The 257,850-nt window shown below is 38.2% G+C and overlaps 1 protein-coding gene across 1 annotated transcript; it reads left to right on the top strand.

Moving 5' to 3' along the window:
- Positions 1–17,991: 17,991 nt before the first annotated feature.
- On the top strand, positions 17,992–190,057 carry SRBD1 (S1 RNA binding domain 1; the record flags this gene model as incomplete). The annotated part of the gene is made up of 21 exons (XM_084235269.1): positions 17,992–18,024; positions 25,571–25,650; positions 31,201–31,381; positions 35,806–36,192; positions 43,385–43,551; positions 47,300–47,417; positions 48,728–48,866; positions 52,064–52,160; positions 53,450–53,585; positions 55,204–55,307; positions 56,690–56,797; positions 60,586–60,743; positions 68,646–68,736; positions 69,443–69,550; positions 110,090–110,181; positions 123,039–123,121; positions 163,959–164,065; positions 165,353–165,529; positions 167,295–167,477; positions 186,287–186,471; positions 189,768–190,057. The coding sequence occupies exons 2-21, from the start codon at positions 25,571–25,573 to the stop codon at positions 190,055–190,057; spliced, it is 2,991 nt and encodes a 996-aa protein (XP_084091395.1). The 5' UTR covers positions 17,992–18,024.
- Positions 190,058–257,850: the final 67,793 nt, after the last annotated feature.

The raw sequence follows: 257,850 nt of genomic DNA, 5'->3' as shown, positions 1-257,850 counted from the left end.
CACCCTTTGCCTCTCATATTTCAGAGGAATGAGCAGATCCTGTGCAGAAGTGCCAGATGCTTTTCCACATCCTCCAGCCAGGTACCCAAGACGAGGTGTGTCCCATGTGGTAGAGCTGTGTTTGTATGTGTGTGTGTGTGTGTGTGGTGGGTGTTTGCCCTGCAGCTCATGGAATTGGGGCTCCCTTGGAACAAAAAAAAACCTCGTGTTTCCTTCCAACAACAGTCTATGAACCCATCGTTTCTTGTTGGAATGATATTTTTCTGCTGTTGATGAGAGATAATGTGTTTCTCAGAGGCTGGGTCTTCCCAACTTCCCCACCCCCAACAGTGATTTCCTGACCAGTCTAAGGCTCTAAGCCAATCATAGGAAGTACAAAGTCTCCAGCTTGCCTGTAATTAGGTGAGCTTTTATGATGCAAAACAATACACTGAGATGTGGGAGCTGGGGAATCTTCTGGGGAGCATTCCAGGAAGAAAATGATGAAAAGAAACAGTTTCTTGGTAGTGCCCAAATGCCACTTTCAGTGGCAACCTTTCCTTTTGAATTAATTGTTGCCCTTTTCATTTAGGTTAATATTTTAATTTCAATGCAAATACCTATACTAGGAATAATACCCGAGCCCCCACATTGTTATAAATGAATTGCTCAATGCTATAGGAGGTGGGGTAATTTGTTGCATAGTGGCCCCCCAAAAGGTAGGTGTGCATCCTAATCTCTGGAGCCTACTACTTAGAACTGTGACTGTTGCTTTATTTGGGAAAATGGTCTTTGCAGATGGAATCTTAAAGATCTAGAAAGGAGGAGATCATCCTGGATTCTCTAGGTGGGTCTAAATCCTATGACAAGCATCCTTATGAGAGTAATGCAGAAGGGCCAGCACAGAAGGTGCTGTAAAGACATAGGTAGTGATTAGAGTGATGAGGCCAGGCATCAAGAAGTCAAAGAATGTGTGAGCCCCCAGAAAGTGGAACAGAATGTACAGCGTGTTGTATCTATAGATAGATAGATAGATAGATAGATAGATAGATAGATAGATAGATAGATACTTCACATGGAAGAGGCAAGGAAGGATTCTCCCTTAGAATTTCTAGAGGGAGTAAGGCCCTGTTGACACTTGATTTCAAACTTCTGGCCTCTAGAACTAAGAGACAATACATTCTAGTGCTTTAAAACTCCTGGTTTATGGCAGTTTGTAGCAGCAGCCACAGGAAACTTAAGTTAACAGGTAGGATGAACTTTCTGGGTGTTGGAACAAGATAAAGACACAGAAGGGGAAGTCTGAGGGTCATGTAGAGTTCATTGGCTCTGCTGGGGTCAGCCTGTCTTTAGAGTCTCAGCTTTGAGCCTGAGCTCCATCTCAGATACAAACCCCCAACTCTGTCTAGTCACACATTTCATCCTGTCCATGGCTCTACATGTGGCACCTCTTCTGGGCCATTTGTCTTTCAGGCCTGCTCTTGACACAGGAAGTCAGATAAAATAACTTTGCAGATTGCTCGGCACAAAGTATTCTCATTGCTGGGGTACAACTCAAAAAGCCCTGTCTAAGATCTTTCAAGTTCCCATTAGAAGAAGGACACATTTGATAGAGACACTCACCAGCTGAATCTGTACAAGTAACTAACGTAGTCCCCTGGCAGAGAGTGGGTAAAAGAACTAATGTTTGTCGTGCAAGTCCTGTGAGTCTCGCCCTGTATGAGGCATTCTACACACCCAATCTCGTTCTCACATGAATCTCATGAGGTAAGTAGTAGTAGTATTCCCATTTTATATGTCAAGAACGTGAGGCTCACAGGGATCATAGTGCACAGAGATGATTAAAACAGGATTCCAGAAAACTGGGCTCCCAAGCCCATGTTTTCTATAAGAAATTGTTGCCTCCCTATGGACATTAGAAACGGTTCAAGATTGAGAGCAAAGGATGAATGAGGGAAGAGTTGGATTTAGGCTTCTCTCTCCTCTTTCCTCATCATCAGCAGGAAAATGACCTCAGGGTCCCAGGAGAGGAGCAATCAACCCTCTGATGAAATGGGTCTGGCCACTTGTTTAAGGAAGCAATGCCACTCTGCAGCTGAGATGACACAGAGCTTTTGTGTGGCTCACTGGAGACCTTGAGCTGCTCTGTTATCCTGGGACCACCGATCTTCTGGAAATAGAAAGATAGTAAGAGTATTTGCCTGCCTCTGGCTGTGGGTATTTTTGTTTTTTCATCCCAGGTCTAGTGACCAGACCAAGTGTGACTTAAAGTCTATTTATTTTTTATTTTATTTTATTTTTTTAAAGATTTATTTATTTATTTATACATACAAGCACTAGGTACAGTCAGAAGCACGGGAGGGTGAGAGAATTCACCAGAGCCAGAGTGGGGAGCAGAGCAGGAAGAAGGACCGAAGTACACTGCTGAGGGGAGCAGCGGGCGGCAGGAGAGGTCTGCGCGCCATGTGGGACCCTCCTCCGGTGGCCGGGGAGCAGCCGGGGATCGAACCGGCACTGCAGAGGCCGCGGGCAGCTTCGCAACCCAGGGCTCAACCGCTGCGCCACCGGGGAGGCCCTTAAAGTCTATTTAAAATAGACTTGGTGGGAGTGCAAACTGGTCCAATCATTATGGAGAGCTGTATGGAGATTCCTCAACCTACTAAAGATAGAGCTTCCATATGATCCAGCAATTCCACTCCTAGGTATTTACCCAAATGACACAGAAACATTAATTCCAAAGGGCACCTGCACGCCTATGTTTATAGCAGCACTGTTTACAATAGCTAAGCTATGGAAGCAACACAAATGCCCAAAAATAGATGACTGGATCAAGAAGCTGTGGTACATATACACCATGGAATATTACTCAGCATTCAAAAGATAAAACATGCAGTTTGCAGCAACATGGATGGAGCTAGAAGGGATCATGCTCAGCGAAATAAGTCAGAAAGAAAAAGAAAAATACCAGATGGTCTCACTCATAGCAGGAATTTAGAAAACCTAAATAAAGGGCCAGGAAAAAGACTAATTAATACAAAGTAAAAATCAAAATCAACAAGCAACTATAAACCAGAGAAACACTACAGAGGGGTAGGGGTGGGGAGAGGAAGGATGAGTGTCAAAATAAGGGGGGGGTGCAATTGTATGGGGAATATAACCAAAATGAAAATGCTTTTACATTGTGCAAAAATGAAAAATGATGTAAGAATTATATAAAATAAAATATTAAAACAATAAAATAAAATAGTGCTGGGACCTCCCCTGGAGGCGCAGCGGGTTGAGCGCAGCGCTGTGAAGCTTTCTGCTCCCCTCAGCAGTATATTTCAGTCAGTCTGCCTGTTCTATTCCCTGCTCTGTCTCTGGTGAATCCGCTCACCCCTGCACCTCTGGCCTATTTCCCAGTTCTTTTACACACACACACACACACACACACACACACACACACACACACACGCCTATACCCCAGTTCTTATATGCATGAATAAATAAATCTTTAAAAAATAAAATAAAATAAAATACACAGTGCTGTTGATTTTTCCCCCTATTCCACTTCCTTCAAACTTACGACCCCCTGCTCCTCAACCTGCAGAATGCACTGCTCTGGAAGAGCTCTGCTCACCTTGCTTGAAATGGGTCATTAGTTTTCAAGATGATGTAACTAGGAGTAGGAATTTTTTAAACTACAATGTGACCTACTTATAACTGAGAACAAATTAACAATAAACAGTATTTTAGAAGTTGAAAAAGGTGATGTTATGGTACTGAATACACAGTCTTTTATTTTTCTTCCATTAAGTGATTTGGGTTTTAATTATATAAATACAAGAAGTCAGTTTTATAACTTGGAAGTATTTTACTTGTTAAAACTGTATCAATACTTTCATAAACTATGCCAGAAAGATGAGCCAAGCCAGAGTTTCTCTTACCCTCCAGTCCTAATAAGAATTTCCCCATTAAGCACCAGCTAAGCTTTAAAGTGGAAAAGGCTAAGCTTTTTATAGGAATACAACTTTTTAAATCCCCAGTTTCCTGTTTTTTATCACCAATTTCATTCTTGCACCCTCACAGTTTGGGCAAATCGTGCTTCCTTCTCAATGCCTCCTGCATCCCTTAGGAGATCATTGTTCTTTTTCAGGAAAGGAAACTGTTCAACTGTCCGAATTTCAAATGAAGCAACTACACACTCCTTCAGCTAATGAGGTTGGTTCAGAAGAGGCAGGTGGAAGTCTATCTGGAAATCTGTTCTGAGAATACACATTAAGACTGGTTTCTCCTTCACTAACTTGTTGGCTCCATTTAGCTTTGACATTTACCAAAAACAACTCAGACCACAGTCTTATCAGCATCTGTTTACCTGCAGTTTAGCTTTTCTTGTGACATTACTTTCTGAACATGGACTGGATCCAGGTTCTAAGTCCCTGCCCAACCAGTAACCAGCTATATGATTCAAGCAAATCACTTAATGGAGTTGAACCTCGTTGTCCTCATTTGGGCAAAAGAAGTGAGTCATTGTGCCACCTACACACAGTGTTGATCTCAATCCAGGAAAGGTATGGCGAAACCACACTGGAAACTTTAGATGCCTGTACAGATGTAAATAGCATCATTGTTAAAATTTGTGCCCCTGGGCCTCCCTGGTGGTGGAAGGAGTTAAGCACAGCACTATGAAGCTATTTGCAGCCTCTGCAGAACGAGTTTGATCCCCGGCCAGGGAGGTGACCCACATGGCGCAGCAGACCTCTTCTGTCTCTCCTGCTGCTCCCCTCAGCAGTGTATTTCAGTCAGTCTGCCTGTTCTGCTACCTACTCTGTCTCTGGTGATGCCTCTCACCCCCCCACACCTCTGGCCTGTACCCCAGTTCTTCTATGCATAAGTAAATAAATCTTAAAAAAAATTTGTGCCCCTGACCCGCACCCCAGGATGTTAGTTGTCACCTCATTGCTCAACATTCTGATACTGATCAGAGATCCTGAACTGCAATAACTTATAGTTTGATGCAGAGAAAACACCTCTTTATATGTACTCAAGCTAAGAGCTCCTGTGGTCTACTTTCAGTTGCAATCAAGTATCCCAATACAGAAACCAATACCATGGGGAGAAGAGGTTGCATTTTGATACATTTACCAAAAACAACTCAGACCACTGTCTTACCAGCATCTGTTTGAGACATCCTTGTTCCCATGTAGGAACCTTCACAGAAACACTTCTGACGGTGCCAATCAAGCCTTAGGTTGGACCCTTTTGTTAACTGTCTTTAAGGGTCCCCTTCTCATGGGGTCTGGCTCAGAGTGTTAGAAAATGCTTCAGAAATAAGAATTTATACTTACCTCTACCGTTACTTTTGCCTGCTATGGTCACATTGAGATAGTCTGTCCACACCTTGATAGGCCGGAAGAGACTTGCTTTAATTTTTTCCAGATATTTCATTGTTAATAATAGTGCAACTGATTTCTGTATGTTGGTTTTGTATCCTGACGCTTAACTGAATTTGTTGATTAGTTCTAACAGTTTTTGGTGGAGTCATTATGACTTTTGTACATATTTATAAACAGAGACAACTTTCCTTTTTCCTTTCTTACTCAATACCTTTTATTTCTTTTTCTGACTTAATTGTTCTAGATAGGACTTCCAGTGTTACACTGAATAGGAATGGTGGGAGTGGCCACTTTTCTCTTATTCCTGATCTTAAAGGAAAAGCTTTCAATATTTCACCACCAAGTATGATGTTAGCTGTGAGCCTTTAGCACATTACAAGTATATGGATAGGGCCTCCCCGGTGGCACAGCGGTTGAACGCTGGGTTGCAAAGCTGCCCGCGGCCTCTGCGGCGCCGGTTCGATCCCCGGCCACCAGAGGAGGGTCCCACATGGCGCGCAGACCTCTCCTGCTGCCCGCTGCTCCCCTCAGCAGTGTACTTCGGTCCTTCTGCCTGTTCTGCTCGCCGCTCTGGCTCTGGTGAATTCTCTCACTCTCCTGCACTTCTGACTGTACCCAGTGCATGTATAAACAAAACAAACAAATAAATAAAACATGCCTCTATAAAAAAAAAAACAAAACAAGTATATGGATAATTTTTATCGTGAAAGGAGGTTGCATATTTTCAAATGCTTTTTTTGCATCCATTGAGATGATGATATGATTTCTATCTTTCACACTACTTATTGATTTGCATATGTTGAATCTTCAATACCAGGGATTGTAAGTGTTTTATTTTAATAGTTGAGTGTGTGTGTGTCTATATTACTGTACATTTTATTTCTCCATTTATCCATTGGTGGGTAGTTGGGTTGTTTCCCACTGTTAATTATAACAAATAACTTTGAGTATAAATGAATATTTAAAGTTTTGTATATTTTCATTGCTCATAGGTATATACCTAAGGGTGAAAGTGTTGGGTCACACGGCAATTTTATGTTTAACATTTTGAGAACCACCAAACTTTTTTCCAAGGTGACTGTCCCACTTTACATTCCTACCAGCATTATTTAAGAATTCTAATTTCTTTCATCATAAGTAATATTTTTTTACAATTAAAGTAGAGAAGCTCAAGGCCAATGTTATTCAAATTTCCTTTTATTGATTATAGTCAATTTTTCAGTAGTTTGAGATGATTTTGATTCCTGGTTCTCCCAATATTGTTTTTATTTGGTTTACTTCTGTGGAAATGTCAGCCTGATTGGAGCTAGGTGGGAATCTAACCCCTATTTGTTCATCACAACGACATCATGAACAATATCAGACACTGTTTACTCCAACAAACTTTAGGTCTCCCACTTTCTGTAGACTCTAGTTATAATATATAATTATATTTAATTTATATAATATAGTAATGATCAGATTATAGGTAAAATGTAATTCACTTAGGAAGTTAGGAGTCACTAAATGCAATCTCCTTAATTTTAGAGAAGGAATAACAAAACGAAACGTCTTGCCCAAGGTCACTGGGTAGAGTCAGGGACAGGACTTGAATCCAATTCCATTTTTCACCTTGTTATTTTTGTTATACTCCACAGCATGTCATTCAGAGCTCGGGTAGAGGGAACAGATACTTGGCTGTGGACAGGGTCATTTCATGCAAGGCAAACATCTCCAGTGCTTTCCCTACACCGTAACCACAACCTTTCTGTGACATACCCTTTCTAGCTAGCCTACCATGGTTCCTTTGAATCAGTTCTTTTTTTCTTAAATTAAAAAAGTATAACATTTTTACTTTTAAAATACCAATAAACCATCTTTTTGTCTTTTTTTTTTTTTTTTTTGTGGGACCCTTGCCGGCAGCCGGGGAACGAACCGGCGATACAAAGGCTGCGGCCAGCCTCACAGCCCAGCACTCAACCGCTGCATCACCAGGGGAGGCCCTAAACCATCTTTTTAATAATATGTTTTAAACCTTTTGCTGTGGATGGAAAACTTTACTAGTCTATATGTACTATAATCTTTGTAAAAACTTTTTATATATTCAGTCACTTCTTGTTTTCTTCATTATTTCACAAACATTATCAAGAATGATTTTATCATATCTGTGTGTTTGTTTCAGTGTTGTGGTTTATAATTGTTCAGAATCAGAAACTTTAACTCCTGTCAATTGTCTGGATATCATCTTACTATTCTAAAGGTAATCTTGAGTCCTTCTATATAACTATCCTATACTTTTCCATTATGAAAATTTTTATTTTGGGGGAAGAAAGAAGCAAGTAGTGGCTACTGTGCAGTTTATTCATTATCTTTTCCAAAGAATGTATCCTAGTCATTCCTTTTTCACTTTCCGATTTAGAGCATCATCATTAAAATCCTCTTTTTATGGTTCTCTTACGTTAAAAAGGAGGAGGAAATGCCTTAGGTACTGAATGAAATAAGCAGCTCCAAGATGCATTGTTGAGTGAAGCAAGCATAGTACACAATCATAAACATTGGTGCTATCTTTTGAGTAACATTTGAAATAAAGAAAGTAGGCCATAGTTCATTGATTCTAAAATGCATATATTTTTTATGTTTCTGAAGTCAGAGTTCGGTGAGAATTTGACAATAAGGGCTTTAAAAAACATTTGTGTGTGTGTGTGGTAGTAAACATAATAACTGTGCATCCCTGCAGTCAATGGCATCTTAGATTTTATGAAATATATTACTTCATTTGACTCCATATACAAAGGTTTTTCTCTGGAAGGACTTGCAAGAAACTGGTAAAACAGATTGCTCATAGGGAGGGAAACTAAGTGGCTGGGGAACAAAGGTAACAAAATTTCTGTCACCTTCCTTTTTGTGTCTTTCACACTTTGAATTACATAATGATGTTAACAAATAAAACAAATTTTCATGATAAATTCAAATTTAAAAAGTGCAAAGATGTTGGCAGTTACATGTGCCACAAAAACAGCATTCTGATTCATTCCTGTTGATGATAGAATTTAGAAATAATATTGAGATATTTGGAAATAGTCATAGTCCAGACCATACTGAGCGTTTTATAAACACAAAGCATAATAATAAATCTCAAATCAGTAAATCAATTCTAGCAATCATAGGTGCCAAAGAGTAGCTGATAACTAGTATAGCGCTAAAACAGTGGGCTTAATTAAAAAAAAAATTCTCAAAAGTTTAATGCAGAACAAAGGCAGAATTTTTGGGGTTAGAGCTTTCAAGCTTGACAGAGATGGGATCCAAGCCAGTGCTGGTTGTATATAGAAAAGAGCAGGTTCCAGGGTGATTAACATCAATTCCTATTGGCATTTGTGGTTCCCTCTTCTCAGGAGGCCAGCAGAGGGTGACACAAGCTTAATGACCCAGCAGTAAAATGAATAATTTCTGTTCTGTGTATTGGGTTACAGATACAGTATTTCTTCAAATTAGCACAGACCTAATTTTCTACATACTTTCAAATAAGATTATTTAATGTGCAAGTAACATAAAATGTTTTCTTATGATGTGCATTTTAAGGATCTATTCTCTTACCAACTTTCAAATGTACTATACAATATCATTAACTATAGTCATTGTTTTGTCTCCAGATCACATTTCTCTTACGGATTTTTTTCTGTTCTTGCATCTGCGTTCAGACTCAACCAACTGCAGGTGTTGGCTGGTTAAATCCACTGCTGCAGAACTCTTAGATATTAAGGGCCCATTATAAATTACACTCAGTTTTTGACTGTGTGGGGGTCAGTGCCACTAACCCCTGTGTTGTTCAAAGGTCAATTAAATTATATAACTGGGGATATATCTTTGAATATGCATTCTTTTCTAAATTCTGTCTCCCTGTACTCCATTTCATGTAGTTTATTCACCTGGGAATTATTTAAAATATTCACAACATTAAAAATATATTTGGGACATGGGGAAGCAGACCTCTCCGGTCTCACCACTGCTCCCCTCAGCAGTGTATTTCAGTCAATCCGCCTGTTCTTCTCCCCACTCTGTCTCTGGTGAATCCTCTCACCGCACCCCACCCCCACACCACACACACACCTCTGGCCTGTACTCCAGTTCTTGTATGTATAAATATGATTTGTGTATATACATATATATATATATATTTTGGAGCAATTTGTTATGCACAATTAGATAACTAATACAAAGGATTTAGTTGAAGCAATATCACTATAATTGTTTTATTTAATTCTTGAGATTTGTGATTTATTTACTTATGCTTTGCAATTTTGGGTGAGTTACTTAACCCCTCTAAGCTTCAATTTCATCATCTTAAAATGAGGATGAGAATATCCACCTGTTTACTTCACATAGTTAAACAAAGTGCTTATTACAGTATCTCACAAAAATTGATAATTCTGTGCTAGCTATTTTCATTTCATAAAGTAGTCCATATTAGTTGGTGCAGGAAATATGACTATCTAGCCTGCTTTTAGAAGGGCATATATAAGGTGAAACTTTAAAACACTGTATCTAGAAAGCAGACTGCTATATCTCTGAAATCTAAGTTTTCTATTTTTTTTTAAGATTTATTTATTTATTTATACAAGAACTGGGGTACAGTCCAGAGATGCGGGAGGGTGAGAGGATTCACCAGAGGCAGAGTGGGGAACAGAACAGAGCGACTGAAATACACTGCTGAGGGGAGCAGCGGGCGAGAGAGGAGAGGTCTGCCGCGCCATGTGGGACCCTCGCAGGCGGGCTGGGATGGAACCGGTGCTGCAGAGGCTGCACACAGCTTCATAGCGCTGCGCTCAACTGCCTGCGCCACACGGGGAGGCCCTGAAATCTAAGTTTTCTAAATCAAGTGCTCAGTAAAAATTAGGTCAACATTTCTGCAATGCACAGAACACCCCATCAGAATAACCTGGTGTCTTCACACACGTAGATGCCTTCTTAAACTCGTTAAATTAGTATCTTGGAGTCCAGGGACTAGAAATCAACATTAGAAAGAAGCTCTAGTGGTGATTCTTAGATTCACTAAAATTTGAGAAGTACTACCTAGTGACTTCTAGAAACAGGCCTGAAAGTCATAGAAATTATAGACCTGGGACTCCTAACAAAAAACTAATGGCATGCCCCTGAATATGCAATACCTGCTTCTGCTAAACTCTCTAATGTACAAGAGCCAAAAGGAGTTTCTTGGAATTTCATGGATGTTCTTATATTTAGATCATGGTGCAGCCTAAACAAAATGCCCAGTTATGCCATAAGAACATTAGGGCTTAGCTAATTTCCCATTACTTGCTAAAATTTGTGGATACCACTTTCTCCTTTTTAAAGCATTCTCTTAGGATGATACATTTGTAATTTTAAAGCTCCTACTTTAATTATCTTTCAATGTGAAATTAGGCAATTTTTCTATAAAGAATGCTTTCTGTTTGTGGTGAGGCTGCTTTCAGAAAAATTCATGTTTGTACAAATGTTGGTGGTTTTGATACCATCTCTTAGCTAGTCTCTTAAGGGACATTTGTCCATAGTAGAGTTTTCTTTGTGGTCAGTATGAAGGAATCATTTTCTTATGTGTTAAGCTGCTGGCAGCTGCCTGTGATGACTCAGTGCTCTTAAGCAAAGTGTAATCTTTGATAGAGGACTAGTAGTCAAAATATACCTTTAAAACTCATAATTTGGTAATCAAAACTCCAATTAAAGTTTATCAAAATATTTAAGACACTTCACCAAAGGAGGTATATGGATGGCAAATAATCACATTGCTAATAAACGTCATTATTAAGGAAATGCAAATTAAATTCTAATGAGATACTCCTTCCTATACACCTAAATGGCAAAAAGAAAAAAGCAACCTGACAATATCGAGTCCAGACAAGGATGTGGAGTAATTAGAATATTCATACATTGCTGTAAGAATGCAAAATGGTACAGTCACTTTGTAAAAATGGTTTAGTGGTTCTTATGAAACCAAATACTCATATGACTCAGTAATCCTGTTTCTAGGCATTTATTCCCCAGAGAAATGATAACACATGTTCACAAAAATATTGTGCATGGATGTTCATAACAGTATTATTAATAATAGGTAAAGAGCAGAGAAAACCTAAATAACTACCAACTACTGAATGATAGCCACACTGTGGTCCAACCACAGAATGGAACAGTAACTGACATGATAAACAAATACTGATACAGGCAATGTCATGGGTTAATCTCAAATGCATATGCTAGGTGAAAGGAACTGGATTCAAATGGCTACATACCATGTAATTTCATTGCTATGACAATCTGGCTGAAGGTAAAATTACTGGAGCAGTGAGGGGTTGCTGGTAGTTGGGTACCATGGGGGAGAAGGCTGAATACAAAATGGCACTTATTTGGGTGATAAAATTTTCTCTCTCTTAATTGTGATGGTGTTTATACAACTGAAAGTATTTGTCAGAATTAAAAAAAAATTGAGTTTGTAAATTATACTCAAAACACCTGACTTAAAAAAAAAAGCACATGCAAACTTGGACACACACTGATCTCACGCACAAAGCTTTTCTGAATTTCAATTAGTGTGTTTAGCTTCTAGTATTCCAGCTCTGACTCTAGAGTTCTGGATGAGTGTTTCAAGTAAGCACTTTGCAGGATAGTTCCAGCTTATTAGGCTGCAAGATGGCCCAAAAGTACTAGAAACAAGATCTAGTTCTGATGAATAGAGTCTCCAGACATAGCTCCCTGTGGTGAGGAGCAGAATAAATCTGGATCCACTCTGCTCCCTTTCATCCATTTCCGGCAACTCAACCAGCCATGCCCTCGTTAGGATCCTAGGAATACCTCTGGGGTTTCTATGCTTGGATTTCTAGCTACTTAATGGACATTTTAGGCCTTTGAGGTGGTCCCTGGACACTACTCTAGGATGAGAATTTAACAGTGTGAAATTTTGCAATATGTCTGCTCATGAATACAATGGCTCAAGTTCCTTTCAGTCAGTGAATTTGCCAGACAGGTGGTGAGTGGAATACTGAAACATGCAGTGAATACAATATTTTGTTTTGTTTTAAGCTAGCTTTTATTTGCATTCATTACAAAATATTTTGAAACTATTTGAAAAAAAGTGCAATAAAATACAGCAAATTTCAGTTTTCAGCCATTATTTTTTATTGAGATAATGTTGTTTTACTACACTCTATGTGATTTTGGGTGAGTTATTTCACTTCTCTATACTTTGGTCATCTCATTTGTTACTAAAAGGACATTGGCAACATCTCATTGAGCTGATATAAGTGTGAGTTATATATGCAATTACAAGTAAAAGCATTAATTTAGTGCCTGGCACATGGTATGTGATCACTGGCTATAAGTTATGACTACTATTATTTTAGCCTCCCTGGGGGAGATGGAAAACACAGGGAGAGGACTTGGAAACTTAGACAATATTGGATGATTACAAATGAATGATTACAGTATCAACAAAAATATGAAGAACTGTATGCTCTGGAACAATAAAACAAATAACTTTCAAGTAACCCCAAATCATGTTTTCCCAAACCTTACTGCATAGTCTCAGGTGAGTCTACATGCTATTCCTGACTGAGAGTTTGAATCCATGAATTTCTGGAATTTTAGAATTTAATTTCCAAAAGTAAATAATAGATTGGGTAAGGTCCTAGAAAGAAAAGGTAGCGTTGTGGTGGGTTCTCATTTATATTTCATGATTACAAATTTCCCTTGACAGCGTAGAGTGTCTTGCTTATTAAATTTCAAGGGAAGTGTTTTCTGGAAAGTCATATTTGCCTTTGGAGTAGGCCACATTAATTTTAGAGGATCCTGATCCAGTTTTTATTTTTCCCAGATGGTTAATGTTTAAAACCTTATTTTAGTTTAATAACCTTTTTTCTTTCTCAGGTGAAAGGCAAATATCCCTGGTAGTGGGGGAGGAGAGTCAAGATCAAACCATGGTGGCCAATCCTTATTCTTGTCCTCATTGTATGGTGTGGCTCCTACCATGCACAGCCTTGAATCTAGACCGTTTTGTATGGGGCTCTGTCTCTTTTGGATACATCTATTTCTCAGTCTTGTTTGTGAATTTATCCAGGGCAGGACTTATGTCAGGAGATTTTGTAGAGTATTGATTTACCTTAACCCTTATTACCCTGTACTTTACCTGTGTGATATAATTTGACATCAAAAGTAGGTGAATAGTGAATTAGTGTTGTTGACTTTTGTGGCCCTTTTTTCCTCCCTGTAATCTTGGGCTCAAGCATTCTTTAAGAACTAGAAATTGTGGAGCAGACTGTGATTGTGGTAGATAGTTCCAGGCCTTCTGGATCTACTGCAAAAGGCAAGATAAGACTGAATATTAAGAAGGAAAAAGAAAACAAACCTTAAATAATTTCAGAAATTGATTCTTATAGGCTAAGGATCTTAGATATAGAACACTTAAAAAATTAAAAAAAGAGTCCTAGTTCCTCCTCATTAAAAAAAAGTCCAGTAAAATTTATGTCCACTTTAGGTGACCCAAATGATTCATGGGTCATTTGTTAGCATATGACTGAGGAGTATCCAGGGACCCCAAACTATTAAGGGGTGCAGGCTCTAAAAGGGATTCTGCCAACTGCAGCATAAAAGGCAAAGGATACATCATCTTAGTATGTTGAACCTTTAATAGAAGTGTGAATAGAGAGAGGAGGGGAAAAAAGGATATTCTTAATAAAAGTTTTCCAAAAAAACACCCCAAATTACCCATCTTCTCATGGGCAAATACTCACTCAAACAGTGTTGGCCTGAAGTGGGTCTGCTGAGGCCCAAAAGCTTGCCATAAGTCTGAGGCACCTTCTTGGGGGGGGGGTGAAGGAGATAGCAAGAAAAGGCTAAGGTAGGCCCCAGAAATCTAGGACAAAAGGAAAAACCAAACTCAAAGTGCAAATTAAGAACAACAGCTGCCATAGTCCCTGCAAAAGATTAGGAGCAGTGTCTCTGACTCTTTTACCTACCTTCTTTCTGAAATGTCTCTACATATCTTCCCTCCATGTAGCTCCTTCTATGTCTCTTCTCCAAGTTCCTGGGTGCAAGTTAAAGATATAAAAGTAAGAGTTCCTAGAGTGAGTGCATCTGCCTTTCATGTTATAAAGCTTCACCTGGTGACTTAGCTCTGCCCCTATATCCCAGGAGCTACCTACATACATACTACTCAGGAAGTCCAATTCATGGCACAGTGGGACCTGTGATCCAAAATGGCTACATGTAAGTGGGGTTGGAGGAAAATGGCACCATCCTTTCACAGAGGTGTATCTGTAACAGTTTTAATAGTTGTTAGGCTTGTCAGCACTCAGATTCCCTGGAAATGAGTCATTTGCATGGAAAGTTATTCTTTAGAATCTTCTAAATAAACCTTTGAGGTTTATATCTGCTAATTTTGAATCCAGACTAAACAGCCTTGTTTCTCTAATTTTACAATCTAATTATTTTGGTGTTTCAGTGAGTGTAGAATTTAGTGTGCTTGATAAAAAACATAATGAAAACCAAATCATTTTTTCATTTCTGAGAACTGATTTTGAGAAAATGTATTTAGGATTAACAGGAAAGAAGAATTGCTGGGGAGGCCTTTGTAGCTTTTAAATTGGGTTAGTGAAAAAAAAAATAAGGCTACAGGGATATTAGTGTGTTTAAGGCACCCTGGCCACGTCAAACTAAAAAGTAGAAGCTACTTCTGTGTTTCATGAGGAAAATGGAAATGTTGGATTTAGAGAAGGGTTTGTTACAGGGCAGGGAGATGGGCACTCCCAGAGCCCCCAAACCTGTCTGCTCTGAATAGGTTCTGCCATCCACTGCATCAAGACAAAACATAAAAGACTTTTAACACAATTAGTGAACAATACTGAAAAGACAAAGAAAATAGCTTTTAAATCAAATGCTCACAGTTAACCATCCCCTCTGGGTAAAAGTCCACCCAAACAGGATTGGCCCAGAGCAAGGCCCTAAAGCCTGCCCCAAGTCCAAAGCACCTTCTGGCAGGGACCCATGGAAAAGTGTCAGAAACAGCCAGACAAGTCTGTGAGGAAAAGAGCAAAATAAAAATCAAGATAAAAGCTGCCACAGTTAACCTCACCACGGATCTCTCATCCACATCTGTTTCAAACAGTCCAGGACCAAGAAGCAAGCACAGGTTCTTCACACAGCTTTCTGCTCCATGAGCCTCCTTCAGGTCTCCTTCCTGCTCTCCAGCTTTTCTTCCCCAGTCTCCTTTACAGATTCTTCTCCTCCCTGCTCAGCTCCACCCTCCTTTGGGTGGGGCAAAGAACCTGGACTGGAACCTTCCTGGACTGGCACCACCCTGTTGTTGTGGGTTCTCCTAGAATACTAGCTTTTCAGGATTTAATTGACAGCACTTTCCAAGAATCTGAAATGAAACAGGGCAGGACTTTCTCATTCTTGCTCAGAAAGGACAGGTAACTGGGATCTATGGTTGCCTCAAATATATTTATTTAGTATCTACTTCTATCAGGTACAGGTAACTTACCAGGTAAGGGGTAAGATGGAGGAGAGACAGTAAAGACTCAGACAAAGTTAATCTGCCCAAGCCTATTAGGAAGTTCTGAGAGAACTAGGTTTCCAACTTGATGTATGTACTTGGCAGTGTACCAAGCTGCCTGAAACATCAGACAGCTTATCTTATCAAGTAAGACAGTGATGACTCTAGGGCCAAACTTTCCCATTAAGATAGAATGCACCTTACAGACTTGTGGGAGGGCTTACAAAAGGCAACATTTGCATTTTCTTTTTTTTTTAAATATATTTTTTACATCATTTTTCAATTTTGCACAATGCATGCATTTTCATCTTGGTTATAGTCCCCATATAATTCCACCCCCCTTATTTTGATCCTAATCCCCCCTCTGGTGTATAGTTGCTTTTTGATTTTGTTTTTGATTTTCACTTTATTTATAATTAGTCTTTTTCCTGGTCCCTTATTTAGGTTTTCTAAATTCCTGCTATGAGTGAGACTGATGCCGGCGTGTGAAACAACTGCTGCCGCTTTACCACGAGTTCTTGTCTCGCGAAACCGTAGAAAGGAATTCACAGACTTTTGGAGTAAGTAAGCAGAGAGAGACAAATCTTGTCTTTGAAAGAAAAGTTTATTTAGGAAGAAAAGAGACAAAGAAGAAAGACTCCCAGGTATAAAGTACCTGGGAGGGGCCAAGATGAGCCGGTATGGGATATTATGTTGGCAATATATACTTTCTCTTCCTCATTATGTTTAAATTTTACTCTTTCTCTCCCTGATTGGTTAACTCCCAGAGGGTACTAAGCAAGGAATTTCACATTCCTTAACAGTATTTTCTTTCCCCATCTGTTATGCTTATCGCTTTACCTTTATGGTCTAGCCCTCCCGGTGAGCATCTTTACACTTCATCTTATCATCTGAAGAAAACCAGGACCATCCTTAACAAGATTACCTGTGGTGCTAGGATGTTTGTTTTCCCCTAGTGTTTAACAATGGTGTTTGTTTTTCCCAGTGGAATTGGTTGCATTTCCTTGGTTATGCTTATCTCTGAAGCCTTCCTGATTTCTTCAGAGGTCCCCCTTCCTGCACTATCCCTAAAACTTCCTAATAACCCTAGCTTGCCCTGTCTCAAGACCATTCGGTATTTTTTTTTTTTCCTTTCTGGCTTATTTCGCTGAGCATGATCCCTTCCAGCTCCATCCATGTTGCTGTAAATTGAGTGAGTTTATCTTTTTTGATTCCTGAGTAATAATCCATTGTGTATATGTAGGGTACCACATCTTGATTCAATCATCTATTTTTTGGCATTTGGGCTGTTTCCATAGCTTAGCTATTGCCAATAGTGCTGCTATAACATTTGCATTTTCTTAAGACTGGGGCAAAAGTGCTTACAGTAGGACTTAGGAAATCACAAAATACACCAAAAAATCTTACAGAACTTAACATTTAAAATTGCCCTTAGAACAGTCTTTTTTTTTTCCAACTGCAAATCACTAAAAACGCATTAAAAAGGTAACATTCTTGATTGAAATTAAGAGGATAAGTGAAAGAGCAAAAAGAAGTTAAAGAAGGGCCTCCCCTGATGGCGCAGCGGTTGAGCGCTGGGTTGTGAAGCCGCCCGCAGCCTCTGCTGTGCCGGTTTGATCCCCGCCTGCCAGCGAGGGTCCCACATGGCGCGCAGACCTCTCCTGCCTCACCCGCTGCTCCCCTCAGCAGTGTACTTCGGTCCTTCTGCCTGCTCTGCTCCCCGCTCTGGCTCTGGTGAATTCTCTCACCCTCCCGCGCTTCTGACTGTACCCAGTGCTTGTATAAATAAATAAGTAAATCTTAAATTTAAAAAAAAAAAACACGAAAAAAAAAAGTTAAAGAAAGAAGGAAGTTAAGAGAGAAAGAAAAACAGACGGCAGCATTCGAGGCACCTCTCAGCCCCACCTCTACCCAGATCCGGGGAAAAGCAGCTGCACGCCCAGCCCTGGGGCAGGACCGCACCCCAGCGCGCCCAAGGGACCCTCGCTCTAGCCCCACCTCCGTCCAGCTGGACTCCACCCCACCTCCGTAGCTCAGCGCCACAATCACTGCGGATCGAGGCGGGACTTCCGGCATTTGAAAAACTTCCGGCGGGAACCGGAAGCCGCGGCCACACAGCATCCTGAGCCTTCTGACACGCCTGGTGGGAAGGTGAGCTGAGGTCCGCCTTGGCGGGCGTCCTGCGGGCTCGCGCTAGCCCTGTGCCCGGGCTCCGGTATTTTTGGGGCCTCTTAAAAAGTTCCGAGCGCTCATTTAGGAGATAATCCCTTTTAAAGAGAGAAGTCTTGTTACATTCACTCTCAGCGGTCTGTAGCTCACAACCTGCACCGGGAAAATCCCTCCTGGCTGCCGCGTGTCACCTGGCGCGTCTGAGTCAATTGCAGCAGCTCCTAGTGTAGAGGGGCTCACATGGGAAAACCCGGGGAAGCCCACGTTGTTTTCCTATTTCAGATTACGGAGAAGGGGGAAGGAAGCACCCTGTTAGATCACAGTCCTGTTCGAACCAACAGCATCCTCAGCAGTGTGCGTGGCATATAGGAGGCGCTGAATAATTGAAAGTGTTATAGAGCAGCCCCGATATTGAACGGGTTCCTGGCTGTGGGTCCTCACCCGCGCGCTTTAAAGGGACTTATGAATACTCTACTACAGACACACACAAAAGGTTAATAAAAGGTTTATTTACAAGGAAAAGGGAAATGAGGAAATGTACAACTCAGGGAGAAAATAGGGAAATAAAGTCTGTAATGCGTCCTACCCGATCCGCCAACCCGGAAACCCAAAGGCACTCTCAGAGCTGGCCACGGCTGCGAGCTGGCAGGGAACCAAACTGGGGGATCCCCCAAAGCCCAGATGTCTGGCTTTATACCAAACCTGGCTGCTTAACCCCACCCTCAGGTCCCAGCCACCTTCCCTTTGGTGGTGATGGGATTTGGAGTTCCCAGTGTCTTTGGCTTTGACCTAGGGTGGGGGTGGAGTCCACAAAGCCTGTATGGAATTAGCTTTGGGACATCCTTTTCCCCCTAACAAAAGGAATGAATGGGAAGCTCTAAGGCTTCCCTCCAACCTCCCACGCCACAGCCTGTCTCCACAGTAATGTATGTGGAATAGGAAACGACCCTACAATTGGTGTTTGGAGTTCTGAGTTCTGAGTTCTAGTTCTTCCCTCTTCTCTTTGAGTAAACCTTTTCACCTCTCTGGATCTCACGCTTCTTATAAAAAAAGGGCTATGATTTCTGATACTTTCCAGCACTAGTATTTAATTTTTATTATTAGTTAGCAATCTGTACTGACATTCCAAACACTTCTTTTGATACCCTCAGGGAAACTTATTTAAGTGCTTCCTTAAAAGTTGTTCCCCTCCTAAAAATTTCTAATTGTAGTTTGTCCAATTTAATGTAATATTTATGTGTGTGCAGTTCTCTACTCTTTTCCCCTGATTTGCACTTGTCCTGGTTTAGTGCCTCTTAGTAACATCACAGCAACCTTCAAATTACTGATTTTGAATGTGCTTATGTGCCCACAGTGACATGACAGCTTGGAATGAAGGGAAATTTCAACCTACCAGGGATAGGAATGCTCTTGTGTAAAAGTAAATAGGGTCGTGTATTTATATCTGAAAATCCCATTTTACACCTAAAACATTGAGATCTAAAAGATGAGAAGGCTCCAACCTATTGATTAGCAGGGGAAATAGTGCTCCAGTTTGAGTCAACAGACTGTAATAAAAATATCATGCTTGTTACAGGGACTGAAAGAACATTGTGACTATCACTAGGAGCGTCATCCAGTGGTATATGTAGTTAGCAAGGTAGGTAGAGTCAGCCCTCCAGTGTATTTTAGAAGGTGTATTTTTTTACCAGGTTTAAAAAAAAAATGTTTTCATTCTATGTGGAAGATGGAGTGCCCTGCAAGTCTTTGAATAGTTTTTAAACCTTTTCAAAATGATCTTTTGGACTGATATAGGGGAGAATGGATTGTCAGGGCAAGAGTCTTTTTAGCTCTTTTGCCTATTTTTTGACTGGGTTGTTTACTTTGTTATTGTTGAGTCATGTGAGTTCTTTGTAGATCTTTGTGTTCAGTCCCTTATCAGTTGTATGGAGTGCAAAAATTTTCTCCCAATCAGTAGGGCATCTCTTTGTTTTGACTAATGTTTCTTTTGCTGTACAGAAGCTTTTTTTTTTTTTTAAAGATTTATTTTTATTTATTTATTTATACAAGTACTAGGTACAGTCAGAAGCGCGGGAGGGTGAGAGGAGATTTCACCAGAGTCAGAGCGGAGAGCAGAGCAGGCAGAATGACGAAGTACACTGCTGAAGGGAGCAGCGGGCGTGGTAGAAGAGGTCTGCGCGCCATGTGGGACCCTCTCCCGGCTTCCAGGGATTGAACCGGTGCTGCAGAGGCTGCGGGCAGCTTCGCAACGCAGCACTCAACTGCTGCGCCACCAGGGAGGCCCTACAGAAGCTTTTTAGTTTGATATAATCCCAGCTGTTTATCTTTTCCTTCACTTTCTTTGCTTTGTGGGATGAGTCTTTAAAGATGTTACTGAGATGTATGTCATGTAGTGTTTTACCTGTATTTTCTTCTACATATTTTATGGTTTCAGGTCTTATGTTCAATTCTTTTATCCATTTTGAGTTTTTTTTTAAAGATTTATTTATTTATTTATATAAGAACCGGGGTACAGGCTAGATGCACAGGAGGGTGAGAGGATTTACCAGAGACAGAGTGGGGAACAGAACAGGCAGAGTGACAAAATACATTGCTGAGGGGAGCAGCGGGCGAGACAGGAGAGGTCTGCTGCGCCATGTGGGACCCTCGCCCACCGACCGGGATTGAACCCGCGCTGCAGAGGCTGCAGACAGCTTCACAGCACTGCACTCTACTGCCTGAGTTGATTTTTGTGTACGGTGTGAGATAGTGGTCTAGTTTCATTCTTTTGCATGTGGTGGTCCAGTTTTCCCAGCACCATTTATTGAACAAACTGTCCTTATTCCATTGCATATGCTTTGCTCCTTTGTTAAGGATTAGTTGTCCATATATGTGTGGTTTTATTTCTGGGCTTTCTATTCTATTCCATTGGTCTGTGAGTCTGGTTTGTTCCAGTACTATGCTGTTTTAATTATTATGGATTTTTTAATATAGTTTAAAGTCTGGGAGTGTGATAGCTCCACCTTTTTTGTCAGGAGAGCTTTGGCTATTTGAATTTTTTTTTTTGTGCCTCCATATGAATTTCATCAATATTTGTTCTATTTCTTTGAAGAATATCATTGAGATTTTTATTTGATTGCGATGGATCTGTAAATTGCTTTTGGTAGGATGGCCATTTTAATAATGTTAATTCTTCCAATCTGTGAGCAGAGAATGTGTTTCCATTTCTTTGTGTCTTCTATTTCTTTTAACACTGCTTAATAATTTTCTTTGTATAGGTCACTCACTTCCTTGATTAAGTTTATTCCTAGGTATTTGATTTTTTTTTTTGTTTCAATTGTAAATGGGATGGTTTTCTTAATTTCTTCTTCATATTGATTGTTTGCATATAGGAAGGCTACTGATTTTTGTGTGTTGATTATTTATCCTGCTCCTTTACTAAAATTGTTTATTAGTTTAATTAGTTTCTCGAGTTGTCTATGTATATTATCATATTGTCAGCAAATAATGATAGTTTACTATCATTTCTTCTTTCCCTGTTTGAATTCCTTGTATGTCTTTCTCTTGTCTTATTGCCCTGGCTAGGACCTCCCGTATTATATTGAAAAGCAGTGATGAGAGTGGACATCCTTGTCTTGTTCCTGATCTTAAAGGAAAGACTTTCAGCTTTTCATCTTTGAGAGTAATATTGGCTGTGGGTTTGTCATATATGGCTTTTATCATGTTAAGGTATGTTCCTCTATCCCGAGAATTTCTAGGGAGGGCCTTCATTTAAATGGATGTTGAACTTTGTCAAATGCCTTCTCCACATCTATTGATATGATCATATGGCTTTTCTTTTTCTTTTTTTTTTTGATGTGTTGGATTGATTTTCAGATGTTGAACCATCCTTGTACCCCTGGAGTACCTCCCACTTGGTTGTGGCATATTATCCTTTTGATGCATTGTTGTATTCTTTTGGCAAGGACTTTATTGAGGATTTTTGCATCTGTGTTCATTAGGGAGATTGGCCTATAGTTTTCTTTTTTTTTTTCTTCCAAAGATTTATTTATGCATACAAGAGCTGAGGTACAGGCCAGAGATGCAGGGGATGAGAGGACTCACCAGAGACAGATGGGGAATAGAACAGGCAGACTGACTGAAATACACTGCTGAGGGGAGCAGCGGGCAAGACAGGAGAGGTCTGCTGAACCATATGGGTTGCTCCCTGGCCAGCCAGGGATCAAATTTGTGCTGCAGAGGCTACGGATTGCTTCATAGTGCGGTGCTTAACCCCTTGTGCCACCTGTGAGGCCCTATAGTTTTCTTTTTTGTATGTTTTTGTTTGGTTTTGGTATTAGTGTAATGTTGGCTTCATAAAACATATTTGGTAGCATTCCTTTCAATTTTTTGAAAGAGTGTAGGATAGGTACTAACTCATCTCTGAATGTTTGGTAGAGTTCATTTGTGAAGCCGTCTGGTCCTGGACTTTTGTTTTTGGGGAGGCTTTGATTACTATTTCAATTTCACTGCTTATAATTGGTCTGTTTACATGTTCTATTTCTTCTTTATCTAGTTTTGGATGATTATATTGTTCTAGGACTTTGTCCATCTCTTCTAGATTGGTGAACTTGTTTCCATATAAATATAGTAATCTCTGATTATTCTTTTGATTTCTTCTGACTTTTGTATTTTCTCCTTTTTCATTTATGATTCTATTTATTTGTATTTTCTCCCATTTTTTCTTTGTGAGCCTGGCTAGAGGTTTGTCTGTTTTGTTTATTTTTTCAAAGAACCGACTTTTGGTTTTGTTGATCTTTTGGATTGTGTTTTTAAAATTTCTGTTTCTTTCTTTTTTTTTTTTTTTTTTGGCTTTCTCATGCTTTTATTGAGCTTTACATGCATTGCAGCAATGAGCTACACAGCAGGCAGGGATGTTAGGGGGGTAGGAGGCCTACAAGCCCGTCTCCCCCCCCCCCCCCAGCAAGTCTTCACACTGGACTTCTCTGGCCTTCTTTCTCTCCTCTCTCCAGCCTCTCTCTTGCTTCTGCTTCTCTCAGGTGACTGCCTCAATATTCCTCCCATGGCCCTCAGAAGTAAACAAGTCAGTTAGCAACAATGTAACAACTGCAAGTGCCCCATCAGGCAGGACAAACCTAATGGTGGGAGGGCAGAAAAGCCTGAAAAATCATTTACCGCACAATCCACCCCATCAGGGTTTTCTGCCATACTATGTATATATACACATACACACAATTTTCCCTTAACAAACATAAACAATGCAGCCATGGCCCATACAAGAAAATGCAACTGAATAATGAAACAACGCAACATAGCAATTAATTCCAGTCAGGGCACCAACCTAGTAGCAAAAGATAATTATTGGCACTAGCAGATGATCCACCACTTCTGCTGCTGAAGGCACTGCTCATATGAGGAAGGGGTTTTTTGCTTTTGATTTTAATTTTTTCCTTTCTTCTACTTTTTTTTTGTTGTTGTTCTTTTTCTAGTTCTTTGAGATGGGAGATTAGGTTGTTTCTTTGAGTTCTTATTTCTTGATGTGAGCCTGTATTGCTGTATACTTTTATTACTGCTTTTGCTGTGTCCCATACATTCTGGAAAGTTGGTGTCCTCATTGTCATAGGGTGGTCAGATTCTCCAGAGAAGAGCCTTTTTATTGTTCTTGGAGGGTAAGGACCTGACTAGCAGCTTTTTGAGGCTGAACGAGAGAAGAGGACTGGGGTCTCTGCATTTATTATTCAATCTGTACGGTCCCTATGACCACAGCTGTATTTGGTATTCTCTAGGCTACAGACTCTGTTTTACCTTTTCCTTAGAATAATGCCCCAGCTTTTTCTGGGGGCAGTTGTGTACTAGCATGAAGTGTAGTAGGGTACCTAGTACTCTATCTCAGATAGCTTACACTCAGCCTTTATTCCCTTTACCCTTAATTTCAAGATATCAGGCACTTATTTTTTTGAGGAAATTGGAGACTAAATTGATTTGATTCACAAATGTTCCTACTGCTGGCTTGGGATTTTAATGTTTAGGTAGTAAAATCTTAATCATTTTGGGTCATGCCTAGAAAATCTCTGCTCTCCCACCTCCAATCAAATTATGAAGGTAATCATCTTTAATTTTAGTGTACTTTTGTAGTGTTTTTTTTTTTTGGTACATTTTAAATGATTAGTCAATGTGGAATTTATTTATGTTGTGGAGGTAGAAATTAAACACTTTTTTTTTTTCATCCAGTGGGCTAGCTGGTTGTCTTAATGCCATTTATTGAATAATCCATTTTTACCCTGTGTTGAAATGCCATCCCATCATATACTAACTTTCTCTGCTTTATTGTGGTAAATATATAACATCAATCACAAGTTACTTGTTCTTTATGGTCAGTGCCTAGCAGCACTTATGTGATCTATATAACATAAAATCCCAAAAAGGGGTGAAGGAAAGGTGGAAGATTATTTTATCTACTTCCTAGGGATTGTTTTCCTATTCCCTCTGGGTTCTCCTGCTCTGCACTGATTGGATTGAGTTGAGCTATAGCAACTTGGAGCACACGTTCCATTTTGTGACAATGTCTGTGGAATTTCAATGAGGCACTGCTTTCTCTTCCAAGTAGAGGTTAGAACCAGAGGCATTGTAACACCTCACTGGTTTAGAAACTTGTTTAAGAGTTCCCAGCTTGTCAGAGTATTGTGTAGTTTTTATGGTTTCACATTCATTCTTTAGGTAATAAAACATCAGCTAAGTAAATTTGTTTACTTTCTGTACAATATAATGCCTCTTTTGTCTTTTTTTTTTTTAAAGATTTATTTATTATTTATACAAGCACTGGGTACAGTCAGAAGTGCAGGAGGGTGAGGGAATTCACCAGAGCCAGAGCAGGGAGCAGAGCAGGCAGAAGGACCAAAGTACCAAACGGCGCTGCGGAGGCTGTGGGCAGCTTCGCAGCCCAGTGCTCAACTGCTGCGCCACTGGGGAGGCCCTGCCTCTTTTGTCTTAATTATTTTTTACAGCTGGGCTTTTTAATAAATATTTTCTAATGGCATCAATGATTGTTTTATTTATTATAAATGTTTATTATAAGGAAGTCTTGTTTTAAGAATAACCTGGCTGCTTATCAATCAGCATCATTTGTCAGCTCTGTAGTAGACCTCTATACTGCAAGAGCATATAGAAAAGGAAAAAATATTTCCTGTTTTTAATATACAGCTTATTAAAAGACTTTATAATTTGCTCTTTGATAAACCATCAAATACACTTGCTAAAACCCCCCGAGAATTGTCACCCTATGGGAGCTTATATTTTTTAAAGGATGGCCCACACTTAACCAGGATTTTGAAACCATTGGAAAGCTATTAACTGCTCACGTAATTGGGAAATCGAGGAAACCACTGTTTGGACTTGTGAATGATCCACATTTCTTTTCTTATGATATTTTCTAGCATCAAGACTATTGGAGTGTTAATTTTGAAAATAGTACGTCATTTTATAAACAAAACAAGAGATCAGTCATTCAGGTAATTCAGATTGTGCTGATTTCATGTTCTGTTTCTTCTAGATGTCAACATTGCCAAGAAGAGCCAAAGTAAAGGTTCAGACTGTGGAATCCAAAGATGAATTTTCTTCCTTCTCTGAGTTGTAAGCATATTACTTTAATATGGGGGTGCAGAATGATGTATACTTTAAGAAGTAATACATTCTATCACTCATATTTGGGACTCAAAGTTTAGTGTGTGATTAAGGAGCTACCATGGACCTCAAACTTAAGGGGGTGCATGTTCTAAAGGGAATCTGGCCATCCATGTGCACATAGGCAAAGGAAGCAGAATTTTAATGTGAAAAATCTTTGATAGAATTAGTGTGCATAGAGAGAGAAGAGACAAAAAGATCTTCCTAATAATACTTTCCCAGTAAAACTTCCCAAATTACACAGCCCTTCATGGGCAAATGACTAGCCAAATAGGGTTGACCTGAAGCAGGGCTGCTGAGATCCAAAAACTTGGCACAAGTCTCAGGTTTCTTCTGGTGAGGAGCAGCCAGGCAGGGGTAAGGCAGTTCTGGGACAAAAGGAGCCAAATCAAGATTATGACTGCCATTGTCTCTGCCAAGGACAGCCACCTCATGTGTCTCTCACCCTCATGTCTCTTTCATGTGTCTCTACATGTCTCTATGCATCTCCTTCCAAGTTCCTCAAGTCCCAGGGTGCAAGTCAAAGCTGGAAAGGCAAGAGCCTCAGAATTCACTTGCCTTCCAAGTTATATAGCTTAATTTGGCCACTCAGCTTCACCTGTTCCCAGTAGCTACTCTTGTGCTCAGGAAGTCTGGTTCATGGCACACTGGAACCTGTAGTCCAAGATGGCTGCATTAAGTGGTGGCTGGGAAAATGGCCCGTCCCCATCACAGAGGTGTATCTGTAACAAAAAGAAATCATCCTGTACCCCTCTGGGGTATTCTAGGCTGGTAAATCATTGAACAAGCATCAGGCAGATTGATGACAGAAAAAGCAAAAAGAAGTTTAAAATAACATGTATACCTCTATTATATGTGGGAAAGACCCATCATGACTGAGTAACTCATCCTCATGTGTTTAGATACCATTTTAAATAGCATAGCTAGGACAAAGAAGGTTGTGGGAAGAAAGTAGAAGGCAGAAGGCATGCTTATAGAGTGAAATTTAGAAGTAAACATCAAAAGCAACTTCCACCCAGTCTTCACGGTCCCTCCCAGAAATTAACCTTTTGCCAAAAAGATGTGGCTAGGGGTGGCAGATTTTTGCTCCCCTACACTTTTTTTTTTTTTAAAGACTTACTTATTTACTCATGCAAGAGCTGGGCTATAAGCCCAAGGTGTGGGGTGGTGAGAGAATTCACCAGAGTGGGGAACAGAACAGGCATATTAACTGAAATACACTGCTGAGGGGAGCAGAAGGTGAGACAGGAGAGGTCTGCTGCGCCATGTGGGTTGCTCCCTGGCTGGGGATTGAACTCATGCTACAGTGGCTGCGGCTAGCTTCATAAGTTGCATCTTAACCCCTTGCACCACCAGGGAGGCACTCCCCTATACTTTTTTTTTTAAATTTTTTTTTTTTATAGAGGCATGTTTATTTATTTCTTTATTTGTTTGTTTGTTTTGTTTATACATGCACTGGGTACAGTCAAAAGCGCGGGAGGGTGAGAGAATTCACCAGAGCCAGAGCGGGGAGCAGAGCAGGCAGAAGGACCGAAGTACACTGCTGAGGGGAGCAGCGGGCGGCAGGAGAGGTCTGCGCGCCATGTGGGACCCTCCTCTGGTGGCCGGGGAGCAGCTGGGAATCGAACCGTCACCGCAGAGGCCGCGGGCAGCTTCGCAACCCAGCGCTCAACTGCTGTGCCACCGGGGAGGCCCTCCCATATACTTTTTGACTTATTAAATTTTTTGGGTTGAATATGGTGAGCCTTATTCATTCATTTATTCAACAAATATTTCTCGAGTGCTGTGTCCCAGACTGGTGATAAATTGTTGAACAAAGAGAGAGAAAGTAACCAATTAAATACATACAATAATGCTTGCGCTAGAACTTAAGCTCTACAGGAGCAGGAAGTTTTTTTAATTTATTTTTATTTTTTATTGCTTTAGATTAGAGTTTCTCAACTTCAGCACTGTTGACATTGTGGGCTGGATGATTCCTTCCCTTGCATTGTAGGATGTTTTATAGAACCTCGGTCTCTACTCACTAGATGCCAGTATCTCTCTCCTCCCACTCCCCAGTAGTAACAATCAGAACTATCTCATACTTTTCCATCACCAGTTATCCTGGGAGTAGACAGGGTTGTTCCCAATTGGGAACCTCTGTTTTTGAGCACAGTAGGTGCCCTGGAGATAATTATTATATAAGTGACTAATTAATGCTAGGCAATAATAAGTAATGTAAAGAAGAATAAAGTAGGGCAAGGGGTTGTGGGACATTTTAGATACATGGTTAGAAAGGTTCTTTTGGAGAATGTGACAAGAAATCTAAATGAGATTTGCAGGTGTAACTTGCAAAGAACTAGGGGATGGGTGTTGAGGGAGCAGCAAATGCAAGGACCGACCCTATGGTAACAATGAGTTTGGTGTCTTCAGTGACTAGCAAGACTAATGTGCCAGACCAGAGACCAGGTAGAGAGTAATTGGAAGTGAGCAGGGGGGATGGATAGACTCTAATAGTCTATGGCAGGGTGTTAGGATTTTATTCAAAGTGGGTTGGGAAGCCACTGGACAGATTTTGGGCAGGTATATGACATGATATGGTTTATAGTTAGAAAAGATCATTCTGGCTTCTTGGTGGAGAATAGACTGTAGGGAAGCAAGAGTGGAAGCAGGAGGATCAGTTAAGGAGATTCTGGTAGAACCTAGGATCCTAAAAATGAGAGTGGTGAGAAGTGGTCTAATTCGGGATACATTCTGAAGATAGAGAGGATGTGCTGGTGAATTAGATTTGGGGTATCATGGAAAGACAGGAATTTTGGGAAGACTCAAGTGGAATGGGTGAAATAGCCTAGTTAAAAGAAATTGCCAGCCAGGGGCCTCCCCGGTGGCGCAGCGGTTGAGTGCTGGGTTGCGAAGCTGCCCGCGGCCTCCGTGGCGCCGGTTCGATCCCTGGCTGCTCCCCGGCCACCAGAGGAGGGTCCTGCATGGCGCGCAGACCTCTCCTGCCGCCCGTTGCTCCCCTCAGCAGTGTACTTCGGTCCTTCTGCCTGCTCTGCTCCCCGCTCTGGCTCTGGTGAATTCTCTCACCCTCCCGCGCTTCTGACTGTACCCAGTGCATGTATAAACAAAACAAACAAACAAACAAATAAATAAATAAATAAAACATGCCTCTATTAAAAAAAAAAAAGAAAGAAATTGCCAGCCAGTGGGATGATTTGTCCCAACTCCTGTTTAAATAGGTGGACTAAATCATGGATTGGCAAGCCCTTCCAAACAGTTTTGCCCACCACACTGACCATGAGGTGCCATGCTAGACAAAAAGCGTAAAATTTTGACTAACGGTTATCTCACACTTTTCTGGAAGGAGAAGGCCAAGAGCCCTCATGTGCAGTTAGTGTAACCTGTGTGCTCATGCCTGGGGGTAGCCCAACCTATAATAAGCTATGATGCTGCTCTCCTCCCTACCTTCTGAACTTCCCCTTGTAAATGTCTTCCTAACTGCCTTTGAGGAACCAGACTAAAATTCTTATTCCCTGCACTAGCTGCCTCAGGCCTGAGTATCTAATAAAGCCTGCTTGGTTCAACTATACCCAGTGTTCTCTGGTGAATTCTTTCCCTGGAGGGCAAAAGACTCACTCTTTTCTGTCAGGGCCTGTAACACATGTCTGAGGTGGGGGTGAAATCAAGACTTCTATTTTGGACACGGAAGTTTGAAATGATTACTAGACAAGTGGATATATAAGTCTTGAGCTCAGGTCAAGTTGGGGTTATAAAATTGAGATTACTCTGCAGTCAGCTATAGCATGAGATAAGGGCATCTAGTAAGAGTGCAGAGAGAAGAGAAGAGTGCTGAGAACTAAGCCTTGAAGGGTCACGACAATGAAATGGTGGGGAGAGGAGATGTCTGTGAAGAGACTAAAGAGAAGCTGACAGGGAAACAGGAAGAAAACCAGGGGAGTGATGTGCTGTGAGGCGTAAGTACCAAATGCTGCTGCCAGGTCAAGTATGATTAGAAAGCGGAGTTCACTATCTGCCTCAGGACTGCCTCATATGTGATAATATAATACCTGCACTTACGTGATAACTGAAAGTAGTTGTGTTTGTCATGTAATCTTGGCAATATTCCTGTATAAATAAGGTTAGTAGTCCTGCTTGACAGATGATGAGACTAAGGTAGAAAGAAGTCATTCTGCTCATTTTGGTGAGAGTATGAGCTGTGGAATGATTTCCTCATTCCTTGATTTTTTAAATTCTAGGTTCTTTTACTTACACTGTTATTGTATTATGTTAGTTTAATGATTTTCCCTGTGGTTTTTGCCTATTCTTAGGCTTTGGTTAGCATCCACCTTTGAAGAGAGCTCACTTACAAACTTATCAGTTGCTTGACCTATCATAATTATAATTATGTTTTTTAGGGCATAACTTAGCTAAGAGGTCATGCAATCAGGTTTTTGCTTCCAAAAAAGACCATTCAGAAACCCAGATATTCCTGTTCTCTAGTTTCTGTGCAGGAAGTGGTTGTCCATTCCAGCTAGCATTAACCTTTAACTTTAGGGGAAGAGATGGAATTAGGTGGGTTGGCAGGAGTATGATGTCCTTTTACCAGAATTCATATAACAGCTTTTTCTCTGCTCTTGCTGTGAGTTTGATTCTTGGGTTGTTAAAAAAAGTATTGTAGTTGTAGCTGATGCAGTTTAGTCAGGAAACAAATCTAATCTGTGAAAGGAAAAAAAAAAGGATTTATTAAAGCAGTTGGAAGGATCTTGGTGGTGGCTTTTTAAGTAATTTAGGGTGTTTCCTAGAGCCATTTCCTACTCCTTACATTGGTAATACGATTTAAATGAATTTGATTAGCACTTAGGAAATGATTTAAGTGCTTTTCACTGTTAAAATGGAAAACTTCACAATGACTGTGGTGTGACATGACCCAGTATATTACTTAAGGTAATAATGATTTCCTATGTCTTGAGTGTATATGTCTATATTTGCTGTCTAGGTGAGAGGAGAATAGAGAGACCTGTAATTTTACAGTGTGTCAGAGGGTATTTTTACATTGGTTCCCAATCAACTCTGTCATGTCATTCTTAGCATTATCTCTTCATCACTGTGATCATCACTCTGTTTTATATTAAATTCTTCTATCCTCTCTCTTTTTTTTTTAGAGATTTATTTATGCATACAAGAGCTATGGTGCAGGCCAGAGAGGCGGGGGGTGAGAGGATTCATCAGAGACAGAGTGGGAAGAGAACAGGCAGACTGACTGAAATACACTGCTAAGGGGAGCAACGGACAAGACGGGAGAGGTCTGCCACGCCATGTGGGTTGCTCCCTGACTGGCTGGGGATCGAGCTCATGCTGCCGAGGCTGCAGATTGCTTCATAGTGTGGTGCTTAACTCCTTGCGCCACCAGGGAGGCACCCCCCTTCTATCTTCTCTTTTTCAAGAAGCTTGTGTATCTTTTTTACCTTTAACAAAGGATTCATTTTTTTCCTGGATATTTTTCTGTCAATTTACTCCTAGATCATCTGCTTCTGAAGAAGATGATAAGGAAGATAGAGCCTGGGAGCCACAAAAGAAGGTTCCCAGAAGCCGTAAGCAGCCTGTTCCCAAGGAATCCAAACCAAAGAAGGTGCCAAGGGTGAAAAAGAAGACCCTGCGGATTGGTGATGACTCAGAAGGCGTGAGCGTTAAGGAGGAACTAGTAGGTGCTTTAGCTGGATAGAGGGAACACTGTAGTGCTTTCCTATTGATGATGTTATGTTCTACTTAAATAGACTGGACAGAGCATGGAAATGACAAAAATTGCAGGACAGTGGGTCTTAGTATTTACCATCAGATCCATTGTTTTGGAGTTAAAGAAATCTTTATTAATGGGCATATATTTAGTTCTTGCTATAAGCAAACACTATGTATTCCAATATAGATTAAAACTACAGCAATAGGGCCTCCCCGGTGGCGCAGCGGTTGAGCGCTGGGTTGCGAAGCTGCCCGCGGCCTCTGCGGTGACGGTTCGATCCCCAGCTGGATCCCCGGCTGCTCCCCGGCCACCGGAGGAGGGTCCCACATGGCGCGCAGACCTCTCCTGCCGCCCGCTGCTCCCCTCAGCAGTGTACTTCGGTCCTTCTGCCTGCTCTGCTCCCCGCTCTGGCTCTGGTGAATTCTCTCACCCTCCCGCGCTTCTGACTGTACCCAGTGCATGTGTAAACAAAACAAACAAATAAACAAATAAATAAATAAAACATGCCTCTATTTAAAAAAAAAAAAAAAGAAAAAAAAAAAAGAAATAAAACTACAGCAATAAATGATATGGTATTTTGCATTACAAAAAGAATTATGCATTTCCAAAATCGTTCATTATGTTATTCCTTTAAGTAAGAGCTCCCATATCCTTTTAATATGGAGTGGATGCCTGACTTCCCATGGACACATTTATTGCATATAGTAGGGGATGGTAGTTGTACCTTTCTGTGCCCTGATAGGACTCTTGAATCAAACATTTGTCTTATTTTCTAGTACCTCTCTTTCTTCATTTTTATATTTGAGCTTTTCAGTGAACATACTTTGAATGAATTAGTGGGCTTTACCTACAGCTGAAAAAGTGTAGACTTCTCTCATGTTGTTGGCAGAATTTGGAGGTTTTTCATTAATCTTGGCTTTACACGTAAATTGTCTAACCTCGGAAAATACCGTGGTTCAGTGATTGTTTATATTGGAGTCACAGACCCTTTGAAAATCTGATAAAAGTTACACCCCTCTCTTGAATAAACTGCACGGATCCCATTTTCTAAGTTTTAAAGAATAATTCAAGACATTACAGCTAAAAACCCTAACAACCAATGTGAATTCTTGATCTTTTCAGTGGTATTTGGTATATATATATATATATTTTTAGTATTTATTTATGCATATAAGAACTGGGGTACAGGCCAGACATGCAGGGTGTGAGAAGATCCACCAGAGACAGAATGGGGAACAGAACAGGCAGATAGACTGAAATACACTGCTGAGGGGAGCAGTGGGCGAGACATGAGAGGTCTGCCTCTCCATCTGGGTTTCTCCCTGCTCTGCTGGGGATCGAACTTGTGCTGCAGAGGCTGCAGATTGCCTCACAGTGTGGTGCTTAATCCCTTGCACCACCAGGGAGGCCCTGTATTTATATTTTTTAAAGGGAAAAAGAGAACTCAAATAGAAAGTCTCTCACTTAAAAGGCAGTGTGGGTTTTTCCAAATTTTGCCCAAATTTGCTTGTTTCATAGCTCATGAAAGCCAGAAGTTTTCATGTCACTAGGTATGGTATTTTCCTGTGCTGAAACCACAGCCAAATTAAATAACTGAAAACCCTATTTTTGTTACAGTTAGAAAGGCTGGCCTTCTAATAATTTAAAAATCTATTTTGAGTAAAATCACAAGCAAAATTCATCATTTAGTTTCTTCTTCATGTTGTTGGCATTTACCAACCCATTGACCATGCTCAAGTCATTGAAGACTTTAGCTGCTGCTTTGTATCTTTTGCTCTGCCATCTTCTGTCATTATTCTTAGTGGTTTTCTCCCTTATTTGGATGAGCCAAGTTATATACTCTGTGTTCTTGGTTCTTTGACCTCCTCTTCTCCAATAACCTTTTCTTCTTCTCTGCCCTTACCACCCATTTCATAATCTTAACTTAAATCTTGTCATCACCAGAAACTATGCTATTGTTGACTTTTTTTTCAACCGCCCAACTTGTGTACCCTCATCTACTTTCCTTCTAGCTCACTTGTTCAAGTGCCCTCACTGTCAATAACTTTGCAGCCTTGACATAACCTCTTGTCTGTGGTTCTCAATCTTAGCTGCAAAATAGAATCACCTTGAGAACTTGAAAAATGTCAGCATGTAGGCCTGATTTCCAGACCATTTAAATCTGTAAAAAATTTACAGATTTGGGTGGGGCGGGGGGGCTATGCCTCCGTGTTGCTTTTAAAACTCCTCAGGAAAAACCAAGTTTGAGAACCACTACTTAATTCCTTCTTTTCCCCATCAGGTCTGATCAAGGTATTGACCTGGACCATGTCAGTGTCATAAAGCTCTGCAGCCTGGTAATTGTTGGCCTTGACTCCCACAGTGAGCACAAATGGTGTTGTCTTGTCTCTTCTTCATGACTGACTCACTGGTTAGGGAACTTGATGAAGGTGTAATAGTCTGGGATGTTTCTCGTAGGGGCATACTTCTGAGGATATTTGGGTTGCCCTCAGAACCAGTGTCTTGAGCTGTTGGAAGATGGGTGACATGTAGATCCTTCTTTTGTGACTGTGGCTCCTGCTTTCTTTGCCTTCAGAGCGTTTGCTTTGACTTTGGCTTTGGAAGGAGCAGGGACTTCTTTACTTTCTGTGCACATTTTCACAAAGATGGCTACCTTTTTCTCTTGTCAGATTTTCTTCTGCTGGCTCAATCACTAGAGTATAAAAATTTGATCATTTGGAAAATATTGGTTCACTGATTTATGCAAATCTTCCAAATGTTAGCACTTTTTTTCACACAGTGTCAAAAAATCACATTTGTTACTATAACCACTCGTCTCATCACAGTGTTGGGAAGCTGTCAAGCTCACAGGCAGATAGAGATTTTCCAATATTCAAATTTTCACTTTAAAAGGTGAATTTTATTATTGGTCCCAAATGTCAGGTGCTTCCTTGAAGTAGTGACAGTCTCACTTAGTTCATTTATGATAAAATGTCTGTCAGAAACCCAAGTTTGAAAAACCATAGTTTTTAAGTCACTCTTTCAAGTAAGAGAGGTCTTTTATGGAAAAAAGAAGCTACTTCAACTCACAACTCAAAAGGTTGCATGAGTGCTTTTCCTCGACAGCGACTGCTACCATTTCTCCTGTATCTTTAGTGAAATGACAAATAATGAAAAAAGCAAATAATGTCTTAGTATTATCATGACACATCTACAAGACTCTCATGGTCCTTACAGGTCTGTGGACCACACTCAGAGTCACAGTAGATAAATAGTGCCCAAAGACTCCAGAGAAATCTGATTGTTGGTTATCTTTTTTCCCCCCATACTTTAAACTTCCCACCTTTAGTCATTTTAGTTTTTCTTCATCAATTTTCTATTCCCTCTCCTTGGAGGTGGTGTAGGTATGGTAGCAGTGGTAATGATGGTGGTAATGATGGTGGTATTAGTATGGTAGCATTAGCAATGATGGTGGTAAGCATTTGGGTGCTTACCATTAGCCAGGCAACATGCTCAACATCTTACTTAATCCTCACAACAACCCCCGGAATTGGTGCTATTATTTATCCTGATAGATGAGAAAGCAAGAGAAAGGCAAGAGACTTTGACTTACGCATAGATTACTGACAGTAAGTGATTTCTAAGTCAGGTGGCCAAGGGAACAGCTGTTGTTGCTTTGCAAAGGAAGGAAGTTAGCAAAGAGACACACCTGCATAGGCACAGGCGGGCAGAAGGGCTGCTGCCTAAAGGGTTGACTTTTGATTGCACATTTTAAATCTTGGCTTTTCTGGCACGTGTACATCTATTCTTTACTCATTTTTAAAAATTAAACTTTTTTTTCTAGTTATAGATTCACATGCAGTTATAAAAAGTAAAACAGAGGGACATCACTGTATCCTTTAGCCATTTTCCCCTAATGGTAACATCTTGCTTAACTAGAGTGAGATATTGGTATAGATAAAAATCCACTGATACTGTTTAGACTTCTCCAGTTTTATTTGAATTCATTTACATGTGCTACTGGGTGCTGGGCCTATGGATATATTTAGCTCTCTGCATTTTTTTTTTTTACATGGTGTAGGTTTGTGTATCCACCACAGAATAGTTCCGTCCCCACAAAAGAATCTTAGTGTTTTCCTTTTATAGCCACATCCACTTCCTTCCCATTCCCCCACTCCTACTCGTGTCCCTGACCCTTGACAACCACTCATATATTCAGGAATGCTATATAGTCATATAGTAAGTAACATTTTGAAATTGGCATCTTTTCCCTTATTCAACATAATTTTCTTGAGATTCTTCCAAGTTTTTGAGTGTATCAAGTTTGGTCCTTTTTATCACTGAGTAATATTCCAGAGCAGTTGGTTTTTATCATCTAATTCTCTTTTGTTCTCTTTGTGATTTGATAGAATAACTCAGTGGCTATTGCTGATGTTGATTTGGAAGACAGAAAAGACAAGTTGGGTACTGTGCAGACTCAGAAAACAGCAAAGACAAAACGGAAAAATTCAGCTCAGACAGCCTCAGCTCAGAGGACCAAGAAGCTAAAAGTTAATGAAGAAACCAACAAAGCCAGCAACTTAGAAAGCGGGGATTACAGTACAGAGACACCGTCCACTAGCACCATGTGGGAAGGTGCATGCAAGAAGGAAGAGAATGAAGATGACTTTAGATTTGGTCAGCCCCCTCTAAAGAAAATGAAGACTGAAACAAGTCCTCAGGGGCAGCCTGTCAGGTTTCCGGCAAATGCCAGCGATATCAAAGAGGAGGTAGAAATGAACTGGGACATAGTACAGGTATGTGCAGCCTTCTGTCACTTTAGTTGGCTTGATTCTTTTCTTTTTCACGAGGGGGTACACTGACTAGGGAAGAGTTGGGGGTTTGTAATTCTCTTTTCAGTTTTGTCCATGATTTCTTGGAGCTTTGGACTTTGTTTTGTTTCCTGGGTGTACTGTTTTATACTATAACTGGTCACCATCAGTTTTTTAGCTAAGAGCAATGACCTCATGCAAGGTAAGTCTCGCTGTGGTGTTTTAATGAAAATACACTGTAGTGACAGCTTATAAGGACAAATTGTTCCCTTTTAGATTCTTTGTTAAGTTTTTGCTTTGAAGTTGGACTGTATTTCCCATGAAAGCAGTGCAAGTGACTGGGTCATTGGCTACTAGAATGTCTATTTAATGCATAGTGTAAACAAGGCCTACCAATTTTTTAAAGGAAAATTCTATCTGAATTTCAACTCTAGATACCATAATGATATTTCTTGCTACAGGGGAAATCAAATTGCTCCCAGTTTATTTGGCTAGCTTTTAGGATGGTAGAGAGGACCTGAAGAAGAGTGACTTTTTTTTTAAATCTTGAAACTTTTTTTATTTTTTTATATAGGTCACATTGGTTTACAACACTGTGTATCACTAGGAAGATTATGTAATCTTCTACCATGGAGTGGCTCTTAAACAGTAATTCTCAACTTTTTGTCTGTTCCAGCACTCTCTGGGAACATTTCAAACTTAATTATATTGTACCCCTCCCGATAGAGCAGAGGTAACCTCCATCCCAGTTGTTTGTCTCCTCATGATTCTGATGTGTCCTTCTCCTGCTATAAATTGCTGCTAATACTACATATTCTGGGACTGTCTGTGTCCCTTTTAAAAGAAAATCCTTTTATTATTATTATTCATTTTAATTATATATTATTCATTTATAATATCTTTTTTTAGTTTTTTTTTTTTTTTTAATTGAGGTAACATTGGTTTACAACACTGTATAGGATTTTGGGGAGTAGGTTCCCACCTCCTCAGGTGTATGTTTCCACACCACACCTACCATCAGGCACCCATAGTCCTTTACCATAGGCCATTGAGCACCTTCCCCCTTTTTTCCCACCCCCACCTTCCTTCCTTAAGAGTAACTTCTTTGTACCAATGATCTCTTTCAATTATCTGTTAGCAGAACATCACTAGTACTTTTTCATTATGACTTTTTTAATCTCTCTCCCACTAAATAATATAATGTTGTTTTATAGCTTTCTTCTCATTTTTGTTCCTGAATTAAACAGTCCACAATTTCTTGGAGAAACAGTATACTTCAACTCCTTTCCACACCTTCTTTTTCTTTATTCATGTAGGCCTATAAGGAAGTATTTCAAAAAGGTTGTTCATGGACCATCTGCATCTGATTCACTCTGGTGGCTTTCTTAAACTGCAGAATCTTGTCTTCAGATTTAAGGAGTGAGGTGAACTTTCCCCCTTTCCTTTCCCTCCTCCTTTGTGAACACTTTTAAACTTATTTCTGTTATAGACATAGGTGAACCTCTAGTCAATAGTAGGAGTGAATGGAAGGAAGGAGGAAGTGTAATGGCTACTACATTTGAATTTAGTAATAAGTTATTCAAAATTAAGTCAAGGCCCATTCATTCTATGAAATTTAGTTTCACACCCCCGCCTCCTAATCTGTGTAACAGAGAGAGATGATAATGAGATTTTTCTTTCTCAAAAAACATTAGCCAACTGTTTCTTGGTTGCAAGTAGAAACCTACTTCTAATGAGCTTAAGCAGACAAGAGTTTATTAAGGATACAGAGGCCTTCCAAAGCATGCAAGGAACAAAGTAATCTTCCTAACAGCCTTGAACCAGAAATTAGAAAACTTAAGGACTTGATGAAAACATTCTCTTGGTTTTTTTCTTTCAGGGGTCTCGTAGTAGCCAATTTTTGCTGCTTCTCTGTTTGTCTTAGTTGTTATTTTCTCTTGGAAGATCAGATCTCTCTGCTTCTGCACAGAGAGTAGAAGAGGACACTTTTAGATTTTAGCTGTGAGGAAGAAAAGTATAGTGAGAGATAAGTGCCTGACTGCCAAGTGGTGAGTGGCAGAAGAGCTGCGAGGAGTAAAAGAGTCCATGATAAGTTGGTTGCAGCAGTGTCCATTGTTGGGGTGGAGTATCACATGGAAGCAGAGGCCTCATTTTAAGGCCTTTGGTAATATTACTAGGGTAACATGGGTCTTTCCTTTGAATTCTAAGCAGTTTTTCACTCCTTCTCCTCCTTACTAGAAGTGAGTTTTGATAGCTGAAATAAACCTATTTTCAGAATCTGGTACTCCTTGCCTGTGAGTTGAAGAAGTGGTTGCTATAGATCTGCCCAATCAGAAACTCTGGGGTGAGGCTCAAGAATTTGCATTTCTTTTTTTTTTTTTTTCTAAAGATTTATTTATTTATGCATATAAGAGCTAGAGTACAGGCCAGAGATGCAGGGGGTGAGAGGACTCACCAGAGACAGAGTGGGGAACAGAACAGGCAGACTGACCAAAGTACACTGCTGAGGGGAGCAGCGGGCGAGACAGGAGAGGTCTGCCATGGCATGTAGGTTTCACCCTGGTTGGTTGGGGATGGAACTCTTGCTGCAGGGGCTGCATATTGCATCATAGTGTAGTCCTTAACCCCTTGCGCCACCAGGGAGGTCCTCAAGAATTTGCATTTCTAATAAGTCCTCATTACCCCTTGGTTCTGGGCATACAAATTATGAACCTCTGCTCTAGTCCAGGAGTGCACTGATTTGCAAAAGAAGGTTTAAGGGGTATTGTCTCAACAAGTGAAATTAAGTAAGGAGCAGATCGATTATTAAGTGACTCAGTATTATTCAGTACAAAGTTCAAACTATAGAATTCAATATCTAGTTCTATGTATCTTTCCATTTCTCACCTCATCTCAACAGCCCTTGTTTATTTTAGCATTACTGAACTTAAAGCAATTAAAAAACATGCTCATCAGTGACTTTTGATAATGCTCTTCTCTCTTTCTGGAATTTCTGCCCTCTTTTGCCTTCCTGGAGATACCTTCTTTCTCGTCTTTCCATTGCTGCAGAGTTAAATGTTTCTGTCTCCCCCGTGCTCTTAAAACAATCTATATATGCATCTATAAGAGAACAAATCACACTGCATTTTAACTGTCTACTTGTCTATCTCCTCTTTTAGTTTGTAAAGTCCTTGAGAAGAGGGACTTAATATTTTTACACTTTTTGATTATTTTAGCCCCTATGAGGTTATTGGTATATAATTTGAGCTAAAATGATGTTTGATTGAATTAAGATAGAAGTTGGATGATATGGAGGCCCCAAAGTTATCACTTCTTATATGTAGTTTTATTATCCTTAATTTTAAGGATCAAATTTATGTAAGCTGCAACATATCCTCCCTTGACACATAGAATGATTCTGGATTTGTTAGAGCCTTGTGCTATCCAGATGTGGCTCTGGGCCTTAGCTGTCTTGAGCCCCTTTCGGTTAAAAACGACTGAGTAGAGCAACCCTACTATGGATTGCTCTCACAGTTGTCTCTTCCAAAATCATGTAAAATTTGTCTTTCAGAAACAGGCCTATTTTTCAAAGCCCTGCTGAAGTGCTACCTCTGCAGTAAGCCTTCCTTGATTACCCCAGGAAGATCTTCCACTTCTCTGAAAACATTACACCTCCTATTGTCTTGCACATACTTTTTTTTTTTTTTTGCAGTAATGGTTTTATTGTCCCTTTTTTTTTTTTTTTAAGATTTATTTATTTGTACAAGAACCCGGGTACAGACCAGATGCACAGGAGGGTGAGAGGATTCACCAGAGACAGAGTGGGGAACAGAACAGGCAGACTGACGAAATACACTGCTGAGGGGAGCAGCGGGCGAGACTGGAGAGGTCTGCTCGCCATGTGGGTTGCTCCCAGGGTGGCGGGCATTGAACCGGCACTGCAGAGGCTGTAGACAGCTTCATAGTGCTGCGCTCAACCGCCTGAGCCACCAGGAAGGCCCTATTGTCACTTCTTAATTACTAACCCCTTGAGGACAGGAAGTTTGTGACCAAGCTTGGTAAGGGATTCTGAAACTATGTGACAGTGGTTGGACTTTTACCAGTATCTATAAGAGTCATTGGAGTTTTTGTTCAAAAGTACAAGAGAAAAAATAAGGGATTTATTTTATCTGTATTTTAAAATTATAATCAGTAGTGATGAAGAGAGATTGGGTGGAACTCATAAAGAACAAAAGAACTGCTCTGTGGTTCAGATAAAAGATGATAATAGCAGAAAGGGAAGGGAGGATCAGATGTTTTAAAAGTTCAGTTTGCTGCCATGGTGACAGATTAGATGGGTATGATAGAGAACACAGTGATACCCAGGACATTAATTAGAATGTATTTGGTTCATGAAGAGAAAACCTATCTTGAATGGTCTTGAACAATGAAGGAGATTCATTGATGTACATAATAGGAAAGTTTAGTCAGGGCACTGAAATGATTTATGATTCTCTTAGCACTGTCATTCTAACTTAGCTTTAAAATTCTACAAGTGCAAACCTTATTTCTCTAGAGGATGAAATTATGCCTGTATCCTGTATCCAGAGATCCAGCCCAAATCTTGAGCTTCATGTTAACTAGACTAATCTCTCTGGTTGTTGTAAAACAGCTGGATACTTGAACAAAATGTGGAGCTGAAATTGAAATAAAGTTCCTTTTTTTTTTTTTTTAAAGATTTATTTATTTATTTATATAAGCACTGGGTACAGTCAGAAGCGTGGGAGGGTGAGAGAATTCACCAGAGCCAGAGCTGGGAACAGAACAGGCAGACTGATGATACACTACTGAGGGGAGCAGCGGGTGGCAGGAGAGGTCTGTGCGCCATGTGGGACCCTCGCCCAGTGGCCGGGGATCGGACCGGCACTGCAGAGACTGCTGGCAGCTTCGCAACCCAGCGCTCAACTGCTGCGCCACCGGGGAGGCCCTGAGATAAAGTTCTTTTGATCCGTATAGCTGCTACAGAATGGGGAGGTATCATTGGGGAATTGAGTATAATATCCCTAAAGGTTTTTGTGGTAGAAGATGATCTTGACTGAAATAGGAAGTAGGAATAGTTTTGAAGGAGAAAAGGCTAATGAATTTGACTTTGTAGGGGTCAGGTAGGATACCAAGCTGCAGGAGCATTTCTGAATGAGGGAGCAGCCTCAGGAAAGCCTCTGAAGAGGGAAGCAACTGAACTTATTCTAGGAATTGAAATAAGACCCAGGAAAAAGAATAACTGTAAGAAAGAAAATATCAAAATAACAAACAATTATGAACCAGAGACACTCTATGGGGGGTGGGGGGTAGGGAAAGGAGGGATTTGGGTCAAAATAAGGGGGTTGTAATTGTATGGGGAATATAAAAATCAAATTTAAATTAAAAAAAAAACTCTTAGAGATAAAAAAAAAAAGACCATTGAGGGTGACTTCTAACAATGGGAAGACTAGATAAAAGATGAGGTTGGAAAGGGAGGATTATGTCTTTAGAGACATGCTCAAGAGTTTAAATTCTAGATGCAATGGGAGTCATTGAAAGGTTTTGACCAGTTAAGAGACATGATTTAGTATGTGTTTTGAGCAGATCTTGTTGCTTTATGGAGATTAAAATACGTGGGATTGGAGTGAATACAAGAATGGTTAAAGGCTATGCAAGTGACCCAGACTTGAGGTAGACTGGGGTTTGGGGAAGAAAAAACAGGCAAGAAATATTTTGCTACTAGAGTTTATTCTTAATAATAAAGTAGACATAAGAATTGAAAGAGATGAAAGAGTTAAAAAGACTTTGAGTTATCTGTCTTGAATTGCTGACTGAATGCACATAATAAAGGGAAAATTGGAGGAGGAATAAGTTTGAGAGGTGGTCACTCTGCAAATGCAAGGTTTGAGGTGTCCATTATCTTCCCAGATAGCTGGCTAAATGATTCAGAGCTCACCCTGAGGATGTGAAGTTGATATCCTTACCAGTAAATTGATATTAATCCCTCAGGAGGGTGATAAGACTCAAGTCTCAGGATTTAAGACGCCCAGAGAAAAGAGAGTGTTTTCCATAGTCTCTGAAGTTCAGTCATTTTTTTCATCTGTAGTTTTGAAATTCAATCTATTATATGTGTTCACATGATTTTGATAGTTGAGTATCATAATTCCTTAATATATCTGTGTTTTTCCTTCTCTTTTTGACAGATCTTGGGCATGTAGACTGAAATAATAATGAAACATGCCTTTCATGTTTTACTTTGAAAAATCTGCTTAAGCAGTTGAAAACAGTTACTGAAACTACATTTCATTCTTTTTCTTTCCAGGCTGACTTCTCTAAACTTTTCTACTTACATGTACATTTTGCAGAAACCTATAGACTTGTGCTTTTTAAAATTAATTGTTTTTAATATGTCCTAAATGTGCATGATACAAAATTCAAAAGATACAGAAGGTTCTTCCTACCTTAACTCTGAGCCAACCAATTACCTTTCCTGGAAGTAAGTCATGTTTCCAATTCTAGTGAATCATTCCATATCAGTTTATATTAGTAGTTGCATGGTACCCTTTTCTGTGGGCATGTCATAAGTTATTTACCAGTTTCCCATTGTAAACTTAGGTTTTTGCTGACTGTTACTATGCTGGAAGCATAGAAAAAAAATTCACTATAAGTAATATCATTTCCCAGAGGTATGAATATATCAGGATAGATACCTAGGAGTGGAATTGCTGGATCAAAGATTTTATACACTGTAAATTTTGATGGATGTTGCCAAACTGTTCTTCCTCTAGAAGTTATATGATTGCACTTTCTTCTAACAATGATTGAAAGTCCCTTTTCCTGTCATTTATGCCAACATAGTGAGTTGCCAACTCCTTGATCATTGCTGCCAATCTGAGAGAGTTAAAAAGTGCCTATCTCATGGAACCCTGTGGAATTTGAATGACATATAGTGGCTTCAATTAGATTTTATTGAATTAGTAAAATAACTCTTTTATGATTATCAATACATATATGTATTTTATATAGTTTTCTTTTTAAAAAAGCTACAAGCCATTTTCAAGTGACTGGAGAACATTATTTTATACTATATTTTATATATAATTTTATGATATATTTTTAACATATTTTCCATATTTTTTCTATAATACAGATGCTTAATTTTCAGAATTTTAAATTACTCTGTATCCTTAATTTGCAGGTTTTATCTGAGAGAACTAATATTGAATTTTGGGTTTGTGCCAACATCATTCGACTCTTTAATGATGATAACACAATCCCCTTCATTATACGTTATCGAAAAGAACTCATTAATAACCTTGATGCTGATGCCTTGAGAGAAGTTCGGCAAACCCTAGAGGAACTACGGTAAGAAATCTGGAAAGGGAGGATCCTAAGTGTAGGTGGAAAGAGGGTATGTGAGACAGTGAGGTAAGATAGTGAGGAAGTGAATGACCATGTATATTGATAGTTTCAATATTTGGTTTTCTTAAATTATTGTAACCTGGATCTAGACCTCTTCTGACAGAGGATGTCAACTCTCCTTTAATTTAGCAGTGTACAGGGTCCCTCTGCTGGTGTGTTTATGAATGGCGTGTGTATCAGCAAAAAGATGGTTTGTAGTCAACACATGTGCTTCAGAGTTTGACTCATCTTCTAGAAATGATTGTGCTGATGATGGCAGAATTAGGAATGCTGGTAGGAAACTCAAAACAAAACATTTTATTCTAAAGCTTCAACAGCTTGCATATAACTGTCCTTTTAATATTATAAAGTCTCTAAGTGGAAAGTTCTCTAGAACTATAGAATTTGGTAGGGAATATATATATATTTACTTTGTAATCTTTTAAAGAACATGGGGATTTATTATTAGTGGATTAAGTATTGTATGGTTATATCTTATTAAATAGGAAATGCCCTATTTAAAAAAAAGTATGCTGCTGGACTTACCATAATAACTCAGAAATACATACATTAAATCTATAAGCATCTATGTTATTCAGTAAAGTTTATGGAAACCTCACTCTTCACTATTCATGCATTTATTGCATGTCTTCTACATGCCAGCTGTCTTGCTATTAATATGTGTGCTCCAGATCTATAAAAAGGAGAATTAAAATTGGATATAATCCTATTATCAGGCCATTCTAAATAAAAAAAAAAAAATCTGAGGATTATATTTACAAGCCTAATAAGCTTCCTTTGATTTTGTGGGAACTTGTAACTTACTAATTTTTCTCCCCTTTTGTTGAAGTTCCTTTAGTGCTAGGAGGAGTAAAATGCTAATATATGGAGAATTATATTTTATTGAGGGGCAAAATCGGTTAACCAACAGAGAAGTATAAATGACCAGCTAATCAAGTAGTCTCAGGAACAAATCTGCCAGGTCTAGGCTAGAGCAGTCAAGTAGCAGGGGAATGTAAACTAGAGATCTCAAGTCCTGTCTAAGAGCAACAGCCTCTGCGCCTCTCCAGCAGGTTACTGACACGCAGGGTGGTTTGCTCACTGGCTGTATCTTCCTATTCCTGAAAAGAAGCTGTTAATCTGGATTTTTTGTGAAAAATTTCTGGGCCAAACAAACCATCTACAGACCACATTTGGAAAGCCAGCAGTTTACAAATTTTGAAGTGAACTTTCTGGTTGAAGGTAGTAAAGAAAATCTGAGAGATTTGGGATCTGAAATTGGGGAAAGTGTCACAAAGGAGAGTAATTTTTTTTTTCAAGTATTAAAGATTCTAACTGTGTTTGGTTTTATAGGGTATAAGTAGGGTCCTTATTTCATCATTATTAATTTTTCTAATAAAAAAATTTGTGTGCAAGAGTTCCAATTTCAGAGAAATACTTCTTGAAGTAACTGGGGACATTGTGACTTAAAATATCATTTTATATCATAGAGAGATTCCTTTTTGATACTGAGGTATTGTCTCTTAAAGTTGACATTCTTTCCAAGTAGAGCATTTGTTTTTAATTTGTTAATAGTTATCCGTAAGTGAATAGTGAAACCAATGTAGTAGATTATTACTACTTTAAATTGAAATAGAGAATTGAGTGTATAAGAGTGTAATTTATATAGTAATGGTGAATAGTGTTTCATGCAATGGTTTCAATTCATATTTGCTTGTGTATATTGGATTGCAAGATAAAATATATTTCTTAGAGAGGGTCACTATTAAAAAAGTGAATTAAACAGTATGGTTATGAGCAGTAAGAACAGTTTCCTGTATTTTCTCTAAAGATGCCCCTCTTCTTTATATGCAGGCTAATGGGACATTATTGGCCTTGAGTCAGAAGGACTCCAGTAGGCATCAGCCCCTGAAAACTCTATGGGGCTACCAGGACTAAAAAATGCATTAAAGTTTTTTAATAAAAGGACTGTATAGCCTTCCTCTTTAAGTTACAATATTTCACTTTTAGTTTATTTTTTATAAGATGATTTTTCTTTTCCATCAATGAATTTTGACAATTTGTTTTATCATCTCTATTATTTCAGACACATTTATTAGGCAGATTCTATAAATAGGAACAGATAATTAATTAGGATGAGAGGCATTTAATATAACGGTAGGATTGCATATTCACAGTGAAGCATCATTGTGGAATGGTGGAACAGCTCTGCCCTGCCCCTGCCCCTATCCCTGCCCCTGCCCCTGTCTTTGCCTCTATCTGGGCATTGGTCTCTCTGCATTGATCAGCTTTTCTCCATGGAATACTGGTTTTTAATAGGAATGGTATTTAGAAACCAATTATAGGTACTAGGTCTGCCCAACCTGAGTAATGGCAGTGATAACCAATAGTAGTGAGCACACCTACCACCTAAAAACTTGGTTTCTAAGTATCATTCTCCTGACTTAAGAGCTGGGATAGAGAGAACAAAAGATGAGCCTGGAATATCTTGTCCCAGAGAATGAAGAAGTGCTCAAAGAATGATGGAGACGTGTCAATAGGACACAGAAGCTAGCTTGAAGGGGTTACTTCTGAACCCCTTCAAGGAGTTACTTCTGAGCCAAATCTAAACAATTTGAACATTAAAATAAATGACAATAAAGGATTATAACCACAAAAAGAAAGAAAGAAGGGAAGGGGAGGGGAGGGAGGGGAAGGGACTATGAGTCTGTAGTGGTATAAATAAGTCAGCAAATACAGTTTAATGAGGAATGGGATAACCAAAGTACCTATTCACAAAATACTTCTTTACAAACAATAAAGAGCATCTGTACCATGGAGAAACCCACAGGCACTACCTTAATTTAAGAGGTAATGGGGAGGACCTCCCCTGGTGGCGCAGCGGTTGAGTGCTGGGCTGCAAAGCTGCCCGCAGCCTCTGCAGCGCCAGTTCGATCCCTGCCTGGTTCGATCCCCGCCTGCCGGCAAGGGTCCCACATGGTGCGACAGACCTCTCCTGCTGTGCCCACTGCTCCCGTCAGCAGTGTATTTCATCAGTCTGCCTGTTCTGTTCCCCGCTCTGGCTCTGGTGAATTCTCTCACCCTCCCTCACTTCTGACTGTACTCAGTGCTTGTATAAGTAAATAAATAAATAAATCTTAAAAAAAAAAAAGAGGTAATGGGGAAGTGAAAATAATTTGCCACCTATTGGCTATAGTAAGAACACAGTATCATTTCTGTGATATTCTTGTCAATATATCATCTGAACCAAATTGTGGGCAACATCAGAGAAACCTAAGCAGGGAGGCATCCTGCACAAAACAAGTCTGTAACAATCTAAAGTATCAGAGCTTTGCAAATGAAGTAGAGACTGAAATACACTGTTGTAGCTTGAAAGAGACTATAGACACCTGGTAATTACATGCAACCCATGACCCTTAACTGAAGTCACATTATTGCAACAGTGGTGAAAACTAAATGATGTTTGAGGATTAGATTATAGTAGCATATCAGTATTAATTATCTGATTTAGATGACTATTGTTATTAGAAGAAAATTTTTATTTAATAGAAAATGCACATTAAATTATCTGGGAGTGATAGCAACTTATTCTCAAATAAGGGGGAAAATAGTTCTTTTCACTTCATCTGTAACTTTTCTGGAAGTTTGAAGTAGCTTCAAAAAGATACTTTGACAAATAAGTCTTGTATATTAAAAAAGATTTTATTTTCAGAGCTGTTGCAAAGAAGGCTCATAGTACAATCCAGAAAATTAAGAAGGAGGGGAAGATGTCTGAGTGCTTGTTAAAAGCCTTACTGAACTGTAAAACTTTTGAAGAACTAGAACATGTGGTAAGGAACCATTTTTTTAATCTTTTAATGTGATACCTGATTATAATTTGATGGGGTCTTTTTATAATTAAATAAGACCTGGAAATAGAAAACTAAATTCATCTGCCATCATTATTTAATTCAACAAATTATTTATTCTTCATTCAATAGACATCTATTAAGTGCTTTTTTTGTGCTAGGCACTTGGCTTTGCAAAGATGAATGATGCATAGTCCTCGTGTTCAAGGAATTCCCAGTCAAGCTAGGGGAAAGGATAGTAGATCACAGAAGTGTCAGCTTAAGGGGGAGTGATGAACTGGAGGCCGAAGTGTGAGCTGCTTTAGCATGTAATTGGTATTTAAAACATGAAAATTGAAGGTTTCACTCAAGGAGAATTTGTGGGGTAGGCAGGTCAGAACCAACAATTTCGAAATGTAGGCAGAGACAGGGAGAGCATAAGAAAGAGACATGGAAGAATAATTGTAGAGCATGTGGAGAATCAGCAGGTGATGACAGCATGGGAAATTAGTGGAGAGAGTTGGGAGGGGGCAATGACCCATAATTAAAGGACCTCCTTTGGTGGCGCAGCGGTTGAGCGATAGGCTGCGAAGCTGCCCGCAGCCTCTGCAGCACTGGTTCAATTCCCGGCCGCCGGCGAGGGTCCCACATGGTGCGACAGACCTCTCCTGCTGTGCCCACTGCTCCCCTCAGCAGTGTATTTCATCAGTCTGCCTGTTCTGTTCCCCGCTCTGGCTCTAGTAAATTCTCTCACCCTCCCGCGCTTCTGACTGTACCCAGTGCTTGTATAAATAAATAAATAAATCTTAAAAAAAAAAAAAAACCCAAAACCCATAGTTAAAAAATAAAAGTAGCGGGAAGCTTGGTAAGATAAGAATTTAGAAATGTGTGTTTGGTAGTTTGGGTATCACTGAATCTCTGTGACACCACTTTCAGCAAGGCTGTGTGTAGAGAACTAGGTGGCAGCAGGTTGAGGAGTCAACATGAACTAAGAAGTAGAGGCACTGTGTTGAGGGCTTTTAGAGGCTCTTGCTTGAGCTTAAGAGAAGTTTGAGTCCCTGCATTCTAGGCGTTGAGATTTTAGGATGAATGAATCCCACAGATTACTTTTTTTAAGCATATAAGTACTTGTGAAGAATCAGATGAGTAACCGCCTTCATACAGCTAGTGTTACTAGTTAGAAGGGAGAAGAAAGGGTTGAGAAAAGGATGTCTTTAGCATCCTCACCATGTCCTTCACTGTTGTGTCCTAATTTTAGCGTTTGCTTTTTAAAACCCAATGACGTGTATGTTTTCTGACTTTTTTTTTTTCAGTCAGCGCCATATAAAACTGGGAGCAAAGGCACCAAAGCTCAGAGAGCAAAGCAATTGGGATTGGAAGGAGCTGCCAGGACACTGCTTGAGAATCCAGGGCAGCTCAATCTGCTGTCTTACATTAAACCCAATGTAAAAGGTATTGGCTTTACTTAGAGAGGTCATCTCTGTTTTTCTTTTTTGGAATTTGAAAACTTATAAAAATTATCTCACTAAGGGCCTCCCTGGTGGTGCAGCAGTTGAGTGCTAGGCTGCGAAGCTGCCTGCAGCCTCTGCAGCGCTGGTTCGATCCCCGGCCACTGCGCGAGGGTCCCACATGGCGCGCAAACCTCTCTTGCCATGCCCACTGCTCCCCTTAGCAGTGTACTTCGTCAGTCTGCCTGTTCTGCTCCCTGTTCTGGCTCTGGTGAATTCTCTCACCCTCCCGCGCTTCTGACTGTACCCAGTGCTTGTATAAATAAATAAATAAATAAATAAATAAATAAATAATCTTTGAAAAAAAATTATCCCACTAAGTAATAACTATATAGAATAATTTTATAACATGAAAATAACAAATGATGCAGTCATTTGCATCTAATTAAACAAAACCCAGTATACTTCCTGCTTAGCCATTCTGCTTTCCTCTTTTGATGAAGTATTTGTTCTAGTAGTCTTTTGCTTTTTTTCTACTTATCTATTTTTAATTTATAAGTATTTCTTATTCTCTCTGTTTTATTTATGTTCCAGATATTTTGTCACAGTTTGTAACTTGTGTTTTCACTGTATTCTCTTTTGGTAAATAGAAGGTTTTTTTAGTTTTATTCTACTTAATTTATTAATCTTTTCAGCTTATTAATCTTTTAAGGTAATTGCTTTTTTTTTTCTTTTTAAAGATACCTCTTCACATCCAGGAATATAAAGATTTTCCAATATTGTCATATGAAATTTTTGTTCTATATCTAAGAATTTATTTGATTATAAAAGTCATATCTGCTTTTTAAAAAGAATACCAATGGTTCTGACATCGATGAAGTATAAAGTGAAGTTCTACCCTCACACTTCTCTCCAGGAGTTAAATGTTTGTCCTGTACTGAAGTTTACTTCCACATGTTTCTTCCTATCCCTTTTTTGTGTCAAAGAGAGATGAGGGAACAAGGCCATAAAAGAGAAGTGTTTCTAAGGAAAGTGACAAATGATCCCTGTCAAGATAATTGGTTTTATTGTCAAAGTGGGACTTAGAGAACTTTTTGAGTAAGAGTGACTTTTTTCAGGATTCTAATAGGATTGAATGGAGAGATAGAAGAGGTGATCCCCACCCTCATTCTAGTTTCCTTTGACCTATTGATTGTTTGGGTTAGGAGACAGAAGTGTCTGTAGGGGGCAGTCTCTGATAACAAAATCCACTTTGTGCTGAATTGTAAAGAAGCATAGGATACATAAACTGTTTTTGTTTTAAATAGTCTGGCAAATGTGAATTTGTGATTTAAAAAAATTTAGCATGTTTGTAAAAATGTGTTTATATACAAATACATCATAATATTTGTTTTGAAAAGAGCGATAATGAAATTTGAAATGCAGATTATATTATTTTGATTTGGAGATGGGTTGAAGTGAGTTAATTCAAGTTTAATATTTTAATGTATATTTTTAGTTAGATTTTCAAATGGTTGCAACGTTTAATATTTTATTAATAGCTGGGACTAGATAGCCAAGCATTAAAGTTAGCCATAGAGGGAACATAAGGTTTATAAATTGTATTCCCTGAAATGAAGTTTTTTCAAGGGCCCTTTCTATAGGAGCAAAATCTGTAATTTCTTCTTTCTGCTCTCATTAATGGTTTTTATTTTAGGTTCCATCTTTACTACTTAACTTGTCGCTCTTATGTTCTCATTAAACTTTGTGTAATAATGTTGTTTGGGACTCCAGGAATTTAGTGTATTGTGAGTGATTTTTTTAAAAAAAAAGATTTATTTATTTATGCATACAAGAGCTGGGGTACAGGCCAGAGGTGCGGGTTGTGCGAGGATTCACCACAGATAGAGTGGGGAACAGAACAGGCAGTTGACCGAAGTACACTGCTCAGGGGAGCAGAGGGCGAGTCAGGAGAGGTCTGCTGTGCCGTGTGGATTCCCCCCTGGCTGGCCAGAGATCGAACTCGTGCTGCAGAGGCTGCAGACAGCTTCATAAGTTGCATCTTAATCCCTTGCGCCACCAGGGAGGCCCCTATGATTGATTTTGTTTTTAAAGAAGACTGATCTAGGGAGATAGCTCACTCAAGAGCAAACATCTACTGAATGCTTGCTGTGTGCCACAACTGTTCTGAGTCCTCTTTCTATATGATTTTCAACCTCTCAAAGGTAATTTATTCTTAAAGTCCCTTGATAGGGAAATTCTCTTAAAATGTTAGCAGAATTTCTATTTATTTTAATGGCCAGATTTTTTCAACTTAAAGAAATTAAGTGACTTTAATAGTTAAGATTAATTATAATAATACAACCCAACAAGGCATTTTCTCTTTATTAATTACTGCATGATAAATAACTCCTCCTATTCTCTTTGTACCTATCAGTTATTAAAACTATAATCTCCAAAAAACACTTATGATACCCAGGGCTTATTTTAGTCAATCTTTAATGCAAGGAAAAAAAGCTTCATTACAAAAAGAACGATAAAGACAAGAGAAAGAAAACAATGCATGTGTATCTCTGTCAGTGTATAAGATGATATTTGGGGCATTGATATACAAGTCACTGCTATAAATTAGCAAACCAAGAGTACTTAGAGAGACCTTGACATACTTGGTAGACAGTTCATCTATGAAAATGAATAACCCATCATGGTTCTTGTTTCATGCTCATGAGATTTGAGAAATTTAAATGAGTCATGGAAAATGTGAGTAAATGTCTTATAAACCAAAATAGAAGTATTAGTAAAATTACTTGTAATTTTTATCATTGGAATGAAATGGTATATCTTGGGCTATGATCTACTAATATTTATTTCCCCTTGAATATTCTGTCGTTATAAACACTTCATTTCTATAGGAAACTGAGGCACAGAAAGGTCAAGTATCTTGTCTAGTGCTACACATTTGGTAGGAGGCAGTACCAGGATTAGATCAGCCAGCTAGTTCCAGAGATTCATTTTTCTCCACTGATTATATGGCTTGCCTGTTTGCTTTTGAGACTTGTTTTATTACAGAGGGAAGGTAGTCAACTGCTATGATACTTTTCTGTCTTAATTATCAATTTAAGGTTTTATTTTGACTGGAATAATTTTTTTTGTGGTTTCTATATTATAGACTTAAAAACCAATCAGTAGCTCTTGCTTTTGTTTTTCCTCTTGCTTCTAAAGGACTTTCAGTGCTCCAGGATATTGAAACAGGAGTGCAGCATATTTTAGCAGACATGGTTGCTAAAGACAAAGACACGCTTGACTTCATTAGGAAATTGTGAGTAACTCATAGATTTTTTTGCTTTGTGGATTCCTACTGTTAAGGGTCACATGGTTATTGCTAACACAGTGTTCATTAAAAACTTTATTTTCAGACTTTTTTTTTTAATAGCAAAACTCTTTGTTCAAACAACGGAGTACCTAATATGTAAAACAGATAAAAGTAAGGTTCTTTAATTGAATTTTGGGCAGGGACCCTGGAACTCTGCTGTTCATCCTCCTTACACTGAAGAACTTCAGTGAAAGGCTCTGAGGAACACAGCTTAAATATCACAGCATTACGTAGTATGTTGGAGATTCATACTCATTTAGAGGGGATGGCATTGTCTTTAAACATATTATGATACGTTTATTTAATTTTATAGTATTTCATATCTGGTATTCACTAATGATGGGTTAACTTGAGAATATTTAGTTCTAGGCATTGTAAAATGCTGACTTCAAAATGAATTAAACTGATAGAGCACCTTATCCTTGATGTCATGGCCCCTATTATTAAGAGATTAAAAACCCTTTGACCTAGAAGACCCTACTTGTGCTTATGGGTTTTATGCTTCCTTAGAAAAAGAGTAGTTAAAGCCCTATTTTTATATATCCTTTTTTCTCCTTTTCTGCTATGTACTAAGATAAGACAGGGCTTTGCCAGACCTCTGTTTTTCCTCTCCTTCCACATCTCACTGTGTGAGCGGTGCAGAAGAGAGGAAGGGCAGAGATGAACCAGCTCACTACTGTTCCTTCTTGGGGATTTTGATAATAAATGGAGAAAACTTATCTATTTTCTCAGTGTCTCTACCAGGAATAAGTTGAAGGAGAATTGCTCAGGTTTTTAAAAGTAATTGTACTGCTGAAAGTCGGTTCAATTTATAATGGTCATTGGAAACTGCCCTGATTCATGCCCTTATTTCCCTTCTTTTTTGGCTTTGATGGCTCTGACTGCTTAACTCAGTGGCTAAAGAAGGATGATGTCCAGACCAGAGTTATTGGTCTGATTCTTATAGATAGTTTTGGTTTCTTGCCTAACTGCAGATGGTATCTGAATTCATTTAGGCATTTTATAGGAGGATAGAGTTGATACATGAACGTATCTTAGGACCTATACTGGTATGAATAGGCAAAGAATTCTTTTTTCATCATCAATAATATTTTTATAGTTGGGCATCATTTTAAAAAAAATCTCATTTGCCTATGGCTTAGGTTTTTTACTAATTTTATTTTCATATAATTTTTTTTGCTAAGGCACATATTAATAACTACTTGTATTTTTTGAATATTTGTGTATTTAAACAGGTGCCAAAATAGATATATTTGTATCCAGTCATCTCTGGCAAAAGTGTCTTCAAAAAAAGTAAATGAGAAAGATGTTGATAAGTTTCAGCTCTACCAGAATTTTTCTTGCAATATAAGAAACATCCAACATCATCAGGTAAGTAAAGGAACAGCTAATGTATGTTGATAATAGTAATACTACTACTTTGGATTAACCTACTGCTTTCCTTTCCTTACTGAGGAACCAAGGAGTGTTAAGTCAGATATTTTCTTTATATAAGTGCTTATTAATCATATCCTCTCTAATTTACAAATGGGGAACTCAAGACCCAGAGAAGTTAGTGACACTAAGAATTATTAGCACTGCTGACAATATAATACCTCAGATATCTTGCTTTTCAATGATCTTTCTTAGTAGAATGCTTCCCAGTATACTTAAATTTCAGTTCAATTCTGGATCTTTTCCATGTGAAATGCAAGGTAGAGATAATTTGATTTAGAATAAAGTTGTATAATCATAGTCATTGTTTCTCAGTTTTTAAATTTCATTTTTCAATTTACTATTTTTTTTCCAAATTGTAGTCATAAGCTGTGCCTACATTGTAGAATGTGTCTTTTTAGTCATAAAGGAAAAAAAAGGTGTTTTTTTTTTTTTTTAATACTGATGTCTTCTTTGGTTCCCCTGTATTCCTGTTATAGGTGAAACCATCTGATATTTTCTTGTTAAATGAAGTATCGTCCACCTGTCTTCTGGCCTCCATGGTTTTTGTGTGGACTCAACTTTTAATCTTAATGAGGCCTTGCAGATGATAAATTATTTCTCTTAGTCATTCAAGATTCTTTGTCTTTGGCTTTTGGTAGTTTGTTTATAATGTGTCTCACTGTGGATCTCTTTGAATTTATCCTGCTTGGAGTTAGTTGTAATTCTTACTTTTGATCCTTTTTACTTCTATAAGGTATAGTAATGACCTCGCTTTCCATTCATGATTCAGTTTTGGGAATGTTTCCTTTTTTTTTAATCAATCTTGTAAATGGTGCCTCAGTTTTGTTGATATTTTCCAAGAGCCAACTTCTGGTTTTGTCAATATTCTCTATTGGTTTTCCATTCTTTATTAATTATCCTTTTATTTCCTCCCTTCTGCTTGCTTAAGGATGATTTGTTCTTCTTTAAGACGTGTTTAAAACACTTTTAATATATTAATTAAGATTGTGACAGGTTGAACTGAGTTTAATTTCTCCTTTTTCTACTTGCTAGCTTTCTGATTTGGGAAAAATTAGTCTTAGGAAAATTCTATAAAATGAGGATGATAATGCATACTGCATTGGTTGTTCTGAAGAGTAAATGAAATAATGTATTAAAAGTGCTTAGATGAGCCTGACAGTTTGTAAGTGCTCAATAAATGGTAATAGTAGTTGTTTAAGTATTCATGTCGGATTTTGTATGCTTGTATTTATCTTAGCATTTCCCCCCACTAATATGTCTTCAAACTGAAGATCATCAAACATTTTCAATTAATAGATTTTGAAATGAGATTTTAAATAACCAAAGTCTTTCCCTATAAATGTAATAGGATTTGTATCTGTATTTTATTTTTAAAAATTTGAAGAAAGTTAAAAGAAATGATTATTTTAGAGTAATTCTTGGTAAATAAATGAATACAAAATTGATACAATGTTATCCTGGAACTACCTAATTTGTTTCACAAATGCTGATTGGTTAAATTGATCATTTATTTTTCAAATCATCAGTCTTTTTTATATATGTTTGCCTTTAGATTCTGGCAATTAATCGTGGAGAAAATTTGAAGATACTGACAGTCAAGGTTAACATTTCTGATGGAATAAAGAATGAATTCTGTACGTGGTGCATCCAAAACAGGTCTGTTTATAGATTTTTTGCTGATTTTCCTATCTTTTGTTTCTAAAATACCTTATTGAGTATCTAGAGAGATGGAAAGATATAAACTATGTTAAAAACAAACTGGCAATGAATGCAGTGTCTTTTTCACATTAACGAAATAGTATATGTATTATGTTAAACTAGAAAATATCCAGAAAGGCACAAGAGAATTTTTAACAATGATTGTTTCTGGAGAGATGAACTTGACTTTTTCTGAAACAGCTGATTTAACACCTTTGACCCTACCTTCTAATGTGGGACAGTTACAGGAGCTGATTAAGCCTCTTAGATGGCAGCACACAGCCTGCTCTGTGACAATCTTCATCACAAAATGTCAGAACCCAGTGGCCTTTGTTGGCAACAATCGTGCTTCCCATTCCCACCCTAGATGAGGATGTTTGAGAAAATTTGGGGATGTGTTTGGGTTTGTCAAGCAAATGATTGGGACTGGCTGCTGGCCTTTTTAAAAAACTGGCTTTTAATGCCAGTGCTTGGGACAGGCCTGTAAAGTAAATTATTCTGCCCCCAACTGCCTGTCCTATCACTTTGAGAAAATACTATAATGAAATGTTGCTTTCTTCATATGGTAGCTTTAAGTGGGATTATTGCCTGTATCCATTTCTCTCTTAAGTGTGGGGACATGAAAGCTTTATGATTAGAAAAGTGGGGGAGAACGTATCTTTTTGGTGGTGGTTTAAACAATATAGTTTTGGAGGTTGAGCTATCTGAGACCAGGGTGCAGGCTAATTCTGGTCCTGGTGGGGGCTTTCTTCTGGGCTTGTAGACATCATTCTTGCTGAGTCCTCACTTGGGAGTGAAGGGAGGGAGAAGAGAAGAGAGAATGAAAGAGGGAGATTTGTGTTTTTCTATATAATTCTGCAATAGCTTTCCTTTTAAGGGCACTAATCCCTTCCCAAGGACTCTACTCTCATCACCTCACCTAAACATAATAGTATCCTGAAGGCCCCCTCTAAATACCATCACACTGGGCGCTAGAACTTCAACATGAATTTTAAGAGACTCAGTTAAGTCAAGCAGTGTTTTAGTAGTTTTTGATAATTTTCTTTGTTTATCTTAAGATATTGACCGTTATTAACGATGCTTTGGAGACTATTCCCAGAATAGAAAGTTTTTTCCTCCCTTATGTTTTATCTATTACCATGGTTACCAAGTTTTAAATGTAAGAACTCCAGATGACATAGTAATAATTTCCAGACATCACAGTCTTCACAGATTATATTACTTTGGTTTCAATAAGGTTTTTTCTCCCTTTTCTCTTCTACTTCCTAGTCCCAACTTCCAGGAGTTCTTTCATTGTCTCCTCGTTATATCAGTTTCAGTGTGGCTTTTCGTTTTTGCAGGTGGAGACCACGTGGCTTTGCAAGGCCAGAGTTAATGAAGATCTTGCACAGCTCCCTGGATGATTCCTTTAAACGACTTATTTATCCTCTCCTTTGTAGAGAGTTCAGGTATGTGTATTTTGTCTTATTGAACTATGTGTATTGCTTATTATTATGTATGGCAATAAACACACTAAAGCATGTAGTAAATACTTGTTGATTCTTTAACCTATCCAAAGAACTGAGTTAGAATCACAGTCTTTAAGCCTAGCTCACAAAACAAATCTCTTCATTTCAATGTATTTTTTTTTTTTATAGAGGCATGTTTTTTTTTTTTTTTTTATTTGTTTGTTTGGGTTTTTTTGTTTATACATGCACTGGGTACAGTCAGAAGAGCGGGAGGGTGAGAGAATTCACCAGAGCCAGAGCGAGGAGCAGAGCAGGCAGAAGGACTGAAGTACACTGCTGAGGGGAGCAACGGGCGGCAGGAGAGGTCTGCGCGCCATGTGGGACCCTCCTCCCGTGGCCGGGGAGCAGCCGGGGATGGAACCGGCGCCGCAGAGGCCGCGGGCAGCTTCGCAACCCAACGCTCAACCGCTGCGCCACCGGGGAGGTCCCATTTCAATGTATTTTTAAAATCTCGACTACTTAAATTCTCCCCCTTCCAGTTCTACAATACAGTCTTTCAGTTTGGCAACCAAATAGTTTGACAATAAAAGCAAATGGCTTTTATTGATTAGAAATTTGGCTTGGGAGAAACAAACCGAGAAGTTAATGGAGAACCTAGTTGGAGGCAGTTTTTTGAGGTAAGAGAGCCAAAAAAAAAGCATAAGGAAATTGGTGGAGCACATGATGAATTTTTAACTATGAAGAGAGAAAACTAATATATATGATTTTTAGCTGGAAGTCATTTGAATGAGTAATTATTCTCAACGATGAGCAAATATTAGGTGATTATTAAAGTGTTCATCTAAATGGACTAGCTGCACAAAGAGTTACAAAGATGATGAACTGCAAGAGGTGAGGTGTAGATGGTTTTTAGGGGAGGAAATGGAAATAAAAGAAATGTAGGGAGTCAAAAATCTATATTCTACTTCTCTAGTCTTGACCTTCTAGCCAATCTTTGGAAACCAGCTTTTCTCTCAATACAATATTCCTTCCTATATGCTATAGATTTTCTTCATTCTCACTTATTTATACGTTTCTGTAAAGGTTGTCTAGGAACCTTACATTTCTCGTCATCTCTTCAATCTCACTGGAATTTATTGCAGCCTATATAATGTTTGCATGTTTTTTCCTTTACTGGACTTGGCTGTTGCCTTCAGAGGTTCTTAGAGTAGGGAGTGAGAAGGTACTATTAAAAAGGACCTACAACTACTTTGTCCAGTTTTTTTTTACCAGGCTCATTTATTCTCATGATTCGTTCCTTTTAGTTGGGGTGTCCTTCAAAAATACAGTTTTCTTTTCGAATCCTACTTCATTTCAGGTCTGTATGAAGCAGCATATTTTGCCTAAGTGCTGGGGCATAAAATTTTAAAAATGGAATTCTTAATGAATGAAAAAAAAGAAAATTAGTAAAATTTAATTTCCTTTTGTATATTTTTTCCTTATTTTGCTTTCTCATGTTGCATATAATATCCTTTGGCTTTTTTGATAATTTGCATATATTTGATTTGAGTAACTTCACTGCTTATGGAATAATTTCATTGAGATTTAATGTAAGCAGTTTGGTGTGGGATTGGTTAATATATAATCTGGCTCTGACTTCCATTAACAGTGGGCAAGTAAGATGACTCTCTTTCTCTTTTTCTAAAATGCCTGTGGTTAAAAAAATATATCTTATTACACTCTTTAAGTTGGTTTGCAGACATTGTCTGCAGATGTGTCTCTTGATAGAAATGCTTGTAATTACCTGAACAGCAGTTGAGGGGGAAAACTCCCAACTGAATTTTTTAAAAGAAAATTACTTTAATTCTGCCAATTATAAAGAAATTTGTCCAATGTAGAAAAACTGAATGAATTAGTATAATTCAAAGAAAAATCACATAATTTTACTACCTAGAGATAACCATTGTTAACCAGACTTTTCTCCACTTTTATTTGTATATTGAAAGAGATCATGTTGACTATATTATTTTCAGCCATTTTATTTAGTTGACTACATATGATACATAGTCTACTCTACATCTTTTATTTCTATAACTTCCTGATCCTTCATGTCATTTTTACACCTAACATTTTCATGACTCCTACATTGTCAGTTACCAATTGCTGTCTATTTTACCACCCTTTCTTCTGTCTTGAATTTTGCCTCTTTTTGTATCTTTGATTACTGTCTTAGCTTAAGACATCATTTCTTGTCTGTGTTATTATGCTAGGGTTATAATCTCTGTCTTGTATTTTCTAATACATATTCCACATTGTGATTCTAAAATTTCCGTCTAATTATTTTATGTTTTCCTACTTAAAATCATTCTGGGAGTGTTCTTTGTCTCCGGGATAAAATCCAAGCTTTTTAGAAAAACATGCCTAACCCATTGTGATCTGTTTTTTTCTTGCCTGTATAGCCTTATGTTTTGATATTTCTTTTTAGCTTAGCATATGAAATCACTTGCTTTTCCTATAATGAGCCACAACCCTTTATTTATGCTGCTTCAGTTGCATAGAGTATTGTCTCCACTTCCTCTATTTGTTTGCTTAACTCTATTACTTATCTTTCTTGATCTCCTTTTAGGATGTTTTCCGAATCTGTCTCTCTCTCCATATGTTCCCATTAGCATAGCACTTCTCATTGTCTCATTCTTATCTGTTTATTTTTGTTACTTCCACTAGACAGTGATAGTCAAGGCAGGATCTCATCATTTCGACTGTATTTCTCCCACCTCTCATGGTACCTTATATGAGAATAAGAACTAATGCTCACTCAATAAAGTTTAAAGAAAGTTTTAAGAGAATATTTAGAAATACCTATAATGGTACTTTTCATATTGCTTGACTAAATACGGGGCGAATTACAGTGAAATGTTATAGATGATGGGGGAAAAGCCTTAAGAAAGTGAAGTAAGCCGGAAAAGCAAACCTTAGTAAGCTCTATGTGCCTTCAAATATGTAGACGTGTCTACTTCAACACTGATAGGGAATGTGCTTCAAATTGCTTTTGTACTCTCAGTTTTCTTGTAATCTGTTCTAATGGAGAAGATACACGTTTAATAAATTCTTATGAATTTTGGAAAATAATGTTAAGAACTTTCATTAAGTAAATGGATGATGTAAAACTCCATCCCAAATATCCTCAAGTCCATTATAGGCAATTTTTTTGCCCCTAGAAAAAGAATTATAACTTAGAATATTAATAACTTATCTAGATAAAACTGGGAAGTTATTTATATATGGCATGGTTCTGGACTGGTTATTAGTATCTGTAGCCATGTCTCATCACTATGAGAATGACAAAAGAGTAGATGTATGGAATGGGGATGAGTAAAAAGATGTCATTGAGACATGTAAAGATGAAGTGTTGATGGAGGAGACTTATGATTTCATAGTTTATCTCTAAATTTGTATTTATCTCTTTAATGAGCTAATCTATTAAAATGGAAATTTGGCATCTCGTGTGATATCCAGATTTTGATATACTTTCTCTTTCATATACACAGATATTTATATACAGACTTAGTATATAAAGGAGAACATATAGAACAGGAATATAGGAATGACAATCAAATTTGCTTGGGAATTGTTTATAGAGTCGTTACTGCAGTTAGCAAACAGTATTTTGTATATGATGTTTTTTTCTCTTAAGTTGTTTGTTTTGATAAATACTGTTAGGAATAACTATAAAATGAATTTTGTTCTTTCCTGGGAGAATGTTTGGGTGGATGGGAAGCTAAATGCTTTTTTCTTTTTCTGTTGTAAAGAGCCAAACTAACGTCAGATGCAGAGAAGGAATCAGTAATGATGTTTGGAAGGAACCTCCGTCAGCTCCTTTTAACAAGCCCTGTTCCAGGACGCACTTTGATGGGAGTAGATCCTGGTTACAAACATGGTTGCAAACTAGCTATAATTTCTCCTACCAGTAAGCATATCTTTCAGCTTTTCATATAAAAGTTTTTTGATTGGTCATATGTTTCATTTTATCTGTTTCATGAGGATTTGGAAATAATGTTAATTTCCAAGTCTTAGAAAATGGCTTTCTCATATACAGGGATATGGAAGCCAGAGAATCAAACCTTATATTTGACCTCTTTATGGAGGTAGTATGTTCAACATATTACCATCATTTTTGTCTTCTCCTATGTCATAAAACATGTTGAAGCTTAATTAGCCTCAGTCTTTAATAACTATCCCCATATTCTATTTATTGTGTATTTATATAGCACACATTTTAATTCTGCATCTATTTTATTTTTTGAGTAAAAATTGCTTTTTAAATTTTTTTTATTTTTTTTAAAGGCATATATTTAATAAATGTGAATAAATACCTTATAAATACATAATATTTTAGAGAGTTTTGATACATATTGCCAAATTGCTTTCCAGCAAAATTTTTTTTTTTAAATAATAAATTTTATTTTTATATTCCCCCATACAACTGCACATGCCCCATTCTGACCCCACTCCCTCCCCTCCTGGCCCCCACCCCCCAAAAAGTGTCTCTGGTTCATAATTTTTTGTTGATTTTGATTTTCACTTTCTTATAGTTATTCATTTTCCTGATCCCTTATTTAAGTTTTCTAGATTCCTGCTATGAGTGAGACCATCCGGTATTTTTCTTTTTCTTTCTGGCTTATTTCGCTGAGCATGATCCCTTCCAGCGCCATCCATGTTGCTGCAAATTGCATGTGTTTATCTTTTTTGAATGCTGAGTAATATTCCATGGTATATATGTACCACATCTTCTTGATCCAGTCATCTATTTTTGGGCATTTGGGCTGTTTCCAAAGCTTAGCTATTGTAAACAGTGCTGCTATAAACATAGGGGTGCAGGTGTTCTTTGGAATTGATGTTTCTGTGTCCTTTGGGTAAATACCTAGGAGTGGAATTGCTGGATCATATGGAAGCTCTATGTTTAGTAGGTCCAGAAATCTCCACACAGCTCTCCATAGTGGTTGGACCAGTTTGCATTCCCACCAACAGTGCAGGAGAGTTCCTTTTTCTCCACAACCTCGCCGACATTTGTTGTTGCTAGTTTTTTTAATATGTGCCATTCTCACTGGTGTAAGATGGTATCTCATGGTAGTTTTGATTTGCATTTCCCTGATGACAAGTGATGTTGAACATTTTTTCATATGTCTGTTGGCCATTTGCATTTCCTCTTCAGAGAAGTTTCTTTTTAGCTCCTCTGCCCATTTTTTGACTGGATTATTTTCTTTGTTGTTGTTGAGTCTCATCAGCTCTTTGCAGATTTTTGTGATCAGTCCTTTATCATTAGTGTTGTGTGCAAAAATGTTCTCCCAGTTGGTGGGGTTTCTCTTTGTTTTTGTTATTGTCTCTTTTGCTGTGCAGAAGCTCTTTAATTTGATGTAGTCCCAGCTGTTTATCTTTGCCTTCACTATCTTTGCTTTGGGTGATGTGTCTGTAAAGACGTCTTTGATATGCAAATCACGTAGTGTTTCACCGATATTTCCTTCTATGTATTTTATGGTTTCAGGTCTTATGTCTAGTTCTTTAATCCATTTTGAGTTGATTTTTGTGTATGGTGTGAGGTAGTGGTCAAGCTTCATTCTTTTGCATGTAGCAACCCAGTTTTCCCAGCACCATTTATTGAACAAACTTTCTTTGCTCCAATGCATAGTCTTTGCTCCTTTGTCAAAGATTAGTTGACCATAAATCTGTGGGTTTATTTCTGGATTTTCTATTTGATTCCATTGGTCTGTATGTCTGTTCTTGTTCCAATACCATGCAGTTTTGATGATTATGGCTTTGTAGTATAGTTTGAAGTCTGGGAGTGTGATGCCTCCATTCCCTTCTTTTTTTTTCAGGAGAGCTTTGGCTATTCAGGGTTTTTGGTGATTCCATATGAATTTCATCAATAATTGTTCTATTTCTTTGAAGAATGACATTGAAATTTTGATTGGAATAGCATTGAATCGGTATATTGCTTTTGGTAGGATGGCCATTTTAATAATGTTTATTCTTCCAATCCATGAGCAGGGGATGTCTTTCCATTTCTTTGTGTCTTCTTCTATTTCTTTTAACAGTGTTTTATAATTTTCTTTGTATAGGTCCTTTACCTCTTTTGCTAGATTTATTCTCAAATATTTGATTTTTTTTGTTTCGATAATAAAAGGGATGGTTTTTTTTATTTCTTCTTCTTCAGATTTATTGTTTGTGTATAGGAAGGCTACTGACTTTTGCGTGTTGACTTTGTATCCTGCCACTTTACTGAATTGATTGATAAGTTGAATTAGTTTTTCTGTGGAGTTTTTGGTGTTCTCTATGTATATTATCATATCATCTGCAAATAGTGATAGTTTGACTTCTTCTTTTCCTATTTGGATTCCTTGTATGTCTTTCTCTTGTCTTATTGCTCTGGCTAGGACTTCCAGTATTATATTGAAAAGCAGTGGTGGGAGTGGACATCCTTGTCTTGTACCAGATCTTAATGGAATTGCTTTCAGCTTTTCACCATTGAGGATGATACTGGCTGTTGGCTTGTCATATATGGCCTTTATGATGTTGAGGTACGTTCCTTGTATCCCAAGAATTTCAAGGGCTTTTATCATGAATGGGTGTTGCACTTTGTCGAAAGCTTTCTCAGCATCTATTGATATTATCATATGGTTTTTATATTTCTTTTTGTTGATGTGTTGGATAACGTTGTTTGATTTTCGGATGTTAAACCATCCTTGTGTCCCTGGAATGAATCCTACTTGGTCGTGGTGAATTATCTTATGGATACATTGTTGGATTCTGATAGCTAAAATTTTATTGAGGATTTTTGCATCAGTGTTCATTAGGGAGATTGGCCTGTAGTTTTCCTTTTTTGTGTTGTCCTTATTCAGTTTTGGTATTAGTGTAATGTTGGCTTCATAGAACGTGTTTGGTATTATCCCTTCCTTCTCAATTTTTTGGAAGAGTTTGTGAAGGATAGGCACTAATTCGTCTCTGAATGTTTGGTAGAATTCATTTGTAAATCCATCAGGTCCTGGGCTTTTGTTTTTGGGAAGGTTTTTGATTACCATTTCAATTTCGCTGCTTGTAATTGGTCTGTTTAGGTGTTGTATTTCTTCTTTATCTAGCTTTGGGTGATTGTAGAGTTGTAGGAATTTGTCCATCTCCTCTAGATTGTTGAACTTGTTTCCATATAGCTGTTCATAGTAGTTACTGATTATTCTTTTGATTTCTGCTGTGTCCGTTGTGATTTCTCCTCTTTCATTTATGATCCTGTTTATTTGTGCTTTCTCCCTTTTTTCCTTTGTGAGCCTGGCTAGGGGTTTGTCTATGTTATTGATTTTTTCAAAGAACCAGCTTTTGGTTTCATTGATCTTTTGGATTGTTTTTTTAGTTTCAATTTCATTTATTTCTGCTTTGGTTTTTATTATTTCTTTTCTTCTACTGGTTTTGGGGTTTTTTTGTTGTTCTTTTTCTAGATCTTTGAGCTTCGAGATTAGGTTGTTTCTTTGAGTTCTTTCTTGTTTTTTCATGTGAGCTTCTATTGCTATATATTTTCCTCTTATTACTGCTTTTGCTGCATCCCTTACATTTAGGATATTAGTGTCCTCCTTGTCATTCAATTCAAAGAATTTTTTAATTTCTTCTTTGATTTCCTCATTAGTCCAGTGGTCTTCCAGTAGTGTGGTTTTTAATCTCCATGAGGTAGGATATAGTTCCTTGCCTTCTTTTTATGGTTTATTTCTAGTTTGATGCCTTCATGGTCAGAAAAAATGGTTGGTATGATTTCAATCTTGGTGTATCTGTTGATGTTTGTCTTGTGCCCCAGTATGTGATCGATCCTGGAGAATGATCCATGTGCGCTTGAGAAAAATGTGTACTCCGTTTTTTTTGGGTTTAGTGTTCTATAGATGTCTGTTAAGCCCAAATGCTCTAGGTCCTTATTTAGAGCTTTAGTTTCTTTACTTATTTTTTGTCTTGTTGATCTATCCATTGTTTATAGTGGTGTGTTGAAGTCTCCCACTACGTATGTGTTTTCTCTGATGTCTGTTTTCAGAGAGGACAACAGTTGTCTGATATATTTTGGTGCTCCTTCATTTGGTGAGTATATGTTAATGAGTGTTATTTCTTCTTGAAGTATTGTCCCCTTGATCATAATGTAGTGACCATAGGGGTCTCTTTTTATTTTTTTGAGTTTGAAGTCTGTTTTATCTGATATAAGTATAGCTGTTCCTGCTTTCTTTTTTGGTCCATTTGCTTGTAGGATTGTTTTCCATCCTTTAACTTTGAGCCTATTTTTATCTTTTGTAGCTAAATGTGTTTCCTGGAGACAGCAAAAGGTTGGGTTTTGTTTCTTAATCCAGGCTGCAACTCTGTGTCTTTTTATTGAAGAGTTTAGTCCATTTACATTTAGAGTTAATATTGATATGTTAGCATCTGTATTTGCCATTGTGTTTGTCTTTCCTTTGATTTTATTTATTTATTCTTTTAATAACTTTTTTTTTTTTTTTGGTCTTCTTTCGTTGTTATTCGTCCCTCTGAGGTTCTGGCTTTAGTATTCCTTGTAGTATTTTTTGGAGTGGGGGTTTAGTCGTAATGAAATTCCGGAGTTTCTCTTTGTCTGGGAAGGTCCATATTCTTTCTTCATAGAGGAAGGAGAGCTTTACGGGATAGAGTATTCTAGGTTGGCATCTGTTTTCTTGGAGTCTGTTGACTATGTCCCTCCACTCTCTCCTTGCCCGTAGTGTTTCTTCAGAGAAGTCTGATGTAGCCTGATTGGTTTTCCTTTGAATGTTATCTGTTTCTTCCCTCTTGTCAGCTTCATTATTTTTTCCTTGTCCTGGATTCTTGGGAGCTTTACTATTATGTGTCTTGCTGTGTTTTTCCTTTTGTCGTGGAAGTTTGGTGTTCTTCTTGCTTCTTGTATATCAATTTTCAGCTCCTTCTTCGCATTTGGGAAGTTCTCTTCAATGATCTCCTGGAATATTTTCTCTGTTCCTACATCTCTCTCCTCTCCTTCTGGAATTCCTATAACTCTTATATTTCCTTTCCTCATGGAGTCAGATAGTTCCCGAAGTCTTTCTTCGTTCTTTTTCCTTCGTACTTCTCTTTCCTTTTCTGTTTTGGTTCTTTTTATTTCTGTGTCTTCAAGAGTACTTATTCGTTCTTCCATTTCATCTATTCTGCTTTCATTGCTTTTCCCAGAGTTCTTTAGTTCCTCCATTAATTCTTTGATCTCTTGCATTTCTTTTACTTCCCTCTTTAGGGACTCAATTTCATTCTTCTGACCATTGTTTTCCCTCTTTAGGGACTCAATTTCATTCTTCTGACCATTGTTTTCCCTCTTTAGGGACTCAATTTCCTTCTTCTGATCATTGTTTTCCTTTATGACTTCTGTCACTTTTTTAATCAGGGCAATTTTAAATTCTCTTTCTGGAAGGCTCAGAAGTTCTTCCAAGTTACTGTCATTGCAATATGGAGGGTGGTTTTCTTTTTGTGGTGTGCTTCTTTCCTGAGGCGTTGTTAGGTTGTGTGTGGTTCTTCTACTCCCTACTGTCTGTTTTCTAATTTGTCGTATGCATTGGGACACTGTGTTGCTCGGACTGGCCGTCATCTTGGGTGAACTTCTCCGCTCCCCTCTGGCTCCTCCAGGAACCATCTCTGGCTTCTGGGGGAGCTTTCTTCTGGTTTTAGGCAGTCTTTACTGAGAAATGTCCCTGTTCTAAATTGGCGAAGCGGGACGCAGTCCCTGCGCATCCAGTCTCAGGCACACTCTTCTGCATGCCCGGTCTGCCCCGGACGTGGGTTCCTGCTCCCTCTGTGGGCTCAGACTGCTGGTTGGAAGGGGCCTAGCATGGGCTAACTTCCCAGCCGGCCACTAGGTCCTCCAGAAGCCTTCTGCCCTTTTCAAGAAGTCTTAAGAAATTTCCCTGTTCTATGGGGTGTTAGTGACTTTTTTCTGGTCGCTAGGTGGCGCCAGAGATCTCTCCTATTGTCCTTGGGGGACTGTTTTTCAACCCCCCCACCCCCGTGGGACAGGGAACAGAGAGCGAGAATGGTAGGGTAAACCTCAACGGCTTTGGGGTGCTGTGTCTGCCTTGTGCCCCACCGTCGTGGAGAACCCACGCCCAGAATTTCGTGCCCCGGGTCTCAGTTCAAAGCCCTCAGGTCCAGGACGCGGGCTGTAGCCCAGTTCAGTGGCGCGGGAGTGGCGCCTTTTGCACCCCGCTCCCGTGCCTGGGCGCCTGGTTCCTGCTTACTCAGTGAGGGACTTTCACCCCCGTGAGGGCCTCCGCGCGTCTCCCCACAAGCCTAGGTCGCAGGCGTGGGGACCTGGGCAGCCGCGATCCCGGTCCGCGTTTGCTTTTCAAGCACGCCAAGTGTGCCGCTTTTCCGCGCAAGCTTACCGGCCGGCCCGGGGCTGTGTGCAGGTCTCCTCCAGAGTCTCTTTGTTCTTCTCTAATCAAAAATTGCTTTTTTTAATTAAAATTTTTTTAATTGAGGTAACATTGTTTTACAGCACTGTATATCATTCAGAGATATAGGATCACACCCTTTAGATGTATGTTATATACCACAGCTACCACCAGTATACCATAGTCTTCCTCCCTAGTTCAATTCTGCAGTCAGATTTTAGGGTTTTGTTATTGGTTTTTGGTTTTGTGTGACCCTTTTTTTTTTAGATTTATTTATTTATGCATAGAAGAACTGGGGTACAGGCCAGAGGTGTGGTGGGTGAGAGGATTCACCAGAGACAGAGTGGGGAACAGAACAGGTAGATCAACGGAAATACACTGCTGAGGGGAGCAGTGGTCAAGACAGGAGAGGTCTGCTGCGCCATGTGGGTAGTTCCCTGGCTGGGGATTGAACTCTTGCTGCAGTGGCTGTGGATAGCTTTCTAGGTTGCATCTTAACCCCGTGCGCCACCAGGGAGGCCCTGACACCCCCCCTCCTTTTTTTCCCCCCTCTATGTTCCTATATGAGTTAAACACACCATCCAGTATTTGATTTCCTGTCTGATTTACTTTATTTATCATTATCCTCTGTTCTGTTCTTAGGCACTTAGGTTGTGTTTATAACTTGGCTATTGTAAATAGTGTTGCTTTGAACATAGAAGTACATATATGTCCCTGTAAATTAGTGGCTTAAGTTTTCAATTGTGAAATAAATTTTTCTTTCATATTTAATTCATCCCTGAGTTCTCACATCTCATTTTGGGGTTACTACTTCTGATTTATTTTGTTCTTATTTTCTGTAACATAAACATATATATTTTTTAGTTCTGTTCTTTAGGTAGTTACTCTCAGGTTTTTGATTATTTTTAGCTGAAATATAAGACTTAAAATCTCACAATTCATAAATATGCTTCTAAAAATTATAAAAGGTAAAGAAATTCACATACAGGGCCTCCCCGGTGGCACAGCGGGTTTAGCTCAGCTCTGTGAAGCTGTCCACAGTCTCTGCAGCATGGGTTCGATTCCCTGCTGGCTAGAAATTCACATATATATAAGCAAAAGAAGAAATCAAGCAGTATCACAACATTGTCTCATATAAAAATATTCAGTGAATGTTAGTTTTTACTATTATTGATTTTAGGTGTTATTAAAAACCTTTTCTTTCTTAGATATTATGGCATATTTATTATCTAGTTAATAATGATCTTGTGTAACAAAATAGAGTTCTTAGAATTTTGGAAGTAACAAAATTTCAGTGTTTGGAGAACCTGATTTAGTAAATATGAGTATTTAGAATGCATTTTAAAAGTCAAACCAGTTCCTTCTCCTGTCACAGCTTGCCTAATTAAGTCATTGGTATGTAATGTTTTGTAATCTCTTATAAAATGACTCTTCTTTTTTTTTTAAAGGTCAAATACTTCATACTGATGTGGTTTATTTGCATTGTGGACAAGGCTTCCGAGAGGCAGAGAAAATAAAGAGACTTTTGCTGAATTTCAAGTATGACAATATGTGATCTTTTGGGTACTTAAGTGATTCAATCAGTCAGAGATATCCTTGAAGCCCCTAATTTGGAGGGAGGGTTTAAGGGAACTACTTTGGTGAGAGAGAAGGAACCATGTAAAACAATGCTGAAGGAAATTGCTGGAGAACTCTTGATTGGAGACTCCAGAAGACTCCTTTCCTCTGTCACCTTCTCTAAACAAAGGTGCTCCTATTGGAGCAAATGTGAGAATTGGATTTTATTTGGGTGGACTTTCTTTTTCCTTTTCCTGTTTTGCTTTCCTTTCCTTCTTGCTTTTTTCTTTTTCATGCATTTGAGGAATGGCTATAATAGTAATTGAAGCCTCAGACATTATTTAACAGAACATCCCATAATTTAGTCATAATATCTTTATTATGGCTTACAGTTCCAGAGTTTACTTACCCTTCTCTAATTTTTCTTCCTTCTAGATGGGAAGAAAGTTGACTGTTTTTGAGGTTGTGTGACAGTCAGTACAGTACTTTTTTACTGCTTTCTGTATCAAATGTAGGGGCAATGTCTTTTCTTTTACATAAGTCTGTCTCCCTTGTGAAATATGGAGAGGTTGTTTGGATATATGAGAGAATTAGAGCAGAATGTAATAATATTTGTATATTTTGTACATTTTCTCCTGATTGATTGCCTTGAGCTCATCTAGTGTCTCATCCTGTTTCTCCCTTAAAGCTGCAGCACTGTGGTCATTGGAAATGGAACTGCCTGCCGAGAAACAGAAGCTTATTTTGCTGACCTGATAATGAAAAATTACTTTGCACCACTGGATGTTGTTTACTGGTAAGGATATAAGCAATTTTGTTTTCTTGTAAAGGCATAGGATATTCTAAAATTCCTTCTGTGATGAATTCTGTTTTCTTTTTAAAATATATAATATTTTGTTTGTCCCCTGGCCACCTTTTGCTGTTCAGAAGACAATGTAAGGTAGAAAATGTAGGACAATGTAAAGTAGAAAAACTTCAGTTTCAGTCTTATAAAACCTACCACAGAAGCAGCAAGTTAGGGCTTATTTGGGTTCAGGGGATTTGCAGGTGTATGTTGTATGAGCTCTAAAATATCTACAGATTAATAAGTAGGATGGTGTACCAGGCTAGCAGCTATAGCCTATGGATAATTAGCTTCCTGCTCCCAAAGTGTTGATGCTTTGGTTTGGTGCCAAAATAAGTATTCCAAATTGAAAACATTTCTGATGTTCTTTTCTGATTTGCAGTAAACTTTCATTTCATACAGGCTATTAGCATGGCCTAATTTCTCTACTTCTGCCCCTGGATCTATCAAAGTTTTGCATTTATTCACCATTGTTTCCTACCTTCAGATTTGACCTATAAATAGCCATGCTTCCCAATTAAAAAGAAAATGCTAAATGGTTAAATTCTTGGAGTATGGATATAGTTACAGAACCTGATATGTAAGGGAAAGTATGAAGAGCCATCTTCCACTGAGAAATGTAAGAACTACGTATAGTCATCTGATCAGTACATAACTGATAAAATCAACAAAACAAACAAAAAGTAAAATCCATCATATGAATAATTCTAGGATCCATTTAGTTAGGCCAAAAATGGAGTGCCTCAATATTTAGTGTAATATTGTGTCTGCTTAGAATATAATCAAGATGTCAGACAAGCAAACTCAGGGCAATCAAAGGAGATTAGGAGATGGTCAACCTGTAGGTGCTATGCAGTCACGCTTCAAGAATGGGGCATATTAAAAATCCTACCTCAATTATACCCCTTTCCTTCTTGTTCAGTTTGGTCTGGGAAATACTATGGATCTTCCCTATCTGGGAAATGCACATATGTTATCAGTCCTTTTGTGAACCTAAAATAAGGGCCTGATATAGCTGATGTAATTTACTTCAGGCACCTTCTCTGATTTCTTTTTAACTTGTTCACATTCATTTGATGTAAATATTAAATATCTTAGGTACATTTATAGTGATTCAAATTATTAAAAATTAATTTTAAGCTAATTAAATTGAATAAGTTTAAAATAAATTTGCTTATAGTCTTCCTTTATTGAACTTTCAGCAGTGATTATAGTAGAAAGAGGATGAACTTTGGAGTCAGACAAATCTAAAATGCTCTTGTTTTTGCTATTCACTAGTATGCAAGTTTGAAAGAATTACTTTATCTCTGTATGCTTCACTTTCCTTCATCATTAAAATAGGGAAAAGAATACCTCAGAGGATTTTTAAGAACATTAAAAATGAGGTAACATACGTTAAGACAAAACTCCAAGACTTTAATAAATGATAGGATATATATATATTTATCAATACATTTGTGTTTATTTGCACATATGTTTTATTTATAATATCTGTATTTGAAATTGTTATGAAATTAGAGGCAGTTTTTTCTTGCACTAGTTAATAAGTCTATCTGAAATTCATTTTTCACATCCATGTGATAAGGATAATAATATATATCTCATGAGTATAAAATAATAAATTCTACATAAATCAGGTGGTGCCATGAGATCCTTGTATTGAATAAGAAACCATTTTGATTAAAACTCATGATGGGGGCCTCCCCTGGTGGTGCAGCGGTTGAGCACTGGGCTGCGAAGCTGCCTGCAGCCTCTGCAGCGCCAGTTCGATCCCCAGCTGCCTGCGAGGGTCCCACATGGCGTGCAGACCTCTCCTGCCGCCCGCTGCTCCCCTCAGCAGTGTACTTCGATCTTTCTGCCTGTTCTGCTCCCCGCTCCGGCTCTGGTGAATTCTCTTACTCTCTCTTGCTTCTGACTGTACCCAGTGCTTGTATAAATAAATAAATAAATAAATAAATATTAAAAAAAACAAACAAACTCATGATGGGTGCTGAAGTATAGTGATGTGTTTGGATTCTGGGGACAGACCTCTGTTCAGGCTCTGCCTCTAAGTACCTCTGTGACTTGCCATACAATTTTAAACCTCTTTTAAAATCAAAGTTTCTTCATCTCTGGTAATAATACCTATTACCATCATTGTGAAGATTGGAAATAGAATGCATTATATATTTTCTATTTTTCAAGGGTATTTGCAGTAACTATTTTAAGTGTGGGTTAATCTTTGAGATGATGTAACTTTTTTTTTTTTTGAAATGATGTTACTCTTAACTGGAGCTCCTACTAGATATAACTAGTGGCATGAATGAAATCTGCTTCTTTGAATTTGGATAGTAAATACTTACAAAATAAATTTCAGTTGTCCAACAGAGCATTGTTCTTTTAAGTGTTTAAGTCCAAATACTTTATGATTTCTTCATTGACCCAGGAGTTATTCAAAATTATTTTGTTTAGTCTTTACCTGCTTTGGTTTATTCTGGGATCCTTTTTGTGGTTAATTTCTAGCTATATTCCATTTTGATCAGAGAAGATGGATGCTTGATATAATTTGTATTTTCATATAATTTTTGAGGCATGTTTTATGTCTCAATATGTGATCTGTCCTTGAGAATTCTCCATGTGTACTTGAGAATAATGTGTTTTCAATTCTTTTGGAACAGAAGGCTCTATACATGTCTGTTAAGTACAGCTGGTCAAATACTACATTTATTGCTTTTATTTCCTTGTTAACTTTCTATCTGGATCATCTATCCCTAAGTGCAAGTGGCATGTTGAGAATTCTCACTATTACTGTGGTTTTGTTAGTGTGTTGTTTTAGGTCTGTTAATAGTTGTTTTATATAGTTAGAAGGCGCCCTGCTAACTGCATTTAAGTTGAAACTCTGGCAGTCATATTTAGCACCTCTGAACAGATAATCTGATATGAATTCCAATAATACTGTCAGCTATTCTCCTGAAAAAATTTATTCCTGACACATCCACCAGCACATTTACTTTTATCTATTCCTCCAGCACTTTTTTTTTACCTTGACATGCGTGCCAAGGTAAGTCATGTACCATGACTTATTTCTTAACTTGCAAATCCCCATGCTTCCTGACCTCATCCACCTAACTTACCTTTCACTCAAATCTCTCCCTACCTTTAAAATAGCTTATAAACTCTGATATTTAATCATATCATGGGAGAAGTCATACAAAATGTCATGTCCTAATTATCAAATTAAAAAATAATAGCCTAAAATTAAGTAATAGAACTTAACTATACTAAGGTTTAGTCACATGTATTTAAAATTGGAATTATTTTGTGAAAAGAAATTCTAATACATTATTGTACCTGTTTTAAGTGTGTGCTAGAGTGTGTTCTTTTGAGTAGCAATGGTAAAATTTATTCAAATATAGAAATGGTAAGTAAGCTCCTTATGAAACATTTGTGTTAATATGCAATGTATCTAGTTTTTCCTAAATTGAAACCTTAAATCAGGGGACTTAGTTTTATTTAACTCTTCTTTCACATTAAGCATATTTCTTTACTTATAGGTACATCTCAATAAATATTTACTACTTTCATTCTTACATATTGAGAGTAAAACTATTTTTAATTGATAATGTGTTTTTGAGACTATTTCCAGAATTACTTTATATAATAAAGTAATTAAAATAAAATAAAAATCTACCCATTGCTTAATGCTTTGGTAAATTTATGACATACTGTTTTCTCCTTTTTTCCCATTGATATAGAAATTTATATTTGGCAGATTATACACTTGTATTTTGCCAAAGACATATGGCTTCCAAAATAAATTGAATTGTTAGAGTTATGAATTTATTTAATAAGCCATTTAAGAATTATATGTAATCTCTAGCATTCGCTGTTTTATATTTCAAACTTACTGGCAAGATTTATGTTGAAAGTGGAAACATTGCTAGAAATCACAGCATTGTGTGCATTCTGGAGACAAAGATTCACAGGACCACTTACATCCTGATAATAGAAAACAGAAAAGAAAGTGTAGCGCTATTAATTCAGATCCTGTGCTAACTGTTGCTACTTTAAAGACTACAACATGCCTTCAAGGAGGCAATTAAAGAAAACAAAGTTAAGTAATTTTGCTTCCTAATGAGCTCTTTCATTATGATAGAAAAAATTCGCAAACAGAATTAACTAAGAAGGTGATGGAAAATGAGAAAAAGGAGGGGGAGCTGCAGTGGAGGGTTGGGGCTATATGGTTTTTGAGGTTAGATTATATTAATGGGCTTCATTTCATTGGAGGACTAGCAGATGGGTGCACTCTATTTAGGAAAAAACGGTTTGTGAACTACACATTGGACTTATTCTTTTATTCCAGGAGTTTACCAAACATTTAATAGAAGGAACTTATAATTTAAGGAATCATAACTTTCTCTTGAGACAAGTTGGTGTATCTTTGACAATGTAACTTAATTGAAGGGAATAGCTTGAGCTTCCGGGGATTAACTCATTTGTGAAGAATGCCAAGTAGTGAAGCTAATGAAAATCTTTTACCTTGGAATTAAAATACAAACATTATTCCTTTAAACATATTAATGCACTTATCATTGTACATTAGTTGGAAAATAGGTAAGTGATAGGAATTTTTATTATCTAAATTGTTATAATTTAGAGAATATTTCTAGCTTAATATATGATAAAATTATGTAAAAATATATTATAAAGAAGAACCCTCATTGTACATGTTTATAACCCTTTCCACACTTAATATATTTTAAACCTTTTTCCCATGCCAATACACAGACTTTACAAAATCATTAAAAATTATTGCAGATACCCTTGTATTTTAGATAACCTTACTGTTTGACAGCTGGATTGCTCTAATTATCACTATTATCAGCAAAGCTAATGTGACTGTTCTTGTTTTTAAATCTTTGCACATACTTGTGTTTCTGTAGAATATATTTGAAGAAGTGCAGTACATGTTTAAAAAGATACATTACCACTACTCCTAAACTGAAGAATGTTTAAATATCAATCAATCTATAACTTTAGATTATTTCCACAATATATTTCTATCTCTTCACAGTATGTTGGCTAATTTGGATTCCGTTATTTTAAAACATTTATATTACTGGTACATATAAAAGTTCAGATAAAAAGGGGAGAAAATAAAGCATTTTTATTGTGAAATATGTCAAACTGTGCCAAAGAATATAGAACCTATATACAGTTTAAAGAAGAAATCGAATGTCTTTGTTCCCAGCTTTTAGGCTCTCTGTGTGCTTTTTCCTCGAATTGCCTCCACCACACATAACCACTATCTGGAATTATGTGAATTATTGCTTTTTAAAGAAAATTTATTTTAAAGCTGTATATTTTTAAGGCTTTGAAATACACTGCCACGTTGTCTTCCAGAGTGACTGCCTTTGTATCCTCTGACGTCAGTGTTTCCACTCCCATTTCTCTGGGACCTGGGGATTAGCACAGTGCTTTTTTTGCTCTATGATTTTTGCTTTAATTGCTTCATTGCTGTCCCAGAATACCACTTATTTGTTAATAATGCGACCTAGGAAAAAATTAGTCTTTCAGTTTTATCATCCATAAATGGGATAATAATACCCATCTTATAGAATTATGGAGGTTAAATGAGTTTACACACACATACACACACATACACAGTGTTTAGAACAGCATCTGGCACATATTATTATTATTAATGAAGTAAAAATATGTGTTCATTGGCCATTTCTGGACCTTTTTTTTGTATGTGTAAGTGACTTGTTGGTGTCCTTTACTTACATTGTTGGCGGCATCCATAAGGATTTGTAAATGTCTTATATATTAAATATATATGTATATTAAATATATATATGATTGATCTATTTGTCATAATTTTTGCAAATTGTGTAATTTGTTTTCCCCATGTTTATGTTTCTAATTTAAGCTTCTTATGGAATTTAAAATTTCATTTTCTCAGATTGTTCTGTACTTTGTCTTTATGACATTTACTACACATTTGTTGTGGGGAAAAAGGCTTCTAGTGGGCCATTTCAGGGATGCACTGTTGGTAACAAAATTTTATAGAAAAACAGAGTAAGATAATTACATTAGAAAATAATAATTAGATAATTAGATAATTACATTAGATAATTACATTAGAAAATAACCAGTGGCGAAGCAGTTGAGCACTGGATTGCGAAGCTGCCCGAAGTCTCTGCAGCGCTGGTTCGATCCCCGGCCGCCGGGCGAGGGTCCCACAAGGTGCTTAGACCTCTCCTGCTGCCCGCTGCTCCCCTCAGCAGTATACTTTGTCAATCTGCCTGTTCTGCTCTCCGCTCTGGCTGTGGTGAATTCTCTCACCCTTCCACACTATACCCAGTGCTTGTATAAATAGATAAATAAATCTTTAAAAAGAAAAGAAAAGAATGCAAGGAGGACCTCCCTGGTGGCACCAGGGGGTAAGCATCAGCACTATGAAGCTATCCGCAGCCACTGCAGCATGAGTTCAATCCCCTGCCAGGGACCTACCAACATGGCGCAGCAGACCTTTCCTTTCTTGCCTGCTCCTCCCCTCAAGAGTGTGTTTCAATAGATCTGCCTGTTCTGTTCCCCACTCTGTCTCTGGTGAATCCGTTCACCCTCCTGCACCTCTGGCCTACACCCCAGTTCTTGTATGCATAAACAAATAAATTTTTTAAAAAAGAAAATAATGCAAGGAAAAAGTTTGGGTAACAGTTTGCTAAGTCTTAATACTTTTAAAAGTATATCAGGCTATGAATTACATTACTCAAAAATGATTCTCTATCAAACTAAGTTTGGGTAAATCATTTTTTTTAATGCTCATACATTTTTCTTAAGTTTTTGATATCTGCTAACATATAGTATTTAATGCTCATGTATTTAAACATGTTATATAAAATCCACTATGTTCTGGATAGAGTACATTGACTTGTAGGGGCTTTTCCAACAGGAAAAGATTGGGAATAAAAAATAAATTTTTGTCTATGTGCTGAGAACTTGTGATTTTGATTTTAAAAGGACATGTATAAGACTGAAAATAGTATAAGTAACCAAGGAATTTGTATAAGAGAAGAGACACTGTTTTGCAAGAATAAAGACTAGATCTTAAGGTCTGAATTCCTCCGCTTACTGACTGCCTCCCACCAGCAAGTGCTAAATATAGCATAGAAGACTTATAATGGTTATCTTAGAAAAAAGAGTTCGGAAAGTTATCTTCCTGCTTGTCGGGAATGGCTAAGTGGCTAGGAGAAGGTGGAATTGCTCAACTCCTCTTTTAATTTGTGAGATAGAATGATCTGGGGGTTGAAACAGAATAAGTATTCTATTCTTAAAAAAGGGGGGAATCTAACTAAAATATGGTGCTAGTAAGAAGCCCCTGTTTCTCATTTTATCTTTAGTCCACATGAAACATTTTCTGGAGTTGTGGTTGTGTTGTAAGTAAAGTTTTGGTACCAATGTTGGTGGTAATAGTGGAAGCCTGGAGATAGCCAGATGTTAATTCGATGTTACACAAAAGACTGCTGAGTGTGATCTTGATCAGTCAGGGTTATAATTGTTATAAAAGGATGGTGAAGCACTTAAGAAGGGATAATACTACAACAAAAATAGGAAATCAGTATGATTTTTTAGAAATAAACATTTTGGTCTTACCCTATTTCATTTTCTTTTAGGAAAACTAAACTATTAGACACATCTATGTCTCACCACAACTTTTGATAGTCACTTGATACTCTTGTGGAAAAACTAGGAAACAAAGATTTGGTTGTATAACTCCCAAAAGTGTGTTGCTTAGCTCATAGGTAGATGTCTGGTATGAGTCACTAGTTGCATGCCACAGACACTGAGTTAGGTAACCAATAGTTTAGTAAAGATTTAGAGGCATGCTTTTCAAATCTGTGGACATTAGGTATATTCTAATCAGGATCAGAAAAGTTTTTGAAAAAAAGACCCTAAGAGTTGTTGGATCTAGTCTAACAAGATGAACTTTAATGATTTTTGTGATTCTGGGAGGCATTTTCTTTAAAGATTTATTTATTTATGCATATAAGAGCTGGGGTACAGGCCAGAAGCAGGTGCGGGGCTGGGGGTTGAGAGGATTCATCAGAGACAGAGTGGGGAACAGAACAGGCAAATCGACTAAAGTACACTGCTGAGGGGAGCAGCGGGCAAGACAGGAGAGGTCTGCTGCGCCATATGGGTTGCTTCCTGGCCGGCTGGGAATCGAACTTGCACTGCAGAGGCTGTGGACAGCTTCATAGGTTGCATCTTAACCCCTTGCGCCACCAGGTAGGCCTGCTAGGAGGCATTTTTGATAGGGTAATTTTTTTTATTATATATTTTACATTATTCTTTTTTTGTACAATGTATGCTTTCTCCTCTCAGGCGTAGTCCCCATAGAATTCCCACCACCAAATCACTGATAGGGTGATTTCTAAAGTTTCATTGAATTCTGACCATTGGAGATTCTCCCAAAGTACCATGCAGCAGACTGCTCATGTTCTAAGCCACTTGGATCTATACTTTTGTTTTGGTTTAAAGAGATTTATTTCCAACAAATCAGTAAGCTCAGGTATACCACTTAGAATGCATTTAGCTATATAAGCTTCATAATTTTGTCAAGTTAAAATTGTATTATATGGATGAAAAGTTGCTGTGGTTGCTGTTATTTATTTCTGACTAGTGCGATAATTTGTTTTTCATGTGGAATATCAAATCCATTTCTTTGTATTTAAACATCCTGTTTCCTCCATCTGCAATTTCTTAGCTATGATGAAGACCACCATGAGTTAGTCTTGGAACTTGGGAAAGCCTTAATTGTTTTCTGGATATTAGTTTGATTATTTTGCTTGTTGACAAGTTAAAGTGATAGGGCACTTAAATTTCTTGTTCTACAGTGATGACTGAGAAAATGTTCTGCAGTGTTCTAGGATTGTCGTCTTTCACCCATTGGTATTCTACTCTCCATTTCTACTATAAACTATATATATAATATGTATTACATATAAGAAATGTAAACTATAGTCAGTTTTATAAACACTTGGTTCTTATTTATAAGACTTCCTTTTTTTGGAATGTTTGTGACATTAAGTAAATTTAAATTTGAACTTGTTTTATAACCAATGTAATTTATGTTAATTCTGTTGAGATGCCAAAATATTTAAAATATTTAAATAAGACCATTTCAATGATGTGTTGTTGGGAAAGGAGGCATAAGAAATGAATAATTGTGTATGTGTGTTTGGTTTTAAAATGCTATTTGGATTCCGATTCAGTTTGACAGTTTTTGATCAAAATAAAATGTTTTACCAGTTTTGTAACCCATGTGTTTCTGTGTCTCTAAGTTCAATTTAAATATCTGCAGGAGTTACTCCAACTCCTTAACTGTAGCCCCTCTTGCAGATCTTTGTTTATTGACTTAGATTAGAACTGGCTGAGAGCCCAGTGATGGTCATTTCTCGTCTTCAGGTTTTTGGTTACAAATCTGCTTTTGTTGCCAGATCCAATAAAGATTCTTGATTGTTTTTGTTAGTTTTATTACAAGTTCTTGCCAAAGATACAGTGTATTATAACCAAAACAGATGTTCTGTTTAGACAAGTGTATTTGCTATAACAGAACCTAAAATGTAAATTAACAATATGTTCCGCATTAATGTAACAATTGATGAACTTGGGGATTTTTATGAGTGTTTTTGATAACCTTTGGAAATGGAAGAAAGAGTGCCTTATTTTGAGCAATTGTTTTATTTTTTTTTTCTGTTTCAATTTGTGCATGTACAATTTTATAACCCTAGATCCTCCTTCAAACCAACATTTTACCTGTGGGCTCGAGAGTAGAATGTAGAGTTCACCAATTTTATATACACATAGTTGTTGATTGTTAAATTATATACATAAGGTAAATTATATTTCCTGTCATAGAGACATCAGCTGGGTAGACAAGAATAACAAGTTTCTCATGCTTATAAGTAGGTAGGTAAAAGAATTATGCATAGACATTCCATAAATGGTATACTTGGTGAAGTTAGGAACCATTTGGTAGCTTATTTGGGACTTTTAGTAATGTTGCTGTGACTAGGGCCTAATGTGGTGGTCCTGATTTATGCTGAATTCTCTCTTGTAGTGAACGCAGATATATGGTAAGTACAAGATGAATGTATTTATTTTATGTAATTTTAGCTCTTTTTTGGTCATAGTCCCTAGAATAATTAGCTGTGTGAGGGATAAGACTGCATTATCAACAGATTTCTAGTAGGTTGAATTTTATCTTGAAATTGTTTACTCTGGTCTATTCGCATTCATATTTTCCTGAGCATTAAATATCTTGCTGATTTCCTCACCATTGGCTAGCACTTTTTAAAATGTTAGTTGGATGATGACTGGAAAACATTTAAGTATTTTATTAGAACTGGCTATTAGTACAGAATTATATGGTTCTGTCTTGTTTAAATTTTATTAGAAGAATGCTTAGAATTGTTAGACTCCTTTGTTGTCAAAATCCTTTTCTTTTGGTTATATAGTGTATAGGAGTTGGAAATTCTAGGGACAGAAATTGATATGTGTTCTTGTCTACCACATTTGTGTTTTATATGTTTTTTTTTCTGGGGGGGGGTTACCTTTGGATTCTAATGTATTTTATGTGACTAAATCTTTATATTATGCTCTCCTAACTTGTTGAAATACCACTTTCAAGTTCCCCACATCCGTACATTTCTAAGGTTACACCCAGCTTAATTCCCATTACTTTTCTGCTTCACAGCACTTGCATTTTGAAGGACCCTAACATTTAGGTTCACATTATGATAATTAGGTTTTAGGGGCATGAAGGATTAAAGATGTCTCAGGTCTAGTTGCAGAATAAAGTTCAGAAGCACTTGTAAAACTTGCCTGATTGGTGGGTAGAGGTGCTTTTATTTATTCACTACTCATGCAGCATTAATCCGTATTTCATCAGGTACCTACAGTGCTGTAATTCTAGATGTGACCTTGGGACTTGATTTACTTGAGCTTCGTTTTCTTTATTAATGTGCCATGAAAGAGGTACATGAAAGATAGCCAACATCAAAGTACCTTTTAAACTAAAATGGTTGATAGGAATTCCCTGGGATTTAACACTGTCTGTCAAATGTTTCAGCTGGTTTGCATCCTTTTACAAGCTATTGCTTGCTGCACGAAAAGAAATTTAAAGCAGTTGTTTCAAGTCTTGTGGGGAGGTGATAGTGGTGCTGGTGGTGGTGGTTTTGGTGGTGGTAGTTGGGTGGCGGTAGTAAGCCAGGGAAGAGAATAAATGAGAAGTTAAGAACATTGTTTTTAAGTTATCTTCATCCCAAGATGGTTTGTGTTTTTCTTTGGGTTGGGAGTCAATTCAGTCCTTAAGATCAGAGTGAGGAGACACTCCTCTGGATTCTGAGATTGAAGAGAGTAGCCAAAGAAAATTCATCAAACCTCTTTGAAAGAAAAAATAAAAGGCAATATCAGTATCTTATTCAGAGATTATTTAATTAGTTTAATATCACAGCAGGTTTATTCCATATGAGAAAAAACTTTGAAGATAGTAATGTGGAAAACTGAGTCTTAAGAAGAATAAAGGAAACAAGATTCAAGAAGGCTTGTTATATGTATTGTAGAATGTTTATTTTCCTGTAAATTTATATTTTAGAAGGTGTTTATTTCTATTTTAGGCTGAATATATATAGTAGAAATTGTAGCTCAGTTTTGAAACTGATTACTTCTTTGTTTCACAAATACCAGCTAGCTGTTTCTCCCTATTTAAGAAAAAGTATTTAAAAGCATTTTGCTTTTCAGATAACCACTAGGATTGTCTGTGGATCAATTTCTATTAACTTTCATAATATGAATAATGAAAAATAGAAATCACGTTATAGAAAATGAAACTTATTTGATTTTACATTTATACCTTTTTTTCAGCTTATCAATGTAACCTTGACTTATGAAAGTCTTTCAAAATCTTTTGTAATTATTGTTTGTTAAAATGTATTTGTATAGTATTAAAATGATTTAAAATAACATTTCTTGATATTCTGTAACTTCATTTGCACTTACCTACTTGATTAAATGAGATACTACATTTAAAAGTAGTTAAAATAGTGTTTGGCACACTATGCAATTAACATTAGCTGCTGTTATTTTTATTATAATTTCAAAATTTGTTATAATAATAATTGTTCATACTGTTTCCTTCCCTTGGAATATCCTTTCCTCATCTTCTGCCTATCACAGTCTTTCTTGTACTTCATGGTCTGTCTCAGATGCCACAACTTCCACGAGGTTCTCATAGATGTCTGTGATTGGAATTAATCTTGCCTTCTCTGTCTCTTCTTATAAAGTTTTCTGTGTACTTCTACTGTGACATTTAAAATACAGCTTTCTTTAAACTGAACTTATCTACATAGCTGTTTAGAAAATTGTTTATCTTGGTTATAAGAAGGCATTATTATTCATCTCTTTAGTAGAGTATATTGTTGATTGATTTACTCATGTTGTTACTCAAAAATTTGAATTGTTTTAAAACTTACCTTCTCCTGGGCCTCCCTTGGTGGCGCAGCGGTTGAGCGCTGGGCTGCAAAGCTGCACGCAGCCTCTGCAGCACCAGTTCGATCCCCAGCCGCAGGTGAGTGTCCCACATGGCACACAGACCTCTCCTCCTGTGCCCACTGCTCCCCTCAGCAGTGTATTTCGTCGGTCTGCCTGTTCTGTTCCCTGCTCTGGCTCTGGTGAATTCTCTCTCCCTCCAGCGCTTCTGGCTGTACCCAGTGCTTATATAAAATAAATAAATAAATCTTTAAAAATAAAATAAAATAAAACTAACCTTCTCCTACCTGCACATATGTATGTAGAGAGTATACTTATATTTGATATGTTATGCATTACCCTTCTGTGCATAAGATACTCCCATGATGGCTATGGAGGATATGAAAGATATAGGGTATATTTTCCAGATTAAAACCAAATGTCATCTATACATTAAAAACATTTATATATATAAATAAATTTATATATAAATATATATAAACATTAGTATATATACTGTGCAAACAAAAAGATAATTATAATTTAATCAATCATTTAATCAACAGTGTTTAATCTGTGTCCTCCCCATTCAGGTTTGAAACAAGTAACACTACCAGTAATCTTGAAGCCCCATCTTTCTATCTTCACATGTCCTATCTCCCCCTCCATACTAACTCTCGTGAACTTTGTGTTAATAATTCTCTTGCTATTTTTTATGAAGACTCCTTTATATGAATACAGTCCAATGGCATGTGCTCTTCTGTGAGTTTGTTTTTTTTTTTTTTACTCAAGATTATTTTATAGATTCATTCATTTTTTTTAAGATTTATTTATTTATTTATACAAGCACTGGGTACAGTCAGAAGTGAGGGAGGGTGAGAGGATTCACCAGAGCCAGAGCGGGAAGCAGAACAGGCAGAGGGACTGAAGTACACTGCTGAGGGGAGCAGTGGGCACAGCAGGAGAGGTCTGCGTGCCATGTGGGACCTTCACCGGGGGCCGGGGATCGAACCAGCGCTGCAGAGGCTGCAGCAGCTTCGCAGCCTAGCGCTCAACCGCCTGCGCCGCCAGGGGAGGCCCAATTCATTCATTTTGATATATATAACTGTGAATCATTCATTTTCAATATTATATAATCATATAATATTTTCTGTGTTAGAGTTGATGGGCATTTGGGTGTTACTAGTTTTGTTTGTTGATTTTGAATGTCTCAATTCATTTATTGAACTAAAACGAGATATAATTTACACACCATACTCATTTAAAGTATACAAATCAATGGTTTTTAGTCTATTTGAAGATATGCACAACCATTGTCATTGTCAATTTAAAAACATTTTCATCATCTCAAAAAGAAACCTTGTACCCCTTTAATTGTTACTCCTTATTTTTCCCAAACCTCCAACCCACCCCTAACCAACTACAAATCTACTTTCTGTCTCTATGTTCTGAGCATTTCTATGTATGAAATCACAGCATATGTGGTCTTTTGTAACTGACTTCTTTCACTTAGCATAATGTTTTCAAGGTTCATCCATGGTATAATATGTATCAGAACTTTTACGGTCAAATTAAGATTTCATAGTATGGGTATACCATATCTTGTCATTTATTGGTTACTGGGTTATTTCCACTCTATTATGAATAGTGCTGCTATATTCATCTACAAATTTTTGTGTGGACATATGTTTTCATTTCTGTTGGGTATCTATGGAGGGGTGGAATTACTGTGGTATCTATGTTTAATTGTTTGAGGAATTGCAGACTGTTTTTTAAACTATTGGCACCATTTTATAACCCCACCAACAGTATATAAGGGTTCTGATTTCCCCATTATTTTTACCATGTGGGTCTTTGCTTTTCTCTGTGGGTAGTTTTTTGATTATTAACTCAATATCTTTATTTGTTATTATGGGTCTATCTCTGATAGTCTATTTCTTATTTCAGTAGTTTGTCTCTTTTTCAGGAATTTGTGCATTTCATCTAACTATGGCATGCAATTTTTCTTGTTCCTTTATAGTCATTTTTATTTTTTGTAAGGTTGGTAGTAGTATCCTGTATCCATTTCTGGTTTCTTGGTCAGTCCAGCTAATGGTTTGTAAATTTTTTTTGGTAATTTCTAAGAACCAACTTTTGATTTAATTGAATTTCTATATCCTTTTGCCCTTCTCTACTTAATTTATATTCTTTATAATTTTTTCCTTCTGCTTGTTTTAGGTTTAGTTTGCCCTTTTCCCACTGTCTTAGGTGGAAAGTTCATTTTCTGATTTGAGATACTCTTTTTTTTTTTTTTTAAATGTAGGTGTTTAGATCTCTGTACCTGTTACTGTAGCCTGTGTATTTGGTTTGTTGTTATCTTTGCCTCATAGTATTTTCTAATTTCCTTTTTTATTTCTTCTGTGACACATTTGTTACTTAGGAGTGTATTGTTAAATTTTCACATATTTGTCAGTTTTCCAGATATCTTTCTGATTCCTAATTTTATTCCGTTGTGGTTGTGAAATATAACTTTGTCCTTTTAAAATTTATTTATATTTTTGTTTATCAACTGGAACTGTGGTGAAGAATACATATTACTGATTATTTTAACCATTCATAAGAGTATAATAGTTTACTGGCATTAAATATATTTACAGTGTTGTATAATAATCATTGCTATCTACATCTAAAAGTTTATCATTATACCCAAGTTTGTACCCATTAAACAGTAATTTTCCCTGACACCCCATTATACTTAATCTTTTGTTGCTATATATTTACTTATTCTAAGTACATTATGTAAATGGAATCATGCAATACTTGTACTTCTCTGTCAGACATCTTTCACTTAGCATAACTTTCAAGATCCATCCATGTTGTATCATCAAAATCTTACTCCTCTTTATGACTGAGTAACTTTCTGTTGTATCAAAAATGTTAAAAGCAACTCTTTGGCAGTTTGAATAGGTGTGAGTTTACTTTCTCATAAAGTTTCTGGCCATATGCTTTTCAATATCTCATCCATATGCTTTTCAATGAAACCAGATTCTTAGTTTGAGATATACTACAGCAGGCATGGGCCTGACCTGACCCTTGCCACTGGGCCATGGATCCTGCCACTGCTGACTCTGTACTGCCCACCACTATTTGTTGGACCCTCCTTCACTGACCTAGAACACTTTCTTTTGACTTATAATTGCCTGGGATGTAATTTTCCAATTTTCTTTTTTTACTTTTCTCTCTGCAGTTCATGTTTTAGGTGTGTCTTTTAAAAACATGAGCATTCGCTTTATATGATTGTTACAAGGATTAAATAGGTTATCATATAACAGTATTTAGAAGTGTTCCACTGCTGTCCAGCAGGCAAATTTCATCCTCTGAAGGAAAAAACACATTAAACCCAGGCACTAAGGATGCTCTGGAGTTTAAATTCCAGGGAAAATTAATTCATAATTTTTTTTAAAAATTCACATATGTTTCTGACTTGGCAGAACTAACACAATTTGTTTTTAAAACAAGCAGACATACAGTTGTTGGGATTATCACATAAAATGGACTTTCGTTGACTCTTATTTAGGGAGATAAAGGTGGCATGACAGGGAAGGGGGAGCATGAAGAAAATCATGCTTACTCAGAATTTCCTGGTTACTCCTTAAATGGCCACCTAGGCCCTTGGAAGCACAGCAGACCAGGTGGAGCTTTTGTTTCTTTTTTGCTTTGGTGAAGGTTTTCCTTTTCCTGGGCCAGTTTGAAAGGGTTGGGGTATGCGGTAAGGTGGTGGGCAGGGCGGGAGAGTACCCCATGGAGAGTTGAGGACCCTTGAGGATGGGAATACAGTAAGGACTGTACAGTTGTTCTCTTTATCTTTCTAGGAATAGCTGTAAAGTTTACTCATCTACATTTGAGGAAATGAAACATTTTGTTTCATTTTTCAATGCCCTCCTTTAACTGGGATCTATCTAGTCCTTATCTTTTCCTTTTTTACCTTGTTCATTTTCAGGAGCTCACCTTGAGAAAACCATAGACAAAATCTAAACCTTCATTTTTTCTTGTGAAAAGTGAAATTGAAATTGTTATTTTCAGTTATGCAAACTAAAAATTATATGTGTTAACTGTTTGTAAAGTATTGATTTGTTTATGGAAACAGAATATTCAAATCAGGTATTTGTGCTTAAAGAGATTTAGTTATTCTCATACAGTTGTGTCCTGTATGAGAAAAATTTCATTTAATTATTCTGTGATATGTGCTATTACAAACTATCTCTTTATAGTTTGTGAAAACATAAAGATGTTTCCTTGGCTGAGTCTTAAGAAAGCCCTAGGCATGTTGTAAAAATGTAAAGTGAGAGATTACTGCCTACCCCATCCTTAGCTGTGGTTTCCAAACAAGGTGCTATGGATTAAGGTAATAAGAGGCATGACCTGGGGCTTTGAGGCCTCTGCCAGGACCTCAGTTCTTTCTTCCTTCTCTTACTTCACTCACAAACAACTGGATTGACAAGTCTGCCAGCCTCGTTTGGAAATTATGGTACAATACTGTTCTGTCATTCATTCTGCTCAAAATAATATCATATGGCAGTGCTCAACTACCTTGGGAGGTGGTTGTTGGATATTTAAATATTAGTAGACTTCTTGAAGAGTCAGTATTGCACAGAAGAGCCAGATTTGTGGATTCTAGGTTAACTTTGACATTTTGCTTATTCTGTGTACTTCAGTGAGTTGTTTAACCTTTCCATTTTTCTATCTGTAAAGATGGTCATGATAATAATACTTAACTCAGGGGTATTGTCAAGACAGATATATTATTGTATTTCAATGAATCTAAGATATTATCAATTTTAAGACACACCATTTTTATCTACTTTAAGAAAAATGAAACCTGCCTATTAAATTATGACATTGTGCTTCCTCATCGCATAGAAAGAGCTTTTTGAATTACTTAGACATAATTTTTTATCATAAATTACTCTCATGTGAACATAAGTAAAATATAAAATTGATCACTATAATTGAAACTCTCTATTCAAAGACTTAATTGAGAGTTAACTTTTTTTGAAGACACCGGGAAATTTCTGACAAATTAATGCTCAATGAATTCGCCAGACCTGTTCAGAACTTGTCACACTGTCTGTCATTGCTCTGAAGTAGCTGCCATTTAGTTCAAGGGATTTAGCAGTTTTTCTTGCTTTTATGTTGCCTTGCTGTAACCTACTTATTTTTCACACTTGTTTTTTATCATGGAATATTACAATGAAAACTCCCACTAATGTAAAAGTTGAATCCTAGTTGAAATTAAACATACAGCAGAACATTGTCACACTAAAAAATAGGAATAGAGATCAATAAATTCAATAGAAAAATACCAAAACAGAGCTATTAAAAATATAAAATAACCATAGCATAAAAATGAGAAGAATATATGGTTTGATAATTTTTGAATTGATTTTTTTGAAGTTTAATACTTAATATTGATGAATGTGCAGTGAAACCCTTATTTACTATATGTGAATATACGATCTATGAATTATATACTATATACTTATATACTATATATGAGTTAGTGTTTATGAATTAATACAACCCTTTGGAAAGCATTTTTTTTGGTGAAAATTTGTATTTTTTTACTACTATGGTATACTGTTTTCAATGTCAGCATATCTATTTTTAGTTGTTGGATTTTATACTTTTTGTCAGTTTAAAGATCAGTAAATGTTTAACACAAATTCTATGGGTACAGGGAAAGTTTGTATATTGGCTTATTGATATATCCCTGGGACATATAGAACTGTGCCTAGCACATGGTACGCTCTCATGTATTCTTAACTAAATGAATGGATTCTGTATAAGCAGAATTTATGGATTCTAATATTTCTTGTTTTGTATTTACATTAACAAAATACCTTCCTCTACAAGAATCATTTTAAAATTCCTTATAGCATATATGTGATAAAAGTGCTTAGTTGTTTCCTTTTTGTTTTTATAATTAGGACTTAATTTTTGTTTAGATCGGTTTTAGGTTTACTCCAAAATGGAGAGGAAGATACAGAGGTTCCCCTATACTTTTTGCCCCCACACATGCACTTACTCCCCAATTATCAACCTTGCCCATCAGTCTGGTGCATTTGTTAAAATTGATGAACCAACATTGACACATCATAATCATCCAAAGTTCAGAGTTTACATTATGATATATACTGTGTGTTTGGAGAAATGTAAAGTGACATGTACTCATCCATATAGCATTGTCCAGAGTAGTTTCACTGTTCTAAAAATCCTCTGTGCTCTGCGTATTTATCCCTTCAACACTTACCAACCACTGATTTTTTTTCCACTGTCTCCATAGTTTCATCTTTTCCAGAATGTCACATATTTGTTATCATACCAATATAAACTTTTCAGATGGACTTTTTACTTAGTAATACACATTTAAGTTTCCTTCTTGTTTTTTCATATATTGATAGCTCATTTCTTTTTAGGACTGAATACTATTCCATTGTCTAAATGCATCATGGTATATTTATTATTTTCCTGCTGAAGAGTTTCTTCAGTCTTCTTCTAAGTTTTGGCAACTCTGAATAAAGAGGCTATTAACATACATGGCCAGATTTTTGTGTTATCATAAGTTTTCAACTCCTTTGTGTAAATTTCCAAGGAGTATGGTTAATAGATTATATGGTTAGAGTATGTTTAATTTTGTAAGAAACATCAAGCTGTCTTCCAGAGTGATTGCACCATTTTATATTTCCAATTGCAGCTGTGAGAATCCTGTTACTCTACACTCTTGCCAACATTTTGTGATCACTTGTGTTTTAGATTTTGCCTATTCTGGTTTTATAGTAGTATCTCATCATTAATTTTTATTTATCTGATAACACATGATGTGGAGCATTTTTCATGTTTATTTGTCTTCTGTATATCTTCTTTGTTATAGTAACTGGAGATAACAGGGTTGTTGTGAAGATTTAAGAAATTAGTATGTAGCCCAATAGTGTCTTATAAGTGCTAAAGCTCAGCACCTAATAAGTCTCCTTTCTTTCTGAAATGGTTTTACGTTTTATGTCTTATAGGATATTGTTTCACTTACTCTCTCTTATTCCCAGATTCTCACTGAACTTGCTGTTCTTGAGCTTGAAGCACTGTTAGTTTCCAAGTGTTTCAGTCATATTGCTCAGTGGTATGTTTTCTCACGTGATACAGGAATTATTTGTAAAATTAAAGAGGACATCCAGTGATTAAGAACTGAATCAGGATATTTGGTAAAGAATATGGTTTGGTAAAGCTGTTCATAATCTAACACAGACCTGGAATTTTTGGTTGAAAATGCTTTGAAAATTGTTAGTGCTATAAAATTTGTAAGGTAGAAGGAGGTTGTTAATATTTTAAAAGTGGTTTATCTGAGATTTGGAAAACTTTGAAAAGCATTTATCCCAGGGAGACTTATGATGAAAATCAATGCTTTCCTCTGGAAACCTTGATTCACACTATTCACTGATTTCCATGATGATGGAGCCAGAAGGTCTCAAACATTTCCACACCCCCCCTTCCCCACCTCATTTCATTTTGTTCTTGTGACAAGGATCCAAAAGTATGTGCACTTATTTTCATTTCAGTTGTGGATTATGTAGGCTTGTAAGAAGATTATTCTGTTTAATTTTAGCTTAAAAGTTAGCTAAACTAAGTCATAGTTAAATTTTCTGTGTTGAGATGTGCTTCTGATAGGTGTTTTTTTTTTTTCACATCAGAAAGTGAAAAATAGAATTTCCTTTAATTTCAGAATTTTATTTCTCACATAGGATTTTGTTGATATTTATACTCATTTGCTTGTGAAGTTATATTTGGATAATTTAGAACTGCTGGTTACCCAGGATGCTGCCTAACCACAACAAATTATCCTTGTTTATTTGTTTGTTAGTAGCTAACTTTTATAGAATGTGATTTCATAAACTGGGAATTTGTGAAGAATTAAGGTACAGGAATCCTCTTAATGTAGTGAGTGCTTCAAATAGTTCCTTTGTAAAAAAGGTTACTATAACCAAAATTCAGGACTCTTGCTGTCAAACACTGACTTTAGAAGTTTTATTTGGGAAGTATTTTTACTTTATAATAAATCACTTTGTGTTATAGTATATATTTCTAGCTTAATCCATGATGTATTTTTGTTGAGGTATATAAAAGTAGATTTTAACAAATTGTTAATTGCAGGCATTTTTGTAGTAATGTCCCCTGGGTTTGCTACAGTTTGCCAAGTACCTTTACATTTACTGAGTTCTCACAGTCAGCTCTAGCAATATTTATGTGTCTTTTATAAGTGTGGAAACTAATCTGTAGATTGAGATGGATTAGAGAGTTGATGCAATGGAGACTCAAGTCTAAGTCTTAAAGGTCATGCTATTTCCACCACATAGTGCTTTTTCACCTCTGTATAGTGTGAAAGATGGTAGGTAGTTCCAGAAAGTTTGACTTAAGGAAATAAGTGCCTATTTTTACCACTCAATTTTGCCTGTTACTTCTGAATGTTCATTTGGAAATGGTGGAGACAGTAGTGTAAAACTTCAACAAGATTGGTTTATTTTCAGATTCATCCACTTTCATTTGTGTTTTAGCATTAAGAAATTTCCCTGAAAAATGAATAACTATAAGAAAGTGAAAATCAAAATCAACAAAAACCTATGAACCAGAGACACTTTTTGGGGGGTTGGGGGTGGGAGGGGAGGGATTGGGGTCAAAATGGGGGGGGGTTGCAATTGTATGGGGAATATAAAAATAAAATTTATTATTTAAAAAAAAAAAAGAAATTTCCCTGAACCATACATAACATTATGTATATATTGGAGTTGGAGTACCCTAAAGATCTAGTCCAACTCCTCATGTTCCAGAATCTAACTAAGGCGTGGTGATCAAGCCAACTAATTTGTTGTTTGTAGTTCTTAAAACTTTTTCCATTAACTTTTAATTAAGGGAGTGGAATTTTGAATTTCCCATCTTCTCCAACTTTAGTTTTTTGCTATTTTTTAAGATAATTTTTATTGAAATAACATTGCATTCTAACAAAACTTTTAAATGTTTTAGAATTCATCACGATCTAAATTTGTCTTAAGTTAGATTGAAATTAATTATTTAATTACTCTTTTTTTTAAGGAGCATCTGTCAGTATGGAACTTTTAGGGGGTAACCTAGTTCTTGTTATGTTACTGGACTACATAGTAGTGATAGGTTCTCATTAGTACGGAGGCAGTTTTTAAACCTGAGATCTCACATGGGAAGTAATCACTAACATTTAGCCTCACACATTTTTATGCCTCTCTACCACTGCTGTTAATGTTATAAACCCTCATAGCTAGTTAATGTTATAAACCCTCATAGCTAGGAAAGAAAGAGTTTGAAGGTAGAACTTGATGTTTTTCTTTTATAGGGAAGGGCACACTTTTCTGACTCTCTGGCTGGTCCTGAAGACTAAACTGACAAAGACAGATTAACAGAGAAAAGCATGAAAATTTAATATAAGTTTTTACATCACACTAGAATCTTCATAAGGAAATGAAGAACCTAGAAAAGGTTTTATAAGTTATGGTATAAGCTAAGGGAAGTAAATTGGGGGAAGTTGGCAAGGCCTGTTTTTTTGGGGATTCCTTTTGGAGTCTGACTTCAGTCTATGTAGATAAGGATGTTCCCTTGCTCCAGTTGGGTACAGGGAAGGCACCTCTCATATGAGGGTTTTATGACCTGCATCAGGGGAGAAGGGAGAGGTCAAAGAGTTCTTCCTGAAACTGCTGTTTTTCAAAAGATCTTCACTTAAGAGAATTATTCTGTCAAAGTGGTATATGTATGGTGACATATCCTGATTCCCTTCACTTTCTGGTTTTGCTTCCTGTTAGCTGAGAAGTTGTGCTGCAAGTATAATTTGTGAGTATTTACTGTGTTCTTGCTTGTTCCTTTTTAGCATGAGGTTTTTCTCTCTTCCCACTTCCCCTGGGAATATAAACTAGATGTAGATTAAAGGGGGCCATATCCTTCTTTCCTCTAAAAGTTGGACATGGGTAAATAAGGGACCAGGAAAAAGAATAACTAAAAGAAAGAAAAAATCAAAATCAACAAACAACTATGAACCAGAGACACACTATGGGGGGGCAGGGAAAGGAGGAATTGGGGTCAAAATAAGGGGATTGCAATTGTATGGGGAATATAAAAATAAAAATAAAAATATAAAAGTTGAACATGGAATTCTGCATTTCCATGATTAGCATAGGTATGGCACTGGCGTAAAGAAATTATTCACGTATGCAAATTATGAACACAAAAATCACAAGTTAAAAGGTCATAATAGAGGGATGATTAGTTGTTTTACCAATGAATTCTTGGTATTACTAAAATCTCACTTTATAGTTCCTTTAGCTAGTGAACTCTCTTGTTGCATTTAATAACAATTCAGGTTAAGAGCAAATTTTCATGACTCCACCTACACATTAAATGGAATCATTGTCATTTTGTTCAGAGTCCCACTTGGTTGTCACTTGGAAATAGTAAAGGCTCTTGTGTATATGTCTGAATTTGGTGTGCCAGAAAATTATGTTAGTCTTTGAAATTTAAAAATACCTCTTCGACAGAAAAGTATAACTTTGTATGTTGATAAGATTATCCTTTTTAGAATCAGGTTTTCTTTTCATTGGGTTAAGTGATGGGTAGTCTCCTTAAATAGACCAGAGTGAAAATTTCTAAGTCCAAAATTGTGGTTAGCAATAGGGTTCTGGAAATTAAATATACACAGATCATGCAAATTTATGTAAACTATGGAAGTACTATCTATAGATGGAAAACTTAGGGAAATGAGCGTCAATTATATGAAGATTTTCTTTTCCTTTATTTAAACAACCTTCAGATTTAAAAGCAAACTTAGAAAATCAATGCTTAACCATGAAAACCCCTTTGTCAAGATTCAGGTCTTGACAAAAGCTTGTGGGTCTCTGTACTATTTTGCATAAGATGGATATCTTATGCTGCTTTGGTAGTATAGATGGGGGTGGAGCAAAAGGATTCAAATGTATTTCAGCTGCTTTGCAAAATAAGGCAAAGCAAAGAAAATAGCCATGCAGTGTGTCTCAAAAGGCTCTTGTGTGAGTATTTCAACTTGAAAGGGGATTAACGTTGGAAGTCTGTGATCATGTCAAACATTTGTAATTGAAGGTGGCTGTTGAAAATAATTCTTAACATAACTGGATTCTAGCAGTCTTGAGGTAAGTGGAGTGAATAGGAAATGATCTGTTTGTCATCGCTTGAGCCACAAAGCCAAGAAACTTAGAATCTGGAATGGAGACTTTAAAAAGCAAAAACATTGGGAAATGTGTGATAATTCAAATCAAAGAAGTTTTTTTTGTGAAAAGTACAGAAGGAATGTATATGGTAATATATAGCAGTGAATTTTTACTGTTAATGTCTCTTGCCACAAACTTTTTTCTTTTTTTTCTTCACTATTTTAGCAGCCACAAGTTATATAATAAGTTTCAGTAGCTTTTGTGCTAACAGATGGGTGTACTGACCTTGTCAAATGACTGAGCAAGAATTCCATTTGACTTTCATTTGTTGGTTCACAATACTCATGTATATCTGGATCTATAACTTTGGCTTCTTCTAACTTTGTAATCCTAGGCAGTCATTCACTATGAAAACACTTGTGTTTCTCTTTTTCTTTGTATTTGTTCGTTTGAAAAGCCTTTCAAAAGGAATTGCAGCCTGCATGTGATTATAGCTATCAGTAGCACTTAAACTAACTGCTGCGATGAAACTTTTCTTTTTGGACCCCACTAATTTCACATATCAATAGAAAAAGAAACAATTTTTCTTGTTAAAAGGCCCGACTTTACTAATTGGTAGCTGCTCTTTGGGTTGAGCAAGATTCCTCAGGGACAGTATTTGATAGAATAATTTTTGACATTTTAATTTGACAAGAAACAATTCAGGGAAACGACTTAGACATGTGCCTGAAGTGAAGTCTTCTCTTGCCATGATTGTGATATTTAGTGCAGGGAATGCCTTTGAACATCGGCAGCACTTTGTAAGCCCTGTGATCCACTTAATATGATAGTTTAAACTTCTTGGCAGGTGTTTTCATAGGAGCTTCACCTAAAATACTCTCCTACGGTTGAAAGATCTTTTTCTATAGATATTAGGATTTGGGGACTAAGTACAGTAAATTCTAATCTGGCTGAAAGAAAACATAGCTTTCCAGGAGGACAGTAAATTCTAATATACCTTTATGTATAAATTTCATGCTTCTTTGGTCTTTATTTTTTACAGCTCTCTAATTCAGAAGTTTTGCTTTAAAATATGTTCCAGGCACTTGAAAATTGGGTAACAGATTAATTTCAGGTACAAGTTACTTTTTATACTTTTGTGTATCTCTGCATAATGGAAAATTTACATTTTGTATTATAAATTGTGTTTTATTATTTATACTGTTGAAGCTTGAACAAATAGAGAATGCATACAAAACACATAAAGACATGTTTTTTTATGAAAAAATATCTTAGAAATCTGCATTTCTCCAAGTATGTTGGGGAGTATTTGAATGGCAAAATTAGAACTGAAGTGGGTGTTTGAAACTATCTGCTATATGTGTGTGTGTTTACAATATGTGAGGTTTTGTTTTCAACTACTAGATAAATTTGGAAATGGATATTTGCAAACTTGTTCATGAAGATAGTGATTTATCCAGTTAAGGAAAACACATTCATTTTACTGCCAGATACAAACACATTCATTTACTGCCAGGGATAGAGATAGGGTAGGTAGATGGTTTGGAGAAGTAGACTGCTTAATGTTGCAATTTGTTATATAATTTTTTAGTGAAAAAAATTAATGGATTTGCTAGTTACAGTATGTGTGTATGCTTCCCCTTCCTCCTGAAATCATTTTTCTATTTGTACCCTTGCCTTCCTTCCTTCCCTTTCTTGATCCTTTCTTATTTTATATTTTTCTCTCCCACTTAAATATGGGGGAAAGGTTAATATTTTTCATATCATTGTGTTGGAATGCCTATTACTGTAAATAATATGTGTTTCATGAAAACTTATGATTTAAATAATTTCATATCTATTTTTAGTGAAATCATTTATTTATTACATTAAAACCTGTAATACACTGTTTCTAATTGCTCATGAAGAAGAAACACCACTATTCCATTTCATTTGGAAATAAAAGTGAGTTACATTAACATGCACGCACTTGGATTTGTATTCTAACACTTTTTTGTTACTATGGTTTTTAACTTTTAAATTAAAATCATGTTGGAATATGATTTCAAGTGTGAGATGCTACATTAATATTTCTTTAGAGGTTGTCATTTTACTTGTAATTGCCCTAAGTGAGTTAGAAAATTTGAAATCACAGGAAATTTCATTGGAGTACTATACCTAAAATATGTTTATAGAATGACATCAAATCATTTAAAAATTTCTTTGGAATGGAGGCTTCATACTTAAAACAAGCCTAGAGGAAATAAAATAATTAAAAAAGCTCTTCTGCCATTGTGTGCACAGTTACTGTTGGAGGCGATTACCAGTACTGGGGAATCAGGAAGTCTGTAGTTTAAATTCTTCAGGATCAGATTATATTGTAGATTTTCTTTACACATGGTGTTAGGTACATATTAAGTGACAGCTATAACTTTCCTTTCTTACCTCTGGGATTCTCAAGGACACAGCTTTAGCGTTTTTTTCTAATTTGTGTTATTTTTATATTTATTTTTAAGAATATATACCTTTAAGTTACAGTGTGACCAAATATCTGAACAAAAGATATGTCTTTAAATTATAATGTAACTAAATATCTGGCTAACCTTCTAACATTCTTTCGTATATTGTATTTTAAAAATTATATCTGTTGGCCAAGTTTTGAGAATTTGAGGCAGGAAACTTTAAGAAGGCATGGGAGAGAGATGTTATTTTAGGTGTGATTAGACTAGGAGGATATATATACTCATTTGTTTATTTTAGGGGTACCCCACTCCCTTATGAGGATGGCTGAGATAAAATACATTTACCAAAAATAAGGGCCAGCAATTAATATTTAAAATCATCAGTAACACCAGAGGAGATAGTAGAAGATTTTGGAGATTTGAAGGGAGAATTGGACAGAATATGAAATTGTTTTTAAATTTCAGGCAATGTTTAGTGATCTTAATAAGCTTAGTCTTTGTGTTTTGGCTTAAAAAGGATGCCGTGTTATTATCCAATTAACATTTAAGTGCTCTAATTTGCACTTTTGCTTTTTTGTGAAAATACTGATGACTGTTAGTGTGACTCCTTTACAAAGACATTGAAAATTGTGAGATATCTGTATCTGAGTTGTACTGGTTCTACCTGTGTTTCAGTTGAAATGTCCACCAAATGTGATTTGCTATTTGCATAATTTTGAGTAATAAGCATTTCTTGAACACATTTTCACACTTTTTTAAACCAGCACTCTATTACTATATTCCAAACATGAACATAAGTTTGTTTTCATCCATGTTAAGGAAAAAACAGATACCTGTATTACAGTGAATGAGGCAAAAAAACATGAGAAACTAGGAAGTCTGGAATCAATTAAGTAAAGTGTGTAAGCAAAAAGACAGCAGACATGGAAAATAATCATATCAAAATAACTCATTTTATAGGAATGGAAGCCTGCAGGGCCTCCCCTGGTGGCACAGGCGGTTGAGTGCAGCACTGTGAAGCTGTCCGCAGCCTCTGCAGCACCCGTTCCATCCTGGCTGGCCGGTGAGGGTCCCACATGGCGTGGCAGATCTCTCCTGTCTCGCCCACTGCTCCCCTCAGCAGTGTGTTTCAGTCAGTCTGCCTGTTCTGTTCCCTGCTCTGTCTCTGGTGAATCCTCTCACCCTCCCACGCATCTGGCCTGTACCCCATTTCAATAAATAAATCTTAAAAAAAAAAGGAGCAAGAAATGGAAACCTGCAGAATACATGATGAATAAGAAATTAAATTAATATATAACATTTTACTTTTATTTAGTATATTTGATTTTCAAACAGTAGATTATATAGGAAAGACTATTCTTAGTCTTTATATGATTATGGGTGATATCTCTTAATTGGTATTTACTTTCATCCTTTTCATGCTGTGTATTTTAATTAACCTTAGAATAAGATCTGAAAATACAAAGATGAGGAATTACCTGAGCAACTGTACAGAGTTGAGTAATAGTACTTGTGGGTTGCTTAGAAGGGACGGTTCTACCAAATTGTTTTGCTGTGAAAATAGGCACAGGTGTATCTCAAACAAATTTCAGTGGTGTAGCCTTAGAGAGTAAAAATGTTATGTATAAAAAGCCCAGTTTCTTTGCAAGGGAATTAGAAGATCATTTTTGTCTTCAGGGCTTCGAGAAGTCTGTACTTGCATTCAGTTCTATCATAAATCAGCTTTACCTGAATAAAAAGTAATACAATAATAAAAAGGTAAGTAAAAGAGAAGCATTTTCTTGAAAAAAAAAAATTACAAACTTGAGTCCAAACAAAGACCTGGCTCTTTTTAGTGCTTTGTCTTTTAAGGTATGGGAGGACATAAGATGATTTGAAGTATTAATCTTTCACCCCAAAACTCCTTATGTATCCTCATAGAGTTTAAAAACCTAAATGATGTTGAATTTTCTTTCTCATGGATGAATTATATCTTTTACTATATACTGCTTATCTGAGTGAATCCTATTTGTTTAGTTTCTGATGGATCAAACCAGATAACTTGATAGTGAATGTTCCTCCCTATACCAATAACTTGTTTTTATGTTTCTCCAGCAACCCCTGTTTTGAGTATTCCTCAAATCATTACAGTGTCTTGGATTCAGATCTGAGGAAATACAAAGTAGGCCAACATGCCCAATATGCTCACCTCTAGGAACAAAATTACTTATTAATTGACCTTCAGGAACAACTTTCAAGAGCTCCAAAACTTGATTATTGAGAAAACCAGTGAAAAGATGCCTGGGAGGTGAGAAGTTGGGAGAGGATAGGTATCTAAGAGAAAGCCTACTGGCTCTAAAGTCCAGAAACCAACTTTCTCTTACTCTTAATTAAGTCTTGATTTCAGAGGGATATGGTCAAATTTTATTTAAGTCTTTTGTCATCTTAACCTACAGGTAAAATGAACAGAGTATTTATTATCTTTAACTTCTTTATAGTGAGTTAAAGTTAGTAGCCCTTAAAACACTTTCAGAAAACTGTAAGTATTATGTAAATGTGGGAGACTCATATTCATTTCATTGGATTATCTGAAATAACCTTGAGAAAATAGTGCCCACTAGTATACAAAGTAAAGAATTCTATGACCATTTTCTTTTCTTCATAGAAGGAGCTAATTTGACAAAATTATCAGGCAAACAGGATACAGACAGGTGCCATTGCATTCAGCTATTTTCCCTTTTGTGAGAGCCTTGAGTTAAATGTTTCTCTGAGCAGCTAATCCATGGCACCACAGCTTTGTTCTGGTAGTGGCATCTGGCACTAGAGTGATTTAACCAAGTCTGAGGTTTGCTCTTTTCTGAATTAGCTCTCTAGGCAGCTTTTTGTGTCTCTGACATGACCACATGCTGCTGCTGTTTTTCCTGCCTTCTAGCACCACATGTGAGGCTGAGGCATTCTGACACCTGCCATTTGGAACCTTTACTTGCTGAAAAATGTCAAGATTTTCAGACAAGATGAGGACAGATATAACTGGTCATTCTTCCTTTCTCAGGAATAGACTGAGGACATTTGTTCATAGATGGGTGAATTGCTGGAGTGGTACAGTCCTGTTAGTTGTTTTTTTTTTTTTTTGAAGATCTATCTATCTATCTATCTATCTATCTATCTGTCTGTCTGTCTGTCTGTCTGTCTGTCTGTCTGTCTATCTATTTATACAAGCATTGGGTATAGTCAGAAGTGTGGGAGAGTGAGAGAATTCACCAGAGCCAGAATGAGGAACAGAACAGGTAGACCGGCGAAATACACTGCTGAGGGGAGCAGCGGGCGCGGCAGAAGAGGTCTGTGCGCCATGTAGGACCCTCACCGGTGGGCAGCCAGGGATCGAACCAGCACTGCAGATGCTGCAGGCAGCCTCGCAGCCCAGCACTCAACTGCTGCGCCACCAGGGGAGGCCCAGTCCTGTTAGTTTTAAAAGGACTACACAGGTTTTATGTCAATGATTTGGATGTGGCTTTTTATGTGTTCTTACTCTCCTTTATACCTATTTTGTGTGAAACCAATTTGTATGATGCTGTTTGTATAAGCAAAGGTTTAGTTTTGGGTTATTATTTTGCATTTCTCTGGATAAGTGGTAAGGGTTGGGTCCCCTCCATCATCGTTTTTTAGTAAGACTCTCACTAGGAAATTGCAGAGGATTCATCAGAGACAGAGTGGGGAACAGAATAGGCAAATTGACTGAAATACACTGTTGATGGGAGCAGCGGGGGAGTCAGGAGAGGTCTGCGCCATGTGGGTCACCTCCCTGGCTGGGGATCAAACTCATGCTGCAGTGGCTGTGGATAGCTTCATAGTGCTGTGTCTTAACCTCTTGTGCCACTAGGGAGGCCCCATCTTTAGGCAGATTCTTAAGTGACTTTAGGTGGTACAGTACAAATGGGAGAATGAATATTGGCCACCAGGCTTTTTCTGGTAGTGTAATTGATGAAGACTAGTAGAAATATAAACTCTGTCTCCAGCAATTATAAGGCTAGTAGAAATATAAACTCTATCTCCAGCAATTGTAAGGCAATGAGGACTAATGGCTTTTATATTATCAACAGGAACCTTGAATTAGAATATAAATATGTGAAAACTTTAGAGTGGGAACCCTGGTGGTTCTTCAGTAAACTAAGCTAATTTCTTTAGGTCCTAGGTCAACTTGAATTATATAAAGAAAGATCCTTGTAGACTTGAATGGATTTTCTTCATCTTTTAAATGGATTCTTCCTGTTGTTACAGTTTTTCCAGAGAATTAAAGAATGTGTGTTTCAGGTGATAATTATAAAACAGTGTTCATATAAGCCTCTTTATCTTGTGATTTGCTTTTTCATAATAATCATCATGGAATAAACATGTAGTATCTTGGGTTTCAATTGAAAAACGAATAATCTTTCTATTACTTCTACCAGAATCAGAAATAACCTATATATTTTTAAAGTATATTTCGTGTATTTGTAAGCTATATTCCTAGCCAAGATTTGAACTTTAGCCACCACTTGAGTCCTCCTAATTTAAAGTCCAATAGGTTTTTCAATAAAGAGAGGGCTATATTGGTGTATGAATTATTTTTAAAATGCCCTGAGTAAAATGACTAATAAAGTTAAATAAAAATATCAGAATTTCAGGGAATCTGTTTCTCTATAATCTCTTCCATGGTATATACGTTTATCTTTGTTCCCATTAATTATGAGAATGAATACATAGTCATTATATCTTAAACATGGTGTCAGAAGCTATCACACTGACCATCGGTTCTGAAAATACTGACTCAGAAAGCCCATGTTCCTCAGTGCCAGCAGTCATCACCCAGTGTTCCCAAGTGAGAGCCCAGGTCCTGCTGCAGCTAAGTTTATTCATTCGATTTTGTATTAAAGCTAGTTAACTGAAAATTCTCTTTTTCTCCTAAAAGTGGTAAATATATTTAGGGTGATTATTATGACAGGCTTTGCTAAAAGAAAACAAAAATAGAAAAAGCAGACACTACAAATAACATTTATTTATTGCTTATGCAGATAGGAAGCCACTAAGCTTTCCCATTTTTTTCAAGGGTTTGGTATTTCTTTGGAATTTTTGATGCTTTAGAACTGTATTTTTGGGCCTCCCTGGTGGCACAGCAGGTTGAGCGCCATGCTTTGAAGCTGTCCGCAGCTTCTGCAGTGCGGGTTCAATTCCCAGCTGGCCAGGGAGAAACCCACATGGCGCAGCAGACCTCTCGTGCCTCGCCCGCTGCTCCCCTCAGTAGTGTCTGCGGTCCGTCTGCCTGTTCTGCTCCTCGCTCTGTCTCTGGTGAATTCTCTCACCCTCCCATACCTCTGACTGTACCCCAGTTCTTGAATTAATAAATAAATCTTTAAAAAAAATACTATTTTTCAAAGTGTTGTTCCAGACTTCATCAAAATTTAAAACTTTTGTTTCAAAAAGCAGTAACATAGTGAAAAGACAAGTCCAAAATTTGGGAGGAAATATGCAAATGATGTATCTGATAATAGACTTTGTTTGAATGCATAAACACTTAAAATTCAGTAAGAAGGTGGCAAATAATTACAATGGGCGAAAGATTTGTATATTTCACTGAAGATCAGAAAAGGCCAATAAATGCATAGAATAAATCCCCAGCATAATTACTGATTAATGAAATGATATTAAACTACAATTGATACCACTTTATAACCCAAATGATAGTTGTAGTCAAAAAGATAGGCAGTAACACATACTTTAAAAGAAATGAACCAATGGGAGGCTTTATTCATTGCGCCCAGGCAGAATCTTAAAAATTGGTCAGAAATTTATACCCCAGTGTTTCTATTTCTGGCAATCTAGCCAAGAAAAATGAAGCATATGTCCACAAAGAGATTGTACATGTTTATACAGCATTCATAATGCCAGAAAACTAGAACACCCCCAAAGTTCATCAGTTGGTGAATGGATAAACTGATAAACTAGAACAATGGAGTATTATTCAGCAATAAAAAGAAAATACTAATGCTACAATATAGATGAATCTTAAAAAATTATGCTGAATAAAGATGCCAGATATGAGAACACATATTTTGATTCCATCTATATAAAATGTCCAAAAAGACAAATATATGGAAAAAGAAAGTGGAATAGTGGCTACCTGGATCTGAAAGTGGGAATGAGGACAGCATATAGGCACAAAGGATCTTTTGGGGATTAAAAAAAAAAAAGTCCTGTAATTGGATTTTGGTGATGGTTATACAACGATTACTAAAAGCCATGGAAGTCTATGTACTTGAGATGGGTGAATTTTATACGATGTAAATTATACTCAGTAAAGCCTTAGAACAAAGAGTACTTTCAGGACAAGCAACATCAGCATCACCCAACAACTTGTTAGAAATGCAAATCCTTGCCCGAGTGAAGCAAAAACTCTGGGACTGGGGCCTAGCTATCTGTATTTTATCATCCACCAACAGATTCTGATACAGGACCAAGAATTAAGGAAGGTTAAATGGGGGATGTGGGTAGTTGTAGGTACAGTTGATGTATATTCACGGCACCTTGTCCCTGTAACTGTAGGAAAGGTTCAAATTAAGAATTGTTAGAGAAGAGCTAAAGAAAATTACAGGGCAATGGGAATAAAAATAAACTGGTCTTTTATGTTCTTGATATGTCCCCATGAGAAACTTTGTGATTGTGATGTTTGTGAACCACATGTTAGTAAATTCCTGTCTTCTTTTAGGCTTGCTGTTACTTAACGAACATAGCATAAACAGGTTCATTTGCCATAACGACAGTGGAAGTTTAGATCCTTGAAAGGAATTGTTTCTCCTAAATATTTACACAGTGTAATATAGCAGAGCCAGAAATGTGCAGTGATCCCAAAAAAGTAAAGATCTGACTATAGATAGAGACCTAAATGGGGCAGGCAGCTGAACTGAGCAAGTTATTCTCTCTCTCCATCTGTTCAGTATACTTTTAAAACCATGATTAGAAGAGGGTTGATGTAGAATAGTCATTTTTTTTTTTTTTTGGTTTTGCTGTTTTATTTTTTTCCAGCATTATTGGGAGGCCAAGAGAAATTCTCAACATTGAGGCTGCCCCAGAAAAGGGATTGGGTATTCAAACTGGAGGCTGATGGTTGATAAATGTGTTAGATGAAATTTGTAGGTAGGTTCTCCGTTACTGGAAGGTGATGATTTTTGCTGAGGTGTAAGTTCTCCTCAGAAGAAAATAGAGGTTGTGGTGGCGGAGGAATAACACACATAAGAGAACAAAGGAAGAGTGGGAAACTGTAAACTGATGTGTGTCATTTGTCAGTGTACTTCACTGAGAAATTGTCAACAGTGGTATTTAGATAACTATTTCAGAAAACCATTATTATTTCCAGAACTTTATTGAGCTGAGGGTTAAGAAGACCTGGGTTACTATTTGCTGGAAAATTATAACTCAGCTTCTCTCTTTTCAATTATTATTGCTTTTCATAGTCTCATTGTCTTTCTCTTTTTGTTGTTCATTCAAAAAAGCTTTCAATAATTAGTATTATATTGAACACTTATTACTAGTAAAATGTTAGATTATTATATCTTCTAACTTGGTAATTATCACTTTGACTTCTATTATTGTGTAGATGGATAATAAAAGAATAAAATATTTTGCAATAAGTTTCTTAAAATCTTTTGCCCCTAAATTCCTTGTATTTATCAGTGGATAAACTCCCCTACATGTATTTAATCTAAAAAAAAAAAAAATGAGGGGTAGCAAAGAGTAAATAAAACAAGTCTTTTCTTTGGTCAGAAAACTCTAGACAGTTCCCTGTGAAATTCTCAGATTTGTATCTAATAGAATTGCAGTTGAGCAATAATGAATGAATACAGATGAACTGTTATTATATGAGTAAATATAAATTGAGTACAAAGAAAGATGACAGTTTTAGAGTTAACTGAAGGGTCAGGAGAAACAGTTTTGGGTGTGTGTGGCATGGCAGGTGAGTTGACAGCGTATTCTTTAAAACAATACATTTCAGAATATTGACCAAAGGACATTTCACTTGTAAAATTGGATCAGTAGTTATTCCATGCCCTCTTGTTTTTGTCTTGATAGTAGTAGCATGGAATGTTTATAGTCATTCTGCAAAGAACTACTTACACAGTTATCCTCTCTTCAAGTCTGCTTTTCTGGTCATGGAGTTAGCAGGACGCTTGTCCTTTTTCCTATTCTGTATGCCTTGTGGTTGCTCCTATTGCTGTTTTTTCCTGTTTCTTCCTTTGGGGGTCTGATGTAGAAACTGTGAAAACTTCACAGTTTAAATGTAGATGGAGAAAGAAGAAATAAAGGTAGGACTTTTCAAAGGAAAGCAGAAGAAAGTGAAGACAAGGGAGGGAGGGAATAATAGTGGAAGATAGTGGAGACTGACAATTTCTGCTGGCGCCATTCTTTGTTAGAATTTGCTTCCACCTCATGGAGGAACTCACCCTCTAAATAGGAGACAGGCTCTCCATCTTCTTTGTCCTTCAGTTTGTTGATTTGCTTTCCCCTATGAGGGCATTTGAAGACATCATTGATTTTGTCATGTCTATCATGCAATGGTCCACTGACAGCGGTAAATGATTTAAATATAATATTTGACACATTGTGGCAGCTCAGCATCACTGTGAACATAAACCTAAAATGCTAAATAAATAGTAGAACCAGATTTTCATGTTGAGTACTAATGGTTTGTTTATGGCACAGAAGGATAGGTAACTGGTGCTCTGAGGAACCCCAAACTCCAAATTAAAGTTCTGTTTGTTAGTTCGTAATTTGGGTTTGACCTATTTTAGGTTTCTGTTATGGCTACAAAGTGTTATTTTAATCTGATGTGGTATGGTGCACTGGAGGAAAAAAACCATGGGAATTCTGTGTTGTTGAAATGGTGCTCTAGGGGTATGATGTGATAGGCTGTCAGTCAGCAAGTACACTCAGAGCTTTTGTTTGTAGACATTTTAAGAACCCCAGGGTGGTTGTGGGGCATCTGTATCATAAAAGAACCATCACTCCCCTTGTTTTCCTTGGAAAACAGTCATCTTTTCAAAGATAGCTTAGAATTTTTAACTGATAATTTAGGAATTGCTTCTAACTAGGTCTTCCACCAGATGGTGCTAATGTTACATACCTAATGGTACTTTCTTTTGGTGCCATCGAAATCTTGAGGTTGTGTATTTTTTCTTTTTCTACTTCACTGTAATTTGCCTCTAGCGTTTTTTTCACAAGTGCTCCTTTCTTGGCACATGCCGTAGTGTCACTTCACATCTTTCTGTTGTGGACAGTGAGCTGATTATGCTCTGGTGATGAAGGATACTTGGGGACTGAATTCAGAGGAAAAGAACTAAGTAATATTTATATAATATGAATTTAAAAATTTCTTATAAAAATTTTTATCATTCGTTTCTTATCTAATCTATGTTTACAAATTGAGAACTAATTCTTGGCTTTTCTGCTAAGCCACCTTTTAGGTTATAACAATATCATGAAAAATTGTTTGAGATATTCTATATTCTGTGTTTGGAGGTTACCACTAGCAAATGGCATGTTTACTCAGATTTAAGTTCAAAATAACCCTAATAACCATAAAGGAAGTTTTGGTCAAAAATTGCTGACCATTATGTGGTATTAGATTTTCTGGCCAATTAACAAATGATAATTTTAAATTTAAGTTTTAACTTTTACTGGATGTAGGTGAGTACATAATTATTATGGGAAAAAAAATCAAGAAATGCAAGAATGCAAAAGGAATAACTCATTTAAGTATTTTTGATGTTATATTACATAAACCTGATTTTTCTTGTTGCATATATATATATTTAAAACATCAAAGTTGTTCTCACATATACTTTTGTAACCAGCTTTTTCACTTGATACTTTATAACTTTTAATGACTGTATAACTACTTTGAGATTTCCTGAAGTGATAATTCATCACTAGATCCAGGGATTTAAGTTTACTTTGATACTTTCTTAGAAATAAGACTTATCCATTAAACATTAAATCTGAGAGTCCCTTTTATTCAGGGTGGTTTGGTTTGGGGCTCGTCTCCTACCCCAACATACAAATAACTATCCTTTCATGCTTCAGAATAGGTTATCTTATATGTAGAACAAAGAATCAAGATTTGATTGTTTACCATTTTTAGCACTTTCTATTTTTTGCTAAGAAACTTAGGTCAAGACAATTACTCTTACTTTATATGAGCATTTCTCTAAAAATTTGGAGTGGTTTTTAAAGAAATTATTTTTAAAACTAGTAAAATGAGCTGTGTGTTTAGCATGGTAGCTATTGAGTATATATTTTTTGGTGGACAGAAATGTTCTGTGAAATGGAACACTTATTAAATAGACACCTGCATTTTTTGCAAAGAGGAAGAACGAAAAGAAAGCTGCTAGATATTGATAAAATTTGAAGAATTCTAAGTATACTTTTATGACTAATTAGTTTTTGATACTGTACTTAAATAACTGCATTTTCATTTAATTTCTACATTTGAATAAGATATTCCCATTAATATAAGAAAGCATATGATTTATTTTGAAATAAGAAAAAATGTTTTTATATTTGAGAATTGGGGAGAAGGGGAAGACTAACATAGAGACTTCACGTCACCTTACAAATGAATGTGAAAACTATTAACTCAATAACTTGAAAAAAATAAAACCACTTAGTTTTCCAGTCTCATGAAAATAATCTATTCCCCTCTCCATTCCCCATTTCAATTTTGTGAAAGAAATTGTCATTCTCTTACTGTCAGAATGAATAGTTACTGGAAGAAAACTACTTGCAAATCTCAATTTAAAAGATTTTCCTAAATAGTTTGTTTTGGGAAAGAGACTTTTAAACTCTAGAAATAAATCCTGTAATTTAAACATATTTTTTAAAAACATCTTGATAATGGTCAGATTTTTCGACATCTTTGAATTTTACTTGAAATAACAAAATTTGGTTTTTTAAGTTTTTATAAATTTCTTAAAAATTAAAAATAAATGTGGTCATGTCACTTGCCTTTTAGGTTATGCATATGTCATTGTATTTTTTTTAATATAGACCCTAAAATATTGCTGCTGAATTAGATAAAATGTTTAGAAATTTCAAAGGTAATTCCAGAGAATTGACTATTGTTTTGACATAATCTGGGAACTTCTGTAATGTCTTTCGTACATTTAAAGCTTGACTAACCCATGTCTTTTTAGATATTTGTCTAAACTAGCAATTTGAAGGAACTACAGAGTATTGTAATAATCTTGAAACCTAGTTCAGTTACAAATGTCAGTTAAATTCCCCCTAAATAATAAGTTCTGCCCAAATCTTGTCTGCTTTGTGGTAAGATAAATAAAATCATCAAATTGCTAAGATTATGAACTTAATTTGTTTATACCTGATAGGAATTTGTGTTGTGAAATGCAACCCTTATTAAATAGATACCTGCATTTTTTACAAAGATAATTTTGCTTTTCTCAAAACATATTAGAGATAATTGGAATACTTTTTCAATAGTTGGTTTGGTTTTGTTTTTTCCAAAAAAGTTCATTTTTTTCTGCTTAATGCCTTATCCTTGAACTCCAAAAAGGGAGGAAAAAGGGTGAGAGAAGACATGATGACTTTTGTTCTTAGTACCTTCTCCTGGAAAAAATCATCACCACTCTCAGCTTGATTTGTTTCATTCTTGCCACATATGCTTATTAGGTTCTTGTATGTTTTATATTGAAGTGATACATATTGAGTTTTTTCTGTTCATTTAGATTATTTAAGCATTCTGGTGTGTGCTTAGTCCTTAATTGTTTATTGGACCCATGCTATCTAATAACTAGTGCACATAAAATTTACTACATTTTGTATTGATTTAATATTAATGTTAATCTAAAATCTTTGGGTGCAGTATGTCACATCTGTTTTGTATTCCTCTGTTTAAAAGAAGTGGCAGTATGGTATTTGGAGGAATATTTATTATCTGAGTGTTTTTCTTTGCAATAGTTTCCCTCAGTCTATTGAGAATTATAACTTCTAAGAGACAGTGAATCATCCAGCAAATTCTCAGGTACCTGACTGCTTAAGGCCACAGTTAATTGGAATTTTTATTTATCATTTAAATGCCCTCTGCTTAAATACTGGAAATTTTAGAAGCTTCTGGAAATGATAGAAAATAAATTTGTGGTGAGATCTAAAAACATTCTGTTTTCTTAATAATAGGCCAAGTCTTCACTTCCTGGATACTTTGGTTTTTTGGAAAGAAGTTTTTTAGACTAAGTGTTAATTTGTATTTGAAACCAAATTTTCCATGGATACTAACTGAATATTCTCATCCTGTGTTGGTGTTTCTTAACCTTTTGGGGGATCATGGATTTCTTTAAGCAATCAAAGAAAACTGTAACTCCTTTTCCTAGGGAAAAAAACATAAACACAAACATTTTGCATATAGTTTTAATTAATGCCTGCCCAGAATCCAAGGGCTCTAGGTTAAGAAGTGCTGCTATAATGGAATTGAGAATCTAATACATTGGTTTTGACATCATATTATATCACACTAAGAATTTTCTTCTTTACTTGAGTCTTTATTTGACATTATGGTTTCTCCTTGACCATTATATAAATAGAAGATGAGCATAATACAAATCTTATTTTTGAGGAAAAGTGCAGTTACCTTTAAATTTTAATCAGTCCTGAAATTGTAGAACATATTTGACCTTCTATATGCTTTATATTCTACCTTAGATATATAAGAAACAAAATTCACTTTACCTTTTGATCAAAAGTGAAGGGAAGTAATAAGTTTAAGAGAATGGTTCTTAAATAGATTTTGTGTTTGTTGTTTAGCAAAAAACAATATATAATGAGTTTTCATTTTAATGAGAAACTGTGAAGCTATTCCAAGGTTACTTGTGCTTATGCTGGCAATCATGGAGGTTAGAGTTAAAACCAGTGCAGATACCTATTAGCTATATCACCTTAGTTACATCATGTATCTGTGGAAAAATGCCGCACCCCCAATATTAAATGGGATAAGCCTGTAAGATGCTTGGTTTTATACGTTGTATATAAAATGCACTCATTTACCTCTTAGTGTATCATGTTGGTGTTGATGGAGGATTAGATTGAACAGTCTTGCTTTTCAGTTGCAGTATCCATTTTTTACATTATGAAATTTAGGATAGATTGTAAAATATATATATAAAGATCTTCATTTTCTCCAGAATAATCTTCTCAAGTTCTAGTGGTTTACAGTTGTTAAACTTCATTGAAGTGTTCTTCAAAGACAAGGGATAGCAAACTGACTTCTCACATTTTATTTATTGGTGTTCAGTCATTAGAATGGGGAGAATGGGGTGATGTAATAAAAGTTATCCACTATACTTGTCTGATAAATGAAGGTATAGATAAGCAGAGAAAGGGAGAGATTGCTAAGAGTGGATTAAAAATCAAGCACTAAAATGATTTTGCTTTTGAATCTTGGCATCTAGGTCATCAAATGGTAGAGAGGGGTAGGTATATTGAATACACAGGTAGATGATATTTCTTTGCCTATTACATCATAAAGAAGCTTCTAACTTAAAAATATTTTCAGCCTGTACAAATGACAACCATCATACAAACATCAGCTGTATGAGGGTGTTCCTATTATGGTTTTAAAGTATTTGGAGTCAAAGTAAAGAGAACAAACATAAGTGTGATGCTTTGATTAAATACATGGTGAAATACTTAAAAACCTACCTGAAGTGAAAGTCTAGTTCACTAAAAGGATTTTTGATCTTCCTGAAAAGTTGAATAATATCCCATCTGATCCTTTTCCTTTTCACATTGTGGTGGTTAATTATATTCAGGTTATATTAATGGCAGTGTTCACGGAAATGGTTTTTGTTTCTATCCACTTATTCACATATTCACAGGTGTTATTATGTGCTTTCCAAGATGCTTTCGAATGATTAATTCAAATGGGAGTCATACATGTCAGTCCATAATGGATTATAAATGTTAGAAAAGCTAGTATTTCCTGACAAATTTGAAATTGGTATCATGGTGGGGGAAGTATCCATTGCAGTCATCTATAAACTCTCTCTTATTACTACTGATAGAGAAAAGAACTTAATAAATTCATTATGGTTTTGATCCTGTGTATTTCCTATGTGAAAAAAAAACACTGCTTATTTTATGTTAATGAAGGTTAAATGTTATAGGTATCATTGAGATCAAGAAAACACTTTGTCCTGCTACTTTTTTTCCTGCAATGCCTAGTTTCACTCATTTATTTTTATCCAGGCAAAAGGTTTGAAAATGAAATCCCTCCTTTTCTTTTTCCTCAGTATTGTCAGTGAAGCAGGAGCATCAATCTATAGTGTCAGTCCTGAAGCTAACAAGGAGATGCCAGGACTGGACCCTAATTTGAGAAGTGCAGGTAAGAAATTATGGACCATTCCAAAATCACATGATTTTGATATTTTGGACTTATTTTTATAGCAAACTAAGTGTTCAAGTATATGAGGAAATTTGAAAGATATGATACATGTATAAGAATTGGCATGTTAGAAAGTGATTGACTGGAATAATAATTGGAATTAAGGAAAATAAGAGGAAGAATATTGTTTATAGAGAGAACACTGCATAACATTCTGGAGTATAGTAAAATACCCAAAATATCTTATTTTTTTTTTTAAAGACTTGTACAGTTTATTTATTTATTATTTATTTATTTTAAAGATTTATTTATTTATTTATATAAGCACTGGGTACAGTCAGAAGCGTGGGAGGGTGAGAGAATTCACCAGAGCGGGGAGCAGAACAGGCAGACTGACGAAGTACACTGCTGAGGGGAGCAGCGGGTGGCAGGAGAGGTCTGCGCACCATGTGGGACCTTCGCTGGCTGGCCGGGGATCAAACCGGTGCTGCAGAGGCTGTGGGCAGCTTTGCAGCCCAGCACTCAAGTGCTGCGCCAACAGGGGAGGCGTGAGACATTTGTTATTATCTCCACTTTATAGATGAGGAAACCAAGGCTTATGTGGCCACATAGTGTATACATAATATTTGTATATCTAGCTCCTATAACAAAAGGATACTATAAAAAAAATCAAATCTAGACATTCCTAAGGTGGCTGTATATGCTAACAGGGTGTTTCAATAAATTGGTGAAGGAGTTGGCAATTCTTCAGACTTCCCACTGCTGTTTCCTCTTCCATGTGAGTAGGTTCCTATCACAATATTATAGGTGAGAGACAAGATTGCAACATTCCAACAGAACAGGAGATAATAAAAGAGGAATTGTTATGGGATCCTATTACTCTGATGTCAAAGTCTGTCTGAGTCTAGTTTGTGGTTCACTGCAGGTGTGCCTGCCTCCTGTGTCAGCCCACTTCCATGTGGCAATGACTGTGCTTGATCACATCAACTCAAAATATCTACCTACACATTTTGAGTCTTCAAGTTTGGTCTTATAGGCATAAAATGAAAGAATCTCTGTATCTCCGGTCTTGGTTTCTTTGGGCCTACTTCCATTTCAATTCCTATTTTCTGACTGGAAGTATTTCTTTTCCTAGTAACTGATGCCAATCACATCAATCCAGTGATTGATGTCATTGTATCAGAATATAACACAACCTCAGTATTAATATGGGTATTAAAAGGACAAAAATGACATTCCTTATTACATATTCTTGATTAGCGTATTAGATTATTGAAAAACTAAGGTTGTATGATTTTATACACACACACACACACACACACACATATGCTTATATTCCCCCATAAGAAATACAGTATACATGAGATATGTAGATTAATAGATAGATGATGTAATAATATTTATTATAGAATCTGGTTTTAAATGGAAGATATATTATACCTTTTATTCCTTTACTCCCTTCTGAAATCTCTATTAAAGTGATAGTCATGTGATAGAGTAAAGGCATAAACTCATAGGATAAAGTGAATGGAAGAAGAATAATAGCAACAATAGTTTTGAAGCTGGAAAGTAGGTAGCTGGGTAATAAGTGCTATAGCCAACTTAAGGAAGTTGAATTGTAGCTTTGTAGAAAACATTGTAGAAAACAGAGAACTAACCTGAAATAGATCATGGTGCTTCTGTAAGGTTCAGGAAATCAAGTACCTTTGGAGTATTTTGGGAGGACTGAAGGTGGATCTAAAATAAGCGATTGATAGAAAGTCTGCTTTAAAAAGTGTTAGACCAAGATAAACATAGAACACAATATCGTCCTGCAGTTCCACTTCTAGGTATGTACTGAAAAGGAATTGAAAACAGGTACTCAACAAATACTTGTTTTTCAGTATAGTCAGAGTTGTATAACCTTTTCTGCTAATTTTAGAATGTTTTCATCACCCCAAATAGAAGCCCCTTGTCCTTTAGCATTCTATTCCCCTTCATTTATTTCCCCCTACTGCTGAAAACACTAATCTACTTTCTGTCTACATAGATTGACTATACTGACTGTTTCAAATAAATGGAATCATATAATATGGGGCCTTTGGGACTAGGTTTTTGATTTTGCTTGTTTTCAAGGCTCATCCATGCTCTAGTATGTATCAGCACTTCATTCCTTTTAATTGACAATTAGTTTTCTATTGTATGGGTATATGACATTTTTCAGCTATTATGAATAATGTTGCTAGGAACATTCATGTATAAATTTTTATGTGGACATATGTTTCCATTTCTCTTGAGTATACGTAGGAGTAAAAATTTGGGGACATATGGTAATTCTATGTTTAACATTTTCCAGAAATCTTTTGACTTTTATTACTGTGCTTTCCTCACCATTCATACTCTGCCTCTTTCACTGTTTCCTCCTAACCTTTTCTGTCTCAAAATTAATGTGAATGTGCCCACAAGTATGGAGCCATGACTCTTCCTCTCCATTCTGTTCACCAGCAATCTGTTAAAACTCACTTTGCCTGAGCTACCCTATCGGCCTCTTACTTTCAGGAGTCTGTTGTCAGCCTGACCATTCTCGACCAACAGGTGCATTATTTCTGCCTACTAAATAACTCGTTTCTTGGTTATCCTGCCAGCAGGAGAACAGCACCATCCTCTCTCCAAAGTTTGGGCCTATGACTTTTTGAATTCTACTTTAAAACAATATTCATCACCCTCCCTTCTTCTCCTCCCACCTCTACCCTGTTTAGTTATTTATGCTACATAGAGTGAAAAGCTTCTAGAAGAAAAACATCAATTTTAGAAATATTAGGATCTATGTTGACCTTTTTTTTATAGGGAACACTGTTATTCCAGAGTCACTTACGACTTATTGAAAAATTAGCATGTTACCTTTAAGTCATCATTTCCAATTTATTGGTGCTGTATTTAGCAATGTTAAGATGAACAAGGCAATAAACCAGAGAGGAGAAAACCTGGTAGAAGAGTTTAAAATTCTTTCATGCTTTTTTAAATTTTTAAAATATGGGATTTCCCCCACAGTCACCAACTGATAAAACTTCTTTAACCAGTTTCTAAGTTTAGGTTTCCTTAAGAGATAGATTTGAGAGCCATAATTATTATTGAGATTCTTTTATTGAACTTTGAATACTATCTTCCTACACAGTAAATATTCTCATGACTATATCCTTAACTTGGTTTAGTGTTGTAGGGTTTTTGTTTTTTTTTTTAATCTGCGAGTATTTTTTGGCAGTGTATGTATATGTGTTTGAAAATTCTTATTTCAATAAAGAATTAAAATTGCTTTTAGAGAATATCCGTCATTTCCTGGCAGCTTGTATTTTAATGTGTAATTATAAATGTAGGAAAGCATTTCTCCTGTAATCTGCAATGCTTGCACTAATTTGGAAGATTTGATCAGAAAGCCTTGGAATTCCCATCTCTTTTGTGAGGAAAAATAGGTAGATTATGTGATACCAACTGTTGTTTTCTAAGTTTGTTTTGCAAGCTGCCATTTTTGTTGTATGTTAGGAGTTAAAAGATATGAAGTAAACTTGAATGGTTGGTCAGTGAACTTGATCTTCATAGTATTTCAATATCTGATGAGGGGTGGTACAGATCATTGAAGACTCTGGTATCACTTGTTATGTGGTGGCTTCTGTTGCCAGATTTTGAACAGCTTAACACAAAAACACACAGTATTTCCTTTGATAGCCTTCATGTTTTTATTTAATGAATTTATATTCCATCTATCCTATATGAGTAGCTGATGCCAACTAGCTTTCATGTGTTAGAAAATAAAAACTTTTTATGTGTAAGGGCGCAATGAAACTCTGCTGCTTAGGAAAAAAGCAACTTTTAGAAGTGTTCATAACATTTATATTATGTAACTTTCCCTAGCTAAATCACATTAGATGTGAAATTTTATTAATAGTTGATTTAAAATGGTTACATAAATGATAACCAAGTAAAATCATGATACTGATAAAGGAATGTCTCCTGAACACTGATTGTGATGGTCAGGAATGAGGTGTGATTAGGATAGTGTATGTGTAGGAGACAAGCAGTTGAAATGCAAGGAGATCATGTCACAAGATAATCTTACAATCATATTCAAGGCAATACAGGTGTATTCACTAGAAAAAGAAACTGTCTTAGGGTAGCTAGGATTGTTGCACAGTGGCAAAGCCTGGACTCATCTGGATCTTTCATTGACCTAAGATATGATTTCCATCTTTATTTATCATTAACAGGATGTAGTCCTAACAAGGATATTTTTTGCATAAATATATGTCATATTTATAATAATGCAAAATTACTTTTTATATATTTATTACACCATTCTTCATATTTGTACAATGTATGATTTCCCCGTGAAATTCCCACCACCAGTTCACCTGTGCACCATCACCATAGTCCCTTGTGCTTTTCCCACTCCTTCCCTATCCTCATCCTTCCTCCTCCCTTGATATATGGTTGTCTGTTGATTTTGATTTTTACTTTATTATAGTTACTTTTTTCCCCCTGATCTCTTTTTTTTTTTTTTTTTTTTTTTTTTTTAAATAAATTTTATTGTTATATTCCCCATACAATTGCAGCCCCCCCATTCTGACCCCAATCCCTCCCCTCCCGCCCCCCTAAAAGTGTCTCTGGTTCATAGTTTTTTGTTGATTTTGATTTTCACTATCTTATAGTTATTCATTTTCCTGGTCCCTTATTTAAGTTTTCTAGATTCCTGCTATGAGTGAGACCATCCGGTATTTTTCTTTTTCTTTTTGGCTTATTTCGCTGAGCATGATCCCTTCCAGCGCCATCCATGTTGCTGCAAATTGCATGTGTTTATCTTTTTTGAATGCTGAGTAATATTCCATGGTATATATGTACCACATCTTCTTGATCCAGTCATCTATTTTTGGGCATTTGGGTTGTTTCCAAAGCTTAGCTATTGTAAACAGTGCTGCTATAAACATAGGGGTGCAGGTGTTCTTTGGAATTGATGTTTCTGTGTCCTTTGGGTAAATACCTAGGAGTGGAATTGCTGGATCATATGGAAGCTCTATGTTTAGTAGGTCCAGAAATCTCCACACAGCTTTCCACAGTGGTTGGACCAGTTTGCACTCCCACCAACAGTGCAGAAGAGTTCCTTTTTCTCCACACCCTCGCCAACATTTGTTGTTGCTAGTTTTTTTAATATGTGCCATTCTCACTGGTGTAAGATGGTATCTCATGGTAGTTTTGATTTGCATTTCCCTGATGACAAGTGATGTTGAACATTTTTTCATATGCCTGTTGGCCATTTGCATTTCCTCTTCAGAGAAGTTTCTTTTAAGCTCTTCTGCCCATTTTTTGACTGGATTATTTTCTTTGTTGTTGTTGAGTCTCATCAGCTCTTTGCAGATTTTTGTGATCAGTCCTTTATCATTAGTGTTGGGTGCAAAAATGTTCTCCCAGTTGGTGGGGTTTCTCTTTGTTTTTGTTATTGTCTCTTTTGCTGTGCAAAAGCTCTTTAATTTGATGTAGTCCCAGCTGTTTATCTTTGCCTTCACTATCACTGCTTTGGGTGATGTGTCTGTAAAGATGTCTTTGATGTGCAAATCACGTAGTGTTTCGCCTATATTTCCTTCTATATATTTTATGGTTTCAGGTCTTATGTCTAGTTCTTTAATCCATTTTGAGTTGATTTTTGTGTATGGTGTGAGGTGGTGGTCAAGCTTCATTCTTTTGCATGTAGCGACCCAGTTTTCCCAGCACCATTTATTGAACAAACTTTCTTTGCTCCAATGCATATTCTTTGCTCCTTTGTCAAAGATTAGTTGACCATAAATCTGTGGGTTTATTTCTGGATTTTCTATTTGATTCCATTGGTCTGTATGTCTGTTCTTGTTCCAATACCATGCAGTTTTGATGATTATGGCTTTGTAGTATAGTTTGAAGTCTGGGAGTCTGATGCCTCCATTCCCTTCTTTTTTTTTCAGGAGAGCTTTGGCTATTCGGGGTTTTTTGTGATTCCATATGAATTTCATCAATAATTGTTCTATTTCTTTGAAGAATGACATTGAAATTTTGATTGGAATAGCATTGAATCTGTATATTGCTTTTGGAAGGATGGCCATTTTAATAATGTTTATTCTTCCAATCCATGAGCAGGGGATGTCTCTCCATTTCTTTGTGTCTTCTTCTATTTCTTTTAACAGTGTTTTATAGTTTTCTTTGTATAGGTCCTTTACCTCTTTTGTTAGATTTATTCCCAAATATTTGATTTTTTTTGTTTCAATAACAAAAGGGATGGTCTTTTTGATTTCTTCTTCTTCAGATTTATTGTTTGTGTATAGGAAGGCTACTGACTTTTGCGTGTTGATTTTGTATCCTGCCACTTTACTGAACTGATTGATGAGTTGAATTAGCTTTTCTGTGGAGTTTTTGGGGTTCTCTATATATAATATCATATCGTCTGCAAATAGTGATAGTTTGACTTCTTCTTTTCCTATTTGGATTCCTTGGACGTCTTTCTCTTGTCTTATTGCCCTGGCTAGGACTTCCAGTATTATATTGAAAAGCAATGGTGAGAGTGGACATCCTTGTCTTGTTCCAGATCTTAATGGAATTGCTTTCAGCTTTTCACCATTGAGAATGATACTGGCTGTTGGCTTGTCATAGATGGCCTTTATGATGTTGAGGTATGTTCCTTGTATCCCAAGAATTTCAAGGGCTTTTATCATGAATGGGTGTTGCACTTTGTCGAAAGCTTTCTCAGCATCTATTGATATTATCATATGGTTTTTATATTTCTTTTTGTTGATGTGTTGGATAACGTTGATTGATTTTCGGATGTTAAACCATCCTTGTGCCCCTGGAATGAATCCAACTTGGTCGTGGTGAATTATCTTATGGATACATTGTTGGATTCTGATAGCTAAAATTTTATTGAGGATTTTTGCATCAGTGTTCATTAGGGAGATTGGCCTGTAGTTTTCCTTTTTTGTGTTGTCCTTGTTCGGTTTTGGTATTAGTGTAATGTTGGCTTCATAAAACGTGTTTGGTATTGTCCCTTCCTTCTCAATTTTTTGGAAGAGTTTGTGAAGGATAGGCACTAATTCGTCTCTGAATGTTTGGTAGAATTCATTTGTAAATCCATCAGGTCCTGGGCTTTTGTTTTTGGGGAGGTGTTTTATTACCATTTCAATTTCGCTAATTGTAATTGGTCTGTTTAGGTGTTCTATTTCTTCTTTATCTAGCTTTGGGTGATTGTAGAGTTGTAGGAATTTGTCCATCTCCTCTAGATTGTTGAACTTGTTTCCATATAACTGTTCATAGTAGTTACTGATTATTCTTTTGATTTCTGCTGTGTCCGTTGTGATTTCTCCTCTTTCATTGATGATCCTGTTTATTTGTGCTTTCTCCCTTTTGTCCTTTGTGAGCCTGGCTAGGGGTTTGTCTATTTTATTGATTTTTTCAAAGAACCAGCTCTTGGTTTCATTGATCTTTTGGATTGTTTTTTTAGTTTCAATTTCATTTATTTCTGCTTTGGTTTTTATTATTTCTTTTCTTCTACTGGTTTTGGGGTTTTTTTGTTGTTCTTTTTCTAGATCTTTGAGCTTCGAGATTAGGTTGTTTCTTTGCGTTCTTTCTTGTTTCTTGATGTGAGCTTCTATTGCTATATATTTTCCTCTTATTACTGCTTTTGCTGCATCCCATACATTTAGGATATTGGTGTCCTCCTTGTCGTTCAATTCAAAAAATTTTTTAATTTCTTCTTTGATCTCCTCATTAGTCCAATGGTCTTCCAGTAGTGTGGTTTTTAATCTCCATGAGGTAGGAAAGTTCCTTGCCTTCTTTTTATGGTTTATTTCTAGTTTGATGCCTTCATGGTCAGAAAAGATGGTTGATATGATTTCAATCTTGGTGTATCTGTTGATGTTTGTCTTGTGCCCCAGTATGTGATCGATCCTGGAGAATGATCCGTGTGCGCTTGAGAAAAATGTGTACTCCGTTTTTTTGGGGTTTAGTGTTCTATAGATGTCTGTTAAGCCCAATTGCTCTAGGTCCTTATTTAGAGCTTTAGTTTCTTTACTTATTTTTTGTCTTGTTGATCTATCCATTGTTGATAGTGGTGTGTTGAAGTCTCCCACTACGTATGTGTTTTCTCTGATGTCTGTTTTCAGAGAGGACAACAGTTGTCTGATATATTTTGGTGCTCCTTCGTTTGGTGAGTATATGTTAATGAGTGTTATTTCTTCTTGAAGTATTGTCCCCTTGATCATAATGTAGTGACCCTTGGGGTCTCTTTTTATCTTTTTGAGTTTGAAATCTGTTTTATCTGATATAAGTATAGCTGTTCCTGCTTTCTTTTTTGGTCCATTTGCTTGTAGGATTGTTTTCCATCCTTTAACTTTGAGCCTATTTTTATCTTTTGTAGCTAAATGTGTTTCCTGGAGACAGCAAAAGGTTGGGTTTTGTTTCTTAATCCAGGCTGCAACTCTGTGTCTTTTTATTGAAGAGTTTAGTCCATTTACATTCAGAGTTATTATTGATATGTTAACATCTGTATTTGCCATTGTGTTTGTCTTTCCTTTGATTTTATTTATTTATTCTTTTAATAACTTTTTTTTTTTGGCCTTCTTTCATTGTTATTCGTCCCTCTGAGGTTCTGGCTTTAGGACTCCTTGTAGTATTTTTTGGAGTGGGGGTTTAGTTGCAATGAAATTCCGGAGTTTCTGTTTGTCTGGAAAGGTCCATATTCTTTCTTCAAAGAGGAAGGAGAGCTTTGCGGGATAGAGTATTCTTGGTTGGCATCTGTTTTCTTGGAGTCTGTTGACTATGTCCCTCCACTCTCTCCTTGCCCGTAGTGTTTCTTCGGAGAAGTCTGATGTCAGCCTGATTGGTTTTCCTTTGAATGTTATCTGTTTCTTCCCTCTTGCCAGCTTCATTATTTTTTCCTTGTCCTGGATTCTTGGGAGCTTTACTATTATGTGTCTTGCTGTATTTTTCCTTTCGTCGTGGAAGTTTGGTGTTCTTCTTGCTTCTTGTATATCAATTTTCAGCTCCTTCTTCACATTTGGGAAGTTCTCTTCAATTATCTCTTTGAATATTTTCTCTGTTCCTACATCTCTCTCCTCTCCTTCTGGTATTCCTATAACTCTTATATTTCCTTTCCTCATGGAGTCAGATAGTTCCCGAAGTCTTTCTTCGTTCTTTTTCCTTCGTACTTCTCTTTCCTTTTCTGTTTTGGTTCTTTTTATTTCTATGTCTTCAAGATTACTTATTCGTTCTTCCATTTCATCTATTCTGCTTTCATTGCTTTTCCCAGAATTCTTTAGTTCTTCCATTAATTCTTTGATCTCCTGCATTTCTTTTACTTCCCTCTTTAGGGACTCAATTTCTTTCTTCTGACCATTGTTTTCCCTCTCTAGGGACTCAATTGCATTCTTCTGATCGTTGATTATTTTTCCCTTATCATTGTTTTCCTTTATGACTTCTGTTAGTTTTTTAATCACGGCAATTTTAAATTCTCTTTCTGGAAGGCTCAGAAATTCTTCCAAGTTATTGTCTTTGCAATCTGGGGGCTGGCTTTCTTTTTGTGGTGTGCTTTTTCTCTGGAGAGTTGCTAGGTTGCGTGTGGTTCTTCTCTTCCCTACTGTCTGTTTTCTAATTTGCCGTATGCGTTGGGACAGTGTGTTGTTGGGACTGGCCGGCATCTTGGGTGGGCTTCTCTGTTCCCCTCTGGTTCTTCCAGGAGTCATCTGTCAGTTTCAAGCAGTCTTTACTGGAGAAAGGTCCCTGTTCTAAAATGCCGATGTAGGGACACACTCCCCTGTGCGCCTGGTCTGCCCCGGCGGTGGGTTCCTGCTCCCCTCTGGGCTTGGACTGCAGGCCAGAGGGGGTCTGGCGTGGGCGAACTTCCCCCGCTCACCTCTGGCTCCTGAGGAAGCCTTCTGCAGGTAGTCTTTACTGAAGAAATGTCCCTGTTCTAAAATGGTGATGTGGGACACACTCCCTGCGTGTCTGGTCTCAGGCACACTCTTCTGCGCACCTGGTCTGCCCCGGCTGTGGGTGCTCGCTCTCCCTGTGGGCTCAGACTACTTGTTCGGAAGGGGCCCGGTGTGGGCAAACTCCCCAGCTGGCCACTAGCTCCTTCAGGAGCCTCTGCTGGCTTCAAGTCGCTAGGTGGTGCCAGAGATCTCTCCTAGAGCCCTTGGGGAGCTGATTTTCCACCCCGTGGGACAGGGAGCAGAGCGGGGATGGTAGGGTACACCTCAACGGCTTTGGGGTGCTGTGTCTGCCTTGTGCCCCACCGTCGTGGGGAACCCACGCCCCTAATTTCGTGCCCCGGGTCTCTGTTCCAAAGCCCTCAGTTCCAGGACACGGGCTGTAGCCCAGATCAGTGGGGCGGGAATGGCGCCTTTTGAATCCTGCTCCCCTGCCTGGGCGCCTTGTTCCTGCTCACTCAGGATGGGCCTCCGCCGTCTCCCCCTAATTTCGTGCCCGGGTCTCAGTTCCAAAGCCCTCAGTTCCAGGATGCGGGCTGTAGCCCAGATCAGTGGCGCGGGAATGGCGCCTTTTGAGTCCAGCTCCCTTGCCTGGGCGCCTTGTTCCTGCTCACTCAGGGAGGGCCTCCGCAGTCTTCCCCTAATTTCGTGCCCCGGGTCTCAGTTCCAAAGCCCTCAGTTCCAGGACGCAGGCTGTAGCCCAGATCAGTGGCGCGGGAATGGCGCCTTTTGAATACAGCTCCCTTGCCTGGGCGCCTTGTTCCTGCTCACTCAGGGAGGGCCTCCGCAGTCTCCCCCTAATTTCGTGCCCCGGGTCTCAGTTCCAAAGCCCTCAGTTCCAGGACGCGGGCTGTAGCCCAGATCAGTGGCGCGGGAATGGCGCCTTTTGAATCCCGCTCCCCTGCCTGGGCGCCTTGTTCCTGCTCACTCAGGGAGGGCCTCCGCCGTCTCCCCCTAATTTCGTGCCCCGGGTCTCAGTTCCAAAGCCCTCAGTTCCAGGACGCGGGCTGTAGCCCAGATCAGTGGCGCGGGAATGGCGCCTTTTGAATCCCGCTCCCCTGCCTGGGCGCCTTGTTCCTGCTCACTCAGGGAGGGCCTCCGCCGTCTCCCCGCAAGCCTAGGTCGCAGGCGCGGGGACCTGGGCAGCTGCGATCCGGTCCGGATCCGCGCCGCTTTCCGCACGCAACCTTACCGGGCGGCCGGGGCTGTGTGCTGGTGCTGGTCTCCTCCTGGGGGGCGTGGCTCTCTTTAATGGCGCCTGGAGCTCACCTCCGCGGCGGATCCTGCAGGGTTCGCCTCTCCCGTTCACAGGGTGTGGTGGCTGCAATAGTTCCTTTCCACTCACAGTCCCACTTGCTGCGTCCGTTTTTCTTGTTGGCCGTTTTGGTTTGTTGTTTCCCTCCTTTCTGCCGGTCGGAGAGTGCCGACTTTGTGGGCGGGGGAGGGGAGCAGGGTTCTGCGCTTCCCTCCCTTCTCGTCCTCTTTTATGGCAACTTTCTTCTTCGGGCAGTTTGCTGGAGTCGTCCGTTTATCTTCCGTGTCCCAGTTCTCACTGGGACCTGCCGCTTTTCCTCCCTATTAACTTTTTTTAATGGGAGATCTTACTCGCAGCGTCTCCTCGCCGCCATGTTGCTCCGCCCTCCCCCCTGATCTCTTATTTGGTTCCTCTACATTCCTCCTATAAGTGAAACCATCCGATATTTTTCTATTTCTTTATGGCTTATTTTTTTTTTTTTAAGATTTATTTATTTATTTATACAAGCACTGGGTACAGTCAGAAGCGTGGGAGGGTGAGAGAATCCACCAGAGCCAGAGGGGGGAACAGAACAGGCAGACTGACGAAACACACTGCTGAGGGGAGCAGTGGGCGGCAGGAGAGGTCTGTGCGCCATGTGGGACCCTCGCCAGTGGCTAGGGATTCAACCGGTGCTGCAGAAGCTGCAGGCAGCTTCGCAGCCCAGCGCTCAACCGCTGCGCCACCAGGGGAGGCCCTTTATGGCTTATTTCACTGAGCATAAAATCCCTTCCAGCTCCATCCATGTTGCTGCAAATGGCATGACCTTATCCTTTTTGATTGCTGAGTAATATTCCATCGTGTGTATATATACCACATCTTCTTGATCCAGTTTATTTTTGGGCATTTGGGTTGTTCCCAAAGCTTAGCTATTTTAAATAGTGCTGCAATAAGCATAGGGGTGCAGGTGTCCTTTTGAGTTAATGTTTTTGTGTCCTTTGGGTAGATACCTAGGAGTGGAATTGCTGGATCATATGGAAGCTCCATTTTTAGTAGTTGAGGAATCTCCACACAACTTTCTCAGTGGTTGGACCAGTTTGTATTCCCACCAGCAGTGTAGGAGAGTTCTTTTTTCTCTACATCCTTGCCAACATTTGTTGTTGCTAGTTTTTTTAATATGTGCCATTCTCACTGATGTAAGTTGGTAACTCATTGTGGTTTTGATTAATGCAAAATAATTTAATCAAAACAAAGCATCTACTTTATTCTTTCAAGGATGAAGTCAGTACCCTACTATGCTATATGTAAGGAACAAACAGATAATATGTCACAATAGCAACAAAGTGTATTATTTGTACACAGATGTATAACCATTTCAATCTACTTGTGCTTAGAATGCCTAGGTGTTCAGGTAACGTAATTAACCCTAAAAGTTTGTGTTGTATAAAAATAAAAGGAATCTTTGAAATGTAATTAAATGTTTATCATTTGAGGGGGATGAAGAATTAAATACTTGCATTTTGAGGAGGGTAACGTAAGCAATAATCTGGATGTTGCTTTCATTAAGCCATGCCTATTTTCTGATTCTTTTTTCTTTCTTTCCTCTTTCTTTTTTTTTTCTTTCTTTCTTTTTTTTTTTTTTTAACCAGTTTCCATAGCAAGGCGTGTACAAGATCCTTTAGCAGAGCTGGTGAAAATTGAACCAAAACACATTGGAGTTGGAATGTATCAGGTAAAACTGTGTACATCACTTAATCTATGAAATCCATTAATACAAAGAACAATACTCATACTTGGAATAGTGATTAAGTGTAAAAGGGAATATATTTCCTTTTTAAAGTTTATACAGTTTTGGAGAAGGTAGTTATAAGTTTGTAAGAAAGGAGGGCCTTTTTTTTTTATTCCCCTCGTGTTTATGGTTTTGAGCCAGACTTAAAATTAACTGTCATTATATTTAAACATTAAATATCATTGTAAAACACTAGATCATATAGTAGTTAAAAGATCCTTTCTTTTAACATTATTGGAGGGGATATAGAGCAAGAGGTGTTATCCTGGCTCTTTGTGTAAATCAGTAAGAAACAGTGTAATCTTTATTGATTTTCCAGAAAGAAGCCTTTGGTCCCTACTGTTCTTTACTTATTTATCCATTCCTATTTTATTATTGTGGTTAGTTTTTTGGTCATCACTTAACTATGAGCTAAAACTTTTCAATTGTTGTTACTGTGCAATAGTAATAGTTGTAGTTGTAGTACTTGTTACTATATTTTTAATTCTTGAGGTTGTGGTGAATTCATTGGGTAATTGAGGACAGTACTAAATCTATGCAAAGTGGATCCATGGTAGCTTAAGTTGTATCCAGAAACCTTGAGTTGAATTGTTTTCCTCTTTGGTTAAAATCCTTCATAAACATGAAATCAAATATTACCCTCTATAAAATTTTCATGAAATTTGAGTGATAGGCCGTATACCTCCTGTAAAGAAATATTGTATTGGGTCATGGAATCTTCAGCCACTAGAAATAGAAGAGTCTTGACACAGCATACAAACCTACATGCTCATGTTACAGAAAAAGAAACTGTGTCCTAGGGTAGTTAGGATTTTTACATGGTGGCAAAGCCTGGAATTATCTGTCATATTTTGGGAATTAAGTAGGGAGGGTTCTCCATTTTATAGTAAGTCGATTTGTTTGGGAATGACAGTTGCTGAAGGGACAGATCTAGCTATGGGCATATAAATGCTTAGTAACTAAAGAGCAACTAAAGATTTACTCTTTCGTTGCTAGTAACTAAAGAGTAACCATAGCAATCTTGACAATAGAAAATGTTGAGAAGAATATTTTATACCAATGAAAAGGTCCTAACCATGTTAATATCAGATGAAATAGGATTTAAGGCAAAATGCATTCAATAGGTCAAAGAAAATATTTCTTATTAATAAAAGACACAGTCTCCTAAGAATATATAATTGCCCTGAGCATTCTGTTACTTAACAACATAGTTTCACAATATGTACAGTATTAAAAACTTTTGTAAGAATTAGAGCAAAAGATAAAATTATTTTCATGTAGGAGAAACCACCATGTATTTTAATAGACCACATACTTTTTAAAGACAGTTTGAGATATAATCACATACCATATAATTCATCTATTTGAACTGTACAAGTCAATGATTTTTAGTGTATTCATAGGTTGTAAAACTATTACCACAGTCATATTTTCATCATCCCCCCAAAAAACCCTTTCATTTTCCCAGCCCTAGGCATCTATGAATTAACTTTCTGTCTATGGATTTGTCAATTCTGGATATTTCATATAAATAAAATCATATGAAATCATACAAAAGTGACCTTTTGTGACTAGCTTCTTTCTTTCACGTGGTATAATGTTTTCAAGGTTCATCTGTGCTGTGGCATATAACAGAACTTCATTTCTTTTTTGAGTGAATAGTATTCTGTTATGCATATATTCCACATTTTGTTTATCCATTCATTGGTTAAAGAACACTTTGGTTATTTCCTCTCTTTGGCTCTTATGAATAATGCTGCTATGAACATTGGTGTACCTGTTTTTATGAAGTACCTTTCATTTCTCTTAGACATGCACCTAGGAGTGAATTTGCTAGGTTATTTAGCACAGAATCTTAAAGCAGGATGGTGAACCTGGAAAATTATTTGCTACAGATGTATATGTGCATATGATTAGTACATCTTTTATTGTTGAAGTTTTGGGTTATTTTTGTTGATGTGCATATATTTATATGTTGGTGTATAAAACAGTTATAGAAAATGTAGAGAATCTCTACATACCATTTGTCATAAAAAAATAAATCTCTCTTTTTAAAGAAACCCAAATTAAAGAAGGGACATTACTTCAACCTAATAGTTGAGTAAAGTTGTAATGAAATGGTAAACATCTGCAGATGAGAAGGACACAGTTAAACGAGCATTCACAAACACTGCTATTGGAAACGTAAATTGTTATTTCTATCAAATCAAGATCTTTCAAGATACATTTTTAAAGAATGCATCCCTTTGACCTGGTCATTCTCTCTTTGGAGACTTTTTTTCTAAGGCAGTAATAAGAACGACTGCTAAGAATTAAATACAAGTTTGCTGTATTGGCAAAACATTTAAAGCATCTACAATAAGGGAATAGTTTTATATGTTATGGCATAGCCATCAGTTGAAATATTATACAGCCATTAAACTCAGACTTTCGGCCTCCCCGGTGGCGCAGCGGTTGAGCTCTGGGTTGCGAAGCAGCCCGCAGCCTCTGCAGAGCCGGTTCAATCCCCAGCTGCTCCCCGGCCACCGGAGGAGGGTCCCGCATGGTGCGCAGACCTCTCCTGCCGCCCGCTGCTCCCCTCAGCAGTGTACTTCGGTCCTTCTGCCTGCTCTGCTTCCTGCTCTGGCTCTGGTGAATTCTCTCACCCTCCCGCGCTTCTGACTGTACCCAGTGCTTGTATAAATGAATAAATAAATAAATAAATCTTAAAAACAAACAACCAAACAAACAAAAAAAAAAAAACAAACTTTCAAATCTCAGAAGGATCCAAGCTCCTGAAATCATCATACCATAAAACCACAAAAGAGAAAACTATAGTTTAAAAAAAAAAAAAAAAAAACTCAGACTTTCAATAAGGACTTAATGACATGAAAAGTTGCTCTTAAATTCCAGTAAAGTGTTGATAGAGAATAAAGCCAATTTGTATTTTTAAAACACTGAACAACAACAAAAGAAAAACCCCCCCACCCCACCCCGGCAGGTACCTTGATATTTATATCTTTGGTTGGTATGATTAAGGATTTTTATTTTACTCTCTTACTTTTTTTTTTTTTAATAGAGGCATGTTTGTTTATTTGTTTGTTTGTTTGTTTTTTTGTTTATACAAGCACTGGGTACAGTCAGAAGCGCGGGAGGGTGAGAGAATTCACCAGAGCCAGAGCGGGATGCAGAGCAGGCAGAAGGACCGAAGTACACTGCTGAGGGGAGCAGCGGGCGGCAGGAGAGGTCTGCGCGCCATGTGGGACCCTCCTCCTGTGGCCGGGGAGCAGCCGGGGATCGAATGCGGGAAGCTTCGCAACCCAGCCCTCAACCGCTGCGCCACCGGGGAGGCCCTCTTTTACTTTTTGTTTGTCAAACTTTCTATAGCAAATATATATTGGGAAAAATGTTGTAAAGTATATATACATTCCATATCTTAGCCATTTATTTTTAAGCCTTGATACAACAGACCTACAATACACTCAGAGTGGGGCTGAATTTCTTTTTAGTTTGGACCTCAACTGTCTTTAATATAAATGTAACACTTGTATTTATCTTGATTTAAAATGAGTAGCTGGAAAAACATTGCTAATTTAAAAAATGAAAGCTGTTCAAAGAAAAAATGTTAAATAGTTAGATGAAATAATAGAAGCTATAATGTTATTATTTCAGTAGAAACTGAAATACTTTTGGTTAATGACAGCTAAAATGCTAAAGGCAGTTCTCCAATCCTTGTCTTAGAAATGTGCAGAGCTGATTTCAAAAACACATGCCTGTCATTATTTCTGGAGAGAGAGGCAGCCAGTGTGGTCGAATGACAACATATCCCTAACTGACCCCTAAAGACTTTGCTGGAAAGTGGCTTGGTGTTACTCCCAAAAAAACACTCTAGGGTGAGAGCAGGATGATGCAGACTTGGCTCTGTTGAGGTCCTGGGACATGGGGAACGGTGGTTTAGCTTAGCCTTGTCATATCCTGAGAACACAACTTAAGTGAGTTGGATTTACTTGCTTATTTCTTCTTTAGACTATGTTTTAGATACTTTCATGCTCATTAACACCTCTATTTGTTAAAGAATGTTCACAGTAAAGTGAAAGACAGAACCATTCTCTTTCCTCTTTATGTGTTTCTGCTAGATTATTTGATGATGTTAGAGAATAAAATTATTTTCCAAAATGAATTTTTGGAACCCTATTCAGGCCATCTTTATTCCTCATTATTATGGATAATGAGGAGTCACTGTAAAAGGAAAATCATCTTCGCAGCTGAAATTGTTCTTGGTAAAGTCTCAAAGGTGGGAATTTGTATCTTATTTCTCTACCTCTTCTGTGGAACCAGTTCTAAGTAGAGACACACACACAAAAATCCAACTCTTCAGTGGTAACATTGCCCTGTTAAAAACTATTTTATAGTTAACATGTAGAAACTAAGAAGTACAATTTTAGTTTAGGTCTATAAAAGGCAGTAAGACTCCTCATCTATCCTATATTCTCTGTCCAAATTCTTTTAAACATTTTAATCCCTTAATTGTTTGGTTTTTGTGGAGTGGGAATTAGAAAAGAGTCTGCCCTGTGGATATTCCCTTAGATGATTTTTGTCTGCATTTTTTCTCCCTACAGTAAAGCAGAATTTTGTAGTAGTTAAAACTCAAAGGTGCAATATAGAGGAAATTGTTCTAAAAATCAGGTATTATTCACATAGATGAGTTTCTTGCCAATATGTTTTTACATTTTGTCCCCGTTAACTGTAGGTCCCAGAATACCAACTGTACATGAATCTCCACTATACTGGGTATTTGGATGAAATTCAAACTTAGCCTTGCATTTATTTGTTACCTAATTGAACTATTTTTATAATTTAAGAAAATCAAGTAATTGACCTTGACTGGAAATTTGAACTGAGCTCACTTTATTAACTTTAAAATTTCTATTCTGGATTTTTTTTTTTTTTCAGTTCAGGATGACTTATGCTTTGTATGTTAAAGATTTAACTTTAGTTTCCTTGGGTTCTAGAAATCACTGACAACATAATAAACCATATATATACACAGGCTCTGTAGTATAATACCATTTCTTCTCTTTAAAAGAAATGTGAAATGTTAGTATAATTTAGAGGACCTTTTACCAATAATGCCTTAAATTATTTACAATTGAAATATCTAATTTCCTTTATCTCTTGTTTGCTTACTCTTTATGTGTCATTGACCTTGGACTATGTGATCAATTTCATTTTCTACTCAAGTTCACCTTCTAGTTCTCATACATCAGCACAAAAATCACTGTTAGGGTTTCTAAAACTTTAAGGTATTTGCACAGTATTTAAAACTGGTAATTATCATGGGTGATTGAAAAAAATTATACTTGACATTTTAAATAGATATGAAGGAAAATAAAGAAGTCTGACTGCATTAGAATCTAAAGCATCTCTGAAGACAAGGAGAAAATATTTGCAAAATATATTACCTGTAACGAATCCATAGTATATAAAGATCTATAAATCAAGAGAAAAAAGAACTCAATAGAAAAATAGACAAGAGATATAAGCAGATAATCAACAAAAGAAGAAATGCAAAAAAACAATAAAGATATGGGAAAAAATATCACTCTGACTAACGCTTGGGGAAATGCAAACTAAACCGCAATGGAACCTTTCAGGTTGTCAAGAATTAATCTGACAATTTGAATGTTAGCAATCATGCGGAGCATTGGAATATTCTTATTTGTAGACTTATAACCTGGTACAAACACTCTAGAGTGCATTGGTAATTAGTAAAGCTGAAGATGAACATTCTCTTCAACTCAAAATTCCATTGCTAGATTTACATGTTCTTAAAAGATTCTCTCACATGTGAACAAGACAGCTTGTACATGATATTCATTGAAACACTATTTGTAGTAGGGAAAATTTGGATTATGAGTTAGTAGATTTTAAGAAACATGGACCCAGGTTGTAAATAAGAAAAAGCAAAATATGTACAAGGAAGATGTCTGTTAGGAGAAGCAAAAATTAATATTGTAAATGCTACAAAAGATAATAAGGTAACTGAAAATAGTCTTTCATGTTTAATTAAAAGAATGTTGGGGGCCTCCCTGGTGGCGCAGGCAGTTGAGCGCCGCACTGTGGAGCTGTCCGCAGCCTCTGTAGTGTGGGTTTGATCCCGGCCGGCAGGCAAGAATCCCACATGGCGGAGTCGACCTCTTCTGTCTCTCCCGCTGCTCCCCTCAGCAGTGTATTTCGTTAGTCTGTCTGTTCTGTTCCCTGCTCTGGTGAATCCTCTCACTCTCCCGCGCATCTGGCCTGTACCCCGGTTCTTGTATAAAAATAAATAAATCTTTAAAAAAAAAAATGTTGGAGGCCATGACAAGAATAATTTCAGTGGAGTGGTGGGGGTAGAAATCAGATAATAGATTCTGGATTGCACTAAAGGTGAGCACTTTAGACGAATGTATAACAAATTTTTAAAGAAGAGAGTTTTAAGGGGGTCATAATTCAAATGTGTTTACCTGTTGATAGGGAGGAAGTAAAAGTAGAGAGGGTAAAATGTAGAGATGCTGGAGAAGCAAAGAAGCTGGATGTCTGAGAAAATAATACCCACAGCTTGCCTAAGAAATAGCTTAAGGAAGAAAATGGAGAAGAGTTGAGAAGGAGAAGCTGCTGGGGTTGTAGGTGTCTGGGAAGAGGTGGAAGAGCTTGGGAATGGGAGGAGTCATTCCTCCACCTAGAGAGTAGTTTTATTTTCTCTGGGAAATAAGACGCCACAGACTATTTCACACCGCTTCCTTCCCAAAAACAGAACAGCTAGTTTTTTTATTTCTGAAAATCATAGTATTCTTTTGTTTAATGTGTATTTTTTCTAGTAGAATACAAACCCTTGTATGAGGACAGGGTTTTTCCATTTCTAAATCTGCAACTGCTAGGACCTACCTGGCACATGATGGAAATTCAATAAGTATTTATTAAATGAATGAAAGGCAAATTATCAGTCAAGTTGTTCATTTATTGTTTTTATTTAACTATATTGTGAATACACCATAATGTTTTATATCTTCTCACTTACAATTTTGGGTGGGTAAACCTGATATGTTAGTTACTAGTATTTTTTTTTTAGATGAATCTCTTTTTAGGAAAAATGTTTCAGAATTTAGGAACAGGGAGTATTGAAATGTCCATGTTCTTAAAGTGAAAATTACTGCAGAAAGTTGAAGGGTTGCTTTTGAAAAAAGAACTAGAGTTCTTTAATTTAGCACCTATCTCTTCATTACTTTCTTCTCATCTACAGTGCATATTCTATTCTTTATGGAAAGAATTGTTACAGGGACAGATCAGAGGGAGCATTTAATAGGCATTTTCATCAGTTGTTACTACATCAATATTTCTAAGAACCTCTAACGAATACAGTATAGTATCTATCAAAGAAAAATCTTTATTATATTGGAATTAATTGGGATAGATTCTTTTCATTAAAGTGAAGCATCTTTTAAAATGTAAGTTTATGGAAGTTCTTATAATTTAATCTTTGTTTGCTACAGAGCCCTTGGGAAGTTTTTAGTCTACTGATTATGTGTGGATGTATGGTCTATAGATAAAAAATAGTGGGATAATATTATTCAAAAATGTTTAATATATTCATAATTCATATAGGTAGTAATTTGTGTGTTACTGAATATTTATATATAATTTTATGTGGACAACTATTTTACATAAGTAAGAATCTTGGATGTAATTCTAAACTTTAAAACTCAGTGTAAAAACCTTCTATTTGTATAAATATAATTATGTTAACATTAGAAAAAAATGTTGAAAACCCAAATATTAGGTTATGCTAATAATTACAGTAATTGGAACAAGAAATAAAATAATAGGACCACTTCTGACAGTTTAAAAACTGTATTCTGACTAATTTTATTTAAAGAATCAGTGTATATGATTAACTCTTCATTTGTTGAAGATGGTTGTTGATCATGGTGTTTGGGAATTAGCCCAGATAAATTTAATTACTTGTAAACTATTACATTTTTAAATTAAAGGGAAAGGCATCATCATTATCATAGTGACAGTATGTACTAAATACATGGTCCTGTAGAAAGGACTGTGGTTTATAGAATTTAGGTAAGAAGTGAATCCTGGCTGCAAAGTGATTATATTGTGGTGCAGAGACAGGAAAACTGTTCTTTTTAAATTATAACGTGAGTTCATTCATGGCACATTTCTCCACCAAATCTATCTTATGCCATGGACAGTTGTCTTACAGTGTCTTTCTTTCTGGTGTCATGGAAAGGAATTTTCAGGGGAAAATGTCTGTAGTGAGAAAAAATGATATTCAGAGAGATGTTTTCTGGGTTATGCCCAATAATTTAAAATGTCTTTTCAGGTAAGAGAATTTTATTTGGAATGAAGATTGTTCTCAGTGCCATAGACAGAAACACATGTGTTTGTCTTTTTCAAAAGCTAACTTTAGACGATCTCTTTGGTTTGGGGTGAGATGGTAAGCTAGCTGGCTGTCTTCTTCATTCACTCTTAGCTATGGTGATACATTTTATTTAATAATCTACAGCAGAGTACCCAAGCTGTTTATTGCATAGCATTATGTAAAAAGATGTGTTTCTTTTCAAATTGAAAGGAAGAATTTTCTCCTGACATATATAAGGCTTTTGTTTCATTATTTTTTGGAATAAATGGGGCCAGAGGGTATGAGTGCAGTTAGATTTTGTTGGAGGACGGCTTGCAAAGACTTTTTGAGGCATGATGTGCAAGTGAGTGTTTTCAAATCTCAGAGGTGTGATTATGTCATAACAGCCATAACCTCTGGGCTTGCTTTATTACTTTTATTAAAACAAATCTGTATGGGGGTGCTATGTATATTTTGGTGATGAAGGAAATGAGGTGGTTAATTTATTATGTGAACAGCACTTTCAACTAACCACAGCGTGATTCACTGAGAGAGCAGTGGAAAAGCCCAGCTCTGTAGAAATGACTGCTTTTTGATTTGTGGACCTTAACTTTCAACACCAGAGCATGAAGTTTATCTACAAAATGGTTCTTTTTTTTTTTTCCCCTGTAATAGTTTTGTCCAGTTTTAAACTTGAAAATTTTCCCTTCATTTTGTTATGGTCATTTACTAAATGTGAAAAATCTAAACAGCCCTTGCCAGCAAATTAAGGTGGGGAAGAGGGGTAAGAAAGGAATCCATGTTTTAGGGCATTAAGGAGGTTGGTAATATCTTTACATTTTCTAATCAGCCCACAGATACCTTAGAAGATGACCCCTCAAAATAAATCCTCTAAATGGACCCTCAACCAATGAGGTTAACCACCTGTTGTCAGATGTTAAGTTAAGCAAAAGTGAGCCACCTCTTATTCTTCTCTTTGTAGGGTGCATTTATAAACAAATACTATAGTGGAAAAGAAAATCAATCTCATACAAAATAATCTCTGACAAATATTTAGGAGACAGGATTGATTATGGGATGTGAGGATTTAATGCCACATGAAAGTACATGCACAATTGTATGGAATCAGAGGAAGCTCCATCTGTCTAATGAGCTGGCGAGGATAAAGCACTTGTTGTATACTCATAAACAGCCATTGAAAGGCTAAGAAAAGGTTGTTTGCTCTGGAGTTGTGCCATATCCAGCATCATCTGGTGATGTGAACCTGTCTAGAGAGTGGAAAGTCTTCCTGGCAATATTTTTTTAACTCCTTGATTTTCCAGGTGTGCCAAGTAACAGCCATTTACAACAGAAAGACTCAGAAATCAGTAAGGTGTTTAATTGATAAGAATTCATTAAGCATTTTATATTAGAAATATTTCCAGGCTCCATGAAAGTAGGCATGCCTTATATTTTATCTCTGCTTCTTTGCAGTGGCACACCACATTTCTCTTCAGAGCCCTAAATTTGCTCTAAAATTTATGTCATCCCCTCTTCACACTTCCCCAGAGAGTTGGCAAGAGCCAGAAGAAACATTATTTGTAGATTAAAGACAGAGTGTAGAGGAGGGAGGTCCAGGCCTGTGGATTATGTAAACAGGGTGCACTGGGAAGGGGGTTCTGGAACCCAGGCTGCCTTGTTACTCAGTCATCATGAGCATTCAGTCCTGGTGAGAAACTGTCCACTTTGAGACTGCTTTGGTTGCAATGATTGATACTGACCATCCGCAGTCCCAGACTGGTAGAAAGTTAACTTTAAAAAGTATTGGATTGTACATAAAACTTCATTTTAATGACATTGGTTGGACCTGTCAAACTTTCAGTATCCTCATGTTTAATATTATATATGCTAGCATTTTATTTGTTCAAAGTGAATATATCTTCATAATAGTTTTGTTACTTTATGAAAGACTGAGATTTAAAAATTTAACTTGTGAATTGGCTTTAAGAAGTTTGGTACTCTTCCCTCCTGAATACCCATCACAAACAATGCAGAACATAACAGTTATTTCAGTAGTGTGGATAAACGAGACACCTTCATTCCAGATGTTTACTCCATTCTTCTCTGCTTTTCTCAGCATTGTTTCCGGCTATATGCTCTTGCTTCTGTGCCTCTTTCCTTGTCTCCCTTCCAACCTCTTATAAGCTGCTTTTTTTTTTTTTTTTATAGAGAGGCATGTTTTATTTATTTATTTGTTTGTTTGTTCTGTTTATACATGCACTGGTACAGTCAGAAGCACGGGAGGGTGAGAGAATTCACCAGAGCCAGAGCGGGGAGCAGAGCAGGCAGAAGGACTGAAGTACACTGCTGAGGGGAGCAGCGGGCGTCAGGAGAGGTCTGCGCGCCATGTGGGACCCTCCTCCTGTGGCCGGGGAGCAGCCGGGAATCGAACCGGCGCCGCAGAGGCCGCGGTCAGCATCGCAACTCAGCGCTCAACCACTGCGCCACCAGGGAGGCCCTTATAAGCTGCTTTTTGAAGAGGCAGTTTGTTCCCTTGTCCCTTCTTCAGGGCCTCTCCTTTGATATGGTGTGAAATACAACCAGACTTTGAAAAAAGTGATTCTATCCCCATTTATGATTTGAAGCCTACTAAGATATGTGTTGACAAATCTAAGCAACTTTATGAGTTTTTCAAAATATAAATTTACAGGTGAGCTACCAGAGTAGCATTAACTGAGCACAGGCCCAGCAATGGCAGTAGAATACAGAGAACTTAAGGCTCAGGCTTCTAGATGAACCGCTGGAGTTGAGAATGAGACAGGGGATAGCTTCTTATGGAGAAATCTACGTTTTGTCATTACATTTTCAAAGGAAATTTGGATTCTAGGTTAAAATAATTGGCTAGGTATACTAACACGTAACTATTCTCATTGACTTATGCCCTTGAGGTAGGGTAGTTAGAATTCAAGGTGTGTTTAATCAAAATTTCCCTGAGAGCTGTATACATGGAACCTACCTGAAACTGAAATTGTATCAACAGTCTTCTGGCACTAGACACATTTCATTGTGGTTGAGTGAGAAGAAACAAGCTCCAGGGTCCCCAGAGAACATGGGTTTGCCTTGGTTTAGCTACATTTGCTGTGTGACTTGGTAAAGTAATCACTCCTTTATGCCTTTTTGGAAAATAAGTTTACCTATTGCTTTCTGAAAGAGTGCCTATATATGTATATTATATATGTAATTATAATAAATGTGTATAGATGGACACACGCATACTCTCGTCTATCTTTAAAAAGATTGAAAGGTGCAAATGTGAAAGTGATTTAATTTCATGTGGTGGATCCATCAAATAAGCAGATTCTATTTACATTAGTGGAGTGTTTTTAAACCTTGATATTAAGGTGCTATTTATTCCTGTCACTTATTCATATACTAAACTTAACAGATATCCCTCGTATCACTTAATTTTGAGTTACAAGGGAACTTGAGGTCATTTTGTTCTCACTGGCAGGTATATTCATGTTGGTTGCCTTCTGCTAAGAGGAAGTACAGAAGCTGTGGGGATAGCTTCCAGAACAACGGGTCACAGTGGCAATATTGCTGTGATCATAATTCAGGAATGAGGAAACAGACCGATTGCCTGAGCTACAGCTTGTAAATAGTAGTGACAGGACATGTTGCACAGGGAAAGAGCCATTTGAGGTTGAATTGGAAAGCACACTTTAAACTTCTGTTAGGTATTACCTACGGAACTTTTTGTAAGTCTATTAGTGCTTTACTTGTTGTCCTTGTGTAGTTAATTATTCTATTGTGGTTCACATCTAATGTTTAAATTGACTCAGTATTTTAGAGGTGGGAGAGGAGCGTACAATAGTTAAAAAACAAACACAACAGAAACAAACTGTTGGGATGCACGTTCTAGTTTAGGTTGTCAACAAGACACAGCTGTTTGTTGACAGGCTGCCTTGCCGCTCCCATAATCAAGCTGTTTCTCATCATGTAATTACCAGCTCTTTAGTATTTGAGGCTTGTTGTGGATTTTAAGTTGGTTATGTACCGTTTGCCAAAATGTCATAGTTTAGATAAAAAATTAGTGACTCCCCTGTAGTCATTCTACTGAAATATGAATGTGGATTTTAATAAAAGAAAGATGCCTGAAGAGCCTTCTGAAATTCATTTCAAACTTAAGGGAATGTAGAGAGTGTTTTGTATGTGTTTTCTAAGGAAAGAGTTATCAGTGTTACTCTTCCTTCTCTTGTAGACTCTGTCAGTCAGAAAAATGCCTGTGTTCTCTTATCACAAAGGTAGTGAGGCAGTGCTGATGTGGGCAGCCGAATTGATTTTGTGCTGATATAGAAGGACATGGTTTCTTTTCTTTCATTCTTCCATTTAAAAAAAATTTCCCCCCCTGTCTTCTTAAAACCCAAGAATGAAGCCAAGAATGAAAAGGAAATAAAGTTAAGTTTAAATTCTTTGAGAGTCCAGCGTTCAGCTTCCTGGGTAGCTTTACTAGGAAAAAAACGTGAATATGTCTGTTACCGTAAAGAGAAAACCTATCTAGGACATTTTACAAACAGACCTCTTTTCAATCTGGATTATGCTGAGTGAGGCCCATTTTGAAATAAGGGTAGCCGTGTTTTAGGAAAACAAGTTCGAAAGGTGAAGTTTCTATTGCTTCATTTAGTTTTTCTCTTCAAAACAGAGCAAATTTTTTTCTAATCATGCTTAACTCACAGCTTCTCTAGAAATGGAAAAGTAAGTTTGCACCTTAACTAGTCTTTTCACGGGCAGTTACCTAAGAAAAATCGCTGTGAAGAATACAGTGCCTTGAAATTTTATTTTCATAAGCTCTAAAGTAATTTCCCAATTTCTCCTTTGTTAGATTGAAAATTATAATGGAATTTAGAATATATTTAGTGATTTTTCTCTCATTTCAAAGGCATAAATTAATATTTTCTGTATAAATTATTTAAAAATATAAAGCAATGTGGAAATAATAGGTGCGGTGCTTTTTGTCATAGAAGGGGTATCTAGGAAAGGAAATGCTTTAGTTTAAAATTTATAAAAAGTAAAATTTTGAGAAGTTTTTATTTGCATATAGATTTTGTTTGTTATTTGAATGTGTTCATACTAATCTCTCATCTGAAGTCCTCATCTACTTATTTCTAAAAGCATAAGTAGTAGAAGTATTTTACTTTTTAAAAAATGTGTCAAATCGCTTGCTCTCTCATATCCAAATGGTCCCAAATGTCAGTTGAACTTTGACTAACAATGATTTCATGCAGTGACTAGTGACAGTCAGTACTTAGGACTATTGCCAGAATATGAAATGTTTTCATTTTGTGTGTTTTAATATACCTTGAGAATGATATTCCTTTTAGCTGTGTTAAGCGATTTAATTACAATTAGTATTAAGACAAGATTTAATTCTCTTATCTTAAAACACAAGTATACTATGAAGTTGGAACCCAAAATTTAAAGATTATGTTTGGCTTAATTAGATCAGGTAAAAAGTGATGGAGTAAAATAGAGATGAGAATTTTCAAATGTGCAGCTGTGTATATATTCTTAGGCTCAATTAGCTAGCCAAAATCTGTTGTCTTAGTAGTTAGTACTCAGGTGCTTAATTCAGTCAAATAGATCACAGATGATTCATTTTAGGAACATTTTATTATTTGGGTGTTAGCAGATGAGAATTTAGTTGTAATTTTAAGAACTTCATCCCCATATCATTTAATAGTATATTTGATTTTAGCTGTCCCATATGTGTGTGGATAAAAATGATGATTATAAATAAAAGATCTACAAATCCTTGCTCCATCTATCTTTTTTAGGGAGGAGAGAGGAGATTTAGGAGATTATATGGAGTGTTATTATACTTTTCTATTTTGTTTTCCTGTGTTAGATTTTTGATTCAGTGATGCTTTCTCAAAAACTAAGCTGAAATCCGTAATAGGGCCATTAAAGTACTGTTTTATTATCCAGTGAGTAATATCCATGACCTTTGTTTTTGGATCAGCTTCATAAATATATACATTTTTCTATGTCAGTCATTGTCTAGAATTTCATTTTTGTTCTGCTTTCCATTACATACCATGAATTATATGAAATTAATTTAATCGCTACTACAAACAGAAATTAAATGTGCCCTAATCCAGAGTTACGTTGTTTGCTTTTACAACTGTAAGTCATAAGTAATTAATTTTCCTTGGAAAATTAATTCACTTACCATTCCCAGTAGCATCATATGTTGACACAGGGTTATAGATAGTTTAATATTTTTCTTCAACATGCTGGCCTCAACTTTAGAAGACCTTAAATGAAAACAAATTAAAATTTACTCAACTGTATATAATTTAGAGTTATTTAAAGTCAGTGTTATTATTGCTATCATCCAGGTGATGACTCGAAAATTATATTCAAACTTTGTAAAACTTCCATTAGTGTATTAACAAGTCTGAAACAACTTTTTAAAAAAGTTGTTTATATGACAGTAGCCATTAATATTTTCTCTTCCTTGGTTCTGAATAAAGCAGTTACACAACAGTCATCTGACAGCAGTAGCATAGAGAATTTTATTACCACTTAACTGATAGGTAAGCAATGCAGCTACCTTAATGTGCTGGACATTTGACCACCTGGGATAGCAGGCCACCATGTCTGAGTTCCTTAGAGGTTATTTTCAGTATAATCTCAGTTAGTGGAAAGATTTCCATTAAGGTCATCTTAAAACATAGAATATGAAAGATACCTTGCTTTAAACACCCAAATATTTTATATTATATTGATTGCCCTTCTCTGATTTTTTTTCATCCTTTCCTGTTTCATGCTTTTTTCCCCCTTACTTTCCAGAAAGGCTAATGTGGAAAATGAAATAAGCAAAAGTCTTTCACTTAAATAAGTTAAGTTTCCCTTAGCTGCTTCTTATATTCTGGGAATTCAGAAAATATGGGCAAACCAAATTTAGCTTTTCTTTTGCATTTGCCAGGAGTTATTTTGTAAGGTGATTTTTTTTTTCTGGTTCATAGAACTCTATAAAACATATAGTGTTTATTACTTTATTTATATTTATTTAAGTCACTAAGGTGAAACTCTAGTGATGGTGGCAATGTTAAGTTTTAACAAGTGGGGGCTTATTTTATAAATGTGCCTTTGTGGCCATAGCTTTAAAAAATTCAGGGGATTAGCAGTGAAATGCTCTTTATGCCTTTTGGAAAGAAAATTTGCTGTTTAATTCCAGTGTAAAAGTATTACCAGAATACAGATCACCGCTGTTATTTTTTAGTATTCATTGTTACAGTTTTTTTTTAATCTGTACTCTCAGCATTGAACTACAAACATTGCAAAGTTTTATCAGAAAGAAAATGTTTTACTTGCTACTTTTGATATGAGAGTGACACAGAAGTTTCCTTCCCCATGCTACTATGTCTGAGTAGCATTCACATTTATGATTATAACTTTCTTCTTTGGCAAAATAAAAAAAGCAGCTATATGTGTCAAGTCATGTGCATTTATGCTCACGCTTTGATATAAACATAGATGGTTGTATTGTCAGGTAGAAGAAAAGAAACCTTCAAAAATAATTTATCTATGCATCTCAAGCTCTGATTATTCTAAAAACTTTATCCCTAAATTCTTCACCATATCTGCAGTGATTACATATAAATAGATATGATAATTGTGCATGCACCCTTGTTTTTGTTTTTTTTTAACCTTTTTCTGAAGTGAGATAGGAAATGTGCACGTAAAGAAATTTGCTATAATCAATCTTCATTTTCACAAAATATTCCCTGAAGAAATTATATTTAAGTGAGAAGAAGTATTCACATTGTTCTTTGTGTCAAAAAGAGTATCTCTTAGAAAAACATTTAACTCTGAAGTTAGCTCAGAAGGGTGGAGGAGTTGTGTGTGTGGTATATGTACAAAAGAAGGTTGCAAGAATGTGGGGGAAAGGAGCATGGAATTGAATACCTGGTATTTCACTCAAAGCTTGTAAAAGGAACATTTTATGTAAAAATATATTTAAAATATGGGTTCAAGAAACAGAATTTGCAGGAGCAATTATTTTTGTTTGCTCTATGATTATTGTGTTGACTCCGAATAGAATAGAAATAGCAATACTTTGTAGTAGAAAAATGAATGTTCTTTTCAAAAACTGTAAAATGTTGAGATAGTACATTTATAATTTGCTCAATAATAGTTGTGACAGACATTAACAAAAATTGTGCTACTTATGACAAGTAGATAAATACATGTGTGTCCTAAGGATTCTGAGGAGATTTGAACAGAGTGGGTTGTGTTTGGTCAGTAGATTTTATTTTTAGCTTGTAAGCAAGGTGCAAATAATCACAATTATTCTGAATTATTTTATTCAGAATAATTTGGAATTTGCAGACTGCTGATAACCTGTTGGAGAATGATACTGATATTTTATAACACACTACTGTTCAATAGAGTTTTTTTTAATAGTGCTACAGAGTGAAAAAGTAAATTTGTACCTAAAGAAATGTACAACTACTAATTTGCATTCTATTCTACACTGTTCTTTCAAAAGATCAAGTTTAAATGATTTTGCACTTTTCTTCACAAAGGTAATAATTAGGTTAAGGTGATATATAGAAAGGTAAAATGGCAATTTACCACCACCTGAGAGTGACAAAATTCTCCCTGGTCCTTCAAAGTGAATCATGCTCCCAATCATTATCCCATACGACCTTAATCTTATACATCGACAGTGGAATAAATTGGGTTATATTTTGCTTTTACTAGGAAAATCAAATCATGGTCAAGGTAGAGAGCACTGCATTGGAACATCCTGCTTTTCTGCTTCTGTTAAGTCTGTATGTTGCCTGTAGGTATAGAAACAACTTGCCTGGATATGGCCCTTTCATAGTTTGGGGCCTCCTGCAGTCTGTTATGTAAGAACCCTGCCTCAAAAGACTATTTAAGAATGTGAAATAATAATTTAATGGCCACCTTTTGATGGGTTTAAATGAACTAGAGATTTTTGTTAATTGCAGTACATGGATTGCCACATTTATCCTACTAAAGCTGCTAATCAGAAAATGAAAGTGGGCAGGAGAACCTCCAAATTGTTGTTTCATGCTTGCATATTTTATGGAACGATACAGGCTATTCTAGCTAATAAGAGCTTAATTCTGGAGAGGCCACCAAGGAATCTGTCATGATTGACAAGCATTCTAGTGGAGTCTTTCTTTCTTGTTCTCTTTTTTTTTTATTCTATAAGCAGTGTTGAAGTCAGTCAAAGTATATATACAAAGCTGAGTGAATACCAGTTTCCCCAGTACAGGGGCTATTTTTTCAGTAAGTCTAACTCAAACCAGATGTTTTGCCTAGACCCAGAGTTTGTTGCTGCCAAGCATCTCATCAGAGGTCAGAGTTCTGGGCTCCGGGCCCTGCTAGAATTCTTTCACAAATTGCTATTCGGTGAGGTTTTAATCCTAATGGAAAGAATAATGTGCTTGTAAAATCTGCAGTTATTACAAACACAGTATACATATTGTGGACTTCAAATGACTATATATTTCATTCCAATAAACAGGGAACACAGATGAATGCCTTGTGTGATAGCTTTAGACATTCTAACTAAAATTTAGCGTACAGTTTATACCACATTAACCATTTGCATTTGTAATACCCCAGTAAAAGTAACTGTTATCTTTGGGTGACAACTGGTAAGGAACTCATGTCTCCCCTCCCCCCATTTTTTTTTAACAACCTCATTCAGCTGTTTTAGTGCAAGAATTAAAAGCATTCACAACGAAATATTGGCTATTCTCTTCAGAAGGGCTATGAGTGCTATAGCAGTAAGTGAAAATAATCTGAAAGTAGAAGCAAAAGATGCCATTGTGCCAAGGCGTAACTACCCTGTATTTGGAGACGCGTATATGAAAACTGAATTCATTTACTCAAATAGGGTGAAGAGTGTTTTTCTTTGTAATGGAGAAAGTGGTGTGTAGCTGAACATGAGTTGTGGCTCTTGCAAAGATTAAGGAAAGTTGGTGAGGTTTATTATATCTCTACGTAAATTTATACACAATTATTATTAGATGCTTACTTGGAACCTTGATAAAGGTGTGTAAAACCAGAGATTCACAATTTGGACTAGAGGTAAATATGCTGATTAGATCATGCCTACTAAAATTGAATAAATCTGCAGTTGGGAATCTGTGTTTGTTAATTTTTGTGTTGAAAACAAAGTACAAATTGCTTAACATAAGAGAAATTGAACAATTTTAGAATAAAAAGACACATTCTAGTGTACCTGAATTATTCAATACCATATGAAAGCACTTTTCAGTTTAAATAATTTGTAACATTTTCTAAAAAACACCGTTTTGTTTTCACATTTAGGTGGCAACAATATGGGATATAATAAATACATAAACAAGATGAATCAGATTCTCTAAATATTCCAAAGAAATATAAATTGGTTAACTGTGGGAATCCCCCTAAATTCTAATAGAACCTTCCAATAGAATCCTTGTTAAACTAGTTTTCTTTTACCTTTCATTTCTACAAGAGAAAATCAACATTGATACACCTCTCTAGTATGGACAGATACTGCGTTGGTATTGAGAAGAGTCATTTCTATGAGCTTAATTCTATTAATGGCCAACAAAGGAAAAAAATTATTTGTTAAAGTTTTTGGAGCATGCTTATGGCATATCACTATCTTTGAATGGTGGCACAGTTTTTAAAAGCTCTTTCCTCATTAATTTTTATGCTTTTTTTGGTGCCTCTGAAGATCTTGCTTAGTGGCAGATCTTCCACAGATTCTTATTTTTTGATAAGCAGCTCCCTGAATAAGTCTTATCTCCTTTCTGCAAAAACTTTTATTTTGTCTACCATATTTACTCCTCTATTATTTAATCTCACTTTATTATATTATTGCTTACAAGGGAATTTTTCTTTGAGGAAAGGTGCAATATTAACACATAGTGTTTTTATTATTTTTGGTATGCTGAAAAGTGAAATAATGTTTCTTTTTATTTATCCGTAAACTAATTGGTGGGTTCCCCCTGCACGAAGTCAAGAGATACCATCATCAATTCAGTAATAAGTTGAAAATAAATGTCAAAACTTGGGGCCACATTTCATTTTGTATGGCATAATCATTCAAGTGTAATTAAAGGAATAGTCTGAGACTATGATCAGTTAATGGGAAACAAACAATTTCATATTAATGAGTTCCCATTTGCCAATAATTCTGTCATTTGTAACTTGAATCAGTCATCACCCCTGCAAATAGCCCTTTCAAGACATTATTTGCAATTTTGTCCTCTGTTTTCTGTCCTTGATGTTGTGAAAATGGCCGTCTACTGTTACAGGAATGAAAAGAGATCCCGTTCAAACATCTTTTGTGTTTCCACTTTCAGTGAAAAATGTTTTTCAAACCTGCAGCTGGTTATTTCTGCAGGAGTTCCCACTTATGCTGAGATTTGATTGACATTTTGAAATGGCAGCTTTTCATGAAAAGCTGTTAACTTGTAGAATTCAGTTATGGTACTAAGACAGACTGACTTTGTTCTGTGGCTGGGACCTGTCCAAACTAAATAGAACCCTGCATCTGAATTTAATAGTGCTACTCAGCCAAGATAGGGCACTTTTGCCTTTTTTCCCCCCTCCAGAACTCTGATGCTTCTTATGTGTTCTAAAACTAACTTGATAGATATTCATCCCAACGACTTTCTGTTCTATAATGGCTTTAATTGACATATATAGTCATTCTCATGTTTTCTTCCTTGAACATCTAATGGACTAGGGCAGTACTTCATTTTAAAATATGATGTTAATCGAGAAGAACTTATTTGACAATTAATGTTACAGAGCACGAAAACATTAGGAATATTATAATTATTTTCTTCTAGCATAGAGAATCTAAAATATTTGGAAACATGTTTCTCCTGGGTCTTAAAAATTTGCTTTGTGGAAATATTTTGAAGGAATTTTGCATATGACACTATGCAGTAAAGTTTAATATTATTTACTCAACAAATAATTTTTTTATTGCTTCAATTTCAAGGGCAATAGTACTCTAAGCCTTGGGAATCACAAGTGATGATCTCTGCTCTTAAGGAACTTTGAATTCAGTATCTTCTTGCTATACTCATTATACTTAATTGATAATTAATGCTTTACAATGCACCAATTTGTAACATTATCTAGTGATAGTGATTTTTCAAATGCCTCATTATTCTTTTATTTGCTTTCCATTTAACAGTTCATGAGATGAAGAAGAACATTTAGTATCCTAGGCCTGTGTTGCTGGTGGTAGTATATGTGTGGAGGTGGTGGTGTTGGGGGGGCTTGTTTGGTTGTTGTCATTTACTTGTTTATTTTTGGTGGTCCAGTGTTATCTTCTGGGAAATAATAAAAATATGTTTTTACTTCCAGATTTTGGTGCACTATTTGTGGTGTTATATGGGGCTGTTAACTCTGAACATTTATATGTGATATCCAGTTCACTCATCTTAAGATGGAAGGCTAGGACAGATACTATAGATCCTGATCACCTTGTTGAAGCTCTGATTTTCACCTTCGCAGCTCAAACCCTTTGCAAATTTAATCGAAATTACTAATTCAGGATAATACTCCTGTTTGTATTCCCTGTGACTGGTATACTGTTGCTACTTTCCTCTTAGGTGGATAGACTTCATTTTCTATAGCATATCAATAAGAGCTAGCGCTACATAGCATGGCCTGTGAGAAAGTATTTAAAATGTTTAAAATTTTATTCTTACTGTTCTGCAAAATGGAAGCATTCAGGGTTGATTTTGACTGAAAATATTGGCCAGTATGATAATCTTAATACCCATGGATTTTAAAATTGCAGACTGGTTTTGCTCCCCAGTAACTTAAATAATTGAAATAAAATCATGCATACCCATTTATATTAATATAGTGGGTTTCAGAGGATCAATACATACAAACCATTACTAGTGAAAATAATATAACTTTGAAGCTACAGTGGCATTTATTTCAGAGTCAAATCACTTTTTAAATAAGAGATTAAATTCCTTTCCTCTATTTTGATGCTGTGTAGGGAAAAAACCTGGAATCTTAATTTGACACATTGTGTTAAGAATGTTCATGACCCATAGTTGGTGAACAGGTTGCGAAAAGCATTCCTCTGTCTTTCTGGGGTATGTCAACTAAAATAACTGTTGCACTGTGTAGATTGACAATATGAGTGAAAGACCTTAAAATGTTCTTTTTTTTGGGGGGGGGGGTTTGACTAGTCTGTATTAGGGGATGTGTCCTAATGAAGCAAGTTAATTTTTAAATTTTATGCATAAATAAGTTCTTTTTAAATTTTTTTTTTTATTGTGAGGCAGCTTTGGTTTATAGCATGGCATATGACTCAGGGGGATAGGTGCATACCTTTTCAGATAAACATGTTGTTTTAGTGTTACCTTTAATTGAATATCGAGAAAACAAAGGAAAGCATTCAATAAAAAAGACTGAAATAATTAATGTGTATCCGCATAATAGAATCTTAAATACAATGTTGAAATATTCAGTAAAAAGCTGGACTTATATTTGTATTACGGAAGAAAAATATGCATTGGGAAAAAGTTGAAGGAAAATCTCTTAAAGTTAAGATGAGTTGCCCAAGTGATAAGATCATGTATATTAATTTCTTCTCCCTTATGCAATTGTGCACTTTCCTAATTTGCTGTAATTAAAATCTGTAACTTTTATTATCTGGAAGAAAAACAGATTTATTGAAAGAGAAACCTGAAAAAAAAAAAAGCGAAACACAAAAGAGACACACTGGAATCCAGGGTTCCTGTTTCCTAGTCTTTTTTTTAGGGCAGCTTGCAAATTTGAATAACAGTCTTAGTTCCGGAAGTGAAAAGCAGTTACCTACAGATGGTGTTGTGCCAGTAGAAGGCTTTACTTGGTTAACCCTGAAATTTTAAAAATAGTTTAAGTTTGAATGCCCTTAGGAAAGTGCATGTACCTCCAACCCTCCCCAGCTCTCTTTTCTACCTGACCTGATTCATCTGGTAGTATAACATCCCAGGCCTCTAGGATGCAAATGTTTTATTTTTTTACAATTCTATGCTTAATGCTGAATATTTTATTCAATAGTAGAAAGGTCCACTCCAGCAGATGATAAAGATGGTGGTGGTGGTGATGTTGATCATAACATGTAGCATTTGATGGGCCTTTATTATGTTCCTGGCTTATAATAAAATGTACATTAATCATTTAATTTTTACGATTCCTAAGGTGAGGTGACAGTTTCCCCATGAAACAACTGAAGCTTAAAGAGCTTAAGAATCTGTTATTAGTAGAGCCAAAACTTGGAGCTAAGCCTACTTGGATTCAAAGATTTCTGCTCTTATGAGGTTGTGTGCATATGATTATACTTTAGCATCACTAGAAGTGATTAACCGTTCTATTTATATTACTGAAGAGAGGACTCAGTAACAATTGCTGTTCTCATTTATGCATATTGGAAATTTAAGAAGAAAAGGCTTCTGGTATTGTTCTTTAAACTTTTATTAAACAATAAACTGTTATTTTATATTTAGTTTATAATTACACCTTGTGTGTTAAAATACAGAGGGGAGATGCTAGTGTTTACCATGGAATCTTGGTATGTTATTCTCTGAACTAAGGAAATACCTATCTCTTATACAAAATTATGTTGACCTCAAATATGTAATTGATATACTCAGTTCCTGTTGCTTTAAGTTTGGCAACATAACACAGTCCCTACAATAAATACCAAGTGTATAGAGACAAGGTTCTCTGGCAAATACTTTGATATACAACTTTCATAGTTCTTTGTACCTAATGCCTAATACAAGTTTTGCTTTAACTTTGGTTTTCTTCTGGCAAAAGAAACCAATTTTGGGGATTCTGATTAGAGGGAGAAAATTGGTTTCTATGTGGAACAAAAATATGCTTTCCAAAATTTGTTATACTCTCATAAGGGTTAAGTCATTTAACTCCTGTGTCTGAATCCCATTAGAAAATGTGACATGCCACTTAAAAACTAACTTATTTACAAGTGATGAAGAAAGGAAGAAAATCAGAGATAATCTCTGCTTTAAATTCTTTAGGAAAAGAGTGTTCATTAAGCAAATACAAAACATTTATTATACTACCAGTACATGAAAAGTTCAAAAAGAAGAAAAAAACATAAGTAAAAGCCTACCACTAATGGATAACTGTTTGGAGGTATGTAAGAGCAAAGTGAGTTTATGCCTGTCAGAAAGGTATTTTACTCTCACACTTAAATAATAGTTTCACTTGATATAGAATTTTAGTTGAAAATAATTTTTCCTCAGAGATTTTATTGCATTCCTTCTATTGTCTTCTGTTATTCAATGGTACTGGGTACTGGTGGTGATATCTCATTCTTTTGACAGTAACCTGGTTTTTATACCTCTGAAAAGTTTTTTTTTTTGCACTTTCCTTTTCCATGCCTTGGTACTTCTCTTTTTCCGTTCATTGGACTGGGTACTCCTTGTTCATTTGTACTCTGAAGATGTCTGGAAAATATCTCTGCTGAGGGTTTGATTTCTTGTCCTTTGCTTTTTTCTTACTCCACTAAGGTAGACATGGGACTTTTTGGGTGAACCTCTTTGTCTCTTCTGAAATGTTTAGCTCTTGATTTTTGTCGTTGTTTTGGGCACACTTTTAAATTTATCTTCTAATTTTATTTGAATATTTTATTTTGATAATCATGTTTTTAATTTCTCAAAAACGATCTTGTGATTTCTAACTTCCTATTTACGTTATTGGCTACAATATTTTCTTTAGTTTTTCTAAAAATATAAACCAGAAGAACTTCTGTTTGTCATGCCTTTTTTGGTTGTGTTTTTGTGTTTGTTTACTTGATATCTCTTTAAGTTGGAGGTTCTTCATTTTCATTTGCATTTTCTCTTCCTTTTTAAAGAACATGGCCATACAAAGCTGAATGGAGCTTTGCTATGTACAGGGAGAGTTTGTTTCTTGAGTATGTTTAGCTTTTTGGTCCTATCCTAAATTTTATCTTTTTTATTTTTAAATTGCAGTGACAATGATTGTAACACTGTATCCAATTTAGAGGTAAAGGATAACACCCTTCAGATGTATGTCAACACACTACACGCACCAGAGTGTATGCACATCACATCTCAGAAGACATTACCCTGAGGTCTTTTCAGTATCCTTAATAAAGAACTCTACCATTTTTTCCACCTTTGTAAAGATTGGTGAAATAAAAATCTGACTTGTTAGGTGGAGTAAATATTTTGAATATTGCTTGTGGTGAACTTGGGAGGTTTACTGAGTTTGTAATTTCCTTCTCATATTCATATATACCCAGAACCTCAGAATGTGGCTTTATATGGAAATAAGGTTTTTGTTTTTTTTTTTTTCCCCCCAAGATTTTATTATTTATTTATTTATGCAAGCACTGGGTACAGTCAGAGCGCGGGAGGGTGAGAGAATTCACCAGAACCAGAGCGGGGAGCAGAGGAGGCAGAAGGACTGAAGTACACTGCTGAGGGGAGCAGCGGGTGGCAGGAGAGGTCTGCACGCCATGTGGGACTCTCCTCCGGTGGCTGGGGAGCTGCTGGGGATTGAACCGGCGCTGCAGAGGCTGCGGGCAGCTTCACAACCCAGCACTCAACTGCTGCGCCACCTGGGAGGCCCAGAAATAAGATTTTTGTAGATGTAATTAGTTGAGCTGTTTTTCAGTTAGGCTGGGCCCTCATCCAATGACTGGTGTATCTGAAAGAAGAGGAGACATAGACGCACAGAGAAGGAAGGCCCCCCCATGTGATGATGAGACAGAGACTGAGTGGTACTATGGTACTGGTAACACCAGAAACTAAAAGAGAAACATAGACAGGTTCCCCTCAGAGCCTTCAACTCTGGAGTCCTTAGAAGATCCCCCTTAAACATCTTGGTTTCAGACTTCTAGTCTCCACAACAGTGAGAGAATAGATTTCTGTTGTTTTAAGCGACCCAGGTTGTGGTAATTTGTGACAGCAACCCTCCGAATGAAAGCAGGGTATGCAGCAAACAGATCGTCCATTCCTGTTTGGCTACTTCAGCATTTGTTCTGGGAGACCCGCAGCCTTTTCCAGGCGTGATAAAGAGTCCGGGGTCTCAGGAACTTGTAGTTGCAGCATTCAGGATGTTGCGCAGTAGTGACCTGCTTCGCCCCTTTAGCTTTCTATAGGTAAAACCCTGGGCTGCTTTTTCCGTGGCACAGCTGTGCTAAGGACAACCACTTCTCTGTGAGGTTAGCCTGCTCAGAGTCGGTCTTTGACATGTTAACTCTTACTTCTCTCAGAAGGCAACTGTTTTATAGTCTGACTCTGAATTAACACCTCGTGCCTTATCCAATATTGTTTCTCATATCCCAAGCCACAGGGACCCTAGAGATTCTGCCTGACTTATGAACTCCCTCTTCAACTTTGTCCCCTGCTTGAATGCCCCAGCCTGCAACTTTTTCCTTCTTCCTTTCCTTCTTCCAGACACTAATATGAAGGCCTTGAGGAAAATAAGCTCTTAGCGGTTGAACTCTCTCTAGTAGCAGCTACATCATAGAGGATTAGGCAAGGAAAAAAACCCTGGCCTTTTTTCCTTTTTAAACTATCTTTCCTTTTTTGTTATACTTTCCTGGAGAAAAGTCATAGAACTCAGACTTTTAAATGCAATCTCTGTTGAGATGGAAAAATTTTCTAGGTGAGTTATCAGTAGTCGAAAAGTATGTCTGACTTTTAGTAATAGCCAAACAAGTATAGGCCCTGGCATGAATTTAAGTCACTGACAACATGTGGTTTTCTATACTGTGTATGCATTAGTTTCTGTAATGTGCTTCTAACTCTGTTCTATGGCTTGACTAACACTAATTCCTTTTCTAGTTTTTCTTTACCTCTGGGAAGGTATTGCTTCTGTAGATTCCACATTGTAGAGAAAAACTCACCTCATTGTGACCCCTAACCTATGTAGTAAATCCTCTGAAATTAATTTTGGTTCTTTCTGATCTGTCTCCCCACATCACTCCCCCCAAGATTTCATTATTAGATTTTGACAGCCTTTTAAATTTGTAAGTGCCACAAATTTGTCACTAGAGATGAATGGGTAAAAAGAAAATTCCTTGCAGTGGAGGATATGGGTAAAATATTTCAAATGACAGATCTGCATCAATAATGTTAATGTTTATAGGGTGATGAAAACCATATAAGTCTTAAGCCAGCATCTTGTTTCAGCTGAATCCCAGCAATTTTGACCACAGAAGCCAAAAGGACATTCCATTTATTCCAACAAATGTTTCCTTTAAGTCCTTTCCAACTGTCTGAAAGACAATTGTCACTCTTCAGTGCCTTAAACCTTTTCTGCTATATTAGTTAAAAGCAGTGGAAACAATGTCTACTATTCAAGATGACTTTTCTCTTGCCTTGAGTTCCTGAAGTGGAGAGCAAATTTGACAATGTTATTTTGCCCTGTGTTTTTCATGTTCATCCACTGGCAAGCCTTTTGAGGAATTTTGTATCATTCTTTTTGACTGACTTCTGACCTTGCTTTCATGCCAGAAGGTTTCCTTTACTGAGTATTGAGCAGACACGGGGTCATGATTTTCCTTGTTTCTTACTGATACCAAAGGATTTCCCCCATTGGCTTCTGGTGTAGAAAGTAACAGTATTTGGAAGACAGAGAAATGTTCAGAGGAAATCTAGAAAAAACATAATTGAAGTTACCCTGATTATGATGTCAACTAGCATACATGTATTAATGTTGTTTTTAATTAAAAGAGAAGTATAAAGAATTTTAAAACATTGTAAGATGATCTTTTTCCATTTAATTGCATAGTATTTGATACGAGCTTAAAAACTGAGCTATCATAGAGTTCCTGGGGAGATTAAAAGTGACTCATGAGAAAGAAGACAGAAAAAGTAAAGGAGAGGAAAAACGAAGATGAAAAGTTACCACCACCCCACCTCCATCCCAACAGTTTCTTTTAAATGAGGGTATTAAGAAACTTATAGTTTCTTTACCAAAGCTTTCTGGAAGTGATATTATAACAGTGTAGTAAGCATGATGACTTTACAGTAGGTTTCTTCATTGAACAAGCATCATTATATTACAAGTTTCTTGAAGTTGGCCATTACATTAGATTATCCTAAGTCAGTAGTAATAAAAGTTAATTGTATTTATGAACTATTTATAGGAATGGAATAAGATAGTTATCTCCCTTTTACAATTGATGACAGTAAGACAGCAAGATGTTACCTGACTTGCTGAGTCTTCCTCTCTATATTTTCATTAATTCCTTAAGGTTGACCTAGATGCTGCAATTCAATTCAAATTTTGGCTTTACCATTTACTAGCCTCATGACCTCGGGCAAGTCAGTGTCAGCATTGTCATTATCATCATCATTATTCCTAGTGTAGAATTACAGTGTTAGCACCAAAAGCTATCCAAGAGACTATCATACCTACCCTCCTTATTTACTAAAGAAACTGAAGCCTAGATTAAGTGACTTATCCACTACTAGTGTAATAGAATTACATAGTGTTAGTCATAGCTACAACTGTGATTGTTCGACTTTTTTTTCGTGTGTGTGTGTGTGTGTGTGTGTGTGTGTGTGTGTGTGTAGAAGAACTGGGGTATAGGCCAGAGACGCGGGGGGTGTGGTGGCTGCTGAGAGGATTCACCAGAGACAGAGTGAGGAGCAGAACAAATGGACTTACTGAAATACATTGCTAAGGGGAGTAGCAGGCAAGATAGGAGAGGTCTGATGCTCCATATGTGGGTTAACTCTCTGGCCGGGGATCTAACTCAGGCCCTAGCAGTGATTGCGCTGAGACTTAACCCCTAGGCCACCAGGGAGGACCTCTTTTGACTTTTATGTCCTTTTTACTATAACAGTGTGTTTCCAAACAATTTCATGAGCTAGTAAAATTATGCAAACAAATAAACATATGGTTCTGGTAGCTAGTCTACACGAGGGTCCTCAGTGATCCCTACCTCTTGGTATTAACATTCTGGTATAGTGCATTTCCCTGTACTTCCTTACTGATCTTTGTGACCAGTGCAGTATGGCAGACGTAATGGTGTATCACATTTGAATTAAGTTATAAAAGTCATTGTGGTTCTGTCTTGACTGCGTTTATTCTTTTTGATCATTCCTTGTGGTGGAAGCCAACTTTCATGTCATGAGCAGCCCTATGAGACACCATGTGGAAAGGAGCTAAGGCCTCTTGCCAACAGTGTGTGAGGAACTCAGGCTTTCTGCCAACTTTACATGAGTGAACCATCTTAGAAATGGATCCTTCAACCTACTCAGATCTTCAGATGATTGTAACCCCAACCCATGTTGACTACAACCTTATGAGAAACCCTCTTGAGAGCCAGAACCACCCAGCTAAGGTACTGACCCTCAAAAACTGCGTGAGATAATAAATGTTTGTTTTAAGCTGCCAGGTTTGGGGATAATTTGTCACACAGCAGTAGATAACTAATGTAGTCGGGATATAGAGAACTGACATAGTTTCACCTTTTTTCCTGTTACAGCAAGGAAAAGAAAAAGGGCTATTTTAGCACCAAATATATAGTAGGGATGTCATAATTACATAGCAAAGGGCAGTTGTTTAAATTGGATAAATTTATCTTGTTGAACAACATTAGCTCTTTCTCATTTTGCTGTTGACCACTGAAAACTGTCATGTACTGGCATGCGGGAGCCACTGTACTTCATCATACTGGATTTCAAGTAGTAATTTTAAACTTTGCTTTTTTGTGTGTCCTCAGGTGTTGCAGAATAAAGGAAAATTTGTTTTCTTTGAAATGTGATTAGAAAAACCAAACTTAGGAAACTCTAGTTTTTCTTTCAATGTAGCAGAAGGCACAATAGCACAGAGACTATCCCAACTTTAATCATTCTTTCCCGTTTCTGTGTTTAGATGTTCTCATGTGTGAATTGAAAAGTTATCCTGTATGCTTTCTTGTTAGCCTTTCTAGTTCTAAAGTTTTGAGATTTCTATAGAAAACCTTGGACATCATTATTTTCTTTTGTACTGTTTGCCAACAAAAGGGAGGCAGTAATCATACAATTTTTGCTTTTTTCCATTTTAAAATCAAAATTGGATCATCGGGACTAATACAGTTACCCAGAACGAGAAAAGAGAGAGAGCCTCTATCTAGAAACCTACTCTTTCCGCCAACTGTGCCGTGTACGCACTAACATCCTAAGCACCTTACTTACTGTCCCACTCCTGTGAAGGCACCACCCAGGAATGGAATTGTCTCAAAACAGTCAAGTTTCCTTTGAGAAAGAAATACATCTGTCGTTCATAGCTGAGCTCATTCGATGGGAAATCTTTTCAGTGTATGAAATAAAATGCTGCAATTGATACTTCTTAGTAACAGAAGGATAGAAAAACTGGAAGGAAAAGGAATAGGAGAAAGTCAATTATAGTTTCATAATAGAAAAGATGAGTGGCCTGTCAAAGCAAGTTGCCATGGAGTTCCTTCAGGAATTTTTTTTCTGCTATTGCATAAACACTGTTACCATTTATGTAAGATTTGTAGTAAGAAGGATGTGACACAAAATTGAGAGCATCTTATTTTGTCAAACCATTTTTAGTCATGGTAAGCCTTATGAATGAATAGGAATTGTTACTTTGTAAACAACAACAAAATATGTGTTCCAGGTAGTTACAAATCTTTCCTTTAAAAAAATAAAATAGGTGAAGTCGGTGGGTTTCCTTTGTAACCCAAGCAAGAAAGCTGGAATTTACATTGCTAGATCTAGTGATACTCCTTCACTTATGAGAAACAGGGAGCTTAGTGTTTTAAAACTTAGGCTCAAAAGAGATAGAATGTTTCAGCTGCATTCTGACAACCACTCAGTTTCCTCTTCTGTAATTTGGAGATAATAATAACAATAACCACATGGTTGTGAGAATGAAATCAACATTATAAAATTTTGAATGCCTTTCAGCATCCGAAATGAAGATTTTTTGTAAAGTGGATTTTTTTATAAAGGGATTTTTGAAGGTCTTTGATAACGTGGTATAGCTTCTCTATAATGCTTTGTGTTTCTCCTATTTGTGGTAATAACAATTGCACCAAATTATGAATTGTCACTTGAAAATTGACCCATGACAGATGATTTCCTTGTGGAGTACCTGTTGTTAAAGACAAAGCACCTCACTGAATGAAAATTGCTTGATGTATGTAAAAAGGATTCTGGATTTTTGTAAAACAAGTGAGTAGTTTTCACCTCCTCCCCCTTTTTTACATGAAATTCTGAATTATGTGAATATAGAAATTGCAAATGAATTATATCCAATTTTTTAATTTATCTAGCTTCTTATAGTATGCTTATTTCCCATTCTGTCCCCTGATATTGCCGGAGTTTTTCCCTACACACTGCTTCCCTCTTATGGTTTTAGTTGTTTATTATGTTCTTCCCATTTGCACACTAAAGAGTTTATAACTTAAAATTCTGTAGTTCCTTCTCCTGAACTCTAAATTTCATATACCCATCTGCCAACCTGACCTTTAAATTTGAATATCCAGTTTTCAAAGTTAACACATCTAGAAAAGAACTTTTGACTTCCCTCCACTAGCTTCCTCCCCTCCCCCACATTTAAACTGAAAGACACTAAACTGTCTTCTCTCCCATCCTTCCATATTTCTATGACTCTGCTACCCACCTAATTAGTAAAGCTACAAATCTATTTTCATCAAAAACCAATTTGTATTTTCATTAATTCTATGAATTAGCTAAATTTAATTTTTTGCCCAATTATGCCATAACCTATGAGATATTTTGGGAAAATGAGTAATTTTATGCTAAACCCTAAAGAAAAGATTATGTCTAATGTCACATTATCATATCAAAAATTATTTTTTTCCCCAAAGCCCTTAGTTGTTTCCAGATCTGTACCTGTATCAAGGCATGCTCTTTGGCCTTTCTGTTTGAGGTGCCTAATCAGTTTCTAATCTTGTCAGTTAAGAGATTGTCCATGGTAAGTTGATGACCATGAATAAGTCTCATAAGTCTTGACGTGGGAACTGTCAAGTCCAGACTTTCTTTCTAAGGGTTTCTTTGCATTCTTGGTCCATTATACATTTCAAGGTGACTTTTTTTTTATAACAAAATTTCAACTTCAGCTAGAATACAAAAACTGCTAGAAGTTTTCTTCTGGTTGTTCATTACTTTATCTGATTAGACTGTAATTGTACACTGGGAAGCCTGGTGTTAGGAAATGGAATATAGCAAAAGTCTAAATGGCCATAAAGCACACAGAGATCCTCTATTAAACCAGTACTCATAGAAACACAAATTAAAACAATCATATGATTGAGAATCTATTGTGCCAGGATACAGTGATAATATAAATACTTATTTACTTACACACACAACAAACCTGTGTGTGTCAGATGATAATAAATACTATGGGTAAAAAGAAAATAGAAAGTGGGATGAATGTGGTGTAGGGGAGAGATGCCTCTCTTCACTCCCATGGTACAGGAGGTGGGTGTGGAGGGATAGTTTCAGAATGCCTGGGCTCTCTGTTGTCACTGTCATATGGAGATAGGGCTATGCAAATGAAAGGGAACCTGCTTTTCCATGGTAAGATTGACTCTAGAGAAACACATTAATGTGAATCCTGTGTTAGTGGTGTCAGCCTCAGTCTAATGGGGAAAGTCTTACTATTTAATATTAATTAACAGGCAGGGAGCCAATTAGTATCTGGATGCATATGTGGCTACAAATAAGTGTATGTTTGTGTATTTGGGTAGAAAAAAATGTGTCTTTAGAATTTACTACTGAAAACACTAAAGTGGGACCTGGTATCTACAGTTTGAGAAAGGAAAACCTTTTTTTTTTTTAATCATTCTATCAGTAACCCCATTCCTAACAATTGCCCTGCACCAACAATGTAAATACTACATAGAATAGTATTAGATCAGATTTTCTACATAGTTTTAATTTATTAGAAGGGAAAATTCTCTCTTGTGACTAAATCTTTGCACCCTGAATTTTTCTAAGGTCTATTTTTATGACTAAGTTGTAAATCTCTAAAACTAGGGATTTACTCTAAAAATGTCAATTCCTTTGTATTATGTCAGCTCAAAATGTCTAACTAATTGGTATGCATTTGTTTGTATTTGTGTCATAATCCAGGGTATGTTTTAGCCTGGGCCACACAGATAGATGTGGTCCAATTCAGATGTGTTAATGTTTTCATTTAAGTACAATAAAATTGGATCATGTGAGGCATTGGTTTGGAGAAGTTTGTGGACAAGGCAGGCATTTAAGATTTATGGACTGTTACTCTGCTAGCCTTGCCCCTATCTTTCCTCCACCATATCGACCTGTATCCACTAGGGGACATAAGAGCACCTACCAAAGACAGAACGAAAGCCAGTCAAAATTTAAGCACTGGCTATTATGATAGTATATGAATAGACTTATTTCTTAGCTTCATGATTCATGAAGAAATTGCATGATTTCTTTCAATTTTAATCAATAATTTTAAAATTCTTTTAATTTTTTTAAGGCAGGTTTAGCAACTTATGTTAATAGCTAGGAGTGAGAACCAAACAGCAGGTAACTAGTTAGCTGTGTCATCTCATTACATGCTCTTCCTCATTAACTAAGTCCCAAGTTTTCTACTGAGGCTATGCTGAGTGATTGTGGCTTTGAAAATTATTGTATATTGAAAAAGAATTAGCTTTTAGGGTATGGAGGTGAGACACCTGGGGATGACATCTACTATCAGATACCAAAAAATAACAACCAGAAGTTGTCTATATTATTACCTTAGTCACCTGTGCTAGAGCTATAAATTCTCAGAGAGAACTGTAGATAAGGACAATACTAGTCCCTCCTAAGATGATTATCTGGCCTAATTTCAGAAACTTAGGTTTATTTGCAGTTCTTTTTTTGTTATTATTATTCTGAATACCCTCTTTAGTGAATTGTCTGTTCGTATCTGCTGCCCATTTGTAAATTGGATTATTTGTTTTTTTCTATTGTTAAATTGTATGAGCTTTTTTAATATCTTGGGTAATAATCCCTTATTGGTTATATATTGTGTAAATACTATTTTCCACTCAGTCGGGTGTCTGTTTGATTATCTTGTATTTTATTTTGCTGTATAGTTTTTTAACTTGAGGCAATCCCTATTGTTTATGTTCGTTTTTAATTTCCTTGTTAAAGTGATTCAATGACCATAAATATCTTTATTGAGATTGTGGAAACTTGTGCCCAAGTTTTCTTATATATATTTTATTATTGCAGACCTCTAAATCTTTAATCCATTTGGAATTTATTTTTGTGCATGGTGTTAGTGAGTAATTCAACTTCATTCTTTTATGTGTGGCTTTCCAGTTTTCCTAGCATCACATATTAAAAAGGCTGGCTTTCCCCATTTTATGGTCATAAATGTTTTCTCATAGATTAAATGCTGGAATATGCATGGATTATTTCTGGAATTTTGATTCTGTTCCTTTGGTTCATGTATCTATTTTTGTGCCAGTATCATATTGTTTTTATTACTGTTGCTTTATAGTAAAGTTTGAAGTCAGGTAACGTGATACCTCTGTTTCCTTTTATTTTAAGATTGCTTTTGCAATTTGAGGCCTTTTGTGGTTCCATATAAATTTCAATATTTTTTTGTTCAGTCTCTGAAAAATATTGCTGGGATTTTGATGGGATTATGTTAAATTTGTATATCATTTGAGGTAATGTAGTCATTTTGATGATATTGATTTTCCCCTTCCCACCCACGAGCATGGGATATCCTTCCATCGCTTGATGTTGCTATCTAAGTCCTTTAATAACATCTTGTAATTCTAATTATATAAATCTTTTACCTCCTTTGTTGGACTGATTTTGATATGTCTTCATTTATCTTGGTTTTTTAATGTTTTTTGGAGGGCATCCTATTATGTTTTGTTTCTGTTGTCTTATTTGTTACTTCTTTCCTGGTTTCATAGATTCTTGTCCTGGTGTCCTGGATGTGTGCAACTTAGTATTTAGCTAAATACACTAAGGAGCTCATATGTTTTCTGGAGTTCAGCTCTTCAGTAGTGCACATCCTCTGTATCCTACTCAAGATTCCAGTCACTTTAGCAGTCCTGAATGCCAGTCCCTGCTTCCACAGAGCAGTAAGACTACTGTGCTCTGTGTCACAGTCTACAAAGTATCCTTAGATAGAGATTGTAGGCAATTGTGGGCCTCATCGTATATAGTTTCCCTTTTAATTCATAGTTCTGCATGGTCTTTCCTCAACACCTAAGAGTCATTACCAAATATATTTTGCCCAGAATTATATTTTGTTTATGGTGAAAAAAGTACTCTGATATCAATTATTCCATTATAGTTAAAAGTAGAAGTCTCATTTATTTTGTTTTCAATGTTTGACCAGATAATACATTGCACAGATATATGCCATCTCATTCAGGTGTGGTACAGAAAAACTGTTGGAGATTTGTGAGCTGAGTGGAGAGTCCGTAGATTGTACATGTGACTCTGGCCTTCCAGAGCAAGGAGACCCCACTTAACATCTGTGGGAACTCCTTTGAGGCTCTAGGAGACTCATGCCCCAAGGATGGGGCAGTTCTAGCCCTGGAGTTAAGGTGGATGATTTGAGTTTTAAAATTAGTTACCTTTGTCTTTTGCAGACAAAGAAGACAATCTTGGTCTCAAGGATCTTTCTGTCAAGTTGGCTTGAATAAACTGACTTACTTTAAATAATATGTCAATGCACATTTGGTGCCAAAATACTGATTGAGCTGTAAAGGAGTCTTCAGCCTACCTCCTGCATGTTTTATCAGAGAAGAAAGAATTACAGAGAATCTCTTTCGGTGTTGCTTTTTCCCTTATTGAAACCATTGGATATACTTTGTTTCCAGATCTGGAAAAATCATTTTTAGTGCTAAAATCTTTATGTCCTATGCCATCTTAATCCCAGAGCCCCATAGACAGACTGGTTTGAACATCTTATAGTTTATTCATTTAAAAAATAAAAATGTTCTGCCAGTTATAGAAGTACTTGTTTTTAAAATAATGTGCTTATGAAGAAATATTTTAAAAGTCATTTTCAAAACTTTTGTCCTGTTATAGATAAATAGCTATGATCCAATAAAATTAGAATACTTAAGTTTTTAACAGATTTAGTAGAGTATTTCTATGGTAATGATCATTGTCTTAAGTCTTTAAAGAGAGACTATAAAGACCTCTTATATACTGAATTTGAAGAATTGGAGGAGGCTCTATTCTTAAGCACACATACTCTGTTTTCTCAAATATTTCCCATTCTTCTGTCAATTCTGTTTTTCATGGATCATTCAATGTATACTCCACTGGATGACTCTTTAAACCGTCACATGTCAATCAAAGAAAAGTAAATGCTACATGAGAAAATGAACTTGCTTTATATGAAATTGGCTAGACTTTCCCTGTAAAGTTTTTTTGAATCTTTAGTTTTTAACTGCATTTTATATTTTGGCAATAGTAAGAGACAGGAAGGAACATGAGTGAGTGATAATTACCAAAGAAAATGCTCGAGACTATTGCATCAGAAAACCACTTAGGTATAAACTTAAAGTTTAATATGGAATATGCAAAGTAAAATATTGTTGCTATAGAAACTGTTGTCCACAGACAGTGTTTCATCTGGAAAGACATTTAAAAAATAATTGTGAGATAATTTCAATGCTTCAGTACCAAAAAAGGACAGTTTGGATCAGCAATTTTTCAGAAGTTTGTGGTAAAATAATAATAAAAATGTGGATTCTGACCTCAGAAAAGCTGACTAGCATAAATGATTGCTTATATTTCTTTTGAAATTTTCATAAATTGTAGGTAAAAATATAATAGTCAAAGTAATATTTTGGTAAATTCAATACGGACATAGAATATAAACAATTTATCCCAAAGTTCAGTTTAAAATAAACAATTCCTTGATAATTAGCATAATCTGATCTGAGGTTCACTTGTCACTTATACTAATGACGGCCAGTAGGATGATGTGTCACATCTCAGATTTCAGCAAATATAAACTGAGCTTCTTGAAGACATGGAATTCATATGCTTTTTTCCTGTACTTTCAACACCTACTGCATATAGTAGTGTGTCTGGTATATAATAGTTACTCAAAAAATGTTTTTAGGATGAGAAAACCAATGCTTCTACTTTAATGTCAAAAACATTATAGTGGGGACAACCTGGAACTTTGTTCAGTAATCCCTCCTCTAAATATATGATTTCTACTTTTAAAAAAGTGTTAACTCTTTGTTACTTTTCTAAGCAAAAATTTGGGGAAGAATCTAGGCAAAATCCTGGATTTATATGACAGTAGTCTGTGCAAACATTTTTCTTGCTTGAGTCTAATTGAAATATCTTAAAATATTTCAACTCAGGGGCCTCCCTAGTGGCGCAGCGGTTGAGCACTGGGTTGCGAAGCTGCCCGCAGCCTCTGCAGTGCCAGTTGGATCCCCGGCTGCTCCCCAGCCACTGGAGGAGGGTCCCACATGGCGCGCAGACCTCTCCTGCTGCCCGCTGCTCCCCTCAGCAGTGTACTTCAGTCCTTCTGCCTGCTCTGCTCCCCACTCTGGCTCTGGTGAATTCTCTCACCTTCCCGCGCTTCTGACTGTACCCAGTGCTTGTATAAATAATAAATAAATAAATATTTAAAAAAAAAATATTTCAACTCAGTATGTTACCTTCAAACAGTTTTTCTTGTAGGACATATAGTAAATAACTGTTATATATTATACGTTTTAATGTACAGTTCACTTGATGACTTTCATAATATATATCAGTCCCCTCAGGTGAATTTTTAGATTGTGCACACACAGACACATGACCACAAATACCATTGCACAAGTGCCATGCGATTTCCTTAGAATTGATTCTTACATGTGAAGATGCTTCATGCAATGATATACACACTTTCTACAACTGTTGTGAGGATTAAATTTGTCAATATTGTAAAGTCCTTAATGATGCCTGGCAGTAAAATTGCAAAAAATTTTCCTAGTATGGTTATTGTTGGTGTATTTGTTGTCTGAATCTTTCCACTAGATTTTGAGATCTTAGATGAAGTGACTGCTGCTCTTAGAAAAACAGCAGAGATCCCAGCTCTGAGTGATGTGAACAATAAGGAAATTTATTATTTTTTATTAAACAATAAAGAACCTTCATTACAGGAAGATCAGAGGAGGGGTGAGTCCAGAACTGGTTATTATAGGATCTCAAGAGTATTATGAAGAACCAGAGTCTTTCCATGTGTACCACCTGCCATCCTTATTGAGTCAGTGGTCCTCATACTAGTCCCAATCAGTGCTTTCCCTGGAGTCATACTTGAATACAAGAGAAGAAAAGACCAACTCTTCAAAAGAGTCTGTATTTAAGAGCAGTGAAATCTTTTTGAAGATCCTCGCAGATTTATCCTCACCATTCATTTGCCATGATTGAATAACTGGAATAAGACTACTTTAATTAGTTTAGATCAGTATTTTTCATTCCATTTGATCATGACACACAGTAGAAAGTATATTTTATACTATGAACTAGACACTCTTCCTGCATGTACTTATATATATGTATATGTCTCTGTACAATTCAACATAATTCAAAATAAAATTTTCTCAAAAGATTACCCTTACTACCTATGATAAAGTTAAATGGAGTTTTATTTATATATAAAGTTTTTTTTAATCCTCAAACAGAAAAATTAGGAAAGATTTAATCTGATGTATAGGTGTAGGTTATTCATGAATTTTTCTAATCTGGAACATAGGAAAATAATGAGAATATATGGTACACTGTGGGGCCTATTTTTTAAAAATTTTTAATGGAGTCAACAATGAATACATTTTTTTCCCATAAATAAGTCATTGTATTGGGTAAAATAATCTTAATAATAATAATTGATTCAGACAACAATCATCAATAAATTCTATACTCCACAAGAAGGGATTACACAAAACCATGAATACTAGGAATTATAATTGCTAAGAACATCTCAAAAGCTGCTGAGCACAGAATATAAAAAAAAAAGACAGTGTTTCCTCAATTAAATTCTAGACTAACAAGAAAATACTATAAAGTAGAATTGCGACAGTTGATATAATTTTAGTAGGGCTTGTCCATATGACAATATTATTACATTGATGATAACTTTGCTGATTTTAATAATGAAATGATGTGTCAGGTAATGTCCTTTTCATTTGGAAATACACAATGAGGTATTTATTTGAAAATTTATTTGAAAAATTTAAAATTTATTTGAAAAATTTTATTTTGAATTATGTAAGGAAAAGTCCCTGTATCATTCTTCTAATTTTTTTTTTCTAAGTTTGAGATTATTTCAAAATTAAGTTAAGGGAGATTATTTTTCCACGGGAGGAAAAATTGTGTGCCTGGTTCTTAGGTTCATACATACTGAACACATAATATGTATGTCATGGTATTTAATACTTTTTATATGCTGTTAGATTTGGTTTGCTAATACTTTGCTGGGGATTTTTATATCAATATTTATAGGAAATAATTGTTTTGTGGTGGTCTATTTGTGTGGTTTGTAATCAGGATATTAACTTACAGAATTAACTAGAAATGTTCCCTCATTTATTTTCTGCAAGAGTTTGAGAAGAGTTGATATTAATTATTTTTTATTTAAATGTTTGATAGAACTCATCCGTGAAGCTATCTGGTCCTAGACTAGTTTTTGTTGGGAGATTTTTTTGTTACTGATAGAATCTTTTGTCATAGGTTTGTTCAGATTTTATTTCTTAAGTCATTTTTGGCAGTTTGTGTTTCTGAGAAATTTGCCCATTTTTTTATTCCTTTACAGTTTATCTAGTTTAATTCATATTGAATAATAATTCATTTTTACATTATGTGAATATATTCAATTCCATTTTCTGTGAAGTTACATTTAAACCATAAAAAATAAATCTTTCATAAAATTGCCTTGCCTTGCATATCTGATTTAAAATGCAGTTATCGTAATCTATCTTGAATCTTCCTGTTGCTTCACAATCTTAACAATATTTGGTGTTTTCCATATTTTTCATTTTAATCATTCTGGTAAGAATGTTTGAAATGTTTCTCTTAATTTTTTAATTTTGATGGTTTTAATCTGTCGTTAACCATTGTTGATTAAAAAATCATTATCACAGTATATGGTAGTTTGTCATTTTAGTGAGTTTTACTTATTTATATAGCCATGTTTCAAATCAAGGTTATTTTAAAATCTTATATTTTTTTAATTTAAAAATGTGGCTCAAGTCAAACCAACATTGCAGATTGAAATTAACATTTTCTCTCAATTTTATCACTATTAACACTTCTAAATCTGGTAGTTGAGCTTCTACGACTTTGACCTCATTATCTTTTTTTCCTTTTAATTGTAAGGACAGTTTATACTAACTCCATTAAAATATTATAATTGTTGATAATTTGAAAAAAAGCTATACTGAATGACAGCGTTTCTGAAAAGTGCTCTGAAAGTTTGCAACTAAACCTGTTCGAAAGAATCAGCAATTTGCCAATAGGTGATAAGCTTCTCCTACTTTTTTTGATACTTTGCTTCAGGACTCTCCAGTTATTCTTTAACTTTTCCATCAAGCAGTGGTCAAATTGTCCATCGTTTATCAATTAATGGTATTAGTCAACAAAACACACTTCTGGCTAATTTGTGGTTTCTTCTAACATGATAATCTCAATTGTAATGTTCACTCCTCTTTAAGCATGTGTAAGACATGCTTGGTGTAGTCTATTGTTTCTTTCTTGATTTTTTTTATGCTGGTGGCAGGCATTTCAAAATTTTTGTAGATTGGATTCTTCTCTAAGTCAGTACTTCCTTTTAACCCAGGTTCTACATGTGACCACACATAAGGCAGAGAGGTGTGGTCCAGTTTGGATGTGTTAATGTTTTTCTTTAATTATGGTAAATTAGATAGTGGGAGGCATTGGTCTGGAACAGTATGCTGGCAAGACAGGCAATACTACTATCCAGCCCTATAATGAAGTAAATTAACTTTATGACCCACTAATTGGTCACAATCCTCAGTTTGAAAACCACTTGTTAGAACTAGTCATTATCTGCTAGAGATAGGACCAACTTCCCAAAAGCATGTAAGACTTGAGGGTTAGACTTGGGGTAGGTGCATGCAACACAAGCAGAAGGAAAAGGGGGCTGAAAGCTTGAAGTGCCATAGGAAACCAAGATTATCTGCTACAGGAACTGCTACTCATTTAGATGTCCAAAGCATCCTTTGTTCTTCAAATTATGTAGAGTTGTTGCCTTTATTCTAATGATTCCCAAATTTATTTAGTTTTTCCTATTTGATTGTTTTGTCTTTTTCCTCAGATTTTTTTTTTCTTACTGCTGTATCATTGCGCTTGCCTTTCCGTTGTCTTTCAGCACGATGTATCCCAGACTTTGCTCAAGGCAACACTGGACAGTGTTGTAGAAGAATGTGTCAGCTTTGTGGGAGTGGATATTAACATCTGTTCAGAAGTTTTGTTAAGGTGAGACAAGAAGTCTGTGGCTGAAGATCACAGACTCTTGAATTTAACTGGCTGTCCAGTACAAAATCGGCTAGTACAAGGAGACATGTGTGTAACGTTGTCAAGTACAGAAAATCTATGAGTTCCTACATTGCTTTAGGTAATCAGTCAGAGGAGAAGACATCATTTAAGGAAAGAATTGTAGCAATTCACATTATCATTTTTAATGCTGTAAATCCAAAGTGAAGAGCATATGGTAATCATTGAGTATGTTAGTGTCACTAATAGAATTTAAATAAGGTTAACATAGAAAAGAGCTGTTTCTCACAACATGAGAGTAGATCTTTTTCACTAGTGCAGTCACTTGCATACATCTGTCAAAGTTGGCAGTAACCAAAAGATAAATTCTGAAAGTTCAAGGTATGGAAACCATATTTTTACCTAGATTCCACAAGTCACATATCAAAATCTCCATTGTAATATAATCACATCTTATATATTCTTTTTCCCCCTGCGGTTATAGAAGAGCTGTGTTTTTGTTCAGTCTTCCATATTATACAGGTCTGCTGATGTAGCGTGAAATTCTGAATCTCTGGAAAAGCCCTGTACACCTTTTGTTTTGAAAGTGATGTATAGCAGAAAAATATCCCTTATGTTTTAATGCTGCTTTGCTACCATTGCTACAAACATCCCATAATTCCCTATGTGGAATTTTATAATAGAATTAAGAGTTTCTGAAATGGTAATCTTTTAATTAATACCATGTAAACATGTAAACTACCTAATGATACAGTTTTCACATTTTTATACTAACCATAACATTCGTGGATAAGTACTTTTCTATAGTTGAACTTTATATGTTAATGAAAACAGGCTGACAAAAAAAATAGGGTTGAAAAATATAACTGTAACTATTATAACTTCTTCTGTTAACTCACTTTGTTGGCTAAGTAGAAATAGGCAGAATCATTACTTGATTTAGAAATAAGGGGAATGCAAATATACAGAAATAACCTGAGGACAGTTCTTTTTCTTGCACCAGTGTTTACCAATTTACCAGCATTGTTTTGGTAGCTATTTGTTTTGTCATTGTTTTACATTCTGTTGTCCTGCTCTCCTCTTGGACAACTCATTCCCATTGTTTTGTTAATTTTCCTTTTGACTAACTTAAAGAGTTAAGACAATAAGTAATTACAGTTATTTTTATGATGGAAATATTTTGCATTATCTTTTCAGATGATACCTATTCTTTCAATATTCTTTGGACTACTGTATCTGCCACATCATTCATTTTGTTTATTTTTTTAGGCATATTGCAGGACTCAATGCCAACCGGGCCAAAAGTATCATTGAATGGCGAGAGAAAAATGGGCCTTTTGTCAACAGAGAGCATCTGAAGAAAGTGAAAGGTTTGGGTCCAAAATCTTTCCAACAGTGTGCTGGCTTCATCAGAATCAACCAGGATTATATTCGAACCTTTTGCAGGTGATTATTATATTATTATTATATTATTATATTATAACTTTTGGTTCTGTTATCAGCCTTCTCTCTCTTATCCATCAACTCTGCCATAAAATCCTAAAGGTTTCTTTGTTCATGCCTTCATTTAATATGTGTTGAGTAACTTTGCTGAGCTCTGGGAATATAGAAGTAAACAAATCAACTAATTTTTTTCTGTTCTCATGAAGTATATTTTAATGTCTGAGACAGACAATAAATAAATGAAGTAAAAATAAAATGCATGGGAGGTGGGTGTGGTGTGGTGATACATATCTGAGGAGGTGTGAACTTGTTTACCTAATCAAATAAAATACTGTAAATCAGTTACCTCCATTAATAAAAGTATTTCAGAGTTAATAAGTATTATAAAAAATTAAACAGTGAGATGGGACACTGCCTTTAGGAATAGCACAACTTTATATGAGTTATTCACTGAAAAGTTTAGAGCCAAGTTTGAATTGTAATGAAAGAGTCAGCCACAGAGAGATGAGAAGGAAAACATTCAAGCAGAGCAAACAATAAGTGTGCCAGGTCCTAAGGCAACTTTGGTATATTCAAGAAACAAAACTAAGGTCAGTGTAACTGAATCGTAGCAAGTAGAAAGGACTGGTGGTACAAGATGAGGAGCCAAAGAAGACTTTGCAGTGGCCACTCCACTTAACAGCTGCTCCCCTAAGTGCAGTTGGGCTTCCCTATCCTCACTGAAAACTGACCAAACCATTAGTTATCATTTTAGTAGATTAGAAGCTAAATTCTTGATTTCTCATCCTTGTAGGACCAAAGCATAGGAAATTTTTTCCCTTGGCTAAATTATAATAAAAGGTTTTGGAAAGAAAATTTTTATTCTGCATAAAACTGTGGGAAAACCAAGTCCACTAGATGGTAGACTATATTATAAAGCTATTGTAACTAAACAGTTTGGTTTTGATGTAGAAATTGAACAGCATAGACTGTGAAATTGACAAAATTTAATTTATGATAAAGGTGATATTAGAGCTAGTGGGGGGAAATTGAATTGTTATACCCACATTATTCTTGGATACGTTGTTTGTGCAGGAGTACATTCTTCAGAAATTCTTTTCAGAGAGGTTATCTTAAATTGTACTTAAGTCCTACATGTCTGAAAATGGTTTTACTATACCCTCCTATTTGGATACTAGTTTAGCTTGGTGTGTATGATTATAGATTCAAATTCACTTTCTCTCAGAACTTTTCACATATTGTTCCACTGTTTACTGGCCCTTGCTGTTTGCCAATGAGAAATATTGATGCCAGTCTGACTCTAGTTCCTGTCAAAGTAACTTATTTTTCCCCCTTGATTTTTAAAAATCTTATTCTAAAGTTTCCCCATTTATATTTATTGTGTCAAATATGAAACTTTTCCCATTCATCCTATTTTCCATTTGGTAGGTTCTTTTAATTTCTGAACTTACGTTTTCCTTAATTTTGAGAAATCATCTTTTCTTTCTCCTTCTCTTCTTTACTTAATTTATTTACCCCCAGTTTTCTCTGGCCTTTCCTAGAACACCAATTACAGACTGAATCAGTTAGGAATGTTTTTGATTTTAAGTAACAGAAAAACTTAACAATGTTTAAACAGATAAGTGGCGATTTCTATGAAGCAAATTGTACAAATCTGACTGCTGTTTTTGTATGGCAGAGAAATAAGTACATTTTACATTAAATATTCTTTTTTTCCCTGCCCATCCTTCCCTCTTCTCCACCTTGTCCCCGTTTTAAATGCTTACAGTAATCAGCAAACTGCATCTGCAGGCAAAATTCAGGAAGTTGGTGTGACATCTTCAACAGGTGTTGAGGTTGCAAATGAAAAGCAGGGCAAGAAGAAAGGCAAAACAGCAGTGAATGTTGTACTGAAGCCAAATCCTTTGGACCAAACTTGTATTCACCCGGAATCATACGGCATAGCAATGAGGTAAGTCTGATGCCCGTGCAAGCTTCCCCATGCCCAGGGAGAGTTCTCTACAGCAAATGACCTTCCTTTTGGCATAACGGAAACTTTAAAAATATGTCCATGTTTAACATGACAACATTTTTCAGAAGTTTTGCTTTACTGAGTTATGTGGCACGTTATTTTATTTCAGTGAGGAACAAAACCATTATTCCTGGAGCAGTGTCAAACTAATAAACCCTGCTACTAATGTTAAAGTGTGTATGATGGAAATTGCTTGGCATGCTTCTGTTTGTTTTGGAAATTAACAAAACACAATTGACTCACACCTGGCTTAAATCTTGTACTTATCTAAAGATAAAGTCCTTTTGAAAGTAAACAGCCAACTCTCAGATTTCTTAAGAAATATTGTACTGGATGGTTATTATAGAGTTTAAGAAATGAAGTACTTTTAATTAGCATACATTATAACACAGAATGATATGGGATGGGAGGTGGTTTGTATACAAGAGAAAATTTAATGGGGCCTCCCCAGCGGCGCAGCAGTTGAGCACTGGGTTGTGAAGCTGCCTGCAGCCTCTGCAGCGCCAGTTCAATCCCCAGCCACTGGGCGAGGGTCCCACATGGCGCGCAGACCTCTCCTGCTGCGCCACTGCTCCCCTCAGCAGTGTACTTCGTCAGTCTGCCTGTTCTGCTCTCCGCTCTGGCTCTGGTGAATTCTCTCACCCTCCCGCACTTCTGACTGTACCCAGTGCTTATATAAATAAATAAATAAATAAATCTTTGTAAAAAAAGAGAGAAAATTTAATGTAAGGCATTAACAAAAAACTTTAATACCACATTTGACTAGTTCAAAAATTTTTATTTCGTTTCCAAGTAGTGAGTTGCTACATAAATAAATATTTTAAGAGTTTTTTCATGAGGCAAATGACAGTGAATGTAGAAATAGTGACTTTGTAAACTTTTTGAAATGATTTCTATTTGATTATTTTATAAATGTAATTATTTTTCTTAAAATCTTTTAATTGTAAGGACAGAACATTATAAAGAACTTGGAAAATGAAAAAAAGGTTAAAAATCATATTCTGTCAACATCAAAACAATGGTACCTCTTTCTTCCCTACATTTTGTTTTTTTTTTTTTTTTTTTTCTTTTTTTTTTTTTTTCATTTTCTAGAGGCATGTCTTATTTATTTATTTATTATTTGTTTGTTTGTTTGGTTTATACATGCACTGGGTACAGTCAGAAGCGCGGGAGGGTGAGAGAATTCACCAGAGCCAGAGCAGGGAGCAGAGCAGGCAGAAGGACCGAAGTACACTGCTGAGGGGAGCAGCGGGCGGCAGGAGAGGTCTGCACACCATGTGGGACCCTCCTCTGGTGGCCGGGGAGCAGCCGGGGATCGAACCGGTGCCGCAGAGGCCGCAGGTAGCTTCGCAACCCAGCACTCAACCGCTGCGCCACCAGGGAGGCCCTCTTCCCTACATTTTGTTATGAAAAAATTTAAACATACAAAAAAGTTGAATTAAAAATTTTACAATGAGTTGTAAAATTACTCACACCTACATTTTGTCATTAACATTTTGCTGTCTTCCTATTTATCGATCCTTGTGTTTATCCATAAATCTGCCTTATTTTTTGATGTATTTCAAAGAAAGTTAAAGATATTAATATACTTTTAATACTTCATCATGTACTTTTAATACATCGTTTACTAGAATTCCATCTTAATGTTTTTTCTTTTAATGTATATTTCACATGCAATTAAATTTTAAGTGTCTATTAGCTATGTTTGAGCAAATAAAAACCTATGTCTGTATGACCCAAGCCCCTGTCAAGTTGACAAAACCACTTTGCCATTGCCCTGAAACATTGTCTTTATAGCTCTCTCCAGTCAATTATAGAACCACTTATTTAGTTTTATTTCTTAAGAGACTAGTTTGACTTTTCTAGAACTTCATATAAATTACAACATATAGTTTTACTCTTTTGTGTAACATTTCTTTCAGCATGTTTAGATATTTTTACCTATTTGTAATGAGAATAAACAGCTTGTTCTTTTTATTACTGAGTAACATTCTATTATATAACACTATCAGTTTATTCTCCTTAATGAAGGAATTGTGCCTATTTCCAATTGTCTATTATGAGTAAATCTAAATATTAGTATACAATTTGCTGTTGTTTTCATTTATCTTTGGAAAATATTTCAGAGAGGAACTGTTAAGTGATAAGGTAATAAATGTTTAAACTATAAAATAGGGTTTTTTTTTTTTTTTAGAAACTTCTAGATTTTATTCACTATTGTACCTTTTCATACTCTTATTTGCAAGAGTTCTATTGCTTCACATCTGCCATCAGATGGTGTTAGTCTTTTGTTTCAGCCTTTCTAGTGTGTAATTAGTACTATATCTCTTTGTGGTTTTACTTTGTTTTTCAGATGACATTGAACACTTTCTCTTGATCATTAACACTTTGTACATCTTCTTTTGTGAACTGTCTAGTCGTATTATTTAACTATTTTCTAATTGAGTTGTTTGCTTTTTAATTATTCAACTTTGTTTTATGGGAATTGTTTTATCATATTCTGGATACTAGTCCTTTATAAAATATATGTTTCACAAATATTTTGTCATACTTTCTGGCTTACCTCTTTATTTTCTTAGTGCTATCTTTTGATTAGCAGAAGCTTTAAGTTTTTAAGTTTAATTTATCAATTTTTTTTGTAGTTATTGCTTTTCAATTCCTGAGAAACTTTTGCTTGCCTGAATTCATAAATGTATTCAGTGTTTGGGGTCTTTGTTCCTAAAAATTTTAGGGTTTTAAATTTTACACTTTGGGCTTTCTGGGCTTGTTTTTCATATGTGTTTTGAATAAAGGTCTAGATTCATTTTCTTTTACCATAGACACAGTTATTCCACCACCTTGTTTTGAAAAACAGCAGCCTTACCATTACTTTTGGTGGCTTGGTTGAAAATCAAATGACTGTGTAGGTGTTGGTCTATTCCTGACTCTTATTCTGCTTCATTGATGTGTCAATACCATACTGTCTGATTGCTGTGGCTGTATGCTAAGTTTTGAAGTCAGATATCACAATCCTCCAACTTTGCTCTTTTAAAAACTTGTTCTTAATAGTTTTAGTATTTGCATTTTTCTATAAATTTTAGCAACAGCTCATCATTTTTCCATTGGGAAAAAGTGGGTGAGATTATGATTGGGATTGCATTAGGTTTGCAAGTAATTTAGGGACATTTGATGTCTTTGTAATATTTTTTGAGTTTTTTAACCATGAACTTATATCTATTCAGTTTTATTTCTCTCAGCATTGTTTTTCAGTTTTCATTTTACATGTTGTAAAGGTGTTTTATTAAATGTATTTTATGCTTTTTGATACTACAGTAAATGAAGTTTCAAAAATTTGTTGATAATATATACAATTGATTTTTTATAGTAGCCTTGCATTTACATTTACTAGTTCTAGTAGGTATTTGTAGATTCTTTAAGTTTTCCTATAGAAACAATTACATTATCAGCAAATGGATGAAAGCCTTACTCTTTTTTTTTTTTTTAATTTTCATGTTTTTCTTTTTCTTGCCTGTTGCAATGGCCTGAACCTTTCATACTGTGTTGAATAGGAGAGATGACATTGGTTATTCTTGTCCTGTTCTGAATCTTAACATATTATTCTCATTTTTTTAACATTAAAATGAACATGGTCTCATATCACAGTAATTGCATTTTTAGTACTTGTTTGAAAGGTGCATCTATGCATGTGGATTTACAGACTTCTTGCCCAATTCTAACATCTCTGTAGGTATTAAATTAGCACTTTGTTATATTGTGCTTTTTAAATGTACATTTTTATTTCTATAATGTAGTTCTAATATAGTTTATTAATTTTTTGATACATTTTCTAGTATAAACACTTTATTTTTGCTTCTGCATATCCCTCTTTTTGAAAGAGTAGATAATATTCTATCAAGTGATTGAGCTATAATTTAGTAAGAGTAGTACAGGTACTGGTCCTTTATGATGAGTTCCTAGAAGTGGGGTTACTCTGCCAAAAGGTTTAAAAGTTTATATAGCTCTTGATATGCATTGCCAAGTAACATACTGAATATAATGCCACCAGCAATGTTCAAGACTGAGAAATCTTGAATTTCTCCTGTCAGACAACACTTCTGCCAATTTTCACGTGAGCCAATTTCTGCATATGGTTCATAAAAACCCTGTGACTTCACCCCTTTTTATGCTTCCTTTGGGAGTAACTTTGTGTATCAGAAGCAGGATACTTGTAGACTATTTCATGGGAAATTTCTTAAATATGAAGTGACCACATTTGGTATCTCTTCATTTTAGGAGAGGAATAGGGTACAGGGTAGGAGTAGCATTTTCATCCCACATAAATGTGCCCACCTCTGCTAGATGTTTTTAAGTAAAAGAGAGTGAGGGGGCCTCCCCGGTGGTGCAGCAGGTTGAGCGCTGTGCTGTGAAGCTGTCTGCAGCCTCTGCGGCACAGGTTGTATTCCTGGCCAGCCAGGGAGATACCCACATGGTGCGGCAGACCTCTCCTGCCTCGCCCCCTACTCCCCTCTTCATTGTTTTAGGTTGTCTGCCTGTTCTGTTTCCCGCTCTGTCTCTGGTGAATTCTCTCACCCTCCCGCATCTCTGGCCTGTACCCCATTTTTGTATAAATAAATCTTTAAAAAAAATAAAAATATAAAAGAGAGTGAGGACTAATGCAAAATCTTTAAGAATGTCATTTAAGAAAAATGCAGTAAAAAGGATCAATACTACAGAAGAGATGATGGGAACATGAGGTGAGGAAACCTACTGTTGGCTATAGACAGATTTTTCTTGGCAGTGCTTTGAAGCCATTCTGTTCTAAGTCCCTTTTTCCTTGTTTCAGAGTCTTCTCACGTTCATCTAATTGCTTCGCTTCTTAATTCACTGATATTGCCTTTCCTTATATTGTCTACCTTTACTCATTCTGTCCCATCTTTCCCTAAACTATCCTTCCACCTCTTAGTTCTATTTTTCTCCCCACCCTCATTTCTCACAGGTTACTGCTGAGAACTCTTGACCTTGATCTTTCTCTAGCTCCGTGTCATTGTTGCCTCACTTCTAAAAGGTGTGGGGGGGGGTGCGGGGGGGCGTTAGAGGATAGTGGGAAGTGGCATCTAAATGAATAAGATCGTTTAGCTTTTAAATTTTATGACTATCCCTTTTATTTTTATTGTCTTCACCACTTACTCTTTCTATTTTAGCCCATAGACTTAGTATTGCTGTAGTCTTTTCCATTCTCTAAAAGCTACAAGCAACAACCACCTTTTTTTTTTTTAAATAATAAATTTTATGTTTATATTCCCCCATACAACTGCACATGCCCCATTCTGACCCCAATCCCTCCCCTCCCGGCCCCCACCCCCCAAAAAGTGTCTCTGGTTCATAGTTTTTTGTTGATTTTGATTTTCACTTTCTTATAATTATTCATTTTCCCGATCCCTTATTTAAGTTTTCTAGATTCCTGCTATGAGTGAGACCATCCGGTATTTTTCTTTTTCTTTTTGGCTTATTTCGCTGAGCATGATCCCTTCCAGCGCCATCCATGTTGCTGCAAATTGCATGTGTTTATCTTTTTTGAATGCTGAGTAATATTCCATGGTATATATGTACCACATCTTCTTGATCCAGTCATCTATTTTTGGGCATTTGGGCTGTTTCCAAAGCTTAGCTATTGTAAATAGTGCTGCTATAAACATAGGGGTGCAGGTGTTCTTTGGAATTGATGTTTCTGTGTCCTTTGGGTAAATACCTAGGAGTGGAATTGCTGGATCATATGGAAGCTCTATGTTTAGTAGGTCCAGAAATCTCCACACAGCTCTCCATAGTGGTTGGACCAGTTTGCATTCCCACCAACAGTGCAGGAGAGTTCCTTTTTCTCTACACCCTCGCCAACATTTGTTGTTGCTAGTTTTTTTAATATGTGCCATTCTCACTGGTGTAAGATGGCATCTCATGGTAGTTTTGATTTGCATTTCCCTGATTACAAGTGATGTTGAACATTTTTTCATATGTCTGTTGGCCATTTGCATTTCCTCTTCAGAGAAGTTTCTTTTTAGCTCTTCTGCCCATTTTTTGACTGGATTATTTTCTTTGTTGTTGTTGAGTCTCATCAGCTCTTTGCAGATTTTTGTGATCAGTCCTTTATCATTAGTGTTGGGTTTTATCTTACTTCCTCCTAGAACTTTTATCCATTGCTCTTTCTTTACATTGCCAAACCTCTTAGAAGAAATTATCTGCTTTTCAAGTATGTTATAGATGGTTCTATCCTTACCACTGTTCTGAACCAGTGGCATCTTTCATCTTTCCTTACAGTCTACCACATTTAACACCAACTTCTTTAACCACCAACATTTTCCTATGACTTGTTTTCATATTCTAGCTTCCCTGGTTTTTCTTGCTCCTGTAGACCTCTATATGTCAATATTCAACTTTTTGACCTTAGCCACCTTTTATTATTCATTATGCTGCCTTGCATGATCGCATCCTGCACATGACTGGCTTGATCTCGCACCTCTCCACTGATAATTACAAGCTACCTACCATCTCTAGTCCAGGGTTTTCTCCTAAGCTCTAGCTTTCCTTTTCCATTTGCTTCCAAGAGATTTCCTCATAAATATTTTAGCAACTCAAACTGAAACTTGATTCCTTGTTTCTCCCTCTTTTTATAGCTCCCTCTCTTTTTCTCCCATGAGCCCTCTCACCAACTCTACACAAAAACAAGACAGACATAGAAACAAAAAGACTTGGTCTCCTCTGTTGTCCCAGAAGGAATGGTTAATGGCACTACTGTGTTTCCATTAACTAAAGTGTGAGGCCACAACTGACAGAATCATTCATTCATTTATTAAACAAATACCTTCTGAGTGCCTGCGCTGTTCTGCAATCTTGGACTGTATCAAAGACCCCTGCTCTCAAGGAAGCAGACAGTTTATAACCAGCATAATAAATGAATTGTATAGTATGATAAATGTGATGAGAATTGTGGAAAAGAGAAAAAGCAGAGTAATGGGGATCAGAGTTACCAGGGTTGTGGGTCAGGGCTTGAAAACATAAATAGTGTATTTAGGCTAGACCTCATTGATAGGTAACATTTGAGCAATGTCTTGATGGAGGAGTTTGCCATGTAGATATCTGGGGAAGAGCATTCCAGGAAGAGGGACCAGAAAGAGTGAGCAGGCCCTGAATGTTCAAGGAATAGCAAGGAAGCCAGTGTTGTGAGAATAGAGTGAGCAACAAACAGGAAAATAGGAGATCAGGTCAAAATTGCTTGGGAGGGGCCTCCCCGGTGGCGCAGCGGTTGAGCGCTGGGTTGCGAAGCTGCCCGCGGCCTCTGCGGCGCTGGTTCGATCCCCGGCTGCTCCCCAGCCACCGGAGGAGGGTCCCACATGGCGAGCAGACCTCTCCTGCCGCCCGCTGCTCCCCTCAGCAGTGTACTTCGGTCCTTCTGCCTGCTCTGCTCCCCGCTCTGGCTCTGGTGAATTCTCTCACCTTCCCGCGCTTCTGACTGTACCCAGTGCATGTATAGACAAAACAAACAAACAAATAAATAATAAATAAATAAAAACATGCCTCTATAAAAAAAAAAATAAAAAAAGTTTAAAAAAAAAATTGCTTGGGAGGCTATTATAGAGAAAGACTTGGCCTTAATTCTGGGTGAAAGCCATAACAGGATTTTGAACAAAAGAGTGACATACACTGATTTACATATTAATATGATTGGATTATCTGCTGTGTTAAAATAGACTAAGATGCTGTAGTAGATACAGGAACACCAGTTAGATTAGTTGCAGTAATCCAGTTGAAAGATAATGATGACTAGGATCAAGATGAGAGCAGAAGCTTGGTGAGAAGTGGTCAGATTCTGAGTTTATTTTGGAAGTAGAGTCAGTACCATTTGCTGACAGATTTGATGAAGGTTATGAAAGAGTACTATGGATATGATTGGCAAAAATAATTGTAATGGAGATGGGTGGGGAAGGGAGAAGTTAAAGAACTCAACAGTGATCACTGCTCCTTGTAATCTAGTTTCAGAGTTTTAAGGACTTGCATAAGCACTTAACTTATCTCCTCCAGATTCATGCATCCAACTGCTAACTGGGCATCTCAAACCTAATAAGTCTTCTAAAACTGAACTCTAAAACTTTCCCCAAAATTTTGCTGTACCCATGGTCTTCCTCATCTAAGAAGATGCCAATTCATTCATTCAGTTTCTCAGTGCAAAAAACTTGAAATCTTTCTTGACCTTCTTAAATACCTCTCTAGAAATGAGCTCTTTCTTCTGTGAATAACTTTATACTTCACAGAGGGCATATTCTAATTGTTCACCTCTATTATGGTTATTAGTTTTATCCTCCCTACTTTGGTAATCTCCTTGAGGGCATGAATTACCTATTCAATTTTAAATTCTTATTTATTTTTCAATTTTAAATTCTTTATATTTGATTTTTTTACTCTGCGAAATTTGTTGCTGATACTTTATTCATCACTTAGAATGTGCAAAGCACAATGGTACGGAGCACATAGAACTGCAATCAGAGATTAGGGATCTTAAGGCATGACCAGTCTTTAAAAAAAATCAAGAAAAAGAACAGTATTTTTTTTAAAGATTTATTTATTTATTTATTTATTTATTTATTTATTTATACAAGCACTGGGTACAGTCAGAAGTGCAGGAAGGTGAGAGAATTCACCAGAACCAGAGTGGGGAGCAGAACAGGCAGACTGACGAAATACACTGCTGAGGGGAGCAGTGGGCACGGCAGGAGAGATCTCTCGTGCCATGTGGGATCCTCGCTGGCAGGCAGGGATCGAACTGGTGCTGCAGAGGCTGCAGGCAGCTTCGCAGCCCAGCGCTTAACCGCTGTGCCACCAGGGGAGGCCCCCAGTAGATTATTTTTATTAATTAAAAAACTTTTGCCGGGGACCTCATTACTGCTCTTTATCCCCACATATTTATAATAGATTTGGTTGATCAATAATAAAGTAAGACACAGTAGAATATTGTGGTTAAAGTAAAACTGTGAGCCTCTCCAATTGTCCTTGGCTCTGCAAAATAAGTACTATCTCTGTGGCATTTCATACCACATTTGTTAGACTAGTGGCAATTAAACTTAAAATTAGTTTATAACTGTATACTGTAAACTCCAGTAGGGTAGGGACAATATAAATCTGGCTTAACATTCTACCCCAGCACCTAACACATGCTGATGTGACAATATTTTTCTAATGAAAGAATAGTGTTAGAAAACGAAGAGCATCAAAAAGGAAACTCCTCAGAAAATGACAGTTTTACAGCAAATTGAAATGTGTGGCTTTACTGCAGTCCACATATTTTTTCTGTGATCTAAACTGCCTGAGGTCAGTGCATTTGTGTAAGCAAAACTGTTGATAGAACATTTCTGCCATTGCCTATCCCACATGTTGAGTAAGTGCTTCTTTCAAAATCCCTTGAGGACTGAAGGGATTTAAGGACCTCTCCAAATTGAATCGCATCACTTTACAGAGTTTTGTGTCCAGACCCCAAGTCTAGCTAGATTTTATTGACTGGAAAACAGAGACAGACCATGAAAGAAGATTACTTACCATTTGCTGTCATCATCCAGAAATTGTCACAATGTTCCCGTGTGTGAGTGATTTCACTGCGTTTAATATTGTGGGCCTTAAGGAAAATTGCTGCTATATTATGAGGAGAATAAAGCCCAGAAATAGTCTATTTAGGTGTTACCATTCCTCCATGTCTCCTGTTTTTGTTCTACCATTTTGGTTGATAAAGAAGCCAAAGGCAAGTAACCAAATTTCCCTTTTTTTTTTGAATAAGGTGCCAGAAGATAGTGCTTTGTGTTACAGATCATGCTGATTTGTAAATGTTACCCTGAGACCTGGCATTCTCCCAATGAATCTGCCGCATTAAGAATTTGACTTACTCTGGATGGTCAAGCTTGAACATTGCTGGTTCTGGATTTAACTTCAGAAATGCTACACAATTTAATGTGAAGTCTGTCACTCAACACTCATTTTTATAAAGCATTAGCTAATAATTAGCTGTTATTTCTATTTTGATCATTAGGGAGAAATTTTAAAAGACTAGTTTCTATAAATGGTGAATAGCCTATGCAGGAATATGTCGTGCAGTGCCACTCTAGTGGATGACATAAATGTATATGAAGAAATGATTTGTATCATTATCTTCAGTGTAATATTATTATTGGTTATTTCCTTTATTACTATTAATGTGACTTTTCCTGACCCTTACAGTCAATATTGAAAAGTTTATTTGCAGAGAATCAATAGCCATAATTTAGAATTCAGGTCTGGAAAATGAGTAATCATATAACCTGACAAAATATTTTTGTGGGGGAGAATATCTTCTGTACAAAAGCCGAGCAGGGTTTATTCTTAATTTACTAAAAACTCATGTGGGGTTTTTAAGATCAAAAAATTAGTCAAAGGGTACAAACTTCCAGTTATAAAATGAATAGGTTCTGGAGATCTAATATAGACTATGATGAATAGCACTAGTACTTCTATCTCATGTGAGTACTTCAAAGTGGCTGAGTAGATCTTAAATGTCCTCACTACACACAGAGGGAAAGAGAGAGAGAGAGAGAGAGAGAGAGAGAAATGATAATTATGTAACCTGGTGGAGGGATAATCATTCTATGGTCATATAAGTGTATCAAAGCAACACATTGTTTGCCTTAAGTTTATTCAGTGTTATATATCAATTATATCTTTTTTTTAAAAAGATTTATTTATTTATGCATACAAGAACTGGGGTACAGGCCAGAGGTGCAGGGGGTGAGAGGATTCACCAGAGACATATCTTAATAAGACTGAGGGGAAAAAAACAATGAAACAGAAGTAAAATTAACCCAACAGATACACAAGGATTCTGTGATGAGATAAAAAGCATCCTGCTAAAAGCAATCTGGTGCTCAGCAGTGGGGAGGCCCTTTAGAGGCTCTCTGGCATGGAGCTAAAATAAATCAAGCCAGGTAGTGACTGTAGCCCATACTGAAAACCTTTTGTGGGTAAGCACACCTCAGTGTTTCTTTCTCATTCTTGTCCAAGAATTTAATACTTCTAAACTCTTTTTAGAATTGCTTTCAGAAGTTTTGTCATATTTTCCCAACCTTAGTTTGCCACCCAGCAAGGAAAGAAATCTGGCTAATAAGCAGTCGTGAGGCAGGAGTTTAAATTGTTTTTGTTTTAAAAGGAAAAAAAAAAATTACCAGCAGCAAATCAGTGACATTCACAGACTTGGTATTCATAGTTTCAACTGTGCGCAACCCAGAAAGTCCATAACTTGTGGTGATTTGTAATCTTTCTGAGGGTAAGCCACTGAACATATTTGAATATGTCTAGCACACCTCCCCACATCTAAAACTCACCACAGTGTTATCCTGCATTGGTATGCCAACTGACTTCTGCAATGATAAAAACATGTTTCTTTGTGGGAAACTTGCCTGAAATGAAATTCAACTACAAATACTGTAAAATAAATGAAGATTAGGTAAACAGACCTAAGTAATTATTTGCAAATTTGAAAGATATTAAATTTTTCTGGGTTTGCCTCACAAGAGTTGGCAGCATTGGACATGAACATGAATCATTGCTAGTTTTCCATAAGTGATGCCGTAGGATGTGTGTCAATTAGTTTTCTCACATTATGTTCTTCTAATGGAGCTATGATTAGACAATATGATATTGCCTTTTCATAAAGATACATAGCATCAGAAATGAGAGGTCAAACCGAGAAGATAAAGATTACTTAAAGTGATTTTTGTTTTTCTTTTCTTTTTTTTTTTTCCTTGTTAGTAGTTAAAATCCAAACATCTTACTATAATTATCAGAGTCCTCACAAAGGAGAAAAATGATGAAAGAGAATTTCTACCCACTTGAGAATCAGATAATCAGGCTGGGGGTGTTTAGGAACTTATTGCCATATCTAATGTCTTAAACACTGTCCCAATACACACCCCACATAGAGTTTTAGGAAAGGCCAGTAGAGGGAATTAGAAAGTTTAACTGTGAGCTGGTGCCTAGCTTTCCACTGACTCAGTTTGGAGGCAGTGCTGAGTTAGACTGCTGGGGTTCAGAACATAGTTATTTGACCTGGGAAAGTTATTTTACCTTCCTGTACCTCAGTTTCATTTACTGTGTGATCCAGATATAATTTGGGGCTTTTAACATTGTAAATTAATTTTGACACCGGGTCTTGGGACTGGAGAAAACTGACTTCTCTCCCATATTTCTGGAACAACCTATAATGCCCAGCGAGGGAGGACCGAGCAGGAGTTACTGGCCAATCATAAGGTTATGCTTGCTACTCTCTCACCGGTCTCCAATCTATTTGTCCTTCTCCCTTTCTCTTCAGGTTTAGATCTCTCATCTGGAGCCTGAAACTCAGTAAACTATCGATTTAGTCTCCCATTATCGCCCTCCTCCACTTCCTGTCCCCAGTCTTGCTATGGATTTTAATCTCAGCCTGTCTTCTGTGTCTGTGTGACCATAAACAAATTGCTTTGACCTCAATTGCCCAGTCTTTAAATGGAATAAAAATGTCTCTGCCCATTCAGAGGACAACCAGGGGATTTATGGAACTGACAGCTATTAAGACACTTTCCAGTTTATTTAGAGGAAGATTCCCTACTTCCCTCATCTCAAGGAGGACATTTGTAGTAAAAAGACTGTTTCCCAAGGAAAGTTCTTTATACTAATACATGGGCTTTATCCCATAGTAGTGCCAGAGCTCTTTAATTTTAGCTTTGCCATCACTAGCCTATATGTTTTTGAGTACTACTTTTTTATCTGCCCTCCTCTTTCAGATTCACAGGCACTAATCCACGTTATGGCTTTACAGCCAGTAAATTAAATTATATGAATTCTAAACAGTGTTTTTGAGCTGTAGAGAGTCTGCAGCCTTTGAAACCACTAACTTAATTTTGGCCAACTCTTATTCAGTAACTCAAAAAGAGCCAAACTTTTTCCTTTTGAATTTGGTTTGAAAAATAATAATAAATTGTTCCCAGGCCATAGCCCTCGTTGCCAAATTTTATCTGGCATCTAAATCTGCTGTCTGCATAGAAAATCCCCCAAAGAAAGGGTAAGGAGTGCTAATGAAGATGTGACATCAGACAACTTTTACCTTAGCTATATCCTCTGGTTTCAGTTGGGTAACCTCGGACAAGGTACTTACCCACAATAAAGTTTTGAAAAAATTAAATGAAGTGCTCTTTATTGAGCACCTTCTATGTATCTGCATGTAAAATCCTACCTGTGAAGGAGCAGATATAACTGGAAGTCTGTCTGAATTATATTGTTACTACTTAAAATTAGACCGTAAGCTCTTGAAGGTACATGCTCTATTTTCATCTTTCATAGTCTTTTTCCCTAGTGAATATACATTGAATATGCTTTTTAAATTATTTTTAATTGGCCCTCAGGTTTTGTCACATTTCTTTGAAGAACTGAATAGAAAATTTTTTTTTATTATTTTAGGGTATTATGTATGTATCAGTGTATATCTGTGTATGATCAAACCAAGTAATACTGGGTTGTTGGTTTTTTCTCTAATTTCTTTTATGTGGGGAAAGGGAAATTGTTTTTTAAAAAGTGACAAAAAAACCTTTGGGTTTTTAAATTTATTTCTAAGGCAATTCATAAAACAATTTTAGAAATCATCAAAGCAATAACAACATTTATAATAGCAAATTATAGCAATATTTCAATACAGTATATCTTTCCATTTTTACATATTCATGCTCATTTAGATGTAGATGTACATACATTTGTTCTTATAATTTATATTATGTACAAAGCAAGTGGTGCTGAAATAGGATAAACTGCACAAAAAAAGTAATACTTCTTACCCTTTATAGCATATTTTAACTGGTAACTTTTTTAAACAAAATTAATGCTTTATACTAAATTATTAAAGTAAAATAAAGCAGCTTTCTAAGGATATGTTCTGTTACATACAGCAGGCCTCAAGTAGTTTCTGTGCATGTATAACAGATTTTTGAAACCAAGAAAATAAGCATTTACTAAATTCTTGAGAAGGCAGAAGAAGCAGGTAACAGTATGATGCTTATAAACTAAAGCAAACCATAGTTCTTAGTCTACGACAGCATGTCCCTTTTGAATTCTTGTGGGTTTTTTTCCTGCTATTCATAGATACTACAATGTGTTCAGATACAGATATTCCACAGACATTCCAAATGGTACCAAGCAGTGATGCTAAAAGTGCCCCCCACCACCCAGCTGACTCTTGACCATTTAAAACTATACTCCCAGACTCAATTCCTTTTCTGAAAGGTTTACTTTTTTTAAGTTTATCTGCAATGTGTAAGTTTTCAAAAACCAGTTACCTGTAAGTTTTTATGAAAAAATTACTATAACTTCCTGTGATTGATTATATGCTAAGAAAAACCATTTAAATATTATCTTTACTGGTTGCTTTCTAGCTTCTGCAATACAGTAGGTGATTCTCTGGGCCATTCCATATACCCATTCTACCTGAATTTCCATTACTTGTGAATTTGGCACCAGCAAAGATTTTTAAGGATCAGTTTGAGAGATTAGAAGTTTGAAAAGATTCTCTGATGATCATTATTCTCTGCTAAGTAGCCAGTTGCAATTCAGATTGCTGCCCATTTGATATGACTGCTGAAGTAGCAGATGTGGTAAAGCCAGCACACTCTGGATAAGCTCAGCACAGTATGCTCAATTCCATGCTCACCTATATAAATTCAGCTCCCAGTAGGTGGTATAAAAGGAGTGGCAGGTTTTTCTCCTTTGTCACATGGAGTTTCTTGTCACTCTTTAATATTAAGAGCAGTAGATTTTAAAGTCCATATAGTATCTGTGGATTTCAGTGTAACAAATTATTACAGAACTTTCATTTGTGTTCCACCACTTAATCTAGAGTCACAGTTAAGAAGTCGAGGTTTTCTTTTAGAATATAAGCTCTCTTTTTAAATCATGTGTTATCTAGTTACTTTATTACACATTCTAACCTGCTTTGTCTATACTAATTTCTAAAATGACTGTGCTCTTCCACTTAATGTTTTGTTTATTCATGTCATTACTCTTAAACTGAGTGAAACTAATATATAAAAATAAACAAGAACAAAGATCTCTTTTAAAAGTGTTGATTGAGAGCGGAGAGACAACTGGAGGTACTTTGTCCTTGTAGCATGGTTCTTTGTGGAGTTACAAATCTGTGTGTTTGGCCCACAAAGCACATGCCACTATTAAGTTGTTTTTAAAGTGAGGGAGTTGCATCACCATGGTTCTGTGCTGGTTCTTCTGTGCTTCTGGGGTATCATGTTGCTGTAATGTAATAAACTGAGTCCTGGGCTCTCAAATTTTTTTCTCCAGCCTGGCATCTTTACATAAAGCTGAATAGCTATGTCGGAAGTGTTATGAACCTTGAGAATGTCTTATTCTTCAGGAAAAATTTTACAAAGACTTTTCTTATTCTTTGAAGGGAACCGTCTTGCATTTGTAACAAGTTTTTATTAAAAATATCAGCAAGTTTAAGTTATATAGCATTCTGTTTGAAAAATAAGCATCATCTCTGCAGCAAAGTCTGTATTTTAACTTTGTGCAGATGTGTGCTAAAAGAACATGATGTGCTTATTTGTTGCATTTATGCTACTTTCTTACTTTAAGTAAGATGGATGAAATTACATATTAAATAAAAACAGCAGCTCAGACAGCAGTCCTTAGCAAACCAAAAAGCCTTCCAGAGACAGTAGAGAAAATACGACTATGACTTTAAGATTTTTAATAGAATCATCCTCTTAAAGGGATGTATATAATAATTTCTTTATGGGATTTATCAGTGTTAACTGTCTAATGTTTAAAATTAATCTGCCATTAAATTGTGTTGGTGAAATATCACTAAACCTATTGTTTTATATTTTAATGAAATAGAACACTTTAATTTTGACATAACTGCAGTCATCAACAGACAGACAGATGTGTAAAGCACAAAACTCCAGGTACTAAGAATATTATGTGTCACCTTGGGCACATTATTAACCTCCATGAATCTCAATTTTCCTTTTCTGTATGATATAATAACATCTATTAAGCACTCACTTAATGCCTAACACGTATTTATCAGCACAGGTTAACTTAGATTGTATGTTCCAGGCTTTAAAGAGTACATTATATTTTTATATGGTACTTTTGAGCCAGAAAACACTTTGTATAGGCTATTACTTTTCACTACTAAAATTCTAATGTAAAAACTTTGTATTAGAGATTACTTATCATACTCAATACTAGACTGAAAGCTCACAGTTTATAAAATAGATATTTCTTAGGATATTTAAAAGACATGTATTTATTGAGTGGCTTCTGAGGGTGAAACATTGTTTTCTATACTTTACAGTTAAATATATTTGAAATCCACTAAATCAGAGCTCAGTCTGCATGCTATATATAGTCCCCCTCTCCTTCTGTTTATTATTTTCCTTTTTCTGCAACCTGGTTATAACTTTAGAAAGTTTTTGAAATTAAAAAAGCATTTGACTTTGTTCAATATGGGTTGATCAATATGAACCATTAGCTAGGAGCACAAGTTGGTGCTTTTTTTTTTTTTTTATCGATTTCAGTTACCAGTGCCTTCAGGCTTATGTGTGTAAAAATGAAAATGATATATGAAACATGCACCCAGGTTAAGCAGAGCAATTTTCTTCTTACATTTGCAACCACTATAAGCAGAATTTTCTTTATATGGAAGTGACTTCGGTAGCAGTTAGTTACACACACACACGCACACGATAAGACTCCAAGTAGCCTCCTGAGCCAGTATTTTTATTATTGAAAAAGAGGCTTGTGCAGTGCTTTGGGGAAGTTCCTTCTATTTAATTACTTTCATTAATTATAAAATGCTATTCAAGATTATAGATTCATAGTCTATAAATATACCTCTTTAAAAAAATTTTTTTTTTCATTTTAACAGTTGATTGTAAGTCAGAATATTGGGGGTTTGAAAGATGTTCTGCTAAACATCCAGTTGCAAACCAATGAAGCCAAAAGGGTGAATACCAGGGAGGCCCAATACCAGGGAGGCCTGCTCAGCAGGGCATGTGTTATTTAGAAAGCTGTGTAAGGAAGTTGACTGTGTAAGGAAGTTGACTGTGGGCAGAAGTTGTCTATGTGTCATCTCCCTGTCAGTCAGAGCTCCAGCAGCTGCTCCGTGTCACCAGGGCCCTTATGTGCTACTGCTCATCCATCAGCACCAACAGATAGCGACTGCCTCTCTGGTGGGCTGGGAAGTCACAGGCACAGACTCCAAGTTTTCATACTAGTCACCAGTTAGAGTAGAAACTCATTTCCAAAGATGGAGGCCAAGCCCCTACTCCTTGGAATTTCATTCAACCACTAGCCAAAATATATTCTCAACAGAATTGATTGAATATTGGGAAATCTATTTTTTGGCCAAAAATATGGCTGTGGAAATGTAGGACACCCTAGTTAAATGAGAGATGAGAATGCTTTCTTCACCAAATACCATATTATCAGTACTGAATCATCACTGAAGACGCCTATTCTGGTGGACACAACAATACAAAAAAGTCTGGAAGTGGCAAGCATTCCTTTTGTGATGATGCAGCAACCTGCCAAATGGAATACATCCCAACTCTGATTATAGCCAAGCCTCCGGTATCCCCCCCACCCTTTTCTGTCTTCCAGAGACTTCTTTAGAGGAAAGGATTTGAGGGTATTAGTAACACTATCTGTCTGATTACTGTGTTGACAATTTAAAAGTGCCATTCATCATAGAAAATGGAACTTAATGATGTAGAAGAGTACCTAGTCAAGAAATGTCAAACAAGTAAGCTACAGTCAATATTCAGATGAAATTGAAGGGAAATGCATTTAGCCTTTTAATTTTTTTTCTTAATTTATTACTGAATTCCAAAACAATAATTGAGAGGCAGCTATGCAGTCCAGGAAAATGGTAGACATAGAAAAAGGAAATGAATAAAAGCAGCTATCTTTATTTTATAAACATTCCAACTACATAATGTATAATGTATATAAAGATAATGTTCAGATTGAGATTATATAATTAGGGTCTTACTTGCTTCCATTGCTTCATTTTGGAAGAAAGTTAGTTTTTCTCTTTTGATATCCCTTTCCATATTTTTTCTGTTAACTCTGAATACTTAATGTATTTGATATAATTTAGTCCATGTGAGGCTTGGCTATTGATGGAATTTGAGAATTACTAGGCTAACGATGTGTTGTACAGGCAACGCATCATCATGTGTACACAAAAGTAAAAAAGTCAGGATATGACACATTTGTCAAACACATTTGTCAAAGCATGGCCATGCTTATTGGATAGTTTTTGCTAGATTTTGATATCATCACTTCTTTGCCTATTCACTAAATTCAAACAATTTTTCCTAACTGAAATTTTAGGGAAACAATAGGTATCCTTATTATCCTTATTTAGAAACTGTATGACACTAAACTCTAGTGAACATTTAACTGAAATATTTCTGATACAGATTCTGAGCAGGTATTTCATTGGAAACTTGCATAGGAAACTAAATCTAGGCCCTCCTTTTTATTTTTCCCCAAGACAGGTCATCTGTTACAGCATGGCACACATAATAGATTTCGAATGAAGGATGATTAATTGATATATGGATCTGAAATGAATAAATTTTAAGGTTACCTGTATAAAGAGATTAGAAAGTAAATAATATTAATAACTGTTAAGTTTTTTTAAATTCCCCTTGTAGGTTTTTATCATTCTTTGGAGGAACTTTGTGTGAGATTGGAAAGCCAGAAATGCAACAAAAAGTGAATTCATTCCTTGACAAAGAAGGAATAGAGAAAATTGCAGAGAGATTGCAAACAACAGTGCACACCTTACAAGTCATCATGGATGGTCTCAGTCAACCTGAAAGCTTTGACTTTCGAACAGGTAAACAAATGAACTTGAATATAGACCTTTCCTTTGCATAGCCTTCTAGACCTTCTGTGGCCCTCACAACAATCCATGCCAAAGACAACACAGGTATTATTCTCCTTCTATACAGGAGAAAACTAAAGATAGTGACCTTCTAGCCCAAGCTAGAAGCCAGCTCTCCAGACTCCTGTCCCCATATTTATTACAGGACACTAAACATCTCACATTTGCTGCTGTGTGCATGAAGGCACACGTTTTGCTTGATCCTTTTGTAAGCTGTTTTAATATTGTAGGCTCCAGAAGTTCAAGGTAAAACATTTAGTTCACAAACTAAAAAGTGAATCTTCTTTCCAAATTACAGCCTTCCAAGTTCCTGGATTCTGTGTCACTGAATACATTGAACAAATAAGATAACATCTCCATGTTGATTTTCCTTCTAATTAAATGTGCTCTCAACTTTCAGCACAGGTAGATGGTGAGGAAAGTATAACATTCATAGCTGTTGAGAGCAGTGAACTGGTGAGAAAGAATTAAGGTATCAAATGACTTACTTCCCAAGGAAATTTGAATAGGAAGCCCTGAGATTTGAATGAATCCATACACTTGTCTCATAGCCAATTATTTAATGCTGTGTTTAGGGCTCAGCTATTTATTCTGGGCGAGGCCGTGTTAAGGTGGTTAGACATGCTGCTTTGAAAAGGTTTAATAAAGAATTTTAAAAATATCCAGTAAGATTATTGTACTGTTCCCTCAACTTTTCTATGTTTGGGGGAAAAAAGTTGGAGAAAAATAAAATATCCAATATGACCTGTGCGGAAAGATATGCATAGAAGCCTCCAGGTGATCCATACAAGGTGGATGTTTCAATTGACATATTCTCTCCTTTTGGTGTCCTTTTATGTATTGTTTAGCAGGAACACTGAGGAGAACAATGGTTCTCAGATGGAGTGGGGTTTGAGGGAGTATGCCTAGAATCACTACCTTAGAGGGTTGGCAAATATTCTGTGACTGTAGGTGTCCTGGTCTGAATTTTCTTGTCAGTCTTTGATTTTCCGTCATGCTGTTCATTGCTCCATTACCCCTATTACACTGTTGACTCAGAGTGAAGATCAACACTCAAATTATATTATTTAATTAAATAACCAACAGTTAAGTAGAGGGCCATTTGATGATGCCCCTAGTTGAGCAGAAACAGCGGCACCTGGGCTCCGGACTGAACTTACCCGTTAGTGCAGTCTTTGACAATGTGACAAGTGAAACTTCAAATCAGTTTCTTTAAACACACTTTTGAATTAACCTTTGCTCTAATGTAAGGTACAATTTTTCAGAAGTCTGAGAACTTTTATTTTTAAAACATCCCCAAGAAGAAAGGTAGACAGTCATACTTTTGAAGGGGCAAGTAACTTTTTGGATGTTTCTGCGTTATAGCATTTATATTACATCTCTTTTCTCCATTTTCTCAAAAGTATTCCTTTCCTTGGTGCCTCAACCTTTTCTCCAAATCATCCTGCTTTTGTTTCTCAGTGACATAATGGATTCTATTTTATTAACACTCTAGCTGCTAGTTAGTTTTTGTCAGTGGGTTCATCAGAAGCAATCTGGTGACAGGGGACAGAATATACAGACTTGGCTATCAAAGTGTTAAAGTTTGCATGGTACATAAAGGATTTTCTGATTTCTCAGTGGCCCAGGCTGTCTTCAGGAACATGTTAAGTAGTTCCTGACTCTGATTTTCCATGCAAAATTAAACTAAGCAGCTGATCAGGAACCCTTGGGAAATCTATAGCAGCTGGACCTCTGCAAGAAAAAAAGGGGGAAAAAGAGTTTCCAAGCATAAAAACAATGCCGGTGGGGTTTTGAGACCATCCTACCTCTAACCCTGATGAACTACTTAGTTTTACTTTGCTTTGGCAAAGTCCTGCCCAGTGTAATATTATATTACTGTAGGTTTCTTGCTTTTGAAATTCACTGCTTCAGCATCAGGTGATGTTATATAGATCAACTCCAATTTTAACATATTCTTTTTTATGAGGAAAATGAGATTTGTGGTTTAAGGAGCATTTTTAAACAGAAAAAAGCTGAATTTTTAAGAAATCTTGATTTCAGAATGGTTGGGCTGGGGAGGGGCGCAAAGAGGTGACCAGTTGTTAATACAAATGTAAAGGATAGCTTTAACAAGTAATCAGGATAAAGCCAACAGCTGTGGAGGAAAAGGAAATGGAATGGGTGGAGGGGAAAATGAGGTCTTAGTAAAAAGAGATCCAAGCATAGAATGTGTTCTTTGTTATTAGAATCAACATTCAGTAATCCGAGGAAAGGGCCAAGAAGAGCATGGATAAATGGAATACACAGATAATCCAAAAGCCCTGTTTCAATTGTTAATTCTAACTTTCTCCTAAAACTTCTGTTGTTTTTGTTTTATTTTATATAGAGTCATAAAGATTCCTTGGCAAAATTTGTCCACCGTCTAGGGAGTAGTGTTAACGGACAGAGAAAAATACTCTGGGTGAACAAGAAAAGCCAGTTGTACAGAACTTGAGAACAGAAGTCTTTAGGTCTTCAGCTGTGTATCTCTAGCATCCAGCAGAGCACTTGGCCAGGAAATAATAATAGGAATTAATAAATGTTTGATGAATTGAAGGAAGAGTATGAAGATTTGGTAGTAGCTGATCTGGGTTTCTAGGTCATAGATAACCAAGACTCCATAAATATTGATTGGATAAATACATTCAAAATTGATAGCAGTTGAATTCCTGAGTTCCAAATTTGTAGGGAGAAGGTGGAGAGGAGACCATTTCAATTTCATCCACATTTGACCAAAAATTGATGTACTTTCTACCATCTTTAAGCAATCTGAGAATTCAGGTACTATGGGAAAAAATCCAATCTACTGTCTAGTAGAGTTTTACCCTCTCAGTGTTAATGATTTAACCTTGAATATTCATTGAACAAAAAATATATTCATGCTAAGCTTGGTTCCACAATCACCTGCTCATAAATAGGAAAATAAGATACTACTATTCTCAATCTTTATGTATAAGCTAATGTTCTTGTGTTAACAAAACAGTTTGAGAAGAATGTGAATAAATTTTCTTGCATTGCTTCTACTGTGTGAATGCTATTTCTCTAAGTAAGATGTATTTTCTTTGAAGGCAGGTCTGTGTTTTCATCAACTTTTTTGTCCTGTTGCCGCTAATGCTTAATGCTAGTCTGGCACATAATTGATAATTAGTAAATACTTTTTTACTACCATGGCTTATTATTTACACTGCCTTTCCAACCTCCCTACCCCCTTTTACCCTTTCTTGTAGATTTTGATAAACCTGATTTCAAGAGAAGCATAGTCTGCCTGGAAGACCTGCAGGTTGGAACAATTCTTACAGGCAAAGTCGAGAATGCCACTCTCTTTGGCATTTTTGTTGATATAGGAGTGGGAAAATCAGGTCTGATTCCCATACGAAATGTAACAGAAGCAAAACTTTCTAAAACAAAGAAGAGAAGGAGTCTCGGACTGGGCCCTGGAGAAAGAGTGGAAGTTCGTGTACTCAACATTGATATTCCCCGATCTAGGATTACTCTGGACCTCATTCGAGTGTTGTGAGTGGCTCACTGAAGGCCAAATGCTAATTTTATTTTCTCACTTATTTGAATTAGCAAGAATTAGTCAGATGTTTGTGAATTCTAGCTAGCAGATGAGGAGAAATTCACTTAATACAGGAAGTAATTTCTAAATACTTTTCTTATTTTTCCTTCTAAATAAATAGAAAACTAACAGTTGGGTTTCTTTTCCCCTTGAAAAAGAAAACTAATAGACATCTTTATGTGGCTTTATGTAGTAATGATTTTCTGACCAGAACTTTATTTTTTGTAATTCATCTTTTGACTATTTTTGCATTTTGTATAACAGATTGTTTCACTTCTGCAACATCCCTTGCTGGACTTGTATGGAAATATCTTCTTGATTTGAATTGTACAGTATTTCTTGACATAGTAGAACTGGCAGTAGTTAATCCTTCCTTTTTATGGATCTTTATAATCAGGGCTTTTGGATGTGTTCATGATCGTGACAGACCAAAACAGATCTTGATGTAATCATCAAGTAAATGGATTGAAACATTTCTCAGAGGATGTATGTATTGACCCTTCCAATAAAGTTTGTGACTAGTGATCTTGTTTTTTGCTATGTGATTCAGTGAATGACCTAGGAGTTGATCTTGATTAAAGATATGGCACTTATTCATGCAAATTTCATATGAACCAGGTATGCTTTTGGGGAAGAGAGAAGCTTCTGGAAACTTGAAGAATGATTTTGTTTAATGTAGCACAAAAGGAAATCATCTTTCTTAAGCAGTAAGATTAAGCTTCAAATGGGGATAGAAATATAGAACAGGTGTGAAAGAGAAAGAAAAACAAGCAGATAAAATAAGTGACTCTTAACTCTGTTTTTATTCAATGGAAATGGTATTAGCATAACCATTCAGGTCAAAATGAGTTAAATAAAACCCACATTGGTCTTGTCAATTCAGACTATTGCTGTTGTTGTTGTTGAATTGCCTAATGGATCATTTGCATAACTGAATGGACACCTGGATTTTTCCTTGTGAGATAGGTGGAAGATGGTTACTAAAGAGGATGACCAATCCTGCTTATTTGCTGTGACAGTCCTGATAAAAAGTTGTTGTCCTAGCATACTTTATAATAGTGCCTCTTTTTATTCCCAACGTGCCCCATTTTGGATCATATCATCACCTTAATAGTAACAGCCCATTACAAATCTGGTAAATTCCAAGTTCTGCCAATATGGTTTGCTATTTTCAAAATATGCAGCCTTTCAACCTGTGTGCATAGATCTTTTTAATGCAGTAGATTCCTTAAAAGTTGTATAAACTCAAGTTGTTTGCCTGATGATTTCATTTCTGAATATTTTTTTCTTTCTTTTTTTTTTAATTGGTCTTTACCTGACAATGGAATGTAGTGTTTTAACTTGATTTTCTTACTCCTCCAAGTGCTCTTCCTGGTTCATAACATGTATATCAGTGGTGAGAGCTATGCACCTGAAGAGACTTATTCTAGAGCCTGAGATGTATTTTCAAATAAATGTTTGTGAAAAGAGGGCTTCTCTCTGGGCACTTTGAATATAGGGGACCATAGTAGTTGACAGTATGAAGCAGCTCTGTTGACTTGTTAGCTAAGTTCTAACAAGGGGGACTAATTATTGTACTAGACTATGTGATTTTGCCCTGTCCAGCCCAAACATAATGGACGCTTTTTAAGATCTAGGCTGAAAGAAGAGAGGTAATATCTCATCTTTGTAAGCCCAGAATATAGCATGGTGTTGTAACAGGGTGGTCCCCAGAAAGGGGGAGGTTCCCTGCCCCACCCAAGGGAGGGTGGAGCTGAGCAGGAAGAAGAGAAGCTGCAGAAGAGACTGAGGAAGGAAGCAGGATGGAGCCAGGAGACCTGGAGGAGGCGCATGGAGCCTAGAGACACGTGAAGAAACTGTGCTTGTCTTTTGGTCGTGGACTGGGTGACACAGATGTGGGTGAGACCTGTGGGGAGGTGACAATGGCGGCTTTTATCTTGATGTTGATTTTGCTCTTTTCCTTCTGGGCTTGTCTGGTTGTTTCTGGCCCTTTTCTGTGGGTCCCCACTGGAAGATGCTTTAGACTTGTGGCAGGCTTTGGGGCCTTGCTCTGGGCCAGTCCCATTTGGATGGAGTTTTACCCACGAGGGGATGGGTAACTTTGGGTTCTTGATTTAGAAACTAGACTCTTTGCCTTACCTGTATTGTTTCCTAGTTTTATTAAAGTTCCTTCTCATTAAAGTCTCATATGTTTTGTGTTGATGCGGCGGATGGCAGAACCCATTTAGAATAGGCAGGTTTGCAGGGTTTGGGCTGCCCCTCTCCCTGCCCTATAACAGTGTTAGGTGGCTGGTTTGTTTGATCTTGGTCCCTATTTAACCAGTAATCTGTATCATGACTTTGAGCTTATATCTCTGCTTCTCTGGACCTCCTCATCCCAAGTACTAAATGGAGACAGTGATAAAAGCATTCATTTTCCCAAGTGTTTATTGGTGTCTCCTATGCACCAGACATTGTGCTATACACTGACCATACAGTTATGATAAAAAAATAGGACATTATTCCTGCCCTTACAGACCTCAGAGTCTATTGAGGAAGTAAGAATCAGTAATCAAAGAATCAGTTAAAAATATAAAATTACAAAATACTGCATGATGAGGAGTATTATGGTCATATCATTTATAGATAAATTGATCTAGTAAGAAAAATCAGAAAATGTTTCAATGGAGTTTGGCCGAGATGTGAAAGATGACCAGAAATTAACTAGGACTGTTTCATTGATCTTAACAAGAATTGCATCTTGATAAATGGGGATGAGAACCTTATTGGAGTGGGTTTATAAAAGAGCAGGAGAAGTTAGATTGGTGACAGAGAATATAGCCAATATTGTGAGGGAGAAGAGAAAGGAAGTAGAGGAAGAGGAGAAATAGCTCCGTGGCTGGAAGGGGAAAATGTCAGGAGAATTTTGTATTTTCACAAGACAGAAGACATAATACATAAATGAAAATCATCCAGTAAAATAGGATAGTTTGGTACAAGAGACACAAGAATTACTAGAACGCTATCCTTGAGTAATGAGATCAGATGGAATCTGGTACACAAGTGATTTGTTTAAAGTAGGAATACAAAGAGTTCATGCATATCAATGAGATAAAAGATTGAATATGTGAACACAGATATAGTTAGGATAATATAGTGATGGAGCTCATGAAAGGTCTCTTCTCCTCACTGAAACATGAAGGAATGTTATATGAGACTGAAGATTTTGAGGAAAAGGGAATTAGAGATTTGAGAAGAAAGGAAAAAGTAAGACATGATAAGAGAGTGAAAACCCTAGGGAAATAGAATGATTTTTAGGCAGTGTTGAATATTTTGCTTCAGATTGATGGTCATGAATTAAATGTAGTATTACTTGGTTTGGTTATATATTTTTCTTCATTCATATCAATTGTATGGGTCCAAATCTAAATTAGGTAGAGAGGTAGATCTTACCAGGTCTGGGGGTTTGCTAAGTGAGTACAAGGGCAAGAATATTGAGAGCATGTGGACAAAGAAACTATTGACCATGGAATTTCAGTGAGAAGAAAAATGAAAGTAAAAGGGGATATGGGGTGCAGGAGGGCGGTAAAAAAGGATAAGATTAATGGATCTAGGTTCTGATGAAACTGAAGGAATGTTAGTGGAATGTCCACACATGAGGACATCATGTGTGGAAATGAGTGCTTATCAAAAGTGGGATGCTTAATTTTGATATTGTAGTTTTGGGTGCTGCAGTTTTGGGTAATCACAAAGAGTAGAGAATGATCAAAGGAATAATAGCAGAAGTAGGGGGACAGTGATAAAATATTTTGTGAGGAGGAAGTCAAAGAAATGAGAATTCAGGAAGGATTATGTGAACAATTTTTGGAGCTGTTGTAGTAATGCAGGCAATTCTTGGTGGCTTGGGCCAAAATGGTAATGATAGCAAAGGTGAAAAGAGGTGGAGTGTCAGGGAGAAGAGAAAGAGCCAAACGGTTTCCTGGTATGTAAGATGCGAGACAGAATCTAGTATGATTTTTGGCTAAGTGAACAGAGGATGAAATTTCTATCTGAGATGATGAAAGCTGTGGGATGACAGTGTTGGTGAAGGAGTAGGTTCTGGATGGGTTAAAAGTGAGATCCTTTGAGTGGAGAAGACAAGTAAGCAGTTGGTTATTGCAGCCTGTATTTTAGAAAAAATGCCTGGGCTGGAAATATAAATTTGATAATCACCAGGATATAGTTGTACTTCTTGACATGAAATTGAGTAATATCACCAATGGACTGAGCTCTCAATTCTTTGAAAATCTCCATAAGGACAGAAATTTTGTCTGTGGCAGGACCTGGCAGGTGCCTATTCAGAATCCACCCCTTCTCCCTTACTGAGAACATTCTGACTTGAGGGAAGCAATAATGTGAATAATGGACATGGAGGTAGCCATATGATATAATTCTGGCCAGTGAGTGCAGGCAAAAAACACGTAATGGGATTCTTGGAAAGTTAGAAAAGGAGGTAAGTCAGACTCATCTATTATGTTTTTCTTACCCTTTACCTTTACCCTCCTGCCTGCTTAAAATTTTAGCACATAGAATGCTGGAAATGTTGGAATCCAAATCGTGACAAGCTCTCAATAGCCGCTGCATTCACTGAATGAGTAAATATCTATGAGTTCAGTAAAATAGCTGAATATAAAATAATTTCTTTTAAGAAAACCAGTTTTCTTTAATTATATTAGACAATATGATGGAATATAGGTTCCTGTTTCTCATAACATGATAAGATATTGAGAAATAATCTAGTGAGCAATGTATAAGTTCATTATGAAGAAAAATTGTAAAACTTTACAAATGAATGTCAAATAAGTGCAGAACACATTAAGGTAAACCATGTTTCAACATTGTAAGCCAATATATAAAAAATAGTTTTTAGGGATTGATCTTTCTACAATACCATATCTTCATGTATGTGTATATGTACATTTTTGGCCAATATTCTAGTCATTCAATTGATTTTGCTTTCATTTATGTTTCTTTGTATATTCAAACTTAAATTTAAAATAAATTTTATTTGGAAGAGTATGTGAAAAAATCAAGTCAGTACCTTAAAAGAATAGTTGAGTTGGATGGTATGGGGAAAATTTTCCTACAAGATATTAAAGCATCCTCAAAAGTTGCCATTATTTAAACAGTATGGTACTAGCACAGGAATAGACCAACAATCATAGAATAAACAGAATTCAAAGTCAGTGGGAATAAAGTATATGTTAAAAGTGGCATTTTAGATTGGAGCAAAATCATATTGCCACACTGCCCACAAAAATAAATTCCAGATGGAGTGAACATAAACAAAATCATAGAAGAACTACAAGCAAATATAGAATGGTTTTGAGAGTGATTGCATGGCCATGGTTATGCCATGCAAAAAAAAAAAAAAAAAAGAGGACACATAGGCCTATAGACCTAAGAGTCGCACTCAGAAGACATTTTCTGGACTCACTCTGAGGCTCTCTGCCAGGTGTCAGGGGTGAAAGATGAATTAAATGACTTTGGAGGATGTCTGCAATGTAGAGGAGGTGGAATTTAAGTTACAACAAAAGATCTTTTAAGTTAAATGCCGTGGACATTATGGAGCACAACATGACTGCTATCTAATTCTGAATATGGTGTCACCCCCTCTCATTGGAAGCCTCTTTGGAATGCTTGGTTTTGGATTTGCAGAGTGCTCGTATTGAGGTATCCACGTATCTAACCCTGACCTCAGAGTTAGCACTTGTGTTTAAATTAAAAATGGAAAGAAGGGACAGGATGGAAAAACCAAAAATATATTTAGTCAGTCTTTTCATTTTGGCTTCCTGCCTAAAATCAGTCATAATGAGTTGGATTTAAATAACAGATCATGGAGAACTCCTGAATGACTGGGCTCATTGCCAAAGCAGTCTGTTCCACAGGAAGAAAGATATAGATTTCTTCCCACTCATTTTATATGGTGAGGATGATTCTGTGCATGAGACTGGATTTATTATTTAGAGGGAGAGTGAAATAAGCACACTCCAGTCCTGTCAGCACTAAAAATTACGTTTTTAGAGATTAATTTAAAAGCCACCCCCAGAAAAGTTTTGCTATTCTCTTATTTCTTATCAGGAATCTAAATTAGGATTATAGTATCCCTCTTCCCAGTATTTTTAAGGAGAAAAGTAATCCTGAAGAAAGGAAATAAATTATTCTAAATATTACAGGAAACCTCTCAGATACTGAACAGTTTGTCACAACTATGTAGCTCTTCTAAAGTCACAGGTCTGAGATGTTTGATTAACTCCATCCTAGCAAAAAAGGCTTAAAGATACAAAGATGAATGAAGAGATGAGGGGGTGAGAGAGGGAGAGAGCAATGAAACAACTCAGCATTGTTGGACTACCAAGTTTTGAGAATCTTCTTTTATCCAAGCAATTAAACCAAATGTAAGACTCCAGATTTATTATAGTATTTTGCAAAAGCAATCAAGTAACAGATGGATGAAAGCCTGCTACTGAAAACTTCCCACTTCTGACAAACTTTCCACCTCCTATAGCCAGGCCTGTAATCGCCCGGGAAATTTCCCCCAAGGGAGCAAGCTTTTGCTGTCTTTCTCTGGCCCCAATGACTGGCTCTTTGATCATTTGAATTTTGCCCACCTGCATCCCAGGTTTAATTGCCTTAGCAATGAAGAAGATGGTGGCACCAGTGAAAGTCAAACCTAATGTTTGTTCAAATTTTTGCTCCACGGGGTTAAAATGACTCCATGAAGCTAAAATTCAAAATTCCAACTTAGTCAAATTTGGTGTAATTTACTACTTTGGTAACTAAAAGAATTGAATTTCCAGTAAGATGCACTGTCACTTTGCCTATAGTAGCATCCACAAGGAACATCTGAAATTATTTTTGGTCATTTTATCATAACTTTATTTTTACAACTCGTTTCCTGATTGAAAAAGTCATACCTATATTATAGAAAAGTGCAAATAATGAAATAGAAAAGTCCCCTGTGATTTGAGAAGTAGTGACTTTTTATAGTTTATATGTATCCCCAGTCTTTTTTCTATACATATTCTCCTTTACAAAGTTTAACAAATCAGGATCAGATTATCTATACTATTCTACTTTTTCTCTTTACAACATAGCATGTCTGGATATCTTTTCATATCCCAGCTAACTAAATATGTTTCACTGTCTATGTGTAAGCTTCTGTCCTGGTGGTCAAAGCATGTGCACATCTAAATGTCAGTGGCTCTTAGGAAAAACCCTGATGGTAAGGATAAATATTGTGTCAGAAAACTTGTTTTGGCTGTGTGTGTGTGTGTGTGTGTGTGTGTATGTTGGTAGTGGGTTAAGCAGTAATAAATATTTTTTACAATAGGTTGAGATTTTTTTATTTTAAGTGTGAAAGTCAAGACCTTTCTCTATGGGAGGAATTCTTCCCGTTCCCCCAAATCAGCCTGTTCCTCCACAACTACAGCTCTTTCTAGGTTTCCTGTCTTTCTGTTTGCCTGGAACAGCCTCGCTTTGCTCTCATCTCTACCTTGTGTGTAGTCCCAGTGGTTCCAGTGATTGGACTTCACCCTAAATGGCATTTTCCCAGAAGAGTCATATTGAACTCCCAACCTAAATCAAGTTTACTACCTAGTCTTTCCTTACATCAGGTAACTTACCTTCATTTCCTGTACTTGGTATGTGACTATAGACTTAAATATGATAATAGCATTTAATAATGTCTTCCTCTGCAGATTGCAAACTCCCTAAGGATGGTAGCCTTCAATCCTTACTACTGTTCATGGTAATTTGGAATATGACCCTTTCTTTTCCATTCTTTACCTCTTCACATTTTGGCCCCATCTTCACCAAACTTAAGTCTTCCATTGTTTTACCTTGAGTCCTTCAGATACAGCGTTTGATCTTGGTCCTGAGCTCCAGAAAGCGACCATGAGAGAAAGTTTATGTGCTCATGCTTTATTGGGGCTTATACCAGAGTAGGAAGAGCAAGGAGGAGAGGAATGTGCATCCAGGAAGCAGAGAAGGCAAAATAAAGTGCGATGTACAATCTCATAAGAAAACACTGCCAGCTTCTTAGTCTCCAAGTTGTTCCTGAAGCAGCTATGATTCAGACAGTAGAAGGGTGGAAGTAAGGTAGGTAAAAGAGAAGTTTTCTGCTGTCTCCTGTTTCTTACTGGTCAAAGATTATCCTCACCAGCATGGAGTTTCCCATATTTCCAGGCTTTATTACTTGGCTTCTGTGGATAGCTGGTAAGGAAATGCATCAAGTTGGGTCACAACCTTGGGTGGGAGCTACTTTGGATTCACTGTAACAGATGTGATAGAGACCACACTGAGTTCTGGGCCTCACACCACTGCGACCACCATCTCCCTCTCCACAGTGTGGGGTGTGACAGCAAGCAGCAGTGACAGCAGAAGCAGCCAGAGTTCCTGTCAATCAAATGGCTACAGATAGGTGTGGGGGTGACAGACTGAGTGAATTTGAAGTCCAGTACAGCCTCTGCACTATTTGAATTAACCACCCAACATGCCCCTTCACTACTCACTCACCACCCCCCCCCCCCCAGTAACCGTGCTCCTATTCTGTGCCTCTATACTTCTGCAGCACAGCTCTAATCCAGACTACCCAATCAGCTTTCAGCCAAGCCAGCCCTAGAACTGACCCATCCCTGGCCTCACAGTTTGTAGCAGCACCAAGTAACCTAGGTGCTAAAAAAGCCTCCATTTCTTTATTGTTTATAGGATTCTCTTAGATCACTTCCCTCCTACCTAGACCTCTAAAAACACTGAGCAGAGGCAACATATCCATTAGAAGAAAAAGGTTAGAAATTCAGAGCTGTGGGGAGGTCTCTGTGGCTCATGGAGAGTTTGGCTCCTGTGTGATTGATACTGGAAGCTGTTGAAGTTGAAAATGGATGTGAGTCAGGGGCCAAGAAAACTAAAGCTGACAATTAATTGGCCCTTAACCCATCACATCTTTCAAAGAGGAAAACATACCCTCCATTCCCCACCCCATCCCCAAGATAAAAACATCAAAAACCCTAGGAGAGGATATGCAAAACCAGACTGTGTATGTCTAATTTGACAAAGGGTTATTTAAAAATAAATTGCTCAAGGCAAAGCACAGAGCAAGAGAGTTCCTTTGGGTTTTAGCCAACTCTTCACTAATACAGTCTGCTGGCCCGGTGAACAGGGCCAGGACCAAAGAAAATAGTCTGTAATAAAAGATTATGTCCCCAGAAACTACCTCGCTCTTGCTTTGGTTTTGCTCATAGTAACAACTTTATTGAGATGCAATTTGCCATTTTAAGGGTACATATTAATGATTTGGAGTATTTTCACAGAGTTCTATAGTTATCTCCATGTTTCAGAACATTTTCATTGCCCATTACCCAATAAGAAACGTACCCATTATGAGTTGCTTCACACCCCATCTTCAGTTTTAGTCCAGGGCAATCTCTAAGCTACTTTCTGTCCATGGACTTGGCCTCTTCTGAACCTATCATATAAAAGCAATAATATAATAATGTGACTGGCTTCTTTCACTTAGCATAATGTTTTCAAAATTCTTCTGGTAACATATATCAGAACTTCATTATCCTTATTGCTAAATAATATTTTATTTATATGCCACATATTCTTTATCCATTCATCACTGGGTAGACATTGAATTGTTTTCCACTTTTGGGACTATTGTCAATTCTTCTGCCATAAACATTCATGTACAAGTTTTTGTGTAAACATGTTTTCATTTCTCTTAGGTATGTACCTGGGAATAGAACTGTTGGGCCAAATGGTAACTCTCTTTAATCTTTTGAGGACCTACTGAGCTGTTTTCCATACATTTTACCAGCAAGTATGAGTATGACAATATTCTATGTCCTATCAACACTTGTTGCTATTTGTATTTTTTATTATAGCTATGCTAGTAGGTGAAATGTGGCTTTGCACAGTGTTTTTTTGTTTTTGTTGTTTTTTAAGATTTATTTATTTATTTATTCAAGCACTGTGTACAGTCAGAAGCACGGGAGGGTGAGAGAATTCACCAGAGCCAGAGCGGGGAGCAGAGCAGGCAGACGGAATGAAGTACACTGCTGAGGGGAGCAGCGGGCAGCAGGAGAGGTCTGCGCGCCATGTGGGACCCTCCTCCGGTGGCCGGGGAGCAGCCGGGGATCGAACTGGTGCTGCAGAGGCTGCGGGCAGCTTCGCAACCCAGCGCTCAACTGCTACGCCACCAGGGAGGCCCCTTTACACAGTGTTTTTAATTTATATTTCCCTCATGGGTAATAACATTGAATATTTTTTCATGTGATTTTGGCCATTTATATATCTTCTTTGAAGAAATGTCTATTTGGAGTCTGAGTATTTATAAATTAGGTTATTTTTCTACATTGTCAATTTGTACCAAGAAGCCAGTTGAGATTTTGATTGGGATTGCATTGAATAAGTAGATGGGTATATTGGCACCTGTGCAATATTAAGTCTTCTAATATTAAGTTTTCTAATCCATGAACATGAGATGTCTTTCCATTTATTTAGGTCAAGTTTCTTTCAACAGTATTCTCATAGTCTTAAGTTTGCTCTTCTTCTGTTAAGTTTATCCTAAGTATTTCATTCTTTTTTGATGCAATTATAAATGCAGTTGTTTTCTTATGTTCCTTTTCCAAGTGTTTGCTACAAATGTATAGAAAGACATGATTTTTTATATTGATCTTGTATTCTGCAACAAATGAGTTGTATTCTGCAACTCATTTAATGCTGTTACTTTTTTAGTCATTCATTAAGATTTTCTACATATAGGTCATGCTATCAGTGAATGTAATATTATTTCTTTCCAATCTGAATTCTTTTTATCTAGTTTTCTTGCCTAATTGTTCAGACTACATCTTCCAGTACAATTGTTGAATAGAAGTTGTGATGGTGAACAGTCTTGTCTTATTCCTGATCTTAAGGCAAAAATATTCACTTTCACCATTAATTATGATTTAGTTGTGAGTTATTACATGCCTTTTATTATGTCAAGGGATTTCAGTTCTATTTCTACTTTTTTCAGTGTTTTTATTATGAAGGATAATTGAATATTTTGAAATTCTTTTTTGCATCTATTGAGATGATCATGTGAGTTCCTTTATTATTGTAGTATATTACATTAATTTTCAAATGTTAAACCAATCTTGCATTCCTGGGATAAATTCTGCTTGGTCATGTTCATATATTGATGTCCTAACCCTCAGAATGTGACCTTATTTGTAAGTAGGGTTATTGCATATAGAATTAGTTAAGATAAGATCATATTGAATTAAGGTGAGCCCTAATCTTATATGACTGATGTCCTTATGAAAAAGAGAAAATTGAAGACAAGCAGAAACAGGGAGAATGTCACATGAAGATTGTAGTTGTGCTACCAGAAGCCAGAACTAACAAGAAGGTTAGAAGAGAGACCTAGAACAAATTCTTTTCTACTCCCTTCAGAGGAAACCAACCTGCCATCACATTGATCTTGGACTTCTAGCCTCCAGAACCGTGAGATAATAAATTTTTGTTGTTAAAGCTACCATGTTTGTGTACTTTGTTATAGCAGCCCTAGGAACTTATGCAGTATATTATCCTGTTGATATGTTATTGGATTTGTTTTGCTAGTATTTTGTTGAGGGTTTTTGCATGTAGATTTTGGTCTATAATTTTCTCTACTTGTGATGTCTTGTCTAGAGTTCCTTTCTTAGTGTTTCTCTAGGAGTACAAGAACCTACCTCAGATTTATATTAACTTATTCCCAGTGAAATATAGAAATATAACACCTATAATACTCCATTCCATCTCTCCCCTTTAGTACTTATTGTTAAGTTATATGATATGATATTATGGTTACATATATATGTTATAGACTTAATAAATACATGGGTATAATTACTAATGGTATAATTTTGTTTATGAAAGAATTTGATAAAAGAAAGGAAAACAAGTATATATGGATTTTGTTATATTCACCTTTTAATCTATCATTTCTGATTCTCTTCATTTGTACCTTGTTTGCTAAATGAAGAAAAACCACTGAAGAGTTTTGGTAGGGGATGCCAGGCATTTAAATATGTGCAGTAATATGTACAAAGTAGTTGAAGACCACTACTCTAGCAATTGGGGCAGTGTGGGGGTGAAAATCATAAAAATAGGTTAGGAGGTAGTTGTATTGATCAAGGTACAAATTCACAGGAGCCTGGATTTGACTTGATTTTTGCACTGTATGCTCATCAGGTCTTGATAAACTGAGGTCAAAGCAGGGATGAACCCTGGTTGGAAAAATGCCTGCTAATTTGAGGGGGCTCAGAAAGAAAGACTTTCCCATGACAAGCCTCCATGGAGAGCATGATGCCTCACAAGTAAAGCACATCCCAGGCTAAGGCTATAAAAGTAAATTGCCATGCAGTTAAGTGTGACTACAGGAGAAGAGGGGGGTAGGAGAAGAGGGAGAGATTCTCCCCCATGCACGTGTCCCTGCAGCTGTCAGGGATGAGGTTACAGACCATGGAAGAGAATGCAGAATTCGTCTTCCCTTTCCCAGGGCAGATGACCTTTCAGAAATTAAACAAATCAATTCTGTGTCCTCAGAGGAAGCATGTTTGACTGCCCTGATTCAATGGAATCTATTGTTTCAGGTGAAACCAGGTGATTCAATTCATCATTGATACCCTCACTAGGAGGTTTTGTCTGTGACTGTTCCTCTAAAATAATTCTATGAGGTCTGGATTGGACGTGCAACTACATACAGTTAAGAAAACAAAAAACAAAGGACAAAGAGTATTCTTCCCTAAGTGTCGAGACAGCATTGGTACTATAGATAATGCACAGTGCAAGAAAGAGGTAATTAAGGACTGAAATAAGCTAGCGGTGATAAAGATTCACTTGCAGAATGCTCACAAAAGTAATCAAAGGTAGTCAAAAGTACTAGTAACAAATGTTTGGAAGTTTAAAAATAACTTCAAAATAATCCGTCAATCAAAGAGGAAATCAAAATGAGAATTATGAAATACTTAAACTAAGGAAAAAAACAAAAGAGATATACAGACTATGAAAAAGAACAAAAATGCCTCCCAGCACTGCTAATTTCATACTGAGTGATCCCAATATCTTGAGGCCAAGAATATTGTTTAAAACGGCTAAGTCCCCTTGGCACCTGCTGGAATGACCACAATTCTTCTCTGAAGGAAATGCTCTCAGAAAAGCTCAAGAATACATTATCACAGTCGAAAACTTAGAAGCAAAACAAAACAAGCAAGCAAAACAAACCAAAACAAGAAACAAGCCACCAACATAAGAGCGAGCAGGGGAAAGCCGGTGAATGAGAACCACGAAGGCTTTGAATATTAGAATTACTAGGTATGGGTTATAATATATTTGATATATTTAAATGAAAGAAGGAATTGAACACGTGAATCATTTGAGCAAGGAGAAAGTGATTTTTACATGGCCAAATAGGTCTGATAAAATAAGCTAAATAAATATTTGGAAATGTAAAATATGATGAATTTTTGCCATAAATATCTAAATTTTTATAAAGTCAAATATATAATTTCTGTTATCTTTATGATTATTTTTCATCTAGAATTGTTTGTTGTAAGTGAAAGAGAGAATCCAACTTCATATTATCCAGATGGCTACCCAATTATCCTAATACTATTTAGTAACTATTTCACTCTATTACTGATTGAAAATAATCTGATTTTGAACTAATCATAATAAACATATCTATGCTTTTAATGATCTTTTTTTCTCTTTTCAATAGATACTATGTACATTATTTATGATACATGCAGTATGTACATTCACAATAACATTAAAACATCCATCTTCAGGCTTCTGCTGGTGGCGCTGGTGGTTGAGCGCAGCGCTGTGAAGCTGTCAATAGCCTCTGCAGCACCAGTTCAATCCCAGCCTGCTGGCGAGGGTCCCACATGGCACGCAGACCTCTCCTGTCTCACCTGCTGCTCCCCTCAGCAGTGTATTTCATATTTCAGTCAGTCTGCCTGTTCTGTTCCCCATTCTGTCTCTAGTGAATACTCTCACCCTCCCACGAATCTGACCTGTACCCCAGTTCTTTTTTTTTTTTTTTAAGATTTATTTCATTTATTTATACAAGTACTGGGTACAGTCAGAAGCTCAGGAGGGTGAGAGAATTCACCAGAGTCAGAGCGGAGAGCAGAACAGGCAGAAGGACCGAAGAACACTGCTGAGGGGAGCAGCGGGCGGCAGGAGAGGTCTGCACGCCATGTGGGACCCTCGCTGGCAGCCGGGGATCAAACCGGCGCTGCAGAGGCTGCAGGCAGCTTCGCAACCCAGCGCTCAACCGCTGTGCCACCAGTGGAGGCCCCCCCAGTTCTTGTTTAAATAAATAAATAAATATTAAAAAAACAAAAACAAAAAACATCCATCTTCACTGTACTATATTTTGATAAAACTACTTTCCTTTTGCGATAGCTTTTCTGGGATCCAAATGGGAATAGTTGCCTTCCTTTTTAAATTGAGATATATTGACATATAACATTCATTTCAGGTGTATTATCAATTTGTAATGATTTGTGTATGCATGAAATGATCACAATGTTATAATTTTTTGTGATAAGAATTTTATAATCTACTTTTCTAATAACTTTCAAATGTACAATGCATTAGTACTACATCTCCAGGACTTACTTATTTTATAAGTGGAAGTTTGTACCTTTTGATCACCTTTGCCAGTTTCACCACTCCCCACCCTTTGTCTCTAGCAACCACAATCTATTCTCTATCTATGAGTCCTTTTTTGGTTTTCTGTTTGATTTAGATTTATTTCTTTGTTTAGATTTAGATTTTTGGGGGATATATAATTGAGATCATATGGTATTTGTCTTTGTCTGACTTATCTCACTTAGCATAATGCCATCAAGAGTCATGAATACTGTACAGCAGGGTATCCTTTTTATGCCTGAATAATATTCCATTGTGTATACCACATTTTCTTTGTCCATCCACCCATCCACCAATTATACTTCAGTTTTTTCTATGTTTTGGCTACTGTACATAATGGTGTAATGAACATGGAAGTACAGATATTTTTTGAGTAGTGTTAACCTTCCCTTTTATTAAATACCCAGAAGTAGAATTACTATAACATAATGAGAAGTTTTCTTTTTAATACTTTGAGGAATCTCCATACTGTTTTCCATAGTGGCTACACAAATTACATTCCTACCAATAGTGCATAGGAGTTCCTTTTCTCTATATCCTCACCAACACTTGTTATTTCTTGTCTTTTTGCTAATAGTCATCCTAACAGGGTTGGGGTGCTAGCACATTGTGGCTTTATTTTGTATTTCCCTAAAGATTAGAGATGTTGAGCACCTTATCACATATTTGGTCATTTCCATGTTCTCTTTGGAAAATAACCAGATAATCTGCCCATTTCAAAATCATACTGTGTTTTGCTTTTTTTCTATGTAGTTATATTAAGTCACTATGTATTGTGGGCATTCACCCCTTAACAAATATATGATTTGCAAATATTTTCCCCCATTTGGTAGGTTGCCTTTTCATTTTGTTGATGATTTCCCTTGCTGTATGGAAGCTTTTTAGTTTAATGTAATTCCACTTATTTATTTTTGCGTTTGTTGCATTTGCTTTTTTTTTTTTTTTATAAATTTTATTGTTATATTCCCCATACAATTGCAGCCCCCCCATTCTGACCCCAATCCCTCCCCTCCCACCCCCGCCCCCCTAAAAGTGTCTCTGGTTCATAGTTTTTTGTTGATTTTGATTTTCACTTTCTTATAGTTATTCATTTTCCTGGTCCCTTATTTAAGTTTTCTAGATTCCTGCTATGAGTGAGACCATCCGGTATTTTTCTTTTTCTTTTTGGCTTATTTCGCTGAGCATGATCCCTTCCAGCGCCATCCATGTTGCTGCAAATTGCATGTGTTTATCTTTTTTGAATGCTGAGTAATATTCCATGGTATATATGTACCACATCTTCTTGATCCAGTCATCTATTTTTGGGCATTTGGGTTGTTTCCAAAGCTTAGCTATTATAAACAGTGCTGCTATAAACATAGGGGTGCAGGTGTTCTTTGGAATTGATGTTTCTGTGTCCTTTAGGTAAATACCTAGGAGTGGAATTGCTGGATCATATGGAAGCTCTATGTTTAGTAGGTCCAGAAATCTCCATACAGCTTTCCACAGTGGTTGGACCAGTTTGCACTCCCACCAACAGTGCAGAAGAGTTCCTTTTTCTCCACACCCTCGCCAACATTTGTTGTTGCTAGTTTTTTTAATATGTGCCATTCTCACTGGTGTAAGATGGTATCTCATGGTAGTTTTGATTTGCATTTCCCTGATGACAAGTGATGTTGAACATTTTTTCATATGCCTGTTGGCCATTTGCATTTCCTCTTCAGAGAAGTTTCTTTTAAGCTCTTCTGCCCATTTTTTGACTGGATTATTTTCTTTGTTGTTGCTGAGTCTCATCAGCTCTTTGCAGATTTTTGTGATCAGTCCTTTATCATTAGTGTTGGGTGCAAAAATGTTCTCCCAGTTGGTGGGGTTTCTCTTTGTTTTTGTTATTGTCTCTTTTGCTGTGCAAAAGCTCTTTAATTTGATGTAGTCCCAGCTGTTTATCTTTGCCTTCACTATCACTGCTTTGGGTGATGTGTCTGTAAAGATGTCTTTGATGTGCAAATCACGTAGTGTTTCGCCTATATTTCCTTCTATATATTTTATGGTTTCAGGTCTTATGTCTAGTTCTTTAATCCATTTTGAGTTGATTTTTGTGTATGGTGTGAGGTGGTGGTCAAGCTTCATTCTTTTGCATGTAGCGACCCAGTTTTCCCAGCACCATTTATTGAACAAACTTTCTTTGCTCCAATGCATATTCATTGCTCCTTTGTCAAAGATTAGTTGACCATAGATCTGTGGGTTTATTTCTGGATTTTCTATTCGATTCCATTGGTCTGTATGTCTGTTCTTGTTCCAATACCATGCAGTTTTGATGATTATGGCTTTGTATTATAGTTTGAAGTCTGGGAGTCTGATGCCTCCATTCCCTTCTTTTTTTTTCAGGAGAGCTTTGGCTATTTGGGGTTTTTTGTGATTCCATATGAATTTCATCAATAATTGTTCTATTTCTTTGAAGAATCACATTGAAATTTTGATTGGAATAGCATTGAATCTGTATATTGCTTTTGGAAGGATGGCCATTTTAATAATGTTTATTCTTCCAATCCATGAGCAGGGGATGTCTCTCCATTTCTTTGTGTCTTCTTCTATTTCTTTTAACAGTGTTTTATAGTTTTCTTTGTATAGGTCCTTTACCTCTTTTGTTAGATTTATTCCCAAATATTTGATTTTTTTTTGTTTCAATAACAAAAGGGATGGTCTTTTTGATTTCTTCTTCTTCAGATTTATTGTTTGTGTATAGGAAGGCTACTGACTTTTGCGTGTTGATTTTGTATCCTGCCACTTTACTGAACTGATTGATGAGTTGAATTAGCTTTTCTGTGGAGTTTTTGGGGTTCTCTATGTATAATATCATATCGTCTGCAAATAGTGATAGTTTGACTTCTTCTTTTCCTATTTGGATTCCTTGGATGTCTTTCTCTTGTCTTATTGCCCTGGCTAGGACTTCCAGTATTATATTGAAAAGCAATGGTGAGAGTGGACATCCTTGTCTTGTTCCAGATCTTAATGGAATTGCTTTCAGCTTTTCACCATTGAGAATGATACTGGCTGTTGGCTTGTCATAGATGGCCTTTATGATGTTGAGGTATGTTCCTTGTATCCCAAGAATTTCAAGGGCTTTTATCATGAATGGGTGTTGCACTTTGTCGAAAGCTTTCTCAGCATCTATTGATATTATCATATGGTTTTTATATTTCTTTTTGTTGATGTGTTGGATAACGTTGATTGATTTTCGGATGTTAAACCATCCTTGTGCCCCTGGAATGAATCCAACTTGGTCGTGGTGAATTATCTTATGGATACATTGTTGGATTCTGATAGCTAAAATTTTATTGAGGATTTTTGCATCAGTGTTCATTAGGGAGATTGGCCTGTAGTTTTCCTTTTTTGTGTTGTCCTTGTTCGGTTTTGGTATTAGTGTAATGTTGGCTTCATAAAACGTGTTTGGTATTGTCCCTTCCTTCTCAATTTTTTGGAAGAGTTTGTGAAGGATAGGCACTAATTCGTCTCTGAATGTTTGGTAGAATTCATTTGTAAATCCATCAGGTCCTGGGCTTTTGTTTTTGGGGAGGTTTTTTATTACCATTTCAATTTCGCTAATTGTAATTGGTCTGTTTAGGTGTTCTATTTCTTCTTTATCTAGCTTTGGGTGGTTGTAGAGTTGTAGGAATTTGTCCATCTCCTCTAGATTGTTAAACTTGTTTCCATATAACTGTTCATAGTAGTTACTGATTATTCTTTTGATTTCTGCTGTGTCCGTTGTGATTTCTCCTCTTTCATTGATGATCCTGTTTATTTGTGCTTTCTCCCTTTTTTCCTTTGTGAGCCTGGCTAGGGGTTTGTCTATTTTATTGATTTTTTCAAAGAACCAGCTCTTGGTTTCCTTGATCTTTTGGATTGTTTTTTTAGTTTCAATTTCATTTATTTCTGCTTTGGTTTTTATTATTTCTTTTCTTCTACTGGTTTTGGGGTTTTTTTGTTGTTCTTTTTCTAGATCTTTGAGCTTCGAAATTAGGTTGTTTCTTTGCGTTCTTTCTTGTTTCTTGATGTGAGCTTCTATTGCTATATATTTTCCTCTTATTACTGCTTTTGCTGCATCCCATACATTTAGAATATTGGTGTCTTCCTTGTCGTTCAATTCAAAAAATTTTTTAATTTCTTCTTTGATCGCCTCATTAGTCCAATGGTCTTCCAGTAGTGTGGTTTTTAATCTCCATGAGGTAGGAAAGTTCCTTGCCTTCTTTTTATGGTTTATTTCTAGTTTGATGCCTTCATGGTCAGAAAAGATGGTTGATATGATTTCAATCTTGGTGTATCTGTTGATGTTTGTCTTGTGCCCCAGTATGTGATCGATCCTGGAGAATGATCCGTGTGCGCTTGAGAAAAATGTGTACTCCGTTTTTTTGGGGTTTAGTGTTCTATAGATGTCTGTTAAGCCTAATTGCTCTAGGTCCTTATTTAGAGCTTTGGTTTCTTTACTTATTTTTTGTCTTGTTGATCTATCCATTGTTGATAGTGGTGTGTTGAAGTCTCCCACTACGTATGTGTTTTCTCTGATGTCTGTTTTCAGAGAGGACAACAGTTGTCTGATATATTTTGGTGCTCCTTCATTTGGTGAGTATATGTTAATGAGTGTTATTTCTTCTTGAAGTATTGTCCCCTTGATCATAATGTAGTGACCATTGGGGTCTCTTTTTATCTTTTTGAGTTTGAAATCTGTTTTATCTGATATAAGTATAGCTGTTCCTGCTTTCTTTTTTGGTCCATTTGCTTGTAGGATTGTTTTCCATCCTTTAACTTTGAGCCTATTTTTATCTTTTGTAGCTAAATGTGTTTCTTGGAGACAGCAAAAGGTTGGGTTTTGTTTCTTAATCCAGGCTGCAACTCTGTGTCTTTTTATTGAAGAGTTTAGTCCATTTACATTTAGAGTTAATATTGATATGTTAACATCTGTATTTGCCATTGTGTTTGTCTTTCCTTTGATTTTATTTATTTATTCTTTTAATAACTTTTTTTTTTTTTTTTGGCCTTCTTTCATTATTATTCATCCCTCTGAGGTTCTGGCTTTAGGACACCTTGTAGTATTTTTTGGAGTGGGGGTTTAGTTGCAATGAAATTCCGGAGTTTCTGTTTGTCTGGGAATGTCCATATTCTTTCTTCAAAGAGGAAGGAGAGCTTTGCGGGATAGAGTATTCTTGGTTGGCATCTGTTTTCTTGGAGTCTGTTGACTATGTCCCTCCACTCTCTCCTTGCCCGTAGTGTTTCTTCGGAGAAGTCTGATGTCAGCCTGATTGGTTTTCCTTTGAATGTTATCTGTTTCTTCCCTCTTGCCAGCTTCATTATTTTTTCCTTGTCCTGGTTTCTTGGGAGCTTTACTATTATGTGTCTTGCTGTATTTTTCCTTTCGTCGTGGAAGTTTGGTGTTCTTCTTGCTTCTTGTATATCAATTTTCAGCTCCTTCTTCACATTTGGGAAGTTCTCTTCAATTATCTCTTTGAATATTTTCTCTGTTCCTACATCTCTCTCCTCTCCTTCTGGTATTCCTATAACTCTTATATTTCCTTTCCTCATGGAGTCAGATAGTTCCCGAAGTCTTTCTTCGTTCTTTTTCCTTCGTACTTCTCTTTCCTTTTCTGTTTTGGTTCTTTTTATTTCTGTGTCTTCAAGATTACTTATTCGTTCTTCCATTTCATCTATTCTGCTTTCATTGCTTTTCCCAGAATTCTTTAGTTCTTCCATTAATTCTTTGATCTCCTGCATTTCTTTTACTTCCCTCTTTAGGGACTCAATTTCTTTCTTCTGACCATTGTTTTCCCTCTCTAGGGACTCAATTGCATTCTTCTGATCGTTGATTATTTTTCCCTTATCATTGTTTTCCTTTATGACTTCTGTCAGTTTTTTAATCACGGCAATTTTAAATTCTCTTTCTGGAAGGCTCAGAAATTCTTCCAAGTTATTGTCTTTGCAATCTGGGGGCTGGCTTTCTTTTTGTGGTGTGCTTTTTCTCTGGAGAGTTGCTAGGTTGCGTGTGGTTCTTCTCCTCCCTACTGTCTGTTTTCTAATTTGCTGTATGCGTTGGGACACTGTGTTGTTGGGACTGGCCGGCATCTTGGGTGGGCTTCTCTGTTCCCCTCTGGTTCTTCCAGGAGTCATCTGTCAGTTTCAAGCAGCCTTTACTGGAGAAAGGTCCCTGTTCTAAAATGCCGATGTGGGGACACACTCCCCTGTGTGCCTGGTCTGCCCCGGCGGTGGGTTCCTGCTCCCCTCTGGGCTTGGACTGCAGGCCAGAGGGGGTCTGGCGTGGGCGAACTTCCCCCGCTCACCTCTGGCTCCTGAGGAAGCCTTCTGCAGGTAGTCTTTATTGAAGAAATGTCCCTGTTCTAAAATGGTGATGTGGGACACACTCCCTGCGCGTCTGGTCTCAGGCACACTCTTCTGCGCGCCTGGTCTGCCCCGGCTCTGGGTGCTCGCTCTCCCTGTGGGCTCAGACTACTTGTTCGGAAGGGGCCCGGTGTGGGCTAACTCCCCAGCTGGCCACTAGCTCCTTCAGTAGCCTGTGCTGGGGTCAAGTCGCTAGGTGGCGCCAGAGATCTCTCCTAGAGCCCTTGGGGAGCTGATTTTCCACCCCGTGGGACAGGGAGCAGAGCGGGGATGGTAGGGTACACCTCAACGGCTTTGGGGTGCTGTGTCTGCCTTGTGCCCCACCGTCGTGGGGAACCCACGCCCCTAATTTCGTGCCCCGGTCTCAGTTCCAAAGCCCTCAGTTCCAGGACGCGGGCTGTAGCCCAGATCAGTGGCGCGGGAATGGCGCCTTTTGAATCCCGCTCCCCTGCCTGGGCGCCTTGTTCCTGCTCACTCAGGGAGGGCCTCCGCCGTCTCCCCGCAAGCCTAGGTCGCAGGCGCGGGGACCTGGGCAGCTGCAATCCGGTCCGGATCCGCGCCACCCTCCGCGCAAGCTTACCGGGCGGCCGGGGCTGTGTGCTGGTGCTGGTCTCCTCCTGGGGGGCGGGGCTCTCTTTAATGGCGCCTGGAGCTCACCTCCGCGGCGGATCCTGCAGGGTTTCGCCTCAGCTCCCGTTCACGGGGTGTGGTGGCTGAAATAGTTCCTTTCCACTCACAGTCCCATTTGCTGTGTCCGTTTTTCTTGTTGGCTGTTTTGGTTTGTTGTTTCCCTCCTCTCTGCCAGTCGGAGAGTGCCGCCTCTGTGGGCGGGGGAGGGGAGCAGGGTTCTGCGCTTCCCTCCCTTCTGGTCCTCTTTTATGGCAACTTTCTTCTTTGGGCAGTTTGCTGGAGTCGTCCGTTTATCTTCCGTGTCCCGGTTCTCACTGGGACCTGCCGCTTTTCCTCCCTATTAACTTTTTTTAATGGGAGATCTTACTCGCAGAGTCTCCTCGCCGCCATGTTGCTCCGCCCACCACTGAAAGTCTGTTGCCTTTGCTTTTAATGTCAAATCCAGAAAATCATTATCAAGACCAATGTCAAGGAATTAACCACCTGTACTTTCCTAGGAATATTATTTTTTGGTTCTTAATTTCAAAGTACTAAATCCATTTTGAGTTATTGCTTGTGTACAGTATAAGATTGTGACCGTTCAGTTTTCTCAACACCATTTATTAAAGTGACTGTCTTTCCTCCACTGCATAATATTCATAAGTAAATTGACCTTATAGGCATGGATTTATTTCTGGGCAGACTAATCGCTTTCTAAGCTTACTGATTATCTGTTATTTGAGATTTCTTTTTATCATATACTCAAAGGTAGGTATAACTTTCTTGAAGCTTCAGACCTCTCATTTTCCTTTTATTATTTAATTTGAATACATTCTTAAGATTTTTTTTAGAAAAATGTCCATGAATGTAAATACTTTAAGACTTGTATATCTGAAAATATCATTATTCAGTCCTTTTATTTGATTGTTAGTTTAGCTGAGTATAGAACAACATATAATGCTGGATTTCAGTTTTCTAGAAGACTCTGAAATGTCTAAAAAAAAGAGACAGATGGACAGAGTTGGGTTCTTCACTGTTATTTAGAGATAAGTTACTAATTTATTTAATGATTGAAACAGGAGCATGTTTATAATTGTATATTTGCTATTACTGGAAAAGCACAGCAGAATCTAAGAGGGATGAATTATCTCTAATTAAATAAAGTTGGTTATGTTAAGTTGAGGATATTATGTTCTAGCTTTTGTTTTGGGAACATTTTATCCTACACCTGTACAGAGGTAAATGTTCCATTTTTTAAAAATAGACCTTAATTTTTAGAGCAGTTTTAGGTCACAGCAAAATTGACCAGAAGGGACAGAGATTTTCTGTGTACCACCTGCCCTCACACACACACAGCCTCTCCCATTGCTAATATCCCCCCACCAGAGTAGTCCATTTGTTACAATTCATTAACTGACATTGCCAATCACTATCACCCAAGGTCCATAGTTTATATTTGCTTCATTCTTGGTGTACATTCTAGAGGTCTGAACAAATGTGTCAAAAAATATTTGTAGGATACCATTATTCTATCACACCAAACAGTTTTGCAACCTTCAAAGGCCTCTTTGCTGTGCCAATTCAGCTCTCCCCTCCAACCCCTGGCAGCCACTGAACTTTTTACTGTCTCCAGAGTTTTGCCTTTTTTAGAGTGTAATAGAGTTAGAATCAAACAGTGTCAAACCTTCTCAGATTGCTTTTTTTCACTTAGTAATATGCATTTAAATTTCCCCCATATCTTTTCATGACTTGATCATTCTTTTCTTCTTGGCGCAGAATAATATTCCTTTAGCTGGTTATACCAGTTTACCCATTCACCTACTAAAAGATATTTTCACTGCTTCTGAGTTTTGGCAATTATAAATAAACCTGTTGTAAATATCCATGGGCAAGTTTTTGTGTGGATATAAGTTTTCAGTTTCTTTAGGTAAATACTAAAGAGTGGGATTGCTAGCTCTCATGGTAAGAAAGTATTTAGTTTTGTAAGAAACTGCCAAACTGCCTTCCAAAGTAACTGCCATTTGCATTCTCACCAGCCAAATAAGAGTTCTGTGCTCTATGTCCTACCCAGCATTTTGTGTTGTCAGTGTTCTAGATTTTGGCCATTTGAATAGGTGTATAGTGGTATCTCACTGTTGCTTCACCTTGCTGTTCCCTGGTGTCATATGATATGAAGCATCTTCTCATTTGTTTACTTGCTATCTTTATGTCTTCTTCTGTTAAGATCTTTGATCCATTGTTTAACTGGGTGGTTTCATTATCATTGAGTTGTAATTCTTCTTTGTTTATTTTGGATAACAGTTCTTCATCAGAGATGTCCTTTGCAAGTATTGTCTCCCACTCTGTGGTTTCTCTTTTCATTCTCTTGATAAATGTTCTATTTTTAAGAACACAATTTAAACTACATTGTGAAGAGTAATAGCAAATATTAGTTAATAGCATCACATAATCTTCTGGCAAAAGTTAATGAAAATGATTTCCCCTACCAATCTGAATAAATGTTAAGAAAATATAAAACCCCAACTTGGGTAATATTTCATTTCTAGATACAAAACTCATTTGCTAGAAGCATTGGAAATTAATGTAGGACATTTTCTTCTCAAAACCATGAAAATCTGCATCTGAGAAGAATGAAGGAATTATCCTAATTCTGTCACAAAGAATGATAGAAAATCAAAGAGTCATTTATGGAAGATTGATAAATGATTTAAAAATAAATATGAATACTCAAATTCTTAGATTAATGGATATGTAGATAAAATAGATAAGAACGAGAACTTGTCATAAATTCATCCCTCTTATAGTCTCACAAGACTTTCCCTTAGAGGCAATGCATTCTTGAGAATAGTTATGGTTTGGAAGAGGTAAAATTAGTAAATGAAATTTGTCATTTCTTCTACCTCCTCATTCTACAATGCTTTCCAAACATGCCAACACAGGAAAAATACTCAATTTCTAATGTCTTGCATCTCTTCTAACATAAAGGTATTCAAAAAGAGGAAATACTTGAAGCCCTCCTGAGGATTTGTGGTGCTTTGTTTAAAAGAGGTTTCACCAACATCAGTGATGTTAAGTGATTGCAACAGGGGTGATGGGAAAATAGAATTCACAAAACACCTTAACCTTGGGTGGATTTTCTGGAAGATTAATTTTTGGAGAAAGTACATATGGAATTTGAGTATACAAAAATTGATGCTCTGAAAACTATATATGGCATATGCTTATATATTCCTTAGAAACTCTTTGCCCATAGGTATGTATATTGGCCTCATTTAGGGTTAACATAGAAAAGATAGCAAAATGAAATGAAAGCAAATGATTGAGTTGAGGCTTAGAGTAGAAATAATAGCTATGGTAGACCAGTTAAGGAGTTCATTGTAGGGTCTTCAAAGACGGCAACAGAAATAATAGAAAGAAAAAATGTTTAAAGATAAATCTCAAGAACTTTCCTGAATTTTAAAAAAACCTGTATGAATCTTTATATAGAAATAATAAAGATAAGAAAAACTGCACCAGAAGGATCAACCTAGGTATATATTATTTTAAGATTACTGAACCTCAAAGAATTCCTTGGGAAAACAAGAAAAAAAAAGTCACTAATGGGAATGAAATGAGACAAGCCTCAGAATGATTAAAAAGACAATAGAACATGATTTCTTTTCTCAAGAAAACAGTGACTCAAAAAAATTTATTTCTACCCAAACCATCATCCTAATACTGCATTAAAACATCCCAATACTGGAAAAAAAAATGCTTTTGAATATTCATAAACATAGTAGCAGCAGTATTGTTTCATTTTTGATGAATAAGAGCATACATACACTTTAAATAGATAAGAAAATACAGTGAAAACAACAGTAAAATAATCCGTGGTGGGCCTCTCTTGCGCCACACGAAGGGTTAAGCACCGCACTATGAAGCAATCCGCAGCATCTGCAGCATGCAGCACGAGTTCCATCCCTGGCCAGCCAGGGAGCAATCCACATGGTGCAGCAGACTTCTGACTTTCCCGCTGCTCCCCTCAGCAGTGTACTTCGGTCACTCTGCTTGTTCTGTTCCCCACTCTGTCTCTGGTGAATCCTCATCCCCCGCATCTCTGGCCTGTACCCCAGCTCTTGTATGCATAAATAAATCTTTTTTTTAAAAAAAAAGATTTATTTATTTATACAAGTACTGAGGTACAGGCCAGAGGCATGGGAGGGTGAGAGGACTCACCAGAGACACAGCGGGGAACAGAACAGCAGACTGAGGAAATACACCGCTGAAGGGAGCAGCAGGCAAAACAGGAGAGATCTGCCGTGCCAATAAATTTTTTTTTAAAGATTTATTTATTTATTTATTTATTTATTTATAGAAGCACTGGGTACAGTTAGAATCACAGGAGGGTGAGAGAATTCACCAGAGCCAGAGCGGGGAGCAGAACAGGCAGAAGGACCGAAGTACACTGCTGAGGGGAGCAGCGGGTGAGGCAGGAGAGGTCTGCGCGCCATGTGGAACTCTCGCCTGGTGGCCCGGGATCGAACTGGCTCTGCAGAGGCTGCGGGCAGCCTCGCAGCCCAGCACTCAACTGCTGCTCCACCAGGGGAGGCCCCTCGCCAATAAATCTTTAAAAAAAAAAAAGTATCTGTGGTAAGCATTGGAACTCTTTAACTGTAAGACAAATTTAAGGGTTTTTTGGTGTTTTTTGTTTTTACAGACGAGAATGTAAAATAAGATACTGTAATGTAAAATAAGATATGTAAAATAAGATACTGTAAATGTAAGCCAAGATACTGTGAAAAAGAAATAAAGTAACAAAAATTGGGAGTAGGGATAAAAACACAGATGTTAATATAACATCTTTAAAGGAGGGGAGGCAAACTATCATATGGGCCTCCCTGGTGGCACAAGGGGTTAAGTCTCAGCAATATGAAGCTATCCCAAGCCACTGCAGCAAGATTTGATCCCCTGCTAGGGAGCTGACTCACATGGCACAGACCTCCCCTGTTTTACCCACTGCTCCCTTCAGTAGTGTGTTTCAGTCAACCCGCCTGTTCGGCTCCTTACTTAGTCTCTGGTGAATGCTCTCACCCCTCCCCCAACACTTCTGGCCTGTACCCCTGCTCTTGTATGCAAAAATAAACCAACCTTAAAAAAAAATAAAAGATGGGAGGCAAACACTCATTTAATATTAGAAGAATAAATCTCTTTCATAATGATATTTTCTTTTTTTTTTTTTTTTTAAGATTATTTATACATGCACTGGGTACAGTCAGAAGCGCGGGAGGGTTTGGGAATTCACCAGAGCCAGAGCGGGGAGCAGAGCAGGCAGAAGGACCGAAGTACACTGCTGAGGGGAGCAGCGGGCGGCAGGAGAGGTCTGCACGCCATGTGGGACCCTCCTCCGGTGGCCGGGGAGCAGCCGGGGAGCAGCCGGGGAGCAGCCGGGGATCGAACCGGCGCCGCAGAGGTCGCTGGCAGCTTCGCAACCCAGCGCTCAACCGCTGCGCCACCGGGGAGACCCTAAAAGTTTTTTGACTTAGAAAATAGAAATATTAGGATGTTGTTTAAAAATATGGAGATGGCCCCCCCCTGGTGGCGCAAGGGGTTAAGAATTGCAGTATGAAGCAATCCACAGCCTCTGCAGCATGAGTTCGATCCCTGGTCAGCCAGGGAGCAACCCACATGGTGAGGCAGACTTCTGACTCACCAGCTGCTCCCCTTAGCAGTGTATTTCAGTCAGTCTGCCTGTTCCCCACTCTGACTCTGGTGGGTCCTCTCACCCCCCACATCTCTGACCTGTACCCCAGCTGTTGTATGCATAAATAAATAAATCCTTAAAAAAAATAAAATTATGGAGATAAATGTCAAAAGAAATTTCCAGAATAATTAAGTTATCTGAGAGGGGTGAGGAGGATTTCTGTTTATTTTGTGCTAGTATCCAACTTTCCTTCAGCTCCCCATGCTATTTAGTTATTATGTGCATTATTTATCTTAGTAAAATTAGTTCTTATTTATAGTTCTTATTTAAACCTTAGTAAAATTAAAGGTTTTGTTTGTTGCATGGTTGGGTTTGGTTTTGCACAGGACAGCCAACAATATCTTAACATAGAAGTGATTGTGAGTCTATAAACATATCCCTCAAAATCCAAGCTAAAAGTACCCCCAACTCAACTTCCCTTTAGCCAAATTCTAAAATTGCCCTCTACCATCCCAAGGCCAGGCCAATGTGAGGTGAGTCTGAGAGGAATGAAGAGGGTGGTCTTCAACTAAGTTAAATAGCATCCTTCTGCAAATTTTACAAAAATGCATGACCATATAAACTCAGTGTGAAAACCCCTCTCAGGGTCCTGGAAGGAGAGTTGCAAATGTGGGCCTCAAGTTTAAGCTTCACAATAAATCTGCTCTTAAGGGCAAAGGCAAGAGAATAGACTGGAAGCCCTAGCCACACTCAAGCTCAGCTCTGCCTTTTAGGGACCATGGGATGTCAGTACTTACTCAATTTCTCTGTGCTTCATTTCTCAATCTGTAAGTTGTGTTGTGCTGAGATGCTAATGTGATAACGATGACATCATCACAATGGAATATAAGCTAGCCTCAAGGTCAACAGCTGTTGTCCCACATCCCAGATAGATGCATGAGTTCCACGTATCTTATACTGCATCAATTTAGAAACCTCTGCTTATTCTTAAGTAGTTCTGATTCAATTATTTTAGAGATGAAAATATAAAGTTCCAAATTACAGCTATTTTTTTTTTTCATTTTTGAAAATGTATGAAGCCAGTTAGATTACTAGAAAATTGTGTTCCAAAATCAGGCCCATCTAGCAAATGTTGATCTAGGGGTCTTCCAAAATCACAGTGAAAGGAACAATTTCTGACCAAGATCTTTTTCTTCTGCTATTTGTTATCTCTAGGAGTAGGTGGCAGAGCTGACCTATCCATAGCTGACCTTTTAGAACAAGATGTTGTTTGACAATGCTCTATAAAATTTATTCGTTCAGGGCCTCCCCTGGTGGCCCAGCCGTTGAGGGCTGGGTTGCGAGGCTGCCCACAGCCTCTGCAGCACCAGTTCGATCCCCGGGCACCGGTGAGGGTCCCACAAAAAAAAAAAATAAATAAAATAAAAAAAATTATTCTTTCACCTTCCATTTGGAATTCCTGCAGCAGTTTTGCCAGATCTACTCTGGCACTTACCACTTTATTATAAACCAATTTTTTGTGGTCTGTTTTGTGCTTATGGCTCTATAATTTCAGCATATGAGTTGTAGCCTCTACAGTAATTCATGTCAACAGATATTTATTGACTGTACTGTATACAGAATTTTGTGACTGTTCTAGGCAAAGAAACAAGAAAAATGATGAACACATTTTTCTAATTCAAAGAGCTTAAAATGTAGTTGCAGAGCATTTCCAGTGCTAAGAATTTACCCTGCAGATACACTTGCAAGAGTCACCAAGCTGCGTTACAAGGATATTCATTTTAGCATTGTTTGTAATGGGGAGAAAACAAGGAAAGGGGCTGAGAAGACAGCCTAAATGTCTACCAGTATAGGGCTGGTTAAATTACAGTTCACCACACAGTAGTCTGTCTTAACCAAAGTCCTCATCCAAACCCCAGAAAACAAAGTGATTTGAGTGACTCCATTTTCTCCATTCTCCCAAGAATTGCACATAACTGGTATATAGTGGTACATGGATGTAGAGGAGAGAAATTAATTCATGACCTACATTGTGACCTTGGAGCATTAGGGCTTAATTCTTTCATGGGAACAAGTTAACATGGAAATACCAGGAAGATGTAGTGAGACAATAAAGTGAGAAAATCTATAAAAGAGACATGCAAGAGGGAAACATGCATTGTTAATCCCTTTTGTGTAATTGAAAGAGGTATCTATGTGGTTGCTTGTTTGTGCAAAGAGCTGAGTTGAGGCCCAGCCCAGATCAGGCTAGCCATGGGGCCCAATCTGGAGCACTAAAATGGGGGGCTGGAGTGGTCCCAGTAACCAGAAGTCCAGCTCATGCAGATAGAGATCAAAGAGGCAGGTCCTTAGTCCTTGGCACAAATCAACTCTGGCCTTTCTTGTCTCAGGCCCTTTCCCATCTTAGATGGGCCCCTACTCATTCATCATTTTGAGGATGGATTTGGTGTAGGTTCCACAGGAATGAAATCAGTAGAAAAGTAAATCTGAGGGAATTTCCATTTGGTCCTGACTCCTCCTCCACATGGCCCCTGCCCCAGCAGCCTTGCTCCGGGATTATGTTTCAGGCCATTCCTGTGCATTTACAAATAAAACCAGGCTGCTCTGGGCACGCTTGTGAGTTAATGCCTGGAGCCTCACACACTTGGCCAGAGATTGATACGGTGTGTGCACGCCTGGGCCAATACAACTCTTTTGATCTATTTCTGAAGACGGCGTTTTGCCTCCTGCTTCAAGTGATTGATTAAGTTAGGATCTCTTTTAGGAATTCTCTCCACTCATGCCTCTTCACCAGCTCAGAGTGAGCCCTGCCAAATTTTACTCTCCTTTTATGCTACAGATTGTTCTGTTCCAAGTGAGTAAATGGAAACTGTGTTCTTAATATGCAATCAGTTACCTAGTCCTTTATATGCAGCCAGTTACCTTGGAATTCCTGTTTTGCATTCAGAATGGTATGGGCACCCTCTTATCACATCATCAGTCATGTTTCTAGCAAGGCTTTGGCCTTGTCGTTGGGGAGCAGCCTTGCTTCACAGCTTTCCTCCCCTGCCATGCCCCCTCCTCCCATCTTGGTGTGAGAATCATTGGGGAATCAAGGTGGTACCATTTGTTTTCAAACAAGCCAGCACACGTGTTTGTAGACTTTTAAAGATCTGGGAATATAAGTGGGCTCAAGCATTGTTCTTTAGGGCACAGCTGGAGAAGGAGCCCTTGATCCTACTGGTGAAGGGAAGAGCCAAGGTGTTCCAGAAAACAGAACGCTCTGTCATGCAGGCCATGATCTCAGCTCTTTCCTCCATGCACAGCATCTACTTGCAGAAATTGGAATTACACACTGCCCATGAGTGGTGAAGAAGACCAGAGTAAACAGGTTCCATGTCCTTTGCTATGTCTTCCTTCCACCATGCAAACTTTCCATTGTCCTTTCCCAAGTGGCCAATCCTAGAATGTAAGTGAGGCCTCAGTAAGATGATCTATCTGGGGCATTTAGCTCCTCCTTTTCTGTGGCCCTTACAACTCCTGGTGTCCTGCTCACTATATACCAAGCTTCAGTTTTCCTGGACCTTTGGTGAAGTCTTGTTTAAGGCCTCCAGTTTGTTCTCAGGTTTGCTTGGAGAAATTACAGCTAGATGAAAGCATTTGTGGCCAGGTCATTTCAGAAGGGAAGAGGGATGGCGGCCCAGCCCCTCCTGCCTATAACATACTTTTCCAACCTTGCGAGGTCTGGATTTGCTTTTTGAAGGTAGCTAGAGTTTCTCTTTATAATGTCGACCATCCTGTCATCCACCCCAGTATTTCTTGTTCTTTTAGAGAACCATTTCCCTCACAAGGAAACCTAGATTTTACAAAAAAATTACTCTTTGAGAATTAATATGTATATGATAATGAGGATAATAGTGTGGCATTAGCATGCAACTTATCCATTACTAATTTACTCACCAAATATTCATTGAATGCCTTTCATATGCCATACTTCGTTCAGGCATTAGCCATATCACATAAGGAGCTTGCTTGTATAACCCAAGCCCTGTGTACTTGTGGCCTAAGCTGGTGTCTCCTCCAAAGCAAAATAAGCAGCCAAGGTGGTCACCTTGATATCACTATCAGCACAGTGGTTGAAAGGGCTGCTGATCTCATCAATGGCAAAATACCCCCTTACTTTAGCAAAGTGCTCTAGACTAGAGCTTAAAAAATGCTTTCGTTCACATTCTAGCTCTAAATTTTCATAGCTCTGATAGATTTGCCTTCCCCTTTCACAGAAGGAGGAATACAGTCTCAGAGTGGCCACCAAACCTGCTCACTGGCCAGGATGCTGCAATGTGTGTGTAGGGCACTGAAGCATCTGCCTGGGGTGAATCTGGCGACCCAAGCCCCAACACTGGGTACCACACTATCTTTTATTTATTCAGGGTGAAGGCACATCAGTGAAGAGTTGTGATGGACTGCAGGGCTGGGACTCAAGGGCAGTAGAGGGAAGAAGATTTGATGGGTTTCTAAGGTTTCCATGGTTACCATGGTGAGCTTCTTACTGGACCAGGCGGTAAACATCACGCAGGCCTGGGTCTTATCAAACTTAGTCCTTTACACACCAGCCCCAGTGACTAGCAGGCTGCTGCAGCTATGAGGAGCAGACAGATGGCCATGGTATAGAACGGAGGATGGCACCAAGGCTATACTTGGCCTCAAGACAGTGGGAAACTGGACATTGATAGAAATTGCACTTCAGTAGCTAATAAAGCCATCCTAGTGCTAGAAAGGGTTTGGCTCCAGATCATTTTATTTCCTACTTCACAAGAACAAAATTCCAATTTAAAATAAACGTTCATTTTACCAAACAGAAAAACAGTAGAAGATAAGAAAACAAAACAAAAAGACCAAACTCTGAGCCATCTTTGTTCTATTATCATCATATTTTGTCTTCTAAAAGAAGTGTCTTTACATGCAAATCCATTTTTGTATATTTTGACTGATTGCTGGCAAGACAGAGAGACATAAATATTTCTGGAAATGGACATGACATAAACATATCATTAGCAGGGTTGCAACTTGGTGTGTGTGTGCATGCATGGTTGGAAAAAAATGTTTATGGTGAATTCAGTCAACAGATTCTTCCTCATTTCTCTGTGATCAAGAGTCTTGACGGACTTGGGAGTGTCAGGCCTGGAGAGGACAGACAGGAAAGGTTGCGGGAGCTTGGGGAACATTCCACATTTGAAGCATTAATTTAGTTAGAAACCCACCATCTGTACACTTGCTCATAACCCTTCTGATTATCTTTCTTAATTTTTAAATGTGTGAAACATGTTAGTTGTCCCCCATGACGCTGATGTTGCGTTAGAAATTCCAGCTGTTACAAAGCTCTTTTTAACGACGTTACTGGGCAACTCAGCCACTGTGAGCAGTAGGTGTTCGTGACCTTGAACTTCAGCAGAGCCTGGGCCTATAAAATACATAGAAAGAAGCAACTGTGACTTTTCCTTTTTAAAAATCAGACCTTGTCACAGTGAGGCCCTGCTCCTACATGGGGGAGGTTGGAGTGTAAAGATGTTAGCAGCAGAATTGAGAAGGCTGTGCTTTCACGTCTGGGATATATTGCTTTGTCTAACAAGGCGCCCCAGCAGGCTTCCAATTGTGGTCTCTCTGCAGACCCTCCCAGCTGCACAGGCTGATTGACAGACTGTGGGCAGATGCAGTGCCAGACTCTAATAAAGAGAGGGCCTTGGGAAAATATAAGGCAATTATTGATGGGCAGCAATCCACTAATCAGACAATTTCAAAATTAATCCCATATTCCCTTACTGTATTAGCTTTCTTTCTTGTTTGTATTTATATAGCAAATTCATGACTTCAGTGAAAATTCTTCCCTCCAGCCCAATTATATCTCTCTGAGGGCATTAAATTAAAAAACAAGAGATATTGAAAGTGGCTTGCAATTAGTTTCTTTAGTTAAAGGTGCTGCATGCACTTAGCGACAGTGGAGTTCACACAAGATGTATAATAATAACAGTAAGCATTCCTGGTTTTGTGCCTCATCTTGATGGGGTGAGGACAGGTAAGAGTAATGTCCCTGGCATTACTCTGGACCAGTGATAATGGGTTAAATAATTGTGATTTGATTTTGGAGCTGATTAGATTTGCATAAAATTCTACTCAAATGGCGTAACAGGCTCCAAACATCTCAGGCTACTCTGTCTTCCTCTTTTGCAGGGCTCTGTCCTGATGGCCTCCTCTGACTTTCCTGTGCCTCATTAAGAATGGGGATTTTTTTTTTTTACAATAAAGTCATTCAGAGGAAACCTGGCCAGTTTCTACTACAGATTTCATAAGCAGGATTACTTCCCAGGGAATGATATGAGACTTTTCAGTATACATAAAGAAGTTGCAAATATACCATTAGAGAAGTCAATCCCTCTATTACTATTTCTACACTCATATCATCTCCTTTCTCCACCCACCCCAGCCCCCACCCTGAATCAGATGGAATTCTGTTCCCTGTAAAAAATGCTGCTTCATTTCACGCTTTAACCTCTAAACTGAGGAAAAGTTGAGCATCACATGATTCAGAGGACTTACACCGTCAGGCCCTCAAATGGAGGCCTGAAGATTGTGGTTGTAAGGCCTGTCTGCTCCCCCCAGCCAGGGCAGGCTTTTCTCTCCCCACTCCCTGGGTAGGCTCAGCTATCTTGCTGTCTGCTCCATAGGATAGTCTTGTCCTCGACAGGAATGATGGAAGCAGTTCTGGTTCAAAAGCTTCCAGTACCCTCTGATGTGCTTTCTGATCCTGGCTCCAGTTCTAGCAACTACCCATGTTCCTAGTTTGGAAATCCTTAACCTTCACATCACTACTGTTCCCTCCTATGCCTAGAGTAACATGGCTAATCAGTCACAAAACTCTCGTCTGAAAGGAGTCCTAGGGTTAAAAAGAAGAGGCTGGCGGCCACACTGGAGAGTAAGGAGGGCTTTCCGTTCCAGTTTGTTGGGCTGGGGAGTGAAAGCAAGGGAGGGAGGGGAAATCAGGCAAGAGTGGAGAATGTGCAGTGTGGGTGCCCAGCCTGCCTGGAGCAGGGTAGCGATGTGGCTGGACAAGCACATAGGAACCAGAATCCTCAGAGGTGGCACTTGACCTGGTGCAGGGTAAGTAAAGTATTAGGCTTTTCTGCCCTTCCTCATTAGGATTGATGATGGATCCTTGTGGTCCTGAATGCATGCCTGATGGTGGGCACCTGGAGTGGGGTGTGGGCCTATGGAGATGGGATTCACCTGGGCTAAGACTGGGTTTATAAGGGCGGTGTCACGGGGATATCAAGAGAACAGAAGCAGAGAAGAAGCAGAACAGAACGAAAGAGACCAAAAGAGAACCACGAGAAGAACCACGAGAGCAGCAGAGAACAAGGCCACCAGAGAAGCACCCCGGCCTGCCATGTACCTGGTAAATCCCAATAAAAGCCTGAAAAGCCACTGAGGGCTCCAGGACTTTGCCTTTACTCCATCTGCTCAGATCATAGAGATCCTGCACTGTGCCCATTCCTGCTGCTACACCTGGCCAAGACCAAGCCCCTCACCTGGGCCCACATCTGGGACTCAGTTCTCCGTGCCTGTGTCCGTACACTGAAGGCCCTACAGAACACCTGTCTCTTTAAAACTAGCATCCTGGCCTGAGGCTTGCCCACTTGCTCCCAAGCTTGCTAGTGCAGATGGTTGGCCTGGCTCTTGTTCCTAAATGTCCCTCTCTGGACTTAAGGGGTAATCCTCTTTGAGTCCCTCACTGTTGGACTGACTCCTTGATGACTGCTGCTGTTGGTTTCAGTGCCCGTAAGATGTCATATTTGGTTCTATCACCCTAAATATTTTCACCGTGTGACTAATTGGCTGTAAGGCAACTTTGCCTCAAGAGAGAAAAGTTAACTAGTTGGTGGTTTGGTTTCATTTCTCCTTTGACAATCCATGGACCACCTTCTGCACCTTATTATGTGATCCAGCTCTACACGCCTTGACTTCACACTTCCAGTGAGTTTGATCACCAAAGGAAAAACGAAGTAGACTAACTCAATAACACTCACAGAAGGAGGGCCAGTGGTGGTGCATCTTAGAAAACCCACATCTAACTCCAGGGTTGTCCCCCGTATTGGCAAAGTCTGCATCTGCTGTTTCAACATGAGACAGCCAGGGGTGGTTGAATCTGTGAACGCAAACCGGCAGATAGGAGAAAGGCTGCATATAAGTAGCCGCCTCTTGTTCAAAGGTCAACTATGAACAAAGGCCTGGAAGACAGGTGCTTATGTACAATCTACAAAAGAAAACCTGCTATGCCTTTATGATGCCCTTTGGAACTTATCTCTATTTTGTTCTTGTTTCTGGAAAAATTGCCTTGCGCTCAGTGACGTGGCGAAACTGCCGGGCACAGTCACATTCTGCTCTTACACATGAATTCCAGGTATGCTGGGCCCGGCTGACAGGTCGCTTTGCAGTCGACCTGGTCACCTGTGCAAAGCCCGGAGATGCAGCACTGGGAGGTAAGGAGGAGATAAAATCATGCCTATGAAAAGTGTTCTCTAGGACGCTACCTCATGGACGCGAAGTTCAGAAGGATTTCAGAGGAAATGGGAAATATAGTTGTTTTCCGCCTTTAAAAAGTGAATTGTAAGAACAGAAAAAAGCACAATGGGGATAGTTCAGACTTCAAGTCAGTGTCATATAAGAAATCCAAAGAAGAGAAAAATCATGGGGTAGATGTTGGGGAACCAGTAGGTAACTTAACTATTGAAGGGCCATCCCTGAAAAAATGTATCTCTGGGCCTCCCTGGTGGCACAAGGGGCTAACAGGCAACCTATGAAGCTGCCTGCAGCTTCTGCAGCATGGGCTCGATCCCCAGCCTTGGAGCTACCCACATAGTGCAGCAGACCTCTCCTGGCTTGCCCGCTGCTCCCCTCAGCAGTGTGTTTCAGTCAGTCTGCCTGTTCTGTTCCCCACTCTGTCTCTGGTGAGTCCTTTCACCACCCCATGCCTCTGGCTTATACCCCGGTTCTTGTATGCATAAATAAATATTTTTTAAAAATGTATCTCTGAATGACCCTGAGAGGTGGAAGGAAGTCAGTGAGTGGAAGCCACAGGAAGTCTGATTTTGACTTTTTCTAAGGGAATAGTTTCTAAAAGCCAGACATTTCTTAAGGTAGAGGGGGTTACCCATAGACATTGGCAGCCCTGTCTCTGTGGGTGCTCAGGCAGAGACCCAACAACAGTTTGGCAAGGATGTTGTTTTAGAACTTTAACTTCACAAGGAAGTGTCCGTGACTTCAAGGTCACTTTCAGCCTTTAGAAGAAATGATTTGGTGTAACTGCAGAAAAAAACGCTAAGGCCATTGTCTTTCCATCTATTGAATCCAGCCAGTTCTGAAGGGGGTCTGCTTCAATTCTGGTGAGGTTTGGAGTACAAGGAGGTGGTGGTGTCAAACGAAGAAGAGAACATAGGGATGTCAGAACCTTTTCCCCAACGTCTAACAGTTAGAAATTTTTGTTCAAAAGTTTTATACTCATGTTAGTTTCATTCCTCATGAGGCAACCGCCAACTTGGTTATTAAGTCTTTCTTGGACACCCACAGAAACTGCATTCTAGGCCCATGAGCAGGTGTTCATTTTAATGGCTTTTCCATATTAACAGTTTTTACCATGGAGACTTACATGAACTCTCCTCTGAGGACCCTACTCAAGTGGTTCCACTGCCTTCTGCAGTGGCCTCCCTTCTTAGCTTGGCATCTATGAACTTTTGAATCTGGTTCCCATCTGCTTGTCCAGCCACATCTCTGTCCTTCTTGCTCCAGGCAGGCTGAGCTCTTCAGCCCTTCTACACACACTGCACATTCCCCAGACTAGTTGTTGGCTTTGCCTCCTTCCATTTCTCTCATACCCATCCTAGCAGTCTGGAACATCAAGCCTGCCTTCCTTCCTCTTCTCAGCTTCACATCACAGCCTTTTCTTCTGACCCAGCTGATTGGATTCCCAAAGCCTGGTACATCTCTGTCTGTGAAAGCTTCTGAATGCCACAGGAAATCTTTTTCCAAACAGAGGGGGACTTAAACATGTCAGGAGGGAGACAGAAACAACTGAAAACAGGGATTTCCTTACTACCTCTTGTTTGCAGTGTTTAGTCAATGTCAAAAGCAGTGGAACATTTGGGGGAGCACCTGGCAGCTGGATACGTGACAGGTGCTGTGAATCAACTCCTTACCTGGGTGGAAGGGGAATTGGGTGGCCAGTTTCTCAGGTCTCATGTATGAGACTCTGTCTTTCTGACTTGCAGGAGGCCTGGAACTTGCAGGGTCTGGAATGCTGCCCATGCAGATGAGCTGGAGGGTCAAAGTCAAAGGCAAGTCAAAACTCTGTTTGGAAGTGGCTTGCTGTTGTAAACATTTCAGAAACCTGTTGGTCAAATCATGAACAAGCAGAGGGTCATCTTCGCCAAACTGCTTCACAGTTCTGAATTTCAGTTTCCACATCTGTATTAAAGAGAGAGTAATACCCATCTTCATGGCTGGCATAAGGATCAAACTGGAAGGTGATTTGCAAACTGTAAAGTGTTAGAGTTTTACCCTGTAGAGGCTTTTTCCTTTGCTTTGGAAATAGTAATTGCTTTTGATTGCTCACAAGGTAATGAAGTCAGCATTCTGTAGGCTGGGTACTGTGGGAGTGCGGGCTAGGCAGTGACCACTGGGACCCAGTACAGTCTTCTTGTTTGTTTGTTTATTGAGTTAGACTTCACATAATATATAATGTACAATTTGGTGGTCTTAATATAGTCACTGTGATGTACAGCTATCTCCACTTTCTAATTCCAGAATGCTTCTTTCACCTAAAACGAAACCCATTACCCATAGCAGGCTCTCCCTGCACCCCATAGCTGTGTGTGCTTGTGTGTTGCGGAGGGGGTGGACTGGGTGACTATGGCAACCATGAATCAACTTCCTGTCTCCATAAAGTCCCCTGTTCTGGAATTCATATAAATGAAATCACACAATTATAAACTCAACTTTCTTTCACTTAGCATAATATTTTTAAGGTTCATCCACGTTATAGCATGTATTTAATTTTATTCTTTTTGTGGCTCAGTACTTTATTGCATGGGTATACCTCATTTCATTTTTCCATTTATCAGGTGATAAACATCTGGTTGGTTTCCACTTTTCAGCTATTATAATAATGCTGCTATGAATATTCATGTACAGGTATTTGTTTAAGCCCCTGTTTTTGGTTCTCTTGGGTATAGACCTAGGATTGGAATAGTTGAATCATATGGTTAATGCAATGTTTCAGTTTTTAAAGAACCTCCAAACTGTTCCCCACAGTGGCTGTGCCACTGAACATAACCCACCAGCAAAGAATGAGGGTTCTGATTTCTCTACATCTTTGCCAGTACTTGTTATTTTGTTTTGTTTTTTTATTCTAGCCATCTTAGCGGTTATGAAGTGGTATCTCTGTGGTTTCGATTTTCATTTTCATTTCCCTAATGAGGGAACCTAATACATTCTTAACAGAACCAAATAGTCTATGAAACAATCACGTTTAAAAGCCTCTCAGTAGAACTTTCTATAGAAGTAGAGGTTTGAGGTTTAGTCTGCCTTTCCTGCTACCATTTCCACTTGGTGACTAATGCTAAAGATGCTTCTGTGTGCCAAAGACCGTCACAGGTTTCAAGGGTAGCAGGACTATCTATCTATTAGGTATCATCATTGTCCCATTTTACAGCCATGGAAACAGGCTTTTGGTCCAAGGTCATACAGCTGAGTAGTGAGCTGCTAGTGTTTATCCCAGGTCTGCCTGACTCCCAAGCCAAGTACACAACCACATGCCATGGTGATTCCTGCGAGAGAAGAAAAGCATCCAGCCGACTCCCAGCCCTTTCAAAGGTCAACAAGCACTTCCTGAGTGCCCACTGTGTGCCAGAATCTGTGCTGAGCTCTCTGGCCATGACCGAAGCTCTGTGGCCATGACCGAAGCTGCTCGGTGGGGCAGCCACAGCCTGTAGAGTTAGTTCCTCTGAGTTTACCAGTGATTTTTGTAGAGTGGAGAAATGAGTTTTATAATTTTTATTTGATTTAGCCCTCAAGTTGTTAACACCTCCAGTGTAGGGGCTGGGGAGAGGGCTGTCTATAAATATTAGTTCCCAAAGTAAAAATGAGTCTTTCATCTCAGCAGACCTAATTAAGCTGTTGATTACAGAAGGATCAACACTTCGGTCTGTAACAAAAGACAGTGTCTGTCAGCGGGAGGTTCTGTCAAGGCAATTTCTCCTGCAATTTAGAACATTTGGGAAGGACAGAATCCAGGCAGTGCAGGGAGTGTCAAAAGGGACAGGTCGTACCTCACATATTCCCCCCACCCCATCACATGCCCGTGCACGCGCGCGCGCGCGCGCGCGCGCGCCACACACACATGCCCAGAGAGACTGGAAAGCCCTGCAGCTCCACCACCCGGAAGGTATTTATGTCTCACTTAATAGAAATAGAAGCTTCAAGCAATAAGCAAATTTACTGACAGAATCAGTACAGCTTATAGGGCACAAATGGAACCTGGCAGTTCAGGATCATCTTCCTGAGGTGGGGGGTGGCCCAGGCTTCCCCTCCCCCAGCTCTTCTGGGGCACAGGCTACCCCCATGGGGCGTGCATTTTGGCAACCTTTAAGTGGGAGTTGTGAGGAGAAACTGACTTCCTTTAGGTCTCCGTCTGAAAGAACAGACTTTTTGTATGGGTATTAGTCTCCCTTAGTGCATAGGCAAGAATGAAAAGCATCTTCTTGCATGAAAACCTCTCCTCAAATGTGAAGATCTGCCCGGTCTGCCAGCAGCAAGCTATCACCCCCTCCAATTCCCCACCCAGAGGCCTTTCATGGCAACTTAAGAAAGTGAGGGAGTCACAGCTGCACTGAATGTGCCTCCTTGCACTCAAGCAAATGACAATAGCCTCTGCGGGGTGGTCATGTGGGAACTGGAGAAGGTCACTCTGAACCTTCAAGAAGAGTAGATGGCATTTATGCAGCACTTACTATGTGCTAGGCACTATGTTAAGCTCTTCATGTATATGAACTCATTTCATCCCCCCTGAAGTAGGTATCCCTAACTCCAAGTTACAGGTGAACAGACTGAGGCATGGAAAGATCAAGGAACTGGCCCAAAAATCACACAGCTGACAAGTGGGTACAGGCTGCTCCAGTGCCCGTGTCCCTAACCATTATGCTGCACTGTCTGGGATTATGGACACACGTCTGAGCATTTTCTAGCTATGTGAATGTCTTATGTGAATCTGATCTCCTTTGTCTATTTATGTTTGCTCAAGATGATGTGAGAGGGAATGCTGCTGAGTATGGGGGAATTGTCATGAGGAGAAAGAATTGATATATTCATCCACCTACTCAATACATTTTTTTAAGATTTATTTATTTATTTATTTATACAAGCACTGGGTACAGTCAGAGCGTGGGAGGGTGAGAGAATTCACCAGAGCCAGAGCGGGGAACAGAACAGACAGACCGACGAAATACACTGTTGAGGGGAGCAGCGGGCGGCAGGGGAGGTCTGCGTGCCATGTGGGACCCTTGCCGGTGGCCAGGGATCGAACCGGCGCTGCAGAGGCTGCAGGCAGTGTGGCAAGCCAGCGATCAACCGCTGCGCCACCAGGGGAGGCCTTACTCAATACATTTTTATTGAGCAGCTACTCAATGCCATTTAGAGTCTCTGCGCTTACAGAGCAAAAACAGATCAACAAATAAGTTTAAAAAAATTATATCATGTGATCAGTCCTGTGGTGGTAGCAAAGCCCCTACCAAGGTAGGGGCTGATGGAGCTGGAAGGAGAAACTTGTGTTAGAGCGGGTGTCAGGGAAGTCTCTCTTGGGTGAAAGCAGAGACGAGCACAAGCCTCATGAGGAGCAGTGGGAAGGGCATTCCAGGGGAGCTGTGCACTCTGAGGGAGGAAAAGGCTTGGTGGGATGGACCGTGTGGCCAGAGAACTGTAATCTGGGTGGTGTGGTGAGGACTGCATTGTATGAAAGTAGACTTCCAGTCCTGAGAGCAATGAAAGACCACTAAAGAGTTTAATCAGCAGCGTGGCACAAAAGGACAGCAGCCCTACTCTATGAGGAGAGTGGTTTGAGAGGGTGGCAGTGGGAAGATGGTGAGACCAGTTAGGAGGCTACCTCATACTGAGGGCCGCAGAGAGACTGAAAGAAGGACCAGGAGGCCCGGGAGCAGCAAAAAGGAGAACTTGTGACAGAAGCCAGGGGAGTGACCACTGGCCTTTCCTCCAAAAGGAATTTCAAGGTTGTGGTCAAAATGAACAAGAAACAAACACCCTGGTTGCCCTGCAGTTACAAGTAACAGCAAACACCTTCAAGACAGGAAAGAGTGCAAGATTTATTCTCAGAGAACAAAAATTCAAGAAAAGTCAGGAAGGAGAGTGAGTGACTTCAGGAAAGGCCAGAACTCTGACACGTGTGGGAGAAAAGTTCATAGGAACCAAAAGAGCCAGCATTGCACCATTCATGCACAGACACACTCAGTGCAGGGCTGCAGGTGGGAGCAGGGGAGGCTTCCTGGTGGAGGTGACCTTGGATGTGTGAGTGAAAGGCAGCCTAGGAACTCTATAGGTAGAGGACAGAGTAGAGGCTTTCAGATGGGGAGACATGTTGCCTTCAGGACCCCAGGAGACAGTTACCTGTGGCTGCAGCTAACGAAGGGGGAGGGTTGAGGTGAGGCTGGGGCTAGACTGTCAAGGGCTAAAGCAGAGAGCCTTCCACGCCCAGAGCCCTGAGCCACCTCATCCTTGTGAACCAGCCATATATTTGGGGAGGGCATCTCAACCTGGCCTGTTGATGCGTTGGCTCGTACCCTTCCCTGACCCCTTGCCCGGGGCTGAGATCTCTATGGCCCACTCCCCACAGCCTTCCCAGATGGAGGCCTCATGCACTAAGCAGCCAGGAAGAGAAGCAGTCACGTCAGCTCTAAATGTTAATAAAAACGAAATCCCTGAGCAGTCACTGAAATTAGCCCTGGTATGATTGAAATGCCAAGGCAGGTCTTGTTATTTTTATGAAGCCGTGAATAATATAAGTATCCAATTGATAAAATGTTATTAAAGCTGACAGCCCTTAAGTGATCTAAGTGGTAAATATTGAAATGAGGTCTCTGCCACCCCGCGCCCGGGGCCCGCGGCGGTAATAAGCATTGAACAATGATTCCTAGGGCTCGGGGGAACTGCAGAGCTTGGGGGGAGCAAATGCACTCTTCCTAAATAATTAAACCAGGATTCCAGAGATGGATCGCAGATCCTTGTAGTGGTTTGTTAACGGCCAAAGGAGCTGGCTTCAGGCAAGGCTCTGTTGGGCCATCCCTCCCCGACCCCGGTGGGAGGGTGTAGGGAGGGGGCTGACTTGACTCCCCCTGAGCCCCCAAGGAGCCTGCACTGAGCAAGCAGCAGATTTCAGCCTTTATTTATAATATAAACAGACTGGTGCAGCCTGAGGGCAGCTAATCGTTGATGAGCAATGGGGCTGCCACGTGGGTTAGAGATTTTATTAGCACTGCTTAGGAGAGGAAAAAACACACCAAGGAGAGAAATTTAAAACGCAGTGTCTTTCTGACAATCAGATCACTAAAGCTGTGGCAGGGAACATTTCTCTTTTTCCTGCTTTTTGACAAAAGAACCAGAACATACTAAACATGGTTATCCCATCATTAGCTAAAGGCCAGCTGTGCTGGGGCCACCTGGGCCTCCCGAGTTTGGGCCGATGAAGAGTGAGATTGTTCTTAGTCCCTTCCAGTGCTGTCAAGTTGGGGGCCGCTTCGGGGGCTGGTGCCATCCACCTTCCCCAGTCACCTTTTAGGTGCTGGTGTGTCTCTGGCAGTGGGGTAGGGAGGGAGGGAGGGAGGCACACCTGTGAGCTGGCTGAGCCTCCTCCTCTCTGGAGTTTATTCCAATTCAATGTGGAGCAGAGGAAATGGCATGAGCTTTGTCCGGCTTGCCCAGTGCTGCAGCAACAACAGTGAGAGCTGCAGGGCACAGAGGAGGCGAGCTGAGAGATCAAGGGGGGTGGGGTGCAACGCTGTTCCAGAGGAGAGCACTTGAAGTGACCTGTGAGAGGCACAGAAAGGGAGATGGGGCTGTAAGGCCCCCGTGCAACTGCTCTGAGGACAGAGGGCAGCGGAAGTGACCAGGTCACAGACTTTGGCCCTAGCCTGGCTCTGTCAAGCTAGGGATTTGGGGGAAGCAGTGATAAGGGGTCTGATAGAAGGGCCATGAGTCCCCTGTGGTCCAGGAACCCCCGCTGGGGAGGGAGTCATGCTTGGGTGTCATGATCTGGGGGCAGATGGGTGGATTCTACTTTTAACCCATCCCGGGACATTCACACCCAAAAGCCTGCAACCTTTAAATTGAAAAACATGTCTATTTAGCCCAATGACCCTGGGTTGAAGCTCCTGACCCAGTTTGCACCATCCCTCGCTCCAGGCTGCCCTTTCGTTAACATCCTTTAAGGCTAAAATGAGCACACTTTGCACCCCTTTCACTTACTAAAATTCTCCAGAGTCCTAAGTAAAAAGTGGCAGAAACCATAATGGCACAATTACATTTATATAATGATTTTCTCTTCAAAATTATTTACTTTCTCAGAACCTGTTTTACAGATAGAAAACTGTGCCTCTGAAAACGTAAGTCATTTGTCCAAGTGAGCAATGCAGTCCCCGCTCTAAAAACTGCTGACTTTTGGCTTCTGGGAGATTTTTAGACCTTGAAGCTCATTTCCCCAGTCCTGATTTGGTCTTTTGTTTCCAGCCAATTTCTGCTTTGTAGCCTCTTCAGCTTCTCCCTGAAACAAGCAGGGGTGTGCTGACAGCTTCCTGCAAAGCCTTGGAGGTCCTCTTGCACTGGGCGCCGGGTGTCCTGGCCAGCTCCAGCCGCAGGCTTTGCTCCGGCTCAGCTCTGCCCTGCCCTTCACTGTTCTCAGTGTGCAGCTCACAGCCTCCATTTCCAACTTCCAACTTCCAATTTCTATGGAGATAGAAATTGCTCCTTCCCTGCCCTCTGACTCTCCAACCCTAGGCCCTGAAATCACATTATATAAGTCCTTTGCAGTCCTAACATCTCCCACCACTGGCCCAGGTTTTTCACATCTATAACCACCCTTAGGCTACAAGCCCTGGGAATGGGTAGGGCGGGTTTTCTCAAGTTGCAGGGAGGAAAACTGAGGTTTAGGGCATCAGATATGCACTTAGCCTCACTCACCCAAGTCTCCTGGTGCCAAAGTGTTCTTTCTACCCTGACTCACTGATGCAGCTGGGGGTAAAGGTGAGCCTGGAGGTCTTGAGGAATAGCCCGCGGGCCCCAGAAAACAAGTGTCTCTCTGGGAGAGAAGAGCTATCCGGTGCCGATAACCTAATGAGCTGGGGCTTGCCTTACAGCCATTTGGACATCTGAAAGGAAAGATTACGAGATAATTTTTAGGAACAGATGCAAGAGCTGTGGGGGGTGGGCTGTGTCTTGCAGTGGAGCTCTGGAAGAGGTGAACAAATACATTCAAGAACATCTAAACTTCCAGGAGCTTCAAGCAGCCTGTCTCGGCGCCTCTCTGGGCCTTTGTAAACAGCAAATCGATGGCGCATCAGGCTTGTTTTCATAGCTGTCCTGCACACTGGGAGTATTTCGTGAAGCAAACCTTTTATTTAGTTTCTGACAGGTAATTAAATTTGCCTCTGCATCGGTTTGTAATCCAGCCCAGGAGCCAGGAGCAGCATTCTGAGTGGTTGCAGCTATTTGCTGGAATATTACGACTTAATTTTGCCTCTCAAGTTGCAAGTAGAGATCTTGCTTCACTGGAAAGTTTGACTCAGGCGTGCGGGTCCAGGTTGGAGATTTCATTTTTTCCAACAGGAGTTTACTCTCTGTCTCGAACATGTGAAAGCCCCATTTCCACATTTTTTCCAGAGTGACATACTGTGGGAAAAACTGAAAGTTACAAAGTTAACACAAACGCCAATTGGCGATACTGAGGGAAGGCGCCCAGTGCCCTCCAGAAGACCCATTTCTTTGTGAACGAGCAAAGAAATATTATTTCAGTGACAGAAGTTCTGGATTCCATTTTTATCGCAATGCCAGAAGAGCTATTGTGGTTTTGAGTTTTTATTAAGAATTCATTAGATTGGGCAGGAGGAACTTAAGAGATGGGTTTCCCCTGTGTTGCATGTCTGTGGGTGCTTTATAACTTACTCATGTCATCTGTTATCTAATGTTGCTGTGATTTGGAGTGCTGGAAGGCCTCTAAGCCTATGCTAATAAGCCATGCTGATGGGAAGTACTGGAACATGGTGTTTAGCCATTGGAGGGATATGGAGTTCTTGTCCCTCCAGAAGCTTTTGGAACATGGCATTTATCAAGCAGAGTTGTAGAGTGTCAGCAAGTGCTTGGTTGGAAGGGTGGACAAGAGGAGGCACATGCTAAAACACAGATCTTGCCCTCTGCTGTCCACTTTCATGATTCTTCCTGTGACATATTAGCAAGGGATTGCCCGTGCTGTGTTTGAATGCCTCCAGTGATGGAGAGCCATGACCCAGCATGGAAATATGGTATCTCTTCCTAGCTGTGCTCTCCCCGTGACAACCTGAACTCTGTCTCCCTTCAGCTTCTTCCCCATGATCCTCATCCCTTGCCTGAGAGCCCTTTGGAAAAGTTCAATCACTCCTCCACCTGGCACATGTAAATGCTCAATAGCTGCTTTCCACGATTACTATTTCTGAATGCCGCTCACCCAGCCAGGCTGCATGAACATTGCTTGCCCCATTGTTTCACAGCTCACCCCCAGGCATGATGTGGCTTGGCAGTCTAGGTCTGCTGCCTGGAGTTTTCTGAGGCTGTGGTAACACCACTGTTAAGTTTCTCCAAATGGGAATGGGGCCCACCACAGCTTCCCTCCTGCCTGTGCCCACAGAGGGAAAGAAAGGTTCTGGACAGGGACAGCTCAACCTTTTCTTTCCCAAATCAGGTAGGTGTGGAATCCTGGGACTTCAGAAAGCATCCCCTTGGGAACAAACAGAGCCTGCAATTCTGGAGCTAGTGTAGACCAAGAGGAGATGGCATGATTTGGTATAGGATCCCCAAGCTCCAGTTCCAGGGCTGAGCTGGACCAGGATGTAATATGGGGAACTGCTCCCAGGAATGAGTGTGCCTTTGGGTTGATCCATCCTGGTGTTTTCCTGAGCTGGACCTCAGAAAAGACACGCTGAGCTCCAGGCTATCAGCAACCGGCAAAGCTATTCTCTGCCATATGTTAGTTCACAGAACTGTAGTTGGAAAGTTTTAAGGATTCAAAGTCACACTTCTGAGTTTAAATCCCAGTTTGTCCCACACTTGGCCATGTGGCCTTGGTATATCTTGCAACCTGTGTGATTCTTCTTTCCATTTCAGGTGTTCGGTGGGGTAATTGCATGTTCATGCTACATTCTTCAGGATGGTGTCAGACATATCATTGCTAGATTCACTTTTCTTTATTTCCCTCTCAGCTTTCTCTTCTGTATTGGTCATGAGAATACCTGTTTCACAAGATTGTCAGGATCCAGTGAGATGACCTAAAAATCATAAGCTATCTACAATGTTCAGATCATTGTTATTCAGAGAGAAACTTGTGAAGTGGTCCTGGTAGGGACCAGAGATATTGGTGTTTCTGCCCCAATGCGGAAAGAAGTACAATGACCATCCACCCCACTCCTAGCAGCGGCGGAGATATCCCAGACAATGTCTGGGTCTGGAGGGAAGAGCCTTGGTGTTTTTCCAAATGGGGATGAGTTCTTTTGTTTCTACGCTTATTCAGCACAAATTTACCAAGGGCCTCTGAAATACTGTGTGAGGTGTGTTTTGTGTAGGCCTGTGGTAAATTGCTTTGTATACTGAGAAAGGAAGTTCACCCTGCAAGTCAGGTCACCTATGGGTGCATGTTGAAGTCTCATAGATCTAGTCATTACTTGATGATAAATCTTGGGAAAAGACATTTTTCAGTATTTGAAGATTAGAAGGAAGGGAAGGAAAGGAGGTGGAAACGGTCATTTAAAAAGTCTCAAAGAACTGGCTGTGAGGGCCAAAAATCTCCAAGTCAGTCCTAAGTGTTGGGAGATAAGAAGACTCAGGGTCTTGGGACATGGCGAGGTCTCTGAGGGCTGTGGGCACGGGCCCAGGGTCTTCCGATGTTCTTGATGTAGCAGTGCTTCCTTTGGTGGTGCCAATCTGATTCTCCAGAGGCCAAAGTGAGTGGTGCTGCTGTTTCTCTAGGGCTGGAGGTGCTGGGACTGCTTATTGCATTTGCAGATTCGCAAGAGAATGCATGTGTTTTATAAACGGAGCAAACGCCTTATGTTTCTGATTGATGGGCCATCAGTTGCACAGTTGTTGGGCAGTGATTGATTTTCCAACCCAGCTGCTCCAGCTGTGCCACAGATGCTCCTTGTCTGAAGTCAGAGGGCTGGTGTTGTAAGCCATGGAGAAGATCCTAATTGGAGTGATCCCTGAGAAATCGGCCAATGTAATGGCTCACAGTCATTCATTTGGGGCTTTGCTTGGGGTGTGAAGCCACAAGTTCTCTCCTGGTAATTGCCATTTCCAACTGGAGAGTTGCCATTTTAAAACTCACAGTGACACGGGTGGGGCAGGGCTCAATTAATTACTCTTGCAGTTTGCTGAACCAAAGCTGTCTTTAAAAAACATCTTGTTTAAAATTCAGAATTAACACATGCTCATTTTAAAGGCCTTAAAAATATATGGGAAAGAAGACAAAGGTAGAATGAAGGAAATTGATCACATGTTCACTGACCATAAATAAACAAGGTTAATGTTTTGAATATTTTATTTTGGTTATTGTATTCTATGTGAGTGTGACATATATACTTTCAATTGGGAACATAATGTAAACAGAATTTTACTTTTTATTGTGCTTTTTACTGTCATGTTATAAGTAGGGATACAGAATATGCCTCTATTTTTTTTAATGGAGTGTCTTCTACCCTAGAAGTAAAATTCCTAAACAAGTCAAGGATGTAACTCGATTACAGCTGGAGAGAGAACTGTTCAACAGCAACTGGGGTGGGGATGAGACCATGCCTGGTACCCAAAGCCCTAGTTTATGGATTCTTTTCGCCCTGGCACAATCTGTCAGCCAGTGACATTAATCCTGCTCCCCTTACTTCAAGGAGTTGTAAAAGCCATACCCTGCCAACATGCTGGAACCAGGGACACAGTAAAGGGGGAGCATTACTGTTATCATTATTACCTAAGGATGAAAACTTGCCAAGCACGTCCATTGCACCCACTTGAATAGAGTCTGGTTAGTTAGAAATGGTTTATTTCATGAAAGTGGACCAAAGGTCAAAACATTGTCAGTCTTTCCTTGGGGTTTCTACTGCAGAGGTAACTATCTTGCCAGCAGGTAGGGCTTGGACCATCTGCTCCCTGGAGGCCCCTTAGAACCCCAACATCCACCATCTGATATCCTTGAAAGGATTAGTATAGGATTCCCTTTAAATCCTCTGATGGAGAACTTTTCACTGTTCCCCAAGTCCATCCCCTCCGGTGCACAGAGGACTTGCTCTCAGTGTTCCCTCGCACGACTGGTCAGAGCGCTACTGCACTGTGGGGAAGCACCCAGTTCAAAGCTCCAAGGCTCTCTTGAGACTTAGAGGGATGACTGACCACATACCCAGGTGGTGCCTTCTGTCAGGGATGCTGCCTGAGTGGCATGGGGTTCATAGGACCCCTCCAGTGTGGGGTCTGGGTGAAGTAGTGGAGCAGCCTCTGGGGCTACTGATTCCTGCTTCCCAGAAGGATCCTGGGGATAGTTCAACTGAGTATTTCTGTGGTCAGGGATCTCATCCAACACCAGGCCAGGACTGGGCCCATTTCTGTATAGCAGACATAATAGGACTGCCACTGGCCTAACCATGGCCTACATTTCGGTGCCATAATTTGAAAAGAGACCAAAAAAATCACCTTTGGGGCTTTTTTTAGTTCTTACACTTTTCATTCCAGGAGAGGAAACAAAACTCCCAGCAGCTTGCTCTGGCATTTCCAGGTTCTGGTCACTGGGCCAAGCCGTGTAGACTTGATATTTGCTCCATAAATTCCTTCTAGCAACTAGCACAGAGGTTCCCAATCCCGATCACCTGAGATCGGGCCTCCCTGGGCGCAGGCAGTTAAGCGCCATGCTGTGAAGTTGCCCGCAGCCTCTGCAGCACCGGTTTGCTCCTGGCCGGGCGGCGAGGGTCCCACATGGCATGGCAGACCTCTCCTGTCTCACCCCGCTGCTCCCCTCAGCAGTGTATTTCGTCAGTCTGCCTGTTCTGTTCCCCACTCTATCTTTGGTGAATCCTCTCACCCTCCCGCGCATCTGGACTGTACCCCGGCTCTTGTATAAATAAATAAATTTAAAAAAAAAAAAGAATCACCTGAGGTTCCATTGCAGACCAATTAGATCGGGGTAGAACCTAGGCAATAGTGTGGTTTCAGATTCCCTCAGGTGGTTCAAAATTTCTGCCAAGATTAGAACCATTGACAGGAGTGGGATGTGGGGATGTGGCCCAGCACCCTCATTTCTGGGGACAAGGCTGAGGAGATGAAGTAACATGTTTTTCTGTGGCTACAGTTAGATAGAGGGAGATCCAGGACTGGCATTGAGACCTCTGAAGCACCAGCCCCAGGCAAACCATCTCCTGGGCTGAGGAGTGAATTGCATCCCCATAATGGCAGCTGAGAAATCCAAAGGCAAGCCAGTTCTAGTAAACCCCTTAGCTGTACAAAAAATGTCCCTTTAAGTGGTTTTTTTTTTTTCCTCTCTCTCTGATGTTGAGGCTGAGTGGGATGGCGGGATGGCACCATTGGTCCTTGGAAGGTGTCATGATGTGGCAGAGACTCTTGGAGGAGATGTGGAAGGAGAGGAGCAGGCTCTATAGGATGGGGGCCTGGACAACAAAGAAGCTGACAGTGCCTTTTCCTAGCTCTTTCTCCCCTTTCTGCTGTTCCCAGGGTCCCCTAGGTACCCTTTCCCCAAATGCAGTAATATGACTTCATTTGCATTTGTACTGTGCTTTCAGAAAATGTCCCTTCTGCTGCTCACAGCTATTCTATATAGAGAGAATAGGAGACTTTCCCTCCATTTTACTTAACAAATGCTGAGCAGCTTCCCAGCCTTCACTCCAGGGAGGGCTCATCCCATCCCTTCTTTAGTGTTTTCTGGAAGTTTCCATGAGGGACCTTGTACAAGTCCATAAATGTCTGTTGGCTTAAGATTCCAAGCACAAGTCACAGTCTTTTTTCCCAGCTTCTGTGCATGTATTCCTCATCCCCACTCATGTCCCAGGCCCCTGGTGTCAGTGCTCTAGACTGCTTTCCAAAAGTCCCAGGAAACTGAAGCCCCCTTCACCATATCAGTGCTGCTCTTGACTTCCTCAGCTTTGAGAAGGTCTGTTTGGCTCCCGGTTTCAGCAAGTGAATCCTAAACATTTTCCAGCTTCTTCTGACCCTCCTGACCAACCAGTCTCAGCATCTGACCTCAGCTTTCTCTCTGCTCCATGGCCACCTTGACCTTTAGAGTCCAGGGGAGGGAGTTGCTCTACTACCAGCTGCCTGCCATCAATTCCCATGACACAGGTGAGGAAACCGAGGCTCCAAGTCAGAGCCAGTAAAGACGGGGTGAGAAAGGAAACTTCTCTCTTCTGAACCCCAGTTCCTGCAGAGGGCCATAATAGTCCCTGCTTGGGACACCAGCGTGCAGCCAGCAGAAGGAAGTTCTCTGCAAGCACAAGGGTAGGTTCCGGGGGCCATCCTGCTCCCTGGCCCAGAGGCCAGGGAAAGTGGGGGGGGGTGCAGGTGTGGGCAGCTGTGGGCAGTCCTGGCTTGGGGTGATCCAGAGCTAGGAGGCGGGTGCGGGGGGACCCGAACGACCCCATCCTGGTGCCGCACTGTTAACAAAGGCCCCCGCACACGCCCGGGCGGACTCCCGGAGGCCCGCAGCCTTTGAAGTGAACAGCCTGGATTATTTAATATAATGGAACAGTGCAACTCGACCCATCAGAGACATAAATATCCAGGTGTTTTACATTTGTTTTCCTGTCAGAATGGTAAATGGTGGATAGTAAAATTCGGCACCAGGTCATGGCTGTCGGCATAGAGCAGGCTGAGGCTGTCCACACTCGGGTGGGCTGGTGGCCCCTGCAGCCCCGGGGTTCACTGAGCTGCCCTGAGTCCATGGTCTCTCCTAATCATGAATTTTCAAAGCCCAGAGAAGCACATCTTGCCAGGGTTAGACTGACCTTTAGTTTCCAGGTAGGTCTCAGGGCGCCCAAATCTCCTGCCCATGAGGGTCTCCAGCCCTAGACATCTGTGCAGAGAAATCCACAACTTCTCTGCCCCCCAGGTTAATTGGGATGTGAGAGCCTGTAACACCTATGATGAGCTTTCTGTTGGCCTTGCCAAGTTCAATTATGGGTGCATCTGCTTTCTGATTTGTCCAAGATGGTTTGGTAGTTTTTTTAAAAAAAAAAATTCAAACTACAAAGGACCAGACTGCACAGTAGCTTTTTGCAGAAGGTAAGAGATTCTGACTGCTTTTTCCAGAATCTGCCTTTTGAAATGTGCCAGAATTCATAGGGTGACTGTTGAGGATAGATATTACTCTAAGTAATTTTGGAGAAATCTGACCCTCTATTCCACTCCCCACAAGGCCCTTCACCCTTTTCCTTCAAAGTAATAAAGGTTGTCTACTTTTTATGAGACAGTCTTCCCTGCCTGCTACCCAGAAACCCACTGTGATCCATCACTTTGAATGGAGAAATCATTTGACATTTATTTCCCAAACAGGAAACACTGACTCAGAAGGTGGAAACTCCAGAAATTAGTTCAACTTAGGAGATAAAAGTAGGAAAGACAGATGCACCTTCTAGAAAGTCATTCTTGATTTTCTTATGGGCAGGACCCTAAACAGGAATACTTTAGATATCTACCTAATGAAAGCAGATTTGCACTGATCAGAGCACCACCTGTTGGTCCAGCACTGAGTGCACGTGTGTTTGTGGAGGAGGTGGGGCCAAGGAGCGAGGCTGCAGAGCTCTGAGACGTGGAAGGGCAACTTGTCCTCAAGCACTTGCCCCTGGTTACTGAGACGTGTAAGGGCAACTTGTCCGCAAGCACTTGCCCCTTGTTACTAACTGAAGAGCACAGTTCACAAAGTTGTGTCTGAAAAGTGCCAACAGGACAGAGCAGAGACAATCACTGGGGCCAAGGAGATGGGACAAGTCTTTTCTGGCTTGTGTCACACGGATGTTATTTAGAGGGGTTGGACCTTGGGGCTCGGAAAAGGCAGAGGAAAGGACAAGATATGAGCTAAATGGGGAAGGAAATAAGCAGATGTGGGGATGAGGAGGGAGGACAGAGGAAGGTGAGTTTGTAAAGACCAGATTCAGGTGGGGCAGGACCCAGGTGTCCTGAGAGCTGCTATCTGCCTGTTTGCCCTGCTATTGTATTTCCCGCCTGGAGTTTTTTCCCTGATGACATTCCCCCAAGAGCAGGAGAGTGCTTTGGAGGTCAACTTCTGGAAACAGGAAATGGTAGTTAGAAAATCAATTAATTAAGATCCAGTGAGCCATTGGATTACAAAGAGCAGTTATTTGTTAACTGAAGACAGACTTTGGCCCCTGATGAGAGCTGATTCTTGGAGAAGGCTGAGCAAGACAGCATACCTAAGACGCCTGCAGGTCCTGCCTATGTGTGAAATTCCAGCAGCCCAGCTCTGTTGATGACAGAAATGACTGTAATAAACTAGGGAGGCCACAAGTCAAACAAATAATTTGGTTGACAAATAGGAATATAAACAAGACCTTGATTAATGAATTTCCTAATAGTTCTCTGTTTATTGACATTAGCTCAGCTTGGTCATTAGGCCTGACATTGCCTATATATGTTGTATGATGTAATATCTTCCATTCTAAGACTACTTTGTGGCTTTTTTGTTGGATGTTTTATGTCTGTAAATTCTGTCTCCCCGATAAGACCATAAGCCCCTCGTTCTGCAAACCCGTTATGTGCTTATTGAATGAAGAGCAAGCTCGTGGAATTTCCAGGGAGTGTTACGTGGAAAAATGGGAGGAGAAGAGCCTCCAACCTCAGCACCTTAAAGCCTCAGCACTGGGTTGAGAACTGGATCCCTTTTCTGTAACTTCTGTTTCCTTTTTCAAAGAGTTGTGTAAACCTTTTCTGTTTTGGTGACTCCACATTTTTGAGTGAGGGTGTCTTTCCAGCAGGCTTTTTCTTCTCCAGGTTTGATGGCATTTCAAAGAGTGTGCAGAATGAGGCAGTAGAAGGGGGAGCACACCAAATGGAGTGGCGGTATTGAGCTTACCCAGGGATTATCATGGCCTTGACTTAGATAGCTACACAGAGCTTACTTTGCTTAAGTGTTTTGGGGACCTCAGCCACTGCTTCTGAAGACCAGAACCCAAGATGGGGTTGTCCTGGGAAGGTGCCAGTAAGCCCGTAGTTCATCACCAGTCCCTGACAAGGAGCCCCTGTCCTTGTCCACAGAGTGGGCCCCTGTTCCTAGGCCGACATTCCAGCCTGGAGGGACTCTGGCTGCAGCTTTTGCAACCTGGTGAAAAGCAAAAGGGAAAGAAGTTGAGGCTGTAAATGCCAGCTGTATTTTTATTGGTCATCTGCAACTTCAAAGGTTTCCCTGCTTTAAAGGAGGCACACGCAGGTATCCAGTCGGCTCTCCCAGCTCCTGGCCTTGATGCCTTATTGATTTTCAATGTGGCTTGACTCCCAGGTGGGCTGACTTCAAAACGGTCTGTATTTCTCTGCTGTCATGTTTCCATCCCTGTTCGTTTCCATCTCCAGAAAGATTCTGGATGTGTTTGGAGGCAGCTTTTCCTTCTTCAGCCTTCTCTCAATAATTTTCTTCAGGACAGGAGTCAGACAGCCAGGGCCACTTCTGCAGGGGCTGTGCTCACATTGTTTATGCTGAGCGGGACCAGCTGCTGGCAAGTGTGAGGGAGAAGATGCAGTGCTCGCCCGTCAGGGTTTCACCCTAGACGCCCATCTAAGAGTATCGTGTGTGTGTCCACAGTGGAAGGTGTGGCAGCCATGGAGGTGGGGCCCGTGACTTGATGTGGCCTCCCCTTTAGTACATATTCCTCAGATCTGACCTCAAGTCATCAGGCATTTATTGAGCTGTTGTGTGCCCAGCCCTGGGTCTAGAACGTTCGTCAAATGCCTACTCCAGGTCAGGCATTGAACTTCACTGATACCTTTGCTTAATTTTTACATAATTTCCTACTGCTCTGGAAAGCAAGTTATTCTGAGCTCTTTATAAATGAGGAAACTGGTTTTGCAGAGGCTTCAAAACTTGTCCAAGCTTAGAGATCAAGCAGAGGGCAGAGCAGGATCTGACCCCAGGACTGCTTTGCTGGTACCCCAGCTGGGCCAGGTGTGTGTTCATGTATGTTGTGAAGAGAAGAAAAAATGAGCACTGGATGTTTGTCATCTCACTGTCAGAATTGAGTTCATGTGGAATCAACAAGCTCACTGAGGTTTGTGTGTGGTAAAGATAATGATAACACACTACCTGGTGCCGGGGATTGTTCAAGTGTTTCCCCAGTATTAACTAATCCTTATGAAGAAGTGGAGGCACAGAGAGGTTGGGTATCTCTCCCAAGGTAACACAGCTGGAAAATGGCAGAGTTGAGATTCAAATCCAGAGTGTGTCTTGCATACTTAATTGAGTTTCAGGCTGGGCAGAGAGGGCTGCCAGCTGTGTGGACAGACAATACCTTCTGTTTGAGAGATTTTCTGTCTTTTCTCTCATACTTGGCCTCTTCTAAGTCTCCAAAGAGTGATGAGGCAGGTAGCCAGGCCTTTGTGTCACTCTCCTTGATAGACAAGGCACAGTGATGTCAAGTGGGTGCCCAGGGCTACCCAAACCTCAGGGTGGCCTCCTGTCTTGCCACTGCAGGGGTTTTCTATAGGGAAAAAAATGTTGGGATGTTGAACAGATGTTTGGTCAGAGCGTCTTGCCTGCAAAGCTGGGATGCACAGGTCCATGAAAGCAGTTTGCTAAAGAGCAGTGCTTCTCCATCTGCTGTGGTCGCAGAGTGAGCTGGGAGAGTGCATAGCAGCCTGGGAGTCTGGGTCCAGGTCCCGGACAATTCCCCAGTGCCCTGGGCACCAGGCCTTCTGCTCTGCAGCCTGTCTGGCTCAGCCATGCAGGAGGAGAGGCTTTTGAAGTCACAGACCACCAATAAAATTGCAGCTGGCACCAGGAGCTCACAGGGCTCCAGGCGTGAGATTTTACACCACTAAGGGGCTGAGCCAGTGCTGACAGGGCTTGGAATGTGCCCTGGACTCCCCTTTCTTCTGCAAGAGCCACCAGGGTGCCTTGGCCCTGGCCACCCTGTCACCCAATCAATCAAAGCGGGGGCCCACGTACCACCACAGGGAAGCTGGAGAAGGAGAGCTGTAGTTGAGGTGTGGACCCAAGACTGCACACGGGCAGCCAAGGCTCCGGTACAGCAGGCTGAGTCTGGCCAGCTGTGAGGCACACGCAGTGCTCTGCTAAGTGATGGTGGCCAGAGAGCGAGGCCAGGGCAAGGGGACAGTGATGAGGGCCGAATGGTCATGGGCAGTTTCCTGTGGTTTCAGCATGAACAAGGGCATGTAAGCTGGACTAAAAGGCACTTCCTTCCTCCTCTTCCCCTCTCGGTCCTCCCTCTTCCCTGTGCTCAGTGGCCTTTAAACTGCCCTTTCTAGCTGGCTCATAGGCTGAGGAGGGCAGCAACCTTGAGAATGGACTTGGGTTAGGGTCCAGAAAATGGTAAAGGGCAGGGAACTTGGCCAAGCACCACGTGACCCTTGGACCCCTGAGAGAATGGGGCACAGAGCCAACCGTGGGTGTCAGCCTTACCCGGGGCCAGTTTTCTAGCACCCCTTTCCCTTCCTCTAGGGCAGCAGCTGATTTAGCCCTTCTGAGATATTTCGTGACAGTGGGTTAAGGCCCAGGTAGGATGGTGATTGGGGGTAAGAAGGGTGTCCCAGGGGTTGAACTGAGTAGGGAGAGACATTATCTGGAAGTTGCAGCCAGGAAGAGGAGTGAAGTAGGAGTGTAGGGAATACGCAAGGGCTGAGTAGGGCCGAGGGGGGAGGGGGAATGAGAAGATGTGGGGGTCTCACCGCAGAGGACGCCAGACCACAGCAGCTGTCCTGCTTCGGCATAGATACTTAGAAGAACAAACCGATTCATCCAAAGGAACAGAAAACCTAACAGGAGATTGTCTCATTTGCAGGGGCAAGAGGCACTTGAAGAACAGGGAGTTTTCAGTGTTCTTGTTCTCAGATCACATCCAAGTGTGTGTCTGCTGCCCTCCTCGTCACCTACCCCACCCCCCGGGTCTTTTAGGAAGGATCTGTCCCAACCAGGGAGATGACAATGTTAAGGGCACCTTGGGCTGTTGAGATTGGGGTTGGCCCCTCCAACCTTGCAGAGCTGTTGGCATCACTTATCTTGGAAAGTTCCCTGCAGCTGTGTGAAGTGCGAGAGGGCCAGTGCAAGTGAGGGGAGGGCTGAGTGGACCCGGATCAGACACTCAGGCATCACTGGGGCATCATCGGGTTGGACTTACCAGAATAACAGGGGCTGTGGCGGGGTAGCACCCCCACCTCGGTCAAACTCTAGGGAAAAGGAGAGTTGGGGAAAATTTATCCTGAGCACTGACTTTCTATACCTACCATCAAATCAGCCTTAGATATTTCCCTAGAAACTAATGAAGAATAGATGCTGATAGGCCTAGCTGCTGTATGCAGACATCTTACTACATGACGTGATTAATCCGGTGGAGTCCATGCCCACTTTTTGCTAATTGCTGAGAAAGGACTTTTAAATGTGGAGAAAATTTCTCTCTTGGAACACTGAGCAGGAAATAATTAATGTGACAAATATGACAATGAGGTTTGCATTTTAAAAATTGAATTCATAGCCAGGTGAGGCTTTGCTCTTCAGAGTAGTCACCTAGCAAGGCCGGTGTTCATGGAGATGTGGATGAGACCATGCCCCACACCCGCCGTGTTCCAAAAAGAAGCTGAGGTGCCCGTCAGTGAGGATGCAGACACTGCCGGGTGGCCCTTGTTGTAGGTGGTGAATCATTTGCGCTATCTGTGTCTTATTTTAGAAGAGAGAAAGCGTCTGCCTCCCAAGCTTGTAGTGGTAGGAGAGACGGCGAGGAAGACTCAGAATGTTAGTGCGTGTTGGTTGGGTCTTGTTGCTTTTATTGAATCTCAGAAGAGCGAGGCAAAGTCAAGCCGGTGTCAGCTGGTCTGCAAGAACAGATGGAAGGGGATGCAGTCTTGCAACCATGCTGCTCTGCTGCCTGCAGCCTGAGATCCGAATTGCCCAAGAGTTCAGTTATTTGCAGCTTTGCTGGGTTGGAAAAGCCAATGCTTCTGTGCCTCATACTGAAGCAGCGGGGAGTGGTGTGTGAGAAGCTGTCGACTTGGTGGAGAACACGATCAATGTTCTTCTGCACAGTGGAGGTGGCCAACCTAGGAGGGCATAAGACAGCACTTCCCAATCCAGGGTGTTTGGGGTGGCCTTGAGACTGTTGTCCTTATGGATGGGCAAGAACTTTACCATTAATTCTCCACCATAGTCCATTAGGACCACTCTATCCTTTGCTACCCACCCTGGCGCTAGCCCTCTGGTAGCCTCACTCCTGCAGTCAGACTCCAAGGTCTGTTTCGGTTTGGTTTGATCTTTTCCTTTGCTTTGTTTCTTTATATTTTAAGCATGAGTGAAATCATCTGGTATTTGTCTTTCTGCTTCTGACTTAGTTCACTTAGGAGAATCTTTTCCAGTTCCATCTATGTTGTAGGAAATTGTAACAGTTCATTTTATTTTATAGCACAGTAGTATATCATTGTATGTATATAATGCATCTTCTTTACTCATCTGTCATTAGGCATTTAGGTTGCTTCCACAATTTAGCTATTGTTAATAGTGTTACAACGAACTTAGGAGTGGAATTGTTGGATCAAATGGCAAACTCAATTTTATTTTTTTTGAGAAATCTCCATACTTTTCTTTATAGGGGCTGGACCAGCTTATATTCCCATCAACAGTGTGCCAGGATTCCTTTCTCTCCACACCTTCTCCAATACTTGTTTCTGGTCTTTTTTTTTTTTTTTTAAAAAAAAGGATTTATTTATTTATTTATACAAGATCTGGGGTACAGGCCAGATGTGCGGGAGGGTGAGAGGATTCCCCAGAGACAGAGTGGGGAACAGAACAGGCAGACTGATGAAATATACTGCTGAGGGGAGCAGTGGGCACGACAGGAGAGGTGTGCCGCGCCCGGCCGGCCTGGATCAAACCGATGCTGCAGAGGCTGTGGACAGCTCCACAGCATGGCGCTCAACTGCCGGTGCCACCAGAGGAGGTCCTGTTTCTAGTCTTTTTATATAAGCCATTCCCACAGGTGTGAGGTGGTATCTTGTCGTTTTGATAAGTGGTAAGTGATACAAGCTTGTTCACCATCTGTATCTTTTTTTTTTTCTTTTGAGAAGTGCCTATTTAGCTCTTCTGCCCATTTTTTTCTTTTTGATTGGGTTGTTTTCTTATTCTTGAGCTGTATGAATTCTTATAGATCTTGGATATTAGCCCCTTGTTGGATGTGTGATATGCAAATATTTTCTTCCATTCACTAGGGTGTCTTTTTACTTTGATGATAGTTTCTTTTGTAAAGCTTACCTTTATTTGGATTATTTCTACCATAATCAACCATACTATGTGGAACTGTGTTTCAGAAGAAAAGTTGTACAGTTGCAGGCACTCTGGAGGAGTATTTACTTGGGAAGGCTATCTGGCTGCTGGCCAAATAGCACCATACTTGGATTAAGGCTCAGTCAGATAAGCAATGCATGGATCACTGAGGAAAACTGAGTAATGTTCCCCAAAGATGTGCACAATGTATTCCCCTGAACCTGTGAGTATTTTATCTTACATGGTCAAAGGGGTTTTTGCAGATGTGATGTGACTAAGAATGTTGAGATGAGAGATTATCCCGAATTATCTATGGGGGACCAATGTAATCACAAAGGTTTTTTATAAATGGGAAGGGGGAATGGTAGGGATTAGAGAAGATGTGACCACAGAAGCAGAGGTCAGTGAGGGCAAGAGAAACTTGCAGATGCTGCACTGATGACTTTGAAGATGGGATCATGAGCCAAAGAATGTTCATAGAAGCTTGAGATGGCAAGGAGAGGATTCTCCCTTAGGGCCCCCAGAAGAATCCAGCCCTGCTAACACCTTGATTTTAACCTGGTGAGACTGATCTTGGGCTTCTGACCAGTACATTAAAAAATGTACTGTTTTAAGCTACCAAATTTGTGGAATTTATTACAGCAACCATAGGAATTTAATACAGTCACCAGTGTTTTAAAGGAGCTAAAATGTCACTGAAATAAATGAAAAGGGTGCTGATGGTCATGCTTCCATAAACATCCTTAAATATCAGTGTTTTGGTACACTAAGTATATACTCATACTCATACCAGTCCTAGTGACTCTGCAAAGCAGATGTCTTCTTCAGGTATCCAGGCGGCCAGACGTCTGAAACATGACATCCTTAATCAACAAGGCAGAGGAGGAGAGAAGAAACCCTGCCTAGGCTTTTTACTGCCTGAGGGTGGGGATCACTTCCTCTCCCAGCCCATGGCCAGAGGCCAGCTCAGGACTCTCTTGCTCTAATAGGCTTGAAAAGTGTGGACTTCCTGCTGCCACAAGGGGGATGAGAACTGAGGGTTAGCAGACACCAGTCAGGTCTGCAATTAGAGTAGTCAAGAGGCGTGGAAAAGCAGTCTCTACCACTTGAACCCAACACCTATCCAGTGCTTTGGTGACTCATGTTTGCAACTTGCACGGGATGAATTTTCTTTACCAGTCCAGAGAAGCCAAGAGAGAGTTGCCTCCAACTGGCAGGCACAGTCAACTGAAATTCTGAATCCGACTCAGGCATGAAGTAGTACTATTCTCAGGAAATGAGTGACCTATTTTATTTAAAAATTAAATGTTTTAATAAATCTTCCAAGAATTTCCCAGTTCCAGTTCAGAAAACTGCAGAGGAACCATGGAACTTTCCTGAAGGCCAGCTCCCTCTCTGGGAGGCTGCCAGTAGGGAACCAAGTCTCTACCCACCAGATTCCAAAGGAATTACAGGAAAAAGGGAAAGCCAGGAGGGAAAAGCATTTAAGTAATATTTTGAACATGAAGGTTACCTCAGACTTCAGTGAGTATGAGAGACTAAGGCTATCCATTTGTAAGTGATGAGAAATCTTGAAAATTAGATTGCTTCCAACACACCAAAGTGTTATGGTCCAGTCAATGTCTGAAATAATTTTATATTAAATTGAATAATTTTTACTAATGAAAAGATATCAAATATTTGTTAGTGTTAGCAAGTTTTTCCTTTATTTTTCTAAAGAAGCATTAAACATTTTTAAAATATTGTTTTTGAAAGCCTCAGATCATCTGTCTGCTTTAAGAAAATGCTTGTTTCTCTTTGATCCAGGTTTCTCTCCAATTTTATCTCTTCTGTGTCTTACATGGCACCCATGCTAAACACTCTACAAGCCTGTCCCAAATTTCCTTTTCTCCATAGACTTCTCAGTCTGTCACTTGAAAGTGGGTTCTTCTATGCATCCTTTAGTCCTTTCACATTATATTGACACTTTACCAAATTTGCCTTGTACTACAGTTACTTATGTAGAAGTCTTATCTTTTACTAAACTACAAGCTTCTTGAGGGCAATGAAGGCAAACCTCTTGTAGTTTTTCTCCCTGCAGACACTGAGAAAGCCTAATAGAACCCTTATGCACTGTGCCAGCTTAATAAACATTTGCTGAGTTGAGCTATCTCCTCATCCAGCAAGCAGACAGACTGAGAGTCAGAGATATTAAACAGCTTATCCCTGGTTGGAAACTATACTCACAGCCCCCAACCTATAATGTAATCTTTCTTTCTATGACTCCAAGATTGATGAGAGAGCCAGAAGTCCTACTTGCCTACTCAGCAAGCATTCATTAGGTGTTCAGCCTTGGGCGCTGGGGATATCCTGGTGAATGAGGCAGTGGTAGACCCTGCCCTCATTGGAGGCTTAGCCCACTGGGTGAAAGCATAGCTAAATACATTAAGTTCTATAAGGGAGAAGCAAAGAATACTAGTACAGCATCGAAAAGAATACTAGTACAGCATCTGCCTAGACTTGAAGGCTGAGAGTAGTTAGGAAAAGTTTTCCCAAGACACCATTGATTAAAGTAGCCAGTTAAAAGGGACCAAGAAAAAAAATGGCTTTCATGCAAAGAGAGGGAGTGGAAATTTTAAAGGCTGTGGGTCAAGAAATGGTGAAGGCTAAAATGAAACTAGATAGTTGAAGCAGAGAGAGGGAGGGAGACATTAGCAAGAAATAAGACTGGTTAGATCTTACCCAAAACAATATACAGATTCAGTGCAATCTCTATCAAGGCCCCAATGGCATTCTTCAAAGAAATAGAAAAAACATTACTAAAATTCATATGGAACCACAAAAAAAAAAAAAAAACCAAACACATAGCAAAACAATTCTGACAAAAAAGAAAAGTGGTGGTGTCATAGGCCCAGGCTTCAGACTATACTAGAAAACTATAATAATCAAAACAGCATGATACTGGAACAGAAACAGACATAGACTAATGGAATAGAATTGAGAGTCCAGAAATAAGCATGCTCATCTGTGGACAGTTAATCTATGACAAAGTAGTCAAGAGATCCAATGGAGAAAGAATATTCTCTTCAGCAAATAGTGTTGGGAAGACTGGAATGAAACTAGAGCACTACCTCACACCTTATGCAAAAATTAACTCAAAATGGTTGAAAGACCATAAAATACATAGAAGAAAACATAGGCAAAATGCTCTATGGCCTTAGCTTTAGAGATGACTTTGTGGTCTCATCTCCAACAGTAGGAGAAACAAAAGAGAATATAGGCAAATGGGACTACATCAAACAAAAAAGCTTCAGCTTGCCCAAGGAAACTATCAGTAAAACAAAAAGACATTCAACTGAATGGAAGAATATATTGGGCCGTAGGAAAAGTCATGACACATTTTTGTCATACTTTGTCCATGACAACGTATGGACAAGGGTCTGATACTTTGGACAAGGGACTGATATCCAAGATATATGAAGAACTCAGACAACTTAACAAAAAGGAATCAACTAAGCCAATCACAAGTGGGCAGAAGAACTAAACAGACACTTCTCCAAAGAAGATAGATAGCCAATAAACACATGAAAAATGCTCATTGTCACTTATCACCAGGGAAATGCAAATGAAAACCACAATGAGGAAAAGAGTATGTTGGTTTCTAAAATTTTTAAAATGGATCTACCATATAATTCAGCAATTCCACTCATAGGTACCTACTTGAAAGTGGGTTCTTCTATGCATCCTTTAGATGTAAAAAAAATTAGTGTAAAAACACTACTTTGGAGGGATAAATGCACTCCTATGTTCTTTATAGCACTGTTTACAATAGTCAAATTATGGAAACAACCTAAGTGCTCTAAGATAGAGGAGTGGGTGAGAAAAATGTGGCATATATACACAATGGAATATTACTCAGCTATAGAAAATGATGACCTCTTGCTATTTGTGACAATATGGATGGAACCGGAGAGAATAATACAAGGCACAGTAAGTCAGAAGGAGAAAGACAAACATTGGATGTTTTTGCTTATTTGTAGAATATGGAGACACAAAACAAAGAGTCATATAAAACCAAACCAGTAACAAACCCCAGAAATCTGACTTTGGAATTGAGACTATAAGACAGTGGGAAGAAGGCCCAGTGGTTTATGGTAGAGGTGTGTGGGTGCCTTGGTGGTGGATGTGGTGTGGTCACAGGCATCTGAGGAGGTGTGACCCTATGCTCTGAATCACACACAGTCTTATAAACCAATGTCATCTCAATAATAAAAAAAATAAGGTTGATTGGGACAGGGTATTTGATGGCAGAAAGATTTATAGACCATTTAAAGGTCACAGAGGAAGGGCTGTGCTCAGAAGTGGAGTGTGGAGACGGGGGTAGACATAGCAGGCAAGGAGATAGTGGACAAGGAGATCACTGGAGATAGCAGACATGGGAGGTTGGAGGTCTAGGTAGGGTGTTCACAGTGGGACAGAGGAAAGCAGGACAACATCTGCAAACAGCCCTCACTGATTACACTGGCCAGTCCCTGCTTAGAAGAATGCAGTAAGTAGGACATAATACCTTTTCCAGCTGTTGCGTTGGGCAGTCTAGGTGGAGAAGACAAGTAGACAAAGGCCTGGGTAGCCCCTGGGGTTTGACTTAACCCCTGGTTCTTCCACACCCCTCTGTGTGACCTGGACAGCACCTGAGTCTCTTTGGTTTTTCATTTTCTGAGCTATACAGTAAAGTTCACAAAGCCTCCCACTGGATGCAGCAGAACCCATTAGATTCTCTAGACATTCTTTTAAGAATAACTATCACTTGCATGCTTATTATTTTCCCTTGATGAGGGAGGTCAATGTATAAAAGAAAATGCTAAAAAAAAATTTTAATTGGCAGGTCTGGGGACTTGTCATTGCAGACTGGCATTTGAAAGGTGGACAAACCATAGCTGTTGGAGCAAAAAAAAAATGCAGCCAGCCCTCATTGGATTAAGAGTGTAGAAAAGCAAACGTGTTCAAATCTTAAACACATCATAATTTTAAGCATCCGCAAGTGTTTAAAAAGTGTTAGCTGCTATGAGCACATACATCCATTCACTAAACATCATAACCTGTTTCTTTTCTAAACACATGGGCAGGAGAACAGAGGACGGTTAACATGTTAAACACACTGACATGTTTACAATGTGTTGCAAGAAGGTGTTTAAGTTTTTGTGCTGCAAAGCTAAACACTTTGGAATTAGAGAGCGGGCTAATTCTGCCTTCTGTTAGTGTGGCTATCACCTCCTGGTCCTTTTGGCTTGGGACGGCAGCACCTCTGGAAAGCAGACAATCTAATGATAACCTGGATTTCATAAAGAGCAGGACTAGCTTACCTACTGCACCATCTTGGGCACAGATGAAATGTATGTTTCTGAAAGCAAATCATGAAAGGAATTAGTCCTGAATCCATGAATTACTGAACAGAGCCCATGCTCTGAATTAGCACCATCAATTTCTTCTCTCAGGTGTTCACTCTATTCTTGGTGGGAGCTTCCCAGGGGGTGCCAGACATCGTCCAGAGGGGGCCTTGGTTTCTGCTCCTCACTGGGTCAGACTTTCACAGAGAATAATTAGAGCCCCGGAAGCTAAACTGGAAAGAGAGCTAGAGGAAGGAAGGAGGAAATGGGAAGGAAGAGAGGAAGGCAGGGAGCGAGGGAAGAATAATTGGTTCCTCTCATTCCATAACCACATACTGGGTATTTACAGCAACATGCATTTATTATCTTACAGTTCTGGAAGATCAGGATTCCTTAATGGGTCTATTTGAGTGAAAATCAAGTGTCAGTGGGGCTATGTTCCTTCTGGAGACTCTAAGGGACAATCCATGTCTGTGTCTTTCCCCACTTCCAGAAGCTACCCACATTCCTGGGCTTGTGACGCCTTTGTCTTCCAAGCCAGCCTTTCCCACACGTATCCTCCTGCCTCTGCCACTCTTGCCTCCCGCTTTCACTTTTGAGGACCTTTGTGATTACATTGGGGGCACCTAGATAATCCAGGCTAACCTCCTTGAAACTAAATAGCAACCCTAATTCCCCCTTGCCGTGTAACGTAACATGCACAGGTCCCAGAGGTTAAGATGTAGACATGATTGGGAAAGCATCATTCTGCCTACCACTGGGTCGCATGGCAAGAAAGGGTAAGAGAGAGCGAGAGAGAATAGGAGCAAAGGAGTGACACAAAATCACACGATACTGAAACGCTTTTTAGCCTGGAATTAGAAACCATCTGCAACAGCATGGCTGGTGGGCCGGTGGTGTGGACCAAGTAAGCCGTTTCAGGGGGTCCAAGTCAGTGCCCTCTTAAAGTCCATTATCAGTTAGGGATGGGTTAAGCTGCTGGAACCAGAGGATGCCAAAATACAATGGCTTCAATAAGAGAGAAGGTTATTTTACAGTAATGGAGGCAGGCAGGTCAGGGCTGTCACAGTGGTTCACTCACCCTGGAGGGAAGTGCCAGAGGAGGGCACACATATTCCTTTTTTAAAATTTTTTTAAAAATTTTATTTATACAAGAACTGGGGTACAGGCCAGTTGCGCGGGAGGGTGAGAGGATTCACCAGAGACAGAGCGGGGAACAGAAAAGGCAGGATGACCGAAATACACTGCTGAGGGGAGTAGCGGGCGAGACAGGAGAGGTCTGCGCACCATGTGAATTGCTCCGAGGCTGGCGGGGATCGAACCGGCACTGCAGAGGCTGCGGACAGCTTCACAGCGCTGTGTTCAACCACCTGGGCCACCAGGGAGGCCCCGCATATATTCCTTTTAAGGTATGATCTAGACTAGAATATCTCAGTCTTGACACTGTTTACATTTTAGGCCAAATAGTTCTTGTTTGTTGGGTGGGCTTTTTGTATATTGCTGATATCAGCATCCCTGGCCTCAACCCAGTAGATACCAGAGGAAACCCTCAGTTGTGACAACTAGATGTCTGGAGTGGGGTGTGAATTCAACCTCAGTTAAGAACCACTAACTTAGAAAAATCACATTACTTCTGGTATGATCTCATTGCCTAGATAGTTCTATGGTTATAACAGATTGGGCAGCCATATGCTCATCCTAAGATGTGAAAGAAATATGAAACAAGGAAGAAAGAATGTTTGGGGATAAGTAGCAGTCTTCCTACCATCTGGAATAGCTAATACTAAAGTCCCACCTTATATCTGAGCTACTTGCCCAGAATACACCATGGGGCTGGCCATGGGAAAAGGACCAAGGTGGTTCTAGTCAGGATGGCCATCTGCCACCCTTGGGCAGAATTTCCCAGGGCCCTGGGCCGTCATTGGAACCTGGCTTCCCATAGCTTGGGGGGTGAGGAACCAAAGACAAATATTTCTGGGAGCCAGGGACTGGCCATTCCTATGCCACAGATCATGAGGTGTGCCTTGACTGGCAAGAGCTCTGGCCTGGGTGCTCTCAACTGTTCTCATTTCTTATTCTCCCTGGGAGTGGGGGGCAAGGGACCTTAGGGAGTCCCTCGACTGGATTTGATGAAGATCATGGGTTTTAAAGCAGACAGAACTGGATTCTAACTCTGTTTCTGCCACTTATCAGGTCAGTGACTCCTTAGTGCATAATTTTCCTGTCTACAGAATTAGGACAGTGTCATCTCCTGCCTTGAAGGAGTTGTGGGAGGGTTAAACTTAGATCACGTGTGAAAAAGACTTAGTGCCATTCTTGGGATTGTGATGCACTTGGTGGAGGGTGCTCACTTGTTCTTGATTACTTAGGTATTTATGGAGTCCCTATTATAGATAAGGCTCTGCGCTGGATTTGGGGAACATGAACATAACAGTGAGCAAAGTAGATCAGTTTTTACCTTCTTAGTAGTAATACTGTGATAGTTACTACTGTTGATATTATTGCTGACATCATGATTCTAGAAAAGGCCTAGAGATTGACTTTCTGCCCATGGGTGGGTGAGAGTGAACCAGCAAACTTTAGACCTGAGTACATAGAATGAGGCTGGCTACTGGGGTGGGGGTGCAGAAGTCCAACCTCTGTGTGTGATGGGACCAGTTGTGTGGGGAAGAGTGTTGACTAAGATTGACTATGTGACTTGGTCATGTAAACCAGGAGTAGAGGCTCAGAAATCCTGGGATTTCAGGGGACATAAATTTAGGTGGGGCTGCCATCCTGGGGCTCTAAGTGGGGCAGGGGAAGGTCATCCATAGAAGAGGCAGAGGACAGGGATAGGCAGCTACATGGTAGAGCTGCTCTGGCCCATTTGGAAGAGCAGAGAGACCTGGCTGAGGTCAGAGGTGATTGCTGGGACTTGGGCTTCAAGATGGGCTTGCAAAGAGGTGTGATGGCGCAGGGTGGTAGCATGCTGGGAGGTGAGGGGCTGTCCAATGTGTACTAAACTCCATTCTGTGCAAAGACATAGTCCTCTGACGGGGTCTGTCTTCTGACGAGGCAGGGAGGACTATGTCTGCACAGAATGGAGTTTAGTACACATTGGACAGCCCCTCACCTCCCAGCATGCTACACCCTGCGCCATCACACCTCTTTGCAGGCCCATCTTGAAGGCGAGTTCAGGAGGAAGATTTCTTCCATAAAATCATCAGGGAGT

Source organism: Talpa europaea (genome assembly GCF_964194135.1).
Source record: "Talpa europaea genome assembly, chromosome: 6".
Taxonomy (NCBI): domain Eukaryota; kingdom Metazoa; phylum Chordata; class Mammalia; order Eulipotyphla; family Talpidae; genus Talpa; species Talpa europaea.
This window is presented reverse-complemented; position numbering and strand designations above follow the sequence as displayed.